The 208,913-nt window shown below is 55.6% G+C and overlaps 4 protein-coding genes across 5 annotated transcripts; 2 read left to right on the top strand and 2 right to left on the bottom strand.

Moving 5' to 3' along the window:
* Positions 1 to 12,862: 12,862 nt before the first annotated feature.
* On the bottom strand, positions 12,863 to 46,579 carry RNF4 (ring finger protein 4). Its single transcript, XM_061145383.1, has 8 exons — positions 46,474 to 46,579; positions 32,691 to 32,839; positions 29,673 to 29,787; positions 25,427 to 25,506; positions 16,614 to 16,623; positions 16,265 to 16,424; positions 15,626 to 15,674; positions 12,863 to 15,050 (listed from the first exon to the last, which is right to left on the bottom strand). Exons 2-8 carry the CDS (start codon positions 32,697 to 32,699, stop codon positions 14,901 to 14,903), a joined length of 573 nt encoding a protein of 190 aa, XP_061001366.1. The 5' UTR covers positions 32,700 to 32,839; positions 46,474 to 46,579; the 3' UTR covers positions 12,863 to 14,900.
* A 3,055-nt stretch (positions 46,580 to 49,634) lies between these two features.
* Positions 49,635 to 86,281, bottom strand: CFAP99 (cilia and flagella associated protein 99). The gene is made up of 16 exons (XM_061145134.1): positions 86,155 to 86,281; positions 78,468 to 78,594; positions 70,052 to 70,196; positions 68,861 to 68,955; positions 66,637 to 66,749; positions 65,460 to 65,637; positions 64,210 to 64,290; positions 63,998 to 64,072; positions 63,121 to 63,192; positions 62,836 to 62,927; positions 62,055 to 62,259; positions 52,633 to 52,774; positions 52,376 to 52,527; positions 51,403 to 51,608; positions 49,921 to 50,083; positions 49,635 to 49,742 (listed from the first exon to the last, which is right to left on the bottom strand). Exons 2-16 carry the CDS (start codon positions 78,576 to 78,578, stop codon positions 49,635 to 49,637), a joined length of 1,938 nt encoding a protein of 645 aa, XP_061001117.1. The 5' UTR covers positions 78,579 to 78,594; positions 86,155 to 86,281.
* On the top strand, positions 86,132 to 184,566 carry ZFYVE28 (zinc finger FYVE-type containing 28). Its single transcript, XM_061145133.1, has 13 exons — positions 86,132 to 86,159; positions 134,425 to 134,565; positions 142,599 to 142,736; positions 143,847 to 144,049; positions 145,141 to 145,230; positions 146,346 to 146,435; positions 149,331 to 149,432; positions 156,486 to 157,661; positions 178,518 to 178,651; positions 180,074 to 180,190; positions 181,131 to 181,235; positions 182,438 to 182,541; positions 183,375 to 184,566. Exons 3-13 carry the CDS (start codon positions 142,629 to 142,631, stop codon positions 183,504 to 183,506), a joined length of 2,361 nt encoding a protein of 786 aa, XP_061001116.1. The 5' UTR covers positions 86,132 to 86,159; positions 134,425 to 134,565; positions 142,599 to 142,628; the 3' UTR covers positions 183,507 to 184,566.
* A 7,160-nt stretch (positions 184,567 to 191,726) lies between these two features.
* On the top strand, positions 191,727 to 205,506 carry MXD4 (MAX dimerization protein 4). Of its 2 annotated transcripts, XR_009693360.1 has the most exons (7): positions 191,727 to 191,881; positions 191,973 to 192,072; positions 195,373 to 195,402; positions 200,863 to 200,977; positions 201,865 to 202,027; positions 202,202 to 202,840; positions 203,430 to 205,506. XR_009693360.1 is itself a non-coding variant. In XM_061145377.1 (6 exons), exons 1-6 carry the CDS (start codon positions 191,818 to 191,820, stop codon positions 202,357 to 202,359), a joined length of 630 nt encoding a protein of 209 aa, XP_061001360.1. In that variant the 5' UTR covers positions 191,727 to 191,817; the 3' UTR covers positions 202,360 to 205,506. The 2 variants fall into 2 exon arrangements, 1 of the variants encoding a protein (XP_061001360.1); XM_061145377.1 differs by having other exon boundaries at positions 202,202 to 205,506.
* Positions 205,507 to 208,913: the final 3,407 nt, after the last annotated feature.

Genomic DNA, 208,913 nt, shown 5'->3' with positions numbered 1-208,913 from the left:
CTAAAATACCAGTAGGTCTGTTTCTCACTTATGACCTGAGGCTGTGAACCATGAACTTCCAGATGTTCAAGTTGGATTTAGAAAAGGCAGAAGAACCAGAGATCAAATTGCCAACATCCGTTGGATCATCAAAAAAGCAAGAGAGTTTCAGAAAACCATCTGCTTTATTGACAAAGCCTTTGTGTGAATCACAACAAACTCTGGAAAATTTTTAAAGAGAAGGGAATACCAGACCACCTTACCTGCCTTCTGAGAAATCTGTATGCAAGTCAAGAAGCAACAGTTAGAAATGGACTTGGAAAAACGGATTTGTTCCAAATTGGGAAAGGAGTACATCAAGGCTGCATACTGTCACCCTGCTTAATTTAAATTACATGCAGAGCACATCATGCAAACTGTGGGCTGGATGAAGCATAAGCTGGAATCAAGATTGCCAGGAGAAATATCAATAACCTTAGAAACACAGATGACACCAAACTTATGGCAGAAAGCAAAGAAGAATTAAAGAGCCTCTTGATGAAAGTGAAAGAGGAGAGTGAAAAAGTTGGCTAAAAACTCAACATTCAGAAAACTAAGATCATGGCGTCTGGTCCCATCACTTCATGGCAAATAGACGGGGAAACAGTGGAAACAGTGATAGACTTTATTTTTCTGGGCTCCAAAATCACTGCAGATGGTGACTGCAGCCATGAAATTAAAAGACGTTTGCTCCTTGGAAGAAGAGCTATGACCATCGTAGACAGCATATTAAGAAGCAGAGACGTTACTTTGCCAACAGAGTAATCCAGTCTAGTCAAAGCTATGGTTTTCCAGTAGTCATATATGGATGTGACAGTTGGGCCATAAAGCAAGCTGAGCACTGAAGAATTGATGCTTTTGAACTGTGGTGTTGGAGAAAACTCTTGAGAGTCCCTTGGACTGCAAGGAGATCCAACCAGTCCATCCTAAAGGAAATCAGCTCTGAATATTCACTGGAAGGACTAATGCTGAAGCTGAAACTTCAATCCTTTGGCCACCTGATGCAAAGAACTGACTCATTGGAAAAGAACCTGATGCTGGGAAAGATTGAAGGCAGGATGAGAAGAGGACAACAGAAGATGAGATGGTTGGATGGCATCACAAACTCAATGGACATAACTTTGAGCAAGTTCTGGGAGTTGGTGATGGATGGGGAAGCCTGGCGTGCTGCAGTACATGGGTCGCAGAGTCGGACATGACTGAGCGAATGAACTGAACTGAACCCTTTTCAAGTGTGTGACTCTGTGGCATTACCTACATTTACAATGCTGTACACACGATGGTGTGGTCACTCACCTAGAGCCAGACATCCTGGAACGTGAAGTCAAGTGGGCCTTAGGAAGCATCACTACAAACAAAGCTAGTGGAGGTGATGGAATTCCAGTTGAGCTATTTTAAATCCTGAAAGATGATGCTGTGAAAATGCTGCACTCAATATGCCAGCAAATCTGGAAAACTCAGCAGTGGCCACAGGACTGGAAAAGGTCAGTTTTCATTCCAATCCCAAAGAAAGGCAATGCCAAAGAATGCTCAAACTACCACACAGTTGCACTTATCTCACACACTTGTAAAGTGATGCTTAAAATTCTCCAAGCCAGGCTTCAGCAATACATGAACCGTCAACTTCCAGATGCTCAAGCTGGTTTTAGAAAAGGCAGAGGAACCAGAGATCAAACTGCCAACATCTGCTGGATCATTGAAAAAGCAAGAAAGTTCCAGAAAAACATCTATTTCTACTTTATTGACTACGTCAAAGCCTTTGACTGTGTGGATCACAATAAACTGTGGGGAATTCTTAAAGAGATGGGAATACAAGATCAGCTGACCTGCTTCTTGAGAAATCTGTATGCAGGTCAAGAAACAAAGTTAGAACTGGACATGGAACAACACACTGGTTCCAAATAGGAAAAGGAGTATGTCAAGGCTGTATATTGTCACCCTGCTTATTTAACTTATATGCAGAGTACATCATGAGAAATGCTGGGCTGGAGGAAGCACAAGCTGGAATCAAGATTGCCAGGAGAAATATTGATAACCTCAGATATGCAGATGACACCACCCTTATGGCAGAAAGTGAAGAACTAAAGAGCCTCTTGATGAAAGTGAAAGAGGGGAGTGTAAAAGCTGTCTTAAAACTCAACATTCGAAAAGCAAAGATTATGGTATCTGGTCCCATTACTTCATGTCAAACAAGTGGGGAAACACTGGAAACAGTGTCAGACTTTATTTTTCTGGGCTCCAAAATCACTGCAGATGGTGATTGTAGCCATGAAATTAAAAGACGCTTTAACAAAAAAAAAAGATGCTTACTCCTTGGAAGGAAAGCTATGACCAACCTAGAGAGCATATTAAAAAGCAGAGACATTACTTTGCCAACAAAGTTCCATCTACTCAAGGCTACGGTTTTTCCAGTAGTCATGTATGGATGTGAGAGTTGGACCATGAAGAAGGCTGAGCACCGAAGAATTGATGCTTTTGAACTGTGGTGTTGGAGAAAACTCTTGAGAGTCCCTTGGACTGCAAGGAGATCCAAGCAGTCCATCCTAAAGGAGATCAGTCCTGGGTGTTCATTGGAAGGACTGATGCTGAAGCTGAAACTCCAATAGTTTGGCCACCTGATGCGAAGAGCTGACTCATTGGAAAAGACTCTGATGCTGGGAAAGATTGAGGGCAGGAGGAGAAGGGGACGACAGAGGATGAGACAGTTGGATGGCATCACCGACTCAATGGACATGGGTTTGGGTGGACTCTGGGAGTTGGTGATGGACAGGGAGACCTGGCGTGCTGCGGTTCACGGGGTCGCAAAGAGTCAGACACAACTGAGCAACTGAACTGAACAATTCTGTACAGCCATCACCATTATCCTTTTCCAGAATGTTTCACCATCTCAAACATCAACTACCCAGTGAATATCCCAAGGCTTTGTTAACCTCTACTCCACTTTCTGCATCTATGAGTTTGTCTATTTTAAGTACCTCATGTAACTGGAATCATAGTAGTTGTACTTTTGTGTGTAGCTTATTTCATTTAGCATGATGGTATCGTTAGTCCATGTTGAAAGTATGCATCTGAATTTCATTCTTTCTTCAGGCTGAATACTGTTTCATTGCGTGGATATACCACACTTTATCCATTCATATATGGATGGACATTTGGGTTCTTTCTACCTTTTGGCTGTGAATAATGTTGCTATGAACACTGATATACAAATACCTTAGTCCATTTTCAATTCTTTTGGGTATTAATCTAGGAGTGAAAATTTTGTATCATACAGTAATTCTATATATAACTTTTTCAGGAACCAGCAAACTGTTTTTAGATCAGCTTTATAACTTTATATTTCTAGCAGTTATGCACAAGGCTTGCAATTTCTGCACATCCTCATCACACTTGTTTTCTGTATTTTTGAAAATAGCCATTCTAATGGGTGTGAAGTGGTATCTGTAGTTTTGATGAACATTTTACTCATGACTAATGATGTTGAGTTCATGGGCTTATTGGTTATTTGTATGTTTTCTTTGGAGAAATATCTATTTTAGTCCTTTACCAATTTTTGAATTAGGCTGATTTTTTTGCTCTTTTTGAGTTGTAGAACACTTTATATATTCTGATTATTTGACCCCAATCAGATGGGTGAATTCCAAATATTTCCTCTTGTTCTGTGGGTTGTCTTTTCAATCTCCTAATAGTATCCTTTGATGCACAAAAGTTTTAATGAAGTCAAATTTATTTTTCCTTTTGTTGCCTTTTTGATGTTATATATGAGAAAGCTTTGCCAAATCCAAAATCATGAATATTTGCATTTATGTTTTCTAAGAATTTTTATAGTTTTAGTTCTTAAATCTAGGTATTTGATCCATTTTAAAAATAATTTTTACTTATGGTTTAAAGACCCAGGTTCATTGTTTGCACATGTTCAGTTCTTCAGTCATTTCCAACTCTTTGCAATCCCATGGACTGTAGCCCACCAGGCTCCTCTGTTCATGGAACTTTCCAGGCAAGATCACTGGATTGGGTGGCTATTTCCTACTCCAATTCTTATGCATGAGGATATACAATTTTCCAAGCACCATTTATCAGAGAGACCTTTCTCCTCCATTGCATGATCTTGAAACCCTTATGAAAATCACTTGGCCACTGAAGTGAGGATTTCTGGGCTCAGTCTCACTCCATTGGTTTCTATGTCTGTCCCAAAGGCAGCACCACATTGATTCCTGTACTTTTATAATGTTTTCAAATTGGGAAGTGAATCTTCCATATTCTTCTATTTCAAGATTATTTTATCTGTCCTCAGTCCTTTAAAATTCCATGCATTTCTATTAAGACTGCCACTGGGTTTGGTCAGGATTGCACTGATTCTGTATTATGTTGTTTTGGGTAGTACTGCCAACTTAACAATCCTGTCTTCCAACCCACCAGCCTGGGATGTTTATTTATTTAAATGTTTCTTTCAGCAATGTTCTGTGGTGTTGTTATAGTAAGGTCTCAGTGTACAAATTTTATACCTACTTGGTTAATTTATTCTTAAGTGTTTTATTCTTTTTTGATGCTATGGGAAACTTAATTTCCCTTTCAGATTATTAACTGATAGGGCATAGAGATATAATTGATTTGTGAATTTGTATCCCACAACTTTGCTGAATTCATACTGTAATTTTATGTATTGTGTATTATTTAAGAAACTCTACATGTAACTTTGTTTCTAGGAGTTTGCCCATCTCATCAACATTATCCAATTTGTTGGCATGAAGGTGTTCATAGTCTTATAACCGTCTGTGTTACTGTCAAGGTCAGTAGCATCCTCTGTTCCATTGTTTTAAGTAGTTTGAGGCTTCTCTCTTGCTCTTAAGTCAATCTATAGGTTGGTGGAAAAGTAATTATGGTTTCAGATCATGAATTTTAAATCATTATAAATAGGCATCATTACAATCAACGTATTTTTGCCAACAAGAAATCAGTCTGTTTATTCCTGTAGCATAAAAATCCATGCTTTGGGATTCAAAGAACCCTTGGAAAGCATTTTCTGCCTCCTGCTGGTTGTGAAAGCATTTTCAGTGCAGAAAGTTGTCAAGGTGCTTTGAAGCGGTGGTGGTAGGTCAGCAAAAGATCAGGTGAATATGGTGGATGAGACAAAACTTCATAGCCCACTTTGTTCAATTTTTGAAGCATTGGTTGTGTGATGCATAGTCAGGCATTGTTGTGGAGGAGAATTGGGCCCATTCTGTTGATCACTGCTGGCTGGCTCCAAGTGTTGCAGTTTTGGCGCATCATCGATTTGCCGAGATTACACTACTTGCTGAGGTACATTACATCTGTACCTCTCAGATGTAACGGTTTTGCCAGGATTCAGAAAGCTGTAGTGGATCAGACGGGCAGCAGACCACCAAATAGTGATCATGACCTTTGTGGTGCAAGTTTGGCTTCAGAAAGTGTGCTTGGGAGCTTCTTCTCGGTCCAACCAGAGTTGGTCGTCAGCAGTGGTCACATACAATCCACTTCTTTTCATCGCACATCACAATCCAATCAAGAAACGGTTCGTTGTTATTGTGTAGAATAACAGAAGACAACACTTCAAAATGATGATTTTTGAGGCACCCACTTGCCAAGCTTTTTCACCTTCCAATTTGCTTCAAATGCCCAATCACCATACAATGGTTGGTGCTGAGTTCTTTGGCAACTTCTCATGTAGTTGTAAGAGGATCAGCTTCCATAATCCTCTCAATAGGTCGTTGTCAACTTCACGCATGCCTTGTCTTTAAGGCTCTCTTCTTTGCAAAACTTGAAACACCACTGCACTGTAGGTTTGTTAGCAGTTCCAGGGCCAAATGCTTTGTTGATGTCACGAATTGTCTCCGCTGCTTTAGACCCATTTTGAACTTGAATAAGAAAATCCCTCTAATTTGCTTTTTGTCTAATATCATTTTCCTAGTCTAAAATAAATATAAAATATAAAGAGTAATAAGTTATTAGCAAAAAAACATAAAGCGACCAATGTGCATTAAAATGATGTATAACATAGCCACATTTAAGAATGTGTTCCAATATCAAACAGCAAAGTCCAACAATGCAAAACTGCAATTACTTTTGTATCAACCTAGCTGAAGGTTTGTTTGTTTTTTACTTTGTTGTTTTTATTATTATTTTTGCCTAATATATATTTTATTGAAGTATAGTTGACTTAATGCTTCAGGCGCACAGAAAGGTGATTCACTTGTACATATACACACATTATATTTCAGATAATAGAAAATATATTATAGGTTATTGCAAGACAATTGACTATAGTCCCCTGTATAATATAGTAAAACCTTTGTTGCATATCTGTTTTTCTTAATTAGAAATCTAGCATTCTATTTATACTAAGTCAAACAAGTGGAATCAGAACATCATAAATTTTTTAGTTAGGCAAAAGTTGGGAAGTTTTCTAAAACATATATATTATACATACTATCTTTATATATGTATACAAAAGCTTTTCTACTACACTTGATAAAGACTTGAGAAAAACATAAAAAAAAAAGATGGAGAAATTAGAAAACATAAAGTAAATGAAATGGGAGCACTGAATATGAAAAAGTGAAACTAGATCAAAGATCATCATATAGTCCAGTTGCTTTTAAACTTGACTGCTCATTAGAAACATCTGGAGCTCTGGAGAAAAAAAGCAATACTTGAGCATTTGTATTTTTCTAAAATTGCAAGATAATTCTGATACCCATTTGGATTTTAAAAAGTGGTTGCAAGTTTTCCTATTAAACGGTAGTTTCGGTGATACAGAATTCTATTATTTTTCTGTTGACCATTCATGATACAATGGTATTAAGTGAGTAATAGTTACATAATCACAATAGTAAAAGATGTAAAGATGTTTATCAGTTTTCACAATCAATAGCCAAACAAAAAAAATAAAAGAAAATTACAAGTGCAAGGCATCATGGGAAGAAGATTAACCTAACAATATAAAATAGCTACATACAATTTGGGGGATCAAGCAGAGTGATGTGATGGAACTGTACACATAGGCATGTTTTCATCCACACGGCCAGTCTGTCTTTTGGTTGGTGCATTTAAGGTAATTATCAGTATGTATGATCCTATTACCGTTTTCTTACCTGTTTGGGGGTTATTTCCTGCAGGTCTTTTCCTTCTCACGTGCTTCCTGCCGAGAAAAGCTCCTTCAGCCACTTGTTGTACAGTTGGTTTGGTGGTGCTGAATTCCCTTACCTTTTGCTTTTCTGGAGAGCTTTTGACCTCTCCATCAAATTGGAAGGGGTCTTGCTGGTAGAGCGTTCTTGGTTGCAGGTTCTTCCCTTTCATCACTTTTGACTACTATGGGTTGGTGTGTTCCTCCTTGGGTTTATCTTGCCTGGGACTCTGTGCTTCCTGGACTTGTTTATTTCCTTTCCCGTGTTTGGGAAGTTTTCAGCAATTATCTCTTCAAATAATTTCTCAGGATCTCTTTCTTCTCCTCCTGGGACCCCTATGATGCCAATGTTGGTGTGTTCAGTGTCGTCTCAGAGGTCTCTCAGGCTGCCTTCATTTTCTTTTCATTCTTTTTTCCGTATTCTGTTCTGTGGCAGTGATCTCCACCATTCTGTCCTCCGGGTCATTTATCAGTTCTTCTGCCTCAGTTATTCAGTTGATTCCTCCCAGTGTGTTATTCATCTCTGGTTGTTTGTTCCTTAGTTCTTCTAGGTCTTTGGTAAACATTTCTTGCATCTTCTCCACTGTTTTCCCAAGATCCTGGATCATCTTCACTATCATTATTCTGAATTCTTTTTCTGGAACATTGCCTGTCTCCACCTCATTTAGTTGTTTTCCTGGGATTTTATCTTGTGCCTTCATCTGGGACATAACTTCCTTTTCATCTTGATTAATGTTCTGTAATATGGTTTTTGTTTTAGTCACTCTGGGACTGTGCTGCTTCTTTTTCTGTCTGCCCTCTGACAGATGAGGCTGAAAGGCCTTTGTAGGCTTCCTGGTGGAAGGGACTGGCTATGGGAAAAACTGGCTCTTGCTCTGGTGGGCCGGGCCTTGCTCAACTCTTAGTGTCTGTTCTTTCCTCTATTGTTTTCTAGTCTCAATTTCATATCTCTGCTTCATTATCTTCTATTGCTTTCCATCTGCTAGCTTTAGGTTTAGCTTGTTCTTTTTCGAGTTCCTTAAGGCATCCAATTAGATTATTGATTTTATCTTGCAATGTAGAAATTTATAGCTATGAATATCTCTCTGAGCAGATCAAAAAGCAACAGTTAGAAATGAACATGGAACAAAGAACTGGTTCAAAATTGGGAAAGGAGTATGTCAAGGCTGCATATTGTCACTCTGTTTATTTACAATATACACATGCCAGACTGAATGAATCACAATCTGAAATCAAGATTGCTGGGAGAAATATCGACAACCTCAGATATGCATGATACCACTCTAATGGCAGAAAGCAAAGAGGAACTGATTCCGTCTCTTGATGAGGTGAAAGAGTGAAAAGGCTGGCTTGAAACTCAGCATTATAAAAACTGACTGGGAGAGAGGACAGGAAGGGGCTTCTAAGGTGTTGATTAATAGTTTCTTCTTGCAGTTGGTTGTTTGATGAACATTTGCTTTATGGTAATTCACTAAACTGTACTTTTGAAGTATGAAATATGCTTTGAAACTTTTTAGATTTAATTTTGGCTGCACTGCATCTTCGTTGCTGTGTGGACTTTCTCTGGTCGTGGCAAACAGCTGTCTCTGGTTGCAGTGCGGGGGCTTCTCCTTGCAGTGGTTTCTCTTGTTGTGGAGGGCAGGCTCAGTAGTTGTGGCCCACAGGCTTTGCTGCTCCCCAGCGTGTGGAACCTCCCCCAACCAGCTACTGAACCTGGGTCCCCTCAGTTGGCAATCAGATTCCTAACCGCTGGACTACCAGGGAAGTCTGAGGTATGCTTTTTCTATTCTCTATCTCACAGTGCATGCTAAGTTGCTTCAGTCTGTCCGACTCTATGCAACCCCATGGACTGTAGCCTGCCAGGCTCCACTGTCCACGGATTCTCCAGGCAAGGTTACTGGAGTGGGTTGCCGTGGCTTTCTCCAGGGGATCTTCTAGAACCAGAAATCAAACCCGCGTCTCTTATGACTTCTGCATTGGCAGGCTGTTTTTTCTTTTTCTTTTTGCCACCGAGGAAGTCCATATTTCACAGTATAAAAGGCCTTGAGTAAAAACCTTAAACATTTAACAACCGTAAACATTTCATAAAAGCAAGTGTTAAAAACAGGGAGGGAGGTTCATAGGGAAGGGGATATACATACACATAACTATGGCTGATTCATGTTGAGGTTTGACAGAAAACAACAAAAATCTGTAAAGCAATTATCCTTCAATAAAAAAACAAAAAGAAAAAAGGGGTTAAAAACAAAAAAAGCAAGGATTAATACTTTCTGGAGGAATCCACCTTCAATCCAGATCTCAAAGAATTTTCCGATAGTACACCAAGTTAAATGGGTTCAATGTAAGGGAGAAAAAAGTTCACAAAACATACCGAGAAGGATGTCACTATTAGAGCCAGCAGGAATAAAAGGCCTCAGAATTAGATCCACAAAAACTGTGGGTACTGGAATTAACATAAATGTGGAACTGACAAATCTCTAAGAAAACTTATTTAAAATAAAGGGAAAGCATAAATTAGTATTAATGATAAAAAGGTGCTGCAGAAACTAATTAATTTATAAGAGAATATTTTGAACTTGATACCAAACTCTTACAAAAAGATGAGATACACAATTCGTAGAAACCTGTAACTGATTTTAAATATGAATAATTCTGAAACATTACAAAAAAAAAGATCAGGTCTTCACTTGTGGTCCAGTGGTTAAGACTCCATGCTCCCAATGCAGGTTTCATAGCTGATTAGGGAACGCGCGCCCGCATGCCACAACTAAGAAACAGCAGAGGCAGAAAAAGAAATCTGCATTTTAAAATCTTTCCTTGATAGGTCAATGTAACTTGTGAACATGTATTTTTAAAAACCCTAAACCAAACATTTGGATCACAGAAAAAGCAAGAGAATTCCAGAAAAATATCTACTTCTGCTTCACCGAAGTGAAGTGAAAGTCGCTCAGTCATGTTCAACCCTTTGCGACCCCATGGACTATACTGTCCATGGGATTCTCTGGGCCAGAATACTGGAGAGGGTTACCATGCCCTTCTCCAGGGGATCTTCCCAACCCAGGGATCAAACCCAGGCCTCGCACATTGCAGGTGGATTCTTTACCAGCTGAGCCACCAGGGAAGCCAGTAGAGTCTGCCCACAATGCAGAAGACCTGAGTTTGATTCCTAGGTCCAGAAGATCCCCTGGAGAAGGAAATGGCAACCCACTCCAGTATTCTTGCCTGGAAAATCCCGTGGACAGAGTCTGGCAGGCCACAGTCCATAGGGTTGCAAAGAGTTGGACACAACTGAGCAACTACACTTTCTTTCTGCTTCACTGACTACACTAAAGTCTTTTGACTATGTGGATCACAAGTTGTGGAAAATTCTTAGAGATCAGAATACCAGACCACCTTACCTGCCTCCTGCGGAATCTGTATGCATGTCAAGAAGCAACAGTTAGAACTGGACATGGAACAGCAGACTGCTTCCAAATTGGGAAAGAAGCATGTCAAGACCTTATATTGTCATCCTGCTTATTTAACTTATATGCAGAGTACATCATGTGAAATGCCAGGCTGGATGAAGCACAAGCTGGAATCAAGATTGCCGGGAGAGATATCAATAACCTCAGCTATGCAGATGGACACCACCCTTATGGCAGAAAGTGAAGAGGAACTAAAGAGCCTCTGAAGAAAGTGAAAGAGGAGTGAAAAATCTGGTTTAAAACTCAATATTCAAAAAGCAAAGATCACGGCATCCGGTCCCATCACTTCATGGCAAACAGATGGAGAAACAATGGGAACAGTGAAAGACTTTACTTTCTTGGGCTCCAAAATCACTGTGGATGGTGACTGCAGCCATGAAATTAAAAGACGCTTGCTCCTTGGAAGAAAAACTATGACCAACCTAGAAAGCTTATTAAAAAGCAGAGACATCACTTTGTCGACAGAGGTTCAAATAGTCAAAGCTATGGTTTTTCCAGTAGTCATGTATGGATGTGAGAGTTGGACCATGAAGAAGGCTGAGCACCGAAGAATTGATGCTTTTGAACTGTGGTGTTGGAGAAGACTCTTGAGAGTCCCTTGAACTGCAAGGAGATCCAACCAGTCCATCCTAAAGGAAATCAGTCCCGAATATTCATTGGAAGGACTGATGCTGAAGCTCCAATACTCTGGCCACGTGATGCAAAGAGCTGACTCATTGGAAAAGACCCTGACGCTGGGAAAGATTGACGGCAGGAGAAGGGGACGACAAAGAATGAGATGGTTGGATGGCATCACTGACTCAGTGGACATGAGTTTGAGCAAACTCCCAGAGTTGATGATGGACAGGGAAGCCTTGTGTGCTGCAGTCCATGGGGTCACTGAACAACAAAACCAAATAGTGGCAAAATAAAGAAAGCTGTAAGTCAATAAATCATGAACAAAGTGGATTTACCAAAGAAATGCAAAGCTGGTATACACTGAAAAAAAAAAATTAATGTGAAACATAGTATTAACTGATCTCAACGGGGAAAATATCCTGTATCCCAGTACAGGAGAAAAAGAATCAATAAGGACATACATCCATTGTGGATAAAATAAAACAGAAGTAAAAGACAAACTCTTACCTCATGCTTGGAAAAGGAACCTTCCTTTCTTGCTAACTCTCTTACAAGTCCAGCAAGAAAGAGAGTGTTCCAAGAATTAGACCAAGTCACTGAAGATGATATGGCCGTGAATGTAGAGGATTCAATAGAACCCAGACTTACCAGAATAAAGCTTTGGCAAGGATGCTTAAACAATATACAAAAACCACTATGTGCAAACAACAGAAAAATGTAGTTAAAACACAACTTAAGTTTCTAAAGTAAGAAACCTAGAAACAAGCCTGTACAGTAGGCAGCTTTGGGGACCCCGCTGCTGTTAACCCTCTCACGGGATGCTCCTCTCCTCCCAGGGCCTGCCAAGGACGGAGGCCTCCTGGATCCTGGCTTCAGGACCACTGCTAGGTTGTGGTGGCCACCCAGGAAGTGTGGGGTCAGTCAGAGCCTCAGGCCTTGGGAGGCCCGTACCCTGGGAGGGCGCGGGCCGGAGCTCTGCACTCAGGAGCCGTTCCTCTTTGCCCTACCTAGACAACGCGACTGAACAACAAGTTTTTGTCTCTGGTGGTCTCCTGTGGAAGGCAGGCCTCTGAAGTTCACCAGTCGTGAGCCCCTGAGCCCCAGGCCTCCAGCACGTGAGCCTGCTCCATCTCGGGACCACAAGACAGGAATGGAGAAGGGCACACAGGAGAAGGCCAGCTCTGCCATCACTTCCTCTCTGGAGACCTCAGGCCCATCCATCCTTTCAGCTTTCCCAAGGTACTCACAGGCACGCCATGCCCTCCTGGGTCCCCTTTCCCACATGGAGGACAAACGGTGTATGGTGGCTGGTGCACTAGGTCCACACTGCTCAGAGCTCCACTCCTGGGCTGGCACTGGCAAGTCGGAGCAGACAACCCGCAGTCAACCTCACTTAGGGGCTGAAGTTAAAATTCTGCTCGACTCACGGCTCCGACCAAGAGTGACCTCTTACCTGCTGGCGTCTAAGCTGGTACATGACCAAGCCACCTTCCCACACATGTGTGCCCCAAGATACACACAGCTGGAGGCAGACAGGAATCATGTACCTTGGGCATGGGTGTGAGCTGAGAGGTGAAATGGATCCCAATGAGTAAATGAACGCACGAAAAAGGTACCTGGTTCAAGTTAATGATTTATTTTCACCTGTAACACTAGCAGAGAAGTCAAAAAACAGACTGACAGACATGGATAAAGTTTATAAACGGAACAAAGAAAGATCTGAATTATGTACACTGAGGGAGAGAAAGGGATTTTTCCATATCAACTTTTCCTATTTTGCAATTTCTGAATAGTAGAAACTAAACATTTTCCCCCAGTTTAATATGAAGGAACACAACTTTTATGATCAACCATTTGTCCTTAAGCATAAAGTGTAAGAGATTTTGGCTGTATGGTTGTCCTGGCTTCTGAAGTCTGGGTATTGTTAGAACATTTAAAAAAAAGAAAAAAGAAAAAAGAAAAGGAGTGTTCCATGAAGCCCTGAAGGAACTTCATGGGGACACTGTGTCTACTCAAAGGGCAGACAGTGCCCGTCACGCTGACGAGAACTGATATCCTGCCTTCCTCGAATGTAAGGAGAAAATAGTACTTTTATCAAACCAACTGGAAGTGAGCCAAACAGTTATAAAGTCAGAATGAAGCATGAATTTTCCTTTCACAGAGGAGGGACACTCCTTCGGCCCTGTTTAAAGTGAATTCTGTGCTGAGTCCCTGCTCCTCCAGAAGGAAAAACTGAAGGTCAGTTATTGCTAGCAACGCCAGAGGAGACCCCCTTCCATCTTGAAGCTGTTTCACACGGAAGGCTGTGGGTTTGGCTTGAAGCCCTCTGAGGAAGGAGGGTGTGGAGGTGCAGGCAGCAGGCTCTGCAGGGCTTCTCCCCCGGGAGCCACCCCTGGGCCACTCTGCCACCTCCTTGAGGACTAGAGGCTCTCACACCTGGAGTTGAGCAGAGGGTGTTATCTGGGGCCCTGGGGAGGAGGGGCCACAGAACTTTGCCACCAAAATCTAAGGAGCAATCGAAGCCCAAAGGATCAAGGCTCAATGGCCAGAAGAGCAGCTTCTGCAATGAACGTCAGCTGCGGGGGCGGTGGTGCCCAGCTTGAGTCTGGAGAGCCCAACTCTGACTCGCAGGTGGCTGTGACTTGGCCAACAGGATGGACGTGGGCAGCTGATAAGGCCACAATTACTGCCACCGCCGCCTGGGTCTATGCTTGAGTAGACGTTAGGCAGTGGGAACTGAGGACCAGAGGGCCTATGGTAAACAAGGGATGATTTTTATCAGAAAAGAGGACGCCCGGCCCCGTGCCTGCCCCACTGTGACTCCTACGCCAGGTGAGCTTGGGCGCGGGTCCAGGTCCTGAGAACAGGTGGTGAGCAGGACGGGGCAACACAGGCACTGCTCCACAGGTGACACGAGGCCCCCCCAAGGACACTGAGAGTGCTACATCTCCTGGGCTGCTGAAAAGGAGGCAAAGAACGGGCTTTATTGCACATTTCGTTCTTAGAAAACTAGGGATTGCCCTGCCAAGGCCTTGGTGATCTGCAGGAACCTCTGACATCGATGTAGGTGGACTCATGGGTGGCCTCTAAATCACAAGGGATGGAAAACAAAGTCCAGTGGTTGGTCTTTCCGGGGCCACACTTGCTTCTGGGATCCTCGGACTGGATGGACCATGTGTGGCTTGTCACTGCTGTGGGCAGATGCCTGGGACGAGGTAGCATGCCCAGGAGAGCTGGGCGGACCTGCATGCTCTCTGACCAGGGCTGGTGCTCCACGACACCACCAGGAGGAAGATGGGACAAACTCTCCAAACAGGGAAAACTTCTTGGCAAATGGGCAGCTTCTGAAAGAGGCTAGAACCATGCTTCTCATTTCCAGCATGCCTGACTCCCTCTCTCCTACCCTGGAACCAGACTACCCAGGAGATGTCGACCGGCTGGGAGGGGCCTGGCTCCAGCTCCACGGCATCCAACTAGAGGTAACAAAAGGATCTAAGATGGGGTTGGAAATAAGAGAGCAGTTTACATACTGGACGTTGATTCTGAAAGTCTTTTTGAGCTCAAGAAACGGGAGGCAGACGAGCCACGTAAGGCGCACAGAGAGCCCGCCAGGCTCTGTGTCCACTTGTCTCTCCTGAGCAACTCTCGGCACTTCATATGTAAATGGGGTGGTACCGTTTGTGGCTCATCTTTTTCCTGCAAGTTGGGCAAGTGTTAGCATTCTTCAGGGAATCACGGAGGCACTGGCTACAGAAGACGTGGCCACACTCTGTAGAAACAATGAGACGTCCATTCTGCACAATCTGGAAAACATACAAACAGCCTTCAGGTCACGTCTTGTACTGGAGCAGCCGGAGCCCCAGCGTCCACTCCCGCCTGTTCCTAAGATGACGAATGAGCGGGGAGGGGCCAGGGGCTGCAGCAGGAAAGCAGAGAAGGGGGTCTGGAGAACTAACGATGCTCCTCTGAGGCTCCGGAAGGTACGGGCGGCGTCTCTGAAGCCAAAAAACAGGCAGGAGCCAACCTCGGGCAGTGAGAGCCCAAGGTGAAGCCCTGGGGCTCGAGGAACCCCAGGCAGCAGTAGGGCAGAGCCAGAGGACCCAGGGCCACGGAAAACACTGGCAGCGTCTGCTGAGGCCGGGCGGGGAACACACAGGACTGGCACAGGGCAGTGCAGGGAATGAAGGGGCCAGAGTCCAAGACTGTGTGGCCCAAAGAGATGGCATGGCCTCCCTTCACAGATGTGCGCCACGCCATGTGCCAGCACCGGCATGACTGCAAGACAGGCGTCCAAGCCCACCCGAGAAGCGCTCGTCTCATTCCCTGACTGAAGCAGCCTGAGGCCAGGACCAGGGAAGACGCAGTCGAGCCTGCTTACCTCCGAGTACCCGTCCATGCAGATGGGGCAGCTGACGGTGCCAGAGGGCCTAGAAGCACAGAGCTCACGTCAGGAAAGCAAGCCAGATGGTCAGTTCCTAACGCTACGTGGCTCCATCTAAGCCGCCCATGCCCCCTCCTCACACCCTCATGCCCAAGTGCCACAGCCCAGGCACTTGGGAGGTTGGCAGTCCCATGGCACAGGGGTTCTCGGAGAAAGGGGGGAACAGAGGGCAAGAGAAAGTGCAGACAATGGGAGTCCCCCTTGCAGCCTCCCTGTCTGGGCAGGGGCTGGCCGAGCACCCCCTTCCTCCAAGCATTCCTGCTGCAGTAGGCGGGGGTGCTGGGGCTCACCCTCAGCTACTCTCACACCCTGGCGGTGCCTGGTGCACCTGGTCAGGTCACAGGGGGAACAGTGGAGCCCAGCCTGGGATCTGCCCGCCACCCAGACGCTTCAATAAGCCCTTTCTGAGCCCAGGATTGAAGCATTTGCCAAGGGGCCGGGATTTCTAACACCCTGCCTCCGCCCAACCTCTTCACTAGAAACTGGAGAAAGAAGGGATCCTCACTCCGGGGACAAGGGCCCATGTGTCCAGAGGCTGCTTGGCAGACAGCCTGCCCCCGGCACGGCCCCTGGTACCTGAGGCCCACAGCTGCCTCTTCCCTGGCGCTCCTGGGGGAGTGGGTGGTCACATACACGTCCTTGTCCCGGGCCAGCTCCTCCTCGTCACTGCTCACTACACAGCTATCAGCGTGGTCCTGGCGCAGCCGCCTGCCGTTCCTCCTTGGCCGCCTCCTCTCTAAGGTTCGAGTCCTCGTTTAAGGAAGGGCCTCAGCCCCACCCCCCTCGGAACCAGCCTCCCGTCTTCCCCGGAGGAGCCCCCAGCCCTGCTGCAGCAGAGGCGGGGCGAGTCCCCGCAGCAGGCAGGGCTGCCCCAGGGAGTGTTCCCGCCCTTGGCCAAACCCAAGGAAGGAGGGAGACCACTCACCTTCAACAATCTTGGAAACAGGAGAAAAACAGAAGAGAAAGACACAGTTAACGTGACATAGGATGTTCTGCACTCTCTAACGCTCTTCCACAATCAGGCTGGCACGTCTGGCTCCCACGCGGGGCCCTCAGGGGAGCAGCCAGGCCTGGAGCGGCCGAGCCTGGCGCCCGGCGCTGAGGGCCCCGGAGCCGCCCACGGCCCCTTCTCAAACAGAGGCCCCAGGGGCCCGCAGCCCACCACCCGCCACACAGGCTACTGCCAGAGACGGGGCCTCACTGGGAGAAGGCTTGGCAGGCTTCATGCTTTACCGACCAGAGGAGGTCAGGCAGGGACCCTGAGAGCAGCACACGCCACAGACTGAGACCAACCTGGCCCTGTGCTGGAGGCGGGCAGAGGCCAGCAGGGAGGACCCACCAGCCCAGGGCCGGGCTCCAGGCCCAGAGGCCTCCTCACGCTTCGCATGCGCTGTGGTTCTGACACGCTGAAATCCCCGGCAGCCCTGCTGCTCCCACTGTTCCCAACAGCATCTGCTCACCTCGTGTCTGTGTCACCATCCAGTAATTCTCACAATATCTCAAACTTTTTCATTGTTGCTATATTCATCATGGCTCTATCTAATCAGTGATTTCTGATGTAACTACCCTAATTGTTTTGGGGCATCACGAACCTCACCAATATAAGATGATGAGCTTAAGTGATAAATATATACTCTGTTCCAGAGACCAACTGTCCCATGACTCCCTCCCTCTTCTTGAGCCTCCCTAGACACAACAATACTGAAATTAGGCCAATCAGTCACCTTACAACGGCCTTGCAGTGTTGAAGCAAAAGAGCTGCATATCTCACTTTAAATCCCAACCTAGAAATGACAAAGCTTAGTGAGGAAGGCACTTCAAAGGTTAAGACAGGCCAAAAGCTAGGCCTTCTGCACCAGTTAGCTAGCTTGTGAATGCAAAGGAAAAGTTCCTCAAGGAAATGTGAAGTGCTCCTCCAGTGAATGCACAACAATAAGAAAGTGAACAGGCTTACTGCTGACGGCGTGAAAGTTGGAGTTGGCCTGGACGGAAGATCCAACCAGCCACAGTGTTTCCATAAACCAAAGCCCACGGCAGAGCAAGGCCCCAACCTCTTCAATTCCATGAGAACGGAGAGAGGGGAGGAAGCTGCACAAAGTATGAAGCTGGCAGGGGTTGGATCCCAAGGTCAAAGGAAAGATGCAGTCTCTGGCGCATCAGAGTGCAAAGGTGAAGCCGCAACTGCTGATGTAGAAGCTGCAACAAGTTACCCAAAAGAGCCAGCCAAGATCACTAATGTGGGTGGCTACACTAGACAACAGGTTTTCAGTGTAGACAAAGCCTCTATTGGAAGGAGAGGCCATTCAGGACTTTTGTAGCTAGAGAAGTCAATGCCTGGCTTCAAAGCTTCGAAGGACAGACTGACTCCCTCATTAGAAGCGTAAATAGCTGGTTGAAGTCAATGCTCGTTTACCATTCCAAAAACTCTACAGCCCCTAAGAATGGTGCTAAATCAACCCACTCTGCCTGTGCGCAGTAAACGGAACAACAAAGCCTGAATGGCAGCACATCTCGTCACCACATCATTTACTGACCATCTTAAACTGACACATACTGCTCAGACAAAGATTTCGTTCAAAACATTCCCTCTCACTGACAATGAACCTGATGATGCAAGAGCTCTGATGGAGATGAACAACGAGACAAATGCTGTTTTCTTGCCGAGTAACACAACATCCTGCAGCCCATGGATCAAGGAGTCATTTCAACTTTCAAGTCTTGTAATTTAAGAAATATATTTCTAACCCTACAGCTGCCATAAACAGTACTTTCTCTGATGGATCTGAGCAAAGTAAACAAAAAACCATATGGAAAGCAGAGATATCACTTTGCCGACAAAGGTCTGTATAATCAAAGCCATGATTTTTCCAGTAGTCATGTATGGAAGTGAAAGTTGAACCATAAAGAAGGCTGAGCACCAAAGAGTATGATGCTTTTGAACTGTGGTGTTGGAGAAGACTCTTCAAAGTCTCTTGGACTGCAAAGAGATCAAACTAGTCAATACTAAAGGAAATCAGTCCTGAATATTCACTGGAAGGACTGATGAAGTGCCAATACTTTGGCCACTTAATGCAAAGAGCTGACTCATTGGAAACAACCCTCATGCTGGGAAAGACTGAGGGCAGAAGGAGAAGAGGATGACAGAAGATGGAGGTTGGATGGCATCACCGACTCAATGGATGAGTTTGAGCAAACTCAGGGAGGCAGTGGAGGACAGAGGAGCCCGGCGTGCTGCAGTCCATGGGGTCGCAGAGTCAGACAACACTTAGTGACTGAAAAAATGAATACATGGTGGCCAGAGAGCTCCCTTCACTGGTGATGACTATGTCCCCATGTTCAATGGAAGAAGAGTTTGGAGGTAAGACTTCTTGCCCAAAAGACAAAAAAGAATGGACCCACAGCCTGGCCTCCCAGCTCCATGCCCTTCCTGTGACCCTGAGTCACCTCCTAGCTGATGGACAATAACATAATTTGTTCAGTTCAGTCGCTCAGTTGTGTCCGACTCTTTGCGACCCCATGAATCACGCCAGGCCTCCCTGTCCATCACAAACTCCCGCTTACTCAAACTCACGCGCATCGAGTCAGTGATGCCATTCAGCCATCTCATCCTCTGTCGTCCCCTTCTCCTGCTCCCAATCCCTCCCAGCATCAGGGTCTTTTCCAATGAGTCAACTCTTCACATGACGTGGATAAAGTACTGGAGTTTCAGCTTCAGCGTCAGTCCTTCCAATGAACACCCAGGACTGATCTCCTTTAGGATGGACTGCTTGGATCTCCTTGCAGTCCAAGGGACTCTCAAGAGTCTTCTCCAACACCACAGTTCAAAAGCATCAATTCTTCAGTGCTCAGCTTTCTTCACAGTCCAACTCTCACATCCATACATGACCACTGGAAAAACCACAGTCTTGACTAGATGGACCTTTGTTGGCAAAGTAATGTCTCTGCTTTTTAATATGCTGTCTAGGTTGGTCATAACTTTCCTTCCAAGCAGTAAGCGTCTTTTAATTTCATGGCTGCAATCACCATCTGCAGTGGTTTTGGAGCCCCCCAAAATAAAGTCTGACACTGTTTCCCATCTATTTCCCATGAAGTGATGGGACCAGATGCCATGATCTTAGTTTTCTGAATGTTGAGCTTTAAGCCAACTTTTTCAATCTCCTCTTTCACTTTCATCAAGAGGCTTTTTAGTTCCTCTTCACTTTCTGCCATAAACACAATTTGTAGGCTATAGCCAAAGATAATATAATCTTTAATTCATATATTAGAAAAGAAATGATGAAAATTAGCAAAATAACTCAAAGAAAGGAAAAACCAATGAATGAAAACAAACGTATAAGAAAAAGGATACACAAAGCTAAAAGTTGGTTCTTTGAAAGATCTAATAAAACTCTTAAAAAAAAAAGCAAACACAGAAAACACAAATAACCAGTATCAGAAATGAGACATCACTACAGATTCCACAGAAATGAAGACATTACAAATTTATGCCAATAAAAATGAAAATTTTAGATGAAATCAACAAATTCCTACAAAGTAAAATTAACACAGTGAAATGAAAAGTGAAAGCTGACCAATTGTGTTTAACTCTTTGCGACCCCATAAACTGTATCCCAACAGGCTCCCTGTCAATGGGATTCTTTAGACAAGAATACTGGAGTGGGTTGCCCTTTCCTTCTCCAGGGAAATCTTCCTGACCCAGGGATTGAACCCAGGTCTATTGCATTGCAGGCAGTTTCTTTGCCATCTGAGCCACCAGGGAAGCCCGATAATTGCCAAAGCATGGAGGTGTAGTTGCTCAGTCATGTCCGACTCTTCCACGGCGTGGACTGCAGCCCACCAGGCTCCTCTGTCCACAGGATTCTCCAGGCAAGGATACTGGAGCGCGGTGCCATGCCCTCTTCCAGGGGACCTTCCTGACTCAGGAACCAAAACTGGACCTCCTGCACTGCAGGCAGCATCTTTATCGTCTCAGCCCCCAGAAAAGCCCCAATAATTACCAAAACCCACTAAAACGCTACTTCTGCTTTATTGATCGTGCCAAAGCCTTTGACTGTGAAGATCACAACAAACTATGGAAAATTCTTCAAGAGATGGGACTATCAGACCACCTTACCTGCCTCCTGAGAAACCTGTATGCAGGTCAAGAAGCAACAGTTAGAACTGACATGGAACAACAGACTGGTTCCAAATTGGGAAAGGAGTACGTCAAGGCTGTATACTGCCACAGTGCTTATTCAACTTATATGCATAGTATATCATGTGAAATGCCAGGCTGGATGAAGCACAAGCTGGAATCAAGATTGCTGGAAGAAATATCAATAACCTCAAATATGCAGATGACACCACCCTCATGGCAGAAAGTGAAAAGGAACTGAAGAGCCTCTTGATGACAGTGAGAGAGTGAAAAAGCTGGCTTAAAACTCAACATTCAGAAAACTAAAATCATGGCATCTGGTCCCATCACTTCATGGCAAACATTGACAAACTTTATTTTTTTGGGCTCCAAAATCACTGCAAATGACTGCAGCCATGAAATTACAAGACGCTTACTCCTTGAAAGAAAAGCTATGACAAACCTAAAAGGCATATTAAAAAGCAAAGACATTACTTTGCTAACAAAGGTCCATCTAGTCACAGCTATGGTTTTTCTAGTAGTCATGTATGGATGTGAGAATTGGACTATAAAGAAAGCTGAGCACCAAAGAATTGATGCTTTTGAACTGTGGTGCTGGAGAAGACTCTTGAGAGTCCCTTGGACTGCAAGGACATCCAACCAGTCCATCGTAAAGGAGATCAGTCCTGAATATTCATTGGAAGGACTGATGCTGAAGCTGAAACTCCAATACTTGTGGCCACCTGATGTGAACAACTGACTCACTGAAAAAGACCCTGATGCTGGGTCTTTTAGATTGAAGACGGAAGGAGAAGGGGACGACAGAGGATGAGATGGTTGGATGCCATCACTGACTCGATGGACATTAGTTTAAGCAAGCTCCAGGAGTTGGTGACGGACAGGGAAGCCTGGCATGCTGCAGTCCATGGGGTAGTAAAGCCCTGGACACGACTGAGCAACTGAACTGAAGTACTTTCTCTGTAGAGTTCTATCAACTATTCAAAGAAGGAATAGTCCCAATCTCACAAAATCTTCTGAAGAACAGCAAAAAAGGTCCCCAAATTACTTTATAAAGATACCAAAACTCTGATACCAGAACTTTATAAAGAAAAATTACCGACCATCAATCTTAACTCACAAAAATTGTGGCAAAAATTATATATAAAATATTGGCAAACTGAGTCTAGCAACATAGAAAAAATTATGTTACAACCACAATGCTTAAGTGGTTTAACACTAGAAACCAATGTAATTTTCCACTTCAACCTATGAAAGGGGAAAAAAATCATCATTAGATGAGACTTAAATTTCAACACTGATTCAAGATGAAACTTATAAGCAAACATGAAAAAGAGAAACTTCTCCACTCTGGTAAGGGTATCGACAAACCCAAAAGCCTTATAGCAGAGGTCCTATTTAATGGTAGAACTGAAAGGACTCTTTCAGATTTTGAATGAAACAAGAATGCCCATGACTGTCACTGTTTTTACTCAGCCAATAATGAATTTTTTAGCCAATGTGTTAAGGCCAAAAAAAAAAAAAATCAAGAAGAACCAAAACTTGTTCCATATACACAAAAATTCAGAAGATTCACAGATTAAGAATTGTTAAAAAAGAAAAATCAATTGCATTTCTTTATATTAGCAAATCAAAATTAAAAATGAAAAATTTAAACACCATTTATTAAAAAAAAATAAAATAAAAAATAAACACCATTTATAGCATCCTAAAATACTACATACCTAGGAATAAATCTTCTAACAAAAGACTTGCAAAATTACTCCAGGGTATAAAGTTTACTGTGAAGTATCTAATCTTGGTGTTCAGTTGCTCAGTCGTGTCCAGCTCTTTGCGACCCCATGGAGAGCAACATGCCAGGATTCCCTGTCCTTCACACTATCTCCCAGAGCTTGCTCAAACTCATGCCCATTGAGTCGGTGATGCCATCCAATCATCTCGTTACTAAGAGGTATCTAATCTTATCTCAAACTATACACAATTCAAATGGATTATAGACCTAAATGTGAAATGTGAAATAGTAATACTTTTGGAATATAGGAACAAATTTTTATGGTACAGGATTTTCATTAACAAAGTTGATAAATTCAACTATGTTAAGACCCTTTGTATATAAACAAAAAAGAGAAAAGACAAGCCTCTGAATAGAAGATTCAATACACAACTAATGGCAGGCTCATATTTAGAAATTTATTAAAAAAATGAGACAAGGCAGGCAGTCACAAGGAAAAATGAGCAAAGATTCAGTTAAAAAAAAAACTTCCAACAGGCAACACACCAAAGAGGAAAACGAGCCCCCACTAAGCATGACAAGGCACTGGACCCCGACGGTCGTGGGGAGAACACACAGAAAGCTCACGGGAGACCCCGGCAACAGCAGATGGGCTAGAGGGCAGTGGGGGGAGCCTGGGTGGGAGTGGCCTCTCTGTAAGATGGGGCTCACTGCCCAGCAACCACCGAGGGAACACACGCCCTGGAGAAACAGTCTGTGGTTTCTCCTTCAGTCTTAAGAGGGTTCACCAAAGTTCTACTGTGGTCCTGGGGTGTAAAGATGCCAAGCTACTCCCAGACAGGGTCCAAGTGGTACATACACTTAGTCTACCCCCTGGATTCTGAGGGGCTGGTAAGATTACCCCAATCTGGGAAACAACACAATCATTTCACTCTCCTGAATGTGGCATCTGAGGTAACCCTAAACTTGTAACCCCTCTAATAGAGGCCCCTCGTCTTGAGTCGGTAATATTACTAGGTATTCCAAGTGGATCTGCTTAGTGAGAATTTCAGCCTAGATATACTTCTCAGTGTAAATTTTAAAACTGGAGTTTGGACTTGTTAAAATAATTATCAACAAAAAATGAACGATTAGACTAAAAGGGATGCTATCAAATCCCAATTATTCTATATCTGGGAACACTGAGGCCACAGGGAGGGGAATCCTCCACCAGAACCCGGGACCCCTGCTTCTCAGGCTGGTCTCCCCTCCACCCAACCACCTGCCCAGGCTCCCCACCGCCCCCAGTGCCAGCTTTCCTGTCCAGTGTCTCCCGGTGACTCTCCACAGCCCAGGCCACAGGAGGAGGCTAGAGCACTCAGAAAAGCAGCCCACGCAGGCAGGCAGAGCAACCATCAGAAAAGAATCAGGGCGCAGAAGGGGTATGACGACGCTGGCTTGTCACTCAGCAGCAGCCATCGGCGTCCCCTTGCGGGCAGAATCCTGGCCATCTCCCCAGGGCCTGGCACACTACAGGTGGACACCAAGTGCTGGGGGCAAGAAGGACTGGCGGCACTCTGAAGTGTCAATCAGCAACGGAGCTGCAGGCATCAGCCCAGGTGCCAGACTCATCTGTCTTCTCAGAACCTCAGGGAGCTTGCCAGGAACAGCAGCAAAGCTGGATGTATGCGCCTTAGAAAACACTCACAGGCCCAACGGGGACCACTGACAGCTAAGCCACTGAGACTTATCTCCAGGGAAATGACTGCCTCCTGCTCAGGAGCGGTGTCCCCAGTGCTGGGACAGCTGACAGGCTCAGCAGGAGCAGCTGCCTGGCCTCTGGGGGGGTGGGGTGGGGTGGGGGCAGAATGCAACAGACGGACACACAGCCAGACAGCCCAGCAGTTTCAAACTGGGCCCAGAGTGTAAATCTCTTGTCAGGTCAGTTCCCTGTCCTCACACTCTTGCTTCTTTTGAAGGCTTCTCGGTGTAACCCTGAGGTTCTAAGCACAGCCAGGATAGCCCCAAGATCATGGGCCCCTAGACCGAGGGGAGACTCGGCTCCGAGCAACCTCCACCTGCCCCAGAAAACCAGTCCTCAGCAGCACCACCCCTACTGCCCCCTCACATGGGTCTGCCTCCACTCCGCACACCTGTGCCCTCTATCAGCAGCATCCTGAGACACAAGGGCACCCTCAGAACACGGGCGGGCCGAGCAGACTCCCAGCCCCACCCGGGGAGGCGCCCTGCTTGGGGGAGCTGGGCTGCGGGAACGGCTTCCCCATCCCCGAGCAGGTCTCCTTCCTGGAGGCCACGCAGGGGCAGGCGGGTGCCCTGGGGCGGGGGGGGGCCAGCAGCTCCCAGGCTCCACCATCTGGGAGCCATGGCACCATCGGGCACCAGCGGGCAGTGCAGGGAGCCTGCCTGCTCCACAGCAGCGGCTTCCAGGCCTCGAGACCCCCCGGCAGTGTTCAGCGAACATCCCCATTCCCACCAGCCAAGAGGGTGTAAACTCATGTTTACTGGGCTTTACAGTGCCTGGCGTTGGGTGCCAGGCACTCAAACACAGGATTCTTCTAATCCTCACAGTACCCTACTGACACGGATGGCATTATCCTCATTTTATGGACAAGTGAAGGAGATTAAGTAACTTGCCCAAGGTCATGCAGCTGGTATTAAAGGTGGAATCAGGGACTAAAGAGAGACCAAGCCTCAGAGTTCTCCCCAGCTATGCAAAGGAGGCTCACTTGTGATTAATTAAAGCAATAAAGTCACAAGAATTGATTTTCCTGAAACATTTTCCACCTTGAGTGCTGTAACCTGTGACCAAGGCCTTCAGACGTGCCAGCCAGGGGCCCACCGCCGAGAGCGCCAACGCTCAGGCTCCCCCACTTACCACGACAGAGTCATTGTGAGTCAGGTCGACGACCACAGGCTCTAAAGATTCACATGTGAGGTCCACTATTTCGTCTCCCGCTTCAAAATAAAGCATTTTAACAAGCTTTAGAGGGAAAGTGAAGGCATACTGCTCAGTTTCATTAATATGACAACTAACAGAACACGGCTTAAACAAAACTAACACCCCTAAAGCACAGCGGTAAAGGGGCAAGCAGTGACCACCCCCCGAGTCCTGCTCTGAACACCACTGTGTGGTTTTAACCAATACACCACCCCTCCCCGGGGCGTCACGCTGCCACTGCTGACCTCCACACCCCACCCCTGCTCATTCACAGCGGAGAGGCAGCGGGTCACCCAGGGTGGGTGGGGGTGCACAGCCAGGAAGGGACCAAGCGTGCTGGGCTCGGGCTCTGGGGCGGGTCTGCCTGACAGCTCCGCTCCCCGACCTCAGGTCAGGCTGCGCTCGGCACGGCACAGGCTGCACTCTTCATCAGTTGCCCTTCCATCTCACTCAGCCTGCCAGCGCTTCACAACTTGGCTGGGCCACAACGGTTTACTCACTGGCCCCCCAAAGCCCCAACTTGCCAAGAGAGGTTGAGCCTGTCCTGCAACTTGCCTTTGAGCCCAAGAATACAGTGCATGTCTACCCACGCACGGGCCAAGTGGGAAGGACTTGTGCCAAACGGTTACCAGCACTGAGGTCTGGCAGTGTACAACCTCCATTTCTATAAACTGAAAGATTTACAACCATCTTTGTTTCTATTATTAGTAACATTAAAAAGTAGGAGAGAAGAAGTTCTAGAAATAATAGTTAATATTTGGGGAATGTGACTTGTAATACATTTAACATATTCAAATTTTTGTTCTCCTGGATTAAAAAGTTCACAGGAATAAAAACCATAATATATCAAAGATTCCAACGTAAATTATACAAAATGATTTTATTTCTTTTAAAGAACGGTCCATAATGGATCTATCACAACTTACAGAACTGTTTCTCTTTCTGGTGAACACAATTTTGGGTTCTAACAATAAAAAATATGCCAAAGGGTAGCTTGTGCATGGAGTCCTGCATGTGGGCGTGAGGCTAACCGAGGACGGAAAATGCCACAGTGGAGAGCAGTGGGCCTCAGCCAGGCTGGAGAGTCTCAGCCCTTCGAGAAGCACGTGTGGGCTGAGCACCTGCTGGGGGGGTGGGCAGGGGAAGCGGGGTGGCCCAGGGCTGCACAAGTCCATCAGAAGTGAGGTCAGAGACCATAGAGACAACGCGGAGGGCTTCACTCCCTGAAGGACCATGACATGACCTCAGGCCAGCCGCTTCTCTCCAAGTGTCAGTTTTCATGCCTCGTAATTATGAAAGCAACCTTACCGTGTGCAGAGCAGAGGGACCAGACAGGCCGTCCGCCACTCCCCTGAGAGGGCAAGTGGAGGGGAAGAAGTCAACCTGCCTCTGCCTGCACCTAATGCCCTCCAACCCAGGAAGGTCTGTACACAGGTCTGCCTTCTGGGGCAACTGTCTGTCCTAATGAACGAGAGAAGAAACCTGAGTACTTCCTGAGGCCAAGTAATTTGAGACACAACTTCAAAGAGAAAAGGTGGACCCAGACAGTGTCCACATCCACGCTGTGCAGCCTCAAAGGACAGCTGGTGAGGCGCAGGGGCAGCTCGGGCTCACTCCGGCTTTCATTGTGACCAGTGAGTCTGAGATCATAGGTCTTACAAACACAGTGACTGAGCGGAACCTTGTACAGTGCCATCTGCCAAGCAAGTTCCAAGTGTTCCATGTCACCGACTCATTTCAGAGCTAGAAGAGCTCTACAGAGCTACTGCACACACACACGCCATGATACACACACACACACACACACACACAGCCGCCCCATTATTCATGTGTTCACACACGCCATGATCTGCACACACACACACAGCCGCCCCATTACTCATGTGTTCACACACGCCATGATCTGCACACACACACACAGCCGCCCCATTACTCATGTGTTCACATACGCCATGATCCGCACACACACCATGATCCACACATACACACACACACAGCCGCCCCATTATTCATGTGTTCACACACGCCATGATCCACACACACACACACAGCCACCCCATTATTCATGTGTTCACACACGCCATGATCCACACACACACACCCGCCCCATTACTCATGTGTTCACACACGCCATGATCTGCACACACACACACAGCCGCCCCATTATTCATGTGTTCACACACGCCATGATTCACACACACGCCATGATACACACACACACACACACACAGCCACCCCATTACTCATGTGTTCACACACACCATGACCTGCACACACGCCATGATCCACACACACACACACACAGCTGCCCCATTATTCACGTGTTCACACACGCCATGATCTGCACACACACACACAGCCACCCCATTATTCATGTGTTCACACACGCCATGATCCACACACACACACAGCCGCCCCATTATTCATGTGTTCACACACGCCATGATCCACACACACACACACAGCCGCCCCATTATTCATGTGTTCACACACGCCATGATCCACACATACACACAGCCGCCCCATTATTCATGTGTTCACACACGCCATGATCCACACACACACACACACACACACACACACACACACACAGCCGCCATTATTTATGTGTTCACATACGCCATGATACACACACACACACACACACACACAGCCGCCCCATTATTCATGTGTTCACATGCCATGATCCGCACACACGCCATGATCCACACAAACACACACACACACAGCTGCTCCATTATTCATGTGTTCACATACGTCATGATCCACACACACACACACACACACACACACACACACACACACAGCCGCCCCATTATTCATGTGTTCACATACGCCATGATCCGCACACACACACAGAGCCACCCCGTTATTCATGTGTTCACACACGCCATGATCCACACACACGCCACGATCCACACACACACACCCGCCCCATTATTCATGTGTTCACACACGCCATGATCCGCACACACGTCATGATCCTCACACATGCGCCATTATCTTCATACACACACACGCCATTATCCACACACACACGCCGTTATCCACACACACACACATGCCATGATCCTCACATACAGACATGCCATTATCCTTCTGTACACACATGCCATTCATTATCCGCATGCACACATCATCATCCACGCGCACAATTATCCTCACAAACACACATGCCATGATCCACACACGCACACACAGCCGCCGCATCATTCATGTGTTCACACACGTCATTATCCTCACACACACACAAGCCATTTATCTGCGTGTGCACATATGCCATTATTTTCATACACACACACGCCATTATCCACACACACACGCCATGATCCTCACATACAGACATGCCATTATCCTTATATACACACATGCCATTCATTATCCGCATGCACACACACCATCCATGTGCACAATTATCCTCACACACATGCCATAATCCGCATACACACACACACCCCCCCCATTATCCACGCACGCACACATGCCATTATCCTCCTATACACACACACACACCATTATCCACGCACGCACACATGCCATTATCCTCCTATACACACACACACACACCATTATCCATGCACACCATTATCCCCATATACATAGACTTATCATTATCCACGCACACACACCCCATTCTCCTCATATACACACATACACACACACACCATTATCCTCATATATACGCACACGCCATTACCCTCCTACACACACCCATTACCCTCCTACACACACACACACACACACACACATTATCTGTGTACACACACATGCCATTATCATCACACACACATTATCCTCATACATATATATGCCTTTATCTGCACGCACACACATGCCATTATCCTCATACACACACACACCATTATCCACGTGTGTACATATGCTATTATCCTCATAAACACACATGCCATTATCCTCACACACACACGCCATTACCCTCCTATACACACACACACACAATCTGTGTACACACACATGCCATTATCCTCACACAGACATTATCCTCATACATGTATGCCTTTATCCTCACACAGACACACGCCATTATCCTCATACATACACACACACACACCCCCGATCCCCCGTTTCAGATGAGGAAACTGAGCCCACAGGCTGCGTAGCCTGCACCAGGCCGGTGGCTGCCAACTGATGCCCAGGGTCACAGGGTTCCTGGCAATCTTACCGCTTTCCACGAGCTCTATAGGTTCTGCCTCCAAGGCCATCTCAGGTGGGGAGGTGGTTTCCCGAGTTCGCTTCTGGGCTTGTCTAGAATTTACTGTCCCACCACGACGCTTTCTCTGAGGGTTTTCAGGGGAAAAGAAACAGTTCAATAGCTTCTGACCAGTAAGATTTCAGTTAGAAAAATTAAAAAGCTTCTGTTATACAGACTGTTGGTCCATCAAAAGTACGTGACATATAACTCTATGGAGGCCTCTGGTCCAGGTTGGAATTAGACCAGAAACCCGTTCTTTTAACCAAAAGTTACAGACCTATTTCCCTTGGATTTGTATTTGACCCCACTGAGCACTTTCTGTCTTTCAGCCCAAGACCTTCAGTTTCCCAAGTTTCTAGTCCCTGTGAAAAGCAGGTCTTTTTTTGGGAAAGGGTTCTGGCCTCTAAATTTTTATAATACTATCAAGTTGTAGTTTACACCCTAATAACCACTCCCCACAGCTCCAAGAACCAAAGTTTTTATTTTTTCTTGCAATGAGAATTTAAAAATTTTTCATTGGAGTATAGTTGACTTACAGTGTTAATTTCTGCCATACAGCAAAGTAAATCACTTATATATGTATCTTTTTTTTTTTTTAAGATTCTTTCCCCACAGAGACCGTTACAGAGTACGGAGTAGAGCTCTTTATGCTATGCAAGAACCAGTTTTAGTTCCTACAGGCTTCCAGAGAGACACGCCTTCTGGAAGGTTAGACTGTTCATCAGCATGTCTGCAGCTCAGACCCCGAGTCAGGCTTCCGAGTCCTCCAGCCGGGTACCAACGCGCTCCAGCACATCTGGCCTGCCCACTGCGGTGTTCCTCCAGAGACGGAGCCTCCATCTGACATAGCTTTGTTACCGCGCCCTGTGCGGCCCCGACCAACCCCAGCTCCGTTTCAGCGCTCCTCCCTGCCTTGTCCTGCTCCTCAGTGGCACTGGGCCCACTCTGTCCACAATGGGCGATATGGGCAGTCACTACCTACCAAGTCTAAACCTCCTCACCAGTACCAGCCTCACAGAGCTCTCCTACGGATGAGGCGCATGCACAGTACGGAGCGCTGGCCGAAGATGCCATTACTACACTATCGTGCCTCACCAGGCATCCTAACCTTGGACACGCTGGCAGGACAGGCAAGCGTCCTCGGGATCCACATAAGACTGAGGAGTACCCCTCACCCAGCCCAGTCCTCGCTGGCAACAGAGAAGCCGGCTTCTCTCCGTGTTCTAACCACCGCTCTCATCCGATGGCTGCCCGAGGAGCTGCCTCCCAGCCCCTGGAGGCCTGGAGGCCAGGGGCAGCAGCATGCTGAACTCCGCAGCAGGGAGCCGCTCCATCCCTCAGGCCAGAGGTGAGGCTACCGCCTGGTGTTTCTAAGTTTCCCCAGCAGCTACCAGATTACCTAAGGCTCTACCCCACTCTCTTTGCAGTTGTCCTGATAGCGTCCTTCCTTGGAAAAGGACCAAGTCTTTCTCAGCAGACACTGCTGAATAGAACCCTTCAGTCCCCGCTGGGCGGCTTCTCCCAGGCAGGAAGCAGTAGTCATGGATCCTGGCCACAGTCTGGGTGCGGAACCCTAAAAACCCTGTCCTGTCACCATAGCGACGTGTCCTGCTAACCCGCACCTCAACCCAACAACAGTCCTCTCCTCTTTCAGCCTCTCCCTGCCTGGACCACCGGCCCCTTCCCTCTTCACTGAACCAGCTCTCACACAGCTTTGAGGGACCTCCTCAACTGGCGGCTCCACCATGAGGACCTCCCTGGAGCCCTCCTGCTGACCATCTCGTGTCCCCGTCCTCCTCCCTCCTTCCCCACAAGAAGCCCCCTATACTTCTACGCCTTTTCCTCTTCCACCCGCACGCCCTAGAGGCCAGGCTCAGACAGCCTAGAATCTGAGGACGGCTCTGCCCCCGCCCCGCCCATGATTCTCGTCATGCTCTCCTGCCGTTTACCAGCAGGGCCCTCAGAGGGCCGCAGCCTGGGTTAAAACTGACCGCCTGATCACCGCCACACCTCATTCACACTGCCCCAAGGAGAGTCTAACCAGCTTCTTCACAGCCTCCCACAAGGGGCCACACTGCTGTCTGTTCAGAGTGTGGCCTCTGAGGGGAGGTGCCCAGGTTTAGGAGGCTTCCCTGCAGGTAAGGGACTGAGGTGGGAGGTCACCTGGCCTTTAAAGGGCAGGTCCAGGGGCCTGGAATACAGTGGGGACTGCAGTGGTCAGAAGGGATGGACCAAGGGGAAGGAGCTGGGCCAGGACAACATCTACAGGATTTCTACCACTCTTCACCCTGGGAACTGACTGGTCAGCCTTATCCTCCCCGCTGCCACCCCTACAGTTCTAGAACCTGGAGAGAGGATGAGTGTCACAGCTGGTCCACCGGCTGGGAATGCTCTGTTTCAGAAAACAGCTGTTCTGAGTTTAGATCACATGCGCAGCATCGTTAGTAGGCAGTAAAGCGGGGAGGGGGACCGTCAAGCACTTTCTGGACTCAAGAGGCTCCCAGTGACATCTGGGTTACAACAAACCAGAGCTACATCTGTCGTCTAAAACGGCAGTTACAGTGACCAACTCTGGCCACTGAGCCTGAGAGAACTCACCCAGGGCTATGACCACCGCCGACGCCGGCGTCAGATTAGGACCACACAGGGGAAAGAAACAGAAGGGAAAACGGAACACTGGGTTGCAAATAATTAAATAAACCAGAGCCCTAATATTTCCAGGATGCCAGCAGCTGCTCTGAACGCGTAAAATTTCAAACCCTTGGCCATCCTTCTCAGCCTTCTGTCTTTAGGGCATCAACCAAAACACTGGAAACTCTGACCAAAGGCAAGCAGGTTGCTGTAACTACTGAAAGGTCCTATACACACTCTTTCAGGAATGTGGGTTACTCAGAAGCACCTTTATGGTACTCTCATAATTTAGATACACAAGGAATGAAGTAGTTGTTTAGCCTTAAAAAATAGAATCCATGAACTTGTAAAACTCACCGTACTCATGGTGATCCTCGGTGCCAACCTACAGAGAAACACACACAGTCTAGACCAGGCCTGGCCTCAGCCTCTCATGCCTGCTGGTTACTCATCTTCTGACTAGCACAGGGATCTGCACCCCAGCAGATTTCCAGAATCTTCAAGCCCTGGAAAATAAAGGTGTCAAGTTGACAAATGCTGCACCCGCATTATTGACGAGACATTTCAGCTCAATCGTCTACTGGTCCTTTCTGTCAGCTGCGCACTTTGCGCAATCACGTCCTAACCCACATCCTCCGTGGGAGATACACACCCTTGCAGAAGACAGGACCGCGTGACCCCACAGCCTGCAAGCAGGACCATGAGGTCACCCCTTGCCCTTCTGGCTGCTGAAACTCACACAGATGCTCCTCGGCCCACGGCCCCCTCCCTGCCTGTCTGGGGTCACCCCCATGAGGCTAAGACGGGCTCTGGCCTTGTCAAAGTTGTGCCCACCTCCCCCAGGCTGTGCCAGGAGACAAAATGCAAACGGCAGGGTGCCAGGCAGCTGCTGGTCACTGGGCAACCAGCTCTAGTTAGGCTGTTCCAGGCAGCCGAATGGTGATGACCTGTGACCCACTGGGGGAGCAGGCAGAAGGGACAAAGCCCAGGTCTCTGTTACGAAAGGAGAAATCCTGAACCCTTTTGCACAATCTGTGAGGACGTGGCTTGCCTCACTCAGGCTTAGGAAAGCAGCTATTGCCCTATGACTGTGACTGTGAGAGGCTGGGGACACTGAGCTCCGGCCTCTCATTCACAGCTTCCTTGGATGCAGTGACCCTGCCTCACTGCACACGCTCTGAGGCTCCTGCCAACTGGGAGGGTGGGTGACGCTGAAGCCCCCTCCCTTCTTGAATCCTCTCTGGAGTAATCAAGAGATCAATAAAGAAAAGGACCCCCCCAGATACACACACACAAAGACAAGAAACCCCTGCAGAGTCCTGTGCTAGCTTCTGGGAAGACGACGAAAACCAGAACTGCTCCATGTGACGGCACAATCCCAGGAAGGAAAGAGCCTCCGCCTCTCCCCACAACTGGGAACTGGGGCCTGCTGCAGGTGCCCATGATTCAGGGGAGGAGACAAGGGCCACCAACCCTGACCCACCCTGCGTGCCCAGCTGAGACTCTGCCACTGGCAACAGATGAGCGGAGAAGAACTAAGCAATTGTGGGTCAGGAAGCCAGGCAGGCTCCGGGAAGGGCAGAGAGCGCAGCAGGTGCGGAGGCTCCTGGAGAATGGGAGGCCCTTGGTTTGCTCAGGGCCCGCGGAAGGTGGGGACGAACCCTGCAGATCTGAGTTCAGGGAGGCAGTGGCGAAAGCAGTGAAGGAGTGGCCAAAACGTGCAGGCAGGAGTCAGGGTGCAGTCAGAGTCGACGGGCTCCTGGTGGGAGAGGACCCTGCACGGGGCAAGGCCGAGGGACCCGAGAGGCAGAGGGAGCGGCGGCCTGGGTCAGCCCGTCCGGGGTGACAGTGGTGTGCACAAGGACAGGCGTTCTCAAAGTGGAGCCTGCGTGAGGCTCACTCGCCTGGAGGGTTTGTTAAACTAGATTCGGATTCAGTAGGTCTAGGATGGGGCTCACAAGTCCCGAGGCAAGGCTAGGGGGGCCACTGTAGGCCACGCCACGGGAAGGCCTGTCTAGGACACGGCCTGGGAGCTGGAGAGGACCAATCATACACATGTGAGACACGGGACCTCTGTCAACCCCCTTCTTCTCATCCCCAGTGCTGCCACCTCCTCCACACGGTCCCCCCAGCCTGGAACCCTTCTACCATACTGCCAACATATCTTGGAGACAGCAGCTGACCCCACAGCCTTTCCCGAGGTCCCCATCAAGTCCCGACCCCTAAGCATGGCCTGTGGAGGCCATCTGGCCTTTCAGTTAGAGCATATCTCCACAGCCAGACACCATGGACAGGGGTCACACTTCCAAACCCCTACTTGTGACCTTGGGCGAGACTCTGAACTTCTCTGTGCCTTATTTGTTGTTTAGTCACTCAGTTGTGTCCGACTCTGACACCCCATGGACTGCAGCCTGCCAGGCTCCTATGTCCAATGGATTCTCCAGGCAAGAATACTGGAGAGCATTGTCATTTCCTTCTCCAGGGGATCTTCCCAGACCAGGGATCGAACCTATGTCTCCAGCATCGGTAGGTGAGTTCTTTACCGCTAAGCCATCAGGGAAGCCCAGGCCTTATTTGCTTGTCTCTAAAACAAGACAGCACCGACCTCAACGGTGTGTGAGGATTACAGGAGCTAATACAAAGAGCACCTGGACCGGTACCGCGCACTTTCCAGGCTCAAAGACCTGCTCTGCCAGCACAGCCTTGCGGTCTCTCCGCCTGCACCGCCCACTGCACAGCCCTAAGAGGCTGTGGATCGCCGCACCTGACCAGCTCCAACACGGACCCACGGGCTGCACGTCTCCCCACATCATGCACTCATCAGCAGGGCTCCTGTCCTGGGAATGCAGCAGTGAATACATCCAGCCACCAGCTCCTGTCTGGGGTGGGTGCCAGCAGACAGCTCAGATGTCGCAATAACTGGGGCATACGAGCCCGGGGCAAGGGAAACCAAGAGGACCGGGAGAGGCCAGAGGTTCTCCAGGAGCAGCCCCACTGAGGGAGCGTCCAGCCAGCTGAGCCTTTCTCCAGCACCCGGCAGTTCGCATCCAGGCATGCCCCCGCCCGCATTATCCACTCAGACCCCAAGTAGTTTACTTTCCATCAGCGGGTAGCCGCTTCACAATGCTGTGCTGGATTCTGCTGCACATCAGCATCAGCCGTAAGCACGCACATCGCCCTCCCCGAGCCTCCCCCGGCTCCACAAGTGCCGCAGACAGTCTCTTCGCTGTCTCACTCTCTCCAAGGAGGCTCGCGACTGGCCTACGGCATGACCTCGCCTGACACCCTCAGGCCGGCCCAGGGGTGCCCTCACTCGCGACTGGCACAAGCGCCTCCCCAAGCAGAGATGAAGACAGTCCACCTGGTGAGCACGGGAGGCGGCGGCACCTCCACAGCCCCTGGGGACTCACAAGACCAGATCACATGTGGTTCTAGAGCCACCGGGCTTCCTGGATCCTAATCCAGAACTCATCGATCCCAGCAGTCTCTCTCAGAATTGAGAAGAATCTGATACAAATGTCACTGACAGTGACCTGTCTGCTGAGCACAAGGAAATAAATGCACAAACCTTGGTTGCTCCAAAGCCTCTTGCCTCCTCCTTGTTTTAAGTTTTAGGTTTTCAAACATGGTGGCTCCAGACGCATCCGGCCGCTGTGCCAGAGCGTTCCCCACTCCTCGGCGAGCCCACCCTCCCCGCTCTCTGCCACCCACCTGCAGCCCCAGGCTTGGATACACCCTCCCACGCCCCAACCCAACCCAACAGCTTGTTCCATACCGGGCTCTCCTTTAGGGGATAATAAAGGTCAGCGGTCAGAGAACATAAAAGGGTGTAAGGCCAGCCTCAGGGAAATCTGCCAAGGGGCTGGGTTTCACCAGAGTGTGGAGGTGGGGAGACCCGGGTTGGGGGAGGGTCTCCCCAGCAGGCCAGTTTGCGAACATGGAAGTGCAGTGTGTGGACAGAGAGACCAGGGGCTGTGGGAAATATGGCCCTCACCAACTACAAAGCGTTCTGGGTCATGCAGGTAATAGAAGCCACTAGAATAGTGAAACTAACAACAGCTCAAACTTAGAGGTCATTTCTGTGTGCAAGACACTAAAGCGCTCTCCACACACCATCTTGTATAATCTTCCTCTCACCCAACAAGGAGGCAGACACTATTATGGTGACCATTTCACATACAAGGGAGCTAAGAATGATCAGGGGTTAAGTAACTTGCCCACAGTCCACACCTAGTAAACACCAAGTCTGGATTTAAACCAGGGCAGTTTGACACCAGAACACCCAGTCTTAAAAACACAAATACAAGCCAGAATCAGATGTATTAATTCTAGGAACAATATGGAACATGGGTGTTTTCCAGGTTTCTCAAACTTAGTGTCCAGGAACTCCTTCCAACATGCCAGCACTTCATCTCAGCAACATCCCCCCACCGTGGTTTCCAAGGCAAACTGTGCAGTTATTCAGCATGCCTCACCTGAAGAAGTGCCAGAGGTCAGAGCTCTGTCCACTTTGCACCTAGCTAATCCTTTGCCCAAAGGAGATGTTCTTGGTTACTGAAGCAGTGAGTGGCTCAGAAGTGAGAGAGGGTGGTTAATGTTGTCCCTGCCACTAAGAAAAGACCAGGAGTAGAGGGTGGCACTGGGAATGGTCAAGAAGGCCAGATGCCAGGACCCCCTAACGCTCTGACAGGAAGGTGAGGGAAGACCAGCCCTTGCAAGGTTATCTATCTGGCTATTCCATGGGAGTGACGCCACAGAACCGGGCTAGGAAAGGGATAAACAAGGCAGACACCTTAGTTTTAGAAATGCTGCACGTGGGTATCCAAGGAGAAAGGTCCAAAGGCAGCTGAAAAACCCAGGAGAGAGAACTAGGGTGGAGGTAGAGGTTTTAGAATCTGTGTTACAATTTGGGAAGTCAGGTAAGAAAAAAAAAAAAAACCTGAAAAGAGAATCACAAGGCAGAAAGACAGTCTGGAAAACTTGGCTATCAGTTAGACAAAAGCTGGCATTTCAAGGAGAAAGCAGCAGTAAACAGGCAGACCTAGAATGAGGCCAGTGAGCTGGCCACAGGGAGCTGCTCATGGATGACCAAGCAAGTGGAGGCCCAAGCTGTTACGGAGGGCCAAACTGGGCTGCCTGGAGGAAGTGACACTGAAGACGAGGCCCCAAGTGATGGAGCTATTCAACAAACACATCGGTGGGCAGGGCCACCCAAAGGGAAGAGAGGATCTGCCCGAGATGTGCAGCGTGCTGTGTGGGAGCCCTGAGGCCCACAGGCCTCCCGGGACAGGGCAGGCAAGGGTTCATGCAGAGACGGCACCACCTGTGCGAGGAGGCCTGTGAGAGCCTGGACGAGTCAGAACGCAGACCCGCACGGAGGCGTGGAGCGACCCAGGCAGAAGAGAGCTGTGTGGCTTGGAGATAGTGGCAAGTGTGGAGAGAAGTGAGACCACCCGACTGGATGGCAGCGGGGAGGTGCGAAGGTTAGTACCTTCAGCGTTCTCACAAGTTTAACGGTCTACTCAATCATGACGTTATTGCCAGAGGTTGATTTTTTCCCAGGAGGCTACTATGGACATGAAAGATGACCCCCCCAACACTAGTAGGGGTGACACACGATCATATGTATGTGATGCCTCTGTGCATTTGATTACATGAGAATGTCTACATGCATCACGGCTAGAAACTGTTGGGCAGTGTTGACTGCAGCTGGATCCTGTGGTCTTATTGTCCCAGGAGCCAAGAAAGGAGGGATCAGCAGAAAAGGGGCAGGGAAAGGGTGTTCCAGAAAACAAAGAAGCTGCAGGGCCCCAGGGAGCTGTCTGGGCCAGGCGCGCTGTCCAGCCAGGGCCCACGGCCGGCCCAAGGACCCTCAGCCACCAGGGCAGGTGAGGCTGCTGCGATCTGGGCTCTACAGTGGCTACTTGTGTGTGTCCGACCGGGAGACGAGGCAGCCACCTCGGGTCACGTACTCCCTGTGTGTGGCAGTTACAGAGCGGATCTCTGTCAACTCACGAAGCTATTCTAAGACAGGAGCACAGTGAGTCTGACTCAACGCCGGCATGGTAAAAGCAGAGAAGCCTCCACCTATAGTCTCATCAATGAGAGGCCGATTTATCAGCAACTGATTAGACACCGAGGCCCTGGCTAGTACCAACTGTCTAGGTCACACGTTTTTAAAGTTTATTTAAAGTTTGCAGCCAGCCTTGCAGCTGGTGAGATCTTAGTTCCCCATCAGGGATCAAAGCTGGGCACTCAGTAGTGAGAGCACGGAGTCCTAACCGCGGGAGAACTGGTAAGTCCTCACCAAAGCTTCTTAAATGAACACTGATGTCACCGTCACATCAACGACCAGGCCTGAGAACTTAATAAAAATTAAGAGCCTCCTGCTTATACAAAGGAGGGTGCACTTTATAGAAACCAATCATGAGACTGGCCAAATGATCCCGAGCCTTGCACACACACTTGACCTCCATGCCTCAGTTTTACCATCTTCCATGTGGGAAAAATAGCCCCTACCTCGCAGCTGTGATACTGAATCAAAGTGCCCAGTAGGTTCTAGCACCCTGGACGGAACCATCCCAGTTGAGTAATTCAACAATTCTTTGCATGGGGCTTACTCTGAGTCAGGCATTGCTTCAGGGATTGGATTTACAATGGTGAACAAAACAGACACTCACGGAGCATACATTCTAAGTGGAAAGACAATCAATAAACTAAGTAATAAACAGGTTATCACATCAGAAAAGCCGGTAACCACAGCTCTTCTCACAAGTGTGAGTGCTACTAGATGAGAGCAAAGCAAACTTCCCACCCCAGAAGGAACTGGAACAAACATTTCTGCTCTCAGCAAGCTCAACTCACTTCCAGAAGAGACTTGGCAGGACATGGCTGACCACCCCTGCCCAGGCGGACAGGAAGCTGGAGAGCCAGCAGGGAGGCGTGGGGCAGCCCCCTCCCAGTTACCGATGCCTGAAGGAGGCCCAGCGGCCACCCACCCTCTCCCCTGGGGCTCCACAGGGACTAGACTTGGCAAAGACAGAGAGCAGCTGACTGTGCCCGGAGACACACAACTGGGTCTGAGACACATTTACTGCGTGACCCTGACCAAGCCAGTCAGTCTCAGAGAACTGAAAGGGGCACCAGGGGACTTCACACCTGCTCAGCGATTTGTCAGTCAAGGAAATTTTCCCCTTTTCTCCAAACAAAGGACCCGATGAGGATTGTTTTGCTTCTACTAGAGAAAAAGAACAACTCTTTGGGTAAAGAGATGTTCTACTTTTGTTTATAATCCGGCCTTGAGGTTCAAGGGCCCAGAATTAAGAATGAACTTCAGTTTTCTGAAAATCAGTTAAAAAAGGAAAATTAAGTAAAAAGAGTATTATTCAGCCTTAAGAAAAAGAACCCTGAAGACATTATGCTTAGTTAGTGAAGACAGACACAAAAGGGTAAATACTGCATAATTCCTCTTACATGAAGTCCCAAGACATCAAATTCAGAGACAGAAAGTAGAATGGTAATTGCCAGAGGCTGGGGGACAAGGAGTTTTACTTTAATGAATACAGAGTTCCTGCCTGGGAGGATGCAAAAGGTTCTGGAGATAGATGGTGAGGGCGGCACAACAAGGTGGATTTACTTAATACCACTGAACACCTACAAGTGGTTCAGATGGTCTATTTTACATTATGCATATTTTACCACAACACAAAAATTAAAAAATAAACTTCATCTTCCTTTTCTTTCCTGTATGCTTTTAAAAGGATTTAATCAGGTATTCAGAAATGCACTGCTGTGGGTACAGCTGAGAAACATTTGTAAGAAGGTTACCTGCGGGAGGACCCTCAGTCTCCTCCAAGCTCTGCTACCTCCAAAACATACCTATGACTCTAACATCACCAGAGTGCTGGCTCACCCTCTTCTCGATGAAGCTCTTCTCAGGAATTTCTCCACAGCTTCACATGCAGGGTTAAGACAAATCCCCCCCCAAACATTAGGCTGACCCTTTGTCAGTGAAAGCCCTAGAGCCTGGCAGGGAGGGGGTACCTCAATTCTCCAAAGCCATTATCTCCCAAGGTTGTATCGGTAATAGGTTTGGAAGGTTTTCACAAGTGGGAGGGATATCAATAGACACCAAGTTCAACCAATTAATTTTGGAAGTAAGAAGTTGCCTACTTGGTCCTGCGACCACTCCTTTGCAGGTTTCTCTGGGTTATACAGAAGCACAGCTCAGTAGCTGCCCCACCCCTGACCCCCTAACTAACTTCTCATTTTCTTTCAGTCATCCTGGCCTGGGCTGGGGGGCAGGGGGGGGGGGTGCAGCAGGTGGGGGGCGGGGGGCGGGGAAGGGCTCGTGATATTAATACAAACAAAGGTACTGCAGGGGGTCAGGAGCAAGAGAAATATAATGAAGGAAACCTCAGGATCCATTTCCACCAGAGGCTGAAAACATACCAGAGGCCAAAAAGACAGACCCTAAAACTCCCAGGAAGGAGGCATGCTAGGCTTGTGCGGAGGGCACCAAAGCACAAAGCTAGGAACCTTTGCGGCTTCCGCTGAACCACGAACCTGAGGTGGGCTGAGGGGGTGCACGTGTGTGGACTAAGCCAGGAAGGCCAAGATGCAGACTGTGGTGGTGGCCGGGGGCGTCAGCAGCTCATAGATACGGTTCTCTGGCCTTCACCTACAGCCGGCAGCAGCCCAGTGGTGCCCTCCAGAGAGAATCCCCCCATTTGGATATGAAGGGAAAGAAACCAGAAACAAAGGGAAGGTGCTCTGTCGTATCTGACTCTGTGCAGCCCCATGGGCTGTAGCCAGCCAGGCTCCCCATCCACGGGATTTTCCAGCCAAGAGTACTGGAGTGGGTAGCCATTTCCTTTTCCAGGGGATATTCCCGACCCAGGGATCGAACCGGGTCTCCCACATCGCAGGCAGACGCTTTACCATCTGAGCCACCAGGGAAGCCCTAAGAGGGGAGCTGGTCTCAAATAGCTCTGCCCCCAGGGGTCCTCAGCCAAGGAATGGCCTTCTATTCAGGCAGATACACACGTGGGCTGGCTAAAGGGTGCATACATGCCATCACCAAGTGGCAAGCCAAACCCAATTCTTTAAAGACATTCATCTTGGTGGTGGAATCCAGATTCTCTCCAACTCTCTTCCTCGGAACTAAAATAAGTCAATGGTCCTTGGCTCCCAGGACAGCAAGCACCTATTAGAAAGGGAACATTGGGGATGTTCTAAAGACAAAGCAGCAAAGCAGGAGGAAGAACGTTCAGTGGGCCAGAGAAGTCAAAACTTTAAATGGGAGCTCAAAAACATCTGCCAGACTCCAAGGGACCCAAGGACATGACAAATGTCCCCAGAAGACCGCACCCACTGCCTTCATGTGTATAGCCAACCACTAAGCGGTCTGGCCTCACTTGCAGTGACAGACACAGGTCTTCCTAAAAATCACTATACAATATAAAAGGTGTATAGAGTTTTTGGGTAAAAGTGGAATTAGGGGTACAACACTCCAAAATTTGGACAATTTCACACACATACCCACACATACCTAACAAAAGCGGCAGTACAGTTAGACAAATTAAATGGTTAAGAAATGCCCATATACCATAATAACCGTGGCACTTTACCAAGTCTGTGGCTTGTGAGTTATTGGGAAACAGGGTGTTGTAACATCAGATGTGCAGGGGGTGTGGCTCAAACACACAGTGAATTGATACAGCTGATAGGTGTCTGAGGTGTACATGGTCTCTGTGGCTTGGTTCAGCTGAGTTCAACTTTCTTTGTGAAATTATGCACACTAAACTCAACAGCCCCATTATATTCAACCTGTTCCGTAAAATATCAATCCTGCTGGAATTAATCCTTGCTTCCAAACAACTGGTGAGAGCAGAATTGAGTAAAATCAACTATATTTGAATACACTGACTTAAAACAAACCAACAGAGAAATGACTGCCTCACTTTGGGTACTGTGGATGCCAGTCCCAGCACTGTAATCTGATATACACTGTTACCTCGCCTGCGAGGGTCTCCTACCCCATCCCACTTTGGAGAACTGCTCATTCTTCTAGGTCGACCTCAAAGAAACGTTACGTACATTTCTGTCACTCCTCGTCCTCTGTTGTTTCTGTTGCACTCCATCTGCTAAACATAACTCTATGTCAAAACCCATCAGGGTATGCCCTCTTCTTTGAACAGCATTTGGCACAAACATGGTAGCTAAATGATTTTTTTTCCCATTGAAATTAAATTACCAACCTCATGAGACACTTGAAAGAGATGAAAGAGATGGCAGATTCTTCAAGACGGCACAGAGTGTTCTGAGGTGGGAAAAAAGATGGGGAAATGGAGCCTTATTACACTGCAAATAAAAATGCAGTCACCATCAGGAAACAAAGGAACATTTAAAACCAGAAGACCCTCATGGGAGAATAGGACACAACATCTCTATCTGAAGCATTTTCAACTTGAAAAAAAGAGGCCACAACCTTATGTTTTAAAATATTAGTTAAGAATTGAAAAATATCAAGAAGGTGTTCAGAAAAGCAGCAAACTTTATATTGGTCTGCTATAGCAAGCAGCAGAATTCAGCAACGGTTTGGTTAAAATGAGAAGAGAGGTGCAGCAGACAGGAAAATCCCCAGGTCGTGAGACCACTTTCTTGGGGGAGGGGGTCATTCAGGAAGAGAAACTAGACTCAAGAGTACAATGCAATTACTGAAAATTAAGTTTCTCGAGAATATTTATAATTAGACCCTTTCTGGGTAAACCTTCCTTGAAAAAGAAATGTAACAATAAACACTAAAAAAGTCCAGCAAAAGGAACAAAGACATTGGGGTCTGAGGTTCAGATGCTAGGTCTGCTTACTAACTGTATGAACTTGGGTAAGTGACTCTGCCTCTCCCGTGCTTCAGGACACAGAAGATGGAGCTAACCCAAACTACCGGGCAGGGTGGATTTTTTAGCGGTAGAGACTCCTAAACAGTAGACAGGATTATTACATCACAAACCTAGAGTAACCCTTAGAGACATCTGAGTCACACTCCTACTACTAGAAATTATGATTCCAAGGACTTCACTGAGGTCCAGTGGCTAAGTTTCCGAGCTCCCAATACAGGGGGCCTGGATTTGATCCTTGATCAGGAAACTGGGTCCCACATGCCCCGACTACAAGAGTTCACATGCAGCAGTGAAGACTAAAGACCCCCTCGGCCACAACCAAGATTTGGTGCAGTCACATAAATAAACACCAAAAAGAAAAGATTATAATTCCCAAACAAAACGGCATTAACAGGTAATAACGCCATTCAGGAGCTATCCTTTCATTTTAAATTTGTGATTGTCAAGAAAATCTACAGAGCAAGCCAATCTACTCAGCGATCCGGAGGCACACTCTGCTGTTAAGGTACCCTACTGGGCACGTCAGGAAACCATGTGGTTTCTGGAGTACAGGAAAGCCTGATGGTCACTTCTCTTTTGCACAAGCAGGCTACTGATAATACTCATTCTGAAACGTTCCCAAGCCTTTCCTTCTCTTCACAAAGAGGTATTCAATAAACCTGCCAAGACTTACTTATGCCTGGGGGGAAAAAAAAACAACCCTTCCAAAGAAAATTCCCCATCCCTGTGGAGCGGCACCCTCCATCTTAACCCCACATTTACTCACACTTGACCTTTAACCCTGGGGTGAGGCGGAATCTGTGCTCTGGGCCTTCCTCCTTAGAGAGGAAACCTCAAAATGCCTTGCTCTAAAATTCCCAAAGTTCTTCTAAGAAACAAGCTATTTAGGAAAGATAAGTCAGAAGAGCACATGTGATTCATATCTCACTCAACAACAGTCAACCTTACGATATTCTACAGGAGCCACCTTGAGCCACCTTATCCCTCAAAACCCCGTAATTTGGGGATAGTGAAAAGTGTACATAAATCATTCCAAAATAAGACATGGGTTAACATATACATAGGAACACATACAAACCAACCAACTTGTGCATATATTTTCATCAAGCAGCACCCCAAGTCTTTCCCAGAAACTGGCAAGGGTATAAACTCCCAGACACGGACTTTGCTAAAAGCTTTTAAGTAAAAAGTCAGTAAAGAACTTCCATGACTGGCATCACCAAGTTCAGTGACTGGTCCCTGTGTGTGTGCACGCTCAGTAGTGTCTGACTCTTTGCAACTCCATGGGCTATGGCCCACCAGGTTCCTCCATCCATGGAATTTTCCAGGCAAGAATACTGGAGTGGGATGCCATTTCCTTCTCCAGGGGATCTTCCCGACCTAAGAATCAAACGCAAATGTCTTGCATCTCTTGCCGATTCTTGACCACTTGCATCACCTGGGAACACCCCTAGTCACTACCCTGGCCCAAGCTACCCTTCTCTCTTCCTAACTCGTCCTGAAGCAACTAGTTTTGTCCACCTTTCTAACCATCCTTCTCACAGAACAGCGGTTTTTCTAAAACGCAAATCTAACCCTGTTAAGTTCCCTCCTTAGAACTCAACTTAGTGATTTCCCACTTGGCCTTAAGATAAATCCTGAATTCCTCATTGTGGAGGTGCACCACAGACCTTCTGTATTCTAGTTCCTGCTACCTCTCCAGCCCCATCTGATGTTTCAACCTTGGGGAATACCCCTCATTCTCTCCACTCTGGCTCCTCAACTCCATCAGGGCCTGTACCACGCCTATTTTCGTCCAAGCAAAGCTTGGCACACAGAAGACCTCAAAATGTGGTCACTTAAAATATTAATGTATGAATTCTTAAAAGGGGGGAAGCCCCTTCTTTTTATGTGCAAAGCATAATTACGCATATAGCTCATAAAGAGAGCCTACAGTAGGAAGGCAGCATTAACATTCTGCAGCGAACAATTGTTTGGTGAGAACAATTAGGAAAACAATGTGTAAAAAGGGCTGGGAATGGAGGGGAGTCATCAATGTGAAAGGTTTACAAACACTGCACTGAAGCAAGATCTGAGTCCAAGTTGGAAGCTCAAGTTCAGGCCATACAGATCGTAGCACTATTTGAATGCTCTCAAACTCAACAGGGGAAACCACCCCAACCCCTCAAAAAACAAACCACCAGAAAAACAAAGCCAAACGATTCCCTTCAACTTTTCTATCTTTCATAACCAGTCGGCCCCCAAGCTCCCGGTCACTAAGTTCAAAGGTCTAGTTCTGCAGGCAGGGAACCGAGGCTGTGACCTTGGGCAGACCGCTTCAGTCTTCCCGGCCACTAAGGCAGCCTAAGCTGGAGCACAGAGTGAAGGACCACATAGCTGGAGACCCCAGGTCTGGTTCCAAGAAAAGTGGCACAGAAGCAGGAAGGTATGGCCGTGACAGTCGACGGGCAGGGGCTGGAGTTACACAAAAGCCAACACCCCAAGAAAACGCCTACCAAGGCTCTGAACTCTTCCCTTTTCCCTCGACGGGTCAAGACGTGGAAAGCGGCCTGCGCCCAGTCCTGGGCTTCAGGCACCTGTCTCCAGGCGCCCGCCGCGGGCTCAGCCGCAGGCCTCGGCGGCCACGCGTCCGGCCAGCGCGCGGAGCCTAAGACCCGCTGAGCTCTGCCCCCCGCCCCCGCCTCGAGCGTGCCAGCCCCGGCCCAGTCTGGAGGCGGCTCCGCCCGGCGGCCCGGCCGACTCGCCAGCCCGCGGCGGCGGCGGCGCGAGCACACAAAGGCGGCGGCCTCGGCAGGGACGAAACCTTCGCCCGGCCTCCCGCACGCCCGCGCCGGCCCGCGAGCGGCGCCCCCACCGGCCTTCCCGGTGACCTTGGACGCGCCCCTCCCCGCCCCGCCGCCTCCGTTTCCCCGGCGAAGCTAAGACCGGGGCGCCCAGGCTGCGGCCTGCCCGGGGCGGCCGACACCCGCGGCGAGGCCTCCCCACTTCCGCGCCCGCTCCGGGTTCCTGCGACCCCCGCGCGGGGCCCTGGGAGAGGTTTTCGGCCGTGGGTCGGGGCCCGAGCGGGGTCGGCCGCGCCCCGGCGGCTCCTCGGGACGCGGCGCCGAGGCCTCCTCAGGCCGCGCGAGGCCACAAAAACCCCCGGAACCCGCTCGGCACTGGCTTGCCGCCCGCTCCCCCCGCGAAGCCGAGCCCTGCCTGGCGCCGGGGTGGCTCAGCGGGCGCTGCGGTCGACGCACTCGAGCGAGGGAAGCACCTCCACGAGCCGCTTCAGAGAAGACCTCTAGCAGACGACGCCGCCGCCGCCGCCGCCTCAGCACCGACCCACTTCCTCTCCGGGGGCCTCGGCCCCGCCCCCGCGCCTCCCTACTGGCCACCGCCGTCCCTAACTCCCGTGGTCCGCCCGTGGAGGGGGCTCTATTTTCAACCCTATTGGATAAGAAAACCATCTATCACCACTTTGAAACGCGCCTTGCTTCCGGCCCCGCCCACGCCCGCGAACTCAAAAAAAAAGCTCCTACCTTCCCGCGAGAGGAGCGGCCGGCGCCTCTCGGCGCGCAAGGCCTCCCGGGAGTCGTGGTCCGGGCTGGAACACGCCCCTCTCTCGGCCTAGGTTCCCGGGGATCTGCGTCGCCTCCAGTCTGGCTTCCTGGCCGCGCCAGGCCCTGGACTCGCGCGCGACTGGTCCCCGCGATCCCGGGCCTTTACCGGGCTGCTGGCAGAGATGGGAAGGAGGGAGGGAAGCACAGACTGGCCCATCTGTGGGAAGCCGGGGGAGGCACTCAACCGGGCCGTCTGGGAGGGCTCCCCGGAGGGAGCTAGCTGAGCATCCAAAGGACTAGAATGGAGGAGAGCAGTTCCAGGAAAAGGGGGCCTGGGTGGGCAAAGGTGGGCACGCATGACCAGAGAGCTGAAGGCTGCCCAGTATGCCAGGGTGCAGGGGTTGGGAGCAACGGGGGTCGCGGGAGGCAAGAGGCAGACCTTGGAGGACCCGGCTGTCAGGCTGAGAGTCTTGATTATTCTGAAGGCTGTAGGTGTCAGGAAAGGGCTGAAGACGGAGGAGAACTCCCGCCGGCTTCCGGCCCAGCCAGGTCCTGGGAAAGCGGGCTGGAGGTCTCCCGGAGTCAGAGAGTGTGGACCCTGGATCGCTCCTGCCTAAGTTTGAATCCCAGCTCCAGGGTTCAGGCAGGTCTCAAGGTTCCCTGGCCTGTTGTATGGAGAAGACAGCGGTGCCTATCTCAGGGGGTCCTAAGACCCAACTCTGAGCAAAGGTGCGTGCCAGCCCTGGTGGGGCTGCATGTCAGAATGGGGATTAGAGAGCCTGGTGGTGGCTTCCTCGAGTTTAGCTCCCAGAACTGGGCATGGGCATGGATTTGGCAACCAGAAAAGAGCCCAGCTTGTCTCTCTTGTTCTGAGAATACCAGATCATCCCAATAGGACCATGCCACCCGGGACAGGCCCACACTGTGGCCAGGTGAAGAACTAGAGGGACCTCCAAGGCCACCTGAGGTCCAGGCTGTCACCTGGCACACGGCCACTCCTGCTGGACCCTATGAGCCAAAGCAAGTCATCTCAGATTCAAGGACGGGGGAAGATGAAACTCTGCCTCCTGATGGGAAGTTACAAGGCAAGGAACATGTTGCTATCTGTTTACCCCACAAGACAGGCCCTCAGGCCATAAACTCAGGAGATGGCCCAAGAGCTGCCCTCCAGGTTCCATGGGGTCTATATGAACAGAAGCCCCAGGTTCTCTCAAGGTGCTCTGAGCAGCCGCCCAGTCCAGGAGGGCAGGTGGGTACCCTGTGGACTACCAACCAGCATCACTCCCAATAACACCCTGAGTTTGCTGGGCCACCACTTCTGCCCCTGCTCCAGAGTCCAGTCAGACAGGTGAGGAGAAATTCTCTCCCTTTGTCACAGGGCCTGCTTTGGGCCCCCATGCAGACCTTCCCCCACTGCAGGAACTTGTTCAGCAGAGCATGTTCAATCCAATGAGGCTACAGCTCAAGGCTTGGAGGACAGAGAGGTTTCCCTCCTAAGAGAGCTGCCAGGGAGAGATGGCCCTTCCTCCAGACGCTGTGAGATTGGAACTGCTACCAGCTTGGAGTCAGAGCTCTTGGATCAGGCATGTCCTGAAGTTCACCCTACTTTTGAATTACCAGTTAAGGAAGGTGACAATCCCCCTTTTGGAGCCATCTGACTCCTGAGGGACTCTCTTGGGACAGGTCATCATTAGTGTATTCCCTCAGGATCAAGTGAAATGGGTTTGAATGACTCAACAAAGGATGTAAGAAATGCCATTTTTTTTAAAGAATGAAATTTAATCTGCCCCCAGCTCTAATTTGACAGGGAGGTAGGAAACTCCTCTTTTTACCAGCCTCGGTTGCGGGGCAGTCCTGAGGTTCTGACACAGTTGAGAATGTTGGGGGAGAACTCTGGTCTTTAGTCTGTTCCTGTCACTGTTGGATGTCCACCCTTCTGGTCTGGATGTGCCCTGGGGTCCTGCCTCCCTGCTCTGAGGTGCCCTCTTCTCCGCAGGCCCAAGGAGGCTGTGAGTATGGGGTCCCTCTCCTGGACATCCATCCCCTGGCATTGTGCAGCCCCTGCCCTACTGCCTTGCACCCCACCAGCTTGCCCATCCTCTCCCAGGACCCGCAGCACACTGCGCAGTCTTCACTCAGCCAGCTGGTCCTCAGCCACGCACCTGCAGCCCAGGCCTGGGTCTGAGGAGCAGGGTAATCAATATGTTCCTGTCCAGGCCCTGGGCCAGCGCGCCTGCCCAGTGGCTCCAACCTCATTCCTTCCGTGAGGCTGGGGAAGGCAGGGCCTTACTCTAAAGGCCTCCAGGCCTAGCTTTGGGTCCCAGGGCTCCCGGCAGTTCACTTCACCTCTCGGAGCACTGGCGGTCTCACCAGCAGAAGGGGCATGGGGGACAGTCCCCCCACCCCCCTGAGGTTTAGGAGATCAGGCGCAAGAAGGGCCAGCTGGCAGTGACTCAGTATCCTGGCCACCTCTGTTTGCGCCCGCACAACCACACACTCAGTCTTGGGGGTTCCCGGATTAGGCCACCTAAGTCCGGGCGGAGAACGGAGATTCCAAGCTTCCACGTGCACTGCGGGCTCCGGGAACTCGGGCACGGGCGTGGGGAAGGGCAAGGATCTGGACCAGGGTGGCCATGTTTAGCACATTAGATACAAGACGCCCCAATAAAACTGAATTCCAGCGGATACTTTCTTAGCATGTTTGTCCCACGCAGTAACTGGGCGTCCCGCCTTTTATTTGGCACCCCTGCTCTGGGCGAGCGGAGGCGGGCGGAGCGGGGCAGGCGGCACGGCCCCGCGGTCTTCATTCGGGCTGGGGTCCCGGGATCCTGGGTGAGGGCGAGGGGAGGCTGCACGGCTCAGGCGGCCCCCAGGCGGCGCGCGGGCCCGCATCCGGGCTGCTGCGCCCGCAGCCAGCGCTCGCGGCTCCGCTCCAGCTCCAGCCTGCGCTGCGCCTCCAGCTGCGCCTGCGGGCGGGCGGGCGGTGGAGGTCGGCGCGCGGCGCTCCCCGGCAGCCGACGCGGCTTTCCGGCGCGCCCCCCCCCCCCCACCCCACCCCACCCCACCCCACCCCTGCACCTCGCGTCCCGCGCTGGCGTCCCCGACCCCCTCGCGGCGCGCCCTCGCGGCCGCCCCTGGGCTCACCCGCTGCTTGGGGCGCACTGCCCGAGGCGCCGGCACGTGCCCCGAGGCCGCCCGCGCGCGCCGCTCGGCCGCCTTCTCCTGGATCCGGCGCTGCAGCTCGAGCACACGCTCGTCCTGGGAGGGCGCTCCGGCGGCCGCCCAGCGCGCCTTCTTCTCCTCCCACCTGGGCGGGCGGAGGGGCCGGCTTAGCAGGGCCCCGCCGCGGTGGACCAGAGGGGTTTAGGTGCCAGGGGAGAGCACCCCCCCCCACATCCCCGGGGAGCCACTCCGGGAGGGTTCTCCCCGGCGCCTCTTGTCTTTTTGCTCCTTGTATTTCACAGTTGAAAGAGTATTCCACAGGTTTGCTTATGCACGTTTTCGGGGATGAGAAAAGCCACCGCCCTTTCATCTTACCCTGCCTTCCCCGCTCTTGCCTAAAGATTACCGCTGCTAATATTCCGCTGTCTGTGCACATCTTTCCATACCAGGCCCCACGGACCCGAAAAGTCACCACAGTGTTCCGAAAACAAAAAGGGTGTGTCTGTGTCCATGTGCTTTCCATTGAAAGAGATGTTTGCCAACCAGATGCTACGTATGACCTGCCCCCCTCCCTCCCCCGCCGCCTCAGGTCCTAGTTTTTTTTTTTGTTTTTTGTTTTTTTTTTTTTAGGTCCTAGTTTAAAAAGATAAAAGTTATAGTACTCGATCTTTTCAAGCTATAGTGAACAGTTTTGGGATCCTTGGAGAGAGGTGACCAGGGACAGGGTATTTAGATGGCGCTGGGAGTCTCTGCTCGTTTCTAGCTGTGTCATTGTGCTGTGGTTATGTAGGGCTGTGTTTTTTCTCAGAAGATGCACACCAGAGCATTTATGAGTGAAATGTCCAAAACCTGCATGGGCTTCCCTGGTAGCTCAGCTGGTAAAGAATCCGCCTGCAGTGCAGGAGGCCCCAGTTCAATTATTGGGCTGGGAAGATTCCCCTGGAGAAGGGATAGGCTACCCACTCCATTATTCATGGGCTTCCCTGGTGGCTCAGATAGTAAAGAATCCACCCGCAATGCGGGAGACCTGGGTTCCATCCCTGGGTTGGGAAGATCCCCTGGAGAAGGGGAAGGCTACCCATTCCAGTATTCTTGCCTGGAGAATCCCCATGGACAGAGGAGCCTACAGTCCAGTGACAGAGTCGGACACTGCTGAGTGACTAAGCACACACTTCCCAACTTCTGCACAAACCCATTAAGTAGCTGGCTTGCTATTAATAGATGAAGCGCAGGGCTAAAGGGTGTGGCCCGGCTTATCTGAGCATTACCCCAGGCTTTTTTCCTACCCTTTTTGAAGGCTGAGACTTGTCTAAGAAAACAGTTGGGTGAGGGGAAAGATTGCAAGGGAACTGACTGGAGGGTGGTGGGTTGCTGTGAGGAAAACCCCCTGGGGGAAGGGGGAAAGGCAGGCTCCCTGCTCCTCGCCCGCTCCGGGTGCCCGCCCCGGGGGTCACCGGCACCCACCTCAGGGCTGCAGACCTCCCCATGGCAGCACGGCACAGCGCCACCTGCTCCAGCGTGTCCCGCAGCTCCTGGCTCTTGGCGCGCTTGCCCTGGATGATCTGGTCTCGTCGCTCCTCCTCCTGGCGACGCCGGGTCTCCTTGAGCAGGGCCAGCCGCTCACGCAACTCCACAACCGACATCTCCCCCTCCAGGCCGTGGCCAGGGATCTGCAGGAGGACTGGGGTGGGGGGAGGCCCCAGGCTGGGAGCCAGGCCCAACCCTTCCCGGCTGGCCCCGGCCCCTGGCTTTCCCCCTGCACCGGCTCCATCGTCCTTTCTGAAGGCCACAGGCCTGGCCCCGTGCCCAGGTGGCTGCCCGTCCACTCGGCGGGGCCTGTGTGGCAATGTGCACCGTCAGGCTTCTCCTGCCTGGGCCCCCTCCGCAGCCCTTGACCTGCGCCTGGACAGCTCAGCTAGGGGCCTGGCGGGGCCCTCCGCGCTGGCAGGGCCCCCGTGGAACTCAGCCCTGTCTCCCCAGCCGGGACCTGGGGGCCCAAGCAGACAGCCCGTCGGACTCTGCACAGCCGGGGACCAGGCCTAAACCCCACACCGGGTCCATCCCCGCGTGCCAGCGGCTGCTGCCCGTCTCAGCCCCCTGCCCGTCCAGCACCCGCGCCGTCCCTCCAGCGCACCTGCCACGCAGCCCTAGTGAGTCCTGGGGGGCTCCCTCAATGCGCAAGTCTGTGAAGCTGCCCGCCGGCCCCCCGGGTGCCAGAGGCCTCCCCGGACCGGGTCCTCCGGCACGGCGGGCAGGGGGCAGTTGGGCGTGAGTGGCCAGGTGGACCCCAGCTGGGGTCCAGACTGCCTTCGGCCTTGGTGGGAATCGTGGGTGCACCCTCCGCAGGACGCCAGGCCCAGGAAGATGCGAGGCAGCCTCCCAACCCCGGCCCCCGGAGTTCGCTGGACGGGCGTGGGCCCCAGGGCGGCGGCCTCACCTGGGTCAGGTCCACCAGCTTGCCCCTGCGCGTGGGCTGAGACTCCAGGGCTCGCAGCTGGGAGACGAGGTCGCAGCGCCGCTTCTGCTCCTCCTTGGCCGCCTCTGCGCTGCGCTGCAGCAGCTCCCGGTTCTGCTCCGTCACCTCCTGAGCTGGGGGCCAAGCGGGGCGCTGAGGGGCTCGGAGAGCAGCCGGCCGGCCCTGGGGGTGGGGGTAGCTCCTGGGAGGGCATGGCCCCCCCCCCCCACACCCCCTACCTATCCGCCGGCGGCCTTTCCGGAGCTCCGTCTGCGCCACCTTGACGTTCTTCTGTGTCTCTATCACCTGCTCCACCAGCTCCTTCATGGACATTTCCTCCTGGAGGCGCCTCTCTGCGCACCGCTGCATCAGCTCGGCTGTCTGGACACAACCGGCCACCGTCAGAGCAGCCCGCTCTGGCCCCTGAGCCGCCGAGGTCGGCCCTGAATCACCCAGGAACCTGGGTTTAGGCTCGCCAGCGTCCTGGGGGTTGGGCCTGCAGGGAATTCCCACCTCGCGCCCTCCTGGCCTCCCCTATGGGGGTGAGCCCAGAACCAGGCCCCCACAGCCCCAGATCCGACAGGGCCGCTGAGGAGGGCAGCCTACAGAGCCCGGGGGAAACTGGGTCAGGGCCCCAGGTCTGCCCTGAAGCCCACCCTCTGCTCACTCCAGGTCACAGAGGAGGACCCTCCTCGCTTTGCAGGCACGTGGGGCCAGCTGTCCAGATTCTGCCCACGACTGTGCACAGGCCAGGCTCCAGGGGAGCCCCGGGCACGTCCTGATGGTCCTCCCACACTCCTGTTTCTCCTGGAGCCTCCGATATGCACAGCCCTGAGCCGCAGGGCGCGCTGCCGCCACTGTGAACCACGTCACAGGCCCTGCGGCCCAGCTCCTCTCTTCTCTGCGTCAGGGGTTCCGGCCTCACCCACGTGTTCACTGGGATTACAGTTGGCTTACTCTCATGACTGTTTCAGGGAGTATATCACAACTCTTTGATCCATCCTACCATTGAGACACATTCAGGTTGTTTCCCATTTGCCGCTATTGTGAACAATTCAGAATATTATTTTCAGTCTTCAAGATACTACAAATTGGTGGTCCATCGGTTAAGAATCTGCCTGACAATGCAAACCTGAGTGCCAAAGAATTGATGCTTTTGAACTGTGGTGTTAGAGAAGACTCTTGAGAGTCCCTTGGACTGCAAGGAGATCTAACCAGTCCATCCTAAAGGAAATCAGTCCTGAATATTCATTGGAAGGACTGATACTGAAGCTGCAACTCCAACACTTTGGCCACCTGATGTGAAGACCTGACTGATTGGAAAAGACCCTGATGCTGGGAAAGACTGAAGGTGGGAGGAAAAGGGGATGACAGAGGATGATATGGTTGGATGGCATCACCGACTCAATGGACATGGGTTTGAGAAAACTCCTGGGAGTTGGTGATGGACAGGAGGCCTGGCGTGCTGTAGTCCACGGGGTCGCAAAGAGTCAGACACGACTGAGCAACTGAACTGAACTGACAATGCAGAGGTCACAGGTTTGATCTCTGGTCCAGGAAGATGCCATGTGCTGTGGGACAGCCAAGCCTGTGCGTCACAACCACTGAAGCCTACGCGCTGCAGGGCCCAGGCTCGGCGAGAAGAAGAGAAGCCGCCGCTCACCATAGCTGGAGAAAGCCCACGCGCAGCAACGGACACCCAGTGCAGCCAAAAAATAAACAGGAAATTCTTTAAAGACTCTCCATTTAAAAAAGAAACAAAAGATGCCACAAAGGACAGGGTGGGATGTGCACCTCCCATCACTGCCCAGTGCCGCCAGGAGGGGCCCTGGACTCCCAGTTCCAGAGGTCTTGGCAGCTGGGGGCTCATTTCAGGCCACGTGGCATGTGGAGGGTCCGCCGGTGCTGGTGGCGTGGACTCCAGGCACCCTGGGCAGGAAGGAGGCCTTGGTGAAGCACTCTGCCAGCACATGTAAACTGGCTCGAGGCCGCCCTTCTCCGTGCGAGTTCATCCCAGGTTCTAAGAAAAGGAACTAGGGTCCTCGGAGAGACGGCCACTTTATGGCTGAGGAGAAGAAGATACAAGATGAGCCTGGAGCGTTTTACGGCATTGTAGAGGAAGGAGGGGGCCTCCCAAGTGGCTCGGCAGAATCAAACCCGCCTGCCGTGCAGGAGACGTGGGTTCGATCCCTGGGTCAGGAAGATCCTCTGGAGGAGGACATGGCAACCCACTCCAGTATTCTTGCCTGGGATATCCCATGGACAGAGGAGCCTGGCGGGCTACAGTCCTTAGCAACTAAGCAACAACAACAGTGACGTGCGTGCTAACTCGCTCAGTTGGTCCGACCCTGCGACGACTCTATGGACAGTAGCCCTCCAGGCTCCTCTGTGCATGGGATTCTCCAGGCAAGCATACTGGAGTGGGGTGTCATGCCTTCCTCCAGGGTATCTTCCCAACCTAGGCATCGAACCTGCGTCTCTTACATCTCCTGCACTGGCAGATGGGTTCTTTACCACTAGTGCCACCTGGGAAGCCCCTAACAAAAGGAAGGAGGTGCTCAAGAGACAAAAGAACGACTGGGGGTTGGGGGGCATGTCAAAGGGACACGGGCGCCAGCCCGAAGGGGCTCCCAGTGACCAAAGCTGGCAACAGAATAAGTCACGTCGTATTGGATTATAACACAAAGTATAGAATAAATATGCATGAGTGAATAAGTGAGCAAGCTCGGGGAGAAGAGACCAGCATTCTGTGCTGAAGAATTCCACACAATCCCCCACGTCCCTGAGTGTGGGCTCCGCTCAGAGACCCCTTCCAAAGAGCGCAGCGTGGGAGGGGCAAGGCCCTTGGCAAGAAGTCGGGTGATCAAGGCCAGCGTGCTCAGCGATGAGTTTGCTGACGGCGGGAACCCTGATGGGATGTGAGGAGAAGGCCCGCGGCCTCTGTGGTCTTCCTGCCACACCCGGTCTGGCCATCCCAACAGACTGACGTTCTCCGGGACACCTGATTGAACCCTCGTCCACCGCCTGGCCTGCATCGGCAGGCGGATCCTTTACCGCTGTGCCACCTGGGAGGGCGCAGGATACCCGGTGACAAGTGTCAGTATAAGAAGAGGAGGAGACACAGAGAGGCACAGAAGACGGCCCCGGCCTGCGGGAGGAGGGCAAGGGCCGCCAGGGCGCCTGGAGCCCCTGGCCAGCTCTCGGCTCTGTCTGCCCGGACGTAACCCTCGGGCCCAAGGTCCGGCCCGGAGTCCGCTCAGGGGCCAGACTGGCCTCGCGGCTTCGTGGGCCCCACTGCACGGGACTCATCCCAGGAAGGCAAGGATGGGTTAGCATTAAGAAATCCCTCATACAATTCACCACATGCATAGAGGTTGGGAGGAAAAGTGGATTCTCTCCACAGACGCTGCAAAAGCCTTTACGAGAATCGACACCCGGGACTTCCACGTCTGGGAAGACGGGGTGGGGGCACTTTTCCCTGCTCCTCCCACCCGGCACAGCTAAAACCCCTGAATATAAATTATCAAAGATACAGGGACTTCCCTGGTGGTCCAGTGGCTAAGGCTCCATGCTTCCAATGCGGGGGGGGCCCGGGTTTGATCCCTGGTCAGGGAACTAGATCACACATGGGGCAACTAGGGCTTCCCTGGTGGCTCAGAGGTAAAGAATTCACCTGCTAATGCAGGCGACGACATGAGTTCGATACCTGGGCCAGGAAGATCCCCGGGGGAAAGGAATGGTAACCCACTCCAGTATTCTTGCCTGGGAAATCCCATGGACAGAGAAGCCTGGCGGGATACAGTTCCATGGTGTCACAAAAAAGTCAGCTGAGTAACAATCACAACAAATACTGCAACTAAGGCCTGGCACAGTCAAATGAATAAATATTAAAAAAAAAAAAAAAAAAAAACCAACCAAAAACATACATATGAAGACAGTGAACAGTGGAGGGAAGAAGGCCGGCTGGCTAGGAGTGCGGGACCTGAAGAATGGCGTGGTGGTGGGGTCCCTGGCCTCCTTTTTACCTCGTGTGTTCCAGGCTGGGAGCTGAAGGCCCCCAAAATGCCACAGGCACTGACAAAAAAGCCTGACCACAGCCTGATGTCTCCAACTAGTGTCAGCCGCTCAGTCGTGTCCGACCCTTTGCAACCCCATGCACTGTAGCCCACCAGGCTCCTCTGTCCATGAGATTTCTCAGGCAAGAATACTGGAGTGGGTTGCTATTCCCTTCTCCAGGGGATCTTCTCCACCCAGGGGTTGAACCTAGGTCTCCCTCACTGCAGGCAGATTCTTTACCATCTGAGCCACCGGGGAAGGTAGGCGCCACCTAGAGAGACAGAAGACGGTACAACACAAGCTGTGCTCCAGCCAGCCGTCACAGACAGAACCTGGGCAAAGGCTGAGCGGGCGTGAACTTCCCCGAGCCGTGGGAGACGGTGCACGGCCATCTGAGCAGGGACCTGCCCCACGGGTCTGGTGTGCCAGAGGAGACCCGGCGGTGAGCTCAGCAACCTGGTGCCTACCCCCACCCGTGGGAACAAGGGTCCCGTCACCCCCCCACCAGGGTGGCGTCAGAGGGAGCCGAGTGCCAAGTGAGGGCTTTCCCCTCACGCTTGCCACGTGACAGTGAGGGCCATGTGGGGGCAGTTCTAAGGTGCTCCTGCCACTCCCGCTCAGGGAGCTGTCGGTGGAGGATGAGCAGAGCCCTTGCCCTCATCAGTAGCCCCTCTCGGGGTCAGCAGAGGCACGTGGAGAGGCAGGGCTGATGAGCCTGCCTGGCAGTAATGCAGTGGTGCCCCCCTTCCCCTGCCAGAGCAGCATCAGAGAGGGGCAGCTCAGACAGAAGGCTTAAATGAGACCCAGACGGTTGGAACAGAATACCCAGAATGTCCGGGTTTCAACCAGTCATCACACCACAAGCCAGGATGGTCTCCAACAGAATGAAGACACAGTCAGTAGACATCAGCACCAAGGTCACAGAGGTGTTGGATCTGACGGTGGTTTTTAAAGAAGCCATCGTTAAAATGCTTCAACAAGCGATTATGAAAGACATAAGCTCAACAAATTTGAAATAAATAGCGCAGAGTATGTTCAACAACCATGATGGAATCAACCAGAAATCAATCGTGAAAAAGAACCAATGCTTGGAAACTAAACAATATACTCCTAGATAATCCATGGGGCAAAGAGATATTTTCAAGTGAAATGAAAAAGGACGCTGAACTGAGTGAAAGTGAAATACAACAGGCCAAAATTTGTGGACACAGCCAAAGCAACAAATAAATGGGAAAGCGCAAGACTGGGCGCTCACAATGGAAAAGCAGCAAAGTCTCGTGTCAGTAACCCACCTCCCATCTCAAGAACCCAGGAAAAGAACAAAATAAACTCAACGCAAGCAGAAGGAAGGAAATAATAAAGAGCAGAAATCAATAACACTGGAAACAGTCAAACAGGAGAGAAAAATCAATGAAACAAGAGGCTAGTTATTTGAAAAGATCAGTGGAATTGACAAATCTCTAGCAATGCTTACAGAAAAAAATGAACAAACATAAAATCATCAGTATCAACAGTGAAATGCTTTAGACCCTACAGACATTAAAAAGGATAGTAACAGAAGCTTAAAAACAACTCTTACATCCATAAATTTGGCAGCTTAGTGAAATGGACAATTTCTCAAAAAACAGAAACTACCACAACTTACCCAAAATGAAACAGATCGTTTGAATAGCCCTGTAACTTGTAAGAAAGTTGAATTTCTAATTTAGAAACGTCCAAAAAAGAAAACTCCAAACCCAGATGATTTCACTAGAGAATCCTACCATGTGTTGAAAGAGTGAATATCAACTTTACGCAATCTTTCCTAGAAAACGAGAGGAGAAAACACTTCCAAATTCATTTTATGAAGTTAGAATTACCCTGATACCAAAACCAGACAAATGACATTCCAAACAAGGAAAACTATAGACTAACACTACTTAAGAAACTACATGTAAGAACAACTCTAAGAAAATCAAAATAGTAGCAAATAGAATTCAACCCACATAAAAACGAATTATACAAACACCACAATCAAGTGGGGTTTATTCTTAGAATGCAAAGCTGGTTCAACATTTGAAAATCGGTCAATGTAATCCACCGTATTAACAGGCTAAAGACGATCACATGACTGTATCAATTGATCCAGAGAACCGTTTCGCAAAATTTCCTGATAAAAACTTTCAGAAAAACAGCAATAGAAGGGAATTTAATCGACTTGATAAAGTGCACATCTACAAAAAACCTGACATCTAACATGATACTTAATAGTGAAAGACTGATTTCCCCCAAGATGGTGAACTAGCCAGTGCAACAGGCAAGAGGAGGAGATAAATGGAATGCAGATTGGAAAGGAAGGAATAAAAGATGAAATGAGTGTCACAGAGAGAAGTCCAAGGAATCTACGACAAACTGTCTGGTGTGTCCTAAAAAACTAGTAAGGGCGTTTAGCGAGGCCACAGGACACAGGAACGACACACAAAACCAACTGCATTTTACAGACTGGCATTCACTATGTGGACACCAAAACTGAAAATACAATGCCATCCACAACCACTCGAAAACCATGGAAGAAATACTTAGGTGCAAGTCTAACAAACTTCTATAGGACTTACATACAGAAACCTAAATAACCAGATGAAAGAAATAAAAGATTGAAACAAGTGGAGACACATACTGCATTCAGGGACTGGGAGACTAAACTGCATGGCATCTGCTGGATTCGGATCTTAACACCACATACGAGAATAAATTTCAAGTGGATAGAGATCCAGATTTAAAAATAAAACCACACAAATGCCAGAAGAAAATACGGCTGAATTCTTCCATACCATGCGCATGGGAAAAACCTTCCTCGCTATTCAAAATCCAGATACAATGAAAGAGAAGACTGATAAGTTTGATGACATGAAAATACATTTGCAAAAAAAGAAAAGAAAATACATTTGCAAGGCCAAAACACATCATTCAAGTGAAGCCAAATGAGTAACTGGAACAAAATACCTGTAATAATATATTATAATTAAAGGGTTACTTTCCTTAACAGGTAAGTGAAAGTTGCTCAGTCATGTCCCACTCTCTGCGACCCCATGGACTATGGAGTCCATGGACTTCTCCAGGCCAGAGTATTGGAGAGGGTAGCCGTTCCCTTCTCCAGGGGATCTTCCCAACTCAGGGATCAAACCCAGGTCTCCTGTAATGCAGGCAGATTCTTTACCAGCTGAGGCAGGTAAAAAAAAAAAATGCCTGTAAAAAAAACTTTACCACAGTTTATGGGATCGCAAAGAGTCAGACATGACTGAGCACCCACACACATGGGATGGGAGATGGTATCTGCAAATCATATATTCAATACAACTAGACATCTCTTAAAGAAAATTAGAGATACCAAGATACATTTCCTGCAAAGATGGGCACAATAAAGGACAGAAATGGTATGGACCTAACAGAAGCAGAAGAGATTAAGAAGAGGTGGCAAGAATACACAGAACAGCACAGAAAAGATCTTAATCTTAATGACCCAGATAACCATGGTGGTGTGATCACGTACAGCCAGACATCCTGGAGTCCTAAGTCAAGTGGGCTTAGGAAGCATCACACACACAAAGCTAGTGGAGGTGATGGAATACAAGCTGAACTATTTCAAATCCTAAAAGATGATGCTGTGAAAGTGCTGCCCTCAAAATACCAGCAAATTTGGAAAACTCAGCAGTGGCCACAGGACTGGAAAAGGTCAGTTTTCATTCCTATCCCAAAGAAAGGTAATGCCAAAGAATGTTCAAACAACTGCACAATTGCACTCATTTCACACGGTAGCAAAGTGATGCTCAAAATTCTCCAATATAGGCTTCAACAGTACATGAACTGAGAGCTTCCAGATGTTCAAGCTGGCTTTAGAAACGGCAGAGGAACCAGAGATCAAATTGCCAACATCCGTTGGATCATAGAAAAAGCAAGAGAATTCCAGAAAAACATCTACTTCTGCTTCATTGATTACGCCAAAGCCTTTGACTGCGTAGATCATAATAAACTGTGGAAAATTCTTTAAGAGATGGGAATATCAGACCACCTTATCTGCCTCCTGAGGAATCTGTACGCAGGTCAAGAAGCAACAGTTAGAACCAGATATGGAATAACAGACATTTCAAAATTGGGAAAGGAGTATGTCAAGGCTGTATATTGTCACCCTGCTTATTTAACTTATATGCAGAGTATATCATGCAGCATGCTGGGTTGGATGAAGCACAAGCTGGAATCGAGACTGCTGGGAGAAATATCAATAACCTTAGATATGTAGATGATACCACCCTTAAGGCAGAAAGCAAAGGGGAACTAAAGAGCCTCTTGATGAAAGTTAAAGAGGAGAGTAAAAAAGTTGGCTTAAAACTCAACATTCAAAAAACAAAGATCATGGCATCTGGTCCTATCACTTCATGGTAAATAGATGGGGAAACAGTGGAAACAGTGACAGACTTTTTGGGGGCTCCAAAATCACTGCAGATGGTGATTGCAGCCATGAAATTAAAAGATGCTTGCTCCTTGGAAGAAAAACTATGACCAACCTAGATAGCATATTAAAATGCAGAGACATTACTTTGCCAGCAAAGGTCCATCTAGTCAAAAGTGTGGTTTTTCCAGTAGTCAGATATGGAAGTGAGAGTTGGACCGTAAAGAAAACTGAATGCTGAAGATTTGATGCTGTCGGACTGTGAAGCGTTGGGAGAAGACTCTTGAGAGTCCCTTGGACAGCAAGGAGATCCAACCAGTTCATCGTAAAGGAAATCAGTCCTAACTACTCATTGCAAGGACTGATGCTGACGCTGAGGCTCCAATATTTTGGCCATCTGATGCAAAGAACTGACTCACTGGAAAAGACCCTGATGCTGGGAAAGACTGAAGGCAGGAGAAGGGGACGACAGAAGATGAGACGGTTGGATGGCAGCACTGACTCCATAGACATGAGTTTGAGCAAATTCTGAGAGACAGTGAAGCACAGGGAAGCCTGGCGTGCTGCAGACCATGGGGTCCCAAAGAGTTGGATACGACTGTGCAACTGAACAGCAATGTGAAGAACAGACACAAACCCGTCTTCCAGGAGAAGTGCTACGTGTGAACCTGGGGCACACCTGCCGACTCAGGCCCTTAGTGGCACATCTAAGGAGACTGGGCTCCTGTCGCGTCCCTGGGCCCTGCAGGGTCCTGCCTCGTCCAGGCCCCCACCAGGCCCCCTGGACGGGACACGGGCAGGGCGCCCCCAGCCAGGCCATGTCTCCAGCGATGTCCAGAGCATCCTAACTGGAAACGTGGGCGACCCACATACCCTCTCGCGTCTTACGCAAACATGTCTGCCTCCTGGAAGTTTCCCTCAGATCTCCGGTCTCCCCTCCATGTGTAGGTGGGGGGACCAACCGACCCTGCTAGCAGGGGCGGGGGGCAGCCTGGACCGGGGGTGCTGACCGGTCGGCCCACTGAGGCCCGCTGACCCCAGACTCCAGACGCCCCTCCCCCACCGCCCCCCGCCTGGCCCGGCCACGCGAGGCCCCAGGACCCAGCGCCGTTCTGTGGGTTTAGGAGGAAAGGGCCAGGTCAGCAACCGCGGGCAGCCCCGCACCCCCACCGCCGTCACCTCCTCCTTCTTCAGCTCTGCCGTCCTCCTCTTCTCCCGTGCCACCTGCTGCCGCGCCAGCGCCGCCGCCTCGTGGCTCAGCTTCCCCCGCAGCCGGCGGACCTCGCCCGCGGCCAGCTGCTCCTCCCGGTCCTTCGCCTGCATCCGCCTCTGCCACTCGAGGAACTCGGAGAAGTCCCCGGCCCCGTCCACGAGCCGGTCCACCCTGGGGACACGGGGCGGCGGGCCGCTGGCGGCTCCCGTGAGGCCCGCCCAGAGCCCAGGGTCCCCCGGGGGGCGTGGCCTTCACGGGCGCGGCCGCTCTGCACCGGACACCCGGCCCCACACTGCCCGCCTGCCCTGGTCCTGCGTGTGCACCCACCCTCTGGCCGCGTCTCCCCCCTCGTGCCTTCAACCGCTCGTCTGTCCGCTCACCTGTGTCCGCCCGTCCTCCACCCCCTGCCCATCCATCCGCCACCCCTCTGTCCCTCTGTCCATCTTCTCACCCAGCCGGTCAGACACCCAAGCTTCCCCCACAGCCCAGCTCTCAGGGTGAGACCAGGGCCTGCAGCCAGGGCGGTCTAGGGGAGAGGGCTCCCGGGAGGAGGTGTGGGGAGGCCGGGTTTCCCTGAGCCGCCGCCTGCTGTCTGTCCATCTCCTCGCCGAGTGGAGCCGAGCTTCCTTGGCTGCGGCCGTGACCCTGACGCTGGCCTTCTCGAGCCCCTGGGGCTGTTCGGGTGGGACGCCGCCGCTCCCCACCCCTGGACCCCCTAAGGGGCGCCCGAGGCCCTCGAGTCCCCACCTCTGCAGCTCCTTCTCCACCTGCCGCTGGTACAAGGCCCCTTCGCGCAGGATGGCGGCCGTGTTGAGCTTGACCGGGGCACTGTCGTTAGGCTGCGGGAGAGGGTGGGAGCGGGCTGTGACAGGGGTGGGGGGCGGCCTTGGAGCAGCCAGTGCCCCCCTGCCCCTCTGCCCTCCATACCCTCCCCCTGCCCGGCGCTCCCCTCGGCCATAAGGGCCGGGATTTCCTCAGGGGGACAGGCCCAGAGGCGGGAGCGTGGGGAGAGGCCCCGGGAGCACCGCTCACCGTATAGAAGGTCAGTTTCTGGGTCTTGAGGATACGAGGTGGGAGCCGGAGCCGCGGCTTCTTCTTGGAGCCCTGCGGGAGTCAGGGCCTGGCACCTGTGCCCACGGATGCCCCCAAATGCACCCCGGGGAGGCCTGGCCCACTCCCCTCTGCCCAGCTCGCCCCGCGTGGGGCCCCTGGGCAGGTCCCTCTAGGGCCCTCCAGCCGCCCGGGCGGGTAGGGAGGGTTTGGGGCCGGCGTGCCGGCCGGGGACCGCGGTTCCCAGACAGGGGGCTGGAGCCTGTGGGCTCAGGGGCCCGCTCCCCGCGGCCCCGGGGCCGCCCCAGGACGGCCCGGCTGCTCCCTGCCCGGCCTTCTGCTCTGCTGACCCCCTCAGGGTGGGTACGTCGGTCCACGGCACAGCGGCTGGTGAGAGGCAGCCCCCACACAAGCACCCGGCCATGACACCCGGGCACGCTGCTCCCGGGCGGGGTGCCCAGTCCCCTGGCCTGCCCCCACTGCCGGGGGAGGCTCAGCTCTGGTCCATCCGCGGCCACCCGGGCGAGTCCACTGTGGTGGTGGGGGGGGGGGGGGGCGGGAATAGGCCAACCTCTCCCAAGGGAGCACCGCTCAGCGTCCACCCAGCCTGGGGCCTCCCGGCCCAGCTCCCTGACTTTCTTTACTGACAAACACATCTTGGGGTTTTTCTTACAGAAATGTTAAATGCTAAGTGTGGGAAAACCTGGAAGCAGCCCGAGACGGCGAGGCTGCCCCTGCTGGCCCGGACCGCACGCGGCAGGCGTCTCGGGGCCCCGCCCTCCCGTGGCCTCGCCGTGGCACAGGGAGGGGCCTGTCTGTGAGGCCCCGCCCAGGGCATGGGGGCGGGGGCGGGCGTCACCTGCAGCTGGGGCTCCCCGCGGCTCCTGGGCACCGCGCACCGCAGCTCCTCGATGTTAGCACGCAGCAGCAGCTCCTGCGCAGGGACAGACGGCTCCAGCCCCGCCGGCCGCCACGCGGTCCCCAGGCCACAGACGCACAGGCCGGCTCGCCGCCCCTCCCCTCCTCCCTCCCCGGCACCCCCTTGGGGGTCTCCGTGTGCAGCCCGCCCACCTCGGCCTTCCAGCGGTTGTATCTCTTGGTCATCTCCAGCAGCCGCTGCTCCTTGGGCGGCTGGTAGGTGCTCCTGGGGACCTGGTGGGGTGGCGGGGGGGGGTGGCGGGCAGCGGAAGGGAGACCGAGGTGACAAGCCGCACCACGAAAACTAATAAGACTAATAAAAACCATAAAAACGAATTGATGTGAAGAAAAGGATCTGGGTCAACGAAAAGGAAATTGAGAGAGCTGATAGAGGCGAGGGGTCCATGGAAAGCCTCTCAGGGAAGAGGCTGTAAGGAGACCCGACACGTGGTGGGAGTGGACTGGGACCCTGGGACTTTCCAGCACCATCCCTTCACCCTTCATGTACTCCTCAGTTCTGCTGGGGGATGCGATTGGTTCTGGGAAGCCGAATCCCTCACAGGCGCTCAGGGTGGGGCCCAAGACCCGTCAGAACACTGCACTCCCAGTCATGGTGATCAGGTCAAGGGCAGACACGCAACCCCCGTTGGTCTAATCACACTGTCACAGAATTCTTGGCCCTAGATGTCCCCTCATGCCCTGGACAGTGAGTTGTGGGCATGAGGCCTGGATGTGTGGCTGCCATAAGGGAAGTCAGCCCAAAGATCAAGCCGACCCTCAGAGGGGACTAGGGGAAAGAGTCACACAGAGGCGGCTCCAGCACCCTGATCAAACTATGCCTGAAGCCGACCCTACTGCAGCCGTGAGAGTCGGCTAGTTCTCTATTGTCTAAGCCAGACTGAGCTCTTTTTCCTTGTAATAAGAAGCATCTTGACTGAGAGACGTCAGCAACGCAGGGCAGGGGGAGGCAGTGAAAAAGGGTCTAGGCAGATGGGATAGACAGGCAGAGACCCCGAGGTGGGGAAAGCCTGCGCGCGCGCGCGCACACACACACACACGCACACACACACACACGCGCGCACGCGCGCACACTGTGGGGAGGGAGAGGTGCATACCAACAGGGTTAAAGAGGGCTCTGAGTGCCAAGTGCCAAGCGCCCTGTGGCCACCAGCTTCACTCCACGCCTACTGACCAGACCTCATTCCCTGGGCGCCCACTCCCCTGGGCAGGCTCTGGGTCAGCTGGGCTTCCCTCTCTGGGTGAGACAGGGTGGTGGGGGCATCGAATGCTCCTGGACTGGCCCATGCGCCCTCAGCCCTGGAAGAACCCAGCTCCGCCCCGGCCTACACGGCCCACTCTCCCTGCCTTCATGGGTCGGGCCCACGGAGACCGGCTCCACTTACCGGTCTGGTCTTGGCCACCTTGGGGACCATCTCAGGCACGGGGATGGCGCGGGGCCTGGGGGTGGTCAGGCTGAACTCCTTGGGCTCTGTGACCTTGGCCTTGCTCTTTGGAGGAGAGGGCTGGCTGGTCAGCTCCCCCTGCAGCTGGTCGATCAGCTCCTGGACTTCCGGCTGCCACCTCAAAGGCAAAGGTGGGAGCAGCGGCTTGGGGGGGGCGCTGCCTGTGCAGGTCAGTAAGGGGACGGCCCCTCGGCACAGGGGGAGGGGCCGTGAGCGGGGAGCAAGCGGGCGATTCAAAATCAGGGTCCCTGGAGCTGCACCGCCGTGACAGGTGGAGAGGAGACTGAAGGAGGGGTTGAGGCAGGGGAGGAGTCTAGAGGTGGGGGTGCCTTGGACAAGGGGTTCTGGAAGGGCCCTGCTGGGCTGCCCCCCGAGGTTTGGGCTCCCCCCCCATGCCTCCTCACACCAGTGGGCACTGCTGGCCATCGCCTGTGTAGACAGTGGGTGATGCCTCCCAGGGAGACCGCTTGGTTTGAATCTTTCCTGCCCCAGCTTGAGGTCCAAGGTCACCAGAAGGAGGAAGGGCGTGTCTGAGGGCCAGTAGGAGTGGGGTCCTGGGGAGGGGGAGCAGCTGGGGAAGGGAGCTGCTCATAGGGCGGGCGGGGAAGGCTGCAGACGGGGTGGTGGGTGGTGCCGCAGGGTCTGCAGGCCTAGGCAGCTGGGAGCAGCCCTCCGCACTGGGCGCTGGCAGCAAGTCCAGCCAGGCGGGAGTGAGGCCCTTCCCCCGCTGCTCAGGGCCGGGGCCTCCTGTACCCCGCCGGCACCCGAGGGGTCTGCCGCTGCCAGAACCACCTGTCAGCCCGTCCCCAGGAAGACAAGGTGGCTCCCCGGCCCTGGCAGAGGGGGCCGGCTGGGGGTGGCAGCTGCACGCTGGCCCCGGCAGGCCCACTGGAGGTCCTTTCGCCTGCGGGTCCTGGCCTGCGCCAGCCTGGCCAGCATTGGCCCAAGCCTGGCGGGGGAGGTTGTAGAAGGTGGTGGGGACAGCTTTGGGGTGACAGGCCCAGGAGGGGCGCCCTGGGGGCAGCTGGGGAAGCCATGCAGGCCCCCTACTCCCCGGCGACGAGCTGGCGGCCTGCGTGGACGCCCCGCCCCGGGGTGAGACCCTGGCGCTGCCCACCTCATCAGGGGGTCGATCCAGTTCTCCTTTACGTGGGACGTCTCGTAGACAAGGCTCCACTCGTCCTTGATCCATGAGCCGAGGTTCAAGGGGTTGAAGAGGAACCCGAGGAACTGAGGGAAGAGGGAGCCACGGGGGCCAGACCCACTCGGTGAGAGTGAAACCCCCTGGAGCTCCCCAGCGGGGAGTCAGTGCTGGGGCGGCAGCTGTGGCTGGCGCACCCGCAGGAGACCTCAGCCGGCCGCAGGCAGGCGTCCAGCCCCACTGGCCTGCCCCCTCCTGTGGGCCTGGGGAGCTGCCCGTCTCTCGCCTGGGCCCCTGTGTTCGCCAGCGGGGTCCCTGTCGGCTGTGGGCCCTGGGCTTCAACCCCTGCACCCCGTGGGTCTGTATAAATGCCCCCTCCCCGTCCTCCCCACCGGCTGTGGTTGGGTGGGGGCTGGGCAGGCCCTCAGCCCTGATGCCCGAGGGGGGGGTGGTGGTGGTGGGCAGGGGGCAGGGCCAGGGCCTCTGGTCGCCCGCTGCTGCCTCCGTGGGGGGCTCACTGCCCCCACAGGCATGTCCACCCCTCCTCCTTCCGCTCAGGCCTCCATGCCCTTCCTCAGGGAGCAGCTAGCTGCCAGGGGTCCTTCTAGAGCCTTCCACAGCTTCCACAGCAGCAGCCTGGCCCCTGCTCCCCCGTGCCCCGAGCCCCGGGGCCTCGGCCTACCCCCTGGGCTATGCGGAGGCTGTCTCAGCCCCTCACCTACCCGCTCCCGGTGTTCCCTCCATCTTCTAGTTCCTGTTCCCACTTCCTGATGAAGGAGGCAGTCAAGTGTCTATGGTTGGGGCACTGGGGTCTCCACAATTTCTCCTCCCAGACCACTGCCCCTGGGGCCCACCGCTCCACCCCCGGGCCCCATCCTCCTCTCACCCCCATCTGGGGACACACCGCTTCCGGTGGAGGGGCGCTCTCCGAAAGGAAGCCGCACCGGAGTGGGTGTGCTGGTTCTAGGCACCGGCCAGGAGGCCAAGCCTGGTGCAGGGTCGGCTCCACACACTGGGGGACCCCCCGGGGCAGGCTGACACATGGGCCTTTTGCTCAACAATTATTAATAATTTCTTTTTTTTTTTTCTTTAATTTTATTTTTGTTAAGAATTTCAACTCTGACAGCAGAGTGTGAACCAAGTGCGAGCGCTCCAGCCGGGAAGCTGGCTGTCTCTGAATATCGCTCAGAAAATGCTGTCATGAAATGAAGCCCTTGCTTACGGTGACTATGGAAACATCCATGCACCGTGCATTACTCATGTTTATACGTGGACAGGAACACAGTCACTGAACGTGCTGCCTCGCTCACCTGCCGGGGGCGGGTGCAGATCTCTGGGGCGGTGGTCCGGGGAGTGTCCCGGCTCCCACCTCCCTTCCCCCGCCCTGCACCTCCCCTCCCGCTCCAGGGCTGCCCCTGCAGTGCCTGCGGCTTCCCTCCAGAGGGGCCGCAAAGCGCTCCTGGGGCCTCAGCTGTCCCTCTCTTCTCTGGGGAGTCATTATCCTGGTCTGGGGGCTGCCCCGCCGCCAAGCCAAGTAGGGAGGAGCCAGCCAGCGGTGGAAAGCCTGGCCCAAGAACCAGCTCTGCCGCTCAGCTGCTGTGTGACGTCGAGTTAGTTACTGAACCTCTCTGCCTCAGTTTCCTCAACTGTGGGATGAGTGCTTGTAGGAGTGACCTCGCCCAGTCCCTGTGAGAGCGGACCAAGAACTGCTCGCAGAGGAAGCCGGGCCCACAGCAAATGCTCCATGGGAGTGGCCGGCAGAGGGCAGCGGGCCTGAGGCCCACTCACGGTCCTGCTGGCCCTGAGGCCCCGGGCATCCCGATCTTTCTGCCCAAGTGAACAGGCGGCCACAGAGACGGCCTGGGGGAGGCAGGGGGGGCTCCTGCAGGCGCCCTCTCAAAGGCTGCCACCCCTCAGGACCTGCTCCAGACTGTGCCCTCCCTGATCCCCCAAAGCCGCACAGCCCCTCCTGCAGGGAGGAGAGGCTGCCTGGGGCTGGGAAGGTTCCAGAGGCCCAGACTATGAACGGGCAAGGACGCCTTGTCTCGACTTAACAGCTCACATCCAGCAGCGACCACCCGCCGGACCGCAAGGAGCAGAAACCAGACTCCCCAGGCCTGAAAAGGGCACATTTGCAGCAAGGCGGGGCAGGGGCCAAGGTCTGAGAACAGAACTTGGGGCTGGGGGTGGGGGGGCTTACCTTGCACACCTTGTGGACCGGCTGGGACCGCAGGACGTCACAGAAGAGCTGAAAGCCGAGCTCCTCCAGCTGGAACGTGGCCAAGTAGCAGATCACTGGGGGAAGAGGGCGTGGGCATGGGAGCAGGACGCTGGGGTCCCCGCCTGGGGCGTTTGATCCTGGGAGAGGCACCAGGGGCTAAGGGCCTGACAGGGGCAGTGAACAGAGCCCAGGGCGCCGCCTCCCTCGGGCCGTGTGGCCAGAGGCGCCCGCTCCATCGGGTCCACGTGAAAAGGACAGCCTGATACAACAGCACAAGCGACGGGAGTGGGGGTAGGGTAGGGGGGAAGGGTTCCAGGGCTTCAAGCACTTGCAGATCATTGTAGCTCATTGGATACATTTCCAGAAATTCCAAAACTTCTAGGGTAAATGTAAAACCATCTTGCTTTTCAGTTTGTGAATTCTGAGACTGGAAGCCGCTGGACTAGGGGATGGGGGGCCAGCAGCCCAGCTCCGGCCCTGGCATCGGGCACCCCCCAACCTCTGTCTCTGAGCTCCCTGCAGTCTGGACCCCTCCCTCCCAGGCAGGTCCATCGAGGCCCAAGGGCTGGACCACCTTCCCCCACTTGGACACTGGCCAGTCTGCCCACGTTGCCACCACACCCCATGAAGGCAGCACTGCACAGCATGTGGGATCTTAGTTCCCTGACCAGGGATCGAACCCATGGCCCCTTCATTGGCAGCCCAGAGTCTGAACCACTGGACTGCCAGGGAAGTCCCCAAACGCCTCCTTCTACTGAATCCCCTCTGGGACCGTCCAGAGTACAGCCAGAACGTCGGCTCTGCATGTGGTCCTCAGGGCCGTGGGGCCAGGAACTCAGCTGATGATGAAGACCCATCCTGTCACACAGACTGGCCTCCAGGGCCACCTCTCCCAGCCAGACCAGCCCTCCCTCTGAGGCCTGCGGAGGCCTGTCTCCTGGGGCCTGGCAGTCAGCACGCCTGGAGTCTGTCTCCATGTCAGTGAGGGGGGGAGACACAGCCCCCTGGCCGCCCATGCTCCGGCAGCCGGGAGAGTCCAGGGAGGGAAGGGAGGCTGAGGACCTCGGAGGCCTGCTGGGGGAGGGGCTCAGTCACTATTGAGGGTCTGTGGGGATCTGGCCCGCAGGGACCCGTGGGCTCCCCCAACCACGGCTGGCCACAGGCACCTACCCTCAAAGAGGCTGTAGTCAGCCCGCGGGCAGAGCCGGCCTTCCCGCACATAGAAGGCATCCACCACGATGGTCAGCAGCTTGCGGTACTCCAGACACCCTGACAGGATCTCCATGATGAACGCCTGCTTCTGGGGGCTCAGTGTCTGGAGGAGAAACAGCCCGGGGAGGGGGCAGCGCCTCCAGACGTGGGGGCCCCAGCGCCCTACAGTGGGGAGCCCCTGGCCAACCCTCCAACCCTGCAGGTCCTCCCCCAGGAGTTGGTCCCTGGGCGGAGACTGTGAGGGGGGCAGAGACGGAAATAAACACGGAAAACAACCCTGAAGGAAAAGCCCTGTGTGATTCTGCCCATGTGAGGAGTCAGATTCCCAGGACAGGAAGTAGAAAGGTGTGTGGGGTGTGATGGGGGGATGGAAAGAGGGTGGGAACTGTTATTTGACGCAGAGTTGCCATTTGCGAAGGTGAGAAGGTTCTGGAGACAGACGGTGGTGATATTCACGTGCGAACATACTTAACCCACTGAACTGTATTGCATCATACACCTAAGAATGGCTAAGATGGTAAATTCTATGTCACGTGTATTTCACCACAATAAAAAAAAGAGCAAGCTCCTATGAAGTTTTTCAAATGAATGATTTTAAAAATTACCTCCCCTCAAAAACAAACAAACAATAACCAAGCAAGGAAAATCTCTGGCAGAGGGAATTAGTGTCAGCGGAGACCCCTCTCAATTTACTCTGAAACATGTTGGGTTTTGTAACCTGTGCGTGTCACGGCTTAAGTATTCAAAAAACCAAGTTTCGACAGTAAGAAAAAAAGAACATCTACTGTTGCCAGCAGCGCTTCCCAGGTGGAGGAGAGGTGAAGAACACATCTGCAAATGCAGGAGACCTAAGAGACACCGGTTCGTTCCCTGGGTCAGGAAGATCCCCTGGAGGAGGGCACGGCAACCCATTCCCGTATCCTTGCCTGGAGAATCCCAGGGACAGAGGAGCCTGGCGGGCTGCAGCCCAGGGGGTCGCAAAAGAATCGGACATGACTGAGCGACTTAGCACTCATTGTTGCCAACGTAACAGTGAGCAGGCCTCCTGGGGATGGGGCTGGAGTGTCTTTCCTGAAAGCAATTTGGAAATATGTTTCAAGGGTCTTGTATTTCCCACACACTTTAACCCAGTAACTACACTTCTGGGACTCTAAGGAAACCAGACAAAAGGCAGAAAATATCCACAAAGGAGACACTCAGGGCAACGGCATGTGCAGCGGCGAAAATGTTAACAGCCTGAATGTCAACGCAGGGAGTCAGATGCAAGCTCTCCATGCTGCAGGTGAGTGGGATGCAGTCATTTCCATGATGCTCCTGGAAGACTTACAGTGAGATGGCAAAAAACTTAATGCCGGATTCTTATTCACTGTGCCACTAGGGACGTCCTAAACTTTTACTGTCAATGAGATTTTCATACGTCGTTTACTGGACATTTACTTGTATTTCTCTTCTGTGAATTATCAATTAATATTCTTGGCTACCTTTTTCTATTGGGATATTATTTTTCCCAATCGTTTATAGGAGCTCTTCATAGATTGAGAGAATCAACATGCCCATTAGTGTGACAGCTATTTGTTATAAGCTTGTAATTTGCCTTTTAACTTTGTGCACACTTTTTTTTGACATATGGATTATAGAAGCTCTGCTTTGTTTTGAGGCCTAATCTGCCTTTTCCTCTGTGGTTTCCTCCCTTGTTTTTACGCTAAGAGAACAACAGAGTAAGGAGGCCATCCGAGGGGTCTGAGATGAACTTGGACTTCCAGGAGCCCCAGCCCCCAGCATGTGAGTGGGGTGTCTGTTCTTACTCCCTCCAGGCCTCTGCACCCCGGGGGCTGGAGTCCTGAGAGCCGCCCTCTCCAGCCGCCCTGCTTGGGGGTCCAGGAGTCCTGGGTGGAGTCAGGTTCCGCTGGTGAGGCACACGGGCAGGAGTGATGGGCGGCAGGGGGGGCCGTCCCCCTCCTGCCTTGGCAGGGGCGCTCAGACACTGACTCTGCCGCCCCTCTGGCGCCTAGAGCGCCTTCTGGGCTCCTGCGGGAAGCGCAGCTGATGGGGCAACAACACCCTCCTCTGACCTCCGACCTCGGCTCACAGGCTCCATCTCGGCCCCTCCGCTCCGTTATCTGCACTCGCCTCTGGGTGACCTTACACACCGTCAGGACGAACGCAAGCTGATTTTGACTGTGGGAGGGCCCTCCCGTCTCCGTAAGCACTACGCCCTGTTTCCCTGTGACGCTCTCCCCAGCGTCCCATCCACGGGGTCCCAGCCACTGTCCCGCACCTCCTTCGGCCCCTCCTCAGCGGTCACCCAGCAAGTCTTTGTAAAGGAAAGTCTGATGGCGCCTGTGCTTGATGGAACCCTCTAGGAGGAGTCCTTCCGAGGCCCCCGCCCCCACGAGGCCCCGCCCACCGGGCTGCAGTCCCACGGCGCTGGCGAGCCCCCAGTCAAGGCCGGCTGTGCCCTCCGCCTGCAGGGCTCTGCCCTGCACGCTTGCTCCCCATGCCCATCAGGCCTTGGCTCAGATGTCACCAGACCCGGGAGGCACCCCAGCCACCCCCCAGGGTCACCCGTGGCCCCTCACCCCGCAGGATCGCGCACCGGTGCTAACTGCCCCTCCGTGGCTCCAGGGTCACCCGGGTGCTCACGACGGGTGGGCCGCCCTGCTCCGTGGGGGGCCGCGGGCAGGTGGGCACAGGGCGGGGCTCCTCGCCTCGCAGCACAACCAGGAGGGGAGGGGCGGCCTCGCTCAGGTCGGCTCGGGTCTCAGGAGCCAGGACCCTGCCTCTTTTTCCCTCTCAGGCTCCGCTGACCCCCTGGCTGTGCCCACACAGAGGGCGCGGGCCCCAGCTGGGCGGCAGCCCCGCCCCCCGCCCCCCTAACTCCCCGCCTTTGTCAGGGGAAGCCTGGAGCGGTGAGTCAGCAGAGCTCGCTCGAGGGACGAGGGACGAGGGACGCCCTGAGTCAGCGCTACCCGCGCTGGGGCCTCCCCGCTCAAACCGCGGAGCTCCACTCTGCATCCCCTCAGCGCCTGGGTTTGGGGCCTTGAGCGTTATGATACGTCAGCGCTTGGAGCCTGCGGCTACAGGCCAGAGGCCGTCTGCCCCGGGAGAAGGCAGGGCTGCGCTGGGCCGGGAGGCTGGGCAGGCGAGGAGCCCCGCATGCCAGGCCCTCACCCCGGGAAGGTCGAGCCGGAGGTCGGGGGCGGGGGTGGCGGAGAGGAGACTGAGGTCCACACAGGTGACATGAAGGACGCTGAGCCCTAGACTGGTCCTCCTGGCCGGGCCAGCAGAGCAGGCAGGCTGAGGTCCGGACCCTCCTGAGGAGCCCTCAGCACTGGAGTCAGACGCCCCTAATTCTGGGCCAGCCTCGGTCACTGAGGCCAGAGGGCGACCCCTGCCACCCCGCAAGGGGCCTCTGAGCTCCGAGTACAGTCTAGGGCCTTGGTCAAGTTCAGGGCTCCTGCATCTGGGGACCCGGGAGGGCAGGGGCCCTGCGGGCAAGGGGGCCAGAGACCCAAAAGTCTGCTGCTGGCTCAACACGTCCGGCAGCGCCTCCGACAGCAGGTGCTTGGGTTCACGGGCCCCGCTTGTCGGCCGGAGCCCCAGGGCTGGCGCAGAGCTGCAGCGGGCTCCGGGGCTGGGAGGGGACCCAGACGCTGATTGCCACAACCCAGGGTTTGTAACTCATGTCACCAAGACCCAGGGGCTCCCACTAATCAGTGGCACAAAGCCATAAGTCGGTTAGAAGAGGAGGCGAAGGAAACCAAGGCTGCCAATGCACACGCAAGCCCTTCTCCCCTCCTTCCTGCCGGACAGGAGAAAGCTGTCTTGCTGGGGAAGGCAATGCGCCCGCTACAACTTCTCCTGGCCCCTTGCTGATGTGGCTCGTGGCTCCAATTGATGAGATCTGACGGCACATTGCTAGGTGTGGCCTCCAAGAAACCTCCTTGAACGTCAAGCAGATTCAGCTGGCGCCCGCCTTATACTGTTTGCCTTTCTCCTCTCCTCTCTGGGACCTGGGTGCAATGCTGGAGCAAGGCAGCCACTTTGTGACTACAAGGCAAGCGGTACATTCTAAGGACGGATAAGCAGAGAGGAAGGAGAACGTGTTCCTAACGACGCCACGGAGCTGCTGGCACCCACCCTGGGCGGCCTCTCCGCCGACTGCTTCTTACGTGAGCAAAGACACCTCTGATTTCTCTAAGTCACCACTTTCCTGCTGTTGCTGTGGCCAAACACCGTTTCCTAATAGACATGGGTTCAAGCAGGAAGGTCAGAACAAGAAATACTCGTGAAAATATAACAGGAGAAATGCTGACTGTAACCACACCAACTGCCTTTGCCCAGCTATTTCATGGGAAAAGATAAAAACGTTTGTGAGCACATCACATAAGCAGGGACAGTGTCAATAAGGAGACTTCTGTGTCAGGTCAGCTGGCCAGATCTCTTGAAGTTACGAAGGCCAGTACTCTTTCTCTCTCGTGTGTTTTCTGGAACTTGACTCTGGGTGTGCCTGCCCAGGCGCAGAGGGACAGGGTGGTTTGGAACAGTTACAGACTGGAAACAGCAATGACCTCATCCACAGGGCATGGTTATGGTGGTTCCGGCACACTCAGTGACAAGGATGCTCACGGCTTTACGACAAGAAGAGGGAGCGATCCCCGTGACCCCTCGCTACGTGGGGAAAGAGAAGGGCAGGACTGTGTTTAATGTACTACCATCTTGTAAAAGACTTTAAAAATTATATATACTTATTTACAGCTTTCACATGTAAAGTTTATAGTGTGAACAAAAATGTTTCCAGATCTATTATATTACCTGCGTGAGACAGGTCTGGACTGTCTCTCTGGATGGAGGTCACTGGTCTCCCAGTGGGGATACCCACACTGCATACCGTATTGAGCCTTTGGGTTTGGGATCTCTGATCCAAAGTACATCGGGTATTTTTTAAGATATCCATTAAAATAAAAACCCTGTCCCGAGCCCAGGTTTCCTCTCACACTGTGGACCAGAAAGTGAAAAGAGGCTCCCTGGGGCTGGCCACCGCACCAGGCCTCTCCCCCGGGACCTGGGCTGTGTTTCCAGGCTCCGCCCACCCCTGCCTTCCCTCAGCCTCTTGCACAAGCCCCTTCCCACACCCTCGCTTCCCCTGTGGCTGGGGGACTGGCCTTTCCCACCCCAGGCTGTCTGATTGGGCCCCTCTCCTGCCAGCCCTTTCATTCCCCTGCTCAGAACTCACCTGCCCTCCTGCCCACCATTTGCTGAGTGGGGGGGTCTCCTGGACTAACACCTTGCTCTCCTCCACTGCCACCTACAATTCTCTTCTCCTCCTCCTTCTGCCCGCCCCCGGGCATTCTCTCTCAAAGCCAGACCCTCCTTTGGGGGCCGCTCAGGCCTCAGGGCTCTCTGCCGCACCCCACCTCTGTCCTGCAGGCCCGCGTCCATCTCTGGATGTTCCTAGGCCCAGCCTGCCCAGCCTGGCACCTGAGCCGTGGTGCTGCGTGGCCCGGAGGAGTGATGCCCACGGGCTCCAGGAAACTGTCCCGTCAGCCCCCCCATAGGATGCCCTAATGAAAGGCTACTTGCTCCAATGAGAGGTTAACCTGCTTGTGCGGGCTGGAAGGGCCTGGGGCACGAGAGGGCGGTGGGACACACCCCCGGACTCCTGCTCCTCCCTGAGGACCCGGCCTGCCTGCCTCGTGGCTGGTCCAGCCCCACCCGTCCTTTCTCCCGCGGGGTGCTCTGGGCCCCCAGCCGCGTCCCCAGGGCCACTTCCCCTCACCACGTAGGCTGGCATCTGGAGAGGCTGCTCCCCACGCCTCAGCCCTGCCTCGGGCCCGGTGGTGCTGCCGGAGAACTTTCTCCCGATGGCAGATGGATCCCTTTCAGATGTGAGACCGAATCTTCTCCCACTGACATATGTTCTCTGTGCAGGAATGCCATCGGGACTGGGGGCTGGGGGCTGCTCCCTGTGTGTGTGTGTGTGTGTGTGTGTGTGTGTGTGTGTGTGTGTGAGGGGAAGGATCCCCAAGCTTCCGTCTGCGGAGAGAGAGTCCCCACACCCTAACCCCGCTCCACTAACGACCTTTCCCTGTCTTGACATGATGAATATCTGCAAAGAATGGGGTCTCCAAGGTCACACTCACAGGGCTTCCCTGGAGGCTCAGTCAGTAAAGAATCCGCCTGCAATGTGGGAGACCCAGGTTCGATCCCTGGGTTGGGAAGATCCCCTGGAGGAGGACATGGCAACCCACTCCAGTATTCTTGCCTGGAGAACCCCATGGACGGAGGACAATGGTGGGCTACAGTCCATGGGGCCAGCAAGGAGTCGGACAAGACTGAGCGACTTCACTTCCACTTTTCACAGGGACCCGGCAGTCAGGACGTCAACATACCTCTGGGGGGACCCAGCTGAACCCACAGCCCTGCCCTCCCCAGACTCTCTGCCTGTGGGTATTCTGTGCTGCGTCCCTCTCTGCCAGGTGGCGGGCTTGAGCCCTGGTCAAACCAGAGCGGTGTCCTGACCCAGCTGGAAATAAAGGCTTGCTCTCCAAACTGGGTCAGATCCCAGTGCCCCTGCACTGGGCCGAGGATGGCTTTCTGGAAGGGTGTGAGAGGACCAGTGACCTGGACAAGAAGCTGCCTCTCGGTTCAGTGTGAGCACCTGCACCCGGGGAAGACCTGGGCCGCGGTGGGGCGGGCATGGTGCCTTCACCGCGGTGGGCTTCCTCATGTACTGTCATCAAGCCACAGCCCACCAGGTGACGACCAGGGCTCATTTCCTATGAATAAGCCATTGTGAAAGTGTTAGTCACTCGCTTGTGTCTGACTCTTTGTGACCCCGTGGACTGTAGCCCACCAGGCTCCTCTGTCCATGGGATTCTCCAGGCAAGAGTACTGGAGTGGGTTGCCATTTCCTCCTCCAGGGGGTCTTCCCGACCCAGGGATCAAACCCATGCCCCCTGCAGTGGAAGCACAGGTCCTAACCACTGGACTGCCAGGGAAGTCCCATCCCAAGGTTATTTGTTGTAACAAACCCAACTTTCAGTAATGATTCTGAGATGATTCTGGAAAAAGAAAGGCATTAACTTTGCCGTTTCTGCTGAGCAGTGAGGGATGTCCCGCAGGGCTTGCGGTGGGACAGGGCACCCAGAGGTCTCGATGAGAAATGTGGGCGGTGCTGGGATTGAAGCCAAGAGGCCTTTCTTGTCTTCAGGCCAGGAAGGGGGCAGCATCTATGGGTGAGGGGAGGGAGGCAGGACAGACTGAGGGAGCAGCCAGGGGGGCAGCTGTCTCCGGGGACGCGGCTTCCAGGCCAGCTTCGACCAGCAAGGAGAGGGACTGCGGATGGGCCTGACCTTGGCTGTTTTCATCCTTCCCTCCAAACGCTTCGGGAGGAGAGTTTGAGGGAGAGGAGGGGAGCAGAGGTGCGGGGGAGGGGGTCGCACCCCACGCCCCAGTCCTTGCTGACCAGCAGGGCTCCAGAGGGCAGAGACACTCTTATCTGAACCACCCCGGGGAGCAGCGGTCCCGAGGTTTCCCTTGTGAGACAGGCTTCGGTATCCAGGCCTCCTCTAGCCCCTGCGGGCACCACCAGGGCCCTCCCCACACCAGGTTTTCCAGCGGTGGGGCCACAAGGGGGCTGATGAAGGCGGAGGGGAGGGTGGGTCTGTGTGCAGCCCCGGGGCGGCGTGTGAGGGCGGAGCAGCTCACGGCCCTGCTAAGCCGGGGAGGGCCGCTGCTGGCACTTAAAAGCGGGGATGTGGGGGGGGGGGAGCTGCAGGCCGAGTGTCCCCCCCAAGCCCTTCTTTGGGAGCACGTGGCCTCCTCTGATGCCCCGTCCACGGGGCCCGCGCCCTGATGTCCTGAAGGTGGCACCTGCGTCATCACCTGGCCCTGTTCCTGGGCACCGGCCCTTGATAGACAGACCCACGGAAGCGGGGACAGGTCACAGGGCAGCCCCCGAGGTGCTAGAGGGACCAGACCCCAGTCCACCCAGGGTCTCTCTGCACGTGCGTCAAGGGGGGCCGCGGGACAGGGACCTCCGGGGCTCGGGGACGACAGCCCAGGAGTTCTTTCTGGTGTGGCCCCACTGCCCGGCACACAGCCCCGCCCTGGACGGGAAGACCCTGGTGGGGTGGGCTGGGGAGACGTCTGCGAGGCTGGCGCTCGTCCTCCTGCAGGGAGGATGGCCGACCCTGCAGACACTCCCGGGTTACAGGCCACATTCCTGGGTCGCGGCAGCAGCCTTTGGCCAGCTGGGAATCTTGCGTCGGGCCTCTCCACGCGAAAGACGATGGGATGAGAGTGAAAAGCTCCTGGTGGGGGTCATGGCCATGGCCCCCCCTCGAGCCTCGAGCCCCCACCTGGACCCTACCTGCAGGGAGTCAGCCACGGCCTCCAGGAACTGCTCGGGACTGTCCTTCTTAGGCTGAAATCGGTCCAGGTGCTTCATCACCGTTTCAATGCACTTTCCATAGTAGGCCATCTTCCGGGGCGGGACCCTAAGAGCAAACCCGACAGGTCACGCATTCCGTGCGCCCTGGGCCGCCGACCCGGCAGGTGGTGAAGGGCCCTCACTGAGCTCACAGGGGGTCCACCGGGGAGCCTCACATGGCGAGGAGTGCCAGAAGAAAGTGGGGGCCCCGGTGGGCATAAGCCCAGGCCCACCTCCTGGACAGCATCCCTGCAGGCCTTGGGGAGCCTGCCCCCGGCTCCTGCTCGCCCACAGCCCCTGTAGCCTTCTCGCCCACGGAGGGAGGGTCCCAGGATGACCCCTGAGGGAGCCCAGACCAGCGTGGAGGCCCCTGAGTCAACCCGAGTGTCCCTCAGCCCAGCTGGGGCGTGGTGACAGGTGACTCAGCAGTCCTGCTCGGAGGAGGGGGGGCACCTCGTCACAGAAGTCTGGGACAAGAAGAGTCCTGAGGTCTCCACGTTCGGTACCCCCATTTTAACGGTGAGGTAACCAGCACCTTGGTTGGTACTGAGACAGTGGGGGACAGGGAGGCCCGGTGAGCTGCCATCCACGGGGTTGCAAAGAGTCGGACGTGACTGGGCTACCGAACAACAATGACAACCAGCACCCAGGGAAGACGCCAGGCCTGAACATTCCAGAAATGCAGCAGCTCCAGCAGACTGGCTCGCTCAGAGCCCTTCTCTGGCAGACCCTGGAGAAGCTGCTTGGGGTGGGATGGGCCCCCAGGAACGGGTTCTAATAGGTGACCCCCACATTGTCCTCAGAGCAGGGTGGCCAAGCCCCAGGAGCTCCCATCTCACCCCGCCTTGGTTCCAGGCTGACTGAGCAGCTTCTGGGTCACCACACAGCTGGTTTCCCAGGCACCAGCTATCAGCAAGGCTGGCTCCTCCCTCTGCTAAGCTGGACCGGCTCCTGAGAGCAGCCCGCAGCCCTAGGTCCTGCAGGTTGGAGACCGAGTGGAGAAACACGGGGGGTCACCAGTGAGCGGCCAGCCCCAGCCAGTCACGGCCCACGGGGTGAGACCCCCCACCATCACCGTAAAGAGAGCGAAGGCCCAGTGCCACCAGACGCTGCAGAGAGCCTCTGACACCAACCACGGAAACAGAAACCAGCCGAAAAGGACGTTCAAGAACAGCGGGAACAACCCAGAAACAAACAACTACGCCAGCTCAGAGAGAGGGAGAGAGACGGTATTCATGAAGCATCTGAGGGAGAAGAGAGTTCTTGGAAGTTAAAGTGTGATAGCAGAGCAGGAGACTTAAATAGGAGAGGCCAAGACAGAGTGGCGGAGAGAGAGCAGAAAAACAGGATGACGTCGAAAGTGGGGGAAAAAAGCACCAAGAAATTGAGACCCGTCCGAGAGACCCACTGTGCATTCCAACTGACAGGGGTTTCCGAAAGACAGGAGAGACATGATACAAGAGGATGTCCCGGCAGTGACAGATGGGGGCCCCGCAGGCAGGTGGTGAGGGAGGGACAGGGCCAGGTGTGGGCAGCCCCAAGCCCCCCGACAGTGACTCTGGGCACCAGGCCCCAGGGAACCCCTCTCCAGCCCGGAAGGATGATGGCTCCGGAGGCAGTGATGGGTCCTGGTGGTGCCAGCAGCTGACTCCCCGCTACCCATGGGTGATGGACGGGGAGGCCCAGCCCCCAGCCCGGGCAGTGTGCCCCGAGAGGGGCAGGCGTGGGACTGGAAAGCCGGAGGTTTTTCCAGGAAGGTGACAGCAGCGGGCAGGCTGGGGGCACCTCCCTGAGCAGTTTTCAGACGCTTTGCCGCCTACCCTCACCGGGAGAGGGAGGGCAGCGCTGAGCTGCCAGGGGTCCGTACACCTGGGTGGTGCCACCCCGCACGGAGGCCTGACTGGGCCCTTCGGCTCCTGGGGCCCGCTTTGGGGCCTGGCCCCCGCCCCATGTGGACACAGAAGCTGGCAGGGCTCCTCCCAAATGGGGCTGGAGGAAAGGCCTCGCAGGCCTCAGAAACGTGCTGGAACTGGCCGGCAGCCCTGGGTCCAGGGGAGGGCCCGCCCACCCTGGAGACCACGTCTCAGGAGGGTCAGTGTATCTGGAGACAGGTCTACTCCACCCAGGGCCAGCCGCATGAGCAACGGCCATGACCCACGAAGGCTCGGGGGGTGCCCAGGAGCTCCTGTCTCCACACCGCTCCTTGTAGCCAAGTGCTCCTGAGCTGCCGCCACCACCAGGATCCATCCCTCACCACCTCGGGGCGGGAGGTCTGGGAGGGGCAGCCTCCGGTCCACGGACTCTCCTTCCGCTCCAGCCATCACTAGCACCCCCAAGTTCTCAGCTGCTGCGGGACCCGGCAGAGCCTCCTCAGCGTGCCCCCCTCCTTAGGCTGGGGTCACAGCCCCTGGACTCTTTTCCGTCCTCGCCCCGGCCCTGCTCGCTTGGGCTTCTCACTGGCTCAGAAGCCCCATCACATGTCTCTCCAGAAACTCGAGCCTTCTCTCTCTGGTGAGCTCCTAGGCACCCCTCAGCACCCCACTCAAATATCACCACCTGTGAAGCCTTTCCTCCCCCTCCCTCTGCTCTCCCCTTCTCTGGGCCTCCTCCAAAGTCGTCCCAACTTCCCTTAAGCTCCCGTGAGCCCCTGCGGCAGGGTCTGCCTTGCCACCTCTGAGTCCCTTGCCCTTCCCCCAGAGCCGGCCCTCAGCACCAGCCACAGAATTGTCTGTGGAATGAATGAGAACTGTAAACATGTCCGCCAGGATTGACCACGCTAAATGGTTCTTGTGTTTCAATCTGCTGTTTCAATCACACCAAGAGTTATGATCCAGAGAGAGAGACCTACCCATGATGCTTTTTAAGCCTTGGCTTCCACAGGTTCTATAATTCAACAGAGCTCAGCTCTACTGTCTTGTTTAGTTGGACAGTAATAGATGCTTCAGTGGCATTCATGAGGCAGGTTACCGCGGAAGAGAGCCACCTGGGGTTGGGGAGTGGGGCCGGCCTCTTCATCCCCAAGGAGGGTTTCCTGCCTGTGGGACCCGCCGAGGCCCAGGCTGGGGTCTAAAGTCCTCCACCACCCACTCCACCAGATCCCGGAACTGCATGGAAGAGGCACCCTGTCAACACGATAAGGGAAATAACAGTTGACTCCAGGGCTCACAAGGAAGTCCTAAACCTAGGCAAAAAGTCTATTTTTATGAAAGCAATGTCAAGTATCAGTTTTTCTCCTTCCCCCGCACTGCGGTCACGTGGGGGTGCAGCCCTGGGGCACGCTCAGCCTGGAGGGACTGGGTAAAGAGATCCCTGCTACGCCTGATGTGGGCACTGAGAGGGCACATGTGTGTATGTATGTGTGTATGTGTGTGTATATGTATGTGTACATGTGTATGTGTGGGTGTATGTGTGTGTATGTGTGCATGTATGTGTGTGTGGGTGTATGTGTATATGTATGTGTGTATGTGTGGGTGTATATGCATGTGTGTATGTCTATGTATGTGTGGGTGTATGTGTGTGTCTATGTATGTATGGGTGTGTGAATGTGTATATGTGTATGTATGTGTATGCATGTGCATGTGTATATATGTATGTGTATATGTGTATGTATATGTGGTATGTGGGTGTATGTATATGTGTGCAGTGTATGTGTTTATGTATGTGTGCATGTGTATGTGTATGTATATATGCATATGTGTGTACATATGTATATACGTGTATGTGGGTGTGTATGTGTATGTGTGGGTATGTATGTGTGTGTGTGGGTGTACATATGTGTATGTGTGTATGTATATGTATGCGTGCGCATATGTGTGCATATGTGTGTGTATATGTGTGTGGGTGTGCATAGATGTGTGTATGTGTGTATGTATGTGTATATGTGTATGTATATGTATGTGTGTGTATGTGTGGGTGTATGTGTATATGATGTGTGTGTGGGTGTATGTGTATGTATGTGTGTATGTGGTGTGTGGGTGTTTGTGTGTATGTACATATGTGTCTATGTATGTATGGGTGTATGAATGTGTATATGTGTATGTGCATATGTGTGTGGGTGTATGTGCACGTGTGTATGTCCACATATGTGTAGGTGTGTGTATGTGTATACGTGTATGTATGTGTGCATGTGTATGTATATGTATATATGCATGTGTATGTGTGCACATGTGGATGTATGTGTATGGGTGTGTGTATGTGTACACGTGTATGTGGGTATGTATGCGTATATATGTGTGTATATGTATGTGTGCATGTGCGCATGTATATGTGTGTATGTGCATATGTGTATGTATATGTATGTGTGCATGTGTATGTATATGTGCATGTGTGTGCATGTATATATGTGTGTGTGCATGTGCGTGTGCATGTATATGTGTGTATATGTACGTATGTATGCACATGTATGCATGTATGTATATACATATGTATGTGTGTATATATGTGTGAATGTGTGTGTATTGTGTGGGTGTATGTGTATGTGTGTATGTGTATGTATGTGTGCATGTGTATGTATGTGTGGGTGTATGTGTGTATGTACGTGTGTGTCTATGTATGTATGGGTGTATGAATGTGTATATGTGTATGTATGTGCATATGTATGTGGGTGTGTGGGTGTGTGTGCATGTGTGTATGTCCATGTATGTGCGGGTGTTTTTATGTGTATATGTGTATGTATGTGTGCATGTATGTGTGCATGTGTATGTATATGTATATATGCATGTGTATGTGTGCATATGTGGATGTATGTGTATGGGTGTGTATGTGTACATGCGTGTGTACGTGTATGTGTGTGTATGTGTGTGTATGTGTATATGTGTGCGTGTGTGCATGTGCGTATGTATATGTGTGTATATGTATGTGTGCATGTGTGGGTGTATGTACACATACGTGTATGTGTGTATATGTGTATATGTACGTATGTATATGTGCATATGCATGCGTGTATGTATATATATGTGAATGCATGTGTATGTGTGTATGCGTGTGTGTGTGTGTGTGTGTGTGTGTGTGTCTGTGTGTCTGTGTCTGTGTGTAACGGCACCTGAGCAGGAGGGCTTTCCTCCCCACCCCTCCCCTACTGTCCTGGAGCTGGAACATTCTGAAAATAGGATGACCTGAGGGGCCGTTTGGTGATGAGGCAAGTCAAGGAGGAGCAAGAGAGCCATCCAAGGCCTCTCTGTCCAGAGAGACCTGGATGGAAGGGACTGGAAGCAGTGAAAGGAGGGGCAGGGTGGAGGATACAGAGAGGAGGCCCCCCTTCAATTCTGGCTCATTGTCAGGCCCATGGGCTCCTGGGGTGGGGAATGGGTACCCCACACCTGCCACAGAGGGCTGCCTGTAAAGGTGGACATTGGAAGAGGCACTTGAATTCTGCATTCCAACTGAAATTAGCCTAGAATCTTAGTCAAAATAGTCACAACTTTGGGTAGGAAATAGGTATTGAAGTTCATCCAATTCTGATGTGTGCTTTTAGCACCTAAGCTTTATTTTAATGGTGTAAAACCATACATGTGGGTAAGTGAGATTTAATTCCCAAGCTTATTGTTTTTTTTTTAGTATTGATTTTAATTCCAGTAATCAGGCCATGACTGTTTCATATTTAAGGAAACTTTAAAGGTGGGCTGGACCAAGTCTTTTCTTATCAAATCCTTTACAGACAGAAATGAGATTACACGAGATTTAAATTCCATAATTCCATCAGATACACACTAGTTCAACACTCTCAGTCACTAGAGAGGTTTAATTTACACAGATCCCAAATGTGTGCTAATTGAAATATATTCTTTTCCTGCCTTTAAATTCTGATTAAAGCCAGTCTCCTAAGGATTTCTGCTAAGTCATGCTCAGATGACTTTGTTTAAAGTACAGACCCATGTGGCAGGTTTTGTTGGTTGCTTTTCAATCTCCTCTCTTCCTTCTTCCCTGAGTACAAAACCCTGATTTTTAGTTGGGCCCATTGTTGCCTAACTGAAATAGGACATTTCTTAGCCTTCCTGGCATCTGGGTATGGCAAGAAGTGGAAGCATCTTGGAGACTTCCAGAAAGTCTCCTTGTAAGAGATGGGCATACACTTCCTCTCTTTTCCATCTTGCTGCCTGGACTCAGGAGGTGATGGCAGGAACTTAGGAAGCAATTCTGGATAATGAGGAAACATGCAAAGATGGCAGAAGAGCAAGTTAGAGGAACCCAGATCTCCCTGATGACTTTTGAGGGTGTCATATCTCTCATGATTTCCTCCCCATGGGCCTATTTCTTTGAAACATTAATAACCTTGTCTGAGTCAGGTTTGCATAAAGCTGAACCTAATCCTAACTATTGGGCTCATGGTAAAGAATCCACCCTGCCAATGCAGGAGACTCGTGTTCGATCCCCAGGGAAGATCACCTGGAGGAGGAAATGACAACCCACTCCAGTATTCTTGCCTGGATAATCCCAAAGACAGAGGAGCTTGGCGGGCTACAGTCCATGGGGTCACAAAGAGTCAGACATGACTGAGCGACTAAGCACAGCACTAGCACTTAACAGATTCTCAAATTTTTTTTTTTTAATTGTTTTTTTTTTTTGATCCAAATTAGGGCACGTTTGGGGGAAGTAGTGAATACGGGAGAATATCTTCTTAGAAAATATCTCTTGTTGAGATGATTAAAAAAAAAAAAAGCACTGTTAACTTCAATCAAGGAGTTGGGAAGAAGAGGAGGTTAGCGAAAGCAAGACGGGAAGCGAGAAAGAACGAGCCTGCAGGTCTAGGGAAGTGCAGGTGGGAGGTGCTGGTGCTGAGCCGACGCGCTTTGCCCACTTTCATGCTGCCCTACTCCGCGTACCTGTTAGGCCCCGCCGGTGCTCCGGAACCTCCCTTTTTCGCCACCGACCGCCACACAGCAGTTGTCAGGGGCGGCGGGCACGAGGGGATTCGGGAACAGCAGCGGGTCCCACCTTCTGCACTTCTGCTCCGCCTGGACCTCTGCAACCCCTTGGGCAGGAGCGGTGCTGGGATGCAGTTGGACTGTCGTCACCTAGCAACCGCTGCACGCTCCGGGGCCTTGGGCGGGAAGACTACAACCCCCAGAATACACAGCGCCCTCGGCGGGGCAGAGGTCGCCCCAAGCAAGGGACACGCCCCTCCCTGCCTCCCCGCAATGCCCTTCGGGACTTGTAGTTCTCGGCGCCGCAGGGCGCGCCGGGTCGCCGGCGGGGGAGCGCGCCTCGGGCGGGGCGCGGCGCGGCGCGCGGATTGGGCAGCCTCCGCGGCTCGCGGCGGGGCCGGGGGCTCGCAGCGCGTCGGCGCATGTGTGGCGCGGGCGGCGGTGGCCGGTGGAGGCGCGGGGTGTCAGTTAGCGGAGAGGCGCCGGCGCCCCAGTGCCCGGTCAGTCCGCGCGTCTGTCCGCGGGTCCGCGCCGCGCGCCGCTCTCCGAGCATCTTCTGGCCGCGCACCTGCCCCGCGCACCTGCCGCCCGCCCGCCCGGCGCCCCCCGGGTCCGCGCGGGACCCCGGCCCGGCCCGGCCCCGCGTCCGCCCCGCGCCGCAGCCGGGGCTAGGCGCAGCGCTGCGGAGGTGAGGGCCGCCGGGGCCGGGCCGGGCCGGGCCGGCGCGGCGATGATGAACAGGTTCCGAAAGTGGCTGTACAAACCCAAGGTGAGCGCTGCCGGGCAGACCCTCCTCCCGGCCGGGGCCGGCCTCTCCGCGGTGCCGCCGACACCCCTCCGGCTACTCGGCGACTTGCAAGCGCGGTCGCCCTCCCCCCCGACTTGCGCGGGTCCCCCCCGACCCCCCTGGTGCAAACCCCTCCCGCTCTTACCCTCGCACCGGGGTGCACTCGCTGCCGCGCCTGCCGGCTGCCAGAACCGGCCCCTCGCGCTTCCCAGCCGGGTCCTGCGTGTGCCGGGCTCATACCTCGTGGTGGCCGGCCCGCAGCCCGACCAGAGCCCCCCTCTTAATTCTCCTGGGTTCCGGAAAGACATCTCCAGCCCCCCTCGCTGCAGCGGCGATGACTCCTGCGTTCCTCTTCGCCCCCTCCCTGTTATCCTGGACCCGAATGTACCTCCCACCCGCCCCCCTGCAATCCGAAACGGACCCTCTCTGCGTTTCCCCCAGGTTCTAGAGCGGCCCCCATATCTGTCTCTTTCCCGGGTCCCGGAAGGACCCCTCCTTGCCTGCGTCCGGAGCGGGTCCCCATCCCACTTCCCGAACCAGGACCGATCCGCGGCTGGCCCACTTGGCGTGCGTATCCTTGTCCCGTGCCCACCCGCGTGCGCTGAGCCCAGGGGATGCTCCTGCCCGCCGGCGGAGGGTGAGCGCGCCCGGGGCCGCAGGCTCAGAGGGGCCGGCGGCGAGCTCTTCCCGGCGCGGCGCCCCTCCCTGGTCGTGGGTCGGGGTCTGGGCAGCGTGCCCCGCGCCGCCCTCGGCGGCTGCGCCAGTCGCACTGCGGGCGCTGCGTCCCTTACCGCTCGCTCAGGGCTCGGGTCCACTGCGGCCGGAGCTCGTCGGGGTGCGGCGGTGCGCCCGAGCCGGGTGCGGGGTCCTGGGCGCACCCTAGACTTCCGGGGGCCTAACGCTGGGGGACCGGCGCCGCGGTAGGGCACTGGGGTCTTGGCTGGGAGTTGGGGGTTCTTGGTCGGGGTGGACATCTAGGCGCCTCGGACATCCACAGTGGGGCTGAGCGAACCCAGGGACACCCTCACCCCAAGGCTGACCACTTTTCTGGATCTGGGTTTTCTGCCGCCCTCCCCCGCCGGGGGTGGTCTCTCAGGGTCGGGGCGGGGGCCGGTCCTGAAATCTGTGGTCTTCTGGCGCCCGTTTGGGGTCAGCCGCCGTCTGTTGGAGGATGGGCACCCGAGGTCCGGCTGCGAGTTCAGAGACCACAGGGGCTCGTGCGTCATCGCCCGCGGGGTCGCAGAGTTCTCCAGCGTTGGGTTGAGGGCTGAGGGTGCCTGGGACCGCCCCTTGCTTGGCCTTGGTCTCGCCCGGGGGAGGCTCAGGTTCTCTCCTGCCCAGGCGGCTGCAGCCCTGCTCCCACTCATCTTCCCACCTCCCCGTCAGGACGCAGCTGTGTTGGCCGCGTGCTGGGGGGACCCTGGTGCCTCCCAGCGCTGCCTGTGGTTTGGGGCCTCCCTGCCCTTGGCCCCCTCCCGCCCAGCCCTCTTCTTACTGCAGTCCCCCCACCCCCACCCCCCAGCAGCGGCTCTGATCCTCCTGGTTGGTGCTGTGTAGGTGGCCAGGAGAGGGGAGCCGCCTCTGAACACGATGTCTGTACAAGGAGTGGCTTTTTGTTTGTGTGACTTCTGTCCCCAGTTAAGGAAAAACCAAATAGACTTTCAGAAGGTTACTTTGGGGGTGGACAGCAGAACCGTTTTTCAGTGGGCAGGAGTGAAAAGAGACAACATATCATAGTAACATTCTACTATCTCTGCAAACACTTTGTCAAGGATCCTTTTTCCAGGCGTGGCTGGGGAAGAGGCCTTGTTTCTAGGGTTGTTGTTCCACCCCATGGACTGCAGCACGCCAGGTTTCCCTGTCCTTCACCATCTCCCAGACTTTCCAGGATTGCCTGACTAACACATTGTTGGAAGGGATGGAAAAGCAATGCGGACACTCTGTTTCATCTGCAGCTGAATAATTCCAGTGGCCCTCCCTGTTTCAGTTTAGGGAAAAGTCTTTAGAAGTGGGAAATGACTCTGCCCTTGAGATTATGCCCCAGAATTGAGAGTTGAGTCCCTAGTTTTCCCTCTCTGCAGGCAGCTCTGCCCTTCCAAAGCCAGCCCTGGGGCTGGGCAGGGCCAGGTGGAGAGCCCGTGAGTCAGTCTGTGCCCGAGGACAAGAGGGGGATGTGTTTCTTCTGGTCCCACTCCTTCCCTTAATGTGGTCTCTCCGTCTGTTGTCTGACCCTTGGACTCAAGACATATCTCTGTTTGAGATCTTTGTGTTTGCCCCGAGGCCGGTCAGCCTGAGTGTGGCAGTCCCTTGTTGGACTTCTGTATTTGGGGTTAAATATCTTGATTATTTGAAGGGTTGGAGGAGGTTAGGTCACCCCAGTAGCTTTTCATTTTTCAAACCAAAGCTCCTATTTTGGCCTTAGATTGTGAAACTGACCATGCTTTCTCTCCCTTTGGCATAAGGGAGCAGGAGTCAGTTCTGGGAGGTTTCTGGGCCTGGAAGAGTTGAAGTGTTAAATGCTAGGTGTGGGAGGTGTGTCTGAGAGAGGTTGCTGCCTGTCGTGAGGGTTTCTTCCACCGTTGTATTTGGATAGATATGCAATTCAAACTGAATTCTTGATTTAATCCCTGCTTTGGTTTAAAACTGAACACTGAGCTTCTTGTTCATCACAATGCAACGGAAAACATTCTGAAACCAAAAATACTCGTTGTTCTTGTAGTTCTGAAAAGCATTTGGAAATGCTTTAAAACATTCTTATATGACGCTTACAATTTTTGATGTCTGAATCATGAATGGCTAACCTAAGTTGAATGACAAACCAGACCAACCTGATGTATACAATAGTTATTTGCAGGCTCTCATACTTCCTTTTATTTTCTTTAAGGCGGTCTTTTAAAGCACAATTGTGGTTTTTCTCCATGGAAGGTGTTTAGGATTTCTAAGTGTCTTTGCTTTTCCTTAGGGGAAAACCTTCCAAGAAAGAGTTAACTCTAAGAATGTGAAATATCTTGGAATAATGGTCTTCATTTTCATCGGAAGTCTCAGTACTTGTGTTTCATGTTGGGTTAGAACTTTCTTCCTGATCCCCGGTGACTGGGCTAAGGGGAGAGGTCCAGGAGCGGGGTGCAGGGACCTGACCAGGCCCCTCCGGGTCTCCTTGGACGCACTGTGTTTTCCATCCTGGGGAAGAACGGATTGGTGGGTGGGTGGTGTTGCCAGATGGACAGGGATCCCCACGCTTGGCCATGCACCCTGCGAATAACTCTCTTGTCTGCACCCCCAAACCACGTCTAGGGGTCATTAACTTTCCTTGTCCCACCCTTCTTTGTGGGGAGGCAGTCCTTGTAAATACAGAGCTTTCCCGAGTGAGTTTATCTAGAAACTTCCTGTCAATATTCTGGGTTCGGTTCAGGGATGAACTGGCCTTTTCCAAGAGAAGCTGAGAAACCTGTTGGGTGTGTGCACTTTGTGAAAGAGGCCCTTTGCGGAGTTGTGGTCTGCCAGCTGCGGGGCTGGGGGTGGGGGGTTGTGTGCAAAGCTTCCCACCATGGCTGTTGACCGAGCCTGGGCTCAGTGGCTAGGACAGGCCTGGGCTTGCGTCTGCATGGCCCCCGTCGTCCACGGACACGAGCAGCCACTTGTCCTTGGGGGGCTCCCCCATGGTGGCCGAGGGTGAGGGGACCCCCACTGGCAGCAAAGCCTCAGGTTCAGAAGCATGGCGGGAGGGGTCACAGTGGAGGCGAGTGAGGTGGTGGTCTTCCCGTGACCTGAGTCCTGCTGCCCCGGGCTCTGCACGGGAGCATGACCGTGACCGTGACCGCGGCCGGACGCCCCAGCAGCACCATCGCGTGCCCCGCTCGGAGCTCAGCGAGGACACGGACGGGCACGGACGCGGCTCCAGGGCCTGGGATGTCAGTGCTGACTTCTAGCAGGGCTGCTAACTGGTTCTTTTCCAGCCGATAAATTCTGAGCACCCAGCTGCGGCCGCGGCCGTGCTTGGAGCAGCAGGTCTGTCTCCTGGGAGGTGGGGGTGGGGGGAGCTGCTGGAAAGCCAGGCGGTCTGCCCCGGCCAGCAGGGCCCGGGCCGGGAACGGGGCTCCCAAGTCCCGGAAGGATGCTGGGTGGTGCTGAGTCAGAGCACTGGCCGGGCGCACCTGTCTCTTGTCCCTGAGTTCAGAAGGCGCCGGGCCCGCCCCCGCCCCCGGCTGCCCCCACAGAACCATCCTTCTGATGCAGGCCAGCCCAGGCACACAGGAGGGCCTGGGAGTCGCCTGCCAAGGAGGCTTGTAGCACCCACGTTGGGTCTGGTGGGGGACCCAGCAGGCAGCTCTCGTCTCACTCCCGAGCTCCCCTGCCCTTCGTCCGTGGCTGGGGGCGGGCGGGGGCACGTGGGGGTCACACCCGCCCAACCTCGTGCTGCCAGCGTTGGTGGGGAGGGGAGAGGCTGAGCCGCAGACGGGCAGTGAGCGTCAATGTCTGTGCCCGCTCTGTGCCAGCTCTGAGGTCATCGCTCAGGGCTCTGTGCTTTACCATCAGCGCAGCGGCCTGTTTACGGGAAGCATGTGATAACGGTTTCTGTTAAATGGGCGAGTCACAGGCAGGGAGCCTGAAGCTTTGGCTAATTGCTGTCTGGCCCGGGCGTCCAGCGGGCGGTGGTGGGGTGTGGGCGGGGGTTGGGGGAGGGGCCTGGGCCTTCGTGTACCGTCCCCCGTGAATGGGAAGTGTGTTGGGTAATTCCATTCGCCCTTCTGCTGGAAGGTGAGTGACGTCAGCAGGGCCTCTCGCTCAGACTGCCCGGAATCCCCAGAGCACAGGCAGGCTGGTGCTCCGTGCATGGAGGTGCCTGTGCGTGACTGGGTGGTCATCTGCCGGTTTCGAAGGCGGAGTCTTGTGGGGTCGATAACCTCGAGCAGCCCCGGCCCGGCGGGGTGTGCCACGTGGCCACACAGGTGGGCACAGGTGAGCTGGTGCCAGTGCAAAGACGAGTGAACGTCTGCAGTGTTGTGGGTGTCGGGATCTCTCCCGTGTCTACCGCCCTCAGTCTTTGCTGCCCGCCTTGGCTCTTGCGTCTCCACGGTGTTGAAGCCACAGATGGGGTGGCAGGCGCCTCACCACCCGCCCACCCCCCCCCCCCCCGCCCTGCCTGCGGCGGGGGTGATGAGACCGGATAGGTGGAGTTTGAGGGGGCCGTCTCTGCCTGAGGTTCACGGTGATGGCTCAAGAGGCGACCTCTGTCTTCGTTGGTGGAGGTCGCAGGCGGGGTCGGAGGTACAGGGTTGAGACGGAGCTGTGCGTGGAGGACTTTACAGGGTCCCAGAGCCCCGCATGGCTGCCGGTTACTGCCGCCGGGCCATTCACCAGGTGCCCGCCTTCCTTTGGGTGCTCGGCTGCGAGGAGGAGCCCTGACTTGCTCTCCGGCGTCCTGGGCTCTGGTTACCTTCACCCTCCCTGGTGGTAGAGACGCTGCCTGCCATTTGGGTACCCCTCCCAGGTGGGAGTTTGGGGGCGTAATTTCAGCCAGTGTGGGCCTCCGTGGGGCCCACGGCATCAGGCCCGACCCCAGACCTCTTGAGCTGTCATCCTGTGGATGTGGCCTGAGTCCCTGTTTCCTTGGCTGGAGGTTTAGGACCCAGTAGAGGATCCCAGAGCCTTGGGAGAGGGATGGAGTCAGGCACCAGGGTTGGGCGTGAATGACGGCTTGGGGTAGGTCTCTGAGGCTTAAGGCACCGAGGCTTTGGGGGCACTGGTTAGCAGTTCGATTATCCTAAGGCAGCCTTTCTTACACGCGGGATTAACTTACTGGAGTCATCACAGGGGCTAGGACTGAACCTCGGTCTGTCGACCCCAGGCTTGGAGTCCATATGCACCCCATCCCGAACTGTGCCTTTCCTGCAGGAATGAGCTGTAACTGTCATCAGTTTTTGCATGGGTCCCACTTGGTGAAACAATTACTTTTGTACTTTTTACAGTTGGATTGCAAAGAAACTTGGATATTGATGGGCAATTCAAGTGTTTGAAGGAGGAAAACAAAAATGAATGGATTTTTTTCCACTGATCTGAATAGATTAAGCAAAAGTAGAATAGAGCATTTCATGTTATGGTAATTTATGTAGAGTAGTTGGTTAAGATGAATGGAGTGTTTTTTTCCTTCTTACAGTAAGGATTTTGAAGCTCTTCCATTTCTCATTGTCTGGTGCTGGGTGGGGACAGGGGGTTGTTGTGGACACTTCACAGGGGGCTCTCTTCACGGTTGAGGGGGTGTTTTGAGCTCTGCCTGTTGTTCTTGTTCAATCACTAAGTCATGTCATGTCCAACTCTTTACAACGCCATGGACTGCAGCACGCCGGGCTTCCCTGACCTTCACCATCTCCCAGAGTTTGCTCAAACTCATGTTCATTGAGTCGGTGGTTCCATCCAACCATCTCATCCTCTGTAGATCCCCTCTCCTTCTGCCTTCAGTCTTTCCCAGCATCAGAGTCTTTTCCAGTGAGTTAGTGCTTCGAATCAGGGGACCGAAGTATTGGAGCTTCAGCTCCAGCATCAGTCCTTCCAGTGAATATTCAGGGTAGATTTCCTGTAGGACTGACTGGTTTGATTCAGCTCTGCTTGGGGGCTCTGTAAGTCTCTGCTGTGGTGGTATTTGTTTCAGCCAACTCTTTCCGTTTGACAAACCACCCCCCAACTATTGGGGTATACTGGCTGGGTTCCTGGGGAAAATGGGTTAGCATGCCCACTGTGGGGGTGATGTCTGTAGAACAGTTTTTTTTTTTCTTGCATTTTCAATTTTCGAGTATGTTTTCAACAGCTCTTAGGGATATTATAGTTAATAAAAAAAGCCTAAAAGCAGAATCAACTCCTAGATGTCGATACATTTAAGAATTGTGCACCCGTGTTCACAGTAACATGAATAGCCAGACGGTGGAAATAGCTCAAATGTCCACCAACAGTGAACTGGTAAATAAACTGGGATTTATGCCCACAATGGAATACTACGCAGCCATGAAAAGGAATGAAGTACCTAGTGCAACGTGGGTGAGCCTTGAAACCGTGATGCTGAGTGTAAAGAAGCCAGACCCAAGAGGACAAATAGTGAGTGATTCCGTTTATGTGAAATGTCCAGGGAAGGCAAGTCCACTGAGACAGGAGGTGGATCGGTGGCCGCTGGGGTGGGGGTGGGATGAGGAATGATAGCCTGAAGGTAGGGGGTTTCTTTGGGAGGTGGTGGGACAGCTTTAAAACTGGAGCGTGGATGCACTAAATGCCCCTGGATTGCACGGTTTGAAATGATTCCTTGTAGTTGTATGAATTTCACTTCAACTGAAGAAAAGGAATTTTTGGAGAGTTTTTTTTTTTAATGAATTGTATTGAGATAATCAAGGAAAAAGGTGTTTTGCGGCTGAACAGAAAGATGCTCGGGTCCACGTTTCTCGGGGGGCTTGGTGTCCTGGGGCCCAGCAGCTTCCGGGTCCCCACGGGCCAGCACCCGTCCAACTCTCCACTCTGGTGGTGTGGGGGTGGCGGCCATGCGCTCTAGGGGGTGTTCTCCGAGGAGGGGTGAGTGGACCGGGGGTCGGCGGGGAGGGGCAGAGAGCCTGTGGGGCCAGGGCTGGGTCAGACGCTAGGGGCACTGGCGCAGGATCACCTGGGTGCTGTCCCAGGAGGGCCGCCTGCCGCCCCTCTGAGGCGGAATTCGCCATAAGAAGTCACGAAACTCCCGAGAAAGTGGTTCCCCCTGAGCAAGGATCAGAAGCAGCAAAGGTGTGGAATATTACTCAGCCACAAAAGGGAACACATTTGAGTCAGTTCCAGTGAGAACTGACTAGATGACCCTAGAGGCGATTATACAGGGCGAAGTAAGTCAGGAGGAGAAAGACAAATATCGTATATTAGCATATATACGTGGAATCTTGGAAGACGGTACTGATGAGCCTGTTTGCAGGGCCGCAGTGGAGAGGCAGGCACAGAGAACAGACCTGTGGACAGGCGGGGAAGGAGAGGGTGAGGCCGACGAGAGAGCAGCGCTGAGACATTCACAGTTCCACGGGTAAGACAGCCAGCTAATGGGAAGCTGCTGTGTCATGGGGAGCTCAGCCTGCTGCTCTGTGATGACCTGGGGGGGACAGGAGGGACGTGTGTGTCCACAGAGCCGACGCGCCTCTTACGGCGGAAAGCGACACAGCGCCGTGAACCTCTTATCCTCCAATTCAGACCAAATTAAGAAGAAGAGGCAGCAAGGCTCACAGAACCACCGTGTGAGCAGCCCAGGGTGTGGGGGTAGGAAGCCACAAGGCAGCCCAGGCCTTTTTATTTATTTAAAATATTTTAATTATTATTTTTTTTTTTGGCTGCGTGATCTTAGTTCCCCAACCAGGAATCGAACCGTTGCCCCCCACAGTGGAAGCACCGAGTCTTAACCAGTGGAGCACCAGGGAGCGTCCCTGAGTCTCTTTAAACCAGAGCCAGGGGAAGCTCCTAGAATGAGAAAAGGCAGTCTTTGGGTTTAAAAGCAAAGCCGAGGCCCACCCCAAGGAGTGTGTTAACGGTCGGAGGGGGTTGTTGACCTGGCAGGTATTTGCGGAGGTCACCCAGCGGGTGGCCCGGGAAGTGGGCAGCACCATGAGGGGCTTGGGGACGCAGAGGGCAGGAGGAGGGGGTTCCAGGTGCACCTGAGGGGGCTTCCGGGACGGCTCCTGTCTGCCCGTCCGCCCGCATCCTAAACGGCAGGGGCGGTCCTGAGTAGACGGCGCCGAGTGTGGCCTGAGTGAGCTGCTGACTCACGGCGCTGAGTGCACGGCCCGTGGGGTCAGCCATGCCGCACCGTGTGGCGGGCTCCTCGGGAGGACAGCGGGCGGGGCTGGGCCCCAGGCTCAGAGACCAGGGGCGGGGGGTTCACGGGCAGGGACCTTGCCGGGCCGAGGGAGCTGGGGGGTGCAGGTGGAGGCCCCGCAGAGCGGGGCTGCCATTTGCAGAGGAGAGTCGAAGGAACGCAGTTTTTTTACCCGAAGACAAAAAGGTGTCCGCCCCCCATCCTTGCTGGAGAGACGCGTTCTCCAAAAGCAAAATCAGAGTCAGCAGGAGGGAGTGGGAGGTGAGAAGCAGTCAGATGTGCCAGCGTGGGGGCAGGTGGGGAACCCGGCTCCGGGGCGCAGTCCTGAGAACCCGCGGGGACGGGCGACCCGGACTGATGCCCGCTGGCCGGCCGGACGGGACGAGGCCGGCGTGCTGGCCGCCTCCGGGCTGTGAGCTGAGTGTGTGAGCGAGCTCGGATGAGCCCTCCTTAGTCACAGACCGGGGAGCTCCAGACCCGGAGAGGGAAGAAAGAACACAGACGGTGGAGCCCATCCAGCTGCAGCAGGAGAGGGAGGGAGAAGGGAAATTAAAAGCAAGCAATGAAGCTGCAGAAATCATGGCAAATTCCTCGGAGTTCTGACAGAGCAGGTGCCTCAGGAGGGTCCGGGGGTGGGGGGGCTTCTACCCCAGCTGAGAGCAGGCCCAGGGCTAAGTGGCCCGCACAGAGGTGGGGAAGAGGGGCCTGGGAAGTCAGCTTGGCTCCGGGGGGTTTGCCTGCAGGCGGGGTGTTGGGTGGCCTTAGGGAAGGGATGAGGCGGGGCAGGGCTGGGCACAGAGGACGCTGGGCCTCAGCGGGCTGGCCCTTCCGGGCGGCTGGTCCACTGCCCTGGACAGGTGGCCTCCTCAGTGGAAGCCACCCTGGGCACTGAGGGTGGGCCCCTCACTCCTGGAGGTGCGTCTGGGCGTGGGACGAGGACCCTTCTGCCCACGCGCTGCCTGCTGCCCAAACCAGGCGCAGTGCCTGGCCCACCCACTCCCTCTGCTCCCGCGCCCTGCCGTGGGCTGCTGGCCGTGGTTGGGGTGTGGCCTCTCTAAGGGGCGCTGGGGGGGGGGGTTCTGGTCGGTCCACACCAGAGTGCTCCAGATCATTCTAGAGTCCAGGACTGTTGGGGGCACCCCTGCCTCCCCCTGAGGACAACCCCAAGAAAGGAGGGCAAGTGGCAGCGTCGTGCGAGACACGTCTCCCGTCTTCCCCGTGCAGGACAGCCTGGGAGGGGCCGGGACACGTGGCTCCGGCCCCAGAGACCCCGACCCAGAACTGGAGGGCCCGCAGGCTCCCCTCAGCTTTCTTGGCAATGCACTTAAATCCGGCTTGTTGATGGAGCCTGTTGGTGTTTTTTGGTTTTTGTGATATGTCTTGTTTTTCTAAAACAGTGCGGTGACATTCACATGACACAGTGTCCAGTTCAGTGCAGTCTCCAGCTCCCCTGGTCTCCAGAATGTTCCCCCGAATCCCTGACGTAGTCACTCCCCCGGCCCAGCCCTGGTAACCTCCAGGCTGGTCGCTGCCTCGTGGATTTGCCTGCTCCGGACATTTGTCTAAGAGGAGACCCACAACCTGGGGCCTTGCATGTCTGACTTGCTTCACGTGCATTTCATCCGTGCTGTAGCCCTCGTGAGAATTCCCTTTGGGAGGACAGGTCACGCTCCGTCATGCGGCTGGCCCGCCACTGTCGGTCCATTCATCCCTCCGTGGACTCGAGGCCGTCTCCGCCGCTTGGCCCTTGTGAGGCTGCCGCGAACCTCCGCCGGCGTGTTTCCATGTGGACGTGTGTTTTCGTCCTCCTGGGCAGGGACCAGGATCGGCGTCGCAGGTCGGGCAGCACGTCTGAGTCTGACTGGGAGGGGCTCCTGCGCTCTGTTCCCCGTGTGGGTCTTGACCACTGGAGGGTGGGGGGGGCAGGGCCTGGGTGAGCCCCAAGGCATCCAGTCTGGGGATGGACCGTGCCAGGCCTGGAGAGCGGGGACATCCCCGTGGCGTCCCCCACTTCCCTGTGCCCGTCACCCAGGGCAGACTCCTTGAGATCCTGGGCCTGGCAGTCCTCCGAGGGGCTGTGGCCTGTCCTGCCCCACGCCCCGAGGCCCACCGGGAGCCGTGCCCATGTGGCGGGAATCCTCCTGGGACACGCAGAGCGCGTGCCAACGCTCCTCGGCATGCCTGCGCCTTCCTCACACGCCGCCTGCACACCCCACTCTGGGCACAGTCATGCGGGGTCCCCTGGGTGGGGTGGCCATGTGCTTGGTGAGGGTCCCGGGAGCTGGTTGCAGCCTCTGAGCCATTGTTGCCTCTGCTGGTTCTGGGACACGGGATAGTTTGGGCCCTGGTGAGGGACGGAGACTGCAAGGAGCTCTAACCAGTCCATCCTAAAGGAGATCAGCCCTGGGTGTTCATTGGAAGGGCTGATGCTGAAGCTGAAGCTCCGATACTTTGACCACCTGATGTGACTCATTGGAAAAGACCCTGATGCTGGGAAAGATTGAGGGCAGGAGGAGAAGGGGACGACGGAAGATGAGATGGTTGGATGGCATCACAGACCCGATGGACGTGGGTTTGGGTGGACTCTGGGAGCTGGTGGTGGACAGGGAGGCCTGGCGTGGTGCGGTTCATGGGGTCACAGAGTCGGACACGACTGAGCGACTGAAGTGAACTGAACTGGAGGGGCGGAGTCCTCGCTCCGCGTCTGGGTCTGGCCAGAGCGGGCTCCCTCTCAGGAGAAGCTGGGCCCTTGCCGCAGGCGCCCCGTGGGGCGGATGGCAGTGGGTGCTGGGGATCGGGGGCAGTGAGGGGCGCCGGGGGGGTGGGGGCAGGCACTCAGCACCCCCAGAAGAGAGCGCTGCACGAGCTCACATGCCCACACAGAGCGGGTGTGTCGGACGCGGTGAGGAGCCAGACGTGGTTCCCTGTCCTCGGAGGGATGGGACCGGGCTGTGGGCACGCCAGGTGGGGCAGCACGGTGTGGGCAGGGCAGGCAGGGGCTCCTGAAGGCCAGAGAGGATGCCTGGGCAGGAGCGGGGGCTGCGGCTGGAGGCCTGAGGCCCAGACCTGCCTGGGTCCTAACAGCAGGCTTAAAATCCTCTGCATCTGAGGGGTGCGGGCACCCCTGGGCATTGTGGGGTCTGTATGGCCAGCCCCTGCAGGTTGGACTGTGTACCCCTCGAGACTGTTCAGGCCCTGACCCCTGCACCCATGACCGGGATCTTATTTAGAAGCAGGGTCTTTGTAGACGACCTGGTTAAAGTGTTGTCCTCAGGGTGGGCCCTGCGTCAACAGGACTGGAGTCCCTGTGGGAAGGGGACGTTTGGGTGCACAGGAAGGGGAGGCATGTGAAGACGGAGGCAGGGAGGGGGTGATGCTTCTACAGGCCCGAGATCACTGGGATTGCCCCAGACTGGGGGGAGAGAGGGAAGAGTCTCCTCAGAACCTGGGCACTAAGAGCACCCACCTCCATCTGCGCACCTGGGTTTGGTGGCCCGACCGGGTCGTGGGACCCCAACGGTGAGATTATGCAGCACCGGCCCGGAGAGGTGGCCGAGCTCTGGGCTGGTACAGCCAGCCGTGCGTTGGGAATTCCCACTCGTGCTAGCTTCCCCCAGGGTTCTGGGTTCGGGTCCTCTTTGATCCCAGGCATCCCCGTAGCCTCCAGCCTGGGGACCAGCCCTGTCCCCCTGCCCTCCATAACCAGGAGCACCCAGGCAGAATCTGAGGGCCGGTGGTTTGGGGCTGAACGGGCGTCTTCAGGGACCATCTGCTGGGCGTCAGCGGAGCCCTTGGCTCTGCCAGGGGTCGCCCACCCAGCCGCATCGGCCAGCACGTCCGTGGTCCCTGCAGCCTGGCCCACGTTGGTGCCTCCCCGGGGGGCAGCTAACGCCTTCACCTCCTGTTGTCTGCCCCCTAGAGGTTCCCCCCAAGCCCCACGTGAAAAGTCCCTCTTAGTTCAGAGATCAGGATTCACTGCGGGGGGTCGTGTGGGTGGGGCGCCCCTGGCTGTACCTGGGCTGCCTCCCTGAGGTGACCGTTCCACCCCGTCTCTGCTCTGGCATGTCACAGCAGCGCCCCAGGCTCTTCGTGGGCAAAGCCGGGCATCGGTCCACCCGAACGAACAGCTCTGACGGGCTGCGCTGGACTTGCTCCCTCCAGCCAAGCCCCGGATGGCTGGTGACCTCCGGGACCCTCCTCCAGGGCAGTCTGGGACACCCGTTGCCGTGGGGTCACAGCTGCTCAAACCCCCGTGTTTGAATAAGTGCAAAGAGATGAGTGTCGTGTGTGTATTTTATCACCTGCTTAATGGAGATCGTTGTGTCCCCTTCGATGCTTCTGAATGTTCTGCGATGGACCAACAACATCTAAAAACACTTAATCCCGAGGCCCTTCACGTGGATGAGTGAATTAACCCCAGGGCCCTTCACATGCATGAAGGACGTGCCATCAGGTCATCCTACCGGTGGTTCTCCAAGGCCTTTGAAGGCTCTTGAGGTCGCTGAAGCTCTGGAACCATGGCGGGGGGGTGGCTCAGGGCTGTGTGCCCCCTGGAGAAGCCAGCAAGCTCGTGTGGAGTGCCCAGGACCCCGAAGAATCCAGCCCTCTCCTTCGGGGAGGGCCCCGTGTGAGCAGATGCTAAGTGACGAGGCAGAGCCCTGGGCACTGTAGGGCCTGCCCGCCGCCCGCCTGGGAGCACCTCCCTGGGGCTCTGTTCTGGGGAGGATGTACGGTGCCGCGTCTACAGGCACTGGCCTGGCCTGCTTCCTTCTGCCCTCCCCCGAGAACGCTTGGACGTGAGTGAGGGAGACCGGGAGCAGGGAGCCCCTCCGAACCGTCTCAGAACGGCAGTTGAGATGATCGTTGGTTCATTCAACAGACATCCCTTGGGTCGGTACTGGTCTGGCCTTGGTCTGGGACTTTGGCGTCAGCGAAGGCCACAGAGGCGCCTCGTGTGGTGTGTTCTCACCAGGGATAAAGCCGGCTGCCGGGAGGGAACGGTCAGGGGTTTTCTCTGGGTCAGGCTGTGGAAGAGTTGAGCCAGCTGAAAGCTGCAGGGGCCCCTCCCTGTGACCCTGCGGGATCCTGGCTTGCCCTCCTGATGGCATCATTTCCCAGAATGTCGGAAACAGCCAGGAGGCTCCCCGAAGCCTGTCCTCTGGCTCCCAGGCCCGCAGGACATGCAGGACAAGGCCGTGCAGCCCGGGCGATGGGCTTCCTGAAGCCGCCCTGCAGAGGCCAGAGGCTGAGGGCCTTCGTGGAGCAGTGGGTCAGCGTGTGGGACTCTGCGGGTCTCTGCACGTGACCCCGCAGGTGTGACGTCCTGGGGTCTTCCTTCCAGACACTCTGATCCTGGGAGGTTGCCTCTCTAGACCGCATGCTGACCAGCGAGGGGTCTTGGGGGTGACCTCAGCAAAGGGGGCACTGAGAGCTGGAGACAGATGTGAGCCAGCAGGGGTCCCCTCCGTCCCGTGGGGCTGGAAAGGGGCTGTGACTCAGGACCCTGCTTGGAGGAGAGCCAGCGCCTGCTCCCTAAGTCCAGGCTTTTGAAAACTTTCTTTAAAAAAAAGCAGAAAACTTTTAAGGGGCTTTATTGAGGCAGGCTTCCCCGGTGGCTCAGCAGTAAGGAATCTACCTGCAATGCAGGAGTCACAGGAGACCTGGGTTCGATCCCTGGGTCGGGAAGATCCCCTGGAGGAGGGCATGGCAGCCCACTCCAGTATTCTTGCCTGGGAATCCGTGGACACAGAAGCCTGGCAGGCTACGGTCCATGGGGTCTCAACGAGTTGAACACGACTGAAGCGGCTTGGCACACGCAATGTACTTCATGCCAATAAGCTGTACTCCTATAAAGGGTTAGGATGGTAAATTTTTTCTTATGTGCATTTTGCCATGGTTCATAGTTCTTGAAACACTGGCAGGACGATGGAGTGGTTGCGTGTCTTGGCTGTGGGGTGGACCCGGGGACCCGCATGTGGGATGGGTGTGCACGGCCCTTGTCACACTTGCAGTGTGCGGGCGGACGGGAGGGCAGCTGAGACAGGCAGCCGGTCTCTGTCAACATCCTGGTTACCGTGGGCTCTGCGGTTCAGCCGGGGTCCCTGCCAGGGGCCGAGTGGGCGAAGGTACACCCGACCCTCTGTGCATGTGAGTCTGTAAGTTCCTGAGACCGAAACAGCAAATAGAAATAGCGACTTGTAAGCAGCTTCTCGGAGGTGTGATTGGTGGACAGTGAACACACATGTTTCAAGTGGGCGTCTGACACCTGTGAAAGCCTCCCCATGATGAAGACAGTGTGACTGTCCCCCCAGGGGTCCACCTGCCGCCCTGCACCCCCCCCCCGCCCCCGCTTGGTCCCACCCCCCTCCACCCCCTCCAGACTAATGCTGGTCTGCTTGCTGTCATTATAGGGCAGTTCAAACTTTCTATAAAAAAAGAGGGCCGTTTAACTCAGCACAACTTCGAGGGCCCTGGAGCCTGCCATGGGGTGTGTGGGGTCTTGCAAAGAGGAGCAGATGGAGCTTCTAGAAAATCTTTTCAGTGACAGGACGGTGGTCGGGGTGCTGTGGGCTGAGGAGAGTCCCCCAGGCTCTCGAGCAGCCCTGGCCCCAGCGTGGCCGCGTTTGGAGGTGGGCCTCTTGGAGGCCGTTAAGGACAGGTGCCGTCCGAGGGGGGCGCCGTCCAGCCTGCCTGCGGAGAGCTGTCCCCGCGGGGGCACACGCCGAGAGCCAGGCTGCGGGAACTGGCCCTGCTGGTGCCTCAACCCCAGACACCTGGCTTCCAGACGGTGGGAAATAAACGTCTGCACTCAAACTGCCGGCTCTGTGGTCTTCTCTTGTGGCTGTGGGGGGCTGAAGGTACAGTGGCTGAGTGATCTCACCCCACTCCGCCCACCCCCAAAAGGGAGGCAGGCTCGTCTGGAACACACTCCTCGGCCCTGTGCTGGGATAGCCTCTGTCTCCGTGGGTCTCCCATGCTCAGCCCCTGCATGGGGCCAGGGGTCCAAGAGAGGAGCCGGTGCAGGAGGGCGCTGGGCACTCACGCAGGGGCGCTGGCTGTGTTCCCTCGGCCCCAGCGGGTCAGGGGTCAACCCGGGTCCAAGGAGGGAGAGAGTCCACCTTCAGATGGAAGGAGGGGCCTGGAGCATCGTAGGCAGCCCGCCTCCCCTGCCGCTTGGATCCCACCCTCCTCACACACTGGATCTGACCGCCCCAGCTCATACCCTGGATCCAACCCCCCGTTATACACTGGCTCTTACCCCCTTCTACACTGGATCCCACCTCCTTATACACTGGATCCAACACCCCGTTATACACTGGCTCTCACCCCCTTACACACTGGAACCCACCTCCTTATACACTGGATCCAACACCCCATTATACACTGGCTGTCACCCCCTTACACACTGGATCCCACCTCCTTATACACTGGATCCAACCCCCTGTTATACACTGGATGCCACCCCCTTACACACTGGATCCCACCCCCCCTCCTACACTGGATCTCACCCCCTTACACACTGGATCCTACCCCCCATTATACACTGTCTCCCACCCCCTTCTACACTGGAACCCACCTCCTTATACACTGGATCCAACACCCTATTATACCCTGAATCTCACCCCCCTACACACTGGATCCTACCCCCTTCACTGGATCCAACCCCCCATTATACACTGGATCCTACCCCCCTCTACACTGGATCCCATCCCCCTTGTATCCTGGATCCCACCCCACCCTTTGGACTGGATCGTCACCCCCTTTGCCTGTCCAGGGTTGTCCCCTGCCCTGTCCCGATCTCCCCCAGTCTTCTCGGTCATCATCAGAGGTGACAGACGGCGGTGTCTGTTCTGGCGAGGGCAGACAGTGAGCATCCGGGAGATGGCGGGCGTGCCCTGTGGCCTTTCACAGCAGCACTATTCCAAGCGACCATCGAGGGACGGATGGACGGCAGGTGTGGTAGGTACACATATGACTCAGCCGTAACCAGGAAGCGAATTCCAACGCCTGCCACAATGCGGGTGAACTTCTGTGTTACCGAGTGAAACGCGCCTGGCACAAAGCCACATCCTGTATGATTCCTCTCACAAGAGGCGGTTAGAGCGGCTAGGCTCCTTGGGGTGCAGGAGAAGGGTGGTTGCCGGGGCGGGGAGGGCGGGGAATAGGGGTCACTGTGTGATGGGGACGGAGTTCCAGTTTCACAAGATGAACAGCCTGGAAGGGACGGTGGTGACGGCTGCACAGAAATGTGAACGCACCCCATGCCCCTGACGTGTACACTCAGAAATGGTTAGATGTAGGTCTTGTGTGTGTGTCGCTGCAATTTAAATTCATAAGTAATAAAAGTGTTTCTGGGGGACGACCCCTTCTGATGCCTCTGCTGTTCCTCACAGGAGCCCCTAATGGGCTGCAGCCTCCTCCTGCCCCTGGCCCCCACCCACCCCAAGCTGGTCTTAACACAGCAGCCGAATCATTTTTTTATTTTATTTTATTTTATTTGTTTGGCTCCACCAGGTCTTAGTTTTGACATGGGAACGCGTGGTTGTGGCATGTGGGATCCAGGTCCCAGGGCTCCAGGGCTTCAGGAGCTGTCACTCAGGGCTCAGCTGCCCCGGGACACGTGCGATCTTCCCGGACCAGGGATCAAACCTGTGTCCCTTGCATTGCAAGGCAGGTTCTTAACCACTGGACCGCCAGGGAAGCCCCGGGATCATCTTTTAAACACACAGTTCTGATGTCGCTCTGCCCAGAGCCCCTGCCACCCATCTCATTGTAAAGCCTGCATTCCCGGGGTGTGGGGGTCAGGCGCCCCTGGGACCTCCGGCCCCACGGCCCCCCCCCCCCCCCCCGAAGCCCCTCTGGGCTCAGGCAGCATCTCCACCTCAGGGTCCCCTCTGCCAGGACGGCTCCTCCCTCCTCGATTCCGCCTTCCAATTCCACCTCCCGGGAGGCCCTGATTTCTTTCTGATCCATGGCTCTCAGCAGAGTAATCTCAACCCTTAGGGGACGTTTGGCGGTGTCTGGAGATGTGTTCTTGTGGCTACAATGTGGAGGGGCCGTGTCCTGCTGGCCTCCAGTGGGTGGCAGATGGGGGCGCGGCCCAGCATGGAGCCGTGCACAGCATGCCCCCCCCCACCCCCCCCCACCCCCCGCTCACAGCGACCCCGGCTCCCCTCTAGGGCCCCAACCCTCCTGGTTCCCGGGCGCGATGCGATGGGTGTGTTCCTTCCTGGGGCAGTACCTTCACCAGGTCTGGCCTGGCGCTCCAGGTGACCTTGGCTTCAGAACAGCTCGGGTGGGGGTGACCCTCAGGAAGGCCTTGCTTCCCGCCCCCAAGTCCACGACGAGGCGTCCAGCCCAGTGTGAGGGGCCCCAAAGGCTGAGCCCTGGGCCTCGGCCAGTCCCGCCACTCAGCCCGAGTGCCACGATCAAGCTGTTAAAAAAGGCTTCCTTTTGGGTTTTTTGCCTTGTCACCTGTTCTTGGAAAATAAGCCATATAATTAAGCAGTTCTCATGAAATGTTAGGTGCACTGTCTGGACTCCTCCTTTATTAGACTGTTAAAATCTGGACCAGAGGAAGTGGCGAGCGGGAGCTGCGGCTTTTTCTGGGGCGTGCGTGAAAGTAACAGTGACTGGTCCTCGTGGCAGGAGGCTGGTGGGACTGCTGGGCTCGGGGACGCGGGAACTCAGACGTTCCAGGCTGATCAGAGAATATGGATGATTCCCTTGGAAACGGGTCTTTGCAACCCTTGGACAAAAGGGGGCTTCATGCCATGGGTCTCTGCTGTAGCTGCATGGTTTTGCTCCACTTCTAGGAGAGAAGAGAGGCCCTTCTCTGTTGAATGAGGTTGGGTTTTGAATGAGAAGGTCAGAGAGGTCAGGAGGCTGGCCTTGACCTTGGCCTTGGAGAGATCTCCGGCTCTTCCACTGAAACTGCGCTGACATCAGAGCCCAACACCTCTGACCAGGACCCTGTAATCAAAGTGTGTACACCCGGCCCGTGACTGTCCCCAGGACTGCAGACCCCGTGTGCCACCGTCCAGACCCCGGGCCCCTCCGTGTGGGTACTGTGAGCTGCTCACACTTGCCCCTCGGGGGCACGAGCTGGAGCCCCCGTGACCTGCGTGCAGGGCTGACCTGCCCATTGCAGCCCCACCACCCGCTGAGGACGTGCTCAGCACCCAAGGGTCCTGGGGCCAGAAGGCCTGTCCGTAGCAAGAGCTGCCTCCTCCCATCCGGCTGCCATGAAGGCATCCTCTGCGGAGGGGCTGGGCACGGTGGTCCCCAGATCTGTGGCCCGGCTGCAGGGCGTGAATGGGAGTGACCCAGAAACGCTGCCCGCGGCCGGCAGAGTCGTGGTCCCCGCGGGTGTCCACATCCTGGGCTCCGAGCCTGTATCTCAGGTCACGTGCCCAGGTGGAGGGAAGGCTGCAGGGGGAGCCGAGCTGCGATTGGTCGGCCTTAAAGTGGTGAGGAGCCCCTGCGGCACCCATGGGCCCAGGGTGACCTCAGTGCCCTCCTAGTGGAAGTGGGCCAAGGGCCGCAGGAGCCGTGACCATGGAAAGGACGTCTGAGACACACGCCACTGGCCTCAGATGGTGGAACTGGTCTCAGGGCAGAGAGGGCGGGGTGTCCAGAAGCCGGAAAAGGCAAGGAGACTCTCTCCAAGACCCTACAGAGGGAGCAGCCCTCCGGGCCCCTTGGTCTCAGCCCACTGAGCCCCCAGCCGGGATGGCGCCCTCCAGAATTCCCTGGAAGACAAGATGCTTGCTGTTGTCGTCGCTGAGTTTGTCATTGGTCAGGGCAGCTGCGGGGCACTGACCTCTGCCTCCTGGGTCCGCGGTGGAATCGTCCACGAAGGGCAGAACACGCAGTATGTGACAAATCAACAGCCAGTCCCAAAATACCGCAGACGCGTGACGTCCTTTTTATAGAGTTAGGAATGGCCAAAAATACATTTCAGGACAACATACAGCAACGACAGGCTGTGTTAAAGGGGCCGTGTGAGCCAGCACCTGGGGTGCAGGTAGCTCTGTGGGGCCGTGGACCTGGCGGAGTGCTCCCTGCCTGTCGGGTGCCTCCCACACGACTCACGGTGCCTGCTGGGTCACTTAACTTTTGTGCGGCCTGTTTCCGGGCCCCATGTGGCCCATGGCCCACCTCCTGGAGAATTGCAGCCCAGAGGATGTCGCACTGCAGGGTTGGGTCGGCGGTCTGTGGGGCGTGTTCTGGCCAGGAGATGCCGGAGGCCCGTTTCCACAGCGGGGCTGGAAGATCGGGCGCCTGCCCTCAGCCTCTGGGGCTCTGCCGCGAGAACCTGTTGACTCTCGGGGTCGGGAGGACGCCTTTGGTGGCGAGAGGACGTGGACTGTGGTTTTTTTAGAGGGAGATGGGAGAAGAGCCCTGTCTGTTTTGCCTGGATCTGCAAAGGGATAAAGCCTTTTCTTTCCTGGGGACTTGGGAGTGATTGTTCGCTGCATTTCTGGAAATCCCTCCTGCTGAGACATCCGCCAGGCGTTTCTCTGTACACTCAGGCCAAAGACTTCTCTGCTGGTGGCTGGGCGCTGGGTGGGGGGACAGGGTGTGAAGTTGGCGGAGCAGTGAGGAGGCAGGGCCCCTTTGACAGTGTTCTCTTTGAGTCCCGTCAGGGGCTGAGAGACAGGGGGAAAGGCCACCCTGTGTGCAGTGAAATGCGGTTGCATTTGGGTGACTTTGTAAGACGGAGGGTCCTTGGGCTGCTCGGTGGTCTTCCTGGCAGCCCCGTTACTTTTCTTCTCTGTAAAGGATTGTCTGTAAACCCTGGCCTTGAACAGCCTTTCTCCCAAATCACACATGTGGTCCACCTGATCAGAAAGAAAAATGTAAAACTAATGTACTTTTTTGAGACTTCTGCCTGTTTTATACCTCTCAGTCATTGTTCCCTGATAGCTCAGTTGATGAAGAATCTGCCGGCAATGCAGGAGACCCCGGTTCGATTCCTGGGTCCGGAAGATCCCCTGGAGAAGGGATGGGACACCCACTCCAGTATTCTTGGGCTTCCCTGGTGACTCAGAGGGTAAAGAATCCGCCTGCAATGAGGAAGACCTGGGTTCCATCCCTGGGTTGGGAAGATCTGGCTACCCACTCCAGTACCCTGGCCTGGAGAATTCCATGGAAAGTAGAGTCCGGTCCACTGGGTTGTAAAGAGTCCGACACAACTGAGAGACTTTCACTTTCAGTAAACTCCCATCTGCCAAGGTGCAGAGGGTCCGCCCTGGGGAGACCCCTGACCAGGAGGCTCTGGGCTGTCACCCCGGCGGGACTGCATGGGGTTTGGGACGGAGGTTCCAGGCACATGCGGAGCTGCTCCGCTGGTTGGCCGTCCTGGGCTCCTTCTTTGCCTCCAGGATTGACTTCCGTGGGGCGACTGTGCTTGAGGTCATCGTTATTAGGAGTTGACCTTGAGAAGCTAATTGGGAAATGAACGTTTTGAAAGCTTTTAATTTGCCTTTCCTGATAGGATCCGCGTTTAGTGTGGTCGTAATTGCCAGTTTTTATGTGTCTGGATGTCTTAAATTTATGCTCAGGCTTTGGAGAGAGTTTCCGGGAGTGGCGCTGTCAAATAAATCAGGAGGCCAGCACAGGGCCCCGGGTGGGTCAGCAGGGCCCGGCGGGGCGGGCGGGCACCCCGGCTTTGTCGGATCCCATCCTGGCTGTGCTCACAGACGTCGGGGAGCTGTGTCCAGGTGGAGGGGGGCCTCACTCCTGAGGACTTCTGCTGATGCCAACACCCCAGTTCCGTTCCTGGGCAGGGGAGGCCACAGTGAGGGGGGAGCCAGTGACCCTGACGTGACGACACGTGCTGGACTCTCACCGAGCCGTTCTCATTACAGCAGGTGTGAGAGCTGTCAGCTGGGGCCTGGGGACGCCCCCTCCCCACACAGGAGAGGGTCCCCCTCCCCCCACACAGGAGAGGGTCCCCCTCCCTCCACAGACGAGAGAGGGTCCCCCTCCCCACACACAGGAGAGGGTCCCCCTCCCCACACACAGGAGAGGGTCCCCCCTCCCCACACACAGGAGAGGGTCCCCCTCCCCACACACAGGAGAGGGTCCCCCTCCCCACACACAGGAGAGGGTCCCCCCTCCCCACACACAGGAGAGGGTCCCCCTCCCCACACACAGGAGAGGGTCCCCCCTCCCCACACACAGGAGAGGGTCCCCCTCCTCACACACAGGAGAGGGTCCCCCCTCCACACACAGAGGAGAGGGTCCCCCTCCCTCCACAGACGAGAGAGGGTCCCCCTCCCCACACACAAGAGGGGGTCTCCCTCCCTCCACAGACGGGAGAGGGTCCCCCCTCCCCACACACAGGAGAGGGTCCCCCTCCCCCACACACAAGAGGGGATCCCCCTCCCCCCACACACAGGAGAGGGCCCCCCCTCCCCCACACACAAGGGGGGTTCCCTCTCCCCACACAGACAAGAGAGGGGTCCTGGCCCCAGTGCTTTGCTGTGAGGGGTTCTCTGAGGATGGCCGGCCTACCCTGACCCAGGCCCGGATGGATGCTCCCAGGATCCCAGCAGACCCCTCCCCAGGGACCCTGGGAAGGAGTCAGGAGGCAGGCACGGGGGCCCAGGGGAGAGCTCATCCCAGGAGGGTGGACCCAGAGAAGGAGAGGGAGGGGGAAGGACTCAGGGGCAGAAGGGGGAGGGGGCCACAGGGGACGGGAGAGGGGGCGGGAGGGGGGTGAGGGGCAGATGGGGGAGGAGGCGAACCCAGGAAGACCCTCAGGGAGGAACCAGGAGCAGCCTGGGGGTGGGGGGGCGGAGAGCACCCCGAAGTGGGGCCCAGGGCTGTGGGGAGGGTTCAGGGAAGTGAGGCCCTTCCCTCGGCCCCCCCACCCCCACCCCCACAGCAAGGAAGGCGCTGTGTCTTCCTCCGGCTAGGTCCTTCCTCTGCCTGGGTGCCGGTAGCTGTCCAGCACCCCGGCTCTGGGTCTCAGGTCTCAGCAGTGGCCACAGCTCCGCCGTGTCTGGTCGGGGACCCTGAGGCCCTGGTCCCCACAGATTCTGTTCAGACGAGCCTGGGCTCTGGGGGTGCTGGGGAAGGTGGGAGGGGTCCCTGCCAGCTCCTTAAAGGAGGTTAAGAATTTATGAAAGGAAACCATCAGGATGCAGGAGTGTGGTGGTGGTGGTTTAGTCGCCAAGTCGTGTCTGACTTTTGCGACCCCATGGACTGTAGCCCGCCAGGCTCCTCCGTCCATGGGACTCTACAGGCAACAGTACTGGAGTGGGTTGCCATTTCCTTCTCCAGGGCATCTTCCTGACCTGGGAGTCAAACCTGGGTCTCCTGCACTGTAGGCAGATTCATTACCAACTGAGCTTCAAGGGAAGCCTCATGAAAAGAAACCATAAAGATGCAGGGGTATAGACAGATGTGTCTCTGTCCTGGAGTGAGGTGTGGGGTGACAGGCGGGAGGCAGGGGAGGCTGCAGAAGTGAGATTCAGCACCACAAGAGTTAAACAAGCATTTCCCGTGGAGAAGATGACCGTCAGATGAAAGGACGGGTGACAGAGAGCACGTGTCGGTAATGATGGAGCAGCGAATTGCTGGCTTTAGTGGTGAACAAAAGCTCCCACCCGCAGGGACGGCAGCCGCCCCAAACCAGGGAACAGCAAGCGTTGGCGACGACGCGGAGAAGTAGGGACCTGCGCTCTGTGGGCAGGAGTGTAAGACGGTGAGGCCGCTGTGGAAATAGGGTGGAGGCTCCTTAAAAAACGAACACGAGAGCTACTGTGTGATCAAGCGATGTGAATTCTGACGTCTGTTTTACAGAAAGCAAGGCCTTAAATATTTGTAGATCCATGTTGATAGCAGCATTGTTCACAACAGCTAAGATGTGGAAACAACCCACTTAAGTGTCTATTGATGGGTGAAAGAATAAGCCAAATGTGACCCACCCACACAATGGAACATTGTTCAACCTTAAAAAGTAAGGAAGTTCTGACACCTGCTACAGTGGGGATGAACCGTGAAGGTGTTAGGCTGAGTGAAATAAGCCAGTCACAAAAAGGCAAATACTGTAGGATTCCACTTAAATTCATAGAGACGGGAAGTCAAATGGTGGTTGCAGGGGACTGAGTGGAAGGGGTAGTGGGGAGTTACTGTTTAATAGATATAGAGTTTAAAGGTCTGTCTAGTCAAAGCTATGGCTTTTCCAGTAGTCATGTATGGATGTGAAAATTGCACCATGAAGAAGGCTGAGCACCGAAGAATTGATGCTTTTGAACTGTGGTGTTGGAGAAGACTCTTGAGAGTCCCTTGGACAGCAAGATCCAACCAGTCCATCCTAAAGTAAGTCAGTCCTGTGTGTTTATTGGAAGGACTGATGTTGAAGCTGAAACTCCAATACTTTGGCCACCTGATGTGAAGAGCTGACTCATTGGAACAGACCCTGATGCTAGGAAGATTGAAGGCAGGAGGAGAAGGGGACGACAGAAGATGAGATGGTTGAATGGCATCACCGACTCAATGGACATGAGTTTGAGCAAGCTCCGGGAGTTGGTGACGGACAGGGAAGCCCAGCGTGCTGCTGTCCAAGGGGTCGCAAAGAACTGGACACGACTGAGCAACTGAGTTGAACTGAACTTCCGTTTTATGGGAAACTGTCCATTTAAAATGGTTAAGATGGTAAATTTTGTTGTGTGTATTTAACCATAATGACTGCTGAGAGCCAGCCATCACATCTGCGTTCCAGTCCAAAGGGAGGAGGAGAGAGGAAGGCAGGCTTGCTCCCCGTGCTGCTGGCCCTTGGCACGCACTGGGTGGAGACGGGCAGGGGTCTCCAGGTGATCGGGGAGGCCGTGTCTCTGTCTCCTCTGCCTCTGTTGAATTGAAACTGTTTTTCTGGAGCTGATTCACTCATCTGTTTGTTCACACATCCTGCACTGGTCTCTCCACCCACCCTCTGTGGCCTCCCTGGCCTGGGCTCTTTCCTCACGTACCCACCGCCCTGCTGACCTCGAGAGGTGAGCTCCGGGCCTCCAGCCCCGTTCATCCTGCCCCCATCTGGAGCTGCACCATCTCTGCTCCCTGCGTGAACTCACTCCTGACCTCACGCTGTATTGGCCAAGGTCATGGTGACCCCGGGCCCCACCTGTGGTCAGCCTGAGTGCCGCCCAGCGTCTGTCCACGCTCTTGGTGGGACACTTTCTGCATCACACTCCATCTATACGGTCCAGGAGCTCATAAATGTGCTTTTCTACAAAGCCTGCTTCCTGTTTCCTGATTAAAGGTTTCCTTCCACAAAGTTCCCTCCACCAGCAGGGCAGCTGGGCCCCTCAGGGTCTCTCTGAGGACCTGCGGACGGGCCCATCAAGGAGCCACCCTGCCTGAGCAGAGGCCGCAGCCCGGGGTTCCTCCTCCGACACAGTGAGGGGCAGACCCAGCTGGTCTCTGGCGCGAGGTTCTGGACTCAGATGTCGAGAGGGTCAGTGAGGGGGTGACCTGTCACCTGCGTGGGGGAGGTGCTGGTTTCTGGGGGGCGGTGCTGCAGAGGCCGAGCGGCCACGATGCATGTGGCCACAGCGTGATGATGCCTGTGTGTGCTCCACGTCACAGAGAAGCCCCGGCCTGTCCGTGTCCCTCAGAGATAGAATGTTCGAGGGCCAGAGGCCCGGAGCTGGGCAAGAGCCTCCCCCTCTTCTGACTCTGTGTGGTCAGAAGGCGTGTGCGTGTGAAGGTGACTTGTCATCAGCAGGTCCCGGCCCTTCCTGGGTGTCAGGATGCACACCTACCTCCAGGGGAGGGTGACCAGGACCGTGTCCTCCCGGGGACCTCGGGTTCTGCTTCCCTGGCAGCCAGAATTCGGGCCATTCCTACCATGGGCACCGTGTCCTTCAAACCAGCTTGGCTCCAAGTCTTTGGCTTCAGCAAAACTGAAGTTGCTCAGTCGTGTCTGATTCTTTGCGACCCCGTGAACTATACAGTCCACGGAATTCTCCAGGCCAGAATACTGGAGTGGGGAGCCTTTCCTCTTCTCCAGGGGATCTTCCGAACCTACGGATCGAACCCAGGTTTCCCACATTGCAGGCAGATTCTTACCAGCTGAGCCACCAGAGAAGCCCAAGAATACTGGAGTGGGTAGCCTTGCCCTCCTCCAGGGGATCGTCCCGACCCCTGGAACTGATCCGGGGTCTCCTGCATTGCAGGCGGATTCTTTACCAGCCGAGCTATCAGGGAAGCCCTCAGCAAAACTGAAGGAGGCGTGACTGAGCTGCCGCTGACCTGCAGCAGAGAGGATTTTGATTGTAAGGTGATTCTCAGCCCATGAGTCAGTGTTTCGTGGCACAGAGACATCCCCCCCTTCCCTGCCCCCCCCCTCCACTGACTCAGCTCTGAGGATGGGACCCAAGCCACCTGACTGCTGAAGCCAGTCTACGTGGCAGTGAGCCACGTCCCAGCTTAAACAGGAATGGGCCGGAAACCCCCAGCTGCGTCTGTCCGGTTAAGAAATGCGTTTCTCCGTGTGTACGGAATCTGGAAAGATGGTGTTGATGAACCTGTTTGCAGGGCAACAATGGAGACGCAGAGAATGGACCTGTGGGCACAGTGGGGAAGGACGGGGTGGGATGAACTGAGAGGGCAGTGTTGACGTACACACTTCCAGGGTGAAATGGACAGCCAGTGGGAATTTGCTTTATGACTCACGGAGCTTAGCCCGGCGCTCTGGGATGGGATGGGGTCGGGGGTAGGGGAGGTTCGGGAGGGAGGGGACATGCGTACCTGTGGCTGGCTCATGCTGATGTGTGGCGGACTGTTGTTCAGTCTTGAAGTCGTGACTGACTCCCTGTGATTCCATGGAGCGTGGCACCCCAAGCTTCCCTGTCCTTCACCATCTCCCGGAGCTTGCTCAAGCTCATGTCCATCGAGTCGGTGATGCCATCCAACCATCTCATCCTCTGTCGTCCCCTTCTCCTCCTGCCTTCAATCTTTCCCAGCATCAGGGTCTTTTCCAATGAGTCGGCTTTTCACATCAGTGGCCAAAGTATTGGAGTTTCAGCTTCAACATCAGTCCTTCTAACACAAATTTGTAAAGCAATTATCCTCCAATTAAAAATTAAAAAAAAAGAAATGTGTTTCTCATAGAACTTCACTGTGAAACGCTCAGGCGCAAAGCTTCGTCCCACGTTTGTTTGCTCACCTGTGTGCTGATATTTAGGACAGCAATGATTTAACCTGGAAGAAGCTTTTTAACATTCAGCACCCTGCAGTCACAGGAACTTCTGTAAGAAGTTTTCAATCCAATTCATGTCCAACAACTGACATCAAATATGAACGTATTGACGGGCGATCAATGAAAGACTGTGAAGCACAGAATGTCCCCACAGGACACATCCCATGAGGCGGGGGTGGGTGTGGAAATGTGAGCTTCAGAGGCAGCCGAACTGTGTCCTGTGGAGCGGCCTGCCACCTTCTGACCGGAGCAGTGGGGTCAGGGGCTGCGTGGAGGCTCATTTTGTCACTAAATGTCGACAACTACACTGCCAGCCACCGCACCCTGTCCTCTCATAAACCGTAGCTTCGGACTGTAGTCGTAGACTCAGTTTTTTCTGGTTCTCTCAAGAGGCGAGATCTCCGAGCTTTGAGTCCCTGGGATGGGGGCACGTGCCCCCGGCTCTCCGCTGGTCTGGCAGAACCTGGGGCTCTGAGATCGTCTTGTTTCGGTAGTAAGAAAACTGGGGTCCCTTGTGGCTGTTCTTTGACTTTTGAGGGTCCTCCCTCTCCCTGGAGGTGCCCCCCCCCCGCCCCCGCAGAGCTGCTTGCCCACAGCACAAATGTGGACATTTTCACGGGTGATCCGTATGTCTGCAGCAGGGCTGTGCTTCTCCGGGTCCAGCCACCCTAAGAGGCCCTCTGTCCGTGTGACCAGCCTTCATCCAGCCCCTTGTCTTTGTGGGACGGCCCAGTAGCGCCCCCCTCGTGATCCAGACCTTGCTGAGCCAGCTGGGCAGGCGGGGCCCGTGGGCTCTGGGGTGGCTGTCTGCCCCGTGGACCCCTTCCCAGCGGCTCACCAGGACATCCTGGACCCCACAGGTCACCAGCGCAGACCTGCCCCTGGAGGGAGAGCCCTCCGCTCGGAGCCCCTTGCCTGGCTCCTGGCTCCCTGCCTCCTGGGGTCCAGGGTGGGGTGGGCAGAGGTAGATGGACCCCGCCGTCTGACTTGGTTCTGTGTGTTGAGTACTCAGGATCCGTGGCGCTCCTGGGGAATTAGAGGCTGCGGCTGTAAAGGCAGCTAGCTGTCCACCTGGGCCCAGGAGGCAGGACGGAGGAAGGGATGGGGCAGGGGTGAGGAGGGCCGCGGGAGCTCTCTGCCACATGCCTGGCCTTGCGGACGGCCCGGCCTCCTCAGACCTCGCGGTCACTGGGCAGAGGCCCGTGTTGGAGTCAGTCCTGGGGAAGCGCAGAGGAACGCGATGGGGCTCCTGAGGACTGCAACGGCCTGGGGGTGGGGTGGGGTGGGGTGGGTGGGGGTGGGTGGGGGTGGGCCCTCCCCCTCCCCTCCCCTCCCCTCCCCTCCCTAGGGTGGACGTGGAGAAATGGAGGCTCAGCTGAACAGACGGGCTCCAGGGGTGTCTCAGAGGAGTCGGGGGAGGTGAGGGGAGGAGGAAGCACAACTTGAAGAAGTCGTCGCTGAGGGTTTCCCAGGACGGAAGCCAGACCACTGCGCTCAGACCTCGGTCCTGGACTGTGAGTTCCGGGTGGGATAAGTCAACCAGACCCCGCTGAGACGTGTGGGAAAGGGCGGGACAGAGGTGGAGAGGAGACCCTAGAAGTTACGAGGAGACAACTTACTGCAGGGGCTTCCCTGGTGGCTCAGATGGTAAAGTGTCTGCCCGCAATGCAGGAGACCTGGGTTCGATCCCTGGGTCGGGATGATCCCCAGGAGGAGGGCATGTCGACCCACTCCAGTGTTCTTGCCTGGAGAATCCCATGGACAGAGGAGCCTGGTGGGCTCCAGCTCATGGGGTTGAAAAGAGCCAGACATGACTGAGCAACAGCACAACTTACCTGCAGAGGCAGGGAGGGCTGGGCAGACCCCCCAGGGACCCCATGAGTCAGGACGGCGTGGGGAGAGCCTCGGCACGGAGACAGGGGCCGCAGCCGGGCTTTCATGCCGACGAGCTCCTGCACAGGGGGGGTTTCACCTTCTGTGGCCCGCCCCCCACTAGACTTATCGTCATCAGATACGTGTCAGCGAGAAGAGAAGACAGCTCAGAGGGAACCAGAGGGAAAGCAGCCACAAGGACGGAAACTGGCCAAGTGTCATCAGGTGTTGATTGAGAACGAGTGTGTGTCCATGTATTTGTGTGTCTGTGTGTGTGTCTAAACTGAGGAGAAAGCCCTAGAAATACAGTGTAGGCCCTGGGTGCGAGCACATATGTCATTGTAAAACTTCTAGTAGCCACATTAAAAAAATAATAAAAAAGAAACAGATGGGATGAGCTTTAATAATATACTATATTTAATGAAATAGATTTAAAATATGCTTTCAGCATATATTCAACATGCAGGCTACGGAACCAATCCTTGCTGTTTTTTGCATTCAGACACCTCAATTCCAACATCCCCATTCCAGGCACTCGCCCCCTGATCTTTGCAGCAGGTCTGGCTCCTTCTGTGTAGCTGCATTCGGGTCATCCTTGTGGCTTTTTCCAGATTGAAGGGGCTGAATTGTGAACGTGACAGACCCGTGTGACTGCGCAGATCGTGATTGTAGGTTGAAAACATTGCCTTTGTTGTCACGTAAGGGGCTCAATCCTAAAGGAAATCAGTCCTGAATGTCCATTGGAAGGACTGATGTTGAAGCTGAAACTCCAATACTTTGGCCACCTGACATGAAGCACTGACTCATTGGAAAAGACCCTGATGCTGGGAAAGATTGAAGGCGGGAGGAGAAGGGGACGACAGAGAATGAGATGGTTGGATGGCATCACCGACTCAATGGACGTGAGTTTGAGCAGGCTCCGGGAGATGGTGATGGACAGGGAGGCCTGGTGTGCTGCAGTCCATGGGGTCACAAAGAGTCGGACACGACTGAGCGACTGAACCACAACAAAAGGTGCTCTGGATGATCTGTGGGCAGGGTGGCCTGTCACAGCCTTGTTAGAGTCACTGCCATTTTTTAGGATGAATCAAATACATCACTGTTTTTGAGGGGTTCTCTGAGGAACGTGAATTTCTGCTAAGCTATTAATATATGTATTTTGCATTTCCACTGTGTGGTTTTGAGAACTTCTGCTTGGGGTCTGGGGTGATTAAGGATTATATTCAGTCTGGGAGATACTTGTTTTCTTCTTTATATTTTTCAGAACCTCTGTACTTTTTACAATCAAAAATAATATTTAAAATTCTTTTGTGTTTAATACATTCTGTAAAGGGCTTCCCTGGTGGCTCAGGGGTAAAGAATCTGCCTGCAGTGGAGACCCTAGTTCGATCCCTGGGTCGGGAAGATCCCCTGGAGAAGGAAATGGCAACCCACTCCAGCATTCTTGCCTAGAGAATCAGTCCTGTGGGCAGAGGAGCCTGGTGGGCTGCAGTCCGTGGGGTCACAGAGTCAGACATGACTGAAGTGACTGAGCTTGCATGCACACTCTGCCAAGGCATGTCATCCCTTAGGAGGTTGGAGCCTGAGTTGCTGGAATTTTCTAGTTCACCTTTTGGTAATTGGAGATGCTGCCCATCAGCCACCCATCCAGGGCCTCCGGTCTCTGTTGGGGGGCTTGTCTGGGGGAGGCATTGATCGGCGGAGCCCCGAGGGTTGGCCCTGAGTGAGGGTCTCCCGTTGCCCTGGTGTGGCTCTGCTCCCCGTCTGCTGCAGGGGCCTGGGCTTCCAGGGGCTCTCTGAGAAGCCTGTGGCCCTTGGGTAGGTGCTGGGCCCAGGCGGCCAGGCTGGCCAGCCTCGGGAAGGAAGTTCCAGGAGGGTGGGTTTCAGGGTGTGCAACCTCCTTGACCCAGACCCACATGGGCTCTGCTGCCCAGTGCGCACCCCTCCCTCAGTCACCAGAGCCAGTGTAGCCCCGAGCGTCTGCTTCTTCCTTTGTGCGGGGGTGGGCGGCGTCAATGCCAGCCAGAGGCCACGCTGGCCTTCCTGAGATCCACTTCTCAGACTCAGTCACCGGGCAGTGACTGTCCATGCCTGCTTCCCGGGGCACCCGTCCACTCCCCCTTCACACGTCCTGCCTGCAGGGACTCAGGGATGCCTGGGGCCGGTGACCTTCAGGGACAGCCCTGGGGTCTGGGCCATGAGGACAGAGGCCTGGAGGCTCGGCCTTGCAGGGCATGCAAGGTGGCGTGTGCAAGGCAGCGTGTGCAAGGTGGGGTGTGCCAGGCGGGATGTGCAAGGCAGGGTGTGCTAGGCGGCATGTGCAAGGCAGCGTGTGCAAGGCGGCATCTGCAAGGCAGGGTGTGCTAGGCGGCGTGCGCTAAGCGGCGTGTGCAAGGCGGCATGTGCGGGACAGTCTGGTGAGGGGAGCGGGCAGGGGCTGCACGTGGGGGTGGGGGCCATGGTGTCGGCTGAGTGATGGCAGGAGGGTGGCTGAGGGCGGTGTACGGGGCGCTCGGGGGGCAGCACGCTGAAGACACAGCCCCTTGGGCTGGCTGGGGCAGCGGCGGCCGCGGGGTGGGAGAGGCGGCCCCCCGGCCCTGGGCCTTCCTCTGTCCGCGCTTCCTCTTTTTAACTGAAGTCTGGTTGATGCCCGGTGTTATATAAGTTGCAGGTGCTCAGCGCAGGAATCCGCGCGCTTTAAAGGTTATGCTCCGTTTATAGTCACTGCGAGCATCGGCTGTGTTCTCTGTGCTGAGCGGTGCACCCTCGTAGCCTGTTTTATATGTGATCGTTTGCACCTCAACCCCCAACCCGCTGACTCCCCGTCCCCCTCCACCCTCCCCGCTGGTAACCACTAGACTGTCCTCTGTGTCTGTGAGCCCACTTCTTTTTTTGTTGGATTACATACTTTGTTTTTATTTTTCTAGGCTCCATATGTAAGTGATATTTACTATACGTGGTGTTGCACGTGTAAGTGATAAGTACATTGTCTTTGTCTGACTTAGTCCACTTAGCATAATACCCTCCAGGTCTATCTGTGTTGTTGCAAATGGCAAGATTTCATTCTTTTTTGTGGCTGAGTAATATTCCATTGTATATCCAGACGACACCTTTATCCGTTCATCTGTCGATGGACACTTAAGTTGCTGCCATCTTGGCTGTTGTAAATGCTGCTGCAGTGAACACTGGGGTACGTGTATTTTTTCTGATTAGTGTTTTCATGTCTTTGGATGTATACCCAGGAGTGGAATTGCTGGACCCTATGCTGGTTCTACTTTTAGGTTTTTGAGGCCCTTCAAAGGCTGGCAAGAGCACAGGCGTGATGAGTGGCGTGGCCTTTAACTGCACTGTCCCGTCCCGCCCTGAGCCTCTCAGATTCTCGCCACTCTGCCCCTGGGCATTCTCGCTGACCCCAGGCTGGGCTCCCGGCCCCCTGCTGAGATGGAGCACTGTTACCTCTGTCCCCAGGCACCCACTGATCTGATTCTGTCATTAGGTGTGTTGTTCAGTTGCTCAGTTGCGTCTGGCTCTTCACGAATCCGTGGACTGCAGCTTGCCAGGCTTGTATTTTCCAGAATTGCGTATAAATGGGATTGTGTATACTCCAGTCTATTTGGGGCTGGCTTCCAGTCAGCCTCGATACTGTAAGGCTCACCCCTGTGGTAGAGACTGTCGGTCGCTCACAGGCGTGTTCGCCGTGTGGACGGGCCGCTCATTTGTCTCACGCAGAGGATGTGTGGGTTGTTTCCACCTCTGGCCGTGACAGATGAAGCCGTCCTGAATGCGTGTGCACAAGTCTGTGTGTGGGCGGGGGCTTTCACATCTCCTGGGACAGCTGGGCATAGAATGGCTGGTTCCTCTGGTCAGCGAATGTTTAACTGTTTGAGAACCTGCCAAACTGTCTTCCGAAGGTTGGACCACTTTGCACCCCCACCAGCCGCGTGAGGTTCTACTTGCTCTGCACCACCGCCGGCACTTGGGTGGTGAGTTTCTGAACTTCAGCCATCCCGGCAGCTGTGAGGTGGTGGGTCACTGCGGCCTGAATTTGTACTTTTCCAATGACCACGTGTTGAGTGTCTTTTCAGGTAGGTCTTCTTTAGTTCAGTGTCCAACTCTTTTGCTCATTTTAAAATCCAGTTGTCTTCAGACTGAAGTGTGAGAGTTCTATGTTTCCTCCGAAATATATGTGTTTGACAAATATTGTCTCCAAGTCCATGGCTAGACTTTTCATTTTCTTAACAGGATCTTTTGAAGAGTAAACTTTAGAATGTTGGTGAAACCCAGGGTATTTGTTTGTTTGTCTGTTTTATAGTTCACGGTCTCCGTGAACTAACTTAAGAAAGCGTTGCCAAGCCCACAGTCACGGATTTCCTGTTTGGGGCCGATGATTCTGCGTGGGATGAGTAAGGTCTGCGGACCGTTGCTCTGCATGTAGCTGTCCAGTTGTTCCAGCTCTGCTTGCGGACAGGACGCTTCTTTCTCCACCATGTTTCTTTGCTGATCTTCGGCCATGTCTGTGTGGGTCTGTATTTCTGGACTCTCCGTTCTGGGGCATCCCCAGGCACTGTAACAGCCCAGACCATCCCTCCCTCACCAACACACCTGCGTGAGCGGGCCCTGACTGGGTGCTGAACACAGGACCCCCAGGTGCAGCATTTACGGGGAGGGAGGGTGTAAGCAGGTCGGGGAAGGGAGGCCGCCTTGTGACATTGAGTCTGTCCTGGGGGGTGCGCTCCAGGCATGCAAGGACGAAGGGACTCCTCCCTGTCCTGCTCTGGACAGCCCCGTTCCCCAACCCCCCCCCCCCGACTTTGCCGCCTTCCCACCTGAGCGCTCACGTGGACGTGGGCTGACGTCTTGTCCCAGATACTCTGCCCCGCCTGCCTTTCAGATGGCCTCGCACTTAGGATCCACCCCGCCAGGGCTGGGCGAGTCTGGTCCCCTCGGGGGAGATGGGGTGGGCACACGGGAGGGCCCAGAGCAGGAGCCCAGGGCTGCTCAGCTTTTGCCACTGTTGGGGGTTCATGTGAAAAGCTTTAATTATTTGTGCACTGTTGCTGAAGGGAGTCTTTCTAGTGTGTGTGTGTGTGTATGTGTTTATGTGTGTGTGTGTGCATGTCTGTGTGTCTGTGTGGGAGGGTATGGTGTGTGGGGGGCAGTGTTTATGTATATATGTGTGTGTGTGTGCGTGCACGTTTGTGTGTCTGTGTGTCTGTGTGGGTGTGTATGTCTGTGTGTGGGTGTCTCTGTGGGGGTGCAGTGTGTGTGGGGGTGCAGTGTGTGTGTGTGTTTATGTGTGTATGTGTGTATGTGTGTGGGGGCAGTGTGTCTGTGTGTGGGTGTCTCTGTGGGGGTGCAGTGTGTGTGTGTGTGTGTGTGTGTATGTATGTGTTTATGTGTGTGTGCGCGCACACGTTTGTGTGTCTGTGTGTCTGTGTGTGTGTGTGTATGTGTGGGGGGGTGCAGTGTGTGTCTGTGGATGTGTGTGTGAGGTTTTACCCTGACCTGAGAAACTGCATCTGAACTATTTCCCCACCAACCCCATCCTTGTTTTTTGGTTTTTTTTTAGCAGACTCCCAGTTGCTTCTCTTCTGCCATATGTCAGAACATCCTGTAAAAATGCATTAAAGCCAAACAGAGGCCCTTGCTGGACTCCTCTGCAGATAATTTTTACCTTCTGGTGAAACAGCGTGTTGGTGAGAACAGGTGTTCTGTCAGGATGGCTATTTTTAAAGATGGGGAGAGCTTGTTGTCTGTGATCCGTGCCTCTAGTGACGAGCAGCCTGTGAGTCAAGTGCCTCTAAGTTTTATTTGCATTATTTGCTAAACCGAGCTGCAAGCACAATACAGAAGGAGACTCTGCCCGGGGAGCCGGGTGTGGGCGCTGGGAGTCCTCGAGTGGCCCAGAGGCCCGAGCCGGCCTCCCTCTGCCCGTCCCCCTCAGCACCCTAGATCAAACCTCCCCCACTCCAGCTCCAAGTCGCCCCCCTACGCTGCTTCCCCATAAGAAGTGGGATCCAAAACCTCAGAGGTCTGACCAAGAAGAGCCAGACTCAGAATCTGGGTTGCGCATGCCTTCCCCCATGTCCTCGGAAGACCCCCGTGGCCGCTTCGGTGGAGAGCAGGCCCTGCATCCTCCTGAGGAAGCACCCGGAGCTCTCTGTGCCACCCAGAGAGGTCAGAGGGACAGACTCCGGTCCTGCAGGGCCACAGGCCATCAGAGGGAGGCCCTCAGAGCCGCAGGCTGGGAGGGAGCAGGGACAGCCGTCAAGCGACGCCTCGCCGCCCTGAGCAGACGGCGGGATCACGGGCGAGCGCTCAGCAGGGCCTCCCGCCTCCCTCTGGCTCAGCCGCAGCCCTGGGCCCAGGCCGCCTCCGTCCTGCGGGTGCGTCCCCCGCAGAGACGGAAGGCTTGAGGGAGGGGTCCAGGACCCGTGGCGATGTCTGTTCTCCGAGGGACCGGTGTGGGGGGCACGTGGGAAAACGCACCGCCCCCACGCGTGACCCGGGGCACGTGACCCTGGACACCCCGTCTGCGGCCTGGCCAGCTCTGCGGGACCCAGGATGCCTTGGTGTGTCCAGCAGGGCCCGGGCAAGCAGCGCTCGGGGAGTTCTGCGTGGACTGAGTCTGTGGAGAGAAGCGGGGCTCACGGGGACCCCCTTCTCCCTACCTGTGCCGGGGTGCGTCTGGGTGGTCAGCGTGGGCGTGGGGATGCTGCTTTCCCGTCCCATGGCTGCCGTGCCCACAAAGTAGGTGGCTGGGAACAGCAGGCATGTAGCCTTCCGCGGTTCAGGAGGCCCCCAGCCTGGATGTGAGCTGTCGGGAGGGCTGGTCCCTCCTGCAGGCTGTGAGAGGGAGCCTGGTCCTTGCCTCCCCTGGTTCTGGGGCTCCAGGTGCCCCAGGGCGGGCAGACCCTTCACTGCCGTCTCCGCCTCTCTCCCCCGTGGCCTCTCCTCTGTGTGTGAGTCCCCTCCCCTTGTCAGGACATGTGTCAGAGCAGGCGGGCCGTTCGGTCACCCTGGATGGCCCCATTCCAAGCCCCGCCCTACCTTCCATCTGCTAAGGCCCCTTTTCTCAAAGTGTTGGTCACCCAGTGTGTCTGTCTCTTTGCGACCCCACGGACTGTAGCCCGCCAGGCTCCTCCATCCATGGAATTCTCCAGGCAAGAATACTGGAGTGGGCAGCCACTCCTTTATTCCCTTCTCCAGGACATCTTCCCGACCCAGGGATCAAACTCGGGTCTCCTGCATTGCAGGCAGATCCTTTATTGTTAGTCTACTCAGTTGTGTTGACTCTTTGTGACCCTGTGAACTGTAGCCACGCCCCGCCCCTGGCTCCTCTATCCATGGGATTCTCCAGGCCAGAATACTGGAGTGGGTAGCCACTTCCTTCTCCAGGGGTCTTCCCAATCCAGGGATCGAACCCATGTCTCCTGCATTGCAGGCAGATTCTTTACCATCTGAGCCACCAGGAAGCCCCTCTGTACAGCAAGTTGGATCCTGATCCTGATAGAACTGCCACGCTGCCCATCCTCACCTGCCCGCAGCTTTGGTGGGGTCACGTGGCCGCCGCAGAGCGGACCCTTGTTCCCCCCACGGAAGGCTCCGTGTAGACCATGCGTTTGCCTACGTGACTGTGAGAGAGCAGGTGTGGTCAGTCTCGAGAGCCCCTCAGTACCTCCACTCACGTGCAGATAGATGACGGGAGCAAAGAAGACTCACAGACAGACAGGAGCAGATGGAGGGCGCTCCACGGTGTTGGTCACCAGGGAGACGCAAGTCCAAGTGAGACAGCACTTCACACCCCCTGGGACAGCAAGAATCAGGAAGCCAGATGGCAGCATGGGGTGGGGAGGAGGTGGAGAAATCGGACCTCCAGCGCTGCTGCTCCGTGAGCAGTTTTATTGACATGATGTACATGCAGCTCTGTATCACGAGGTGTGATTGACATGTGTCAGCTTTAGGGGTACAGCACGAGGATGTGACTCCCATACATCACAAAATGGTTATCACAGTCAGTTCAGTGAACATCCATTTAGCTCTCAGGAACTAAAGAGCCTCTTGATGAAAGTGAAAGAGGAGAGTGAAAAAGCATCCGGTCTCACCACTTCATGGTAAATAGATGGGGAAAAGTGGAAACAGTGACAGACTTTATTTTCTTGTGCTCCAAGATCACTGCAGATGGTGACCGCAGCCACAAAATTAAAAGATGCTTGCTCCTTGGAAGAAAAGCTATGACCAACCTAGACAGCATATTAAAAAGCAGAGACATCACTTTGATGACAAAGGTCCCTAAACTGTGGTTTTTCCAGTAGTCATGTACGGATGTACATGAGTTTGACCATAAAGAGTTTGACCATAAAGAAGACTGAGCACCGAAGAATTGATGCTTTCCAACTGTGGTGTTGGAGAAGACTTTTGAGAGTCCCTTGGACTACAAGGAAATCAATCCAGTCCATCCTAAAGGAAATCAACCCTGAATATTCATTGGAAGGACTGATGTTGAAGCTGAAGGTCTAAAACTTTGGTCACCTGATGCAAAGAGTCAACTCACTGGAAAAGCCCCTGATTCTGGGAAAGACTGAGGACAAGAAGAGAAAGGGCCAATAGAGGATGAGATGGTTGAATGGCATCATCGACTCAATGGACATGAGTTTGAGCAAATTCTGGGAGATGGTGATGGACAGGGAGGCCTGGCGTGCTGCAGTCCATGGGGTTGCAAAGAGTCAGACATGACTGAGCAACTAACAAGTGTGTGTTTATCATGTTGTACATCACATCTCTAGTGCTTCTTTTTCTTACAGTGAGAAGCTTGTATCTTGTGACCACCTTCATCCAGTCCCCCCTCTGCCATCCCTATTTCTGATAACACAAGTCTTATCTCTTTTTCTGTGCGTGTGTTTGTTTTAAAGCATATACACTGGAAGCCTTTTTTTTTTTTTTAATGCATTTATTTGGCCGTGCTTGGTCTTAGGTGGCGGTCTGTGAACTCTTCATTGCGGCAGGTGAGTTCTAGTTCCCTGACAGTGGATCAAACCTGAGCCCCCTGCTTTGGCAGCACAGAATTCCAGCCCCTGGATCACTAGGGAAGTCCCCCTCTGTCTCTTTGTTTCTGAAGTACAATTGGTCTTCAACACTATTTCAGTTCCTGTTACACAACATGGTGATTTGACATTTCAGAAGGATCACCAGGATGAGTCTAGTAGCGTGGGGCGGGGCGAGGTGGGGTGAGGTGGGTAGACGTGGGCGGGTGTGTCCCCGTATAAAGATACGACACAGTTACTATTCCCCATGCTGTGCATTTCATACCCGCGGCTGGTTAATCTTCTGCTGAAACTTGTCCCTCCGTGTTGCCCCTGCTATTTCTCTCCTCTCCTCACCCCTCTTCCCTCTGGAAACCACCTGTTTTCTGTAATCTATACCTCTGTTTCTGTTTTGTTATGTTCGTTCATTTGTTATGTTTTTTAGATTCCACGTTTAAATGAAATCATGCAGTATTTGTCTCTTCTCCGTCTGACTTAACCTCATGAAGCATAACACCCTCTAGGCCCATTCATATCGTCACAGATGGCAAGATGTCATCCTTTTGATGGCCGAGTGCATGCTGTTGTGCATGCCTGCAACATCTTCATCGCTCATCTGTGCATCGGCACTTAGGTTGGCGCCATTATCTTGGCTGTTGTAAACAGTGCTGTGATGAACGTGGAGGTGCAGATATCCCTTTCGATTAGTGTTTCCACGTTCTCCAGACAAACTCCCAGAGGTGGGATAACTGCATCAGGTGGCAGTTTCATTCTTAGCTTTTTGAGGAACCTCCATACTGTTCTCTATCGTGTCTGCACCGATTTACATTTCCATGAAAACACACGAGGGTTCCCTTTTCTCCACACTCTTGCTAACATTTGTTATGTGTATTCTTTTTTTTAAAAAATATTTGTTTATTTGGCTGTGCCATATCTTAGTTGCAGCATGTGGGTTCTAGTTCCCTGACCAGGGATCAAACCCAGGCCCCCAGCATTGGGAGTACTGAGTCTTAGTCACTGGACCATCAGGGAAGTCCCCATGTGTATTCTTTTTGATGATAACCATTCTGACAGGTGTGAGGTGGTATCTCACTGATGTTATGATTTGCATTTCCTTCATAGTTCCTGATGTTGAGCATCTTTTCATGTGCCTGTTGGCTGCCTGCATTTCCTTTTTGGAAAAATGTCTATTCAGATCCTCTGTCCATTTTTCACTTGTTTTTTTATGTTGAGTTGTATGAGTCCTTGGTATATTTTGGATACTCTCCCCTTATCAGATTATCACTTGCAAATATCTTCTCTCATTCTGTAAGTGGCCTTTTCATTTTATCGATAAGTTTCTTCATTGTACAGATGCATTTTAGTTTGATGCTGTCTCATCTGTTTATACTTACTTTTCTTTCCCTTGCTCGAGGGGACAAATAAAAAATATATATATCTAAGACCAGTGTCAAAAAGCATCCTGCCAATGTTTTCTTTTAGAAGTTTCATGGGTTCAGGTCTTACATTTAAGTCTTTACTCCATTTTGAATTATTTCTGTAGATGGTATAAGAGCATAGTGCAGTTCTTTTGCATGCAGCTATCGAGTTCTCCCAACACCATTTACTGAAGAGGCTGACTTGCCTCCCTTATCATAGATCAATTGCCCATATAAGTATGGGTTCATTTCTGGGTTCTCTAGTATGTTCCATTGATCTGTGTGCCTGTTTTTGTGCCAGGACAATGCTATTTTGATTAGTATAACTTTGCAGTATAGTTTGAAATTAGGATGCATGAGACCTCTAATTTTTTTTCTTCTTTCTCAAGATGGTTTTGCTATTCAGGGTCTTTGTGTTTCTATACAAATTTTAGAATCATTTGTTGTAGTTCTGTGAAAAATACTGTTGATACTTTGATAGGGATTGTATTGAATCTGTAGATTGCCTTGGGTAGTATGGTCATTTTTACAGTATTAATTCTTTCAATCTATGAACATGGATTTCCATCTGTTTGTGTTACCTTCAGTTTCTTACTTTAGTGTCTGATAGATTTCTGAGTACAGGTCTTTTACCTCCTTAGTTAAATTTATGCCTAGGTATTTTATTCTTTTTGCTGCTGCTGCTGCTAAGTCATGTCAGTCGTGTCCGACTCTGTGCGACCCCATAGATGGCAGCCCACCAGGCTCCCGTCCCTGGGATTCTCCAGGCAAGAATACTGGAGTGGGTTGCCATTTCCTTCTCCAGTGCATGAAAGTGAGAAGTGAAAGTGAAGTCGCTCAGTCGTGTCTGACTCTTCACGACCCCATGGACTGTAGCCTACCATCCATGGGATTTCCCAGGCAAGATTACCGGAGCGGGTTGCCATTGCCTTCTCCGTATTCCTTTTGATGCGATTGTAAAAGGGATTGTTTTCTTAGTTTCTTTCTGGTAGTTCCTGGTTAGTGTATAGCAATGCAATAGGCTTCTGTATGTTAACTTTATATGGCAACTTTGCTCTTACATCTTGTTAAATCGTACAACCAGTCTGGAAGATAATCAGATTTTCAAAAAATTTAACATAGTCACTGTATGACTGGCACTGTATGGAATTCTACTTTGGTTTATTCCAAAAAGAGCTGAAAACACATCCACATAAAAACCTGTTTGTAGTAGCACTATTCATAATGGCCAAAGGAGAAACAAGCCAGACGTCCATCAACTGATGAATGGACTCACAAAATGTGGTCCATCCACATGGTGGAATATTCAGTTCAGTTCAGTCGCTCAGTCGTGTCCAACTCTTTGAGACCCCATGGACTGCAGCACGCCAAGCCTCCCTGGCCATCACAAACTCCCGGAGTTTACTCAGACTCACGTCCATTGAGACCGTGATGCCATCCAATCATCTCATCTTCTGTCATCCCCTTCCCCTCCCGCCTTCAATCTTTCCCAGCATCAGGGTCTTTTCCAATGAGTCAGCTCTTAGCATCAGGTGGCCAAAGTATTAGAGCTTCAGCTTCAACATCAGTCCTTCCAATGAACATTCAGGGTTGATTTCCTTTAGGATGGACTGGTTGGAGCTCCTTGCAGTCCAAGGGACTCTCAAGAGTCTTCTCCAACACCACAGTTCAAAAGCATCAATTCTTTGGTGCTCAGCTTTCTTTATGGTCCAACTCTCACATCCATACATGACTACTGGAAAAACCATAGCCTTGACTAGACAGACCTTTGTTAGCAAAGTAATGTCTCTGCTTTTTAATATACTGTCTAGGCTGGTCATAACTTTCCTTCCAAGGAGTAAGCGTCTTTTAATTTCATGGCTGCAGTCACTATCTGCAGTAATTTTTGAGCCCCCCAAAATAAAGTCAGCCACTGTTTCCACTGTTTACCCATCTATTTGCCATGAAGTGATGGGACCGGATGCCGTGATCTTCGTTTTCTGAATGTCGAGCTTTAAGCCAACTTTTTTACTCTCCTCTTTCACTTTCATCAAGAGGCTCTTTAGTTCCTCTTCGCTTTCTGCCATAAGGGTGGTGTCATCTGCATAGCTAAGGTTATTGATATTTCTCCCAGCAATCTTAATTCCAGCTTGTGCTTCTTCCAGCCCAGCGTTTCTCATGATGTACTCTGCATATAAATTAAATAAGCAAGGTGACAATATACTGCCTTGACGTACTCCTTTCCTGATTTGGAACTAGTCTGTTGTTCCATATCCAATTCTAACTATTGCTTCTTGACCTGCATACAGGTTTCTCAAGGGCAGATCAGGTGGTCTGGTATCCCCATCTCTTTCAGAATTTTCCACAGTTTATTGTCATCCACACAGTCAAAGGCTTTGGCATAGTCAATAAAGCAGAAATAGATGTTTTTCTGGAACTCTCTTGCCTTTTCGATGATCCAGTGGATGTTGGCAATTTGATCTCTGGTTCCTCTGCCTTTTTTAAAACCAGCTTGAACATCTGGAAGTTGACAGTTCATGTATTATTGAAGCCTGGCTTGGAGAATTTTGAGCATTACTTTACTAGTATGTGAGATGAGTGCAATTGTGCAATAGTTTGAGTACTCTTTGGCGTTGCCTTTCTTAGGGATTGGAATGAAAACTGACCTTTTCCAGTTCAGCCACAAAAAGGAATGAAGTGCTGACACATGCTACTACATAGAGTAACCTTGCACACATGCTAAGTGAAAAGAAGCCAGACGTGAAAGACCACAGCTTATGATTGCCTTTAGTTAAATACCCAGAACAGGCACATCCATAGACATGGTGGATTAAGAGGGACCACTAGGAATGGGGGTGAAGCTTCTTTGGGGGCGATGAAAAGATTCTAACTTTAGTTCCTGGTGATGGTAGATGCTCTGTGAATATGCTAAACCCTGATATTGCATACTTTAAATCAGGTGGATGTTATGGGAGGTGAGTCATGTCTCAGTAAAACTGTTTCTAGAAGCTAAGTTCATGCTCTCTGGAGAAGGGGTGGCGGGGCTTGTCCGAGCAGCCCCGGGTGAGGCGGGGTCAGAGGGTCTGTGCTGGGACACGGCAGCTACCCTGGGTTCCCAAGTCCTTCAGTCCTTCAGGGGGTGGTCTGGAGCGGTGCGCTCCCCCTTCTGGTTCACCAGGGGCCCCCTCAGTGCTGGCTCCTGCTGACATCCTGTCTCTTAGGTGCTCCCATGGGGACCTCCCCGGGGATTCCTCCCCAACCAGCGTGTTCCTGGGACCCAGGCAGGAAGGGCCTCTCCCAGTTCACTTCACCCCAGCCCGGGGGCCGGGGACGTGCTCAGGACAGTAGGATGTGCGTGGGGAGGGCTCCGGCCTGGGCCAGCAAGGCCGAGATCTGGGTGAGCACCTGCAGTAATCCACATGACCCAGCACCCGGGATCCCTGCTCCAGACCTCTGATTGCTCCTCTGACTAAACAAATAGGTTCAATTCACGTGCGTTATAATTAACTCATCTCAAGTCGTTTTTGAAGGAGAGAAATAATTCATAATAAGCAGTTTAAATTCCCATGTCCCATGAGTGGATTTCCGTCCGTGCTAGAAGCTGAGAAGACCGCAGCCTCTCCACGGCTGTTTCCCGGGTTGCTATCAACCAGGCAGGAGTTTTCTCGGCAGCAGGGCGTGGCCCCGTGTCACCCCGCAGGCCCGAGACTTCTGGGACAGTGTCCCGTGGCTGTTAGCAGAGCGGGAACAGAATTGATTGGCATGCTGAAAAGTTCAGTAGGTAATAAGTCTTAAAAATAAAATGCTTTTTAAAGAACCTGAAACCTATTGGAATTCAAAGACGAGCTCTCCTGCAGTTTGAAAGCCCAGCTGTCAGTCACCGTTTGTTCCGATTGGTGCCGCGGTGACCCCCCTCCTCCGCCCCCCAGGGCGGTTGCCACCCTGGGCTCCTTTTCTCTGCGGTTATGGAAGAGCTTCTTTATGACCCACTGCAGCTGCTATGGTTAAATTTCCTGCAACCAGTGTTCTCGGCGTGTCATCTGTATATATATACAACACTCAGTTTTATCTGAGAATGCCTTCTCCTGAAAACCCTTCTCAAGATGCTCAGCTATCTCCAGGCATCGTGTCTGCACATGCCACGGCCAAGGCCTGTGTGGTCACCTGGGGTGTCGCAGGGCCCCAAGCCCAGCGTTCCCCTGGAAGGAGGGTGTCCAGCCCAACGGGGCCACCTCACCCTCGCGGGACCAGACCAGCCTTCTCTGGGGCAGGGGCCTGCTTCTCTGGAGCGGGTCCTCCCGTGGTGGGGGTCGGCGTTATCCAGGGGCCTTCGCTGTGCCGCAGGGGCAGGGACCCTCCTCGGGGGTTCTCCTGAGGTGGGCTGCCCTCCGGAGTGACCCACGGCGGGGCCGCTGCCCCCCGAGCTGGCTGTGGATTTCGCGGTAGCTGAGACCAGCTCGGTGGGGGGACCACTGCCTGGAGAGCCAGCAGGGGCGGGGAAGCGGCTCACTGGTTGTCTAAACTGGTCCTGGAATCGAAAGCTTCCAGGGCACACGTTCAGCAGACCACCTAGGAGGCCGCACAGGCCTGGGCTTGCCGCAGGGTGGTTCACAGTCAGCTCTGCATAGGAAGGTCCTCTTGCTGTTCAGTCGCTCGGTCGTGTCTGTCTCTGTGACCCCGGGGACTGCAGCAGGCCGGGCTGCACTGGTGGTGACCTTACCCCAGGTCCCTGGGTCCCGAGAGTGAGCAGTGGCCGGAGGGGCAGCCTCGAAGCCCTGGTGGAGGAGCCTGGATGGGAAGGCAGGCAGCTGGGTGCGGGTGGGTGCAGGGCATCCAGCGCCTGCTGGCTGGCTGGCAAGGCAAGGCTGCCACCTTGGAACGACAGCAGCGTGTGCCCGTCTGGGGCTCCGATCCACTGAAGGGCGACGGGTGATGCGGCCAGGTCAGCGCTGGGGCCCTGACGCGCTGGGGTGGACCAGGCCAGCCTTGAGGACCGGGGTCATGGCTGCCCGGCACCCCCAGGCCCCGGGGACGGAAGGATGTGGTGGAGACCCGCAGGAGGGCCTGGCTCGGTGTTTGTTTGGAGGCAGTGAAGGGTTTCCAGTCCTGGTGGCCCGTGGTCAGTGGGTTTCCCTGACAGTCTCGTGTGGCCTGGGCCGCTTCCCCGAGCCCAGGGCCCGAGGGCCAGCGGGCTGCGGGAGGCCCCGCTCGGGGAGCAGCCAGACTCTGTGCACGACCCAGGGTCTTCTTTGGTTTCTCGGCTATGCTGTGTTCAGGCTTGGCAGAGTGGGGTCTGAGACTTTGCTGGGGGGCTTGTCCAGGAGAGGCCCAGGCCTGGGCTGGCCCCCCCAGCCTTCACCCCTGAGCTGCCTGCCACCTGTCCACCACCTGGGGAGCCACCGAGATCTGGAAGGCTCTCCTCTGCCCAGTGGGAGGGTGGTGGGGGTCCCATGGGGTGTAGTCTTGGGAACGAGGGTTCGGAGCCCAGCTCCTATCCTGGGGCAGCTGCTGGGGGGCCAGCAGGGGGCGGGGGCTGGCTGCTCTCCATCGCCGGGCTTGCACTGGGGGCGCGAGGGCGCTGGTCCTTTCCGTCCTGGCCACGCTGCCTGTCCTGCCATCTGTCCTGCCCACCTGTCCTGCCATCTGCCTCCTCTCCTCCCCTTCCTGGAGTTTGGCTGAGACCGCGCTGCGGTGACCAGGCATCCTTCTAAGAGTTTTCCTGCTGCCGCATTTGCTTCCTACTTGGGAAGCAAGAGTCATGGATCCTGTCCTGGTTACTCTTAACCTCCTCCTCTTTCCCAGGCGGACCCCCTGGGAAAGTGAGAGTGAGACCTTAGAGTGAGACCTGGGCTGACCGCCGGCTCTGCCGTGCCCACTGATGTGACCTTGGCTGTGAGTTTTCTTCATCTGGGTCAGTATCGGGCCACCTCAGTGAGGGGCCTGGTGGTACCTACTGGGACAAAACCGGTGCCCTGCCCAGGGCTGGGGGCACTCATGGTTCCCGTCACATTCTGCCCCAACCCAGCTGGCCAGCCTCACGAAGCTTAGGTCCCTCCAGCATCGTCACATGCCTGGCTCAGATGGGCACTTGAGGGCAGGGCCTCAGATCACACACACCCAGGCATCCACGTCCGCATCCCACACCCCTAGCCTGCATCACAGAGCAGGTGTTTGCGTGATGGATAATTCCATCAGCTTCACAGAATCGGTTCTGAATTGTCAGCTTCGGCGCTTCGGACTTACTCAGTCACTGCTGTGTTTTTGTGTGTTTTCTCTTGCCTTCTTGGAGGCTGCTTATTCACTACTCATCTAACCGCCTAAGTGCTATCTTCGTGAATTTTATTTTTGTCCTGTAACAGTGAAAACTGTCACTGCTATGGATTTATTTTGAGAAAATATTGACATCGTGTGCCAAAAAGACATCCTTACTGGGCTCTATTTTATTCTCTCATGGTTTTTATTTCAAGGTAGGGTGAGTACTTCTTCCTGACCGTATCAATTGATTCTCTTTGCCGTGGACATTTTACTCAGGGACATTTGAAAGTCTCATTTAAAATTTAATGTTAAACGTTGTTGAATGAGGCCGGCTGATCCAAGTCGCAGAGAGCAGCACGTCTGTCCTCTTCTCTCTGTCTCCCTGCAGTCCGCGGTCCCGCCTCCAAGCTGGCCTGAGGGTGACCCTGCCCTGCTGGACCGATTTAGGTCTGAGTGATGAGCCAGGCTAGAGATTGCTGTGTTCGCTTTGTTCTCTGCATACTTAGAAATGGAAACGTGGCACCAAAATGTTCTTTTGGATCCTGTTGATCAGCACAAATTGAATCGCTGAAGTTGTGTTCATTCATTTCCTGGACCCTTGCCTGGAAGTTTCATCTTCACAGCGTCTGGGTCTCCCGGTGGGGATCTGACACCATTGGCAAGATTCTCCCGCCGCACCTTGGCACCCTGAGCCCCCCGGGAACTCTTTCCGTCTTTTCAGTTCTGGCTGTGTGTCACGGCCTGCGGGATCTCAGTTCCCTGACCAGGGATCGAACCCGTGCCCCTGTGCTGGAAGCATGGAGTCCTAACCACTGGGCCGCCAGAGAAGTCCACAGAGGAGAATTTTGATTCTTTGTTGGAAATCATTCCTTCCGAGGGGGCTGGAAAGCTATCTCGGAATATAACTAAAATTTTAAAATCACACAGGCCTTCTGTATTTCAACAAAATAAAGATAGTTGCCAGCTTAAAAAAATTTTTTTTCTGAATTCTCTAATTTCTTCAATGCATGCACGTGTGCACATGTGTGTGTGTTGTACACATCTCTCTATTTTTGGTGACGGTCAACACACTCGTAGCTCTGGTCTTAAGCTCTTGGCTGTACTGGAAGCAAAGCGCCGTGAGCCCAAAGGGTCCGTCTTGGTCCTTCCACTCCCAGGCGACAGGTTCCGCTCCACCCGGGCCGTGTCCCCAGGGAGGGGGAGGCCGGTTTGGAGGATGTTTGTTGCTCATGGTCACGGAGGTGTGTGGCCCACCCAGTCTGGGGGGTGCTGGGTGGGGTCCCCCGATACTGTGCTATCGTTTTCTTCCCTGCCTTTCCCTGGGGGGGCGGCCCTCTTCTGCTCCCTTCTGCCTTCTCCCTCATGTGGGTGTCGGCCACGCCCTGGAGGTGCCAGGTTAAATCCTGGCAGGGGTGTCTCTCCCTGCCCCCCAGCTTCTGAAACCAGGAGGAGGCCCCGGGGTAGGAAGTGGGTCCAGATGGGCCGTAATGGAGGGATGGGCCCCGGGGGCCTTGAGGCCAGGGTGGTGAGGGCACCGTCCAGGCAGCTGCCCGCCTTCCAGTCCCTCTCCTTCCGGTCAGCACAAGGAAGGGGGCAGAAATGTACTGCCAGCCGCTGACCCGACCCTGGTTCCCCTCTCATCACAGAGGGGTCACTGGTGGGCATCCTGGGGGAGTCAGCCGAGCCCATGGAGGGGACCTGGGAGTCATGGATGCTGGGGGCCTGCAGGGTGGGGTCTGGCCTGCCCTGGTTCTGCATTCTCAGCAGTGGGTGCTCAGGTGCCTTTGCCGGGTAGGGATTGGGGGGGGTGGTGAATCTCCGATCTCCTGTGAAAAGTCCCCGGGGGGGTTCTCCCCATGATCCAAGACCCCTGCTCGGAGGACGATCCATCCGGGAACAGGTGACCCTGGGGGAGGGGCGAAACTCAGGCTCCATGAGCTAAGCTGTGAGCTGACAAATCACAAAAATAAGTTACCTTGTGTTCGGCAGACTGCTGGGCGTAGTCACAGGTGGGCTGCCTCCCAGGCAGGAGGAGGAGGGAGCAGGGGCTGACCTGTTATCACCTTCGCTCCGGTCTCTCTGCGATCACGGAGGGCCCTCGTGTAAAGACACGCTCGAGGGTGCTGTCCCCCCTCCCATGGGCGTGTCCTCACCCTGCATTCAGATCGAGGGGACACGGCCTTGGCCCCAGGGCCGGAGGGAGACCACGTGGAGGCCTGCGGTGGCCGGAAGTGTGTGGACAGGACACGCGGTGTGACCACTGGGCTAGAGCTGGGGGCGGGCAGGGGACCTGCAGGCCGGACGGAGGCGCATTGAGACCCAGGGTCGGAAGGGCCCCCTGGGGGTTCCGTGGGAGCTGAGCCTCTGAGAGGAGGGTGTGCGGCGCCAAAGCCCCTTTCCTCCTGGCATGGTGGAAGCTGGACTGCCGGCTGGGGGGCCTGGGCAGCAGAGCCGGCCCTCTCTTCAGCCGCTGCCTTTATGGCCTTGGCTTAGTCTCCGGAATAAAGCTCCTTCCTAAGAGTGAGTCCACTGTCCTCGGCCCCCAGCACGCCCCAGCCCCTGTCTGTGGTCACCCGCCCCCACGCATGCAGGGACGCGGGGGCCCATCAGGGTGAGGGGGCCACACCCGGGGTGCCCGCTTACTCCGCTCTCCCCACAGCGGTCGGACCCACAGCTGCTGGCGCAGTTCTACCATGCGGACGAGGAGCTGAGCCAGGTGGCCGCCGAGCTGGACAGCCTGGACGGGCGGAAGGACCCCCAGCGCTGCACGCTGCTCGTCAGCCAGTTCCGCTCCTGCCAGGTGAGGGGCGGGGCGGGCGGAGGGGCTGCGGGGAGCCCAGCTGGGGGGTGCAGAGCTGGTGAGAAGGGGCGGGCTCACGGGCCCCCTCCAGGGGAATGGGGGGGACGGAGGGCCAGCGGAGAAGGGGGTGGGCCTGCGGGGGGCTGCCCCAGAGCTGGAGGGTGGCGACCTCCCCGCTGCACGGTCCAGACCTCCCTGTTGGGAATTCCTGCGGCCCAGCAATCACGGCTTCACCAGCCGGACAACTTCTGTAGAGCGACAGGGGGGTGGGTCATTCGCCGAGTCCCAGAGCCTTCTCAGCCCACCAGCCTGCACCTCTCCGATCGGTGAGGTGGGGGCTTGGGTGTGCATCCGAGATCACAGGGTGGGTAGGGTCCCGCCAAGGGTTTCAAGCACCCTCCTCTGTCATCTCTCAGGAGGGGCCAGGGCCCAGGGGGCCACGAGGGTCTCCTACCTGCCTGGTCCCTGCAGCTCACTGAGCCCTGCTGGGGAGGAGGCCACTCTCTGCCCCTCCCCTCCTGGCAGGGGGGACTTGCTCCCTGGGACTCTTTGATCCCAAGCCCTCCTGGGCCTGCTCACTGCATGATACACAGACGGACCGAGTGGCTGAAACTTATCTGGTGCCTCGCAGAGCCTCGGCAGGAAAAGCAGAGAGGGAGATCTGCCCTGGGACTGGATGCAGGCAAAGCAGCTTTAAAAAGGTGGAGAAAAGTCATAAAAATCAGCTAAAGTACCTCACACTCACATGGCAACACCAGAACCTTTCACGTCTCATGCTCCCGGAGGACCTCTGTGTCGGGGTCCCCAAGGCCACCCCAGGTTCCAGCAGGAGAATGCGTAGGACTCGGCACATTCGTCCTATCGGCTCTGATCCATCACAGTGAGAAGCTGCAAGGCAGAACCAGCAATGGGAGAAGGTCCAGTGGGGGAGGGGGGTGGGGTCCAGGGGAGACGGGTGCCAGCTTCCAGAACCCCGTCCCGAGGACACACACGGACCCACAGAGACACGTGTCCCCAGGGAAGCCCGTCACAGACTCAGCTGGGGTTCTTACTGGGGGCCGGCCCTGGGGGCCCCTCTGCGGGGCAGGCACTCAATCCAGCCCCAGGGAGAAGGGTGTGAGCGCAGACACAGCAGGGAGGCACGGGGAGCCCCCATCGGTGGGGGTGCTGGGGGCCCTGCCGACACCCCAGCTCCTGGACGCCAGCCCAGGGCCAGCCCCGCTCGTGGGCCTCTCGGAGGACGGCAGTCAGGCCCGCTGGGAGGACCGCTCTCTGCACAACTGCATGGCCCCAAGTGTGGCTGAGGCCCCCCGGGTCCTGGCTCCATACTCAGGCGCCTGCTCAGGAAAAAGGACTTGGAAGAGCCGCCGAAGTGAGCCTCCCTATGCGAGCCGTTCCTTCAGAGAGGCTCGGCGGGGTCACATGTAACTGGCCTGTTACTGGGGCGCCTGCGGTTGTCAGGGGCTCCTGCGGCGGTGAATTCCTATGAGGCTCAGCTGGTCACAGTGGGAAGTGATTTTCATCTCTAAAGTCTCTCCCGAAACAGGCATTTTGCCTTTTCTAGTTTTCATCGAGGTCTCACGTTCTGTCTGTCACAATGCCGCTGGTTCATTCCCTCCTTTGTTCCGTGGCGCTTACCCGCAGATGTGCCCCTCTGCAGAAGGTGGATGATGCCACGGGGGGCAGGCAGGCTTGGGGGGGACAGGGTGGGCGTCTCACAGGCCGCTGCAGTCAGGGAGGGGTTTGGACAGAGGCTGTGCGCCGGGGGGGTGCCGTGAGTGACCACGACACACATGAGATAAAATGTGCTGGTCTGGCGGAGGGGCTGGCTGCAGCACGCCCTGCTGGGCCCCTGGGTGGCCTTGATTTTAGAGCTCCGTCACCCTGGGGGGGTCACCCGGATTTAGCTGGTCTCCAGTCCAGGGGGCTCAGTGGTGAGGAATCCGTATGCCAATGCAGGAGACGCGGGTTTGATCCCTGGGTCAGGAAGGTCCCCTGCAGGAGGGGATGGCAACCCACTGCAGTCTTCTTGCCTGGAGAAACCCGCGGACAGTGGAGCCTGGCGGGCTGCAGCCCAGGGGGCCGCAGAGTCGGACAGGACTGAGCAGGCACGCACTTGCTCTTCCCCGCCCCTGATGTTCCCAGCATCTGTGCGTCAGTTCCCGGAGCATGTGGACGCCCCCCACCAAGTGCCCAGAGGTCGACTTTCTCAGCCGTGGGCAAGGGCTCGGCCCCTTGCCTGGGGCGCCTCAGGCTTCCCAGGTGCCATCACACCAGGTGCCCTCCACTCAGCGGGGACATCTGTGCGGAGCCCGCAGGACAGCACCAGCCCAGCCTGGTTCTGCTTTCCGGGGAGGGCCTGGGGGGGGTCCCATTTTCCTAATTCTTTACAAGCCTGGTCATTGTTTTTATTGGCTGCCTGGCATTAGGACTTCTACCTTGCTGGTAGCCGAATATTTTTGTTTTCCTGTTAAGCTTTTGGAGCTTTATTTTGTAATACAGGTTGGTTGCTTGTAAATGGTTGGATCCTTTTTTTTTTGTTTTAAGATGTCTCGCAGGATCAGAGCTCTGTTTAGTTTGGGGCTAAGAAGCATTGCTACTGAGTACCCCGGCTATGGACTCAGTGCCCTGTGATCTGTGAGCATTTCTTCGCTGTGGGCCCTGTACCCAGCTAGACACTCAGGGGCCTCTCCACGGCTGTCTCCCCGAGCAGCTGGCTCATCTCCACCACTCTATCCTCTGGATTCGGGTGGCCTTGGCCTCCCCAGACTCTTGGTTCTGTCTCTTCAGCCAGGGCGTTTGCTGGGTCCCGCCTGGTCCCCTCTGTCTGTGCCAGGACCCGAGAATTCCCTCCAGGCGGTGGGCTGGGCGGTCACAGCTCCCGCCTCATCTGTTTTTCTTCTCACTGGGGTCATGCGTTGCCTGAGGTCCAGTGTCTGGAGAATCCTTGCCTTGTTTCCATATTTATCATTTGAGGAGGTAGTTTTCATTCCTGTCACTCCATCTTGGCTGGAATCGGACGTTCCAGTAAAGATCCCATGAGGGACACTGTTCAGCACTGCTCCAGCTCTGGGGACCGGTCAGCGTCCCTGGGTCCCTCGGCGGATATTTACTGGGGCGTCCTCAGGCAGCTCCGGGCCTGGGCTGGGCGGTGGGGAGCATCACCACCAAAAGGCCACATGACTTTGGGCAAGGGCTTGGCTCCCTGGCCCTCAGTAGCCTCCGCTGTTTTCTGGGCACTTGCTGTTGGTTTTGACATTAGTTTTTCGTTAGTTTGTTGAATCGTGAGAAAGGGACCTGCCCACCCAGAAAATCTTTTAAAAAGAACTGACGGTGAGACTGCTCAGTGATGGTTGGATTTTATTTTCATGTTTTGTGCAGTTCTTCTTATGGTGCAGAATTTCCTTCAGAGTTTAGGGCATCACCTGTTTGCATTAGAAAGTCGCGCTTCCTGCTCACATCTGCTGCCTGAGAAAAACGAAGCTCAAGCCTCAGAGGAGGGGAGGGCTGTTGAGACAAAATTGCCCAGGGTGAGAGTGTCAATGAGTGCTGTCTCTCTGGAAAGCAGTTTGGCAGAATGGGATCAGAGCCTTTAACCGCAGTTCATGCTTGGCTTTGTCATGCTGCCTCTAGGCATATGGCTTCTGAGGGGCCAGCCGAAGTTCAGCATCAGGCACCACGTGGTGACTGCATTATTCGAGGAAAATTAGAAGTGTCGTAGCGTCCAGCAGAGGTGGAAGCAGGGAGTTGAAAGGATGGTGTGCGCCCTGGGATCTTACGTGGCTCCCCATCACAAGCTGGACTTCTGGGAAGTCATAGTAGCGTGTCCCAACAGTAAGCAACAGCAGCAGCATGCAGAGTGACATACGCGGACGATCCCAGCTGACGGGAGGAAGCCCATGGGGACCAGAACAGGGAGGGGGCGTGTCACCTGCAGTCTCTGTTCCAAGGACACTCCCCGCCCCTCCACATTCCCGGTTCCCAGTTCCCGCGATGGATGTGCATTCATCTCAGCCTTAACAAACCACAAAGGAACGAAATTTTCAACATTATTGTAATTCTACTGAATGAATGGTACATGTTTCCAGAACAGGACATTTTGAGAAAAGAGTGGGGTGGCATCTAAGGTTCGGTGAAGCAGCTTTGAGGAGGCCGGGCTTACAGGTCAGCCCTTAGTGACGTCCGTCCGACAGCAGGTCTTGCCTGACCATGTTGCCATCAAGCCCAGGATGACACAGGCTGAGAATGTCAGTCAAAGCAGCACAGAGAGTGGGTGTTGAAGATCCGCTTCTAGAGCGTCTGTCCACCCAGTTCAGTTCAGTTGCTCAATTGTGTCCGACTCTTTGCAACCCCGTGGACTGCAGCACGCCAGGCCTCCCTGTCCATCACCAACTTCCAGAGCTTGCTCAAACTCATGTCCATCGAGTCAGTGATGCCATCCAACCATCTCACCCTCTGTCATCCCCTTCCCCTCCCACCTTCAATCTTACCCAGCATTAAGGTCTTTTCCAAGGAGTCCGTTCTTCGCATCAGGTGGCCAAAGTATTGGAGTATCAGCTTCAACATCTGTCCTTCCAATGAACATTCAGGACTGATTTCCTTTAGGATGGACTGGTTGGATCTCCTTGCAGTCCAAGGGACTCTCAAGAGTCTTCTCCAACACCACAGTTCAAAAGCATCAATTCTTTGGCGCTCAGCTTTCTTTATAGGCCAACTCTCACATTCATACATGACTACTGGAAAAACCATAGCTTGGACTAGATGGGCCTTTGTTGGCAAAGTAGTGTCTCTGCTTTTTAATATGCTGTCTAGGTTGGTCATAGCTTTTCTTCCAAGGAGCAAGTGTCGTTTAATTTCATGGCAGCAGTCACCATCTACAGTGATTTTGGAGCCCAAGAAAATGAAGTCTGTCAGTGCTTCCATTGTTTCTCCATCTGTTTGCCATGAAGTGATGAGACCAGATGCCATGATCTTCGTTTTTTGAATGTTGAGCTTTAAGCCAACTTTTTCACTCTCCTCTTTCACTTTCATCAAGAGGCTCTTTAGTTCCTCTTCCCTTTCTGCCGTAAGGGTGGTGTCATCTGTGTATCTGAGGTTATTGATAATTCTCCCGGCAGTCTTGATTCCAGCTTGTGCTTCATCCAGCCCAGCGTTTCTCATGATATACTCTGCATTTAAGCTAAATAAGCAGGGTGACAATACACAGCCTTGACGTACTCCTTTCCCAATTTTGAACCAGTCTGTTGTTCCATGTCTGATTCTAACTATTGCTTCTTGACCTGCATAGAGATTCTTCTCGGGAGGCAGGTCAGGTGGTCTGGTATTCCCATCACTTTTAAGAATTTTCCAGTTTGTTGTGATCTACACAGTCAAAGGCTTTGGCGTAATCAATGAAGCAGAAGTAGATGTTTTTCTGGAATTTTCTTGCTTTTTCTATAATCAAATGAATGTTGGCAATGTGATCTTTGGTTCCTCTGACGTTTCTAAATCCAGCTTGAACATCTGAAAGTTCATGGTTCATGTACCATTGAAGTCTCACTTGGAGAATTTTGAGCAGATGAGTCCAATTGTGCGGTGGTTTGAACATTCTTTGGCATTGCCTTTCTTTGGGATTGGAATGAAAGCTGAGATTTTCCAGTCCTGTTGCTGCAGCTGAATTTTCCAAATTTGCTGGCATATTGAGTGCAGCACTTTCACAGCATCATCTTTTAGGACTTGAAATAGCTCAGCTGGAATTCCATCACCTCCACTAGCTTTGTTCATAGTGATGCTTCCTAAGGCTCACTTGGCTCCGCATTCCAGGATGTTTGGCTCGAGGTGAATGATCACACCATCGTGGTTACCTGGGTCATTAAGATCTTTTTTTATATAGTATTTCTGTGTATTCTTCCCACCTCTTCTTAAGATTTGTTGCTTCTGTTATGTCTATACCGTTTCTGTCCTTTATTGTGCCCATATGCTTCCCTGATAGCTCAGTTGATAAAGAAGCTGCCTGCAATGCAGGAGACCCCGGTTTGATTCCTGGGTCAGGAAGATCCACTGGAGAAGAGATAGGCTACCCGCTCCAGTATTCTTGGACTTCCCTTGTGGCTCAGCTGGTATAAAATCCGCCTGCAGTGAGGGAAACCTGGGTTCGATCCCTGGGTTGTGAAGATCCCCTGGAGAAACGAAAGGCTACCCACTCCAGTATTCTGGCCTGGAGAATTCCGTGGACTGTACAGTTCATGCAGTCACAAAGAGTCAGACACAACTGAGTGACTTTCACTTTCACTTTTGCATGAAATGTTCCCTTGGTATCTCTAATTTTCTTGAAGAGAAAATTCAAGTCCTTCCCATCTCTAGTCTTTCCCATTCTATTGTTTCCCTTTATTTCTTTGCATTGATCACTGAGGAAGGCTTTCTTATCTCTCCTTGCTATTCTTTGAAACTCTGCATTCAGATGGGAATATCTTTCCTTTTCTCCTTTGCCTTTCGCTTCTCTTCTTTTCACAGCTAGTTGTAAGGTTTCCTCAGACAGCCATTTTGTATTTTTGCATTTCTTTTTCTTGGGGATGGTTTTGATCACTGCCTCCTATACAATGTCACAAATCTCCATCCGTAGTTCTTCAGGCACTCTATCAGATCTAATCCCTTGAATCTATTTGTCACTTCCACTGCATAATTCTAAGGGATTTGATTTAGGTCATACCTGAACGGTCTAGTGGTTTTCCCAACTTTCTTCAATTTAAGTCTGAATTTGGCAATAAGGAGTTCATGGTCTGAGCCACCGTCAGCTCCCGGTCTTGTTTTTGCTGACTGTATAGACCTTCTCCATCTTCGCCTGCAAAGAATATAATCAATCTGATTTCGGTGTTGACCATCTGGTGATGTCCATGTGTAGAGTCTTCTCTTGTGTTGTTGGAGGAGGGTGTTTGCTATGACCAGCGTGTTCTCTTGGTAAAACTCTGTTAGCCTTTGTCCTGCTTCATTTTATACTCCAAGGCCAAACTTGCCTGTTACTCCAGGTATCTCTTGACTTCCTACTTTTGCATTCCAATCCCCTGTGATGACAAGGACACTTTTTTTTTGGTGTTAGTTCTAGAAGATCTTGTAGGGCCTCATAGACATGTTCAGCTTCAGCTTCTTTGGCATTAGTGGTTGGGCCACAGACATGGATTACTGTGATATTGAATGGTTTGCCTTGAAAACTAACAGAGATCACTCTTTTGTTTTTGAGATTGCATCCAAGTAATGTATTTTGGACTCTTCTGTTGACTGTGAGGGCTACTCCATTTCTTCTAAGGGATTCCTGCCCACAGTAGTAGATATAATAGTCATCTGAGTTAAACACACCCATTCCAGTCCATTTTAGTTCACTGATTCCTAAAATGTCTATGTTCACTCTCTCCATCTCCTGCTTGATTATTTCTAATTTGCCTTGATTCATGGACCTAACATTCCAGGTTCCTATGCCATATTGCTCTTTACAGCATCGGACTTTACTTCCATCACCAGTCACACCCCCAACTGGGCGTTGTTTTCTCTTTGGCTCCATCCCTTCATTCTTTCTGGAGTTATTTCTCCACTCTTCTTCACGAGCATATTGGGCACCTACCCACCATCTGTCCACCCAGGAATTCCGTTTCTCTAGCTCTGTCCTCAGAAATGTGTGCACAGGTGTTCAGAGAGATGTTTGGGACGGTCACCGTGGCCGAGCCTGCAGGGAGCCGAGGGTGGGTCCGCAGGGGGAGGTTCGGCCGTCGCAGAGGGCGCCGCACTGTGCCTGCGGGGACTGATGTGGGAAGTGCCCCAGTGCTCGTGGCGGGCGCCCTAGACACCTGGCCGTGGGGAAGGGCAGGCAGGCGGGTGGTCCTCCCTGGGTGCTTCTGGGAGGGTTGGGCTCCTCACAGCGCGAGCCAAACAGGCCCCCAGGCACTGCCACATGGCCACGACACCTCCCGGCACACCAGGGCTTGTTTCTCGGATTTGCCCAGCGGTCCTGCCAAGCCGCCCGCTGGAGCTGCGTCCTAGTGCCCTCCCCGCTTCTGTTTCAGGACAACGTGCTGAACATCATTAACCAGATCATGGACGCATGCATCCCCCAGGACCGAGCCCCGCGGGACTTCTGTGTCAAGTTCCCCGAGGAGATCCGCCACGACAACCTGGCCGGCCAGCTGTGGTTCGGCGCCGAGGTAGCCCAGCTGGTCCTCCGTGACTGTCCCCCGTGGGCGCCTGCAGATGCAGGGCGTCTCCTCTCCTCCGGGTGGCAGACGGTGCTGAGCCTGCTCCCCTGAAACTACACAAGCAAATACAGACAGGAGGTTTCACGTGTGATTTCTATGAGGTTCTTCAGCCCCCAGACATGTGAACATGGTCCTCTGCTGCAGTAACCCCGACACTCAGACGGCCCTGACCCCCCACGGGGCTGTTCACTCCTGCCCGGGCCGGGGGGCTGCACCCCAGCCTGCAGTCCCACCAGCACTCACACGGCCCTCAGATCGCCGTCTTCCGCTCCCAAGGAGGCGCCTGAGGCTCTGGAGGGAGGTGACCCTCCCAGGCAGGACCAGCCTCACTCTGGGCAGCGGTGTCCATGGGGAGCCCCCTCCCTGGCCCCTCTCTCAGGACGCTAGCACACGCGGTCCCCCCCCACCCAGCTCTCCAGGACTCCTCGCCTGCCCCCGCCTCCCTGCACCCTGCCGGCCCTGGGCCCGCCTGCTCCCCCATCTCCGTCTGTCCCACCTTGCTCCTCCGAGCCACCTGGCTCGGGTGTCCCCGCTGGGGACTGCTCCGGACGGTGGGGGTGGCCCCAGGCAGGCTGTCTCTTCCCCCAGCCTCAGGTTTCACCTCTGCAGTGTGGGTCTCAAGGGAAGGGGCAGCTGTAGGGGCCGTGAGGCGAGGCAGGGAGGCTTTGTGGACAGGAGGTGTCTGCATCTTAGAAAAGTCGGGGGTCTCGGAAAAGCCCGGGGCAGCTGTGGGCTGTGTGCCTGGGCGAGAGCCGGAAGGTGGTGTAGGCGGGGTGTCTGCGGGGTTTCTGCGGGGCCAGGGGGCAGGAGACAGGGGTCACATGCCCAGGAGGGCCCCTCGTGGAGCCCTAAACCCAAGGGCATTTGTTATCACGGCGGTGATTGCTCTGCATCTAAGAGAAACCAGCAGGGAGCCGGTGCCCAGAGAGGCGGGCGGATGGCGAGAGCAGCGGGGAGGGGTCTCAGGGATGGGAGCCGGGGGAGGGCCTCGGGGAGGCCACGCCTCCCACCCCCGCCCCGGCCCACGTGTGGCCGCCCTGACCCCGCCACTGCCCGCAGTGCCTGGCCGCCGGCTCCATCATCATGAACCGCGAGCTGGAGAGCATGGCCATGCGGCCGCTGGCCAAGGAACTGACCCGCAGCTTGGAGGACGTGCGCGGGGCCCTGCGCGACCAGGCGCTGCGGGACCTCAACACCTACACGGAGAAGATGCGGGAGGCGCTCCGGCACTTCGACGTGCTGTTCGCGGAGTTCGAGCTGAGGTGACCGGAGGCCGCGGCCGGCTGGTGGGGGCTCGGCCGTCTGCGGCTGAAGCCTCCGCGAAGGGAGGCCCCTCCCCACTGGTTCCGGGCGTCAGGGTGGAGCGGACCCCTGGGGTGGGAGGGGGTGGGCACTGCGAGGGGAGGGGCCAGGGCAGGCGGAAGGACCAGGGATGAGGGGGCCCAGGTCCCGCCCCCACCTCTGCCCCTGGCGCCGCCCCCAGCGGTGACGCACCCCGGCAGTCCTGTGGGTGCAGGTCGTCCACCGCCCCCTCCCAGCCCACATCTCTGGGCTCCCACCCGGGACACCGCCTGAGCCGGTCTGAGGTGGTCACTAGGGTCCTGCTGGGCCCCCAGCTCCAGCGTGTGGGGGGCCCCCTGCCGCTCAGCGGGCCTGCCCTGCCCTTCCACCAGCGGCAGACGACAGGACAGGGCCCTTCCCCACCCCGCCAGCCCCCAAGGGCTCTGGAGGGCCCGGGACTGTGGGGACTGGGCTGCAGGATGTCCACAGACACGGACACGCTTGGGGTGCAGGAGACGCAGGAGGCCCAAGGCCGTCCACGGCGGTGCGGGTTAGCGGAAACTGCCTGACTTGTGACGCGTGGGAGGAGGAGGAAGTCACAAGGTTCCAGATGGTTCTCTAGGGGGCGGGGCCCACACATGAGCTTTCTACCTTTCCATCTGCTTGTCTGCTCCAGATTTCCCCAAGTGAGCTTTTATTACAAGAGAGGCTAGTTAGTCACTTAGGAGGAACGAGAAACGTCCTCACCTGGGGAAGGGGTGAGTCCTGCTCCGCAGGGGCCAGGGCCCCTCGCCGCCCTGGATGCACGTGGTCTCCCCCTCCTTCCGGCGAGGCGGGGGCCTCTCAGAATGAGCAGTGGTGGCTCCCGGCCGGTCTGTGGGCCCGAGGAGGTAGGAGCTTCGGCTCAAAATAGGGGCAGTGATGCTGGGTTTGCGAGCTTGTGAGCTCCTGAGAGGCGCCAGGGGGCTGCAGTCAGGGGGACCCCATTTGGTCGTCCGTTAAGACCTTCTGGGCTCGGGGACACGGCCAGGCGCCCCGGGTGTGGCCCTCACCCCCACCCCTGTGCCTGCAGCTACGTGTCGGCCATGGTGCCCGTGAAGTCCCCCCGGGAGTACTACGTGCAGCAGGAGGTCATCGTGTTGTTCTGCGAGACGGTGGAGAGGTGAGGCCCTGTGACCTGGGGGCCGCTCCCCCTGCCACCCCGACCTGGGGGAGGGCTGCACCCGGGAAGGGCGCCGTGCCAGTGCGCCGCGTCCATGAGCCCTGGCTGCCCCCCCCCCCCCAGCCCCACAGTCCCGTTTCTCTGGGCCCGGAGGGTGGGTCCTGCAGGTGAAGCTCGCTGGGTCCAGGGGGGCTCCAGACTCAGCCCCAGGAGCCAGGCTCCTCACCTCCTCACCCGTCTCCTCCCTCGCCTCCTCCCGCTCCTCACTTCCTGTCCTCCACTCCTCTCCCCGCCAGGCCAGGATGGAGCCCTCATGGGCTGGGTTTCAGGGGTGATTCATTGGTAATCTAAGCATACCTTGTTCGGGGAGGCGGGTCAGATCTGAAGTCAGATTTTATGACTAGACTAAGATTGAACCTGGAATAGTCCTCGTATATGACAAGTGATTCGGTGGCAGGTGAGTTTTGAACTTGCCTAATATCACATCATTGGAGAAGGAAATGGCAACCCACTCCAGTACTCTTGCCTGGAGAATCCCATGGACAGAGGAGCCTGGTGGGCTGCGGTCCATGGGGTACCAAAGTGTTGGACACGACTGAGCGACTAAACAGCAAGAGTGTCACGTCGTTAAGTTTGTTAATTTTTTGAGACCAATTGCTCACTCTTAGGCGTTGATAGATATTCCAAATCAGCAAACGGTCAGACAGCAGGAAACCTTTGGTTTTGAACACGCCGGGGCGCACCTGCCCACGCGTCAGGGACGCCATCTCCCTGGAAGTGGGTGAATGCAGGAGAGCAGCTGCTGGCCTCTCAGGGACTGTTGACGGTTCAGGGCGGCGTTCCTGCAGCACGTTTACTCTCGGGTGTTGGATGGCAAGCTGTGCCCACCAGCCCCCCTCGGCGGGCACCTCTCTCCTGCTCCCCACTTCCGTCCAGCAGTGGGTCAGGAGGTGGGAAGGTGGGGGAGGCCGAGGGGGAGCCGCCCATGCTGGGCCTCTTGGAGCGGGCTTGTCCAGCCTCCGTCCTCCGCGTGTCCACTCGTGAGACCTGCACAGCCGCCCTCCCGGCTCCCGTCTGGCCGTGGTCATGCCTGCTCCCTGTTTCCTCCCCGCCAGGGCCCTGGACTTCGGGTACCTGACCCAGGACATGATTGACGACTACGAGCCGGCCCTCATGTTCACCATCCCCCGGCTGGCCATCGTGTGGTGAGTGTCCCTCACGGTGCCCCAGACGGTCGTTTTGCAGAAACCCAGGGGTGCCAGGCCCCTCTGGGTGGTGGTGAGCGGTGCTCGTATCCTGAAGGTGGCCGTCCCCCTGCCACGGAGCAGTCCCCGGGTGGGCCTGCCCTTGTCCCAGCAGACAAGGAGCCAGGCGTTCCAGGTGCCCCCCACCCTGGTGCGGGAGGGACCCCCCAGCCTCGATGAGGGGGACAGGTGAGCGTGACAGCCACGGGCATGCCCAGCGCGGGGGGAGGACCCCGCGGTCAGGCACAGGGGACCAGCAGGGGCTGTGGGAGCCCGCTTTGCAGGGATGAGAGGCGAGGTGCCCCTGGTTCCTGGGGAGGATGTGACGAGCTTGTCTGGACGATTCGCGGGCTGGCTGGGAGGTGGGGCCTGTGGGCTGAAGAGCAGGGGGGCCTGGTGATGGGGTGGGAGCACAGCGGTGAGGGCTGGGGAGCTCTAGGTCAGGCCTGCGGGCTCGTGGCCTCGGAGATGGCAGGCACCACGTGGGCTCAGGCCTAAGAAGTTGGAGGCGGGAAGCGCTCAGTCACATGCTGGGCGTCTCGGAGACTCTTGGAGCCAAGGTCAGAGCCCAGATGTTCTGGGCTTGGTCCACGGCTGCTCACCCGCACCTGGACTCCCAGATGGCGACCGCCTGCCCTCCCGCCAGGTGAGGGATGGGGCACCTGGGGTGCCGGGAGCGGAGGCCGCTGGTAGGTGTGGCCATCAGTGGACTGGCCCGGGGAGCGTGGGGTGGACACGTGGGCCAGGACCGGTCCACGCACAGGCCGCGGGGAGAACCCTCGGGGGGGTAAGCAGTTCCCGTGGCCCAGCCTCTGGGACATAGGGGTGTCCGTAGCCTGGACCACAGGGGCCTAGATGGGTCGTGTGCCACGTGCAGGACCAGTGGGGAGCAAGCTGGGCAGATGCCACTGCCCGGGACTCTGGAGCAGAGTCTCATCTGCCCTGGAGTGCAAAGAGGACCTAGGCGATGAAGACCCGGGAAGATGGGCAGGGGGGCAGACAGCTGGGGCCCAGTGCTTCAGGGAAGCCTGAGCAGCCACCTTGGGACATGTGGCGTCCGCCCCCGCCACACCTGCAGCTTCCCTTAGGCTCGGGGTGTGGCCCACACCTCGCTTTTTCTGGCCCCACTGGGCCCCTGAGTTGCCTTCCCTCTGCGAGGTCTCGACGGTGGTCTTGGGAGAAACCAGATCCTCTCGGGAAACTCTCATCAGCTTCCGCCGTCTGAGAGGGAACCTGTTCTAAACCACGAAGGAGGCCCTTAGATAGCCTGCCTGTCTAAGATGAAAGCGAGGGTGTTGGACAGAAGCACGTGCTTCTGGGTCGTACAACCGTCACCACTGATTTCAGTGACCGTTGTCCCTGAAAGGAGATCACCAACCGCTCGGCCGCCACCCCCACCCCTGTCCTCCCACCTCTCCGTAGGTGTTCCGATTCGGGAGGTTTCGTGTGAGTGAGTCTGGCTCACCTTTGTGTCCCCCCACTGGCCTGTGTCACGGAGCACTGTCCTCCCCCCAGTCACCCAATGTCCTTGGTGCCTGGCAGGAGGTAGCACAGTGAATTCCTGCAGAATTTCGTTGTGTTGACCTAGCAGGACACAAAACACGTATTTATGAAGCTTTTTCACTGAAATTTTATTTTTAATCATAAAAATTTGGTAGGGAGGTATGTATCCAGAATTAAAGTGTGAAAGTATTAAATCAGTCGTGTCCGACTCTTTGTGATCCCATGGATCGTAGCCCGCCAGGCTCCTCTGTCCATGGGATTCTCGAGGCAAGAGTACTGGAGTGAGTTGTCATTGCTTTCCAGGGGATCTTCTCAACCCCAGGGATCAAACCTGGGTCTCGTGCACTGCAGGCGGATTCTTTACCAACTAAGCCACCAGGGAAGCCCTATCCAGAATTTAAGGATTGGTTAAAAAAAATACTCTTGGGACTTCCGTGGTGGTCTGGAGGTTAAGAATCCCCCTTTCAGTGCAGGGGAATTAAGACCCCACCTGCCGCAGAGAAACTAACCCTGGATTCCCCAAACCCGCCTTTTTTTTCTGCCTGTTTTCATTCTGCCTTTGTGCTGCGACCAGCACATTTACCCGCGAAGTCAAGGTTCTGTCTTGGGAAATTGTTCCCCAAACACCATTAATTGAACCACCACCATCTGGAAAGTCTTGCCCCATCTATGCAGTGCCCCCGAAGGACCCCTCCCCACCGCCGAGGGGCCAGCCCTGGGGTCAGGGCTCCCGGGCTGGTGGGAGGGCCGGCTGGGCCTCAGTCCCAACTCCTGTTTCTCTTTGCAGTGGGTGTTTTCAGAGCCAGTTCTCACAAACCCTGTGTCTGTGTTATATTTAAACACAAATCCGGTGTTTCTGGGCTTCCCTGGTGGCTCAGCGGTAAAGAATTTGCCTGCAAGGCAGGAGACTCAGGTTCGATCCCTGGGTCAGGAAGATCCCCTGGAGGAGGGCCTGGCAACCCACTCCAGTACTCCTGCCTGGAGAATCCTATGGACAGAGGAACCCGGTGGGCTACGGTCCTTAGGGTCTCAAAGAGTCTGAACATGACTGAAGCGATTTAGCACGCCAGTGTTTCCACTTTCAAGGAGGTAGATTTAGCAACAAATCTCGATGCTGATTTATCTGATGGCAGCAGAGAAATGTGCAGACATATTTTATGATTATTTTATGATCCCTCAAACGAACACAGGCTGACCAGTTTTGAAAAGGGATGAATCTGGGTAACCTTCATGCTTTCTCCTAACTTACTTACAACTCGAGCGCAGAGGGGAGCGTGTGCAGGAGTGGTCTGGGCCTGCCCCGTGGCCACAGGGCTGAGGCCGGGCTGGCTTTTTTTTGTGTCTTGGATGCAGCGGCCTCGTGGTCTACGCGGACGGACCCCTGAACCTGGACCGCAAGGTGGAGGACATGTCCGAGCTGTTCCGGCCCTTCCACACGCTGCTGCGGAAAATCAGGTGAGGGGAGGGCGGTGTGTGCCTCTGAGCCCCTCGGGGCTGCAACTGGTCCAGGGCTGGCAGGGACCTCTCTGGACAAGTTTGGTCTTGCTTTGCCTTCCGATAGCTCCAGGGTATGTGTTTCCTCGGGGCACAGCTTCAGAGCGTGGTTGCCTTTGCACGTCTCTATGAAGCTGATTCTTTGCCTTCTGTTCACCGAAAGCCCTGGCGCCGACCTCCGTTCACATCGGCAGTGCTGGCGCCTTTACCGTTGGCTCCACTGTTCGGAGCTCCCTCTCACCCCCACCCCTTTCTCTCCCACAGAACAGGTTCTCGTTCTTGGCCTTAACCGCACACAAGCGTCCTGCCCCAAGACGCCAGCCGCCCTGGCTGCCGGCGTGGACGCCAGGCCCCCTTCTGGTTTCTCACGGAAACATCTCTGTGACGGAGCGACTGTGAAACCAGGTGGTGCAGGGTGGACAGGGCCACACACGGCGTCCACCTGGGCCAGGCCCCCCACATGTGTTGGACTGGGGCCCAGGCACGGGCCTTCTACTAGTTCTTTGACTGGTTTAGGGGTGTTGACTAGTTTAGGGATATTGACTAGTTTAGGAGTGCTGACTAGTTTAGGGTGTTGACTAGTTTAGGGGTACTGACTAGTTTAGGATGTTGACGAGTTTAGGAGGTGTTGACTAGTTTAGGGGTATTGACTGATTTAGGGGTGTTGACTGGTTTAGTGGTATTAACTAAGGGGTGTTGACTAGTCTAGGGGTATTGACCAGTTTAGGGATATTGACTAATTTAAGGAGTGTTGACTAGTTTAGGGGGTGTTGACTGGTTTAGGGGTGTTGATTGGTTTATGGGGTGTTGACTAGTTTAGGGGTGTTGACTAGTTTAGGGGTGGTGACTAGGGTGTGGACTAGTTTGGGGGTGTTGACTAGGGTGTGGACTAGTTTAGGGGGTGTTGACTAGGGGTGTTGACTAGTTTAGGGTGTTCACTAGTTTAGGGATAATGAATGGTTTAGGGTGTTGACTAGTTTTGGGATACTGACTAGTTTAGGGATACTGACTAGGGGTGTAGACTGGTTTAGGGTGTTGACTAGTTTCAGGATACTGACTGGTTTAGGGTGTTCCCTAGTTTAGGGGTGAAGTGCTCAGTTCTCAGTGAACAGTGCCTCCCCTGCCCTGAGGCTCATTCTGCCCCCTCTAGCCGCCCCCCACCCTCCCAGCGGTGGCCTCTGTGAGCGACAGGGCCCAGCAGAGGCTCCTGTCGGGATGGGTCAGCAGGGGCTGTCCTCTGAGGCTGCGTCCCCTGGGCGCCTCTCTGGTCCCATCTTGGCGGACCCTGAGGTCTTTCCTCCCACCATCCCTGGTCCCCGAGAAGCCCCCCATCCCTAGTTGTTGGTCCAGGACCCCGGGGCCCCCTGCCATGCTCTCCCTGGGCCTGGCAGGACTTCCTGGCCCAGGGCAGCTCTCCTCCACTGGCCTTCTTGCCCTTTGCCCCGTCAGGAGCCAAGCGCGCTATGAATCCTGACAGGGAGGAGCGACCTGGGAAGCCTCAGGAGGGTCAGTGGGCGTCCTGAGCAGGACGTGATGCTGGACCCAGAGGCTGAGTCCCTTGCCCTCTCTGGGCGCTCAGCTGGGAGAGGAGACAAGGAGCAAGGGAAGAGGGTGGACGATCCTAGGCCGGGAAGGGAAGAGCAGGCCCTGGGTGGGCAGTGGCCGTGGGGGAGGGTGGGCGCATGGGGTTGGGGAGGGGCCAGGTGCTGGGGACTCTGGAGGGGCAGAGTCCAGAGCCTCGGAGATGGGCGACACACTCAGGAGTCTTAACATGCATAATTAGGACCAGAAGGAAGAAATGGAGAAAACGGGCAGTTTGCTGAAGCTGTATTCAGAGAAAGAATGGCCAAGAAGTTTTCAAAACTGAAGAGAAATCTCTGCCCACAGATTCAGGAGACTCAGGAAAACTACACGCAAGATGAACATAAAATACACCTGGGTATGTCACAGGAAAATGGCTGAAATGGAGAAAGCCCTTAAACACAGCCAGAGGAAAAGGACATATTACTTTGAAATGAATATAAATTGACAGCTGTCTTCTTAAAAACAATGGAAGCAGGCAATGAAATGGCGTATATTTAAAGTGCTGAAAGGAAAAAGCTGCCAATCAGAATTTTATAACCAGGAAAAATACTCTACAAAAATTAAGATGAAATAGTGGGCTATTCAGAAATAGAAAACTAAAGATATGGTATCACCAGACTGCACATAAAGAAAAGCTAATTGCAGTTCTTTCGACAAAGGAAAAAATCCCAGATGGAAATGTGGGTGCACAGGAGAGACTTAAGACCCTGATGTGAATTAGTATAAATGAATAAGGGCTGTACAAAACAATGACTATAATGTCTGAGGAAGTTTAACTTATGCATAGCATAGTTTAACATTTGAAAATAAAGTCAATGTTTTTCTGTATTAATTTTTAAAAAGGAAGAAAAACCAAATCATTTTGAAAGTTACAGAAAAAGAATTGGAAAAAAATGACACCTATGATCAAAACATCTCTTAGCAAATTAGGAAAAGAGAGGAATTTCCTTAATCTAATAAAAGATATACACACATATGTACACATCGCACCGAAGATCAAAGTTAGCCTCAACTAAGACCCAGCATAGCCAAATAAATAAATACAAATAAATTTTTCTTAAAGCCACTCCTTCTTTTAAAGAGAAAGTATTTGTTGTTTGCCTGAAGTTCCAATTTAACTGGGTGTCCAGTGTCTCTTCCGGCGCCTCCTCACACATCCAGCACGGGCTGACAGCCTGCCGCGGAGCAGTGCAGGCCTAGAAGCCGTCCAGAAACTGGATGCTTACCTAACACCTTATATAAAAATTAACTCAAAGTGGATCAAAGATCTAAATGTAAGAGCTAGAACTACAAAATTACTGTGAGAAAGCATAGGACATAAGCTCATGACGTTACACCTGGCAGTGGTTTCCCGGATGTGACGCCAGAGGCACAGGTAACAAGAAAAAGTAGACACACTGGACTGTGTGAAAACTTCAAAATTTTGTGCCTCAACAGACACTACAATAGAGTAAAAAGGCAACCCACGGAATGGAGAAAATATTTGCATATCATATATCTGATAAGGGATTAATACCTAAAATATGTGGAAAACTCCTAAAACTCAACACCAAGAACAACAACAAATAAACCACACAACTAAAAATGGGCAAAGGATGTGAATAGACATTTCTCCAGAGAAGATGACCAGTAAGCACATGAACCAACCTGACGATTGTTAGGGAGATGCAAATCCAAACCTCACACCCAGGAGGAAGGCTACTATCAAACAACAAAACCAAAACTAGAAAGCAACAAGCGCTGGTGAGGATGTGGAGAAATTGGAACTCTTGTGAACCACTGGTGGGAATGTAAAATGGTGCAGCTGCTCTGGAGGTTCCTCAAAATATTAAAAGAGAACTACCATGATTTCTGGCAATTCCTCTTCTGGCTTTTTACCCAAGAGAATTGAAAGGAGCATCTTGAAGAGACATTTGTACACTTGTGTTCACTGCAGCATCATTCACAGCAGCTAAGACTTGGAGGCAGCTGTTGACAGATGAATGGATAAGCACAATGCAGTCCAGCCTTACACTAGGATGTTATTTGGCCTTAAACACATGCTACAACAACAGCCCTACAACATATGCGACAACATGGATGAACTATGTGGTCATGCTCAATGAAGTAAGCCAATCACAAAGAGATAGTGTGTGATTCCAATGACAGAAGTTCCTAGAATCATCTAAATGATAGAGACAGAAAGCATAAATGGTGGTTGTCAGGGGCTGGAGGGAGTGGATGACGTTTCATGGGGACTGAGTTTTAGTTTTATAAGATGAAGCGCTAGGGGATGGATGCACAGCAATATGAATATATTTAATATATATATAAATATATTTAATATATTTAATAATATATTTAATACCGCTGAAAATGAAAGTCCTGTCCAACTTTGAGACCCCGTGGACTATACAGTCCATGGAATTCTCCAGGCCAGAATACTGGAGTGAGTAGCCTTCCCCTTCTCCAGCGGGTCTTCCCAACCCAGGATTGAACCCAGGTCTCCCACACTGCAGGCAGATTCTTTACCAGCTGAGCCACCAGGGAAGCCCTGGTGAATACCACTGAACTGTCACTTAAAATGGTTAAGGTGGGAAGTTTTATGTTCCTTGTATTTTATCACAATAAAAAAAATTAAGTATTATTTATAATAGTGTCAATAAATATTAATTACTTAAGCATCAATCTGAAGATATCTGAGACCTCTACTGAAAGTTACAAAATGTTTTTGACCCAAAATTTTAAAGACCTAAGTAAATAGCTGTGGGAGTGGGAAACTCAATACCAAGAGGATATCAGTGATTCTCAAATTAATCTCTGAGTTCAATGCAACCTCAAACAAAATCCCAAGAGGCTTTTTCTTTTGTGGAAATCGACAAACTAATTCTAAAATTCGCATAGAAAGGCACAGGGCCTGGAATAGCCAAGAAACAAAACAATTGCTGGAGGAAAAGGGCAAAGAAGAATATCATTTCTCTGTTCTGCTCTGAGTTGCCTTTGGGTAGTTTCCACAGACGGTGCTGGTGTGACCAAGTTTGTGAACATAACGTGTGCATTTCTGCTGAGTGTGCTTCAGAAAAAACGGGCAGAGTTGGAGACACTTCCTGTCATAAATCGTAGTCACGCTGGCAGAGGTGTAGTGCACAGGGCTTTCGACAGAACAGAGGGTCCGGAGCGGCCAACATGTGATTCACGACAAGGGTGACGGCAGAACAGTGGAGGATGGCTGGCTTTTTCCATGAACAGCTGAACCAGTAAATATCCACAGGAGGAAAAAGATCCTTAATACACTCAAACGTGCTCACTTGCTCGGTTGTGTCCGACTCTTTGTGACCCCCGTCATGCTCCTCTGTCCATGGAATTTTCCGCATCTCTTGGGTTTCCTGAATTGGCAGGGGGATTCTTTACCACTTGCGCCATCGGGGAAGTTACTGCACTCAGGAACATGTCAATTCTAGGTTGACTGCAAGTACAAAGGTGAAAAGTAAAACAGCACTTTCAGAGGAAAAAATTGAGTACATCTTTGTGCTTTTCGAGTAGGCAGAGATTCCTTCAACAGGGCAGAGAAACACCAACCACAGGGAGAAGCATGACATATTCAACTTGACTGAAATTAGAAACTTGAGTTTGTTCAAAGACACCATTAAGAGTGAGAAGGCTGCGAGCTGGAAACGACGCCCAGTGAAGAACTCGGATCCAAAATTACGTAAAGAACTCCTGTCAATCTGTAAGAAGAGTTGGCCCAACAAAAATGGGCGGAAGTCCTGAACAGGCACTTCAGAGAGGATCTCTAGGGGTCGGTTGGCATGTGAACGGGTGCACAGCCTCCTGAGTGAGCAGGCTAGACTGTTTAAAACCTCAGTGAGGAACCACTGCACACTCACCAGAGAGGAGGAAATGGGGAAGGCCGAGTGCTCTTGGGCTCTGGGCGGGGACCTGCTCCTCACCAGCTCAGCGCCCTCACTTGCAGAAACTCACCCCCGCGCTCCCGAGGACAGGGGCTCAGAGACGTGTATCTGGCAGCCAGGGCCCCTGGGGTGTAGAACAGCTTCAGAGGTGACCTTCGGGGCGTTTCCACCGGGAGAGACGAAAGGATTTACAACCGCACGTCTCACCAGAGGGGGTTGCCAGGACTGGAACCGCGAAACAGCAGAAAGTCGGATTAAATTTGAATTTCAGATACACGGTAATACTTTGTTAGAGTAAATATGTCCCCAGTGGGGGCCATTTGGGACATACTCTAAAAAATATTCATACACTTTTTAAGTGCTTGTTGGGACTTCCCTGGCGGTCCAGGGGCTAAGACTCCTGGCTTCCAATGCAGGGGGCCTGGATTTGGCCCCTGGTCAGGGAACTAGATCCCACAGGTCTCAACTAAAGATCCCACATGCTGCACCGAAGATCAAAGTTAGCCTCAACTAAGACCCAGCATAGCCAAATAAATACAAATAATTTTTCTTAAAGCCACTCCTCCTTTTAAAGAAACAGTATTTGTTGTTTGCCTGAAGTTCCAATTTAACTGGGTGTCCAGTGTCTCTTCCGGCGCCTCCTCACACATGCAGCGCGGGCTGACAGCCTGCCGCGGGGCAGTGCAGCCGTCCAGAATGTAGAGCTGATGGGCCGGGGAGCAGGGCGGGCCACGGAGTCCATCTACCTGGAGAAGAACAGGTGTGATCACTGCAGGGAACGTGGGGTGGTCCTGGCAGGGAGTGACGGTGGGGGTGGGGGGTGTGTGGGGGCTCCTGGGAGCGCCGTGAGCGCTGTATTTCTTGATCTGAGTGCTGCTTGCAGAGTGTGTTCGGCTTATGAAAAGCCACAGCTGAGCCGTTCTGAGAGATGGGACCTGTAGGACCCACGCTGGGCTCGTCCCAGTCGTCGTCATTAAATCCACTCCACCTCGAGTTCAGTGCCGCTTCCTCCAGGGAGTCTCCAGGGTGTCCGGTGCCTCCTTCTGGCGGGCACGTTCCTCTGCTGCCGCCGCCACGATTGTATGTCCATTTCCGCTCATAAGCATTTGTTATCTGCATCCTTCTTGCAGAACCCACACGGGCAGGGACCATGCCAGTCTTCCTGTGTGTCACCCGGGGCCTGGCATGTAGTGCTCAGGTGTATTTGTTGAACCAAAGGATGAAAACCTATGTGTTAAACCAACGTGTATCTTTTCACTCACAGAAGATTTTACTAATGCAGTCATCACTGATAATCAGGGCTTTCTTGTTTTTCAGCAAGAAGCTTCAGAATCTCATTTTTAAGGAAGAGTGCGTTCTAGAATCAGTCGGCCACCCCAAAGGACTGTTGTCCCGACCCGAGGCCCTGGGGACCCTGGCGGCATCGACGCCTTGCGGGGACCACTGCAGGCCCCACCGGTGCCCAGGCCCGTCGGCCTGGGGCTGGCGGGGTGGTCGTCTCAGGGGCCCTTACTCTTCCTTTCTGCCTGGGCCCTCGTAGGGATTTGCTGCAGACGCTGACGGACGAGGAGCTGCACACCCTGGAGCGGAACCTCTGCATCTCGCAGGACGTGGAGCTGCCCGTCCGGGCGGACGTCCCGGCGCCCCCGGCCCTGGCCCCGGCCGCGCCCGGGCGCGCGGACGCGGAGCTGGCCTGCTCGGTGCAGAGCGACGATCAGGAGCTGGAGCAGCTCAGCCGCCTGGTGCACAGCGCGGGGGACGCCATGGCCTCCCTGCTGTCCCCGCCCAGCGCCGGCCCTTCCCCCGCCCACAGGCCGGGCGCCGCGGCCAGCCCCCGCGGGCGGGCGTCCCCGGGCCGCGCGCAGCTGCCCCCCGCCGGCGACGAGGAGGAGGGGAGCGTGTTCTTCATGGAGGACGTGGACGGGGCGCCCGAGGCCCCGGGCGGCCGGTCCGGGCGGGCGGGCAGCCCCGGCGGCGGCGTCGACGACCCCCAGGAGACGGGGGAGGGCCGGGAGGCGGGGGTCGGCTCGCCGGCTTCGGCCAAGCGGGAGGACTCGAGCAACAACAACTGCATCGAGGGCGCCGCGCTGCGGGCGGCGGCCCCCACCTCCTGCAGCTGCCTGGATTCGCGGCCGCACCTGGACGGCTGGGAGGCGGGCGCGGAGCACGCCGAGACGGCCGAGCTGATCGCCCACCGGACCGGGGGCATGAAGCTGTCGGCCACGGTCATCTTCAACCCCAAGTCGCCCGCCTCCCTGGACTCCGCCCTCGCCCACCCGGGAGTCCCGGGAAACGGCGTCCCCGCGGCGGCCGAGGGGACGGCTGGCGGCCCACACAGACTCGGCGCCACGGCCACCAACTGCCTCCTCAACTCCTGCGTCTGCTGCGCGGGCTGCGCGGGCGCCGGGGAGGACGCGGCCGCCCAGAGTCTGCGGAGCAAGTGCGGCTCGGGCGGCGTCATCCGCTCCGCCAAGGTGGGCGCCAAGAGCTCCGCCGCGGGGCCGCTGGAAGCCCTGCCCGCGGGCGCCCCGAACCCCGCGCCCTCCGAAGACGCCCCGGGCAGGCCGGAGCCCGAAGCCCCTGCTTCCGACAAGTGCCTGGCACACAGCTCAGGACCCCCGGGGGATGCGGCGGACAGGCTGTGCGGAGGGGTTGACGGCTCCCGTCAGCAGGAGGAGGCCCCGGAGGAGCAGCCCCCGCCCCCGGCGGGCTCCAGGTAAGGGCCGCTCAGGCCGCGGGACTCGTCCTGCGCTCCGTTTAGCGGCCTTGGGCCCTGCTGCGCGCACGTGCCCACTGAGTCCCACCTAGAAGTGTCCGCAGGGGCCTAGACCGCCTTGTTTCTGGTCTTACGGGTGCCTCCTGGCGAGCAGGCGCGGCGCCGGGCCCTAGTCAGCCCCTCCGCACCGCTGTGCTGTGGGCGCACTGCCAGGGGCCTGGCACCCCCCTGACTGCCGCGGCTGCTCCCCTGGCCACGGTTAGCTGCACAAGTTCGCAGCCTGGGCGTGCGGCCCTGGGGGCCGCGGTGGGATCCCGAGACATTTCTGCCCCCCCCCTCCCCCCGGGCAGATCCTCCGCAGGGTTCCCGGGGTCCCCTTGTCTCCCCCAGCGGCTCCCGAGCAGGCGAGGCGGGCTGGCTGGGCGGGAGGGGCCCTGGCACCAACGTGCCTTCCGTCCCTGCGCCGCAGCCTGGGCTTTGACTGAGGGGAGTAGATCCAGCCAGCACGGCCTGCGCCCTCCATTCGCCCGCCCCCATCCCGGGCCTCAAGGAAGGAGGTGCCGGGGGCCCAGCCTGGGGTCCACACGTGGCTGTGGCTCTGGCCTCTCGCGGGATCCGGCCCGAGCCCCCCATCCTGGCTGCACTGTGTCAGCCGGGAATTGGGGGGTGGCGAGGTCCCCACCCGTGGCCGTGGGAGCTGTGCAGGGAAGGAGGCTGGACACCAGGGGAGGGGCCTCCCGGCGCAGAGGCAGACGCCCGGTAGGCACCCCTCCTTAGAGCCGCAGGTCCTCCCAGCAGCGGGCAGGGGGCTGGCGGGACCCCTGGGGGTCAGGGCTGCTCTCCTCTCCTCCCGTGCGGAACTCTGCTGCTCCCTACCAGCCTTTCCTGTGTGGGCATCACCCCCCAGCCCCTGGCAACCAGGAATCTACTCTCTGGCTCCCATGAATTCGCCTGTTCTGGACGCTCCACAGGAGCAGAGTCACTCGTGTGACCTTTTGTGCCCGGCTTCCTTTGCTCAGCATCCTGCCGTCAAGGTCCACCCTTGTGAAGGGCTGTCCCCGTGTCAGCACTTCCTTCCCGTGGCCGCCTCGTCCTCCCGGGGGGCCACGCTGGGCTCGTCTGTCCGGGGCGTGTGCTGTGGTCACTGTCTGGGTGTCATGAGTGCTGTCGCTGTGACCACGTTTGTGTGCGGTCGTGCGAGTCTGTTCTCTGGGTGTCCTCCAGGAGTAGAATTAATGCCTCACACGGACCCTCTGCGCTCTGGGGTGCTGTCCCCGGCATCTTTCATCACCTGGGCGTGTGCGAGGCTCCTGTTTCTCCACACCCTCACCGACATGTGTCGTCTAAGATGTTTTTTATCATTCTTTTGACCTTCGGGCACATCCCTCTAGAAGATATAGCCGAGTGACCACTTTCAAGTCACTTGAAATCATTCTCTCTGTAAAGTCATGCCCCAAATCTTACCCACAATAGGTTAATTTGTTCCGTTTGGCATGAGATGTAGAGATATTCCCACTTGCATTTAACTTTATAATTATGTGAAATATTTGCATGGTTCCCAGACAAATCTATAAAATAAGTTATACCCAGAGAAATCTGTTTCTTCTTATTCTCCCCCTGCTCTAAAGTTAATGGTTTTCAAATTTTTTACAGCTTATAAAAAACAGAAGCAAGGATGTACACACACAGAGACGCAGATACACACACACACGCGCACAGACACACAAAGACATAAACATACACATACACACACACAGAGACACAGATACACGCACACACATGCAGAGACACAGACACACACACAGTGTTTTCCCCTCCCGTTCTTCGGCAGAGGACCTCGCCCTTCCCGCTGTGCTTTCCTGACCCTCTAGTCTGCAGGCCCATCTGTGGCAGTTTCTAGAGATGGCCCTGTGGTCACTTTTGGCCACATGGGACCCCACCATGTGGCTTGATCACCGTGTAGTTGGGCCTTGCCGTTGCTAGTGTCACTTCTGCAGACGGCACTGCAATGAACAGCTGTTTCTGATGAGGCCCTTGTTTAGGGCCAAGCCCGGCCCATCGCGTCCAGTGGGACAAATTACTGTCCATGACCCTGGGACAGTGTCCTCCCTTGGGGCCTCGGACTCAGTGGCGCAGAGCTGACTGGTGAGTGAATCGTTTTTTGCAAGGGTGATGTGAGCCCATCGCAGACTCTTTGAGAAGGCACACGCACCTTTTGGTTTCTGACCCCGCTTTGCTTGCTCTGTGTCCAGGCCTGGAATCCCCTCCTGTTTTCCTGGCGTGTCCCATCCCCGACACTGCTCGTTCACGCCTCCTGGCAGCTCCCAGGCCTCCCCTGGCTTGGTGCAAATGCGGAATTCCGCCAAGCTGAGAAGAGGAAGCGCCTCCAGGGAGGCACTGCCGTCTTCCAGGGAAGTGTTTCCTGCAGATGCAGGAGCTTGCGGGCAGCGGAGATCAGGGCCGGTGGGCAGGACCGTGGACAGCGGCGCCCGGGGCCCTGCGCTGCACCGGGAACCAGGTCAGCAGGTGGCGCCCTTCCCTGCCGCGGGCAGCGCCGACCTTGGGTGCATCATTCATTCACATCGCAGGTGGGCGGCTGGATGACTGAGCCAGGTGCGGGAGAGGTGGTCTGACCTTGCGGAGCGTGATCTGACTCAAGTGGAGGGGAACAGAGCAGTGTGGCTGGGACAGACAGACAGACACGGGCGATCACCCTCTCAGCAGAATCACTAGACCTCAGACGCCAAGGTGGTGTCAGCGTGGTCTGCGTGCAGCTCCTTGTGGACGGGCTTGCAGACGTCTGCCGCGGGTGACCCCCTCCACCCGGCAGAGGGAGAGGAGGCTGGCACCCCGCTTGGCCCCAGGGCGCCCGCCGGGGTCCCCCCGACCTGCCTGAGCGAGAGCCCGTCAGCCCAGTGGCATCCTCCTCCCTGGTCGTCCCTCGGCTGGGACGAGCCGCCGTCTCAGGTTGACCGTGAGGCCAGCCGGTCCACCAGGTGCCCCTGTGGCTCTGCCATGAGCGGCAGGAGTGACCATGGGTGCGGCCCCGTGTGAGGAGACGGCTGCAGCCACAGGCCACTGTGCCGCCTTCAAGCAGGGTGCGCTGAGCCATGGCCACCACTCTGCTTTCAGGGCCACGTGCCCAGGGGCCACCCGGGGCGTCGTCTGCCTCTCGAGCAGCCCCCGGCCTCTGGGTGGAAGGGCATGGCTGCCGGGGGGCAGACACAGGCCCGCAGGTGGGTCCTGGAGCTAGGCCCAGGCCGGGAGGACCCCACGCACGTCCCCCCAGCCCGCACACAGGCCAGTTCCCCTGCTGCCCCTGGCACAGTTCTGGGCAGAGTGTTCTAGCACCGAGTGTCCTTCAGCTCTTCTATTCCTACGCCTTTTTCTTACCCTTTCGGTGCTCGAAGATTAACCTTAAAACTTAGCACGTTTAAAAGCTTGCTGTTGTCCATCTCGACTCACTTCCTCATCCGGAACCTTCCACATCCTCAAGCCAGCGGGAGAACTCATCGTCTAGAGGACGGAAACTCACCCTGGCTCAGGTCTGCTCTCTTTTCTGTGGACACTTTACTGAAGTGAGCTTACAGCCTTCCGCTTCCTTGAAGGGGCTTCCCAAGTGGCTAAGGGGGCCAAGAATCTGCCTGCAATGCAGAAGGCACAGGAGACTCGGACTGGATCCCTGCGAGGGCAAGACCTCCTGGAGGACGACGTGGTGACCCACTCCAGTGTTCTTGCCTGGAGAATCTCATGGACAGAAGAACCCAGTGGGCTGCAGTCCATGGGGTGGCAAAGAGTCAGACAGGACTGGAGCAACTGAACACACAAGCCTTCTTGAAAAAATGACACCGACTCTCTTATTTCTGATTATAATTGCGGCCCGTTGTGGTTCATTATAGAAGCTTATGAAAACAGAAGAGTAAGAGAAGGAAATAAAAACCTTTGCAAATCTGATGGTGAGCAGTTTTATTTTGTTCACTGAATATTTTCTTGTGATCATTTACCTGAAAAGTTCATTAAAACACAATATTCATAGAATCGTACTCTGTCGTAAGGACTTATGCTAATTGTTTCCGTGTTCTATCCGTGTGCAGTCAGCCTGTGGTCCCTCTCCCTAAGATCCTGCCTCTGCCTCTTGGAACCGGCCCTTAGGAGTAGAGTCACCCCAGCGAAGTCAGGACTGCGGTCACACCGCCTCCCTCGGCAGCGACCGCACCCCCAGCGCAGCCGGGACCCCCAGGCTGCCTGACTCACTTGGGAGGCAGACATTCTGGTGTCCTTCTCTCTGGTGATCATGTCCCTGGGCACTTCCTCCTGTCTCTTCCGCAGAGTGACTTCCTGCCTTTTACCCGTTTTGCAGTTGGGTTTCCTTCTGGCTGGTGTCTTTGCTGCAGGAGCTTTTCCCAATTTGTTACTTGCCCTTTGGCCTTATTTGTTGATGTCATTAAAACAATTTAATTTGATTTATTTATCATTTATTTTGGCTGTGCTGGGTATTTGTCGCTGCGTGGGCTTTTCTCTAGTTGCGGCGAGGAGGGGGGCTGCTCTCCAGCTGCGGTGTGAGAGCTTCTCATGGCAGTCGCTTCTCTCGTTGCGGACCACGGGCTCTAGGTCTCACGGGCTTTAGTAGCTCTGGCTCCCAGGCTCCGGAGCTCAGGCTCAATATCTGTGGCTCACTGGCTTAGTTGCTCTGTGGCACGTGGGATCTTCCCGGATCAGTGATCAAACCTGAGTTTCCTGCATTGGCAAGCTGATTCTTTACTCCTGAGCTGCCAGGGAAGCCCTGTTGATGTCTTCTGATTTATACATCCTTTAGTTTTATTTTGTGGAATTAAATTTATGAGCATTCTAGAGCCTCATGTTCCCTGCCTCTCTTTTCCTCTCCACCCCAAGGCTGGGGGGCATTCCCCTCACGCCTCCTGGTGTTCTGGGGATGACTCTGAGAGGCCCAGGCTGGTGTGTCTTCTGAGGCTGTCTCCACCCCCCGGAGAGGGTGAGGCGATCGGGGCCACCGCCATCATGCGGGCGAGAGGAAGGCCGGCCCGGGCGCGGGTCGAGGGCCTTGGCGCCCCCGGAAGGCCGGGTCTGCTCTGCAGCGCTGAGGTCCATGGCTGGTGGTGTCCCTGCCTCCCGGTGTGGGGGCCTCCGTGGCGGCCCTTTGGGGTGAAAGGACGGAACTCCGGCAGGCAGTCTTCTGACCCTGCGCTCCCTCCTCGCTGTGCGTGGTGGCAGCTGAGAGTGGACACTGGGGATGTCTCCCCCGGGGGCCTGTCGGCACTCGCTGCTTCCCTGCCTGTTTGGGAAGGGTCCGCTCCTGTTGGAGGGTCCGTTCCCGCCCCTGCAGACAGTGGTCCAGTGAGGGAGGCGCCCACGGGCCACTGGTCACCCATCTCTCTGAGCCTCAGTTTTGCCATCTGCAGACTGGGCCCACAACGGTCCCCAGCGCGCGGCACCATGAGGAGGTTCCAGAAGTGAGCCACCCCTCCCGGTCCCTCCCCGTCTCGGCGGCCTGGTTGCGTGTCTGCGTTGCTCTCCGCTGTCCTGCGTCCTCCCCCCTGGGCTCCGCGGGCTCGGTCCCTGGCTGCCAGCCGTCCTGACTGCCCTTCCTGCCCTCCCCCGGCCTTACCGCTCCCTGGCCTCGCCTCCACTTCCTCTTGCCGCCCCGGGCGCGGTGACAGTGGGACAGAATGACCGCACGTCGCCCCAGTGCTTCTCCCGTGCGGATGGCTTAGCACCTCCCCCAGCAGCCACCCTGTCTTCCTCTTTCCTGCTGCCCTGGGTCCGGGTGGGGACCCCAGGGGCCTGGGGCTGTCCTGGACCCAACCCTGAGCAGCGGTGACTGCAGAGAGGAGGCCACACGCTGTGTCCCCCAGAGCCACTGGCCGCTTCCCCACGCAGAGGGGGCTGCCAGTGGTCCCCCCAGGGGAATGCCGTGTGTCCGTCCCGGGGAGCCCTCCCTGAGGCCCAGGGCTGCCTTTCTGACCTGCTGGGTCCACGCATCGCCGAAGCCCCTTTGCCTCCGGCAGATGGAGTCATAGCCTCACGTCAGGGCCGCCGCTGTCCACTGGCCCCCGCGGCCTGGAATGATGCGCTTCCTTCTCCAGCTTCCGGTGCTGGCCGTCGGGGCTGTGGGGCGCGTGCTGCACCCAGGGTATGGGGCGGTGAGCCCAGGCTTGGCATGGTGGGCACAGGGCCGCTCCATGAGATGGGGTTCGGGGACCGCAGCCTGGTCCTGCCCACCGCTTTGCTGGGGGTGCTGGGGGCCCAGAGGGGACCACCTCTAGGGTGTGGTCTAACTCCAGCCAGTCCTGGAGGCTGTGTGACTGCAGGTCCCCCTCCCCACCACCCGGTTCCCTCCCTCCCGGCCTGCACATCGCTGCCGCCCGGGTCACAGAGCCGCTCTGGGGCTGGGTGGCGGGCACGAGCCTTGAGTCCCTGGCAAGTGTCCCCACCGCCACACGGAGCCCCGGAGTCTCCCACCCACGTCCTGCCTCTGGAAGCAGAAGCAAGAATGATTGAGCAGTTTAAAAATAGAGGAGAACCTGGAATTAATTAGCCTCTTGAAAACCAGATTAGGCCACATGACAGTGATCAAATCAACTGTTCACAAATATAGGGACCCCGAGGAGGGGAGATGGGGGGAGCTGGGAGATCGGGGCTCACGTGCATACACCCGATGCTGTGGATACAGTGGGTAACTGGTGATAGCTAACATGCAGCACAGCGGACTCCAGCTCACGTACCGTGGTGACCCTTCCTGAAGGGGTAGGAAGCCCGAGGGGGAGTGGACATGTGTGGACATGTGACTGAGTCCCTTTGCTGTGATGCGGAAACCGACTGAAGACTGTGAGGCAGCTGTTCTCCAAAAGGAAGCGTTTAAAAATCCCTGGTTCCCAAGTGACAGGGCCACGCCGGCCCACGGCGGGTGAGCGGGAGAAGCAAGGCTGAGTGGGCGGGGGTCCGAGGGGCAGGGCTGGGTGCTGGGGGTCCCCGGGAGGGGGGCTGCCCTTCTCCTAGACAGGGCCTCCCCAGTGTCTGGTTTTCTAACTAACTTGCAGCCAATGGTGAGCAGCCATGCTCTGGGCCCGGAGGCCCACCTGGCCGGGGCTGCGGCCACCATGGGGCCAGGACTGAATCCAGGCCCCCAGGACGGCTCCTGCCAGCGCTGGCCTGGAAGACCCCTGGGTCCACACGAGGCTTCTCCCACCGGCCTGGCCACCTCCTGGCGCCCCAGACCCTGATGGAGGGGCCCCAGGCAGAGCAGAGGGCAGACGTGGGGGCGGGGGTGGGGGTTCCCAGGGGGCTTTGTAGGGCAGGGGTGGGGGGACAGGTCATGTTTTTCCGAGAGGAAGGCTCGGTGTCAGAGGCACTCGCACGGAAGCACAGGGGGGACACAGCCTGGTACTTTGCATGGTTTTCAGCAGCTTTACTGAAATGTAACCGTCTTTCGATGAACTGCGGCGTGTGCGTGCCAGCTCCTCCAGTTTCGCCAGCGCTCGGCGTGGCCAGGCCCCTCGACCTGAGCTGTTACGTGGGCGTGAGTGCTGTCTCGTGGCACTGTGCGTTTCCTTGAGGACATGTGACACCTCTTCCTTTCGTGAGCTCACCAGCAATGGGCTGTGGTCTTTTGTGTTCTTTGGTGAACATCGACGTGTGTTCTTTTGCTGTTCCTCCTAATTTGTTGTGTCCTTACTAACTTTTGTGAGATTTCCTTCCGTTCAGTTCAGTTCAGTCGCTCAGTCGTGTCCGACTTTTGCAACCCTGTGGACTGCAGCACGCCAGGCTTCCCTGTCCATCACCAATTCCCAGAGTTTACTCAAACTCATGTCCATTGAGTCAGTGATGCCATCCAACCATCTCATCCTCTGTTGTCCCCTTCTCCTCCTGCCTTCAATCTTTCCCAACATCAGGGTCTTTTCCAGTGAGTCAGTTCTTTGCATCAGGTGGCCAAAGTATTGGAGTTTCAGCTTCAACATCAGTCCTTCCAGTGAATATTCAGGACTGATCTCCTTTAGGATTGTTGACTGGTTGGATCTCCTTGCAGTCCAAGGGACTCTCAAGAGTCTTCTCCAACACCACAGTTCAAAAGCATCAATTCTTCGGTGCTCAGCTTTCTTTATTGTCCAACTCTCACATCCATATGACTACTGGAAAAACTATAGCTTTCACTAGACAGACCTTTGTTAGCAAAACAATGTCTCAGCTTTTTAATAAGCTTAGAGTGTATACGAGTCCTTTATCAGATATATAATTTGCAAATCTTTCCTCCCAGTCCGTGGCTTGTCTTTTCATTGTCAGAGTATCCTTTGAAGAGCAGAATTTCTTAATTTTGAGAAAGTCCAGGGTATCAGTATTTTTCATGGATTTTGATGTCATAACATTATCTTCATAACCTAAAGTCACAAAGATTTTTCTTCTATTTCTTTAAAAGTTTTATACTTTTCAGTTTTTCATTTAGAACTATAACCCATTGTGGGTTAATTTTGTATATGGTGTGAGGTATGGATCAAGGTTTTATTTTGTTTTTGCATAAAGGTAGCCAATCATTCCAGCATCATTTTTTGAAGACTATCCTTTCTCCACTGAATTGCCTTTGCACCTTTGTCAAAAATCAGTTGACCATATATTTCTGGATTCTGTAGTCTGTTGCATTGAACTATTTGTCTATATCGACACCAATATTACACTGTTTTGATTATGGTAGCTTTACAATAAGCCTTAAAATTGGTAGTATAAGTCTAAAACTTTGTTCTTTTTCAGAGTTGTTTTGGCTCTTCTGGGTCCTTTGTATTTGTATGAATTTTAGAAACAAGTTGTCACTTTTAACCAAAAAAAAAAAAAGGCTGCTAGGACTTTGCTTGGAATTTTGTTTAATCTATATATCAACTTGGGAAGCATTAACACCTTAATACTGAGTTTTCAGATTTATAAACACAGCATATATTTCTCCATTTGTTTAGGTCTTAAGTTTCACTCAGCCAAGTTTTATAGTTGTATTGTTGAGGTCTTACACATTTTTTGCCGTATTTATCCCTAAGTATTTTATATTGTTGATGCTACTGTAAATGGTATCGTTTTATAATTTTAATTTCCAATTATTCATTGCTAAAATAGAGAGATATACTTGACTTTTGTATACTGATCTTGTCTTATGCAACTTGCCAAATTCAATTCATTATTAGATATGGTAGTTTTTATGAAGATTTCTTCAGATTTTCTACACAGATGATGTCATCTGTGAATAAAGCCAGTTTTGCATCTCCTTTCTAATTAGATGTCTTTTACCTCTTTGTCTTGCATTTTCGCACTGGGGAGGACCTCCAGTACAATGTTGAATGGAAGAGTTGCCACAGGGTATTTTTGCCTTGTTCCTGATCTCAGAGGGAAAGCATTCAGTATTCACCACTAAGTGTGATGTTGGGTTTTCAAGTTCATAGATGCCCTTTCCCCAGGTTCAGGAAGTTCCCTTCTATTCCGAGGTTGCTGGACTTTTCTCAGATACTTTTCCTGCATCTTTTGGGAGGATCATATAGTTTCAGTTTTTTAGTCTGTTAATGTGATAAACTACATCCGTTGACATTCAGATGTTAAGCCGTCTTGCGGTGAGCCTTACTTGGTCACTCACTATTATCCTTTGTATTCTTGCCTTCGATTTGCTAAAGTTTTGTTTAGGACTTCGCACTGATCATGAGGAATGCCAGGCAGCACTTGTCTTTTCTTGTAATGCTCCTTTAAGGTTTGGGTATCAGAGAAATGCCGAGCTCATCGAGCAGGTTGGGGAGCAGTCCCACTCATTGAATTCTCCACAAGACTTTTTATAGAAGTGGTGTTTTTTCTGCCTTGAATATTAGGTAGAATTCACAGTGACGCCTTCTGGGGCCCCTGGGAGGTCCTGCCGACCTTGTGAATGGGGGTGGCAGCCACGAGGGCCCCAGGAAGGAGGCCGTGGGGAGGGGGGGGGGTGGAGGGCCCTGGGACCCCAGCGCATGGATCTCTGTTGGTGTTTGGCGGAGGACTGGCTTAGTCTCCGGTCTCGTGGGACTCCAGCGGGAAGGATTGCAGCTTGTCACCCGTCTGTCATAGGCCAGGCACGGTCCCTTTGAGGGCACTGTCCCTGGTCCTTGCCAGGGGCTAACAGTCATCTCCATCTGAAAGAAGAAAGCGATGAAGCCCGAAACCATCCACGTCCCACCCGCACCCTTCCTGCCCCCACGGCAGGTGTGAACTGCTGGGCGCCAGGCGGCCTCTCGGCTCTGTCTTTAATGCATTTGGCTCTAGATTGGACTCTTGGGGCCCACACACAGGGTCTGATTCTTCCCTGGGGCCCTCTTCTGTGTCCCCAGCCTGTCTGTCCAGCAGCTGTCCATGGAGGACCCGTGTCCCTCCAAGAGAGTGACCACCCTGGGCCATGTTCCTGGTGCTCCTGGTGCTCAAATAATGCCCATCCACTGGCCCCTGGGGAGCAGGCTGACCCAGCCAGGCCCCAAGCTCAGCCCCCAGGTGCGGTCCCGGGCCCAACCTCCAGTGTTCTGTTCGTTTGCTCTCCGTGGCCCTTGCAAGCCTCACTGGGCTCCCCGTGGGCAGCACTTTATTGATTTTTCTGCCTCGGACCAGTCTTTTTATGGGGTCTTTGACTCTCTTTCCATCCACATGCACACACTCACTCACGCCCCACCCTGCAGAGCAGCTGAAGTGGGCGTGGGTCGGAGGCTGCAGTTGCGTCTGCCCAGCCGTGGTGGCCGTCTTCGGGGAGAGTTCACTGGTCTCTCTGTGCTATGTATCTGGGGTCTGCGTGGGGTCTTACGTGCAGCATGTGGCTCTAGTTCCCTGGCCAGGGATCGAACCGGGGCCCTCCACCTTGGAGGAGCATGGAGTCTTAGCCATGCCCCACCGGGGGAGTCCCAGAGTTCATTGCTCTCTCAAGACATAACATGAGCCCCAGGCTTCGCGGCTCTCAGAGCTCTGCCCACAGTCAGGGCCCCCCCGGGTTTCCTGCAGGTGAGCTGTGCGCTGCCGCGGCATCTGGTTTGGAAAGGCGTCTCCGCCTCCAGGGCTTTATCTCCACTAAGAAACAGACTCTGTGCCTCGGGAGGGCTGCAGTGGCACCTGCTATGGGCGCTTCCTTCTCAGCCTAGGCTATTCCTCTGGTCCCAGAAGTTGTACTTGATCTTAGAAGACACTTTGGAAAAATACCAACTTATTCATAGTCATGCTATTCAGATAAATGTAACGTTAATGCTCTGCATTGACTATATTTCACAATACCTCATTTATGCACATATGATAGCTCTAATTTTTAAAATGCTACCTTTTTATTTAATAGTTCAGCATTTCCAGCATCATTAACTATCCTTCCTGGAAACCTATGACCTAATTTACTGAATCAACCCACTGTTGATGGGCATTTAGCTTGAGCTATTTCTTGAATATGCCTCTGCTAAAATGATTACAAGAAAAACATCCTTTTATTCTTTTTAAAGTGCACAATTTAGTGGCTTTTAGCTCATTCACAGAGTTGTGCAAATGCCACCACTGTCCAATCTCAGAACGTTTTCATCACCCCATAAAGAAACCCCAAATATTTCCCCAGTAAAACCTCTTCAGTCGCTGGCAACCATTAATCTACTTTCTGTCTCCATGAATTTGCCTAGACTTTTCTAGACTTTTCAAAAAATGAAATCATACAACAAGTCACCTTTGTAACTGGCTTCTGTCAGAGCCAGGGGCTTGCCCTGGTGGCTCAGTGGGTAAAGCGTCTGCCTGCCATGTGGTAGACCTGGGTTCAATCCCTGGGTCGGGAAGATCCCCTGGAGAAGGAAATGGCAACCCACTCCTGTATTCTTGCCTGGGGAATCCCATGGATGGAGGAGCCTGGTGTACGTTACAGGCCATGGGGTCGCAGAGAGTCGGACACAACTGAGCGACTTCACCCTTCACCTTCTTCTGTCAGAGCGTAAAGTTTTCAAGGTTCATCTACATTGTAGCACCTAACAGTATTTCATTCCTTTCTGTGGCCAAAGATTAATTCCATTGCATGACTGGACTACATTTTGTTGATCTGTTTATCAGCTGACCAACATTTGAGTTAGGCTAGTATGGCATCTGGTCCCATCGCCTCATGGGAAATAGATGGGGAGACAGTGGAAACAGTGTCAGACTTTATTTTTGGGGGCCCCAAATTCACTGCAGATGGTGACTGCAGCCATGAAATTAAAAGACACTTACTCCTTGGAAGGAAAGTGATGACCAACCTAGGTAGCATATTAAAAAGCAGATACATTACTTTGCCAACAAAGGTCCGTCTGGTCAAGGCTATGGTTTTTCCAGTGGTCATGTATGGATGTGAGAGTTGGACTGTGAAGAAAGCCGAGTGCTGAAAAATTGATGCTTTTGAACTGTGGTGTTGGAGAAGACTCTTGAGAGTCTCTTGGACTGCAAGGAGATCCAACCAGTCCATCCTAAAAGAGATCAGTCCTGGGTGTTTATTGGAAGGACTGATGCTGAAGCTGAAACTCCAATACTTTGGCCACCTCATGCGAAGAGCTGACTAATTGGAAAAGACCCTGATGGTGAGAGGGATCAGGGGCAGGAGGAGAAGGGGACGACAGAGAATGAGATGGCTGGATGGCATCACCGACTCAATGGGCATGAGTTTGAGTAAACTCCGGGAGTTGGTGATGGACAGGCAGGCCTGGCGTGCTGCAATTCACGGGGTCGCAAAGAGTCAGACACAACTGAGCGACTGAACTGAACTGAACTGAGTATGTGTGAGGAGAAGGCAGTGGCACCCCACTCCAGTACTCTTGCCTGGAAAATCCCATGGATGGAGGAGCCTGGTAGGCTGTGGTCCACGGGGTTGCTAAGAGTCGGACACGACTGAGCGACTTCACTTTCACTTTTCACTTTCATGCATTGGAGAAGGAGATGGCAACCCACTCCAGTGTTCTTGCCTGGAGAATCCCAGGGAAGGGGGAGCCTGGTGGGCTGCCGTCTATGGGGTCACACAGAGTCGGACACGACTGAAGTGATTTAGCAGCAGCAGCAGTATGTGTGAACATCCATTCACACAAATGCTTGTGTGAATCTATGTTTCATTTCTCCTGGGTAGCCACCTTGAAGTGAAATTGCTGGGTCATATGGCAGGGGAACTGCTGGCCTGTTTTCCAGAGTGCCCGCAGCATTTTAGGTTGTCGCCAGGAATGCACGAGGGTTCCAATTTCTCCAGATCTTCACCCACACTTGGTTTTTCCTGTTTTCTTTTAAAATCATTATAGTCATCATGATGGGTATAAAATGGCACAGTATTGTTTTAATTTGCATTTCCCAAATGACTAATGATGTTGAGCATCTTTTCACGTGTTTGCTGGCTGTTTATATAGTTTCTTTGGAAAAATGTCTTTTCAGATCCATAGCCCATTCTTTAGTTGAATGATTTATTTTTTTCCTGTTGAGTTGTAAGAGTCGTTTCTATATTTCAGAAACTATACACCCTTGACAGACACATGCTTTGAAAAAATGTTCTTGCATTCTGTAGCGTTTTCCACTATCTTGATGCTATCTTTTGAAGCACAAAAACTTTTAGTTTTAATTTTTGGGTGAATCTGTGTTTCGGTTCTCTCAGGTTGATGCTCAGAGGGGAATTGCTGGGTCATACTGCATGAGGAACTGTTGATATTTGTCTTTGGTTGCTATGTTTTTCATGTCACACCTAAGACATGATTGCCTAATCCAAGACCACAAAGATTCATGTTTTGTTGTAAAAGTTTTAGCTTTTACATATAGTCTTTGATCTGTTTGAGCCAATTTTTGTATGTGGTGTAACATAAGACTTCATTATTTTGCATGTGGAAATGCAGTTTTCCCAGCACCATTAAATTTTTTTATTGAAGTACATGAATATTGATTTTTATTGAAGTACATTGAATATTGATTTACAATATTATATTGGTTTCAGGTGTATAACATAGCATTTCAATATCTGTATAGATTATACTCCACTTAAACTTATTATAAGATACTGGCTGTATTCCCTGTGCTATACAGTATATCCTTGTGGCCCATTTATTTTGCATTTAGTAGTTTGTACTTCTTAATCCCCTACCCCTGTCTGACCCCTTCCCATTTCCCTCTCCCCACTGGTGACCACTAGTTTGCTCTCTGTATCCGTGAATCTGTTTCTGTTTTGTTATATTCATACGTCTGTTGAATTCTTTGGATTCTGCATATTCACTGCATATTCACTCATTCACTTAGCGTAATACCTGCCATGTCATCCATGCTGTTGGAATTGACAAATTTTTATTCTTTTTTGTGGCTGAGTAATATTTCATTTTATATCTATTTCACATCTTCTTTATCCATTCATCTGTTGATGGGCACTTATGTTGCTTCCATATCTTGGCTGTGGTAAATAATGCTGCTGTGAACGTTGGATTGCATGTATCTTTTCTGATAAGTGTTTTCATTTTCTTTAGGTATATACCCAGGAGTAGAATTGATGGATCACATGGTTGTTCTAGTTTTAGTTTTGTGAGGAACCTCCATACTGTTTTCCACAGTGGTGTACCAAGTTACATTCCCACCAACAGGTTAGGAGGGTTGCTTTTCTTCACATCCTTGGCAACACTTGTTATTTTTGGTCTTTTTTGTGATGGCCATTCTGACGGGTGGGAGGTGATATCTTGTGGTTTTGATTTACATTTCTCTGATGATTAGCAATATTGAGCATCTTTTCATGTGCTTTTCATTTGTATGTCTTCGGAAAAACATCTGTTAAAATCTTCAGTCCATTTCCTAGGGTTTCCTTGTTGGCTCAGTGCTAAAGAATCCACCTGCCAATGCAGGAGACATGGGTCTGATCCCTGGGTCAGAAAGGTCCCCTGGAGAAGGAAATAGCAACTCACTCCAGTATTCTTACCTGGAAATCCCATGGACAAAGGAGCCTGGCAGGCTACAATCCGTGGGGTTGCAAAATAGTCAGACACAATTTAACAACTAAACAACAGCAATTTCTAATCCATTTTCTAATCCAGTTGTTTATTTTTTTACATTGCATTGTATGAGCTGTTTATATATTTTGGATATTAACCCCTTATCAGTTGTATCATTTGCAAATATTTTCACCCATTCAGTAGGTTATCTTTTCATTTTGTCAGTGGTTTCATTTGCTCTGCAAAAGTTTTTAGGTTAATTTGGTCCTGTTTGTTTATTTTTGCTTTTGTCTTCCTTGCCTTGGGTTTTTGGTGGTCGTTCAGTCGCTCAGTCATGCCTGACTCTCTGCAATCCCCTGGATTGCAGCATACCAGGATCCTCTATCTTCCACCATCTCCTGGAGTTCGCTCAAATTCACGTCCATTGAGTCAGTGATGCTATCTAACCATCAACAGATCCGAAAACTGTCGCTACAGCTTATGTCAAAAAGTGTTCTGCCAGTGTTTTCTTCTAGAAGTTTTTTAGTTTCCAGTCTTACATTTAGGTCTTTAATTGATTTTGAGTTTATTTTTATGTGTAGTGTGAAAAAAGAGTTCTATTAATAATTTCACTTCTTTATATGTAGCTTCCAGTTTTCCCAGCACCACTGATTATAGAGACAGTCTTTTCTCCATCTCAGAACCATCTTTTGAAAAGACCATTCTTTCCTTATTGGGTGACCTTGACACCCTTTAGGAAGATCAGTCGACCACAAACTCCTGGGTTCATTTCTGGACTTGCAGTTTCATTGCCTCCTCATGGCTCCTACGCCAGTGCTGGTCTTGTTCATGTTGTTAAATTCTACGTCGTGTGAGTCCTCCCACTTTGCTTTTTTTCTTTTTCAAGACTGTTTCAGCTGTTCTGAGTCATTGCATTTCTGTATGAATTTTAGGATCAGCTTTGTCAACTTCTGCATGGAAAATGAAATTTTTTAATATTTCGATATGGATTCCATTGAATCTATAGACCAGTATTGTGAGTATTGCCATGTTAATGATATTAAGTCCTCAACCATGAACATATGCTGTCTTTCCATTTATTTAGGTCTAATTTATTTCAATGATGTTTTATAGTTTTCCATAACTGTCATGGAAAAATGCATCAATAACCTCAGATATGCAGGTGACACCACCCTTGCGTCAGAAAGTGAAGAGGAACTGAAGAGCCCCTTGATGAAGGTGAAAGAGGAAAGTGAAAAAGCTAGCTTAAAACTCAACATTCAAAAAACAAAGATCATGGCATCCGGTCCCATTACTTCATGGCAAATAGATGGGGAACAAATGGAAACAGTGGCAGACTTTATTTTCTTGGGCTTAAAAATCACTGCAGATAGTGACTGCTGCCATGAAATTAAAAGACGCTTGTTTCTTGAAAGAAAAACTATGACCAACCTAGACAGCATATTAAAAAGCAGAGAAATCACTTTGCCAATAAATATCCATATAGTCGAAGCTATGGTTTTTCTAGTAGTCATGTATGGATGTGAGAGTTGGACTATAAAGAAAGCTGGGCACCACAGAATTGATGCTTTTGAACTGTGGTGTTGGAGAAGACTCTTGAGAGTCCCTTGGACTGCAAGGAGATCAAACCAGTCCATCCTAAAGGAAATCAGTCCTGAATATTCATTGGAAGGACTGATACTGAAGCTCTAATACTTTGGCCACCTGATATGAAGGGACAACTATTGGAAAAGACCCTGATGCTGGGAGAGACTGAAGGCAGGAGGAGAAGGGGACAACAGAGGATGAGATGGTTGGATGGCATCACCGACTCGATGGACATGAGTCTGAGGAAACTCTGGAAGACAGTGAAGGTCAGGGAAGCCAGGCGTGCTGCCATCCATGGGGTCACAAAAAGTCAGACACAATTTAGTGACTGAACAGCAAAGGGTGAACTGAATGGTGTTGATACATGATACATACAGCGTGTATGTGTCCATGTGTACTCAGTCGTGTCCGACTCTTTGTGACCCCATGGACTATAGCACTCCAGGCTTCCCTGTCCATCACCAACTTCCAGAGCTTGCTCAAACTCACATCCATCGAGGCTTCAATGCCATCCAACCATCTCATCCTCTGTCGTCCCCTTCTGCTACTGCCTTCAATCTTTCCCACCATCAGGGTCTTTTCTAAGTCAGTTCTTCCCATCAAGTGGCCAAAGTCTTGGAGTTTCAGCTTCAGCATCAGTCCTTTCAGTGAATATTCAGGACTGATCTCCTTTAGGATTGTTGACTGGTTGGGTCTCCTTGCAGTCCAAGGGACTCTCAAGTCTTCTCTAACACCACAGTTCAGAAGCATCAATTCTTCTGTGCTCAGCTTTCTTTATAGGCCAACTCTCACATCCATACATGACTACTGGAAAAACCATAGCTTTGACTAGACGGAACTTTGTTGGCAAAGTAGTGTCTCTGCTTTTTAATATGCTGTCTAGGTTGGTCATAGCTTTTCTTCCAAGGAGCAAGTGTCGTTTAATTTCATGGCAGCAGTCAACATCTGCAGTGATTTTGGAGCCCAAGAAAATAAAATCTGACACTGTTTCCATTGTTTCTCCATCTATTTGCCATGAAGTGATGTGACCGGATGCCATGATCTTCCTTTTTTGAATGTTGAGTTTTAAGCCAACTTTTTCACTCTCCTCTTTCACTTTCATCAAGAGGCTCTTTAGTTCTTCTTCGCTTTCTGCCATAAGGGTGGTGTCATCTGCACATCTGAGGTTATTGATATTTCTCCCAGCAACCTTGATTCCAGCTTTTGCTTCATCCAGCCCAGCATTTCACATGATGTATTTTGCAAATAAGTTAAATAAGCAGGGTGACAATATATAGCCTTGACGTACTCCTTTCCCATTTTGGAACCAGTCTGTTGTTCCATGTCCGGTTCTAACTGTTGCTTCTTGAGCTGCATACAGGTTTCACAGCAGACAGGTAAGGTGGTCTCTATTCCCATCTCTTGAAGAATTTTCCACAGTTTTGATCCACACAGTTAAAGGCTTTAGCATAGTCCATGAAGCAGAAGTAGATGTTTTTCTGGCATTCCCTTGCCTTTTCTATGATCCAACAGATGTTGGCAATTTGATCTCTGGTTCCTCTGCGTTTTCTAAATCCAGTTTGAACATCTGGAAGTTCTCAGTTCACGTACTGCTGAAGCCTAGCTTGAAGGATTTTGAGCATTACCTTGCTAGCGTGTGAAATGAGTTCATAACTCTTGCTGTACATCTGAAACTAACACAACATTGTAAATCAACTGTGCTTCATTTTTTAATTATTAAAAATACACACTCTAAAAGTGTACAATTGAATGTAATTCTTAACCTGTTGCGTTGATGCCAAATCCATCCACGCTATTTGCCATTTAGACTTTTTGGTTCCTTTTCCTTCACTTTCCCCGTCCTAAGCCTTTTATCCTCTACTTTTTAATTTTGGCAAAATACATATAACACAAAATTTACCATTTTAGCAGTATTTAAGAGTACAATTCAGTGACATTATGCACATTCACAATATTGTATGACTATCACCACTTTTTCCAGAACTGTTTCATCAGCCCAAACTGAAACTCTGTCCCCAGTACACCCCCCCTTCTCCGACCCCTGGCACCCGCCCTTCCGTCTCTGTGAATTTGACTCCTCTAGGAACCTCATGTAAGTGGCGTCATACAGTGTTTGTCCTTTTGTGACCGGCTTATTTCACTTAGCGTAATGTCCTAAAGGTTCATCCATATCGTAGCTGGTGTCAGAATTTTATTCCTTTTGAAAGCTGAATAGTATTTCCCTGAGTGGATGGACCACATTTTGTGTTTACCCATCATCTGTTGACGGGCGCTCGGGTTGTTACACCTTTCGGCTCCTGTGAGTAATGCTGCTGTGAACGTTCGTGTGTAAGCATTTGTTTGGGTTCCTGCTTTCAGATCTTCTGGGTGAGGCTGTGAGCTGAGCCCGGGAGTGTTGATGGACATGGACCCTGGACAGTGACGCTCACCCCGTTTCGTTACTCAGCTCCTAGGGAGGGCACAGACAGGCTCACACCCCCAAGTGGAAAGTCAGGGGCCTCGTCTCGGGGATGCAGCAGGCAGTCTGGGCAGGGAGGGCTCTCGGTCATCACGAGGGTCTCAGCGGAGCAGGGCGCCAGCCTCTCCAGCACCTCCCATCACTCCTCCATGCTCTGGAGAAGCATTACACACTCAGAGACAGATGTTCCCATTGCCCGAGTGTGCCAGTCAAACGCACCCCCACTTGACTGGGGAGGGGACCCCGAGGAGCCAGTCTGGGCCCCTTCCCCCCTGGCCCCCTGCAGTGAACTCCCAGGCGCATCCTGTCTCTGAGCTTCCTGGTGGTTGGATGCTAAGGGAGGTGCCCCTTGGTAAGACAGCGTGTGGCTGTGCACCCATCTCTGCCATTGGGGGGGGGGCGCCCACGTCCACGAGGGGCCAGGGCCGCTCTCCCCACGGTCACCAGCCCGTTCACTCCCAGCAGCCACGCGGGGGGCCCCTGTCTCACCCGCCAGGGCCTCTCTCTGACACCGGGATCCCGGGCATTTGAGGCCGGCCTCCAGCCTGAAAAACCCCAACTTCCCCACAGAAAAGCGAAAGCAGAGATAGTGCAGGCCCCCGAAGGCAACTTTTTAAAAAATTATAGTGAATATTTCTAGATAGATAAAAGATTTCGCATCCGTGAAACAGAGGGCAGGAATTGAATTCTGTAGCAGCATGCGTACCCGATCAAACTTTTTGGCCAACCCAATAACAACTTAGTAGCAAAAATGTCAAGGGGAAAACTAGGATTGGGGAGGGGGTGGAGGAGGAAATTTCCCAGAAAGTAGGAAAAACTGACAGGTGAAGATGAGAGAGACATTATTTTAAGGACTGAAAGGCCAGCGCACGTACCCCCTGAAGCTGGGCGAGTGGACACCCGGACAGTCCAGCCTCAGCTGCAGCCGCTACTTGGGGCCTTGGGGTGACCCCTGGACAGCAGAATAACAGCGCCTGCAGCAGGGCCCTGGGCCGGGGTCAGGGGCGTGTGGGGGGCCGGAGGGCTTGTCTCAGTAGAGAGCACCGTGACCAGTGGCTGGAAGCGACAGAAATCTCTCCTCTCACAGGTTGGAGACCCGAAATCTGAACCCTGGCGGGGCCACGCTCCCTCCGGAAGCTCTGGGCGGGGGTCCTTCCTGCGTCTTCCAGCTCCTGCTGACCCTGGGAGCCCCCTGGCTTGTGACCTCGTTACCGCGATCTCTGTGTCGTGGTCACTGGTCCTCCCCCTCCCCTCCTAAAACTCCTGGCCTCGGGTTAGGGCCACCAGATAAGCCGGGACGTCTCCTCTCCAGGTCCTTAGCTTGGGGCTTCCCTCGTGGGCCAGTGGTTAAGAATCCGCCTGGCAGTACAAGGGACACTGATTGGACCCCTGATCCGGGAAGGCCCCCCACGCTGAGGAACAAGTGAGCCCATGACCCCCAACTCCTGAGTCTGTGCTCCGGAGCCCAGGAGCCACGACTGCTGAAGCCCGAGGTCCCAGAGCTCACATTTCACAAAGGACGCCCGCACCCAGCGACTAGAGAGAGTGTAGCCCCTCTCAGCACAGCCAGAGAAAAGCCTGTCCTGCACCCAAGATCCAGCACAGCCAAAATAAATAAAAATAAAAATCCTTACCTCGATTGCAAAGACCTTTTTCCACCTAAGGTCCTGCCAGGTTCCAGGTTCGGGCGTGGACACATCATTTGGGGCCCGCCAGCCCCTGCAGAAGGTGTGAGTGGGGCGAGGGTACTTCCACGGGACGAACTCAGCCCCCGGTGTTGGACCCGGGGTGCACCCGCGTGGAGTGGGGGGCCCTCCGGGCAGAAGTCTTATCCCCCCTCGCTGCCCACAGCCAAGCCCCTGTGTTTCCTTCTCCGTGCAGTGGCTCCACGGCTGGTCCCTGCTCCCCAGACATGAGCGGCTCTGAGTCGGCGCCCGTGGCGGTCAGAGAGAAGATGCGCTCCCGGTTCCACGGCAGCCACGACCTGATCCACCGCCTGTTTGTCTGCATCTCAGGTGCCCCGTCGGCCCCGGGTGGGGCATGGGCTCGGGGACACACGGCGGGGTGGGCAGGCTTCAGGGCAGTGGCTGGCGCCCTGCAGGAGTCTCCCCAGGACGGTTGGGGTGCAGGCCCTGCCCGGGGGCTCCCTCACCACGTCACTTCCTTGCCCCAAGCCCCGAAATGAGCCCAGCCAAGAGGTGGGTGTCATGCATCTGCAGGCCCTCCTCGGTCGGAGGGGAGCCCAGGCTGGGCCCCGGGGCCCTCACCACCCACCTGCGAGGTCCTGTTCAATCTGATGTCCTGACTGATCCTGTTTCCTTCCGTCCCCTGGGTGAGGGGGACGATGACTGCTTCGTCTCCTGGGATTCAGAGAGGGGTGTGAGCACGGCGGCTTTTTCACCTTCTCCCTTAGTTTTGTGTGTTTGGAGTAGCTGGTGCAGGCCCGTGGTTTAGAAGCGTGACTGTGTGGTGGGTCCCCCTCCCCGCCTCCTGCCTGCCGTCCACCCCCACCTCCGGGCGAAGTTCAGGCAGCGCCTGTCCTGCAGCCTTGTCCCTCCCCCCCCCCCCCCCCGCCCGTCCTCTGACCCCAGGCCGTGGGGTGGAGCCGTGGGGGGCGCAGCCTGTGGACTGGTAGACCCTGCAGAGTCAGGGTCGTGGTCTCAGGGTGTCACTCTGCACTGCCCCGAGTCCCACGGGCAGAGCCGCCATCCAGGCCAGGCTCGGGGGTGACTCTGAGCTTCCGTTCAAACATCTGGCAGAACCCACCGCAAACGCACGGGTCTGTCTGGCGGTCTGGGGAACAGCAGGCCCAGCGGGTGCCCGGCAGGGCTGCTGACACACCAGGAACCCTCGGGAACTGCTGACCACAGTGTCGGCGCGGTGACGGGCCCCAGGGCATTGGGGAACGGGGGGCGGGGGGCAGGTGCGGTCACCCCCTGGCCTTGCCGTGAGCTTCTCACTGAGGAGGGCTGAGCCCACCCGACTGAGGGATGAGGAAACTTCGGCCGGTGAGGGTGGGGGGAGCCCCAAGGGCCCCCCTGTCTGGGCAGGTCCCCAGAAGGGCGGCCCCACAGTGGAGGTGGCTGTGATGGGGAAGGAGCTGCCATGGGGGTGGGCACACTTGGGGGCTCGGGGTCATCCCTTAGTGAGGAGCCAGGGCCCTTTGGTGGCCGTGGCTGAGACTCCGCAGATAAAAGCATGAAGGAGACTAACTGCCGCCTGGGGGTGGGAAGCGCTGCTGGGTCGCGGGCCCGTCCCCCTCCTTCCCTTGAATCCTGAACTTTGCTTCTGCCAGAGGGACCCTTGGGGCGGGGGGGCTGGGTGGCCGCTTCCTGCCCCCGCTCATCCAAGGACCCGCTGGTCTCTGACCCTGAGCCGCAGTGGGCTCACCAGCCAGCAGCGCCTCCCCTCACCCCTCCCCCGGGCGTCCCCTGCAGGCGTGGCTGACCAGTTGCAGACCAACTATGCCAGCGATCTGAGGAGCATTCTCAAGACCCTCTTCCAGGTCATGGCCACCAAGCCAGAGACAGATGACAAAGAAAAGCTAAAGAAGGGTGAGTGGCGGCCTGGGACAGGCTCGGAGGCGCACCACCCCTGCCCTGGGAAACCTCTCCCGGGCCACCCAGCTTTTTACATGACCATGTCATCCACGGTGGAAGCCCCCAGCCGAGCCAGGCTGTCCGCTGGGGGCCTGAGGGCACACCTCGCAGGCCCCGGGCACCCCAAGGTCACTGCCAGGACCAGCAGCACCAATCATGTAGTTCCTAGGCTAGGCCGCCTGTCTTCTGACCATGAGGACGGACCAGGAGGCGCGGTGCCTGTCCTCGCACAGATGGGACCCAGTGGTCCCCGGTCGCTTCTGCAGAATTCCCTCTGTCAGAGCAGCCAGAGGTCAGCCCAGAGTCCGGGAGGGGACATGGGTCCTGCTGCTCCAGGAGGAAGTGGCCCTCTGTGACCTGCCTCACACCCCCTCACCCCAGGGGCTTCTGCTCAAGAGTGACTGGGCACCCGGCCCAGGCCCTGGGGAGAAGTCTGTCCCGTGTGCCAAGCCAGCTCTGCCTCCCGAGGACCACTCCACTGGGCCGCGCTGCCCCTGTGTGCCTGGGGATTCTGGGTGGGGCTGCCTCTGGATCAGTGCTGCTCAGGAAGGGCGGTGACGTGGGTGGCCTCTGCAAGCAAGGAGTGTGGCCCCAGGGCCGGGGCCAGGCCTGGTCCCCTGCCCGCCTCGGGGCCACGGTCCAGGGGGACCAGTGGACGGGTTCGGGGCTGGGGGCTGCAGGCAGGGCCAGCTGCCCACGTAGGGGCACTCAGATGGACAGACTCCCAGGGTCGGGTCAGCATCCTGCGTGCGGGCAGTGGGTGAGGGCCCCGGTGACGCCCTCCGCGGGCGGGACCGTGGACTGTTTGGGGGCTGCCCTCCGCTGGCTGCACCCAGGCATACCTCCAGGGCACGGGTGGTGGCCCGTTGAGCCCAGTGGCCACACTTTCTTCCAGTCACCCAGACGCTGCGGAGTGCGGCCCTGGAGGACTGCGCCCTTTGCCAGGAGACCCTGTCGTCCTCCGAGCTGGCTGCCAAGACCCGAGACGGAGACTTAGAAGGTGCGTGAGGGGCCGGGGCCAGTGCGCTGAGCAGAGGGCGGGGACCCTGTCCGGACGTTTCCCCTCTGTCCTGGCCTGCAGGCTCCGGGCGGCAGCCCTCCTCCACTGGGGGCCCCTCACCAAGGTCTTCCAGACATGCGGCTCTCAGGGCAGGGCCTGGGAGTTCCCAGGACCCTCACTGTCCTCCTTGGGTGGGAGTCTGGATTTGCCTGTTGGAACTGGCCTCGTGGCCGGCCTGGAATGACCCCAGGAGCTGACTGGTGATGTCCAGGCATCACTGGGACGGTCAGGGTTTTTCCACGGAGAGGGTGGACAGCGTGAGAGGAGGTCTCACTGCGGTGGGGTGGGGGATGAGCCTGGAGGGCAGGGTGGGAGGGGCGGGGGATCTGCAGGCAGCAGGCGGGGGAGCGCATGTCCTCGGGCGCAGCTTGGGGGGGAGGGGCCGGAGAGGGGTCCGGAGACCAGGGTGAGTGGCCTCGCTGGGGCCGCGTTCACGCGGCTGGTGCAGGGTGGGCACCTCATGTCTGGGGTGTCTCCCTGGACAAGGTGGCTTCTCCCAGCGCCTTCAGTCCCCGCCCCCCGAATTCCAGAGCAGATCCCCAGGGGCTCCCTCCAGTGAACTCCTAGAGAAGGGAAAGGGGGTGAGACCAGTCATGGGGGGGACCCCCGCTGCGCTGCACATGTGTGGGGCGGGGCCATTCCCGGGGCGGAGCCAGCTTCGGGGCGGGGCCAGTTTCGGGGCGGAGCCAGTCTCTTCTCCGGGAGACGCCCTCCCGCGCATCCCCTCCCCCACCTCCCTTGACCTGCCCTGGAGCCGGGTTGGGCGGGGTTGCGGGGGCGCCTGAGGCTCCAGCAGAGCCTTGTTTGAGAGGTTGACAAAGGGGGTTGATTTCTTCCATCTGTCAGCCCCCGTGTTTGCCCAAGAACCCTGCCAGACTGGATGCCGGCCGGGAGAGGCTTGGGAGAGGGTGGCCTGGGTGGACCTCGCCCTGAGTCTTGGGGCGACGTGCAGGCTGCTGCCGCTGGGGTCCGATCCACGCGCCTGGCCAGCAGTCCTGAAACCTAGCCAGTAAGGAGCCTCGCGAGGACCGGAGGCTCCTGCACACCACCAGCCTCCGACCCCCGCCCCAGCCCATCGGCCCTCACTGCCGCCCCCCGCACCGCTGCCGCGGGCTGACCTGTCCCCACTGTCTTTGCCACAGACCCGCCCGAGTGGGTCCCGGACGAGGCCTGCGGCTTCTGCACCGCCTGCAAAGCGCCTTTCACAGTCATCCGCAGGAAGCACCACTGCCGCAGCTGCGGGAAGGTAGGTGGGTGGGCGGCCGGGGCCGTCCCGCAGCCCCCGGTGCTGCCGCCTCAGACATCCCAGGGACCGTCTGCAGGCCCCGCGCCCAGGTCCAGGGGTCAGGACCAATGCTCCGGGGCTGGCGAGGACTTAGGAGTCCTGTGCAGAGAGACACCCGTGAGCCCTGGGCGCTGCTCTGACCTGGCACAGGGTGTGGCCTCGGGTTTCCCAGGTGGCGCTGGAGGTAAAGAACCCGCCTCCCAGTGCAGGAGACATGGAGACCTGGGTTCTATCCCTGGGTCGGGAAGATCCCCTGGAGGAGGGCATGGCAACCCACTCCAGTATTCTTGCCTGGAGAATCCCATGGACAGAGGAGCCAAGCGGGCTACAGTCCATGGCGTCAGCAAAGAGTCGGACACGACTGAGCGACTTAGCACGCACGAACGTGGCCTCGGGCACGCAGCCGCTAAGTGCAATGGAGCAGTGCCCAGTCCTGGCCCCTTCAGACCTGGGGACCTGATGGGGGTGGGGTGGGGTGGAGGGTCCGAATCAGGTGGAACCTGCCGCAGCCTGGGTGTGAGGCTGGCCCCCTCCCTCAGCATGGCCTCTTGGTCAAGGCCTGCCCCAGGTTTTCCTGAAGGTCTAGCCCCGCGTTGGGGAGGGGAGAGCCCCGCCGGTGACTGCCCGCCTGGCCCTGGTGGGAGGGACGTGCAGCTCGGCCGGCCAGGGGCGCTCAGGGCTCTGCTCCCGCCCCTGCTGGCCGTCGCTCCGAGGCCACGGTAGGGGAGAGGGGAGGCGCAGGGCTGCGGAGGGCCCCGGGCCCGCTCACTCGGCCGCGCGCTCCTGCCTTCCAGATCTTCTGCTCGCGCTGCTCCTCGCACTCGGCGCCGCTGCCGCGCTACGGGCAGGTGAAGCCGGTCCGCGTGTGCACGCACTGCTACATGTTCCACGTCACGCCCTTCTACAGCGACAAGGCGGGCATCTGACACGGCGCGCGAGCCCGCGGGCCCCGCAGGACTCCGGGGAGGGGGCTCCGACGGCCGCGCTCGCCTCCGCCACCCGGGCGGGCCGTCTGCTGGCCGGAGGGGCTTCGCCGCATCTCGTCCACCTGCTGGCCCCGCCGCTGCGGGGGCTGCGGGCGCCCGGACTCCAGAACTCCAGTGCCTCCGCCACCCGCCCGCAGGGCCCTCGGGCTCGGTGCAGGGGCCCACGGAGGTCAGCTGCAGACAGCGCGGGGACCTGGGGTGCCAGGCCTGGGCCGGGGTGGGTCCCCTGCCCTGCTAAGATGCTGTATGAGGTTCAGCTATAGCGGAAGGTCTGCTTTTCCTGGGCGGGTGATGCTCACCTACCGGGGAAGGGGGGCCTCAGAGCAGCCGCAGGGCTGCCCCCATGAGCTGGCGGAACAGGGAAAGACCAGGCTGGCCTTTCTCTCTCCAGGGCCCTGCGCCCACAGCCCCCCACCCCCTGCTCCCCTCAGGACCTTGTCTAAACCACATGTCTCATTTCTCGCTGGAGAGGGGACGTGCAGAGCAGACCCTGTTGTCCTCTGAGCAAGCGGGCCGGCCCCTGCTGTGGTCTGCCCACCCTGGTCCTCCAGCTGATGGGGGCTGAGGGTGGCCAAGCAGCAGGCGGAGGTATCCCAGCTTCAGAGGCCAGGGCGCTCCCCGGGGCTGAGGACCCGGTGATGACCTCTTGGCTGCCATTACTCCCATCCCTCTGACCCCCTGGGACCCTGGCCCCAGAGCGGCCCCAGGCCCCAGCACGGACACCTCCTCAGGCTTAAATCTCAGGCTTCACATTGCAATGATGATTGCAGTTTTATTTTTAGAGAGATGACACACGTACTGCTTCTTTTATAGCATAAAATCCAATTACTGTTTGACAGTGGAATATACACGCACAAAAAAAAAAAAAAAACAGCTTGTGTGGGAGAAGAAAAGTATATAATGGAGGGTATATTATGTATTGAGATTATTTTTATTTTCTAAATGCTGTAATTCAAAACCATTTCCATAAATCTATTTAAGGATTGCAGACACTCTTATTTCTCCTGTGAGCACGGATGGACTCCTTTTTCTCTGTCTGGGACGTGATGGGGTTCTTCCTCAAGTGCACTCTCCTCCAAGAAACGGGGAGGTCTTCTGGACTCCTGGGACAGTGGGAAGGCAGGACGTGGCTTCCCACCAGCCCTCAGGAGAAGGGTGACCACCTATTCCCCCACCTCATCCCACTCCCTGCAATGGGTTCCAGCCTCCTCGCTGGGCGCCCACCCTGCCCAGCACCCCAGGCAGGCCAGCAGACAGGTGGACACCCACATGGGGCGGGGACACCAGAGAGGAGAAAGACCGTTCATTTCCTGGAGGCTGGCCGTGGCGGAAGGATCACCAGCAGCGTCTGGGAGGGGCAGGGCTGGGGGACACCCCCTTCCCCCACGGGTCTGGGCTCCTCCAAGGCCCCTGCTGCAGCCTCTAGCGGCCACCAGGGGGCACCCCGCCCACTGCCTCCTCTCCCACCGGGGCCTGGCGGCCAGGGCATAGGGGCTTAGAGCTCTGCCTACAAGGGCTGTCCCACTGTGGTGGGCACTCCAGGTCAGAACAGGGCCCCCATCACACAGGCACGCAGCGGCCAGGCACTCGTCCTCCAGGTCCTGCAGGCGGGTGGAGAAGCCAGAGAGGGTCCTGAAAGGATCACAGGCAGGGCCACACCCCTAACGGCAGCTCGGAGTGGGCAAGAGGGCTCCTGGTCAAGCTGGGCACTTCAGACCACCAGGGCTGGGGGTGGGGGCTGACACACGGAGGGAAAACTTCCTGGTCATTCCCAGCTCTCCTGTCCTCTGGACTCGGTAGAAGAAGTTGGGGGGAGGTGTAGTTCAGTCGCTCAGTGGTGTCCAACTCTTTGTGAGCCCATGGACTGCAGCACGCCAGGCCTCCCTGTCCATCACCAACTCCCGGAGCTTGCTCAAACTCATATCTATCCAGTCAGTGATGCCATCCAACCATCTCATCCTCTGTCGTCCCCTTCTCCTCCTGCCTTCAGTCTTTCCAGGCATCAGGGTCTTTTCCAATGAGTCAGCTCTTCACATCAGGTGGCCGAAGCAGTGGAGCTTCAGCTTCAGCATCAGTCCTTCCAGGGGGTGTCATTGAGCAGAACCCAAAGTTCTGCCCTAAGCCACCTCCATAACCCAGAGTCCTGGAGGCTCTTGTCTATTCTTAGGTCCACCCAGAGCCACCTCCTCCAGGCAGCCTTCCCAGGCAGGGCACTCTCCCACCCTTCTCAGCCCCCATCCTCACATACGTTTTCAGAGCAGAGTCTCGGACTTGTTGCAGGAGTCAGCGAACCTGTCAGAACCTCTCCTGCCTGTGAGACTGGGGAGGGGTGGATTCCAGGCTGGCACAAGCTCAAACCTCAGCCCAAAGGCTTAAAAACATGTGGCCTGGGTTCCGCTGATGTGTTCATTTCCAGGAGTTCAGGACAGGTCAGGCGCTGGGTCCTGCACCTGAACTGGGCAAAGATGAGCACCCCCACATTCCAGACCTGGCCTGCCCTGGGAGGTCTGCAGGTCTGGGGGCCGAGCAAGCTGGCTGCGCTGCCGGGGCCTTGCGGGCTGGGCAGGATGCCGCTGGAGAGTGGGATGCCAGAGCTACAGAGACACAGAACAGCCCAGTTCCAAATGGCGAGGGTCCTGGTGAGGGTGGAGTACAGATGGCGAACGGGGGGGTCACCCCAGGCACCAAACACTGGGCTTTGAGCAGGGGAGGACACAGTCAGATCTGTGGTCTGGTCACCCCGGGGGGAGGATGAGTTGGGGGGTCAGACCCCAGGGCCCCCACTGCTCCATCACAGGCAGTAACGCAGCGTAGCTGCGGTCACTGCTCTGACCTGGCTGTCTCCCCACCTCGTCACTCAGGACCGCCTCGAGCCCTACGGGCTGTGAGCTGAGCACCCTCTGCTCGAGGCGGCTCAGGGCACGCTTGCCCGAGCCTGCCCTGCTGCCTCTGGGTCTAGAAGCCACTGGACGCCTGGGGGCCTGGGATAAGGGCTCGGGCCCTCGGGGCTTCCCGTTGGAGACTGCAAGGCCTTATGATGGTGTGTAGCAGCCAGGGCCAAGTGAAGGCCACCTGGGCATGTCCTGGAAAGCCCAGAAGGCTTCCTGGAAGAGGTGGGGACACAGGCCAGGAAGGCGTAGGCCAGAGAACGCAGACAGTAGGACTGGGAGAGGGATGATGGGGTGAGCCCCGAAGGCCCCACTGTCTGAGGGAGGAGACTTGCCATCTGCTCCAGGCTCATGCTCCTCAGGGCTATGGGAAGAGAGGGCCCTGGAGACAGCTGGTAGGGGCCGAGGGGTGGCAGCAGCGCTGAACTGGGCACTGGTCCTGCCCCCCAGCCTGGGCCCAGGCCCTGGGAGAGGAGCAGGCTGGTGGCCCCGAGGCACCCGCGGCCACACCCGACCCCACAGCGGGCACCTCAGTCTGCACCACCTCCCCCCTTCATAGGTTTTTCCCCCTGAGAAGAAGTTTAAAAGAAAATCTTATTGTTTTGCTTTTGGACATTTTTGGCTGCTTAAGACAATGGTCTATACATTGTCCAGGGGTTATTGAGTATAGTTGGAAAACCCTGTAAAGAGAGAAAAAAAATACACCCCACACATTGTTCACAAGTATAATGAACTTTTCTTTTATTTTACATTTAAAGATGACATGGACATTATGTTGGCTAGGCAGACATTTGTTACATCCTCACGCATCTTGATTTTGCTGTCTTCTGGTATTCTGGGGACAACGCTTTCCCGAGTGTTAAACTCTTTTGAAGGCCCTCCGGGCGGCTTGTGCGTCCTTTGACGGAACTCTGATGCTGACTGTGACTGCCCAGGCCCTGCCCCGTCTCCCTACGCGCAGAGCACAGACTGAGAGGCACTTGTGGGCTTCCATGGTGGCTCAGTGGTAAAGAATTGCCCTCCAGTGCGGGAGACACGGGTTTGATCCCTGGCCCAGGAAGATCCCACGTGCCAGAGAGCAGCTAAGCCCGTGCGCCGCAACTGCTGAGCCTGTGCTCCATGACAAGCGAGACCACCACCACGAGAAGCCCGCCCATGGCACCTGGGGAGCGGCCCCCACTCGCCACAACTGGAGGAAAGCCCATGCAGCAACGAGGACGGAGCACAGCCAAAGAGAAATACAGAGATTTTTAGACAAAGAAGTGCTTACTGATTTGGGTCTGATGTTAATATCTCTGCCATTCCTGCCCCTGCCCCGCGCCTGGCCTACTGCCCTCCAGAGCTTCCCATGCAGCCTTCACGGCACCTCACAACACCCTGAGGCCGCTACTGCCAACTCCGGTTTATCGCTGGGGAGACCGAGGCTCAGAGGCGTTTAGGGACTTGGCCAAGTTCTTGTGGTCAGACAAGAATCTGGGGTGGCTTTGGGGGAGGAGTCAGTGACAGAAGCCCCTGGGGCTCGCCCCTGGTCCTGGCACACAGCGGGCGGCTTGCAGGCTGACCGCCGTGCTGGGCTGGGCATGGCCCTCCAGCCCCTGATAGATGACGCCAGAGCTCATCTCTGTCCCTGAGCCTCGGTCCCTGTCGGAACTTGCCACCGTCCGGGGTCCGCACTGGGCTGGGGGAGGGCTCCAGCCCTGACTGCTCACTCCCAGCCTCCTCCCCAGAGCTCTGGGCCTGGGACACTGGTAGCAGCAGGACTCCAACCCGGTGACCGAGGGGGCAAGAGAGGAGGCAGGACAGGGCCTGGTCACCCTGGCGGGGTGAGAGGGGGTTCTGGAGGGGGAAGGGCCGCACACACCATCTCCCCCTGGGGTGGGGCGCTTCGTGACGCTCTTCTGAGAGCCACAGGCATGTCCCCAGTGTGTGTGCTGTCTGAGGGCTGGGTGAGATGCGCCCTTAGGTACTGGGTCCAGGGCAAGGGAGCGCAGGCCAGTCAGCATGGGAGAGGTTAGTAAACGGTCTTCCTGAGGGGTCCTTCCCTTGCAGGATCCTGGGGGTGGTGAGTTCGCCAGCCTTTCACAAACTTCCCCCCAGGACTCCTCCTACAGTCTTCCGGTGCCCAGAGAGGGGCGTGCAGTTCTCATTTAAGAGCCAGGGAAGTTGAGGCTGGGGTGGGGTGGCAGACGAAACCCACCAGACCCCTAAGGCCTCCTGGTTTCAGGCCTCATGACTTCTCCCTGAGTCCCCTGGGCTGGGAGCCCTGGGGTGAACTGGGCTTCTCCTAAGAGCAGCGGGGCAAAGAGTTCGGAGGAAGGGGCAGAGAGGGGAATGTGGGCTGGGGGGCCCGCTGGGGGCCTGGGAGAGGGGAGGGGAGTCGGGTGGGTGGGAATGGTCCAGGGCCTGTCTTGGGACACCAAGCGAAGGAAAGGGGTGGGAGCCTGGACTCCCAGAGGGAGGAGCCTCCGAAGCCCACCTCCTGCCTTCCAGCATGGCCTGGGTGGGTTCGCACTCTGACAGGACAGGTCTTTGCACAGAAGGGGGAGGGAGAGCTGGGCAGGTGTGGGAGACTGGGTAGGCCAGGAGGCTGCTGGCCCAGCCTGGGCTCAGAGAAGGCTGCCTGGAGGAGGTGACTGGGCCCTGCTGGAGACCTGCTCTAGGGAACAGTCCCAGGGGGGCACCCTGCCATCCTTGGACCTGGACCAGCCAGCACCAACCCAGGGTAGCCCCCAGTGCCTACACTGCCCCATCCACGGGGGGGTGGGAGGGGCACATTGAGGCTCTGCGTGTAGACACCTGACAGGTCCCGGGCAAGGCCACCCCATTCATCCTTTCCGTCACCCCAGCACCCTCAGTTGGTGGCCTCGGACTCTCCCCGGGGAGCTCTGGATTTGCTCACGGCTGCAGGTTGGGCCGGGCGGGACCACCACCCCCGCTGGCTCTCTCCATCCCCCCATCCACCGCTGGGCCCACATGGCACCGCGGGGCTGCTCCCCCCCCACGAAAGGGACCCCAACGCCTCTGCCCACACTGGCCCGGCCCACGTACCCACCCGCCCCTCACTGTGCGGGGGCACCCAGGCAGTGTGGACCCCGCGGGCAGTGTGGATCCTGCGGGCATGGCGAAGTGGGCCGTCTTGGGTGTGGCTGGAGCAGGGGGTCCCCCAAAGGCCTAGACGTAGTCAGTGGCGCAAGATGGGGACCACCCGCACTCCAGCAGTCACGTCTCCGCACCCGTGCCCCTCAGCAGGAGGGAGGGTGGGTGTCCAGCAGGCGCCCTCACAGCGGCACAGGTGCAGCTTTACGACTGCAGTCAGCAGCGCATCCCTCACATCACTAGGGGTGGCCTGACCTTGCAAACACCTAGCGGTAAGCCAGGGATCCTGCCTCCGACACCCAGAGCCCACGATGCAGCCCGGCCCTCCTTTACCCTGCGCAGCCCTGGCTGCCCCCCAAACTACGCGGAGGGCCCAGCACTCAGCGCTTGCTAGGGATCCGCCCTGACCCTGGGGTGATGGTGGAGCAGGGGCAGAAAGGGCCCGAGTTAACATCCAGGTAGTGTCTTGTGTTTTTGTTTTCGCATTGCCTGCAGCTTGGAGGATCTCCTTTCTCAGCTCAGGGACTGCACCCAGGCCCTAGGCAATGAAAGCCAGGAGTCCTAACCTCTGGAATGCCAGGGAATTCCCGGGAAGTGTTGTTTTAATGTCCACAGAGAGCTGTGTGTAATGCCAGTTTCTAAGTCTCTCACTGGGTTCTGCCACCCTTGGCGGGGGTTGGGGGGGGGGGTGGGCACATTCCTAACCCCCTTTCTCAGATCAAGCTGTGCTGGGCCTGAAGGTGGTTTGGTCTCCATGCCCCTGTGTCACCAGCCTGGGTCACATGTCTGGCAGTGCTGATCTCCATTCTTCTGGGAATGCTGGGAGACCCTGGCAAGTCCCCAAACCTCAGGATCCCCGGTCTTTCTGCCTGTAACTGGACGATGTGGAAACCCAAGAAAATGCATATATACAGTCAAGAAGTCCTGAGACTGCACGTGCTTGATTTTTAGTGTTTGTTCTGTTTTGTTGGCAGCAGCACTGGGGAGTCCAGTCATTTATACCCCACAATCTCAATAACCTCTGAGAGGGAAAAATCAAGTGGGACTGAGGCCCATCTGGGGCTGCCCCCACCCCCAGGCAGCCTGTCCTGCTTCTGTGGGCCAGCTTAGGGTCAGGGGTCACTAGGGCCACCCGCCAGCCAGCTGGGAGCTCATGAGAGCTCCCCTCCCTGGCAAAGCAATTTTCTTCCCTAGAAAGCGCTTCCGTGGCCAAAGGGGACAAGTGCTAGCCTCTTGGAATGTCCCCACCCTTTGGGCCAGACGTGATCACGCAGTCCTCTACTCATGGGAGCCAGTCTAGACTGTGGCGGCAGAGCGTTGTCCCCCTTCTTTTCTCAGATTCTTCCTTCCGCCCTAGGGTCCACTGGGCGGCTCTGAGGGACCCCTCCAGCTGTGGGCCTCAGTTTCCCTACTGAGATCCTCAGGAAGCCCTGACCGTTAGGCTCAGACCGTCTACGCCCCTCCTCCAAGCCCGAGCCTTTCCCGGGGTCTCGCTGTGTCCGGCGGGGAGGGTTGCCGTTTTTTGCAGCCTCACAACAGACCCCCCAAGGAAACCGCGAGGACCCGAACTTCCGCGACGCCAGTGCGGCAGCAGGCTCGGGGCGACAGGTTCCTGCGCAGAGAACGCGGACCGGCGGGCCGGCGAGGTGTCCCAATCGCTCCCCGAGCCCCAGCGGGCCCTCGCGCGGGGGCCGGGCGGAGGATGGCCCCGCCGCGCTCGGCTTCCTCTCGGCAACGCGTCCGGCCGCGGCGCCCTCATTGGCCGCGCGCCCCGCGGCCAACCATTGGCTCCGCCGGCCCTACTTTACATGGCCCGCTCTGGGCCAATAGGCGCGAGGTACCTACTTAACATGCACGCCGGCCGCCAATCAGCGGGCGTGGGGGCCGGGCCCCCACGTGCTGTTGCTAAGCTTGGGCTTCTAAATTGTTACTACCGCGGCGGGCCTATCGGAGCGGAGGCTCGCAGCTGTCAACATTCTCGGCCCCGCCCGAGGCGTGCGGCCGGCTCCCATTGGCCCCGGCAGGGCCCAGGGCCCGCCCCCGCCGCACGAGCGCCGGCTCTCATTTGCTGCGCCGGCCGCCGCTCGCCCTTATGTGTCAATTTGAGGGCCTCGAGGCGGAGGGGTGGCGGCCGAGCGCTCGGGGAGTCCGCGGGCGTCTGGGGAAGTGGGGCCGCCGGGCGCGCGGGGCGGGCGGCGAGCGGAGCCGGCCGGGCAGCGGCCGCCGCCGTCCCGGAGCGCGCACGCGGGGGGCGGGCAGGCGGGAGGATGGAGCTGAACTCCCTGCTGATCCTGCTGGAGGCGGCCGAGTACCTGGAGCGCAGGGACCGAGGTAGAGCCCCGCGCCCCTTTGTGCGGCCGGACCGCGGGCGGGCGGGCGGGGCCGGGGCCGGGGGCCCGCTGACCGCGCCGTCTGTCCGCAGAGGCCGAGCACGGCTACGCGTCGGTGCTGCCCTTCGACGGCGACTTCGCCAGGAAGAAAACAAAGGCGGCCGGCCTGGTGCGCAAGGCCCCGAACAACAGGTACCGCCCCCCGCGCGCGCGCGCGGCGTCCCCTGCCCCGGCCCGGGCCGCGGGGCTTTACGCCCCCCGCCCACCCCGGAGCGCGCTCCCCACGCTGGGCCCGACCCTGGCCCGCGCGGCCCGGCGGCCCGCCTGGAGGAGGAGGCGCCCGGGCCGCCGCAGCCCCGCCCGGCCGGCCGCGCCCGCCCCGTCGCCATCTTCCCCGCGGGCCGCGCCTCCTCGGCCTCTCGCGTAAACAGTGCCACGCGTACAGCGCCCGTTGCCCGGGGTCTCTTCCCGGGGCGGCTCTCCGCCCCAGGCTTGTTCTGGACTTTTCCGCGCGGGAAGAAAGTTGTCAGGGGCGCTGGCCGGTGCCCCCTGGGTCTGGGGAAACTGAGGTTCGGCGCGGAAGCAGCGTGGGCCCGCTGGCCCTGACCTCTGCCCGCCGCGGGCCGGTGGGTTGCATTTCCGCTAAGAGCCGAGCCCTGCTGCTGGGCCGAGTGCCCCCAGGCCCCCGGGATCTGCAGGCTGGAGGCCCTGCCCCGGGTCCCCGGGCCCTCACACGGTGCCCGCCGCTCCCACCCAGCTTCCTGACCCAAGTGAAACTCCAGCAATCACTGCCGGGGTCCCTGTCTTTTGGGTCAGAGGCCCTTTTCCTAAGGGGCCGGGAGGGGCTGCAGGCTGGTGTGCTGCAGGCTGGCCTGGGACCTGGGCTGAGGAAGCCCGAAAGCCCGGGTGCACGTGTCTGGGTGGGAGAGGGAACCCTCAGCGAGGGCCCCCGCGGGGATTCCACTCTCTGGCTGCCCTGGGGACCACAGCACACCTGGTGGTGCCCAGCGGCCCATGTTGGTTCTGGCCCATGTTGCCAGGCCGGGAGCTGCACTTCCAGGGGGCTTGGGGGCCTCTTGGCAGAGGGTGCGGCTCATTCCTGTGGCCTGCTCGTTCTTGGGAAATAGAAAGGCTGGCACAGGGACCCATCTCCTGTGACGTCTTGGCGCCCTGGGCCTGGCAAGAAAGCGGTGGAGTCTCCATCTGCTCTGGCTGGACATGCCTCTGAGTCCCAGCCCCGGGTCCCCTGCTGGAGACCGTTTGGGGCAGGGGGTGTGCTGGTGGGGGGACAGCAGGGCCTCAGGCCTCCTTGGTGAGCCAGCTAGGCTCCTGCTGTTGGTTCCCACTGTCCCAAGCGCCCTGCCACCCGTGGAAAACTTTGGACGGTGACTTTTCAGTCCTATGGCTCAGGTACCCAAAGCTGGTAACCAAGAACACGGCTAGGGCTCTCTCGCATGTGCTAGTTAATGGCCACCCAGCCCCATGAAGGAGATGTTATTTTTATCTCTGAGCTGAGGAAAGGGAGGCACAGGAGACTGAACCATTTGCTAGGGCCGCCCTCCCGTCTCCAGGGCTCCTGTTCCGAGGTGGGCCCTCTGCCCCCAGCGCTCTGCTGGGGTGGAGACCTCGAGGGCACTCGGGAGGGACCCAGAGGGTCTTCCGAGCCAGGGTGCACCTCCCTGCTGCTCCTCTGGGGGGAGCCCAGTGCTTTAGTCACCCCAGGGCTCCCAGGGCACCCCACGTGGCTGTCCTGGCCCAGCCGGGCGTCGGGCGGCCCAGACCAGGGGCCAGGGTTCAGGGCACAGGATGTAAAGGCCTGACTTGGCGAGGCAGCTGCATGCCTGCAAGGTCTGTGTCCCCCTTAGGTGGGGGAGGGGGTGGGCACAGAGGGGACCAGGACAAGGCCTGGGAGGTGGGGCAGAAGGGTAGTACGTGCTGGGGGAGACGGTGACCCCCACCACTGCCGGGGCTACAGGAAGGGGCATTGGTTCAGGAGGGGACTGGAGCTGGCCCTTGGTCAGGGATCAGGTCCTACAGGGAAGTGGGCACAAGAGTGCCTCCTTCGAGGGGTTAAAGGGGGGAACCAGTGGTGATATCAGGGACCCACCTAGCAGGGCCCTAGACAGGCAGTCTCTGCCTTCCCCAGGCTGCTGTGATCCTGGGACCCAAGTGACAGTCTCCCCACAGGGCTCCACAAGTGTTGGGGACGAGGGGAGAGCTTCAGGAGGGCTCTGGCCCCTGTGTGTCCCCAGGCTGCCCAAGCAGTACTGCCTCCATCTGTGAGGGTCAGGCTGCCAGGCCCCTCGCCAAAGGACACTGGCCGCCCCTCACGCCCCTTATGAGCGAGCAGACCCACAGATCCACGGCGCCGGGCTGCCGTCCAGGCCAGCAAGGAGCCTGACGGCTGTGCCCCCGCCCCGCCAGCCCTGGCAGAGTTTCGGAGGCGCCCTGCCCAGCCCATGTGACCAGCGAAGCCCTCGAGGCCCTGGAACGTGGAGGTTCTGAGGCTCTACAGGGCCGCCCGGGAGCCAGCTGCCCGGGTGGGAGGAGAGGAGGCCTTGGGCCCGTGGGGCTGTGCTGGGACGCCGAGCCATGGCAGATGGCAGAGGCAGGCTGGACAGGCGAGCCCACGAGGTCGGGATGGGAGACACCTGACCCCGGGATCCCCAGAGCAGGAGGGCGAGGGTGGGCGGGCGGAGGTGGCAGGGCTCCGGGAGGGAGTGGGGTGCGGGCCTGGGGCCCGTCTGGGTGCGTTCCGAGGTGGCCTGGGTCCTCTGCCACAGCCCTGCCCTCTCTGGTGCTCAGACTCTGCTTCCATCCAAAGGTGGCAGGGTTTGGGCAGCAGTGGGGGCTGCCGGCCCCAGAGAGGCCGGTCCTCCCAGGCCTCAGCCCCGCAGGGAAGCAGTGAAGCAGAGGGCTGGCCCAGAAGCACCCGTGTCTCAGAGGCTGCCTTCTGGGCTGATGCCCCCTGGCCTGGGACCACTCTGCTCGCCAGGCGTCCCCGTGGGAATGGCGAGCTGCAGCCCTGCGGCTGTGTGAGCCGGATGGGGTGGGGCGGTGCCCTGGCTGGTGACACTGGGCTGGGGTGCTCGGGCACCGGGAGCACAGAGGCCAAGCCTGGGGACCTGAGGGGCTTGGCCTCTGTGCTCCCGGTGCCCTGCTGGCCTCGGGAAGTGGACAGCTGAAGATGCAGATGGCTCGGTGCCCAGCCGCCTTGGGAGCGGAGGGTGGTCAGTCCCAGGGCCGGCTCCTGCTGCTCCGGCGGGCCTGGCCCACCGCTCTGGAAGGGGCCCAGGCCCTCCTGCTGGCTGGGCATCCTGGACATGGTGGCACCCCTCTGTCTCTTGGTCACCGGCGAGGTGCCCCAGCTTCCGGTCAGCCGTTGCTCACCACCCGTGCCATCTGCAAGGTCTCCGGACCCCCGGGCGGCCTGAGCCACTGTGCCCTGGCGGTGGGCGGCGTAGTGAGCTCTGTCTTTGTTTCTCCACACAGGTCCTCACACAATGAACTAGAAAAGCACAGGTAAGCGGTCTTTCCCCTCACCACCCCGTGTGAGCCTCCTGGCTCGTCACACCTGCCCTTCTGCCCAGGGGTGTTGCAGCCAGCCCTCACCCCCTCTCCCCGCCTTTGCCTCCCGGCCTGGCTTAGCACGCTGCCGGGTGGGCCCTTGTCCGGGGGGTGCAGGCGGCTGGGCTCCTGGGTTCTGCTAAGCCAGACAGCGGGGCTGGAGCTCCAGGCCCTCCCTGCCCTTGGGAGCTCTGCCTGGGGGTGCAGAAGCAGGGGTCTGTGTGCAGGGTCAGGGACTTCGGGCGGGGCCCCATGTGTCAGTCAGGGCCGGCTCCCTGGAGGAGGAGCCCATCTGTTTCGGGGTAACTGAACCCTTTTGGGAGCAGCTCCTTTAGCCTTTAGGATGCTGGCCTCCTACCGGGAAGGTTCAGCCCTCTCGGTCTGGAGGCCCCAGCCCTGGGGCCCTGACTTCCAAGGAGTTCTGAGCGGTCTTGTCCACAGGCGGTGGGGTGGGCATCCAGGGCTTGGCCACGTGGGCCTGGTGGGAAGCTCTGCTTCGGGCAGGATCCGGTGGAGGCCTGCTTCATGCCCACCTGCTGACCACCGAACCGGGCCCTCTCTGGTCCTCCTCTGAGGAGCGTCGGGCCTGTGGTGAGAAGGGTGGCCCGGAGGGGCTGCTCCCCCGAGCCCCGATGCACCCCAGGGCCCTATGCCCTCCGCTGGCCCTCCGTCCCCTGGCTGGCCCCAGCCTGCAGACCGCCCTCTGCAGGGGGAGCAGGCCTGGCCAGGCTCGGCCTCTGGGACACGTGTCCTTGTGACCGACCCCGGCAGTACCGACGGGGAGCTGTGGGTGCGTCCAGGAGCCCCAAGGCCGGGACCAGGGGTGACTCCCCCGGGATGTGAGCGGTAGTTTTCTCCTGACCTTGGCTCCCGTCTTCGGGTGGGCTGGTTCTTCCCTGCTCTCTTGGCCTGGAGTGGGGTGGGGACTGGGGGTCTGCACGCGAGATGGACGGTTGCAGCTTGCCCCAGAGCTTGGCCGGCTCTGTGTGTTCCCACCCCACGCCTACACCCACGGCAGCGCCAGCTTCCGCCCCCCTGGGATCGGGGCCTCTGCTGGGCGGGCGCTGAGCGGGGACAGGACGCCGTGTTCTCTGGAGGAGCCACGCTTCCTGGACCGCTCCTGTGCGTTTGTGGGGTTCCTGAGAGAGCCATCCTGGCCCTGGGTTGCTCCCTGGCCAGGGGAGTTGGCCAGGCTCAACCGGGGTCCTGGAGCCTGGGCCGGCAGGTGGGGGTGCCCTGGGGAAGGCTCCCCGGGGTGGTACCTGGGGAACGGCCCCCCAGCGCAGACGGGGGGGTGATGATGCAGGAGGGCAAGTGTCGAGGACACTACAGCAGGGGGAGGAGGAGGCGGGGGATGAGGGCTGGCCTTTGACCCTTGCAGCCGCCCCTTGACCCTGGCCTTGGGCTCAGCCTCCTTCTCCCAGAGCCAGTCCTGAGGCTGGGCCTTGGGGGGCCCTTTTGAGACGGGGTGGGGGTGGTGGGCGGCCTGGGGTCTCCATGTACCCACCCCCCACCCCAGCCCAGTGCAGGGGCCTCTGTTCCTGGCTGGCCCGGAGGCAGGCATGGTCAGCTCTGAGGAGCCCAGGGTCCTGGAGCTGGGGACCCTGTCGGGGACCTCAGCCGTGGCTCGGCCCGTGGCTGCCTGGGGCTGGTGCCGGATGCGCCTGGCTGCTGGCCACAGGAAGGGCCGCCTGCTGTCCCGGGGAAGGCAGGAAGCATCTGGGGGTCACCCTCCCTGGATGCTGGCTTCCCTGGAGGTGTGTCACCTTGGGCTGCTGGGCTTCCCCTTCCCATGCCTCTGAGCGGGCGGCCCCCCAGCCCACCCAGCCTGCCCTGCTCCTCCTCCGTCCTCCCCACAGAGACGGCCACTCCAGCCATTCCTCCCGGGCCAGTGCTCAGCTCCTGACCCCGGTGACGGTGGGCCGTGGCGGCTGTGTTCCCTGGCACCTGTGGCTCAGCTCCAGGCTTTCGCTTTTGTAGGGGAGAGGCTGTCCTCGGCACCCCACGGTGGGGCAGTCCCCACCACAAAGGCCAGCCCAGGGCCCTCGGTGGAGCCCTGCCCGCCTCTGTCTCCCCAGCATGGACGTGGTCATTCGGCTCCTACGTGTGGGTCCCTGCACGGGAGGTGTGCAGGGCAGCTGCCCCGTCCGCCTGGTGCAGCCCCGCCAGGCCTTGCCCCCTCACAGCAGTCAGTACAGGGAGGCGGGGTGGAAGCGGGCTGCCTCGCCCCCCGTCTCAGCCGCCAGGGGTCTATGGGTCACTGTCGGCGTCACCCCTTCCCTGGAGCCAGGTCTGGGGCTCTTCAGAGCGCGGCCGCCCTGCCCTTTGGGCCTGGGGCGCCTGGCACGGCAGCTCATCGCCGAGGAGCGGGGCTTCTGGAGACAAGGAGGGCCCTCATTGGGGGCCAGGCTGTAGCCAGTCGCCCGGGCAGGAGCTGCCATTAGCAGTCGTGCGGGTCTGCCCTCCGGTCCACACGGGGCTCCTGCAGGAAGTGGCGGGTGTTCAGAGCTCCCAGGAATGCCAGGTGTAGCCGCGGGGCGCTGGCGGAGGGCCTGGTGCTGTAGCAGCTCAGGAGGAGGGCCGGGCAGAGCCCATTGCCACCCAGCTCCTTGGCACACCCCTCCGGCTCTGAGAGGTCGGGGGAGGCCTGCTGCCCACTGCCGGCCCTGTGGCCCAGCCGGACCTCCCCACCTGGGGGCTGGCTGGGCAGCTCATCCTGAGCTGAGCATGGCACGGCTGTAGCCAGCAGCTTCTCCTTGTCTCTTGAGAAGCTGCTTCTTTCTGACTTCTCAGGAACGCTGTTCACGGATGTCGTGGGCAAGCATGGACTCCCCAGCCCCCACGCCCCACCCCAGGGGCAGCGTCCTGGGCAGCTGGGCGCGGAGCCTGCCATCCTCTTCCGCGTGGTCCTCAGGGATGGGAGCAGAACCTTGCCACCCGCTATTTCCTAACTTGACTTTTCCCCCAACGCCCGCGCGCGCTGTCCGCCTGAGTCCGTGCGGTGTCTCGGCCGGGTGCGCACGGGGTTCTTAGTGACGGCTCTCCAGGAAGCGCAGACAGTACTCTTGTAGGGTTGGGTCGGGTCTTGTGGGTCTGGAGGTGGAGATGGATTCACGGGGCCAAGATGCTAGACTTAGAAATGCCAGTTGAGGGTTGAGCCGCCTTGGTGGCCCTTCAGAACTGCCATCCCACCAAGGAGGGTGTGAGTGCCCTCTGGGCAGCCCAACAGCGAGTCACACCTTTTCTGTTTCAGCCCAAATCAGCATCTCCTGGGCGAGTTCTCCTTTCCTAGGTCACGGTGAGATGGTGTCGGTTTTGTGTTAGGTTAGCCGTTCGTGTTCTGCAACTTGCCTGTTTGTGTCCTTTGCCTATTTTCCCATGAAGGTACTCCTTTTTTTTAATCTTTGATGTGTGTGAGCTGAAAATGTCACGAATACTCACTGTTTGTCTTTTATGTGTATTGCAGATATTTTCCTGTTGTTGTTTGTCTTTTACCTGTGTTTATTCTTCCTTGTACAAATGTGTCTTTTCCTGAATGTAAAAGTAATATGTGGGTTTTTAGCATAGAGAACCTGGAAAATAGAAAAGAACGCACAAAGCCAAAGCAATAAATGTTGCCAACCACGTCACGTGGAGACGCGTGTTTCCTGCTCTTCATTGTGTCCTGTGCAGTCTCTCTTGTGTGCTCACTGCTTTATTTTTTGACTGTTCCTTGGGTCACCTGTCACTGCTCTGTCTGCTGACACGTACACTCTGGTCATGGTGTGGAAACGTGGAGTACTCTGAGATGATGAGGTGGTGGAACACGGGGGGTCCTTTTTACTCATTTGTTTTCCTTTTGATTTGCATCTTCTGATTTTCCACAAAAGATCACGTACCGCGTGTGTACCCAGATGGTGGATTATGAGCATTGCCATTTGCCTGAGTAGACGGGGAGCCCCATTCGTGAGCTGGCTGCAGGTGGCAGGTCAGGGGGCCCCAGGGGTCTCTGACTGCGAGCCGTGCTCGCGCACGAAGCTGTTCACCGGGGCCCTGAGGCTGTCGGGCTGTGAGCCCACTGCGGGCCCCTCTCACGGCTCTGGTGCCCATGGCCCTGCTCCGGGCGGCCTGGGGTCTGACTGCAGCCTCAGTCTCGTGTTCTGGACGTTCTAAGGTCAAACTCAAGGTCACTTGTAGAACTCTGGGCCCCGCTGCCCGGGGCTGGGGTGCCAGCTGGCAAGGGGCCGGTCTGCAGGACGGTGCGGCGTGGACGTGGGTGGCTGGCCCTGGCAGCTGGGTCAGCCCTGCCCCCCATCGGATGGGGCTGTTATCACAGCGGGGGGGGGGGGTTGGCTCCTGCGCCCTCCGTCTCTGCACTTTGGGAGCCCCCTCTGCCCAAGGGACGTGGCCATCGCGGCCTGCTTTCCTTCCAGACACTGAGGGAGGCTGGCTTTGGAACGAGGGGGATGGAAGGTGGAGCTGCCAGGGTTGGCGCCTGAGGTGGGGGGTGTGCGCGCTGGCTCTGCTGATGGCGGGGCAGCGGGGTGGCAGAGCCTGGCCGGGGGTGGGGGTGCCTGCCCTCGTCCCTCTCCTGAGAGTGTCAGCTGAACAGACAGCTTGGTTTAGAAACCACTTGGGCGGCCTGCATGGGCTCTGGTGGGCATGTGGACGTAGCAGAGGCCCCTGGCCATCAGCATGCTTTGAGGGTGAGCCTGGCCGCCCATCCCCGATGAGCGGAGCTGGGGAAGAAGGGCACTTCCAGGTCACAGCTCCTCGCCCGAGGCCCTGACCTGAGCAGATGCTGTTGGGTCTTAGGGTTTCGTGGGGAGACTGCGTTCACCTGCGTGGACACGGGGACAGGATCTAGAGCGAGGCAGTTTCTGAGGGGGTCCCAGACGCGGGTGGGGGGCTTGTCTGCGGCCTTCCCTGACTCGGATGGACTCACATTTCCACGGTGACAATAGTGCCCAGAGAGCACCCTGCGCTTGGCGAGGCGGGGGGTGGAAAGCTCGTTGGGGGTGTCTTGGACCTCTGCGCCCCGGGAAGCCTGACCGGCGGCCTTGCTTCTCCTCCTCCAAGTTGTCCCCCCAAGGCTTCTGGACCCCGTTGTGGAGGGAGGGGACGGCAGGGGAGCCAGGGCTCTCGGAGCCTGGCGGCATCACTCGCAGCCCCAGAAGCTGTGTTGGCCACACAGGCCTAACCTCAGGGCCTGTTCCTCTCCTGGGGCTTCTGGCAGGCTGTGGGGGGCTGGGGGCGCTGCCATTCGGGCTGGGAGGGGCACCTGGGAGCGGCCCTGGGCAGGCAGGTCTGTGCGGGAGTCTGCTGGCCCCGCGCCCCCCATGCCCCCCAAGCCCCCCGAGCTTTCCTTCTGCTCCGCTGACCTGCCCCAGGGGCCAAGCTGCCTCGGCCTGACTGTCGTGTTTTTGGCTCTTTCAGACGAGCCAAACTCCGGCTCTACCTGGAGCAGCTCAAGCAGCTAGTGCCCCTGGGCCCGGACAGCACCCGCCATACCACACTGAGCCTCCTGAAGCGCGCCAAGATGCACATCAAGGTGAGCAGGTGCCCGTCGCAGCCCCACCGCCCTGGGGGGACCCCGAGGCCCGAGGACGGGCTGCGGGCCGCCCAGCAGGGGCTCCGCGGGGGCCCGCGGTCTCTGGTGGGTGGGGTGCTCGGCCGCAGCAGGGGCAGGTTGGATTCTGTGGGCCGTTGGGGGGTGGGTGGGCTGGAGATCGCCCCCCAAGGTCCTGGCGTGGGGGGAGGCTCTGGGCGGGCATAGGGGTTGGTCTCCAGGAGCTAGCAGTGGGGTGTGGGCTGAGTGAGATGTTGCCAGGGGCTGGCTCTAGAGGCCTTAGGACTGAGGGATGGGTTTGGGGACCCACCAGGGTGGGTTCAGTCCTCCCGCAGGGCCCCCCGATGGCGTGGGTGTGGGCTCCCCCGGGCAGGGTCTTGACGGGACTCAGCTGGTGCCCTGGGGCCCTCATGGAGAGGCCGTGGCTCTGTGCCCTGGGAGGCGTGCAGAGGGCGGGCAGGGAGGCGGCCGCCGGATTGTGCAGGCAGAGTGTTGTCTGAGTTGGAGTGCCAGGCCGGGGCTGGGTGGCGCTGTCCCGGGCTCCAGGACCACTCGTGACTTGGTTTGGTCAAGCTGGCTAGTGGCTGTGGGCCTTCTGGGGGCGGTCAGCAGATGGTCAGCACAGGGCAGGGGGAGCGCGGAGAGGAGGGGTGCATCAATCAGGCCTCTGGGTCCCGCCCAGTGTGGGGGCCCTGGGGTCCTGGTGTGTGTGTGGGGGGCACACCCCCCTGGGCTCATAAAGCGCACCCCCCCCCACTACTCCCCAGAAACTGAAGGTGGTCAGCAGAGGCAGAGCACAGGGCTGGGGGGCGGGGGTAGGGCGCACCCCCCACCCCCCCGCTCACAGCTCCGTGCCCCCCACCCCCCAGAAACTGGAGGAGCAGGACCGGCGGGCGCTGAGCATCAAGGAACAGCTGCAGCGGGAGCATCGCTTCCTGAAGCGGCGCCTGGAGCAGCTGTCGGCGCAGAGCCTGGAGCGCGTGCGCACCGACAGCACGGGCTCCGCAGTCTCCACCGATGACTCGGAGCAAGGTGGGCCTCGGGGTTGGGGGCTGGCCTGCTGGCAGCCGCGGGGTGGGGCAGCGCTTGCTCGAGGTGTGGCCCCAGGGACGGGATGAGGAAGCTAGGCCGGGTGCCCCGAGGGCCAGGGGCAGTGGGGGGCCCTTCGGGGGCCCGGCGCTGACTCGCCCCGTCCATTCTCCGCAGAAGTGGACGTCGAGGGCATGGAGTTTGGCCCCGGCGAGCTGGACAGTGTGGGCAGCAGCAGTGACGTGGACGACCACTACAGCCTGCGGGGCAGCGGCTGCAGCCACGTCAGCTTCGGGCCCCCGTGCCGGCGGCCTGGCCGCCCCGGCCTCTCGTAGGCGCTGCCCTCTCCGCTCCTCGGCCCGCCCGCCCGCCTGCCCGGCCGAGCGCGTCGACCCTCCGGTCCTTGAAGCCTCTCCACGGGCCCACTGCTGTGCCATTCTGGAAGCTCCGCCGCCGCCCGGGCTGCCCGCCTGCCGGTCAGGGCCCACCGCGCCGCCCGCTCCTCCCACCCGGGCAGGGACCCCTTCGGGAGGCGGGGCCCAGCTCCCACATGCGGGAGCCCAGCATAGCCGCGCACCGCGTGTTCTCAGATACCCAATCATTCCAGAAGTATTAAATGTCATTGCTGCAAACCTCGGCGGGCGCCGTGTGAGGGGCTTAATGACCACCACGGGGAGCTCAGACCCTAACCCTGGATCCCAGGAGAAAGGAGTGGACCGAGGAAGGAAGGCGTGGCTCTCCGTCCATCCGTCCATCTGTTGGTCCACGTAGGATCCTGAGGCGTGGACGGAGGGATCCGTGAAGGGCGGGACTCGGGTGAGCACCCTGGGACCGGTGGGTGGACGGCAGCCTTTGCACCTGCAGGTGTCAGGAGCCAGGGCTGGGCTTCCGGGGGGGCTGCCAGGCTACCCCACCCTGACTTCGGCGGCTTCTGCTCTGTTCTTAGGTCCCTCAGATGTGCACACGCACGCACCTAGGCACACACGCCTGCTCGCACACACATGCACACATGCAGACAGGTGGTCACTGGACCCAGAGGGCACACGTCCCGGGGCCTTCAGGGGTCAGTTGGGCACATGCTGGCCCCTGGCCTGTGCCTGGTCCCCCCTCCCACCCCCAGCCCACCTGCCCAGACTGCACAGGGCAGGCACCCCTCCCAGCGGGGGCTGGGGGTTGAAACCACGGGGTCCTCAGAGGCTCTCTCACCTCCCTGTAAAACAACACCAAGCAAAAAGTTGCTGCGCATCCCAGCAGTCCAGAACAGGACTCCCGGGAGAGCAGCTGTCCCCCCAAAACACAGGAGAAACATTTTTAAAGATAAAGCGCTCTGCCGACTCGGACTCGGCCGCTGTCGCTGTGTGCCGCCTATTTCCTGTATGAGATTTTTTCTACTCTATTTTCCTAGCCGTTTTCGCGTCCTTGTTTGCTGAGGGGTGGGAGCGACCCAGCGTCTCAGGGACTCGTCTGTCACTCGTCTGTCGGCGTCGTCCGCGTGTGCCTTGTGTCCCGTGTCTGGCCCCACCCCGACCGCCACCACCAGCATCTCCCGCGTGGCTCACGGGACGCCCCCAGGTGCCCTCCTGGCCCTCTCCCCACAGCCAAGCCCCCTGGGAGCGAGTCGGCCAGGCCAGGTCGGCCTGGGGGGGCTGTGCGGCGGCAGGGTTCTGCTCTGTCCCCCGGTGGGAGGGGCCGTGACCTGTGGTCCTCCTGACCCCCCCCGCTGCACAGTCTGACCCCCTAGGGTGGGGGGGGGGGGGCGCTAACCCGAAAAGTAGGTTCCTTCCTGCACTCAGCTTGAAGCCTCCCTTCTCCCCGCCCTGAGCAAGGACTCCGGATGTCAGACACTGGCAGCTTCTGAAGACAAACGTTCACCCTGGGTGAACAGGCCTGGGCATTAGGAGCCTTCTCCTGGCCTTTTGTCCCCAAGGCATTGTCCCCGGGGACCACACAGCAATATTTTGGTGGGGGGGCTGTGGGCCGACTCAGAGTAGCGTCTGCCCCTCTGTCTGGTGCATTGTAGCCAATTTCCAGATTGCGACGGGGAAGGGGTGGGGAACTTGCGTCTACCTTCGGTCGCGCCAATGGACACCCCAGGAGGGTGGCTTGCTGAGGCACAAAGGGGTCCCAGGAGATGACTCTGGCGCAGAACCTGCCCTCCAGGGGCCTGGGAGGGCGGTGGGGAGCAGGCTTGAGGCAGGGATGGTGCAGGCGGCTGGGGAGACTGCTGCATGTTGTGGCGGCTGCAAGGCAAACTGCGCTGTTGGTACCTCCTTCCAGCTCCTCTCGGGCCCAGCATGGCCAGAGGGGCTTCTCCCATCTGCCTGAGCTTGTTCACTGCGCGTTCCTTGCAAGGACCCCACAGCCTTGGAGCAGGGCAGGATCACCCACAGTTAAGAGCCTTCCTTAGGACATGCAACTGCAGGCCCTTGGGGAGCTCTGTGTTCTGAATTCTAGAGCATCAATTCTCCAGCCACCCCCATCCTCACCCCCAACCCCTGGGAGAGGTTCTCCTCTGGCCTGCAGAGTTCTCCCCAGCTGACCTTCCTGGCTGGGAGATGCTCAGCCTGTGACTTTGCAGGCCATGGTTCCCCTGTGGACTGGGGGGGGGGGGGGGGGGGGGCGGGCAGGTTGGTCTCACTCGCCACCCAGGGATGCTGGGCCCCAAATTTCTCTCCTCACCACCGGCAGTGAGGTCTGTGCCCAAGACATGGCTGGAGCTGATCACGTGCCCACCCCCTCCCCCAGCCACCTGCACTGGTGGCCAGGGGGACCAGAGGGTCGTTAAGAGCAAACCTGAGTGTCATGGGGTCTGTAGAAAGCAACCAGGACCAGAACAGGGCCCGGGGGGCGGGGGGGGTTGGGCTGCACCTTCCCTCATGTGCCCTCATGCCCACGTGGCTCTTGGTGGCCGAGATCCTGGAAGCCCGAGCTTGGGTTTGGGTCCACACCCTCACGGTGTGAGGCAGCCCCCAGGCCTCAGCACAGGCCCCGCTGGCTGGGGAGGCCAGAGGAAGGCACCCCGCTCCGTGCAGCCCTGGCCCTCCCCACGCAGGGCGGGCCTCCGAAGCACAGCGCCCGAGCTCACTTTCCTGGTGATGGGGCCGTGCGCCCGGCCACGGTCCTAAAGGCCCCCACCTCCTGTGGGGCTCTGGGTGACCCCATGTGCTGGGTGAGGCAGGTTTCCCCCACTCTCCCACCCCCGTCTCTCGCAGGGCCAGCTCACCTGGGCCATCCCCACTGCATGCACGCAGGACTCTGACCCCACACCTCTCCAGCCATGTCTTGGACACAGGGCAGGTTCCGCACCAGAGTCAGGGGTCGGGGGGTGCCGCCCAGGGGGCCTGGTGCTGGCCGGGTGGGCATGTAACAAGATCCTCGCTGGAAAGAGAGGGCCGCCCCCCCCCCCCCCCAGCCTGTTCACCGGGAGGGACTGTGCTGTACCGTTCTGTCTTTGTAATATAAATACAGATTTTTATACCTCACCTTTCTGTCTTCCCGTTCTTTCCATCCCTGTGTTGGGCTTCCCTCCCCTCAGCTCATTGGGCGGCCTCGGTGGTCCTCACCACTGTATTGGGAGCCTTGGCTTTCTGGGAGACCCTGCAGACCACGGGCCTCCCCTTCCTAGGAGCCGGCTGCCAGCACCCCAGTATCAGAGCTGCCTGCCTGGACATCCCCTGGAGATGAAGGTGGGGTAGAGGTGGAAGCCATCCCCCTGCCATCCTGGGTCTCTTTGCCAGGCGGGAGGTCTTGCTGCCAGCCTGACTTGGCCCCTGGGGCTGGGTCACGACCCCGAGGACAGCGGGGCCCTCAGGGTGTCCCGGGCCGGCCCACTGAGCTTTGCCGGAGCCTCAGCCACCTCCATGTCAAGCGCCCCTCGTGCACAGCGGCCACTGGCTCTCAGGGCGGCCCTGGGAGAAGCCCTGGAACCCAGCCTCGGTGTCCCTGGAACGCCCTGCTGTGCAGGTGGGGGTGTGAGGCCAGCGAGGCGGCTCCCTGAGGTCTGTGGGCAGGTGCCCCCCACCTGCGGAAGAGGATCTGGAGGGACCCCTGGGGACTCGAGTTCCTCCTCCCTTCCCCGACTAGAGACTGAACCTGCACCCCCGGCATGGGAAATGTGGTCCTAACCACAGGACCACTGGGAAGGCGTTCCACCTTTTACTGGCACGAACGCTTAGGGGATTATCACCGTGGTCCTCCCCCGGCCTGTCTCACAGACAGGAAGCCGGGTCTCAGGAAGGGAGCCTGCCTTCCTCAGGTCACCTGCTGGAAGGTGCTGCCCTGTGACCCGACCCTAGCCCTCTGGGAAGCCTCCACCGCCGCATGCCTTGAGCCTACTCCAGGCCCGGTTTACAGCCAGCCCCCCACACCCCCCACCCAGGCGGGCCACCTGCCCCTGCTCTCCTCGGAGGCCAGAACAGCCTCAGGAGGTCTTGCTGCCCCCATCACCTCCAGGATTAAACCCGGCTGCCTGCACTCTCCCCATCCACTCCTGTGCCTTCGGCTCAGCCCGAGCCCACCCCGGCCCCGCTCCGTCCCTCTGCGCTCCCCTGTTCACAGCTTGGTCGTGACTCTGGAAAGTCGGTCTTCCTGTCACGTTTTTATGGCTGCGATTTGGCCACCCAGATCGGTGCTTGTCTAAGCTGGTTACTCAGGCTGGTCACTTCTCCCCTTTCCCAGCTCCTCGCCAGGCCAGGCCTGCGGGCCACACCAGCCCTGGCGGGATCTCTGCAGAACATCAGTGGGGTTATGCCTCTCGCCCTTGTAGTCCGCAGTGGCTCTCACCCACTCTTTCCTCGTTGCCTCCTGCCTCCTCAGCCTGTCCTGATGCCCTTTACGGGACCCCAACCCGCGCCCCAGGCCCCTGGTGCCCCACCCCCACCGCTACCAGCTCCTGCCCGGGGTCATCTTGGTCAGCACCTCACCCCACCCACTGGGAAGTTTGAGGACTGAGTTCCCCCCTTTGTCACGTGATTGTCAGAGTGGTGGAGGACAAGCTGGTTCTCCTCCCACCCGCCCCAGCCCCACAGTGTAGGGCACACAGATGGTGTTCTGGCCAGGACGGGGCAGCTGGATGCGGTCACTCATCCAGACCCGCGCTCTGGCTGCCAGGCTCTCTCTCCACATGGGACATCCCCTGCCTCTGTCTCTTGCCACCTGTGTCACTTTTGTGACTGCAGGACGGAGCTTCTCACACTGTGTCACTTCCCACTCAGAGGGTGGAGTCCCGCCACCATCACCGAAAACTACATCTGAGAAGAGACGACCTTCAACATCAGACTGCAGTCTGACGCCTCTCAGAAGTTGTCCGAAACCTAAAACACATTTTAATATCAACAGGAGGAAAAAAGATTTTCATCGGAAGGAAGGAAACAACAAACACAGCTGTGTTTTGGTCTGTTTAGTCCAGCTGGGTCTCAGACTTTCTCAGGGAAGAGTCATTCCCGGTTCCCTTCACCTTCTGACCCCCTGTGCTGTCTGCTTAAGTCACTCAGTCGTGTCTGACTCTCTGCTACCCCATGGACTGTATGTAGCCCACCAGCCTCTGCTGTCCACGCCGATTCTTCAGGCAAGAATACTGGAGTGGGTTGCCATGCCCTCCTCTTTGACTCCCTGCTGCTGCTAAGTCACTTCAGTTGTGTCTGACTCCGTGTGACCCCACAGATGTCAGCCCACCAGGCTACCCTGTCCCTGGGATTCTCCAGGCAAGAACACTGGAGTGGGTTGCCATTTCCTTCTCCACTTTGACTCCCTAAGTCCCCCTTAAAACCCCAAATGTTTTGATTGGAGGAAAGAAAGCTTGTCCTGGAAGTTAAGTGTAACACACTTGCTTTCGTAAATTCCAAATGCAACCTCAAGTACAGAAATGCCCTAATAAGTCAAGTTTCCAAGGGAAACTCTTGAGTCTGAATAGTTAAACCTATAGTATTTTCATTTGTACTCAGTGGGCTAATACCATTGTGATTTTTACTTTATAGTTTAATGTTTTTTGGCACCAGGAACATCTTTCAAACAAATGACTAAGGTCAGCAGTTCCAAGTCATGTGGGGGATTTGTGGGCCCAGGGAAGGACTCAGGAGTCACTCAGAAAAGCAAGGTTCTAGTTCAGATCAGCGAGCTGGGGTCTCACCCTCCAGTTTCCCAGGGATCTTTCTAGAGAGCAGCCCTTTTCTTTCTGCGTCTCTGCTTCGGTCTCCTCTTGAGTTCCTCCTCCCAGTCTATAAATATCCCCAAGTTCCTCCCATCTTAAAACCCAAACCCTCCCCCAGCGTTGCATCCCCACCCCCCTAGTCTCCTGTTCTGCTGCTTTCTCTTGCTCTCCCTCAATCTCTGCCTCTTCAGCAGAATTTCTTGAAGGCACTGCCTCCAAAGCCTCCACTTCCTCCGGGTAAGGCGGCCCAACGCCTCTCCCCGCCCCATCCCCACGGCTGGGTGGGGTCTTCCCGGTCTCCCCCCGCCGATGGGGGGTGTGTGTGTCTAACCCCGCCTCCCAGTTTGTCAACCGGACCCTCTCTTGCCGGGTCCAGGCCCCTGCGTTCAGGCCGGGCACCGCTCTGCGAGTTTTTTTCTCCTGTAATGCTTTTCCCAACCATTTTGGGTTCTATTGTCTTTTTAGAAGAGGAGGATCAAAAAGTAGAACAAACGAAGAATTAATAAGTAGGTTCAAGTCCAGATTAAAATTCATGGTATCTGCCCTGGAACATTATTCTTTCTCTTCTTAAACAATATTAAGAAAAGTTATCTGAAGAGATTTCTGCCCTGCCAATGTCACATTAGACTAGGACGTTATCGAACAAGCCACCTTAGGGTCAGAGTAGTGATGGCGTAGTAATGACCAGGGCCCCAGCCTTGCTCATTGATATGTTAATTTGCAGAAGATTGGTAAGTAAAA

The sequence above is a fragment of the Dama dama genome, chromosome 6, assembly GCF_033118175.1.
Source record: "Dama dama isolate Ldn47 chromosome 6, ASM3311817v1, whole genome shotgun sequence".
In the NCBI taxonomy this organism is placed as follows: Eukaryota; Metazoa; Chordata; class Mammalia; order Artiodactyla; family Cervidae; genus Dama; species Dama dama.
The sequence above is the reverse complement of the archived record's forward strand: the minus strand, read 5'-3'. Positions and strand labels throughout refer to the sequence as shown.

Excerpts from the sequence above, each read along its gene's own strand:
- RNF4 (XM_061145383.1), bottom strand. Across the intron at positions 25,507-29,672 it reads TATAGAGCTCGTGGAAAGCG|CGGGAGACGAAATAGTGGAC; the intron begins GTAAGATTGCCA and ends TTTATTTTGAAG. Across the intron at positions 15,051-15,625 it reads GCATGGACGGGTACTCGGAG|ATTGTGCAGAATGGACGTCT; the intron begins GTAAGCAGGCTC and ends TATGTTTTCCAG.
- CFAP99 (XM_061145134.1), bottom strand. The coding sequence starts at position 78,578 with ATGGCCTACTATGGAAAGTGCATTGAAACGGTGATGAAGCACCTGGAC. Across the intron at positions 64,291-65,459 it reads AGGTGGCCAAGACCAGACCG|GTCCCCAGGAGCACCTACCA; the intron begins GTAAGTGGAGCC and ends CCACCCCACCAG. Across the intron at positions 49,743-49,920 it reads CAGTGCGCCCCAAGCAGCGG|GCGCAGCTGGAGGCGCAGCG; the intron begins GTGAGCCCAGGG and ends GCCCGCCCGCAG.
- ZFYVE28 (XM_061145133.1), top strand. The coding sequence starts at position 142,629 with ATGGACGCATGCATCCCCCAGGACCGAGCCCCGCGGGACTTCTGTGTC. Across the intron at positions 145,231-146,345 it reads TTCTGCGAGACGGTGGAGAG|GGCCCTGGACTTCGGGTACC; the intron begins GTGAGGCCCTGT and ends CCTCCCCGCCAG. Across the intron at positions 181,236-182,437 it reads CCGAGACGGAGACTTAGAAG|ACCCGCCCGAGTGGGTCCCG; the intron begins GTGCGTGAGGGG and ends TCTTTGCCACAG.
- MXD4 (XM_061145377.1), top strand. The coding sequence starts at position 191,818 with ATGGAGCTGAACTCCCTGCTGATCCTGCTGGAGGCGGCCGAGTACCTG. Across the intron at positions 191,882-191,972 it reads CCTGGAGCGCAGGGACCGAG|AGGCCGAGCACGGCTACGCG; the intron begins GTAGAGCCCCGC and ends GTCTGTCCGCAG. Across the intron at positions 192,073-195,372 it reads CGCAAGGCCCCGAACAACAG|GTCCTCACACAATGAACTAG; the intron begins GTACCGCCCCCC and ends TTCTCCACACAG.